Below are 280,488 nucleotides of genomic sequence, written 5' to 3' on the forward strand. Positions count from 1 at the left end.
ACGGGGCTGCAAAGCACCCTGCATCCTGGTGGTTTCATTTCCCGGGGCCTCCCTGAACCCCAGCAGCGTGGGGGCAGCTGGGAGGTTAAGTGTCTCGTCTCGTCCCTGGAGTGACCACCCCCCACCCCACAGCTGGCCGCGGGAGCCCCCCTCCTTGGCCACTTGGCGCCGGCCGCCAGGGCTCCCCCTCTGCTGGCGAGAATACAGAGTGGAAACGCCCCCGTAATGCAACCAACGGGAAGGTCATCCTACTCTTTAAGCGGCAAAATAAGCATCAGTGTCAAGGTCTTGGCTCGGCTGCTCGGTTGGTGAAGACGTGTGCGCAGCTGCTCGCGAGGAAACTGCGTCAGGACTTCCTGTTCTCCTGCGGCGTGTCTCCAGTGTGGTCTTCCTACGGGAGGGATTTTTCTTTTTTAAGATTTATTTATTACAGAGACACACACACAGCATGGGGCAGGGGGCGGGGCAGAGGGAGACAGTCTCCAGCAGACGCCCCACCGGGCCCGGAACCCCACGCGGGGCTCGATCCCACGGCCCCAGAGCACGACCTGGCCTGGAAGCATGAGCGGGACGGGACGCCCAGCCGAGGGAGCCCCGACGCCCCTTCCGCGAGGGTGGGTACCCACTCCCAGACGTCACTGCTCTCATGCCGGCCAGCGAGTGGGACGGAAGTCCCCGTCACACCCGGCTTCCTAGAGCTGCCACAGGACCACCACGACGTAGAGGCTGACTGCGGCGCACGGCCCTGCCGTCCTGCAGCCAGAAGTCCCCAGTCAGCCTCGGGGGCCAGCACGCAGGTGTCGGCGGGGTATGCCCCTGCGCAGGGGCAGGGACAGGAGAGGGTCCGTTCCTAGTGGCTGTGGCCCCTCCCGCCCCCCTTCCTTCCCAGGAGCCTCCTGCCTCCTTAGAAGACGTGGTGACCAGCCTGGGCCCCAGGTAACCCGGGGTCACCTCCCTTCTCCAGCGCTGGCGTGGGATCCCACCCGCAAAGTGCCACGCCCTGTCCCCGAACAGCCCCGGCTCCTGGGATGGGCCGCGGGCGTCTCTGGGGGGCCGGCACCCCACCCGCGACACTGAGACTGTGTGAGTTGGCAGCACAGCTTTCTGGCTAAACGGGACGCTATCTGAAGATTTAAAAAAAAATAAAAGACAAGGACTAGCAGAGGCCCTTCAGAAACAGCGGCAAAAAGCAAAAAGGGTCACAAGCGGCCATCTCGGGGGCGCCGGGGGCTCAGGCAGTGAAGCGTTTGCTGTCGGCTCAGGTCATGACCTCGGGGTCCTGGGATGGAGCCCCGCATCGGGCTCCCTGCTCAGCAGAGCGTCTGCCTCTCCCTCTGCCTCCGCCGGCCTCTCTGTCCCTGTCAAGTAAATAAGTAAAATCTTAAAAAAAAAAAACAACCTTAAAAAAAAAGTGGTCATCTCGGGCCAGCACAGCGGTGGCGGCACGGGAACACAGAGCACTTTCTTACAGACTTCTCAGATTTCTTTGAGGTTTTGTTTGGTTTTTCAGATTTTTTTTTTTTTTTTTTTTTTTACTGAGAACAATTGTTACATAATAACATTTTTTCAATTACTGAATAAGAGAACGAGAACGGGAAGGGGAGGAGGAGGAGGAGGAGGAAGGCGGATGAGGACGGCCACGTGGCTGTCCCCGTCCCCAGCGTGCCGGCCGTCGGTGGAGGGTGTCACATACAGGCGACCCTGTGGTACAGGACACTGTTCCAAGGCCAGGCAAGCCAGGGGGACAAAAGGCCAGAACACAGGGGTCCCTCTAGGCTGGTGGTCCTCGAACTGGGGGCACAGAAGTACCAGACGCTTTCCCAGGGGCAGAGGTAGGGGACCAGGCCCCGGAGCTTCAATGCCTGAAGATTCCTTTCTGGAGACGGCGTGCGGAGTGGCCACCGACCGCGCTGTCGCCGACCCCGCTGAGGGCGAGCCCGGCTGTGCGGGCGGCTCGTGGGCCCACACCATGTGCTGTGAGTTCTCCGAGGGGCGCAGTGCGGTGGCAGGAGGGACACAGACATTCTGGGTCACGCCGACGGTGGCCAGGAAGCCAGAGCGGGGGTGGGGGGGAGACCCCGAGTCGCGGCACAAAGGCTCGTCCGCACGCTGAGCGGCTCGGCAGCCCCCAAGGTGGACCCGGCTGCGAAGGGACGCGGCCTCAGCTCGACGTTGGTGCAGCCGCGGCCCCGAGGCCGGGGAGCTCGGGCCCCGGCGTCTCCTGCTCCGCCCGCCTTCGAGCCTCGGGGCTGAAAGCCACGTTGCCCAGAGCCTGCCCTCGAGGACAAACCTGCCCTCCCAGCCTGGGTCCCACCCCACCACCCCCCGTCCCCCGGCAGGTCTGAGCCACCCGCTACACGCAGGAAAACTTGACCTTCAACCACGCGGCCACGACGGGCACGTGATTCTTACATAGTAACCAAGACGCACAAGAGCCCTGTTCACCCATGATGCGCGTGCCCCATGCCGCCCAGCCCCGACACGGCCTGCCGCGCTCACACAGCCACCGTCCACGATGGACCACCGAGCCTGAGGTCCATCCCCCCGTTACGGAAGGCACCCGCTTTTTGCTATGCCCCCGCATCGCTAGGGACGGCGACTAGCCAGAGCGTGTTGTCTCGGGTCCACACACCCGTACGCGGTTCCGCGGCTCCCCTGGAGCTCACACCGCTGCGGCCACCACCCGCAGACCCATCCCCAGGGGACTGGTGTTGGGGGAGGGATGGCTGCCACTTGGGGTTCTCCGACAAAAACACACCTAAAACACATAAACACAGAGATTTAATTGATTTTCTACGTATATAAATATCTAGAAACGCTGAACAGAGAAACACGTCAACAGAGACGAGCTTTTAAACCATTTCCCCGCCTCGCGTGGCGAGGGCACACTGCCGGCCTCCACCTGGGAGAGGAACGCGGGAGACCGCCAGCCGCCTCGGGACCGGGCCGGCCCCACATCAGGGAGACACGAGGGAACGGGCTGCTGAACGCACCTTCGGGGAACCAGGAGTCCCAGGGTCCCCCACAAAGCGCCCCCAAGGCCTGTGACTTGGGGCACCGCCTAGGGAAGACAACACTTGGCTTTTTGACTTTTAGCTGCAGCAGAAGCCCTTCCCGCCCCGCGTCTAACACGAAGGACGGGGCAGAGTGGCGCTGGGCTCCAGAAGGCTCTGGAACACGAGCCCCGCGGGGCCCGCCGCCCGCAGACTCGCTCTCCCAGCAAATCTGCCCCGTCCCACGCCGTGAGGACACGCGGCTGTTTCCGTCCGACACGAGCCGAGTCTCCCAATCCGCACAGCCCGGAGGCCAAGCGGAAGGTCTGAAAGCTCACGGTCAGGGACGCGGCACCCACGCCCGCCTCCACGGACCGACCGCTTCCCCGCGGAAAAGCAAGAACGCCGCTGCCATCAAGAAAAGAACATCTTCAAACACAAACGTGTTGGGAGAAAGTCCTTGGGGAGCAGACGACGGGAAGTGAGACCTTGCAGGGAGAAGGGGGGGCGTGGGAAATCGCTCCGAGCTGCTGACGGCGCTCCCCCCGCACAGCTCCGTGAGCTTTCCTGAGACGCGGTGGCCGCGAGAGCAGCCAGAGCCCGCCCGGGGACCCGGAGAGCTCTGCCCACACCCCTGCAGCAGCAGCCCGCCCCCTGACCCCCGAGCCACGGCAGGAAGGCACCCGCTGCCTCTAGGGACCACACAGGAAGCCAGACGGCACCCCCGACCAGCTGGAGCCCATGGGTGCTCGCCACCCGCTGCCCTGCCCCCGGCCCCTGGCCCCCGCCTCTCCACATCCCCGGGAGTCCTGGCCACAGTGAACTGGAGAATGGCCTTGATTCGGGGGGTCCTGGTTTACTGGTGCAGCCGTTAACTTTAGAAAGTGCAGTGCGGGGGCTCGGAGTTTCTCAACACGGTTCAGGACTGTGAACCACAGGGTTTCGAAAGCAAGCTGCTGGTCCTGGCCCGAGGACGGCTGGGGACCTGGGGCCGCAGGGGGCAGCAGCCCCAGGGACACCCACCCTCCATCCCGTGGGCAGTCGGGGGCCACCGCAGGGCTCGCAGGGGGTGGGGGAGGAGAGGTGCCGTCCGGGACACGGGAGGGAGGCGAGGCAGGTGTGTCCCGGGGAGGCCTGAGGTCACACCCAGCAGCTCCCAGGTTTCGCTCTGAGCTGTCAGAGTCTACACCAGGCGGTGTGCGGGATGCAGACGGGGCTCAGACTAGGGAGGGCTTTCGGGCCAGGCCTGGAGGGGGCAGGTACCGCTTCTGCCCCTGTGCCCACCGTCTGCACACCGACACGTGACTGCCCCAAATTTTGGGGGGCGCTGGGAGGCGGGGATCTGTGCTCCCGAAGGAAAAGGACACCAGGGCGATCCCGAGACAGGCAGCCGCTGTCCCAGGGGGACTGAGAACGGGTGTCCACACCCCGCCTGCCCCTCAGTGCCCCCCAGCCAAGCCGAGGCCCCGTGCCGTCACTCTGCCCCACCGGGCACCTGAGTGCGAGTTCCAGGCTCCTTCCTGCTCCCCTACCCTGGGCTGCGTCCCCAAGCCTTCTGCCTGACCGTCACCCCCACCTCGTACAAGTCGCCACCCGTCACGGGACAGTGGAATCTGCCCTCAGAACGAGTTTAACTTCCTTTGGGTTCTCGTATCGGTCAGCGCTGGCTGCAGGGACAAGTGGCCCCAACATCTCAGGCTCACGGCATCCTGGGCTGACAGGCGAGGACTGTGGGCCCGTCACAGCCCTGCCGGCATGGCCGGCCTCAGAGGGCCCCTCCAGGGCCGCCCGGCACCGGCTCTCCAGGAGGACGGGTACAGGAAGACGTGAAGCGTCAAACAGGTTTGGCTGGGGTGCGGCTGCTCCCATTGGCCGAAGCCAGCCACACGGTCAAGGCCCCGTGTGGGGGGACCAGGGAGGCCGGCGGGATGGGGCAGGCGACACCCTCTACCCTGGTGGGCACCAGCTCTCCTGCCACCGTGGCTGTCCTCCTTCAGGCCATGCCGTGTCCCCAGCAGCGAAGAGGGGACTGTGGGGCAGCTCACGCCTTCCTGCCCACCCACTGGCAGAGCCCCGATGGGACGCGTGCCAGCAGGCCGAGGAGCAGGGACAGCGGAGGCTCCCGGGGGGGACTGGCCAGGGGCCCTCTTATCACCACGGACACTGCTGCTCTCCCCCGGAGCGACCGGAGAAACACTGTTCCCACTGGCTGAGCTGGCAGGGGCTGAGCCCCAGGTCTGGGCTTGCCTGCGTGGACCATGGTCCTGCCAGCCTGCGGGGTGGCCCAGGGGCCAGGGGAGGCCCCCGAGGCCCCAGGGGTAGGAGGCAGACCAGAAGTCAAGAGGGAGCCACTCATAGAACCATCCTGGGGCGGCTGCCGGCTTCTTGGGGTTTTCCCGGGACTCTCTGGGACAGAAGAGAAAGTCGGCCGCAGCACTGGCCGCTCCCAGCGTCCTCCGTGGACAGTGAGCTCACGGCCACCTCGTCCCGAACTGTGGTGGCGCGGCCTGTGCATCTGGGAGGCACTGTGAGGAGCCACGGCTGTGCGTACGGTGACTAGAAGTTTCTGAACAAGCGGCCAGTGGGTGAGCGGTGGAGGGCGGCGAGGAGGTGGGCAAGACAAGCCTCGCTCGGGCTGCTGGGGCACAACCTGCCGCTGTGGGCGCTGGGCCTGTCACCTTCCCAGGGCAAGACAAGCCTCGCTCGGGCTGCTGGGGCACAACCTGCCGCTGTGGGCGCTGGGCCTGTCACCTTCCCAGGGCAAGACAAGCCTTGCTCGGGCTGCTGGGGCACAACCTGCCGCTGTGGGCGCTGGACCTGTCACCTTCCCAGGGCAAGACAAGCCTTGCTCGGGCTGCTGGGGCACAACCTGCCGCTGTGGGCGCTGGGCCTGTCACCTTCCCAGGGCAAGACAAGCCTCGCTCGGGCTGCTGGGGCACAACCTGCCGCTGTGGGCGCTGGGCCTGTCACCTTCCCAGGTGAGTCCTACATCGGGGACCACCATGTGCTGTGGGACTGAACCGAGGGACCACCATGTGCTGCGGGCGGCGGGGGGACGAAGCCCACCGGGCAGGGCCTGACCGCGAACATGCAGCCGGGCAGTGGGAGAGCTGGTCGGGCCCTGCTGTCCCCCTGGGCAATGTGACCGGAAAGTGGTGGGCTGGGGATGGCCGCGGGCGGGGGATGGCCGCGGGCAGGAACGTCCACCTGCGTAGCAGGGCTGCCAAGCCCCCAGGACATAAATGCTCATGACGCGGGGAGGACGTGTTGTCAGTGCCAAGTGACGGAGGACAGCCACACGGGGCCGGGGTGCCTGGATGTGGGGTACCTCACTGCCGCCCACGGGTTGATGTGTCTCTGCCCAGACTCACCCACCCCAGCCCACCCGGGGCCGGGGGCCTGCTCTGCCTTCATGCACGGATACTGTTAACTGGGGACCCGTCAGGCACCCCAGTGTCCCAGCCCATGTCAGCGAATCCCTTTCAGCGCTGTGTCCTGGGGGGAGGGGTGTCTCCCATTCCCCAGCCTGAGGCTTTGCCCTGGCCCCCGAGGCCGCAGAAGCTGTCCGCTCCCCGGAGACACCACAGGGCCCCCAAGCTCAGAGATGTATGCTGTGCCCCGGGCAGCCATTCCGGGTAACCCGGGGACCAAGACGGCCCCCCGTCATGGGAAGGAGGCCAGGCAGTCCAGCGGGGGACCCGGGCCCAGACACATGGCCCAGCAACAGGGACCGGTGGGCCCCGGGGAACAGCTTGGTGCTAGTCTCCGGGCTCAGGGACATTCCCCGTCCCCAGCGGAGGCAGCGCTACTGAGCTTTCTGACTCACTGCCCTACCCGGGCAGGGAGCTGCACGTGGCCGTCAGCCTTTCCAGACGGGGCCACTGGCCCAAGTCCCGGCTTCCAGAGGCTTCATCGCGTGATCAAGCGTCCGGGTCGGCGGGTCCCCCGACTTGGCCGTCAGTGTGCGAGTGCCATGCGTGGCCCGGCTGGGCTCTACCTGGTGCATGTGGTCCACACCGGCCCCCACCCTCGTCCCAGGCCCCCGTGTGTGCCGTGCACCGGGAGCATGCCCCGGGCGGCACCAGGAAGCCAGGCTTGCCACGTCCACACACATGGGCACACGCGAGCTCAGACTCCCTCACAGCCGGCGGCGGGGGCACGTGTGGCCGGGGTCGCGGACGAGGGAGGTCCACGGTCTGCCTAGCAGGTCCCGGCCAGGACGGTGACTCAGCGAGAGGGCAGGAGGGCAGCACTGCGGGCTCCGTGCAGGGGCGGGCGGGAGAGGCGGCAAGTGGCCAGCCTCAGGACGGGCTAATCCTGGTGCCATCACAGTGACAACGGGGCCGCGACCAAGGCCCTCACCCACCTCACATCACCACGGGGCCCGCCAGTGCGCTGCGCGCTGCCGGCCAAGACGACTCACACCATTAAATCTCCATCCGCATGCGCGTTTTTATTGTTTTTAATTGAGGTTTATCAGAAGTTGTGCATGACTGTCCCCAGGCGTGCTGGCTCGCAAATTCAAGCCAAGGTTGAACAGACGGCCTTGATTAAGCACTCTCTGACCCCAGTTCCACAGTCTGCCAAAAGGACAGCCGGAGGCAGAGCAGAACAAGAACACAGAAATCTCCAGCGGGAACGCGGATGATTCTTCTCAGAAAAGCCCACCAGCCCATTCCGGGGCAAGAGAACGAAGCTGAGCCCTCAGCTCACAGCAGATACAAAAACTGGCTCACACTGGGCCCAGGAGCTCGAACTACAGAACCCTTAGAGAAAATCCCAGGCCAGCTTCGTGGCATGGGGCAGCAATGTCTCGGGCAGGACACCAAAAGCACAAGCATCAAAGGAAAAAATAAATGAGTTGGATTTGCGTCAGAGTTAAAACCTGCTGAGCGTCGGGGGACATGATCAACACGGCAAAGGCAGCCCCAGAAGGAGAGAGAGTGTGTGCAAAGCACGGACCCGATAAGGGGCTGATATCTGGAACACACAAAGAACTAATAAGGTTCAACAAAACCCAACACAGGCCTGATTGTAAAAGTGCACAAAGGACTTGAATACACATTTTTCCAAGGAAGATACAAAAACTGGCAACAAGCAGAAGATGTTGCGCATCACCAATCGCTAGGGAAACTCACGTCCCAACCGACTGAGATCACTGCACACCGCTAGGATTGCTCTGCAAACAACAAGAAGCAACACAAAACAAGAAAACCAAAGGGCTCCAGAAGGGAGAGGTGGGAACTGTCTGTTCTTTCTGCTCCGCGTCTCTTAAATCCGAAACAGCCCTAAAAAATAAAGTCCATTAATTTTTTAAGTGTATACACAAAAATAAAGAGCTTTAAATAAAGAAAAAGAAAAAGGAAAGCACAAGTGTTGGCGAGGACGAGGGATAGTTGGAACGCGCGTGCCCTGTTGGAGGGAGTGCGTGAGGGCGGAAAACGGGATGGGGCCCCTCAAAAATTAAAGACCTACTATGTCGTCCAGCAATCCCACTTCTGGGCATACACCCCCCGAAAAGCAAAAGCTAGAAGTTGAACAGGTATGTGCACACGCACGGCCACACAGCGCTCTTCACAATGGCCAGAAAGTGGAAGGAAGCCCCCCGCGGTCCGTGAGCAGAGGGCCGGGTCGGCGGCGCGGACAAGCGAACAGCAGTCAGTCCCGCAGCAGGAGGACGTCCTGACATTTGCCACAATGTGAGGGACTGGACGACCCGAGGCTGCGTGCCACGAGCCGGTCACCAGATGACAAATCCTGTGTGATCCACGTAACTCAGGGACGCGGAGGCGTCGGCGCAGAGACAAAAGTAAGACAGCGGCTGCCGGGGACTGGGGAGGGCTGGGGAGGGCCGGGGAGTCGGCGTTTCCCGGGGACGGGGCTCCACTCTGGGAAGATGAAGCGTCCCGGAGGTGGGCAGCGGGAACGGCTGCGCAACCCTGCGAACGTGCTCCTGTTGCTGGGCTGTGCGCCGAGAAGTGGCGAGCACGGTGAATTCGCGTCCCGCACGGTCTGCCGCCACCTGAAGAATGAAGAGCCTGCAAGTGGCTGCACGGATCTGTGACAGACACGTCACGCTCGACGGTCCATCCAATTCTCCACAGACACATCGCGCCGCGGCCACACCGCGCCACACCGCGCCCACGGAGGCCTCCTGGGAACGACGCACCAGATCGGCGGTGCTCGTGTGGGTCGTCTCGAGGCTGGTTAAACTCGAGGGCGGGAATAGCCCGTTACTGCTGGGAGAGTCGGGAGTTTAAGCTAAGGACTGTTCCATAATGTGCGTCCGTCAAGCAGTAGGACACGTAAGTGAACTTGATTTGCTAAAAGCTCATTTATAAGATTAAAAAGTTCCACGTAAGTGTCTGGACGATTGGTTTGTTTGCTGCTGTTTCTTGTAGGGTCTGAAGTGCCTAAGAGGAGAAACGAATGCATCCGATTACCGGGGACTTAGAGCAGTAATGGACGTTCACTTAAATAAAGAGCCAATCCCCGGCCACCAGGGTAAGGAAAGGCCAGCGGCACCTGCGGGTCCTGAGCTCCACCAGGAAGATCCCCCTGGGGGTGGCCGGGATCGGTACCTGCGCGGGAACACGGCCGTATCAGAAGTAAATCATGCGGCACCGCACGGGACCGAAGATTCTGCCTCGCCCTCCCGAAAACGTCTGTGAGCATCGCACCTGGGTCCCCGGGACTGCAGAGCCCAGGCTGGCCGCAGCCTCGCCCTCCTGAAAACGTCTGTGAGCATCGCACCCGGGTCCCCGGGACTGCGGAACCCAGGCTGGCCGCAGAGCTGCTCCAGGACTTGGGGCTGAAATGAGGCAGTCAAGCCCGCCCTCATGAAAATCGGGAGCGAAAGGCTGCTTTCCTGGCAAAATAGGAATTGCCAGACTCAGCCATTGAAGTACACTGAAGTTCAGCTTCCACGGGAGCAGCTAGGAGCGGGGCTGAGGACCAGCCTGCCGGGACCACGTGTAACTCCTGAAGAGCCGTTTCCATCCTGCATAAACACGGCCACAGAGAGAGACAGGAAGCCTCCTCTAATTTAGGAAAACGTGACCCCATGAAGACAGCCCGGGGGAGCCGTGTGTGCCTGCGGACAGGAGCGTTCCCGACTCAGCGGTCCCCGCGCCGTGTCCGGTCTCCGCACACTAACACCAAACCGCGTCCACGCCAGCCGTGCGAGCGCAGCTTGGGAGCAGGACGCCACCAGCGCCGAGAAGGAGCAGAGGCAAGAGGAAGAGTGCAGACACCCCGAGATGCGGGCCCCGGGACGGGAGGCCTGAGCCGGGGGTCAGCAGAGGTGGCCGTGGCGGCAGGAGGGTGGGGACCAGCGCCCAGGGGATCAGAAGGGCGTGGTGAGGCACAAAGTCAGGCCGATCCCAGGACGCCTCCCTGGATCCCTCTCACATCCCTCCTCTGCTCCAGGCCACACGCCCGAGGCAGGGGCCGGCGGGCCTTCCTGGGCTCGGAGCCCACCCTGGGATGGTCATTCAGAGACGACCCCTCTGCCCCGTCCTCTCCTGCCCCTCCAAGGTGGTGGGCAAACCGGCCACGCAGGCCGAGCTGAGATCACACCGGCCAGGCTTATGCTGGGGCCCCACGCGGGCCGTGGCGTGTGAGTCTTCAGTGGCCCACGATGAAGGGCGGAGAAGCAGAACGGCTGAAGAACCGGACGCCCGACGCCGCTCGTGCCTCCGTCCGTCCCCGAGATGCCGGGTGTACATTTGCCAAAACTACAAACGTCTCGCTCGAGGCCCAAGAACACCATCGCACTCAACTAAACCAAGCTGAGTCCCTCCGTGACGTCTGACCTCTGGTTCGCGTTCACCTCCCGCACGGCCCAGACCATTGTCTTCAGCCCGTCCCTGCGAGGGGGACTCGACCCAGCCCACACGCGCGGTCGCCGTTGAGCCCGGAGGCGTGGTGTCCGGGCCGCGCCGGCGACGGGCCAGCTGTGCCCACGGCCAGGTTTGCTGCTGCTGGCGTCCCGTCGCAGACTCCAGGCGAACCGTGCTGTGAGAGCGCCCGGCAGCTGGCGTCAGCCTGAGGAGCCCTGCCCCCAGTCCCCGAGGGGAGACAAGATGAGGTCTTCGCCCGCCCGGGCTCCAGCCCAGGTTCAGGACCAACCGGGGATTTCAGGTGAGGCCCTGAAACGGACCCGGTGACTCGAGTGGAAACGAATACATCACCTCCTTCCCAGAGGAGGAGCGTGATGCCGCCAGAACCCAGCCCTGCGCCCGAAGCGACCGGTGTCAGAAGCCCCATAAACTCCCTCCCTCTCAGCATCTCTGGAAGAAAGCTGATCCGGTGTCCACACCAGAGACACTCGGCTGGAAACCAGTCACAGCTCCGGGTTAGTGCTGGGCGCGCGGGCACCTTCCCCATCGGCCGCCGGCCCTCACTGCCCTGCCCCTCTTCCGGCGACGCCCATCTGGGGCCCCAGCCCTACTGCTGGGGTCTCCCGGCCGCAGTCCCAGGCCCAGGCGGTGTGCCACGGGATCCCCACACCCACACATGGTGCCCGTCCCGTCAGGGGCTCCAGTTTGGAAACCCTGGCACAGAGCGGGCGCACGGCCCCACAGAAGCACCCCCTGCTCACTCGGCTTCCAGAGAGAGAGGCCCCGCCTGTCGGGAGATGAGCCCAGGGCAGGGAGGTGCGGGACCGTGCACGGCACGACTGGGATGTGGGCCCTGTGAGACCCGTGTCTCCAGGAAGCCTCCTGCCCTGCCTTCCCTGTAGGGAAAGGGGGCAGGTCTCCAGGGGCATTTGGGGGTCCAGGCAAGCTCCACCTCCCCGGGTACCCCTGCCCAAGCTCTCAGCTCTCCCCTGCTTAGCAGGGTCGAGGGCTCAGGAGCCCCTTGAGCTCCTCTGCTGCCTGGCGGGGAGGGGCATGTGTGTGTGCAAGGCCAGGCGGGCTGCCCACCCCCAACACAGACAGACACACACGCAGATGCACACGCAGATGCACACGCGTGCGGCGTCCGGAGCCCGGCAGCCAGCACCCACGTCCAACAGCTCTGCAGGTGACCGGTGCCCGTCGCTTCCGAGACACGCTGCAGAGGCAGGGCTCTGGCGGCCGGGCAGCAAGCCGACAAGCCCCCGGCTTCAAAGGGCCGGGGCAGACGGACTTCCAGGCTAGATCCAGGCTGGCACCCGTGATCTCCACCCACGTCACTCCCACGACCACGCGGCCTGCAGCCAAAGGGTCCTAAAGACGCGTGTCGGTGATGAACCGGCCGCCCTTCCAGAGGGAGGCTCTCCGGCGGGCCTGGCCTCCCCACCGAAGCCCGCGAGGGCACAGCCGTCTCCGGGAGGCACAGAAGAGCCAGGCAGGCTTCTGCGCGCCCCGTGCTGGCTGGAGGCAGGGCCCTCAGGGCGGCCCTGGGACAGGAGGACAGAAGCAGGCCCACGGCCCCCCCGCCCCAGCGCCTGGATCCCGCCGCACCAGCCCCAGCCTGGCGAACGGAGCACGGGCCGGCCGCGCTGGACCTCTGCCCGCGGGCGGAGTGAAAAAGCCCGTGTGGGTTCTTCCCGTCTGCTTATTCGTGCCGTGCTAACACACAAATAAGGAAATGCACATTTTATGGGCTTTAAATGCACCACGCAGGGGCGTCAAGTACATTCGCGGTGTTTCTGTCTGGTGTCAGACCTCTGGACACTCGCCTGGAGAAAGTCGTGCATCTTGGCCAGAGGCCACGGAAAGCGGCGGGCAGTCCCTGCTGCCCGTCACCCGCCCGGCCGCTGCGCAGCCCGTTCCCTCCCGGCAAGCCCCACCCGTGTTTACTTTCTCCAGGCTGCCCGGGGAAACCCCAACCCAGCCCCCCAGGGCCAGCTCGAGGGAGAACATTCCAGTGCTGCAAACCTCCGGCTCCCCAAGGACGTGAGCCTGGGGACACTCTAGGGTGCGCGAGCTGGTGGGGGCCGGAAAGCATCTGCTCTGCTCTCGACCTGGGGCACCGGGGGCCAGCAGGTCACCTTCCCCAGCCACTCCTGGGCATCCTGGCTGCCACCCGAGGCCCAGGAATTTTCCAGGAGAGGAGCTGGACTCCAGGTAGGTGGGGGGGGGGGTGCCGGTGTGCCTGTGGCTCTTTGTGACAGGGGGTGCACTGACCGGGGCTGCGGGCACTGCCTCCAGACCAGACGCCCGCCAGGCTGCAGAACCCAGACTTTCTCCAGCACCTGCTACCTGGCCGCAGGCCAGGGTCCAAATACACAAGCTTCCTTCCCAGAGACGAGTTTCTGTTTCTGCATAACGGAGCTGCTCTCTCCAGTCCCGCCGCGAATCCATCCACCCACACAAACGTGAACAGACGCTCATAATTCTGCAGAGGCAGGTGACCCCAACGAGCCCCGGTGGCCTTGGGTCAGGAGAGCTACTGTCCAGCACACGGCACTGGCCACCTGCCTTCCCCTTCCTGGGGCCAGACGGACATCGGGGTGGCCGTGGGGCGGGTGAGGACGGGGGGCCTTCTGGTTCCTCTTTGTCCACACCAAGGCTCATACCAGAATCTTCGTTCTGGCCATAAAATAACCGGAGAGATTAGCCACAGCCACACCCGCCCCTTCAAGCCGGCACGTGCCAGCTTTCTTATGTGAGGCGTTTTCCCCTCTCCAGGAACCCAAATGAAGGTCCGGCCCCTCCCTCTGCACTCAGCACACCTCCCGGCCGCCCTCACCCCGGGGAAGGGCCCGTGCGTCCCCGGCGGGCGGGACGGCGTCGGGGGTGCAGGCAGCATCCGGGTGCACGGGGTGAACCCGGTCGCCGCTGTGAGGTCTGACCACCCGTGCGCACGTGCACGGCTCCCGCCCACCTCCTCACGGCTCTGAACCTCGATGCCGAGGTGAAGTTGTCACTTAGTGCTGCTGCGGGTTTGATCTGGGGACGCTGTCCCGAAGCATGGGCGACACCGGGCTTCCTGTCACAGCCCCACACGGGAGCACACGCTGTGCTCGGAGGGACACACCTTCCACTTGGGGCCTGGCGGTCGGCAGCCCTGCCGGCCGCTCCCGGCTCCCGTCCCGAGGGAGCCCCGTGGAGAGCCGCGTGGGAAAACCCGCACGTGGAGGACACGCAGGACTCGCAGGGCTGGAGCACGGACGGCCCCGGGCACCGGTGGGGGCAGCACCGGGCAGGTGGGAACCCGGCCTGGAGCTGGCTCGGCTGGGCCACCCCGGGAGCACACGGGGTCTCCCACAGGCAGGTGTAAAGGCGCGTCCTCCGAGTTCCTCCCGAGCTGGTCATCTCACGGGAATCCAACGGTGTCCCTCTAATGGTGACACATCGCGCTCTTGGCCCCAAGGGGAGGCTGCCTCAGGAGGAGGTGACGTGCCCTACGGCTGAATGGGAGTCAGGGGCCTTCCTCGCCTGAGTGAGGCCCCCACAGCTTGGTCGTCCAGCGGTCCTCTGCCAGGGGCTTGAGACCCACTTTCCATGGGGCCAGAGAACCTGCCCAGGCCACTAATGTATCTCCTCCCTGGTCCCAGGTGCGGGACACCAGGTGCGCCCTGGGGTTAGACGCGTGGAGGAGCGGGAGGCCCATGCCACAGCGGGGACGGAGTACGGGGCACCCACTGTCCACTCAGACCCAGCCCAGCACCCAGAGGCTGTGGGGTCTGGAGGAAACAGCCTGTTCCTGTCCCGGGAGTGGGGAAGCACCAGCTGCCGGGCGGGGTTCAGAGCCCTCACCCCGTGGACGGCCCCGCCTTCCAGCCTCGCTGACCCCAGCCCAGGGCACAGGGCGCTCTGGCCAGCAAGGTGGCGGGGTGCCCGCCCCTGGTTTACGACCCGTGTCTGGCTGCAGGGTTTGCCTGGGCAGGACGCTGCGCTCTGCCCTCCACCCGGTGCCGCCCCCAGCTCACTTCCTCCCAGCCAGGCCTGTCTCAGGGTCAGGCTCCCACGCGGAGAAATGGAAAGCCAGGGCAAGTCCCCTGTCGCTTCCCAGGAAAGTCCCCACGGAGCCCCACTCCCGCCCGACATTTCCACGAGGCTCAGTTTAGCCCGAGCAGGAAAGGGGATTTCTCTCTCCCGAGAACCCGAGAGTCTGACCGGCAGCCCTAGTGTGGCTCCCGGGAGAGGGGCCCTGGCGGCTGGGCTGCCCAAGAAGAGGCAAGGGGTACCCTGCATGCCCCAGCACGGGGCGCTGGTGCCCCACCTGCCTCACACCTTCCAGAACATTCCTGGGGCAACAGGGTCTGCAGGTACCTTCCAGGAGCCAGAGGCCTCTGTGGAAAGGGGCCTAGAAGCAGGGATATTTGGGGTCAGGGCAAGGCGATGGAACAGAACAGGATGGAATCCTGGGCTCCAGCCACTGTGACGGCCCCTAGGGACCCGCTCCGGGGACAGCTCCTGGAGAGCCAGACACGCGTGCGGGAGACGGGCTGGGCCCTCCTCCCCTCAGCCCTGGCCTCACGGCGTCCCTGGAGCCTTGTAAGCCTCCTAAGTCAGCCCTCCCAGACCCTTCACCACCAGAGTCTCTCTCCCATCCCCCAATGGCCTTTCCTTTGCTCCTTCAAGTTCAAGGAGTCTGTGGGGCTTTAAACCGACTTTCATCCAATGAGCCCAAGACCGGCGTCCATGCTGTGCTAGGCCCCTCCCTGCACAGGCCCTGCACAGGGGAGGAGGCGTGGGGACAGCCCGTGCCAAGGCCCTGGAGCAGAAAGGTGTTTGGAGATCAGAGCTCTGAGCTCAAAGAGGTCGAGGTCCCCATGCAGGCAGGGCGGGGCATGGCCTCGAGGGACGGCCCTTCAGAGTGTGACGCACCCCACCCTGGGCGTGAAGAGACACCTGCTTGTGCCTCCCAGGAGGCCAGGTGTACCCTCCTGGTCCTGTTGGAGCCTGCACTCTCCCCACCGACCTGGTGACTGCACTTTCACACGGGGTTTCCCCAGGGACTGTGTCTGTGGCGAGGACTCTGACCAGGAAATTCCCAGAGAACAGTCGGCGAGGGAGAATTGGCCTCAGGCCAGGCCGGGCAAGGTCAGGCCTGAGGAGCCTGGCGTGGGCTCCCGCAGCACCCAGGCAGGAGAGCGCGGCATCCCTGCATCAGCACAGGCCTCCCCTCCAGGGACGGCACTCGTCTGCCTGTGTGCAGCCAGCCCGCGGTCATACAGTGACCTTCCGGAACACGGGCTGGCCCGTGGGGCCAGGGGACAGCAGACTCGCTGTGGCCAGCGAGGGGCAGGGGGCAAAACAAGGGTGACCAGGCCCCGATGGCAGGTCACTGTCTGGGAAGCGACCCCAACTCTGAAGGCAGGAGGACCCGCCAGGGAAGGAGGGTAGTCGCAGAGCAGGGCACAGCGTGCACAGGGCTCTGGCGCTCCAGGTCACTCGCTGCCCCGCCGGCGGGTGCAGGAGGGAGGCCCCAAGCGTGTCGGGGTTAGGCAGGTGGCCGTGCAAGGAGGGGCTCTGAGCTGGGGAGGGGCGCAGGAACCTGGGTGGGGGGCACAGAGAAGTCTAGAGGGCAGGGAGTTGCAGGGCAGGGAACCCCGAGAGGGGAAGAGAGGCCCAGGGGTGCCCCAAGGGGAGGGGCCACACCCTGGCCTTACTTAGAATCGACAGCGCCTGGAGTGAAGGGGGCCCGTGGAGTCGGTCCATTCCATCCCCACCACCGCCCTGCACCAGAGGCCCCAGCCCTGCCCGCTGTGCCCCAGGCTGGTCGGCGCTGGTGAGGACAGGGCGGGCCGTGAGACCTCACTCCAGATCCCAGCACAGAAGCCCAGTCAAGTTCACGCGCCAGTGCCAGCCATTCCCGCGTCCTGGCTCAGTCCTGGGGGCTCCAGGGACAGCGTGGCATGAGGGGCCACGGCGGGGGCGTGGGGCGCTGGTGCACGGGGCTTCCTGTCCACGTCTGCGAATGCGCTCTCACTCTCCTGAGACCCGCACGCCTGGGGTCATCATCGTGAAGGGAGCGCAGGGTCTGAGAAGGGGGCATAGAAGGGCACAGGGGCGCTGGACCCCTGGGCGGAGCCCCCCACCTTCGGGGCGCTGAGCTCAGGGGAGAGGAAGCCGGGGCTTCCCGGCCACCCCGCTGCAGGCCGGCAGCGGTGGGCAGCTAGTTCCCGCCCCAGGCTGCCCTCGGGTGCTGCCTGACCTCCATGTGCCTCCTTTTTCCAGGCAGGGCCTCCCAAAGCCGCTCCACCGGCCCCACAGCAGACAGCCAGCCTTCTAGTCCCTGCCCTTGAGGTCAGGGACCCCCCAGACAAGCAGGGCCCACACGGAACACACGTGTGCTCTCCCAAAGTGACTGCACCAACCAGAGTCCCCACTGCAGTGTCCTCTCCCACTGGGCCCGGGACATGGGGTCCTCTCTGAGCTCTGGCCCCCACCCCGCTGGGGCCACCCCCTCCCACACGCCCCACTGCTGCTTCTCTTCCAGGAAAGACTCCAAAGTCGGCCTCCCAGGCCCCAGTGTCATCTCAGATGTACCCTGGCAAGCACCCAACCCCCGTCACCCCCAGAACGAGCGGCCCAGCGCCCCTCATCTCTGCCGGCTGGCATTCTCGGCCCCGCCGGCCACAGCGGGCCCACTCCTCCCGGACCGCAGCTTGGCGACCCTCCACAGCCGCTAAGGGACACTCCAGATGCCATTCCACCATGTCCTCCGCGCTCTGGCCCCCCGGCAGCGTCTGACAGAGCTCAGCCCCAGGGCGTCTGACAGAGCTCAGCCCCCGGCCCCACGACCGCCCTGTGCCTCAGCCTCCGGGCGCCTCTCCTCGACGTTGCGCCACCTGCCTGCCCCTCCCGCCTGTGCCCCGGGTGGCGTCCGCTCGCGGGCAGGGACGGGGGACCCGGCCCTGTTCTCTGGAGCTTGCTGACAACCGGCCACGTCGTCACGTCCCGACACCGTCTGCACCCCGCGCCCGCTGCCCTGGACTAACCTGCCCTGACCTCCCGGCGCCTCCGGAAATAGCTTCTTCACTGTCCCCACTTCACGGGCGAGGATGCAGAGGCCCCGACGGCTGGGCAGCCCGCCCGGGGCCCCACAGCGCGGAGAACGGAGCTCGCACAGAGTGAAGCGGCCCCTCGCCGGGCCGGGCCGACTCAGGACATGCCGCCAAAGGACAGCAGCTGGGGGAGGAAAGCCCAGGCCGCCACGCGCTCCTGTCAACACAGACCGAGGAGGCCAGAGGGGCGGATGCGGCCGGGTGGGCAGCCGGGCAGTCGTGGCCACGCGCTCCCATGACCGCCAGCCCCCATGAGGGCAGCGGAGAGCCCGGGACCCCGGGAGGGCCTGCTGCCTCCGTGCACGGACCCGAGGGAGCCCCCGGAGCGCGCGTGTGGCAGCCACCAGCCTGGGGAGCCGGTGGCGCGGCCGCTGCCCGTTGTGTGGGAGCTTCGCAGGACAGGGAGGAGGTGACAGGCGGATGGACGCGCGGGGGTGCCCTGCACCTGCAGCGGCTGAGCAGCGGGACCCGACGCTCACGTTGTCAAAATAGTTTCAAGGTTCAAAAAAGAAAGTCCATGTGCAAGGTACTGCTCTTGGTACTTCGAGGAAACAGCTAAATTTCCATAATCCCCAGCCACTAACACACCTGCTGAGACGCGTGTCCGTGCACCACGCGTGTGCCCGGGGCTGGCGGCCCTGGCAGGGGCGGCAGGGGAGGAGCCGGGCCCGGGCAGGGGCGGCAGGGGAGGAGCCGGGCCCGGGGGCTCGAGGAGACCCGCCAGGCTCGGGGCTGCGGCTGCGGAACCAGGCCTCCCAGAGACCCGGCGACTGAGTAATACGGCAACTTTCTTAGAAACCGAGAGTTTCAGAATGTGATGGAGGCGCCCAGATACACCACGGTGGGGTCTGCAGCCCCGCCGGCGTGAGGCTCAACACGGAAACCGTCGGCTGCCCGCCAGGGTCCGGAAGCCTCCGCTGCACGTCCCGTGCCTGACAGCCGCGGGGCCCTTGGAGAATCCGGAGGGTGCGCCGCCCGGCCCATGTGGGCTGCCTGGGACCGGTGTGCAGCGTCCGCGGAAGGACCCGGAGAAGCGGCGAATCCAGGCCCGCAACGGGCCAGGTGAGGTGGGAGCGAGGGTACCAGGCACCTGGCATGGGCCCGACGGCCACCTCGGGGTGGAGCCGAGGGCGCGCTGAGCTCTGCCCGGAATCAGGGCTGGGATTCGCCTCTAACACCCTGAAGGAATAAAAACTCAGAGAGTTGCTTTATTAAATCTAAATCGGGAACCAACCCAGAAAAGCAAGAGGCTGGAAAGAAGGAACCTGAAGGGGGGACTCTTCCTCGCGGAGGAAGGCCAGCCAGTCACCGGGGTGCCCACAAGCCAGAACTCGGTAGCCCGCAGCCCCTGCTGTGATCCCCGCCTCATCCTGGGACTGAGGGGGAGCAGAGGCCACCGGGAGGGGCCACTGGGGGCTGCGGCAGGGAGGGGTCACAGCACGCGGCCTGGAGGCCAGAGTCGGGGTCCCACGCCCGGCACCTGCCCGCTGGGAGCAAACACCCGCAGCACTGGTTAAGGATGGGGCCGGCCACTGTAGACCCACCTCCCAGGTTACAGGAAGTCGGGCAGGGGCCGGCCGGTCAGCCGGGGACCCCGAGGGGCAGCGGGACCCAGAGTGCGGGTCACCGTCTGCAGCAAAGGGTATGTCCTCGGGAGTGGAGTCCAGGCCCAGACACACTGGGAGCCATTGCGGACCAGGAGGCATCCAGGGAGCAGCAGAGCCAGGGCCACGGGCTCTCCTGCGGAAGTTCTACAGCAGGGAGCCCGTGAGGACGTCCCCTCAGCCCAGGACAAGTGTGCGAATGTCCACAGCTTCCCCAACAGCAGGTCCAAACCGATGGACGCGCTGGGAGGGTGAGAGGCAAAGTGGAGGCCCTCACGGCTCTCTCGGGGAGAAGGTGCGGGTGCTCGCCGCCCCCCGGCCTTGAACTTTCCGGCACACATGGCACAACGGCCGCTGCACACACCGTGCAGATGGCCGCTGCGCAGAGCGTGGAGCCGCACACGGCCCAGCCGCCGTGGATGCACCATTGTGGTTCCTCAAACACCTAACGCACCGCTGGCCTGTGACCCAGAAACCCCACGTTCCTCCACCAGAAGCGAAAGCAGATCTCAGAGCCACGTCCGCATGGCCCAGCTCTCAGCAGCGTCCCTCGTGGCGGCGGCCGGGATGTGGGGAACAGCCCACGGGGCGTCTGGGGAGAAGGGAGAGGCCCGCTGCGCCGTGACGGAGCGTCAGCCTCCACGGGGGACGAGGCCCGGCCCCTGCTGCCGCTCAGAGGGGCCTCGACGGCCGCTTGGAGGGGGACACGCCGGCCCCCGAGGCCACGTGCGCTGTGGTCCAGTCCCCGGAGGCCGCCGGGGGCGCGAGGGCTGGACAGAGGGCACGGGGTGGGTGGGGGGCGTCACCTCCTGGGCCAGGGCTCCGCGGGGAGCTGGAGAGGCCTGGACGCGGGCAGTGGGGACGCTGTCCGACGGCGTGAAGGGGCTGAGACCCACGGAAATGGGCGTTTACAACGGCCAAACTGGCCCGACGCGGATCAGCCGCAAGCGGAACCGGTTCAGGAAATCGTCTTGACAATGAAGCGTGGGGACAGTCTCCTGAGTTCAGACCCAGACACCCCAGGCACGTCACCCCTGCGCATGGGGAGGGGCTGGAAGGGGACGGGGCCCCTCGCCGCTCCTGTCGCGGGCGGCCGCGGGGCTGGGGCGGAGGGACTTCCCCTCCGTCCCAGGCCGACAGCTGCCCGCTCAGTCATCCTGAAATTCAGGCTTCCCAGAACTTCCTGAATATTTCCTGAGACCGTGGCCTCAGACTTTCAGGTCCGAGAGGGGCCGACACGGGCCTGGGGCGGGCGAAGTCAGGCACCCCCGTTCCAGGTGTTCTCGGGGTTTCTTCCCACTTCTCTGTAGGGGGACTTGGGCCCTTCCCCTGGCTCGCCCCAACCCTGGAGGAGGGGTCACAGCCCCAGGACCACACGCAGGGTGCCCGGTGCGGGGGCGTGGGGTCAGCCAGGCAAATGCTGCCCACCAGGCGGGGCGCCCTCGTGGCTGCTGTCCCAGTGCTGTCCTGCTGAGGGGCCCCTGCTGCCCCACCCACTCACCCCGGGGCTGTCCCCAGGCAGCAAGGGCCTCCCTGCCCCTCTGGACACACCCTGTCCTCCAGCGGCAAAGGGACAGGACAGATGCACAGTGTGAGGGGTCTGCGTGACACCCAGCACCGACGGGGTAACCCAATGCTGTGGGGTGCAGGGCAGGGGGTCGCTGGAAGAGGCAGACCCTGGAAACTGTAGGGGCTGACGTGTCCCTTTGCCCCAAGTTCGGGGGCCCCACTGAGCCAGGTGGCCCCAGCCCAGGAGGGGTAGAGGGGACAGGGCTCCCAGGAGGGACAGCCCCAAGGTGACTCCCAATGGGTCATGGCACGGCTTTGAGGACAGACAGCCCTGGTGGGGTCCTGGGTCTGAGCCCCGTGCACAGGCTGGGCTCCCTGTGGGTTGAGCTCGGCGGCTCTACGGGCACACGATCAGGCAGCAGAGAGGGTCTATGCCCCACAGACAGGGACAGTGCGTGGTCTGAGGGCCACATTCCGGGGGCCGGACAGGAGGCCTGGCATGGACATCGTCCGTGAGGAACCACCGGGACCCCGGCATGGGCCAGGACATGTGCACTCAGCGGTCACCCCCGGCAAACTCCTGCTGCGAGCAAATGGGGTGCAGGTTCCCCGCCTGTCCCGGGCCTGGCAGGGGGAGGCACGTGGGACTCCTGGCAGCGGAGATGGGCGTGGAGGTGCTGGGGATGCAACATCTCGCGGTGTTGGGGCAAGGGGGCACGGCTGGACGCGGCTGGATGGGGGTGGGGGTGAGGGACTCCACAGGGACGGACCCCAAAGCCCCAGGCTGAGCCCAGCGTGCGGAGATGTGAGGTTAGAGGTGAGAACACGTCAAGTCACACAAGGAGGAGGAACACGTCGAGTCTCTCCCTGCCGCAAAGGCACACACGCGGTGAACACCGGGCCAGGGCTGAGGCTGGGTTTGGAGGTGGCAGGAGCACGCAGGGCAGGGGCGTACCGGAGAGTGGGGACGCGGGTCAGGAGGGGTCGGAGGAGCTGTCTTCCTGCTGTCAGGCACCTCGGTCTGCAGAAGCTTCCAGAATGAGTCTGAGGGAGAAGGGACGTGGAGGGCCAGGGCCTGGCATGGCCGCCTGCACCTCCAGAGAGGCCCCAGGAGCCCCACAGTGCCGAGCGCCTCCCACAACCCGGGTCTGGGTGCTCCCACCTGCCCCGCGTCAGCAGGAAGGTGGGCCGCGACACACGCGGTGACGGCCCCCCTGCTGAAGCCACGCTCCGCTCAGCCCAGGTTCTGACCCGGCTGCTGCCCTGGGCTCTGAGAGCTGAGCCCACTTTCCCCTACCGGCCGGCCGCCCACGCTCCGCTCAGCCCAGGTTCTGACCCGGCTGCTGCCCTGGGCTCTGAGAGCTGAGCCCACCTTCCCCCACCGGCCGCCCACCCGTCCAGGGGAGGTCCCGTGAGCGTGCTGAGCGCCTGGCAGGACCCTCTACCCAAGACACAGCCGAGCCCAGGGAGTGCAGAGGGAACGTGCTGTGGGGACTCCCACCATCAGCCACCGGCCACGGCCACCGCCACGGCCACCGCCGAGGCAGCCGTGAGTGGGGCTTCCCAGGAGAAGGGTATCTCGCCACAGAAGCCCCCAGGGAAGGCCCTGGGGACCCTCCTGCCCGAGGCCATGCAGTGGGAGGGCCCCGAAGCATGCATGAGACCCCAGCTCCCACCCCGAGACTCTGCACAGCAACGTGGGGGTCGACGCCCCTGGCCTTGGTTCCGTGACCCGTTTGAGAAAGTGCCCGGAAGGAGCAGTCCCGGGACCAGAACGTTGCTTGTAACCTCATTTAGTTTTCATCGTTTTAAAGACCGACTGACAGCGGGAGTGGAGGCCAGGGAGAGAGGAACCCAGGCGGACTTCACACTGGGGACAAGCCCGACGCGGGGCTGGATCCCACCACCCTGAGCCGAAACCAACAGAGGCTCCACCAACGCGGCCCCCCCAGGCGCCACCCCCACTTTACTTTAACCAGGAGAAGCTGCAAACCACCCCACCGTCTGTTCAGACGAGGGTCCCGAAAAGGCACCGGGGGCCGCTCGCTCGTCGGGAAGAACAGCGACAGTGCACTGGACCTGGACACGAGCTGCCCAGCACGCCACAATGACCAGGTCCGCGAGCGTCCCCGTGTGCCCCGAGCAGGGCCGCTCCGCTCACAGGCCACCCTGGACGGGCCTTCCCTCCTCTCCGTCCCCACGCGCTGGCCTTGGTGGGCTTGTCCTCGTCGGGACCAGAGGAACTGTCTGGGTTAACTACAGGCTTTTCTATGGGGACAGGAAGTGGCACCTCCACCTCCAGGAGGGACAGGCTGCCCACTGCCCACGCTCGCAGCCAGCATGGCCTCCTGGGAGCCTCACGACGGGGAGCACGGGCCAAGCCCCAGAGCTCGGGCTGGAGGCCAACGTCCACTCTCCCTGCCAGACACCCACAGGGACACGCCTCGGGGGCGCCACACCGTCCTGGCGTGCGCTGTCCTTCCTGCTGTCAGTCTTTGCAGGGGTGGTGGGGGGAGAGGGCAGGAGCTCACCAAATCCAATGTCAGACACAGCAGAAACATGCACATCTGGGCCTCCGTGGCCCAGGTGACAAGCAGAAGTGACCACCCGGATCTGGGGCCTGGCCACCGGCAGCAAGCGCCGGGCTGAGGGGGCTCGCCTGCGGCCTCCCTCGGCAGCCCGACTCGGCCCTGTGCGACCACCGTGCCAGGGCCCAGCTTGGGACCCGAGGATGCTGTGGCTGTTCCCTCCTCCAAAGTGACTCATCTGCTAAGGGAGTGACCTTTTAGACCCATTAAAGCACTTTCAATAGAAGCTGGTCCCTGGCTGTAAATCCCCCTCAAAATCCCCGAGAGGGACCGACTTCCTCCACCGAGACAGCTGTGGGCCGTGACGTCCGCACCACCTGCCGGCTCTGCACCGGTGCTGGGGGTCCTGTCCCGGAGAAGCGGCCAGCAGGCGGGACAACCAGGTTGCCGGAGGGATGGCTTCCCGCAGACCCCTCCCCCCACTGAGGGGCCGGGCACGCTCAGGCTCCAGCCACCAGCACGGGGCTCCTGTCTGGGCTGGGAGGGTAAGGAGGCCCTGCTCCCCTTGCCCTGGGGGCAGCCCGAGGCTAACGCCCCCTCCAGAGCCCTGTGACCCAACCTCCACCTGCACAGCCCTCCTCCACAAACCCCCCGCCCCCCTCTCAGGCTGGCTCTGGAGAAGTGGTCTGGGGTGGCCAGCTGGGGACCCCATGGGCAGAGCACCCCCCACCACAGCGGGGCAGCCACGAGGGAAGGCGGAGGGGTCTGGGGTGAGCTGGCCAACCACGGCTCGTCCGGACGCCTCCACCACGCTCACCGACAGAGGACCCTGGGCCCAGCTCAGGAGGGTTTCCATGAGCCGGAACAGGTTCCCGAACCCACCACAGCCCAGACTGGATGAGTCCCTAGCAGCGGGCAGGGGGGGCTGGGTGGGTGATGAGGGGCCTGGGGCCCTGGCGTGGCCCCACGGGGCTGACTGCCCTCACGGCCACTAAACCATACAGTGACTCTGACGTGTCCTTTACCAAATCACAAACAACAACACACGTACCCCTGAAAGCCTGCGGACTCAGGGACACCAGTGCCCTCCTGGCTACACATCCTGCCCCTGGGGACTGTCGCAGGGTCCCAGTCGGCTGCCTCCCATGGCCCCCGAAACACACCGAGCTCTGCGAGGCGGGGCTTAACCCCTGTGGTCACCAGCTTCACTCCGCCTCTGTATGGACTTAAAAACCAACAAAAGATGGTCTTGTGGGCTGAATGGTCTCCCTGGTGTCCGTGTGTGGAAGCCTGGGCCCCCAGGATGAGATGGTGGACACGGGGCCTCAACAGAGGGGATCTGGTTAAAGGGCAGTCCAGGGAGGAGCCCTATACCTGTCGGACCATGTCCTAGGAGGGGCGGACAGATGAGCAGAGGACAGCCGTGTCTCCCAGCCAGGGAGAGGCCTTGGGGCAGCAGCCTGCCCGCCTGGGCCTCAGATCAGCCTCTAGGACCGGGGCAAGGGCCCGCCGTGTGACGTGCCAGTCTGTGCTGGGGGCTGCGGCCGCCCACGACGTGACACAGGTGGGCTCCTACGTTCCCCCAGACCGGGTCTTCCCCAGGCCGGGAGCGGGTCCCTCCTGGCGGAGAGTCTGAGGGCATCCGTGGGCCCCCAGCCATGTGCACGGAGCCCAAGGTGGACACAGAAACTTCTGGAGACACGTTTCACAGCGCTTCCTGTTTCGGGCCAGGCCAGAAGCACCATGGGACGCTTCAGGAGAAACATTTCAGTACTTCTGCTATCTGACCGCAGCCCCAACCAGGAAGCGCGGGGAAGCATGAAAACGCAAACGCTGGAGGCAATACTGAACAGAGAGAGATGTTTGCGTTACCCGAAGACTCCATGGATTTTTCCCAAGTCCCTGCTGCGCCCCACTCCCCGGCAGAGCGCCCTTTCCTGCTGCGGCCCGGAGTGAGGGCCACGCTGGGTGCAAGCGCGGGGCGGGAAGACGGGGCCGCGGCAAGCGCGGGTGGTGGCGTCCACGTGGGGGAGGAATGGACTGGGGTCCGTGGTGCTCAGCGGCCACCAGCAGAGAGCTGGACGTCCTCTCAGGGGAGCCCTGACTGCATGACCATCAGCTAGAGTCACGGGGACACGAGGGCCAGGCAGCACCCTGGGAGCGTCTGGGCCCCCGGTGCCTCTCCCTGCAGCCATACGGCCTCTGGAGGGGCTCTCACCGTGCACCGGTTTCTCTCATGAACGAGATCCCAGTGCCCCCTGTGATGGGCGGTGTCCCCTCCCCCACCCCATACAAATCCATCCTGGCATCCTAAGCCCCAGCACCTGCGGAAGTGACCTTATTTGGAAATGGGGTCTTTGCAGATGGGATGAAGCTCAAATGAGGTCACTAGGGTTGAGCTCTCATGTCCTTCTACAACGGGGAGGTGCGGACGTGGGCTCATGGTGGGGGTGCCATGTGACCATGCGGGCAGCGATCGGGAGACGCTCCCATGAGCCAAGGAGCCCCAGAGCTGCCCACAGCCCCCCAGCCCCCACGACCTCCAGACGGTGAGGAGGAGCGTGCCGTGTTGTCCACGCTGGCCTGTCACCAGCAGCTCGAGGACGGCACCGCGCCTGGGTCACAGGCATGCCGTGAAGACTCCGTGGGATCAAACACGTACGGCGTCTGGCACGTGGGGGCCCACCGGGGGGAATGTGGTCACGTGCGCCTCGGGGCCCAGGAACTGGAAGGTTCTGGAAAGCCTGAAGGCAGGCAGGCAAGTGCGAGCAGATCCCTGAGCCTGACCCCAGGAAACAAGGCCGTGCACCTGGGCCTGAGGGCACAGCAGACCCTGAGGGCTCCCTGGAAAGGGCCTCAGCAGCAGATGCAGGACAACTGTGACCTGAGCGCATCTGTGTTTGCAGAGTCTCGGTTTGTAAAGCACCGATGTGGCTGTGACCCCACCTGCCCCTCAGAAGCACCTGGACGGAAGGGTGCCGGCGGCTGTGAGGACAGATCAGGCAGGACCCCCACCAGCTGTGGGCCCACCACCCTGGGTGCCCCTGAGTCCTGGGCCACCGCGCTCGTCCCCACGGATCACAGAGGCTCTGAAGCAGGCCCCTGGCTCATCTGGGTCATGTCCTGTCAGGACCTTTCTGGCTTCCTGCTGAGCACGTCCAGCCCCCACGAGTTCAGCCCCTCCAGGGCAAGAGTGAGGGTCCCAGGAGCTGCGCAAAGCTCTTCTGAGCGAGGCAGAGGTGGGGTGGGAGGCCCGGCCTGTGGCTGCCCAGGAAGGGCCTATGGTCAGAAGTGCCACCCACACTGTCCCTCTCCCTGGCTGTCCCCCGCATGATTCTGTGCTGCTGGGCCACGGGTCTGGGTCTCTGCACGACCGGCTGGTGCTCCTCTCCTGGGGCTGCCCTGGCTTCTAGGAGAAAAACTCACTCTGCGAAGTCATCAGGACACACATTACTGCGGACGCCGTGCCTGCGGGCTGGCCTGGGCCTGACATCGGCTCACACACATGCACTCACCCCTGCTCGCGTGTGCGACACGTCCTGCCTGCACACGCCGTATGTGCTGATGTGCATACCACCGCACACACCTACACGTGTCCCCATGCTCACATGCCCCTACCTGCTAGTGCACGCACACCACACACACCTACACATGCAGGTGCACATGTGCACACTCCGCCACCCTGGTCCCTGGGAGGCCTGGGAACGCAGGCTCTCACCTCTGCTTCTCTGTGGCCACAGCAGTTTTGGGACTTGCCCGAGGCCACCCCGAGTGGGGTCAGGAGTCGGGCCACTGGCCCACAGCAGCCCAGGGACAGGAGGAGCCCCAGGTCCTGGGCAGTGCGCTGGCAGCCATGGGCACAGGCTCTCAGCACACCGGCGGCAGCAGCTGATCACGGGGTGAGCCTGGGTCCCTCCGGAGCCCCAGCTTTCGCCCTGTCTATTCAGTCCTCAGAGACGGACGTCTGCCGCCCTCTCTGGTGTCCCCAGCAACATGCTCCTGGCACCCAAGGCGACACCCCCAGAGCACACGCGTGCCTGGGAGGAGCACAGGGCTCGGGGCCGACAGGAGCCCTGCAGCCACGTGACGGGTATGTGGGGGAGCCGGGCCTGCCTCGTTGGGGCATCTGCTCTAGAGAGCCCCTCTGCACACACGCGTGGGCCCTGAGCACACGAACACCTCGGGTTCTTCTGCTCCGCCCCCAACGCCGGCTTTCTTCTTAGACAGTGGTTCCAGCTTTCATCCGGGACCCCTGGAGCCCCCAGCCCCTCCCCCCACATCCTAGGGCTGTGCCTGCGTCTCTAGCTGCGGTGTGGACGTTCCCTGGATGCTGCCACCCGTGGGGCTCAGTGGGGGTCCCTCAGGCTTCCCAGCGGGGTGTCTGCCGGCCAGAGGACCTCCCGTTCGGCAGCCGCTTGACAATAAATGAACGATACCCACAGGGTCACGACGGGGGCCCCGGGGCACTTGGTGTCCAGCACAGCACATGGGCAGCGAGAGCAAAACCACTGCTAAGTGACCCCCGAGGCCAAGAGCGGCTCCTTGGGGAGCAGCGTAGATGAGGCCCAGCCAGAAGCCCTCAAGAGCACCCACACGCTCTGGCCCGGCGGTTATTGGAGCAGCACCGTGTGGCCAGGACGTGCAGGAGTCGGAACCGCGTGCTGCTGGCGGTAACGCTAAGGGAGGCAGCCACGGGGCACGACCATCGGGGGAGCCTCGAGAAACCAAACACAGAACTGCGGCGTGACGCGGGAATCCCCCCCCGGGCCCCCTCCAAAGAACTGGTCAGCCACCTGGCGCCCGACACCCACGTAAGCACCCACGTCAGCACCCACGTCCACAGCGGCACTGCGCACGAAGCCCAGCAGTAAGGCCACCCGGTGTCTGTCACCCATCGGCGATGACCGGACCAACGGAACGGTACCATCCAGCCGACTGAAGGAAGGACAGTCTGACACCTGTGACAACGCGGTGCACCCCGAGGACACCACGCTCAGGGACGTCTGCCAATCACCAAACACGAGCACTGCGTGGCTCCCTCCTGTGAGGTGCTTGAGCAGCCGAGTTCAGGCACAGAGGGCGGGGGGGAGCTGGGGGCTGCGGCGGGGGTGGGGAGTTGGCACTTCCCAGGGACAGAGGCCCTGCTCGGGAAGACGAGATGGATGTTGGAGGTGGGCAGTGGGGAAGGCTGTGCCCCAGCCTGAACGCACCGACCGCTGGCAGCCTGGCCGCAGGTCCCTCCAGCAGCAGCCGGGGCCCCGAGCTTGGTGGGGGTGCTGTGTACACATGGCCCGTTGCGGGGAGGGGTGGGGCATGGGCCCAGCACCCCTGGGCAGGTGGACCGTTCTCCCAGGAAGCTGCCGCCCACCCGGCCCGCGGTGCACCGTGGAGCCCAGGCCTCTCCTGCACCCCAGGCCTGTTCTGCCACCACCCACGTGGACAGGCAAGAGCCTGTGAGACCGGCTGACTTGGCCCTGCCCCACGTGGGCAGCCTGGCAAGGAAAGGCTCACCGGGGGCAGCCGCCAAAGTGCCGGCCTGAGTTCACTCGTGCAGCCCAGGGCACTCAGTGCTGACCCCGTGTGGGCCTCACAGCGGGCCCCATGCGGGGAGTTCGGCCTGAGGCACAGACCCCGGGGTGCAGGCAGCCCGCCTCTCACCCAGCCGGGCCTCATGTCTATCCGTTGCCTCTTCTGATAACAAACAGCCCCAAAACTTAGTGGCTTAAAACTCTATCTGTTCACAGTTCTGTGAGCCTGCACCTGGGCTGCCCAGGTGCCCGTGGCCGCCGGTGCGGCTGTCGGACGTAGACACCCCAGCCCAGCCGGCCGCTCGGAGCGGGCCTCGGGCTCTCCTGCTCCATCTCTAGGAGCCCCCACCTCCCGCCCACCCCGCCCCGCACAGCTGCAGCCCTGTCCCCGGCCGCCAGGCCCCTCCCTCGCCGCCCGCCCACTCCTTTCTCACACAGAGGAAGCGGCAGCCTTCCAGATGTGACGAGAACCCGTGAGACGGTCCGGAGCCACGCAGCCTTCCCGCAGCAGCGCGGCCGAGAGCGCACCGCACGCGTGCCGGCCAGGTCTGCTCCACTGGAGCCGTCTCCACCAGGCCTCGGCGCAGGGCGGGCTCATGGCAAGACGCCAAAACCTGCAGCCAGGCCCGTCAGAGCTGCGTCGCGGAGGAGCAAGATAACGTCTCCAAAGAAGCTGGAGGAAAAACACCTTCACAACCGTGTTGCTGAGAGTGACAGACACCCTGTGAGCCAGGAGACTGCGGGGGAAGACTCAGGAGCGCTGCGAGACAAAACCCACCAACCCCCATTCCTCACCCTCTGAAACTGTGTCCCAAACATGAAGGAGAAGCAAAGACTTTGTCCCCCGGGAATGACAGGGATCCACCAGCAGACCCGCCTTCCAGCAATTCCCCGAGAAGGAAAGGAACGTGGGCCACGAACTCTGATCCACGCCGGGGAAGGAGAGTAAGTGACGGGAGAGTAAAAATCTGCTTTTCTTCTTCTTACTCGATCAGCAGTCCCTCCAAGTAACAGCTGCGACAGCCGTCAGCGGTCAAGGTCAGTGACGGAGGACAAAGAACGGTATTGCATGATAACAAGAAGGTCAGTCCTTCCAGAAGACAGAATGGTCCTTAGCACGCATGCACCTGACAACAGAGCGTCAAGCTACGCGAGGCGGGGGGTGACAGAACTGCTGGTGGAAACAGATGAACCCGCTACCACGGCGGGGACGCCCGTGCCTGGCTCAGAGGACAGACCCAGCACGCAGGAAATCAGCAAGGACACAATGGAACTCAATGCCACCATCCGCCAATGGGACAGAAGTCACAGACCATCGCACCAAGCAGCAGCGGGATACGCGTTCCTCTCAGGCTCACAGGGCAACTCTAAGACAGACCGTGTTCTGGGCCACACACACACCTCAGTACATTTACGGGAAGAGAAACCATACAATGTCTGCTCTCAGACCACAGTGGAATTCAACCAGAAACCAGTATCTGAAAGGGAACTGGGAAATCCCTATAAACTTGGAGACTCAACAACATGCCGCTAGAGAAAACATGGACCAAAGAAGAAGTCTCAGGAGAAATTTAAAAATATCTGGAACTGAAAAAAAAAAAATCAAAATATAATTTAATCAAAACACAACTTGGCGCCTGGGAGGCTCAGTCCATCAAGCGACTGCCTTCGGCTTGGGTCATGATCTCAGGGTCCTGGGATCGAGCCCCACATGGGGCTCCCCCTCCTCTCTGTTCCTGCTCACTCTCTCTCGCTATCTGTGTCTCTGTCAAATAAATAAAATCTTTTTAAAAAGGGTACAATTAAAAATAAGTGTGTAGGATGCAGCAAAAGCAGTGGTCAGAGGGAAATTTATAGCATTGGATCCATGTTAGAAAAACTCTCTAAATGAATCATCTGAGCTTCCACCTTAGAAAACCTGAGAAAAGAAAACATGCTATAAATGCAAAGCCAACAAAAACAATACACAATAAAAATCAGAGCAGAAATCAATGAAATAGAAAAAAAAAAGCCAAACGAAACCAAAAGTTGTTTTCTGGGAGAATCCAGTATGGGTCCCTGGACATGGAAAGGATGATGACCCAATACCACAAGCGACTCGATGCCCACTTGATTCAGAGACTTGGGTAAAATGGACGTGCTCCTTGAGAGACACACTCTGTAGAGTCCTCTACCTGTTTGTTTGTTTGTTTTTTAAGATTTTATTTATTTATTTGACAGACAGAGAACACAAGCAGGCAGAGAGGCAGGCAGAGAGGGAGGGGAAAGCAGGCTCCCCACTGAGCAGAGAGCTCGATGTGGGGCTTGATCCCAGGACCCTGAGATCATGACCTGAGCCAAAGGCAGAGAGGCTTAACCCACTGAGCCACCCAGGCGCCCCTTCCTCTACCTGGTCTTAAAGAGAAACTGAGTCACTACTTGATAACCTTCCAAAACAGAAGGTACCAGGCCCCGATGCGTTTACTGGTGAGTTCTACCAAATACTTAAGGAAGAAATTATACCAAAGCCAGATAAAGACAAGAAAACTAGAGGCCAATACCTCTCATGAACACAGATGCAAAATCTTCAACAAAATATTAGCAAACTAAACCCAAGAAAGTGCAAATTGGGATTTACACTAGGTATGCAAGGATGGCTCAACATTTGAAAAAAAAAATAATGGAGTCTATCACATCAGCAGATTAGGAAGAAAAATCATCTGATCATATCAATGGATGCAGAGGAAGCAGCTGGCAAGTTCCAACACCAAGTCATGATAAACTGTCAGAAAATCAGAGAGAGAGAGGAACCTCCTCCGCGTGATCAAGACCACGTACGGAACCCTCCTGCCAACACACTAATGGTGAGAAAGTCGAGGCTTTCCGCGGAGATCGGGCGGAAGGCAAGGACGTCCCCTCTTCCCCTTTTCAACGTTGTGCTGGACGTCCTTGCTAACACATAAGGTAAGAAAATAAAATAAAAGGCATACAGATTGGAAAAGAAAAAACAAAACTGTCTTTGCTCACAGAGGACACGACTATCTCCACAGAAAATGCAAACACGGCAACACAGAGGCCTCGTGAACTGAGCGATCGTAGCCACACTGCGGAGTACAAGGTTAACACACGACACACTGCTAAGAGGAACAAGTCAAGACACCTGACCCCACCCGACTCCAAGAATTACCGCAAAGCCACGGTCATCGAGACGGTGTGGCGTGGGGTGGGCAGTGTTGGTGACAGCACAGGTCAGTGCATCAGCGGAACAGAAGAGCCCAGAAGGAGCCACACGGACACACCCAACGGACCTTCCACACAGGAGCACGCGCAGTGCGGTGGGGAAACGGTCTGTTCGACAGATGGGGCCAAGCGACAGGACACCCGCAGCAAAGACACGGACTCAAACGTGTCACAGCCTTGAATGTAAGAAGTGGAACCATAAGCCTCCTGGGAGACAACAGAGAAAACCCAGATGGCCCCAGTGGTGAGGGCTTCGTGGACGCAAGACCGAAGCTACGAGCCGGGAGAACAGGCCGATGCGCTAGAATTCCTTAACAGTGACGGCAGCGGCTCTGCCCCAAGCGCCGCAGCAGGAGAGCTACAGGCGGGAGAAGCAACGCAGGACACGGGTCTGAACGAAGCCTAAAACACACAAGGATTTTCTAGATTCAACAAAATGAAGAACGCACTTTAAAATCGGCAAAAAACCCAAAGGACACTTTGAAAAATATACGAGTGTATGAGAAGCTACTCCACGTCCCAGGTCGCCGGGGAGATGAAGCTCAAACAGCGGCGACACCGCTGCACCCCTCCGAGAGCGGCCACGGTCTGGCGAGGACGGGAGCGCCCGGAGCGCCCGGTCACGGCTGCGGGGAAAGCAGGTGGTGCCGCCACCTCGGAAGGAGGTTTGGTGGTTTCTCCCAAGACGAAACCTGCTCTTCCCACCCGACCCGGCGATCGCACTCCCTGAGGTCCCCCCACGGCGGACGGGAACACACACCCCCACAGAAACCCGCACACGAGGGCGGCGGCAGCTCCGTGCGTAACTGCCAACCCCTGGAAGCCACCCAGGGGCCCTGCAGCGGGTGGACGGACACGGGAACTGTCCCTCAGGCCGTGGGAGGGTGTTCAGCACGAAGAGGACACGAGCCATCCGCCATGAGGGAACGCGGGGGGCCGTGAGTGCGTGTCACTGAGTGACAGGAGCCGGTCTGAGACGGCTGCGGCCCGTGTGACCCCAGCGACAGGACTCTGTGGCGAAGGCACCGTTGTGGGGCCGGTGACAGGCCGTGTTGCGGGGCGGGGGGAGGAGGGACGAATGGGCGGAGCACGGCAGACGGGGAGGGCAGAGGACTCTGAGACCCCGCAGCGGTGGATGCCCGTCCCTACGCACAGAACGCCCGCCCCGAGAGGGACCCTCCCGTGAACAACGGACTCTGGGGGATGACGACGTGTCCGTGTGGGCTCACTCATGGGACCAGATGCACGACTCGGGTGCGGGATGCGGACAGTGGGGGAGGCTGTGCCCGTGTGGGGACAGCGGCTGTATGTGAAATCTCTGTATTTTCCTGTGAACCTAAAAGTGCTCCGAAAACTGAAGTCAGTATAAAACGCGCGCAGAGTGCCACCAAGGGAAGCCCCGCGGAGGAAAGGAACGGAGAGAGGCAGGTGCTCCCAGCGGTGGGGATGGGCGAGGAGGGGGCCCTGGAGCCGGGCTGAGGGCAGACGCGCGGATGGGGCTCTGCACGGACCCCATGACTGGCAGCCTCAGGCCTTCAGCACCCACCAGCAGGTTCATGCTGAGCCCACCGCCCTGGGGGTTCCTGGCATCTGCTCTCCTGGGGCCCCTGGCCCATGGAGACGGCACCTGAGAAACCAAAAGCACGTACACGTCAGCAGGCCAGGGCGGGCGGCAAGGCGAGGCGAGGAGACACTCCCACGAACACTCCTCGGCCCGGCCTCTGTGTCAAGGCGTTTCCAGGGACCACCAGCCACGGTCTGGTCCTGGACACCAGGCCCATCGCCCGTGCCCTCTGCCCCACCGACACCCGGGGCGCCCCTGAACCCACTCTCTGGCCGTTCCTGCTGGGCGTCCATCCGGCACGCTCTTCACACGCAGCCTCATCCTGTCCGCCTGGGCCTCCCCTTCCCCCGCCAGCTGAGGGACAGCGCCCGCACTCAGGAGGCACCGGTCGTTGCCAACCCCTGGCCGGCTCTCTCTGGGCCCTCCCGGCGCGTCGGGTCTCCTTCCCCAGCACAGGCCCGAGCACCGGTCTGCCTGCCTGACCTCCCGCCCCGCAGGGCTGCGGCGAAGCTGCGTGAGCGGGTGCCGGGACCTCTGGCGCACGGAAGCCACGCACACCCGTGTCCTCGTCACCTCGGGGGACCGAGAGAGGAAAGCAAGACGGGCGTGAGCCCTTCCGAGCCGGCGATCAGACGCCTCATCCTTCCGAGAAGCCCCAGGGCGGAGGACGAGGACGACGGCCACAGGCAGGGAACCACGTGAACGCTACCGGCCCTGAGCCGCTCCGCGGGCCCCGTCCTCGCGTCCCGTCCCTCCCCGCGCACCTGCCCCTCCAGAGAAGCCCAGCAGAGGAGGGGACCCCGTCAGCCCGTTTCCCGAGAGTGGCTCTGGGTCCCGCAGCGCCCGACATCACCCACGCCCTGCGGAGACCCTTGAGGGGGCAGGTAGGGCTCCGGCGGCGCCAGTGGCTGCCGTGAGCGGGACCCGCCGAACGCCTCTCTGCTGCGGTGCACGTCCCGCGTGTCTCGAAGTCGTCCAAGTGCAGGCAGAGGGGCTCCTCCTCACCAATCACTGACGAGCACGTGGCGGGCAGACAGCAGAGAACCCGGGGAAGGCCTTCCCGGCCCGAGCGCGTCAGCCTCCACGGAGCACCGCACACCAGGAAGGGCCGCGGGCGCACGGCAGCCCATCGAGGCCCTTGAAGAAAAGGCCAACGGAAGAAGGCACATGTGTCCGCCGCAGGGCACGCCAGCACAACGCACACGAACTCCGATGGTCAGTAGGACGCCGGCCACGTGCTCGGCTGCAGCAGACCGCCCAGGGCCAGACGCAGCCGACAGAAAGGGGACTGGTGACAGCAGCCATCAGAGACACCAGAGGAAACCTCGCCCACTGAGGCCAGGCTCCAAAGCCCCTACCGCCCGGCAGCACCAACGGGACACAGCACCCCACACGCCCGTGAACACGCCCACACTGCCGGAGTGCTCACGAAGGCAGTGCTCGCGCAACACAAGAAAGCTGCCGAGGAGCCGACGGGGGAGCACGTCGACGAAGGAAAGCCACACGGGAAGGGTCCCTGTGCCCGGACCCCAGTGTGCTCGGCCCTGGTGGGGGCGGGGAGGGCCTCTGCCCTGTGGTCCCACCGCAGTGTTGGCCGGGACCTTCCTGAGCTGCACACCTGGGGGCCAGGCACTTCTCCCTACACACACGCGTGCACACACGTGAAAAGGGTTTCGAGGCGTTTCTCAGGAAGGAAATAGTGTTCCATGGTGACCTGACCTCTGACGGGCCCTGGGAGGCTACGCGGGGCCAGGGCAACCCTGGTGTCTGCAGGTGGTCCACAGGGGCTCCTGCCTTTGGGGGACACAGGCGGGCCCCCAGAGAACAGAGTTCCCGTGAAGGTCAGACGTGCCGAGGCCGGCTGGCAGACACGCGGTTTGCCGGCGGAAGGGGCCGCACGGCATGGGGCATCACTGCTCTGTCCCCGGGCCCGGGAACCCACGAGGCTCATCATCACTTACCTCTTATGGCAGTTGGGGGGTGGGGAGGGCTTGGGTGCCAGGCCCCAACTGAACGGCCCAGAAGTGCACCCTCGCAGCTGCCCCCACTCTCCCGGGGTCACAGGACAGGGACTGGGCGGGGGATGTGCTACAGCAGGGGAAGCCTGCACCACACACAGGCTGCCCCCGGGCTGTCCCTCCCCAGACAGAAGCGCACACACGACACGGGCCGCCAGCCGGTGCTGCCACCAGACGCCTCCCTGCGCCTTCTCTACCACCTCACATCGGCTGCTGCCGTGGCCTGGGACCGACCCGACAGTCCCCACCCCGCCGGCTGACCACACGGGCCGCGCGTCCGCAACTTCCTTTCCTTCCTGGAAAGCGAGGAACCTCGCTTCCGCCGCCCACGCCAGCTTCAGAAGGCGTCAGTCACATGAGCCGGCGGAGTGTCCATCTGGGAAAAGAGTTTATTCTCCCCGGCCTCAACGCGACCCTTTTCCGTTTTAGTGCACGTTTACTCTGGGTTACAGAACTTTCAGTTACCAGTAAGCGTGATAATTCAGTTTCCTAACTACTAGATTCATAAACTCAAAACAATTCTTCCCTCCCGAGTGCCAAGCATCCCAAGGCCACACGGAACACCGTGGGGCGACGCCTCCCGAATTCTCTTCCTGAACCAGCAGGCCCCGCTTCACTCTCCGGTCACACGGGAGACCCACCGGCCTGAGCCCAAGGATGCCTCCTCCTCGGGCAGAGGTGCCTCCAAGTGGATCCCTGCCCGCAGCCAGGGGCAGGGGCACACGGGCCGCCAGCTCCCCCTGGTGGAGGAGGCGGGGCCGGCGGCACGGTCACTTGCGGCAGAGTTCCAGCACCTCCTTCACCATGGCCCCGATCCCGTCGTGGATGTGGTGGAGCTCCGTCTCGCACATGAAGGCCGGGGTCGTGACCACCTTGTTCTTCTGGTCCACGTGAGCTTCGTGCACAGAAGTTATGGAAACGCGTCACGTAGCAAGGACTAGGAGATCGCAGGCGCGACGCGTCCAGCCCGGCCCCTGCTGCCCCACACCAACCTGCGGTGGGCAGAAGCGTACGGAGAGCAGAGCAAACCCACAGCAACAGGCCAACCCGGGACCTCCCTCTACCCGAGCCACATTCCTGTCCCGGTCACCCAGATACCAGCAGGCACAGGCCTGGGCCTGTCCCATGCTAACAACATGCGCCCTCCTGTGCCCAACCCCAAGGCCGCGTGGCCAGCCCACCCGGATGGCTGTGGGCTCTGCCCCGCTTTGCATAGGGGGGAGACAGAGTGCCGCACCGGAAACCGCCCACGAGGAGAGAAAGGCAGCTTTGAGACGGACACCCAGAGGGACACGGTGTTGTCTCCAAATTCCTGGGGGACACCGTGCCACTCTGCTCCTCAACCCTGGCCCACGTGGAGAGTCTGGGTCCAGCCGTGGAGCCGGAATGCGGTCGGCCTGTGGCCCGAGGCTCTGTGCGCACAGTACCGGGCACCCACAGGAGGACCAGCATCCCACAAGGCCACGTGGGATGGCTCCCCATCCACGGTGCCCAGGGAGCTCCCAGCCAAGCCAGGCAGCCTGCTCCCCCCACCCCCGCCCAGAAACCTGACCCCATGGAGCCTGAGGCCATGCACTCGGCTGACCAGGTGGCCCCGTGGGGGTCGAGGCCTGGGCACGCCACGGCAGCAGGTGTGACGCCCGTCATGCACGTGTCCCCAGAAGCCCCAGCAGCACAGACCCTAGTTCGATGCTGCCTGCCTGCCTCCGTCCCCAAGGTCAGAGGACGGGCCCCCGCACCACACGCGGCTGCCCCCGGCTGCCGGAAAGGATATGGTCACTCCCTTCACGCAGTGCTTGGCACCCAGCGCTTTGATGGCTTCCGCGGTCCCTGCGTAGGGCCACCTGCCGCCTTCCTCCTGCTCGTGGCCCACGGTGACCTCAACGCCGCGGAGCACTTTGGCCGCGAGGACAGGAGCGATGCAGCACAAGCTGGAGAGCAGGACAGGGCGGGCTCAGGGCTACCCGTGCGCACGCCAGGCCCGGGGCGGGACTGACCATGAGGAGGAGCCCAGCAGCGGCCGCCGGGCCCACGGAGCGAGGCGTGTCGCAGCGACGGGAGCTCCCCTCACTGCCCCACGCGCCGCAGCCCCAGCAGCGGAGGGCACGTGGGCACCGGCCGCCCACTGTGGTGGCCGCAGAGAAGGGCTCTCAGAAGGCAACAGCGACTTCAACCTGGGTTCTGGGTGGCTTTTCACACAGCAGCAGCTGACCCCGGGGCACGGACGTCCCAGAGACGCCCTCTCCGCAGAGGGTGTGAGAAGCGGTCTCAGCGGGCCAGAAAGTGTGCCCGGCACCACGGCAGCCAAGGACCCCCGCCACGAGAGCCCTGAGCCCCGCTACACCCAACGGGCCGTTCCCAGGGTGTCGGAGGCCTGTGGTTCACTCTGGGCACTCCCGCGGGGCTCCTCTGAGGCTCTGCTCCCACCAGGAGGCCCCGCTGACCCGAAGCGCCAGACCTCGGCCCGGGCCCGCCCATGGCCATGCGCGGGGGACACGTGGCACCACCGTGTGGCTGCAGGCCGGGCTGACCCTGCCCTCCCTCTGGGCCCAAGCACGCCGCTGGCGGCCCCTGCCCAGCTCACGGTCAGCACGGCCTGTCTGGGCTCCCGTGCAGGCCCACAGGGCTCTGTCCCCAGGCTGCTCCGGCGAGCCGTGAGAGACGCCAACATACTCGTGTTCCTTCACAAACGTCACGCCTAAAACACGCGCTAGAAACGCGTGGGAGAAAACCTCCCTCAGCCACCAAGAAGGCAGAAAACCATCAGAACTGGCGTCCTGAAGCGCCCACGTCCCCAGCCTGGCAGCCGCGACACAGGACACACGGCCAGCAGTGTGGCCATCAGCCCTGGAGTGGTGCTGTTGGCACAGCCGCCCACCCTGCTCTCGGGCCGTGCCAGAGGCCCTCGCTGGCACTGCTCAGGGGACACCCAAGCGAGGCGGCACAGCCACCGGGCCCCTAGCTCCCGCCTGCACTCGTGATACAGGGTCGTCCCTGGCGCTCAGCCGCATGAGCAGAAGCTACTCCAGGGCTGGCGTCCCAGGAGAGGAGAGGAAGGGGTCGCGCCGTCCCCCGCTCCCGGGTGGCCCAGCATGGCGTCCTCCAGCCCATGGGCGGCCAGCCTACGGACCCGAGGCCAGAGCCTTCCGTGAGGAGGGGTCCCGCACCGTGACCGGCAGGACTTCGGGCGAGTGACCCGCGTGGGGACTGTCGTCACGCGACCCCGCTCACGCAGCCGCAGAGGCTGGCGCGCTCCCTCGTCCACACCCGCATTCAGAGCATCCGGCGGAGCTCCCGGGGCGCTTCTCGCACCAGCGGACCTGCACCACCCACACGCCCCGGCGCACTCGTGCCGATAAGCTGGGGGCCGGGGCAGCCCGCCTGGCGAGCTCGGGTCCGGGGTGCGGCGGCCTGCGGGAGTCTGGGTGCGCCTTGAACGCTGCCCCAGGGCAGGGGAGGGCGCTGGGCCAAGGAGCCGCAGCCGGCCTGAAGGGGGACAGGATGGCGGACGCCTGGCGAGGGGAGGAGGTGCTGGCAAAGCCGGGGTCGGGGAAGGACTGGCGGGGGAGTCTTCCAGAAGCTCTCCTCCTGTGAAGTCAGCAGAACGAGTTACCATGACCGCAGGATGTTCCCAGCAGGAAGGCGCCTCTAACGACCGCGAGCCCCGAGTGAAAACGGCCTCCAGGACCCCGCAGCCCCAACCCCACTGCCCCGACCTACCCGATGGGCTTGCCGGCCGCGTGGAACTCCTTCAGGACCCGCTCCACGTCCCCGTGGACCCTGCAGTCCTTCCCGTCAGCGGCGAACGTGCTCCTACCATGAGAAGAGGCGGCTCAGCTCTCACGGCCGGGGGTCGGCCTGCCTGGGGCCCCCACCGCACCCGGGAGACGGCCGCGCAGCTGCACTAACTCCCCAGCTCCCGGGACAAGCAGGTCACGTGCGTGAGCATTTTTCAGGCAATCACATACGTTACTTTTTCTACTTCTTCAAGCCCAGCGAGGGAGGGGGCGGCAGAGAGGTGAGGGGGGAGGCCGGTCCCTGGGAGAACCACAGCCAGCAGGTGCCCAGGCCGCGGGCCGCACCAAGTCCTCAGAGGTCGGCTCCGTAAGCCAAGGAGGAGCAGGACACGCTGCGGGCCTGAAAACCGTGACCCGCCATTCACGCACGAGGAAGTCGCGCGGGTTAGAGGACAGGACACCGCGCCTCTCACCAGGGCAAGCGCGGCTCGGGGGTCTGGACGGCCTCCCCGCCCACCGGCCGCGCGCCGGCACCTCTCTGGGAGGCAGCTGGTGAGCCGAAAAGCACGCCCACTCTCCCAGGAGCCCCGCTCTGGCTCCATGGCACGCGCGTGTGCACACCTCTGGCCCGGGAACGCGTGGGCACCACGGGGCTCTGCCACCTGCGGCCTGACCGTCTCAGGGTGTGCCCGCGTGGCCGAGCTATCACGCGTCCCGCTTTAACACACATCAACTATCTCCCCCAGAAGCTAGTAGCAGTCCACACGTGAGGCCTGGAAACCACACGTGTCCATCCGAGTTGGGGCGTCTGCCCGACGGGGTCTGTACGTACAGCCATGAGGTGCTTAATGGGCCACCAACAAGCCACCGTTTGTGACACATACAGAATAAGACGCTTAACGGGCCTCCAACTGGTTACACTTTCCTTTTTTTTAAAAAGACGTTACCTTGAAAAGCAAGAACGTGTGCGTGTGCACAGAGGGAGAAGGAGCGCCCAGCAGACCCCCGTGTGCGGAGCTCCCACTCACAACCCTGGGATCACAGCCTGAGCCGAAACCAAGTGCTGGACACTCGCCCAACCGCGCCAGCCCGGTGCCCCGGTCAGACTTAACACAACCACATGGAGACCTCTCGGAAGTACACGTGAAGGGGCAACCAGGGCAGGGACGGGCCCGAGGCTCCCAACAGCAAGAACTTCTGTCCCCTGCGAGCTCGCCTGCCGCCCCTCGCTGCGTGCACACGGCCCAACCGGCAGCCGTGGCCAAGGTGCCAACCCCACCAAGCTGACGTTTCTTCTGGAACGGTCAGGACGAACGGGGCAGGAGACCTGAAGCCCCAGCCTGCCCGGGGGGGAAGAGTGAGTTCACAGACGGGGGCGCTGACCCAAGGCCACGGCTCCCTGGAACGCAGGGCAAAGATCTGCCGACAACCTGCTCATCTCCCTCCTGGGCTTCTAGGTCAACCGCACGTGGTCATTAGCCGTGCCACGGGCACAGCCCCAGCACAGTCCCAAAGTGCCCTCACCCGGGCTGTGAGGGGAGAGGTGGGCACTGGTCAGAGTTCAGGCTCATCTCCCCCAGGAAAACCCCAGGGCCTGGCAGAGTGAAGCTACGGAGGCCATTCCCCGCCAGCTTCTGCCGGTGCGCGTGCAGGCGGTGGGGACGAGGGCCGCGCCCCCGAGAGCCGGCATGTGGACGACGGAGCGGACGTGAGGTGAGGCAGGGCTCCCAGAGGAGGAGGCGCTGTGGGAACCGGCCCCACGGGCGGGCAGAGGCTTGGGACCTGGACAGAGCCGTTCGGGTATCTGGAGGCCGAGGGGAGCCATGAGGCGTCGAAACAGCTCAGGGTCTCTAACTGCCTGTGCCCCTCACTTCTGGGTGCAGGGCACCGGGACACAGCGAGCCAGGACACTGCTGCAGGGGGACAGTGCCCACCAACCAACCGAACAGGGTGCAGGGGGTGGTGCTCACGAGGGTCCCAGGCTCGCTCCCCGCCCCACCCCACACCCTGCACACAAGGAGTCCAGGCGGAGGCAGGGCTGACGGGGGACAGTCCAGGTGACAGAATGTCGACAGGACACTGTGGTGCGAGCCTGGGGCAGGCAGCCGGCAGATCAAGAAGTGGGGAGGCCTGCAGTCCAGATACAAACAGAATTCCTGGCGGACATCAGAGAAGGGCGCCGGGGCAGGAGGGGAGACCCCACGGGGGCAGCGGGAGGAGGATGGGGGAAGAGGAGCCGCCGCAGGAGGCACGGTGGGCAGGGACCTTCGAGAGGAGGCCGAATGGCACAGCAAGGAAACCCAGCAGGTGCTCGCAGGCCGAGGCTGTGCAGGAGCGTGCTGGCAGCACCCCACACCCGCCTGGTCTGGGACAGGAGGGGGAGCGGGGGGCGGAGTGGGGGGCTGGCTGCCCGAGCTCCCAGCCAGCCACGCTGTCGGGGCGCCTGGCCGTGGACCACAGCAGCCGGCTCGTCTGCGACCCAGGGAGATGCTCCCCGTGGAGCCCAGTCTGCGGGGTTTCCACTGACACCCGCTGAGCCCAGGCTGTAACAGGCTGTAACCCCCACTAGGGTCCCCGTCCGACCCCAAAGCAGGCGACACAGCTGCTTCCTGTCCTCCCACGCCAGCCGCAGGGGGCTGCCCAGGAAGGGACGAGCGGGGACGGTGCGGCCAGCACAGAGCACTTCCGTGAGGCACGAAGGGACAGGTGGAGAAATGGGAACAGAAACAGGACCTGAAACCCAAGGGACGTCACGCCGACGTGGTGACAGCTTGTGCTCCGGCTACCACGGCAACGACCGGAAAACAAAATGAGGAAGGCCTCCCTTCCTCCCGACAGACCAGCCTCCGCACAGCCCACGGGGACAGCGGCTTCCCTGCGGCCAGGCCCGTGAGGCGGCGGTGTCTGTGAGGAACACGTGCGGGGACACAGGTCCTGATAGGACCAGCCCGGCCAGCGCCGTCGCTGATCAGAGGAAGCCCCCGCCGCCCCCACCCCGCGGCGGCCGGTACCGGGAACACCCAGCAAGAGGTGAGAGAAAAACCTGCGTCCTGCTGACGTAACACTGGGGCCCCTGACAGAGCAGCTCCGTGCGGCCTCTGGGACCCCACGCCCCGTCCCCCGCGGCCCTCCAGCACTCACAGGTTCTTAGCGGCCCCGAAGCCTCCAGGGAAGATGGCGGCGTCGTGATCGGCCGCGCTGAGCCGGGCCAGGTCGGTGATCTTGCCGCGGGCGATCCTCGCAGACTCCGTCAGGACGTTCCTGGGAGAGAACAGAGACCTGAAGTAGCGTCAGGGTGTGGAGAGCAGAGCCGGGCTTGCGGGAGGCCGGCCCAGGAGCAAACACGCATGTGCTCAAGGTCGGCGTCTAGAAAGACGGCCTCGCCCCTCGCAGCATCTGGCCGGCTTAGCCCCTTGCAGCATCTGGCCGGCTTGGCCCCTCGCAGCATCTGGCCGGCTTAACCCCTCGCAGCATCTGGCCGGCTTAGCCCTGGGGCCTGGCGAAAGCAGGCGTGGGAAGGTCCAGGTACCGCAGAGGTGGAGGGAAGCAAGCCAGGGCCTGCCCCAGCAGGAGACCGCACTGTCCGTGGCTGGACCCTGCAGCCAGAGGAACCTCAGCATGTGCCAAGACTGCACGGGCCTCGGGGACAGAGATGCTCCGAGACTGGGGCCCAGGCAGGGGCAGGAGTCCACGCTGACCGCAGGGCAGGGGATCACGAAAGCCAGGCAGGAGGACTTCCGGCAGGGGTGGAGGGTAACGAGCGCCACCACGGCACCGTCGCAGGACAGCCCGGAACGCAGCCAGATTCGTGGCCGGGACAACGCGACCAAGCCCACGGGGTCTCGGGCAGCTTCCAGCAGGTCCTGGTCCACGCGCAGGACTCGGGGAGGGACCCACACCTGCTCTCGCTCTCGGAAGGCTGCCCCTTGGTGTGGTCGACCACGTGCATCTGAGGGATGTCAGGAGCGAAGATCTGGACCTTGGCCCCGCCACGGCTCAGGTGGACCAACACCCTGCGCGGGAGAAAGACAGATTCTGAAACAAGGCCGACCCGGCACTGCCTGTCACTCCGCGTGCACGGGCAGCGCCCCGCAGAGGGCCCCGTGCACACCCCTTACGGCGGCTACCATCACGCAGCCTTCCCGCAGGGCTACGGCCGGCTGGCCAAGGACCCCCACGTTGACAGTTCAGATTCGCTGCCACTGAATCAGCCTGGAGAGCCCAGCTGGTCCCCCAGCTCCCTCTACAAACCGGGGTGCAGGGGACGGGCGACCGGGCCGGTCCCAGCCTCAAAGTCTAGGTTCCCAGAATGCTTTGGGTGCTCTTCCTCCCACAGACGATCGACGCAGGACGGGAGGGCCGAGCCGGGCTTCAGTCAGGACAGGAGGTTCGAGTCCCACTCTGCCCCACCCTTCCTGTCACGGCCAGAGGGCTGCTCTGTTCCAGGCCTGGGATCTCACTGTCCCCCTTCAGAGCCGGCGGCGTGAGCCGGTAGGGCCAGCACCGCCCCGTCACTCGGGCTCGGCTCCTTGTAACCTGCAGGGCTCTCCGCACTCGGCTCCGTGTCCACCCGCTACCCCGTGCTCCCGTGTTCTCGTGCCCCAGCCCCGAGCCCCCTGGAAGCTCTCCTGGCTCTCCACTGCCCACCAGCTCTGCACACGCCGAAGTCCACTGCAGGCCGGTGCCCACACTGGATGGGAGGGCGGGCGCAGGCTGGGGGGGGCTCGGGCTCCTGTGGGTTCCCTGTGGCCCCGCACCCGGGAGGGACATGCTCCCCAGCCACGTGCTAACTCTCCTCCAACCTGCTCCAGGCCCACAAGGCCTAGCGCTCGGGCGCACAGAAGCCTTTTCACTCAAGTAAGAGAAGGACGAGCGACGGCTGACGGGTCCCATCAAAGACGCGGCCCAGAGAGCCGGGGGAGAGCCGGGAGGAGGACACCCACGCCCCGGGGCCTCCGAGGGAAGCAGCAAGTGCCAACAGGGCACCAGAAGTGCTCCCTGCTTATCTCTGGGGCACAAGGCCGCGGACTCGAGGGGCTCCCTGCCCCTCACTTCCCGGCTCACTGGTTTCTGCCTGTCTAGATGAAGGGTCCCCAAATGGTTCAGGAAAAGGCAACCGTCCTTGAGGGCTTACGCTGAGGCCTCGTGGAGCTCAGTCCCATCGTAGACGCCACATCCAGACAGCACCTGCGGGGGAGCGGGGGTCAGGGGGGAGCCCACCTGGAAGCCGCTGCCCTGGGGGTGGGCGTGTGTGTGTGTGTGTGAAGAAGGGCAGGCTCAGAGCAGAGAAGGGAACTGACCCTGGACAACAGAGGTGAGGGCTGCGCAGGGGTGGGGTAGGGGGTTAAGGGAGGAGCCTGGGGGCCCAACTCAGAGAGGGGGTGGCTGAGGGGCTAGGAAGCCTTTTCTGGGGGAGCAGGGGGAGCAGCAGCAGAGAGATTAGGGGCCGGCCTGTGCGAGAGCAGGGGGCCTGGCCTGGGAGGTGGAGGGGTGCTGCGGGGGGTTTGGGGCACAACCTGGGGGTTGGAGGGGTGCAGGGGGGGAGTTAGGGGGCTGGCCTGGAGGAGAGCAAGGGGCCCGGCCTAGGGAGTGGAGGGGTGCGGCGGGGAGCTTGGGGGCACGACCTGGGGGGTGGAGGGGTGCGGCGGGGGGGTTGGGGACACGACCTGGGGGTGGAGGGGTGCGGCGGGGGGATTGGGGACACGACCTGGGGGGTGGAGGGGTGCAGGGGGGGAGTTAGGAGGCTGGCCTGGAGGAGAGCAAGGGGCCCGGCCTGGGGAGTGGAGGGGTGCGGCGGGGAGCTTGGGGGCACGACCTGGGGGGTGGAGGGGTGCGGCGGGGGGGTTGGGGACACGACCTGGGGGTGGAGGGGTGCGGCGGGGGGGTTGGGGACACGACCTGGGGGTGGAGGGGTGCGGCAGGGGGGTTGGGGACACGACCTGGGGGTGGAGGGGTGCGGCGGGGGGGTTGGGGACACGACCTGGGGGGTGGAGGGGTGCAGGGGGGGAGTTAGGAGGCTGGCCTGGAGGAGAGCAGGGGGCCCGGCCTGGGGGGTGGAGGGGTGCGGCGGGCACTTAGGGGCCGGCCTCGGCGGTAGCCCCGCCCCCAGCCCCGCCCGCCGGCGTCCGCTCACCAGCGCGACCCTGGCCCCCGGGCGCGGCGCCGAGCCGTGGAGGGCCGCGCGTGGGGTGGACGCGTGAAGCGGCGCGAACGCGGAGGCCGCGCGTAGCCTGGACGCCACCAAGGCCCTGACCGCCGCCATGACTGCGCGGGGACTCGGGTCGCAGGGTCACGCGGTCACAGAGCCCCGCGCGTAACCGGCGTGCCCCGCGCCTGCGCAGTCGGCCCGGCCGCCGTCCCGCGAGCGCGCCGGTAGGCGGGGCCGCGCCTGCGCAGTCGCCCTCCTGCGCCAGGTGGGTGGCGGCCGCCCCGGGAGGGTTCCTGGGTCGAACCCCTCTGGGAGCTTCCCAGGAGTCCGCCGGCGGGAGACTCCCCTAATCTGCCGCGTTTCCAAGTGCGGCGGCTGTTGGCGATGCTGAGCGGTCCCCGCGGCGGCCCGGGCTGCGGGCGCCCGGCAGGTGGACGCAGGGCCGTGCCTGCCGCCGGTGTGAGCGCGCCCGGGCCGCCCTCGGCACAGAGACCCGGGGAGGCGGCAGCAACGGGACCGGAGACGGCTGGAGCCGAGGAGGGGCTCGGGCGGTCCCGCTCCTCTGCTCCGGACCCTTCAGGCCGGGCCCGGGACCCTTCCCTGCAGCCGGGCATTCTCCCGCGGGACCCCGGCCTCTCCCGGCTCCTGGGGCCCAGCCCGCCCTCCCCCTCCCCCTCCCCGGGGTCCAGAACGGGGTCGCGGGGTGATGCCGACGTGCCCTAGGTCCGCCCCACCCTGAGGAAGGTCCTTCTGCGGATTCGGATTCCGCCGCGCTGGGAGCCACGAGGCCGCCTCTCCACCAGCCCCGTGGCAGCTCCGGGCCCTGCAGAGCCGCACCTCCCAGGCGTCGGCACCGCTGGGGCGGCTCAGCGGCATTTTAACCTCAAAAATAAAACTCCCTTTTACCGACAAAAACGTGTTCGCTGGAGAATAGCAGAGCTGTCCCCCGTGAGAAAGAACCTGCGGGAAAACTGAAACCACAGGCAAATCAGGAAAACAGGACAGAGGAGCCTCTTGATAGAGGAAAAGGGGGCTGGGGTTGTAGAAACCAAGTCCACTGGAGTGAACAGGGAGCGGGTAGTGCAGTGGCCTCTCACTGGCTGGGCCCTGCCACCTCGCACTGGCTGTGACATCTCCCATTGGCTGGGGACCAGGTGCCCAGGAGGGACAGGGCTGAGGGCTCCCCCTGCGGGCCTCCAGACTCCACTCCAGAGGAGACTTCACTTGTCAACTTTTTGGGCTTCATCGGGCACACATGAAACCTATCAAAAAAGCAGCATGACCAGCTGCCCGAACCGAACAGCACTGCCGTCGCAGCTGCGTGGAGGGGCCGTGGCACCCGGTCACAGCAGGGGCCCGAGCACACACCCCATGGGTGCACAGCCTGGGTCACAGAGCCCAGGAGCAGTGCAGGTGGTCAGGAACCCCAGTGGACGCTGTACCCACCCACTGTCCAGAAAGTGCTGCACCCGGCTGGGCCCCGTTTTCTTGCTCCTGAGTGGAGGCTGCATCCCCCGAGCCTCAGGGACCAGGACGGGGCCTGATGGGAAAGCCCAGCTTTTCTCCTCCCGGTGGTCCTACAGAGCCGGCACAGGTCTGAGTGAGCCCCCAGAGCACGGTCCAGTCCCAGCCCCAGGGATCCTCATGTGTCCCTCGCCAAAGTCAGAGTGCGCAGAGACTCCCGGAGACTCCAGAGGCAAGACAGCCTGGGCTGGGGGCCGCGCAGGTCGGGAGCCACGCGGGCTGGGGCGTGGTGGGCGCACCAGCTGTCCCGCTCACCCGTTCCCCCAGCACGGAGAGGCCACAGGCAGGTGACCCCAACGGTACAAACGCTTTCAATTCAGAGTGCAGATTCAATCCACACTTTTATCATAGAAAACCTCGTTTTTTTCATCTCCAAATCACCAAAACTGTATTAAAAATATAAATAATGGTCACACAAAGTTCAAGTCTATAAAAACGGACCCATTCATCTGTGCAGACAGGCGTCCCCAACAGCGGACGAGCGACATTCACCTGGGCTCACAGCACATGGCTCCCGGGACGCGTGCCAAGCCGGTGCTGGCCCAGGAAGCAGGTGCCGTCCTCCTGCTGGTGTCTCCGCGCCGACGCCCTCACGTGCTTTCCCGGGCCCAGGCCGTGGGGCTCCGTCTCGTGGCGGTCTTGACGGAAACGAGCAGGGCCGCAAGAGTGGCCAGCCCTACGCCAGGTGCTCGCCCCCATCTCCGTCCCCGTGTCGCGCGCCAAGCAGGTGCAGAGTGTCGTCATCAGACGCATCTGCTTCATCGTCGCTCCCCGGCGGCTCTGAGGGGCGCTTCAGGCCACGCTGCTTGGACACCGCCAGGGCGTACTGGATGTTATACCGGTTCCAGTCACAGCTGTTCAAAGTGCACAGGAGTCCCGTCAGGCCAAGTGACCGCTCTCCTCTCCTGCCGGGACTCTGGCTCCCTGGGCGCCCCAGCACCTTCCCTGGGACCCCGAGAGCAACTGGCCACAGGTGACCTAGACAGCTTCCCCGGCACAACCAGATCCCGAGGGAGGGGCTGCCGCCCGGCTTCACACCCATTCAAGGGAGCAGAGAGGGGCCCCCAGACTCAGTTCATGCCCCCCGTGAGCAAAGGAAAGAGAAAAATCACACCCATGTTTCCATGGAGGAAACCACCCAGTATGGACAAGCTCAAGGCAAAGGACTGAGAAAACCACTGCCCTGTGGGAAACCTCAAACAAGATCCCGTTTGGCAACGTAAGTGGAGACCCCAGATTAGTACACAGCAGCGAGCTGCGCCCCCACATCAGCGCAAACCACCACACGCGGGCGTCCCAGCAACGAAGCGTTTACGGGAATACCACGTTCCAAGGAGCCCCGTCTCTCGGACTGAGCTCTGCAGAGTCACAGAGGCCCCCACAAACAGCAGGACAGCACTGACACAGGACCCCCACGCCCCCACAGCATCCCAGCCAGTGGCCAGGAGTCTCAGAACACGCCGCTGGGGACGGAGCGGGGACCCCTGGCCACGGGCCCTGAAGATGGCCCCGGAGTCCCCAGGTGCTCTGCATGCCCACCCCTCTGCTCAACCTCGGGGCAGGGGGCAGAAGAGGCGTGAGCCAGGAAGAAAGCAGCTGCGACAGGACTCTCAGAGGCTCCTGACCCCACACGACACTCCTTCCTCCGCTGGTCTGCTGGTGGAAGGTACTGGTTTCACTGGAAGAGTGCTCTCTTTTCAACTCCTGGCCACGCCTGAAGCTGGGACCTCGAGTCCCACTGTGGGGAACCAGCTGGGGATGGGGCCGCCCCCCAGCGCCGCCGTCCCCTCCGCACCTCCCTGCCCCGCCCACGGCAACACGTACAGCCTGGAGACGTCGTCCAAGTGCCGCTGGATACTCTTCTGAAGGAACTGAATGGCCGGCAGCACCTTCCCCGCCCTGCACAGGAGACCCGCCTCAGTGCCCGGCCGCAGCCCGGCGCCACATGGCCCCACTCGTGGGCGCCCATCAGTCTCCCGACCTACAGAGCCCAGCCGACGGACAGGACCACAGCCGACCCCGGGGAAGCGCTTCCGACCTGGCCTTCAGCTTCTGCCCGTGCGCCAGGAGCAACTTCTGTGTCCATATGAGGTAGAACTCCAGGTGGCAAGACACTTCGAAGGATGAAGCCAAGAACTCCAGCACTTTCTCCACGTACAGCTCCGGAAGTGAGGAGCTGACCACTTCGACTGCAGGAGCAGGAGAAAACTGGGCTGGCTTGGCAGGGACGGCTCCCATCGCGAGGAAAGGGGAGACGGCTCTGCAGAGCCCCGAGCCCGGACACGGGGTGCTCCCGGCCCCTGGGGGACCCGCCCCAGCGCTCACCCTCGTCCCAGGGCACCGACTCGAGCGCCTCCTGCAGCAGCTTCCTCTCGTTGAGCCGGAAGGCCAGGAGGATGGCCCTGGTGTAGTCCTGCTGGCGCAGGGCCGCCCGGATGCGCACGGGGGTGACGCCGGTGTCCAGCTCGAACGGGTCAAACAGCATCTGCGTGTCCAGGGAGTAGATGAGGAGCCCCTCGGTGGTGGCGGCCGCCCAGCAGCGCCCTGGGAAATGAAGCCGTCGAGAGCCTTCCCCAACACCGATTTTCACTTTCCCTCACCTTTTTAAAGAACGGAAACTGGGTACGTCCCCGTGGTCCCAAACGCCAACGGCTAGAAAGGCGCATGGGGACGTCATCCTCCCACACTCCCGCCCCAGCCACTGGCTCCTCCGGGGGGCGGGGGGGATGGTGGGGGTGGCGCCAGGGTCGCCGACACAGGCATCCCCCCCCTCCCCACTAGCGCGTGCTCACGGGACCAGACACACTCATGGGCACCAGGCCCGGTCAGATCCCCGCAGGGGCGCACACCCGTCTCTGCAGGCCACACAGCCTCAGCGGAGACACTGTAGCGGCACCGTGGAGCCCGCAGAAGACGCCCGGACAAGCAGCACCGCGGGCCAGAAAACTGCAGGCCCCCAAGCGAGGGGCTCCCAGTGCTGTCCCTGGGCCACGGTCTGCAGCTGGCCCACACAGTGTACATGGCCGCGCACGGCTCTGCGCCCTGCGGGGGTGTTGCCTATGGCCCCACACTAGCCCACTGCAAGCATCTGTGTCCTGCCCGCTCCACAGGACCAAGTTTACCTGACGGTCCCAGGCCCCGTGGACACAGACCCTTCCTGCGGCCCCTCAGATGACTGCCACACAAGATTGGAGCTCAGGGTGGGTGTCCGCCTCCCCAGTTCAACGCCCAGTGGGTCCAAGGCCACCCTCTTCACTGTCCTCTGGAGAACAGCAGGGCCCGGGGCCGGCCAGAGCGGTGACCAGCCCTGTCCCTCGGAGCAGAGGTGACAAGCCCACAGTGTGCACTGGAAGCCCAGCGGGACTGCCCCTGCCCTTCCCAGCTCCAACAACCCGCCACTCGGGGCTCACCAGTGGGAGAGAAGCGAAGGGAGGTCACCCTGATTTCAGGCTTGAAGTGCCGAGAGCTCATGTCACCTGGAAAACAGGGCAGCACCTCCCTTACCGCTCACAGGACGAAGGCAGGGACCCTGCTGCTCTTCCCTGGCCTTCCCGCTCCGTCTGCACATGCAGCAGGCGTGTCCTGCGCCCCAGCGGCTGTTTCACAGGCGCCGCTGGCCTCCACAGACGAGCCCTTGGAGCCCCTGCTCCCAAGCATCCACCTAGCGCGGCCAGCAGACAGCTTGTCTGTTTTGGCGGAAGGCCTTGGCCTAACCCCAGGGCTGGGAGGTAGGGTGGCTCCAGGCCCCAGCCGCCCATTCTGCCCGGTACTGAGCGCCGTGCACAGCTCAAACGACTTCACGCGACAGCTCTGCACCGCGGAGGCTCTTTGCCCTGGGCATCCCCACGTGAGTCCCTTCTGCAAACTGATTTTTCACATCTCCTGCTCGAGGCAGGAGATGCTCCTGTGGCTTGCGAGTCCGTGACACGCGAGTCATCTGAGAAAAGCCACCCTCCTCTCTGGAGGCCACCTCGGTGATGTTTTGTGCCTGCCTCCTCACAAACACGCTGCTGGGGACCCAACCTCAGGATGACCAACACTTGGGGCTGCGTCCTTGTGGGTCCAGCAGACCCTGGCTCTCCCTACACTCAGCGTCCAGCACGGGCTCTGCTCAAACTGTGACCGTCAGGAAGTCTGCAGACATGGTGGGAACCACCTTTACACATCACTGAAACCCGAGGAACCTGTTCTCCTGAAGAGATGCCCGAGAACACGCGTGGCACGGTCAGGGGCTGCTCCAGGCCCTGCGTCAGCGGTGCCGTCCTGCCCCCGGCACCCAGCCAGTCACTGGGGCGCCCCTGCAGCCCAACATGCAGGGTGGCTCCCTGGCAATTGGAGCGGCACAAGCCGGGCTGGAATGAGCTGGCCCAGGCCAACGCCAGAAGGGGGCCAGCCCCAGAGGTGGAAGGGGGGGGAGGCCAGCCCCAGAGGTCGGGGTGGGGGCAGCACCAGGTTGGGGTGAGGGATGAGGCCGGCATGGGCAGGGCAGCTGTGTGGCCACGGCCGGCACACTGACTTTCTAGCTGCCAGCTGTCCCTTTCTGATGGTCCACTAAAGCCTGAGTGCCACCCCTTCCCCGTGAGGGACGCGCCCTCCTTGGGCCTCTTTGACTCCAGCGCCCTGACCCCGGAGCCCACAGAGCCCTCCTCGTGGCCCACATGGGGGTGAGTGTGAGGCACAGGGCCGGGCAGCAGCCAGAGAGCACAGCCACAGGCCCACACAGGCAAGGCGGCCTCGGGCAAGAGCTCCTGGATGTAATCACTGTGGCCCCAAGAGAAAAGCAAAGCTGCTGTCTCCTGGGAGCAGTGGGTGCTGGGCAGGGCCACCTGCTATGGCCGTGGCCTTGGGGGACACGGGGGCCCTCTGCTCACCTTTTTTCACGCCCGGCAGGGGCACCGCGACTCCATCCTCCACCCCGGCGTCCTGGTCGATCAGCGCCAGGTTGCCAAACTCGGTCATTTTCCTTCGGTTTAGAAACTCCTAGAAAGATGAAACCCCAGGGGTCTTGCTCATCGGGTAGAGACCAAGAGCCCAGCCCCCAGGCCCTGCTTCGCTCATGCGCCACAAACACTGGTGGAGATGTGGCCCAGTGGGGAACAGCCACGAACACAAAGATCCCAAGGCACAGACAAGCCAGTTCTCACCCCCGTGAAACGGAAGCTGCAGGCGGATGGGGCCGGGACCCTCCAACGCGCCCCCAGCGAGCGCTCCTGCAGCCTCCGTGGGGCCGGCACACGTGGGGGCGTCTGCTCACTTAGCCTGCCCATCTGCAGGGACCGTCCCCTGCCACCAACTCAGGAGGGGGCGGGCCTCAGACAGCAATGGGGCCTGGGCACATGGAGACAGGGCCTGGGCGTGCGGGGGGTGGGGGCTGCTGGGGCCAGGCAGCCGGCACTCCCCCTCACCTCCATGGCGTCCAGGGAGAGGTTGCAGGAGATCTCAAACTTCTTCCTGAGGATCTGCTCCTTGACGTGGTAGATGCACACGAACTTGGACATCCCTCCGGCCAGCACGCTCTGGCCGTCCGCAGAGTAGCACACCGTGGTGAAGGCCCTGAAGCCAAGGGGACAGGAGCCTCGTCACTGCTGAGACCCCCGATGGGCGGCTCCCCACCCTCCCCGCTCCCAAGCCCCGGGAGGAGCTCCGTCCTGGGCCTCACAAGACACCGTCACCCGCTGGGCTCCGCGGCAGCACCACCCCCAGGAGAAACTTCCAGAGACATGAGCCTCTCTCGGGAGGGCCCTCCTGGCACAGGACAAGAAGGCCACTTTGCCTGCCACGCGCACAGCAGCCACTGGCAGGGCCGCCTGCTCAGCCCCATGCAGGGGAAAGCCAGGCCCCCGGGGGCCGGGCTGCTCACGGGACATGAGACAGTGTCACATATGACACCAAAGAACCCAAAGAAAGTGGCGAGACGTTATCCACCAGAAAGCGCTCATGCCGCAAAGACACCGCTGAGAGTGAAAAGAGCCCCGGGCAGAAAGCGGGACGTCCAAGCCCAGATCCGCCAAGCGTCGCCTGTCGGGAGCACGCGGGACCACCGTCGCTGTGAAGACCCCGACCCAGAGAAGCGGACGCCCCAGACGACCGTCTGCAGCCTCAGGGAAGCGTGACCCAGAACCACGAGCAGAAAGCGCCTCGGCCCGGCCCAGAGGGCTGTCGTCTAGAAGCCCGTGGGAACGGGGTGGGCGGCAGGCGAGACCAGCTGCCGCAGGTGGTGCAGCCACTTTGCAAAACGCTCCAGATCCTCACAGAAGCAAAGCGTGGACAGCGCGTGACCCCCCTCAGCGATTCCACCCCAAGACGTACCCCAAAAAACCCAAGAAAAGCTGCGCTCACAGCCGCCGGTCCCATCCGATCCCGCAGGACATGGAGACTGACCAGTCACAGACCCGACACGGGCTCCGTGCCCCCCGGGGGAAGAGCCTCGAGGCGACAGAGACCCCTGGACTTCGGGACGGGATCCGCCGCAGCGGCTCACAGAGGCACTCACTTCCCCTTGGCCGAGTGCTTGGCCGTGATCTTGTCCAGCTCTTTTCTGCCCGTCTTGAGGTCATGCCTGCCCTCGATGGAGCCCGTCTGCACGGCGTTCTCAGGGTCCCAGAAGGTGATCTGGGAGTTCAGGGTGGCCACAGCCAGCTCCGCGCCGTCAGGGCGGAAGGTCACGGCCAGAGCTGGAGAGAGAGGCGACATCAGGGCCAGAGAAAGAGCACACAGTCCCGCCGGCGGCCGCACCCTCCACACCCTCAGCCAGCCTCACGCCGGGAGAGCCAGGTGGGCAGCAGCACCCCAAGTCTGCACAGAACAGGTGGGGGCCCCTGGCTCTCCCCACAAAAGCTCCACCCTGCGGGAGAGGCCCCAGGCCCCAACCAGCTCCGGGGCGAGAGGCCTCCGGAGGTACAAGCAAGAGGCCAGGCTGGGCAGGGGGAGCACAGGGATATCGCGACAGAGGTGCTTCTGACAGAGCCGTAGGACAGCCTCCAAACACACTAGCGGGTGGCCAGGGCTCAGGGTGGAGGCCCGGCGGAGAGCCAGGCAGGCCACCGGCAGCTGCAAGCATGTCCCAGAGCCACGTGGGCAAGCAGAGATGCTGCGGAGGCCGCAGAGCCCAGGGGCCCATGAAGCACCCGGGGGGCGTGTGGGGCAGGACGGCTTTACCCACACACACAGATGCCAGGGCCCTACGGTCCCCTCGGGGTCAAGAACAGCAGCTGTGTCTCAGGGATGGCAGCTCAGGGGGGAGCGCCCAGCTCACTCCCCTGGAGAGGAGCCGGACACCGAGGAGAGAACAGGGCCACCAACCCCAGTAGCTGGGGAGCAGCTGGGCGTCCGGCTTTACACGTGCCTACAACTGGGACAGACAGATAACGGCTCCGAAACGAGGCCACCCTCCCCCGGTGACACCCGGTACCTGTGCCCCCCATGCACCCACCATCCGAGGTCAGGCCCAGTGTCTCTGTGGTCCTCCAGCTGTCTGCCATGTCCCACAGGCGCACTGTCCTGTCCCAGGAGGCACTGGCCAAGACCGACTTCACCGGGTTAAAGCACAGGCTGCTGATGGGGCCCTCGTGACCAGACAGCACCTACGGTGTCCAGAGAGGAGGCGTGAAGACAGTGCCGGGGACCACGCCGCGTACCAGGCCTGCGCACCGAGGCTGCAGGATGGGCAGGCTGACAACGGTCTGGGTCTCAGTGCGGGGGTAGGAACCGCGGCCAGAAGATGCCACTGCCCCTCCCGTGGGGTCCCCAGAGGCACCCTCCCACGTGCCCTGCCCCCCACCCCCGCCCCCAGACCAGACACTCACGTCCAGGAGCCTGCCTGTCTGCATGGACCAGATGAAGACCTCGAAGGAATCCTGGGCCCCGGCAGACACCACCTCCCCGCTGCAGTCCACGGCCACGCAGGAGAACTGGGTGGGCCGCGGGGACGTGAAGGTGCGGAAGTTCCGGTACCTGCCCGAGACAGGCCTCCGGCTGGCACGGCTCACAGAGCCCCGACGCCTTGAGTCCCTGGGGCCTCAGGGGTCAGGCTCGCTCTGAGCCTGTCTACACTACGTGCTTCCCAGCAAGCCCACGAGCCCTCTGTAACGCTCTCAAGGCCCACCTAGAGAGGGGACGGAGCGGGCAGGTCACCTGTGAAGGTCAAAAGCACGCACAGTCCCGTCCATGGAAGAAGTCACAATGACGTAGCCAGTGGCCGTGAAGGTCACACCGGTGACCCCGCTCGAGTGCTCCGTGAAAGTGATGAAGCAGAAACCACTGAGGGTGTTCCACACCTTGACCTACCGGGGGTGGGGGTGAGGGGTGAGGGGCTGGGCACAGCTCAGGGACACATGCACGGGTCATCTCAACCACGCCCCCCTCCACAGCTGTGCACACACCCGTCCCTCGCCCCCATGAGGGAGGCCTGGGGGATGGCAGGGGCCCCTGTCACCCCAAGAGGCACGAGTTTGCACCCACGTGACACAGCTGCCCCCATGGACTGAGCCCCGGCCGATCGGCTGCATGCGCACCTAAGGCCATGCTGTTAACAGAGAAACGGCCGCCGGCTGTCCCCTGTAAGTCCTGGGGAGCCGGGGGGCACGTTCTCATGAGCCTGGAGGCAGCAGGGGTAGCCCCAAGTCAGGGCCTGGCTCTTCCTCCCTGGGGGCCAGCAGGACAAGACCGCACGGCCCTCCCGCCCCAGGCTGAGCCCCACCTTGCCGTCATCACCGCCGGTGGCGAGGTACTGCCCGTCGGGGGAATAGGCCAGGGCCACCATGCTGTTGAAGTGGCCCTGCTGCTTGAGCACGTACGACTCGCTCTGCCACTCCCACACCAGCAGCTGGCCCAGGCCTGCAGAGTGCACGCAGGGATGGGCTGGGGACGGTCCCCGACACGGCGGCCTGCAGGCAGACCCAGGCAGCCGGCACCCCGACTGTCTGACCCATCGAGGCCAGTGTCCCCCGCCCCCTAACCCGAGGGAGGGCGCCCAACAGATTGATGGCCTGAGTCACCGTCCAACAGGCACCTGCCCCAGCAGCCCCCTGCCAGAGGCCCACAGCCACGGGCCCAGCGGCTGACCGAGAAGGGGACTCAGGCAGCGGGGAGCTTGCAGCTCTAAGGGGCACCCCAGCTCCCTCCCTCGAGAGCCCCTGGCCCACCCAGCGTGCTCGCTCGCACCGGAGCGTGGAAGGGGCTTCTCCCGGGAGCTGGCGCGGCCCCACGGTTGGGGGTCGAGGGGGCCACGTCAGCAGTCCGAGAGCAGCAGCTCTGTTCTTGTCCCCGCGCGACCGCGCACAAAGGCACACCTGAGCAGCCGAAGGCGACCCAGTCTCCGGAGCCGTTGATAGCGATGGACGCGATCCTCTGGTCAGAGACGCTGAGCAGGAGCGCACCGTCGGGGCAGGGGGACGGGGGGCAGGCAGGCAGCACCGTCAGCCCCGGGCCATCACCCGCCTGGTGCTCTGCGCCCCACCCCCAACCGCACACGTCCCCGTCCCCCCCTCCCCCCGCCACGGTGCCAAGGGGGCGCTCACCTCAGGGAGTGGATGAGGTTGAACTCGGGGAGCTCGTGCAGGTGGAAGACCCCAGAGGCGAAGCCAGTGACCAAGAGGTGGGTCGTCTTGTGGTACGCGGCAGCCGTCAGCTTGTTAAAGTCTCCCTCTTTGTTGAAAAAGTACCTAAAGCAGACGGGGGTTTCGAGGAGCTGCGGGTGGGGCCAAACGGCCATGCTGACCTCAGCCTGCCCCGGTCCCTGCTGCCCTGGCCTCTTGCTCCCGCTCCCCACAGCTCGCCCCTCAATGAGCCTCCCTGCCCCTGCCCCTGCCCCCGGGACACGAGGCGGCTCCCGGCCGGCCCCCCAGCACAGCCTGCTCTCCAGGCTTGCACATCACACAGCAGCCCCGAGGGCAAGAGCCACCGACACCCGCAGGGACACCTACTTGGCCAGCCGCGAGTACTTCACTTTTCCCTGCTGCTCCTCGGCCGCCGGCGCCGCCTTCCCCCGGACGGTGGTCTCCTCCTCCCCCTCCTCGTCGCCCTCCTCCTCCGCCTCTGCGCCCTGCAGCACCTCTGCCCTCCAGCCTGTGGGCGCTTTCAGCCGCAGGCCCTCGGGGGGGGTGTCACACTGCCACACACACAGGGCCCCGTCCTGGCTGAGGGTGTAGAGCTGTAGAAGGAAATGGGTGCGATCATCCCGACGCCGGTGCCCACCAGCCACGAGGCAGGCTCGCGGTCCCGGGATCCCCTGGCCCGTACAGCCCACCCCTGAGTGCCGGAAGAGGTGACCGCAAGGGACAGCCAACAGGTACCACTGCTCCCTGAACACCCCCAGGTGACCCGGGAAGGCGCCTGCATCTACGGGTGAGGCGGGTGCGTGGCTGCCATCTGGGCTGCCCCCGGGCTCCGCGGGGACGTACGTCCAGACTGCTGGACTCAAAGAAGCAGGCCACGATCGCGTCCTTGTGTCCTCCCAGCGCGTAGTAGATGAGGTTGTCCCAGCGCTCGGCTCCAAACACCCACGTGGACATATCCTTGCTCCCGACAGCGAAGCACCTGGACAGAGGCCAGGCTTATCCTCAGGGCTCCCGGGGCAGCGCCACCCAGCACAGGGGAGCCGCCCAGGGTGACCAGCCCGGGTCTGCCTGGCCCGAATCTCCCCAAGCGTCGGCAGCACCCCCATGCTCCTTGGGGTCAAATCACCGTCCCTCCTCACGGAGCTGTCCCTCATGGGATGGCAGCACAGGGGGCTCGGAGAAGTGACCGCCAAGCCCATCGGCTGCCACGTGGGGAGTCCTGCTCCTCACGCCTCCCTGACTGCCCGTGACCCCCACCTGAGGGAGCCCCGCTCCTGGCACAAGCACAGCCAAACCCGGGAACCGGCGGTGCCTCTCTGAAGCAGCGGGGGGTGGGGGGGCGGGTTAGGCTGCAGGGGGCCCCACTCCGGCCCCGAAGACCTGTCTGCCAGGAGCACAATGGCTTCCGAGGGCCACACTGCCCCCCTGCTCCCCCGCCCCCCATGGTGCCCGACCCCAGACTGGCACCAGCCACCAGCCCCCACACGTCCCTGGCAGACCCCGAGCCAGCAGCCCTCCAGGATGGTGGGGGAGCAGCCGTGAGAAGACGGGGCCGGCGCCCCAGTGGGGAGAAGCCCCGCAACCCTCCCACGGACACGGCTGCTCTGACGCGGGGCACGACGGATTCTGGTGCCCTTGTCAAGGACCGGAAGCTGCGCTCTGGTTTCCAGAGACAGACGCCAGGCCTGTGCTGGCCCCGCTCACAGCCAGGAGCCCACCGGCTTCCAGCCCCAGGAACACTGGAGAGAGATCATTTCCAGACGGGGCTCTGGGATGTGACAGGACTCATCGGGCCCCCGCCCAACGTGAGGCCCCGCCCCCGGCCTCACCTGGCGTCGTCTGTCCAGTCGATGCACGTGGTCTCGTCGTAGGGCCCGAAGTAGGTTTTGTCCAGGACGAAGGCATTGAATTCCCGCTTCCTCCCAGGGGCGTGGTACATCTGCGCCATGTGGCCTTTCGTGACGACGAACTTCCTGCAGCAAACAGGGGCCGTCGAGATCCGGCATCCCCAGAGTCCCGAGCCCAGGGCAGAGCCTGCGGACAGCGCCCCTGCCTGAGCACTTTCCTACGAGAGGCGAATGTGGGGGCCCGGCTCTCCACGGCCCCCAACCCCCATCTTCTCTCGCAGGGACGCTGATCCCTGCCACTCCGCTGTCCCGGAGCACACGCACCCCCGGCGCTCTCCCCAGCCTGGGGGACAGCCGCCAAGGCCAGGCCACACTCGGACCAGCCCCGGGGGAGCTGGAAGGACAACACGGGCTCCGTGCAACAGGCACAGAGGAGAAGCCACTGCCTTCTAAGGGATTTCTGAGGCTGGACATGGGTTGGGGCTCACGGCTGAAACCCAGAGCCGCCCCCTCCATGGCCCATCCAGGTCAGTCTGGGCGTGAGCACCCCAGGATTGAGCCCTCTCCCCTGGAGCCCTGAACCCGGAGCAAGGCCGGGTCCAGCCAGGACTCTATCCGCACACACTCTCCTCCCTGTGGACCTCAAATTGGGAGTCAGAGCCAAGGACCCCTCTGTGGCTCTGTCTGGAGACTGTAAGACCGTCCAAGGCCCACGACTATTCTGGAAGCGGTTCCGGTGGCACAGCTTTAGAACCACCGCTCGAGATGGGAGCACCAGCTCTGGAGGACGGAGAGCAGGGCCTGTGGCCACGTGGCCCTACGGGAACCTGGAGGGCGGCCAAGAGGAGGCTTGGGCACAGGCTCCCACGCTGATGCCTCCAGTCGGAAGAGCACCCGAGCCCGGCTGCACCCGCCATAGGGTCGGGACTTGGCGTGCGCCCTGCCCCGAGCCCCGGGCCCCTACCTGCCATCCGGAGAGAAGGACACGCTGTGCACCGAGCCCTTGAAGTGGAAGTGGTGCAGCATGGACCTGCACACCAGGCTGACCAGCAGCGCGTCCCCCCCTGCGGGAGGGACAGTGGCAGGTGTGGGTCACGCCAGACAAGACAGCTACGGCCCAGTCTGGGACAACACCAGGAATGTCCACCCCCCGCCCTCACACCAAAGCCCAAGATGGTCTCAGGCAAGGAAGCGACTGGGGGAGACGACTGGAGGGGCTGAGGAGACCCCGGTGGGACCGGTGCTGGCCTCGAGTCACCCTGCCGCCTGCCTTGCCTGTCCCCCCAGCTGCCTGTGTGCCGCCTCCCTGCCGAGGGCGCTCACCTTCATCGACGATGATGGCCAGGCGGCCGTCTGGGGACAGCCCTACGCACTTGACGTTGTACCGCGTAGCCAAGGGCAGAGTGTTGGATTTGTTGCTGAGAGACAAAAACCACAGCGGTGTAGCTGGTCTCAGTCGTGAGACAAGGAGGGGGCGGCCTCAGACCACCCACCCCATACACCCCTCCTGTCCCTGGCCGGCTCCGGGGCCAGAGCTCACAGCTGGTCCCCAGCTCCCTGCTGGAGAAGAGGAAATAAGACCAGATTCCTGCAGAAAACTTGGCAAAACATACTCAAAACCTTAAAAATGGGCTTTGGTTTGGGGAACCTGGTGGCTCAGTCAGTTGAGTGTCTGACTTTCGACTTTGGCTCGCTGTGATCTCAGGACACGGGATGGAGCCCCATGACAGCCTCTGCGGTCGGTGGGGAGTCTGCTCGAGGTGCTCTCTCCTCTGTCCCCTCCACACGCACAGGCACACATGCAGCTACACAAGCCCCCTCTCACACAAAAAAGTAAACTTGGGGGGGCTCTGACTGTCCGCAGAAGTGCATCCCAGGAGATCTCCGCGAAGGCTATCAAGTCCCATGCGCTACATGTTCCCCGGAAGGAATTAACCCCCGGCCTGCACAGCCCCGTGAGGCTGTCAGCACAGGACGGGAAAGTAAGTAACACGAGAAGCGAGAAAGCAGCAGCCGTTGGCTTGGGCTAACTCTGCGCCCCACTCCTCTGCGCTCTGGTTCCCACCGAGCGTGCAGTCCTCACTCCAGCCCCGTCAGCTGTGACCATCTCGCCTGCTGGCCCAGGGTGCCCTGCCCAGGCACTGCTCCTGGGGGCATCAAGAAATGAGTCCCAGAGAGGATAGGGACCATCGTCCCTCTGCTGAGACTAGGAGGCGGAGCTTGCAGAGCCAGACACGACTCCAGGCACCCCAGGGCAACAGGAAGGTCTCACCCTGGCCACGTGACTCTGGGAAGGGGTGACAACCGTTCAGGAGTCCTTCCCCTTGAGGAGAAGGAACAGAGCCAGGTGCGGGCGCAGGAGAAGGAAAGTGAACCTGGCAAGTGGAACTGCGCTGCGGTGAGCTCAGCGCTGGCCCAGCAGGGGTCCAGGGTGGCCTCCAGCGCCAGCACCCAGCACAGTGACTGAGACCCCAGGGCTTAGGCCAGGGCCCGGAGGGACTAGAGCAAAGCAGTCCCACGAGTGACGCGCTGACACTACGTGCACCTGCAGAACCTCCCGGCTGCCCCGGGGGCAGGGGGTGCACTAGGAAGGGGAGGAGGAGGGAGACATGGTCAGTTTTGCTGCATGCTGTAGCTGTCCGTGCTGCTCAAGTCATCCAACACACTTACTTTTTAAGGTCGAATATAGTGACTCTGTTTCCCACAGGGCTGATCAGTGAATTTCCATCACACGTAAAATTCAAGTTTCCGCACCTATACACTGTCCCCAGCAAATTGGAAAACTGAAAAGCAAATAAACCATCTTAATACAAAGAAAGCCCCAAACTGCAGGAAAGGCTAAGGGAGGCCTCCGGTCCAGGGCGCGCAGAGCTCCCCCGCTCCCCCAAGTCCCTGGCCATTCCTGGGTCCCTCCTGGCACGCTTCCTGACCACCTCTGCAGCCCGGCCAGGAGGGACCCAGGAAGGGGAAGGGAGTCCCAGCCCCGGGGACTCCAAGTCCCTGCCGAAGAGGATGAGGGCCACTGTGAGTGTCGGGGGGGGGGGGGTCTCCACACACGGAGGGGACCCACGCTGCAGGGGGAGAAGAGCTGAGCAATGGAGGGCAACCCCCCAGCACCCCGGGCTCGAGGCCACCCCAACAAAGCGACCCTGCGGAGCCCAGTCCGGGAACTCATCAGACTAAAGGGCGCCCTGGAGACGGCGCTGCGCCCCGGGTCTCGCCCTGCAGGCCCTCCCGGTCTCCACCGGCCAGGCAGGGCCGCGAAGAGCTCAGCACAGAGCGCGAGCAGGGCCCGCTGGCAGCGCGACGGGCGCCCCGGCTCCGCAGGCGGGTCGGGTGACCCCGGACAGCAGGGACCGCGGGAGCGCAGCGGGAGCAGCCCGGCCGGCGGCGAGGCCCCGTGGCCCGGTTCCGCGCTTTCAGGCCGTGTCAAGGGGCGCGCGGGCAACAGGGAGGCAGCGAGGCGAGCGCGGCGACGGCGTCCGGGCCAGGCCGGGCCCCCGAGGAGCGCGGAGCCCGGCGAGGAGCGGACCCACGGGGCGGGCTCGCGAGCGCGTAGCGCGGCCCCGCCCGCGAGGAAGAGGAGGGCGGGCGCCCCGCAAGCCGCCGGGAGCCAGGCCCGCCGCTCTCCGCGCCGGGCTCCGCGCCCTCCCGCCGCCTGTCCGTCCCGTCCGGGGGCCGCCGCGCACCGCCCCGAGGCCGGCCGCGCGGGCTACAGGCTGACAGCGCGCTCCGGCCCGCGCGCGCCCAGGTCCCGCTCTCCAGACCGCCGCCGCTCCCCGACCCCGCGCCGCGAACCCTCGCGCCGCGCCCGCGCTCACCCGGTACGCGAACTTCATCGCGGCCGCCGCACGTGTGCCGCCGCGCAGCCGCCGCGCCGCGCCCCGCCCGCCGGCCCCAAGCAGGCACTTCCGGGCCTGGCCGCCGCGTCGCGCGGCACCACAGCGCCCCCAGGAGGCCGGGAGGGGCGGTGTCCCCGGAAGCGGAGCCGAGCCTTTAAGCCGCGCCCACGCCTCCGCCCCGGGGAGGAGCCCCGCCCCCTCCCCGCCCCGGGGAGGAGCCCAGACCTCGTGCCGCGCCCCCGCCACGCCGCGAGGCGGACCCCAGGCTTCGTGCCCCGCCCCCGCCACGCCCCGAGGCGGACCCCAGGCTTCGTGCCCCGCCCCCGCCACGCCCCGAGGCGGACCCCAGGCTTCGTGCCCCGCCCCCCCCCGCGCCCCGCGCCCGAGCTGTCCCTGGGGCGGCGCACCGGCCGGACCCGCCGCGAGGCTGGAGCTCGGGTCCAGCGGGGTGGCCTCGCCCCCGCGCCGCTCAGAAGGCTGAGGCCGGGAGTAGACCAGGCGCCCCGACCGCACCCGCACTGACGGCTCCGCAGGACGAACGGCGGGGCCCGAACAGGAGCCGCGGACGCCGCGGCGGCAGCTCCCTTCCCGGGCGCGCGGCCCGCGGCTCCGTCCCGGGGGGCCCCGAGCCCGGAGGCTCGCACGTCTTCGGCCCTGCGGGCTGCGGGGTGACGCACCACGACGGAACCCCGGTGCCCCCGCGGAGCGGGCGGGCGGAGCCGGAGTCCGCAGCAGGGGTCGGGGGACAAGCGGGCCGTCCCTCGGGTCCGCGCACGCGACCTCCATGCGCCTCGGCCAAGAATGACGTCCGAACAGCAACGTTTCTTCTAAAATGTGTATTTCCAGAACGACAGCGCTACAGGGCAGTCTTCGTACAGGGCTTCGTCTAACGGCCGATTCCAGAGTAACGTGGAAAAGGGCTCTCCCGGTACCCGGGAAACGAGCGGGTACCCCCGCCGCGTCCAAGTCCCCGCTGGCCACCGGCTCGCGTCGGAATCCAGCCGGTCGGGTCGGGTCGGACGGCCGGGCGCACGCGATGAGTGAGCCGAGGGGCGCCTTCATGAAAACGCAAATGAACTCCAAAATCATGGGTTTATTTTAAAGATCACAGCTGACGGCGAAACATTCAGATCATAGTTCAGTCTTTAAAAAGTAGTAGAACTTCCTATTTTGATGGACACATCAATTGGATTCTGTAAGCCAATCTTACTTCAATCGCTCAAAAACCCAACAGAAGCCTGTGTGTGTTGTCTCTGCTGACCACGGACATCAACCGAGACCTACTAGCATAGAATCCAACCCGCGACCGGCTGCGCTGACAATGGACTGGAGGTAAAAGTCATTTTCAGATTAAATACAACAATTTCCACATTAGAACCAGAAGTTATAATTTTTCCAATCACAGGAAACCCCATGAAATTCACCAAAATTATAACTTATCTCCCTTTCCACTCGCTAGTATTTACATGTTGCGCAGTATGTGTAAAACAGCTGCATATTCCGCCACTTAGATGCTCATTCGATATCCGGCTTCACAATTATTTAACAGCTGCTACATCTTTATTAACAAAACCAGCTCGTCTCAAACACATAAGCCTTATTTTATTTGAGACACAACACAAACCCAATTACTGCTTTAAAAAAAAAAAAATGAAGCTTTAGGTAACATGTTTCATTTCTGTTGAACAAAACAGAACAAAAATAGAGGCACTCACCCCAAAAATTTTATGGGTAATTGGGGGATGGGGCAAACCAGCCATAAATTTGAATTTATACCAATTGAAAACAGTAAAAAACCACCAAGAACACTTTGGATTTCTCCATTTTTCCCGAGTATGTTATGTAACTAGAGAGGATTTCATCTGGGATTAGAACCCAAAATCAAACAGAAACAAGGTAACCATCGAATCACCGCCCACACACGGGGGGGGGGGGGGGGGGGGTAACGCCACATGATACCAGTGTGAGCCTTTTCTGCCAGAATCAAATCTCAAAGTTCTCTTCACTCAAAGGGCTTGGCCTGTCTGGAGGCCATCGTCAATTTTTACAACAAAACAAGTTTATTTGAGAAACCCTAACCTATCATTAGATTCTGAAGTTCTAATTTGCCTAACTAGTTGACCAAGTCGATTAGTTTTAAAGTGCACCTAAGGACGATAGTTTTCTGAACAGTTTAATTAAACACTCCAATATTCGTCTTCTTTACACGTTTCCAATTTCTGTAAATGAAAAAGACATGGGGCGGGGGGGGGGGGACTCACACCACCTCATTTGTTGAGGGAGTGGAAAGTCAGCACACAGAAGGGTGCACGCAGCCGCTCTGTGTACCCTGAGCCGCCCCGTGGCCCCCGCTCCCCGCCGCGCCGCCACACCAGCCTCTCCCGCCGGCGACCAGCAGGACCGGCGGCACCAGCAGCTGCGAAGGTCCCTTTCCTCTGGGGCTCACGTGCTTGAGGCCGCCCCAACCTCTGCTGGACCTGACTACGCTCGCTCGGTCAGTCTGCTCCGCTCCATTCCAAGCACACTTTCCCAGGGGAGTAAGAGTTCTCTGTTTCTTATGTACAAAAATACATGGCTCTGGAGAGCTGGAAAGGGTTCCATACACCCAACACTTATTTACAAGTTGTGACTCTCACACCAGTAAAAACAAACACACATTTATTTTCTCCTTGATTTTTGGTGCAACTTATACATAAACATTACATCCGTTAGTCTGTACTTTTAAAAATAATAAATCAACCATATGTACAATTAAATTTACAACCAAAAGCAAATTAATCCATTGGTACGGCGTGACTGCGATTTTAGTGGACCGGCAGAGAATGCTCCAAGACTCTTCGTCCTTCCCACAACCAAACTAGAAGCACACTGAGAGGGCCGCCCCTCCCAGTCCCCCTGAAATGGAGCCTCTTAATGTCTAGGACTTAAGGTGCAGAAGAAACATATTGATTATACAGTGACGATGACATGTCAACACTTTAAAGGTGAGAAGAAAACAACATATCACCCCCACATATATAATGGTAATTAAAATAAATACATATTTAATTTCAAGTGCATATTGACCTTCAGTCAACATCATGGGGAACAGGGGTTCCAGAAACGTTTGTTCCTAAACTAGTTCAATGCCAAGTTGTCCCTTAGGCCCTGGTCTCGTCTTCCCCGAGTACCTTTAAGATGGCTTCAGCTAATAGAGGCGCCAGGTCCACCCAGTGGGCCACCCCAAGGCACAGAAGGGGGGTCCTTCTGTTCCCTCCCCACCCAGCCCTCAGCCTCACTGATCTGCCCTAACAGGGTGTAATTCTAGAAAATCGCTACATATCTCGGGTACAAGATGGTGTCTCACCCTCCAGGAGACTCACCAATCCACCCGGGCCGGGAGCCAGAGGGCAGCCGTGCGACCAGGAAGGCACACACGTGTGACCACGAAGACGGCAGGGCCTGCTGTGTGTCTCCCTGGAAGGCACACGGACTCCATGAGGAACCAGGAGACGGGGAGGCGGCCAGGTGAGGGCGCAGGGAGGGGGCGGGGCTCTGCAGACCCCGCAGGACGCCAGCAAAGGGACCCAGGGATGCGAGAGGAGAGAGCAACGTGTCGTCTTACGGCAGGGACAACACAAAATGACGCTGTAACACAGCCGACCAGCCGCACGCCGAAAACCCTCCGATGCTTCCGTGGCCAGGCAGAAGCACCGCGAGTCCAGGTAGCGCTAGAATGTCACGATGGAGAGAGCGACGGAGCCAGGGTCCCTTCCCGAGCGCCCACACGCGGCCGGGGGCGTGTGCGGACTCCAGGCGTGGTCATGTCACGCTGACTTCGAGGACGTGGTCGTCTTTGCTGGGGATGACCAGGATCTGCGTGCCCGTGCTCGAGTTGAAGACCTGGCCTGGCGGCAGTGCCTGGAGCCGGGGCATGGGCAGGCCTTTGTGCTCGCCGCTGGAGGCCGAGTGCGTGCTGCCCCGGCTCCGGACGCTGCTGCTGTCCGGCTGGTCGTCCAGGTGCTTGTCCAGCGACAGGCTGTCGCTCTCTATCCAGCTATCTGCAAAATGCACCACCGGTGACACCCCGGCCAGCGACCCGGCCCCCCAGCCACCCCGGGGAGCAGCAGGCCGCCCTAGCGGCCTTTAGCGCACGAGCAAGCCAGGCAGCCCCTTTAAAGAGAAGCGAGCCCATGGGCCGTCTGCTGTGTCTTCTTAGCAGATGCCCACACCCTGTGTCCCCTGCCCCCGCCACCAGCTGCTGCCCATCAGCAAGCCCGGTGCCCGCGAGGCGAGCGTCCCAGGGCCCGCACGGAGCTCTCCCTCCCTCCGACAGCGGCTGCGCCTTTCCCCTTCCAGGGTCCTTACCAGCGTCCAGTTGTGAGGAGTGCGCCGAGTGGTGGGGGAGGTATTTAAACAGCCTGACGTCAGGGAGGGGGAGGTAGCCCGCGAAGAGGGGCATCACCTCCATGTGGACGCGGTGCGTGGCCTGGGCGGCCACGGGCATGGAGATGACGCCAGAGCTCTTCCCGCAGACCGCCCAGTTGCTACTGTTGTCGACCACTGAAACAGAGGGAGAGCACTGGTCGGGCCCCAGCAAGGGCCGTGCACAGCCCCACTCCAGAGCGTCCACGCAAACCGGACACATTCTAGACCTCCCTGCCCTCTGACCGCACCTCAACAGGGAAGTGTGGCTTGGCGACAAGATACACGCAAGAGCCACAAGGAAAATCACCTCCTTGAGTTCATAAATGAACAGGGATTCGGTTTTACTCAAGGACTTTGTACATCAGGCTTTCAGAGTAGGGGGGCGCTGGCTGTGGAATCTGGAACAGGGGCAGGACAGGGTAACGGTCCGTCTAGGAAGTGGTGGCATCAGACCAGGAGTCCCCACCCCAACTTTGCCACTCAGACGAGCCTCTCGATGGCACGGGAAGAGCTTATGGAAAGGTCTCCTCATGGAGGCTGTGACACTGTGACACAGCAGACATTGTGAACACACGGCAGGCATTAGCAGCAGTGATTAGAACAGCCACGATGTCGTTCAGCGTAACCAGAATGTTGATGCTCTCATCACTCAGACGTCGGTGGGCCAGGAGCTTATCCTCGACAAGACGAGGGCCTTGCCAAGAGGGGACGGCAGCTCTGTCAAGGGGACACTGGGCGGGGCCCAGGAGCTCCACGGACCAGAAGCTCCCTGAGGAGCAAAGAAGGGGCCGCAGAGGGCCGGCTTCCCCCAGAGGAGGGTGGAGCCGGAGACCTGCTGGGGACGAGCGGCACCCGACGGAGACCAGAGCAGTTCTCAGCGGGTGGTCCTGGGGCACCTGCAGTCCCGCTGCCGCCCTTCTCCCCAGGCTGCCACACGCCCCGGTGCCCAGGACCGGAGGCCCAAGCATGAACCGAGGCCCCCCGCGCATGGAGAGGCGCGCCAGTGGCTTCCTCACCACCATGCACCTGAGGAGAGAAATCGCCAGTTTTACTTAAGGACGTCCTTTGTGAAGTCGTTGAAATTTATGACATCCAGTCCCTAAGGAAGGATCTTTTCAACTGTAACTCTGAATGATTACCGACTCTCGAGAAGCTGCACCCCTGAGAGGGCCCCAGCCCCGGAGATCCCGGGCACTGCCCCCGCCGTGCTCTTCCGTCCGGGGTACCGGGCCGATGTTGTCTCGAAAATGCAGGCCGAGGGCCTGTCGCTTCGAAGAAGTTGCCAGTGATACCGTCTGAAACCGATCGAGGGCGGGAATCTTGGAAAACCTGCCGTTGCCACGGCGAGCCCGGCAGTGTCCCAGCAGTGTGGGCCGGAAGCGGATGCCACCTGCGCGACTGCCAGTGAAAGGCGCCCAGTGTGCGCGATCCACAGCCCTCAGGAGCCACATCTCCCACATGGCCGAGGCATGCCACAAAGTGACATCAGCGTAAAGGGGCCTCTCAAACTGCCAGCCAGATTGGAGCGTGGGAGGAAATAGAGCACGACCAGTTCATTCACAGATCTCAGAGGCCACGCTGTCGCTGGCCTGGAAAAAAGTACCACTGGCCCAGTTCCGGTGAAAAGCCAACCGCCTCGGCTATTAAACCTCCTTTACCAGGTGTGGATCTAAGCGGCCCTAGAGCGTCCTTTCGTCCTGCCACCAGGGTTCCGGGAGCCAGCACGGAGGACAAGCCAGCTCCCTCCCGTGAAGCCGGACGTTAGGGAGAGCCGAAAAAATGCAAAGTAACGTCATTCTTCTATCTTTGATCTGGTTTTGTTGTGAATAACAGTTCTTTTTCATACACAAAGTTATGGAATGCGTTTACTGTGATTTTTAAGTTACTAAAGAAAGAAATTTTTGGCTCCTCAACCATTTCTTAAGAGCACACACGGTCCTGACAGCCCCCCAGACTGCGAGCTACTCCCAAAGCAGCCAAGGCCCTGGAAGAGGCAGGCGAAGTGGGTCTGGAAGGGGTCGGGCAGCGGGCGGGCGGCGGGGGCAGTCTCAGGCAGGGATTGGGGGCAGGGGACAGGAGGAGGCCCAGAGGGAAGAAGTCAGGGGCCCGGACCCGACCACACAAGGACTGCGGGGTGGCAGAATTGGGACCCTGCTCCCGCAATATTGGGAAGACCCCGAGTCATGGGCAGAGAGGGAAGGCCAGCTCCAGGGCCACCATGTTCTCCACACTGGGCCTAACAACCGCTCGAGGGTCTCCCAGGAACCAAGTCTAACGTCCTAGCAGCCTAGGACCATGTCATATAATAAAACATTCAAGTGAGCTTTTCTGATTCTAGAGCATTCTCTCTTCAGACCAGGAACACTGCACCCTGTGGAAAAGAGGCTGCAAACCCTTCATGCGCCGGGGCAGCCCAACAGCCTGGGGAAGAGATACGTCCAGACGCACCTTCGTACATCAGCTTGGTCGAAAAGTACTCGTCGGTCTCCGTCAGCGCTTCGTCCTTGTCCACCTCCAAGAGGTCCGAGAGCCGCGTGATAGATACCTCCAGCGAGCAGAGCGAGCCCGTCCGACAGTGCTCCGTGCCCGAGGGGGGCAGGATCTCCGCTTTCACGTTATATAACGTCTGCACAAGAAAGGGAGAGACAGGCACAAGTGTCCACACAGCGGGCAGAGGCGCTCCTCCATCCAGCCCTGGGGGTGCTGCCCACAGACACGAGGGACGGGGACAGAGGGGCCGCGTCGGCGGGAGGGCTGCTAGGCGCGGCCCCGCAGCAACCGCCTTGCAGGGACCCGTGCCTGGCCAGTCCCTGCGAGCGCATCTCACTCCTGTTCTCGCGCCCTTTCCCGAGCGCGCACAACAGCAGCGGGGATGGGCCCTCGCCCCCCCGCACGCCTGTCACCCAGACTCAGGGTCACCAACGTTTTGCTCCATTTGCTCTCGCTCTCTGTGGATCAACGTGCACTTCTCTGCCCGGGGCCCTGAAGGCAAGTCGCAGAGCGCCTGTGGCTTCACCACTCTGTGCCTCAGCAGGTGTCCCTAAAACACAGACTTGCCCTCACAGACACGACACCAGAACCTCAACGAGCAGAGATCAGTCCCTCCTTGCCACTGCACAGCACCAGAACTACCTTTGGCTGAATGTTCCTTTCTCCACAGTGACCTCTGTGCCCAGCGGCCTCCCCCACTCACACCTGCCCGACACCTTCCCTAACCTGGGACCAGCAAGACCCAGCCCTGCCCCGGGGTGGGTGCCCACCCCCGCCCCACCCCCGGCCTCCACTCCTCCCTGGAAGGACGTTGGGGACAAATGCTGGGGAGGCTGTGGCAGCTGGAGCCCTCGCATGTCACTCGCGGGCGTAAAGGGACGGCCCTTTGGGAAACAGAGCGGCACCTTCTCAAAAAGACCACTTGCTCTAAAACAGGACCGTGGGGACGGTCGCACCATCCTGCTGGTGGGCCTGCTGTCCTGAGGCGGACACCGCAAGGGGCTGAGCCGCGCGGCAGGTAGGTGACGTGACTCAGTAGCGCTTTCCTGAGAAAAGTGGTGTCTGTTTCCAGCCCTCGGAGATGACCAGTTTTCAAACGCTGACCTGTTTGCACAGCTCCAGAGAAATCTGAACCCGTGCTCGTGACCCGGAGAGGGAGCAGAGACACCGCAAGCGCATGACCAAACACCATGGCAAGCAAACCAGAGGGCTCGCACGCAGACTCAGGCGCACGTGGGGTTTTACGTGGCTCTGCTGGGCACACGCGGAAAGGTGCGCGCGTGCTCCAGAGAGAGAGACCACGCCGGCGAGGACACGAACGCCGAAGGCCGATGGAGTGACGGAGCAGGAGGGTCAGCACAGCAACTCCGCTGGGAAGAGGCGCTGAAACACCGCTGGGGTCAAGCGCTATGAACACGAGCACATCCTCGTGTGGTCTGACGGTTCCAGGAGTAGAGCCAAGGAAACACCACAAACCTGCGTCCTCAGGTTCTGATTGACCTGGCACAAAATCCAAGTCTCCAAAGACATGGAAACACACATGCGTTTCCCCACCCAGCTCAAGGCCACTCCAGCCCACATGTGACGCACGGGTTATAGGACAATCGTCAGGATGTGCTTCCCCTCCGCCCCTCACCCCGCTCATGCTCTCATCTGCTCTCCCTTCCGCTCTCAAATAAATAAAATCTTAAAAAAAATAAAATAAAATAAAAAAATAAAAAGAAAGCATCTCAGTGATCCTAGCAGCTAGGATCAAGAAGAAAGGACTCTAAGAAATAGCTCCAGAACGTTCTAATCGTGAGCAAGAGAAGAGGGAGCAGAGAAACCGAATCTTCACTCTTTACACTCATCTCATGACCACCGGCGAGACTGCACGACGGCCAGACCCCTCGCTTGAGAACGATCTGGGTGTCTAGGGTACAGCCAGCCAGCGACCGAGCTGCTCCAAAGGTCAACTAACCTCCTGGGCAGCTGCTTTCTTATACTGGAAGATTCTTCTCTGACTTGTGTAGATTAAAAGGAGTATGATGCCACCTTCCACGTTCCTACCCCACACTCCCCCGCCAGAAAAGAATACGATACGTACAAAAAAATTTTCCACTTGAAATTCGTACGTGTACGGCTTTAAGGGGACCGAGAGCTGTCCTTCAGAAGCCGGGGAGAATCCAACGGAGAAGCGGCAGCGCAGAGAAGGGGGGGGCTCCCGTGCCCACAGCAGCTCCCACACGAAGAACACGGACTGCTTGCTGTGGATGGCCTGCGGAGACAGTCACCGGCGTGGCGTACACACACGCGGCCGCCCCGCTGCCCCGCAGGGTCCCGCCCGCCGGCCCTGTGAAGACGGCACCAGGCTGGTTGGAAGGGTTTAACCTTTCAGGGCACCTGGGCACACGTGACACATGAGTATTTGGAACAGGACGGTCAGCCCCAGCCAAGCAGCCCGAACACGAGCAGGGCCCCTTTACAAAGCCACACCGACACAGAGGGTCTGTTCCCAGGACACGGACAGGTGTGTCGTCACAGGCGGGACACGGGACGGCACCCACAGCATCAGCAGAAGCTCAAGAACGGCTGCGGTGACACAGGCCAGAGCGCAGGGCAGGACCGTCTGACTCTTGTGCAAGGACGAGTGTCATTCAGTCTCCTAAGCCACCCCGCACGCCACTCTGCGCCCAGCATGAAACACAAACACGCACAGGGAGGCAACAAAGCTGGGTGTCCCTGCCCCCTGGGACGCGCGCACTATTGGCTTGTCACCGGGGAGGCCATGCTTTCCTCAGACCCTCCTGGCCACTCGGATGTCCCATGCGGACTCGCACCCCACGCTGTGCAGAGAGCTCTGCGCTCACCTCTGGACAAGGCTTACCTGCGGGCACTTGGCATTCAGAGGGACGAGCTGCAGGTCAGCACCGCAGCCGTGGTCCACAAGGTCGCCGTCCGACAGCTGAAAGTCAAGTTCCGACAAATTCTGGACACACACCTGAATGTACTTCCTAAAGCAGAAAAGCAGAAGAGCAGATTTTGAAACTTGACAACTGTATTAAATGTGTTTTGGTTAAAAAGACTCTCTCTGGGGAACCGAAAAGTGACCCAGCAACGTAAGACCAGTCAGTCTCACACGGGAAAGTGCCCCCCCAAACCGCACTTCCCCAGACAAGTTACTTCTGAGGAAAAATGGTTCAAAGGAGGGGCCGTTCCTGACCCAGTGCTAACACACTATCGTAGCTAGCTCGCGGTGCGTGAGGATGGACAGAGGAGCCACTGCTCCTGGAGAGACCACGCACAGGGCTCCCATCCGTCCCTGTCACACAGGAAGAGTCTGAAAGAAAGCACCCCAGCTTCTGCTGAGAAGTGCCGGTGTCTCTAGCCACTGACGGGCGTGGTCCCTCCCCGTAGCGGGAGCGCGCCAGGGTAACATTCGCTCTCAATTTCTGACAATCTAGTGACCCATTTTTGCAAATTTCAGCAACAGATGAACGTGAAAGGAGTTTTACAGGGAGAGGCCACACGCCACCCTGAGCCCAGGGTCGGCGCCCACCGTCACTGGCGGGGGGACAAGCAGATGCTGCCTCCCGAAGCTGACGGACAGAGCACGGGGCTCCCCTCAAAACCATCTGGTCCAAAGGCTGAGTCAGATTCTAGTGCATGTGGCTTCGAGAGCCGTGAGAGCTTCTCAACAGGAAGCAGTCCTGCCCCCATGGGCGGTATCACCCGGCATCTCGAGGTGGACCTTTCGTTGTCACGATGGGCGTGGGGAGAGAGGCACAAGATAGGGGATCTAGGGGTGCTGCTGAGCACTACGGCGTGTGGGCCAGACTCTCAGGCCCACGAACGAGGAGTTCTCGGACCCACAGCATCCGCAGTGCCGAGGCTGAAACCCGCCCCCCAGATATATCCAGCAGCCGGCAGAGGAACCAAGAAACGTGAACCCCCAAGAATGCGACCAAATTCAGAATGCTGGGCCTTCTCTCTAGAGGACTGAACTGAGTTCCGCAGAGGGCCACCGGCTTGAGAAATGGGAAGACAGATGAAAAACAATGTCATTGGGGCGTCTGGGTGGATCAGTGGGTTAAGCCTCTGCCTTTGGCTCAGGTCATAATCCCGGGGTCCTGGGACCAAGCCCTGCATCGGGCTCTCTGCTCAGCAGGGAGCCTGCTTCCACCCCCCACCGTCTGCCTCTCTGCCTACTTGTGATCTCTGTCAAATAAATAAATAAAATCTTTAAAAAGAAAAAGAGAAGAAAATGATCTCATCATCAAACGGGGACTTGGTTTGGATCCCACATCCTAAAAACCAATGGTGCATGGTCACTTCTGAGACTGCTGGGGACACCTGACCGTGGACGGGCTGCTGTGGAGCTGCAGAGAATTGCCAAGAACCCACATGAGCGGACCACAGTGTCGGGACGGGGAAGAAAGCCGGCTCCGCGTCCCCGAGGCCACGCTCTGAGCAGCAAGGTGTGCACGCGGGACAGCCCGGCCCAGAACTGGGGCCCAGAGCCCGCCTTTACCGTGTCCCGGCGGAGAGAAGCGAGTGCGTGGTCCGGAAGGGCACGCTGAAGGTCAGAGCGATGACGGTGGAGTAGATCGACCACGGGCAGTCGATGGACACCTGAGGAGAAACACGGGGACGCGCCTTCAGACCTCTGGCCTGGCCATGGCCGCCACCACACCGTCCACCCAGGCCAGCAGTGGCAGCCGACGTCCTGGATGGGGGGATGGCCTCACCACCTCTTCTTCAGAAATCAACCCCCCGTGAGTCACGTGCATGAAGGAGAAACATCGAGCTACGTACACAGACAAGAAAAATCAACACGGAGCGGCCGGCCGGCCGTGAGACACAGCACAGTCTCGGCGCCCACAGCCCCAGGACCCACTCGCGCGTCCCACACCAACAGCTGGACGCCGGACATGTTCTCCGGCACTGCAGGAGGTGGGGACGAAGGGTCTTCCGCCATTCGGGCACGATGACATGAGCAGTGACTGACTACTGCAAAATTAAAGGAATTAGCCAGTCACGCCACACAACGGGTATGAAACCGAAAAGTAAAGGCATCTGGCTGTTGAAACGCTGCCGCAGTGAACAGGGCGTGCAGATCGCTTTTCAAGCAGCTGTTTTCATTTTCTTTAGGCAAACACCTAGTAGTGACACTGCTGGATCCTAGGGCAGTTCTATAACGTTCCAAGGACCCTTCCATTCTGTTTTCCAGAGTGGCTGCCCAGTCTGCATTCCCGCCAACGGGGCACAAGGGTTCCCCTTTCTCCACATCCTCACCAACCTTAGTGATGTCCAACATCTGCACGTTGTCTCGGGAAAATACTCAGATCTTCAGCATGCGCCTTCATCAGACCATGGGGGATTCTGCTACTGAGTTAGAAAGTCCATTTTGTATTTTGGGTTTGAACACCCCATCAAATATATGATTTGCAAGTATCTTCTCCCATTCCGTAGACTGGCTTTTCATTCTGTCTCCTCTCCTGTGCCAAAGCTTTTTAGGTTGACATAGTCTCAATAGTTCATTTTTGCTTTTGTTGCCAGGTCCGTAAAATCATTGCCAAGATCAGTATCAAGGAGCTTACCACGTAAGTCTTCTTCTAGGAGCTATGGTTTCAGGTCTTACCTTCTAGCTTTGAATCCACTTTGAGTTAATTTTTTTTGAACAATTTAAGACAAGGGTCCAGCTTCTCTTTCACACATGGCTGACCAATTTTCCCGGCACCATTTATTTGAAGACATTGTCCTTTCCCCATTACACATTCCTGCGTCCTTTGTCTTAAATTAATTGATAGAATATACATGGATTTATTTCTGGGCTCTGTATTCTGGCCCATTGGTCTGTGTATCTGCATTTATGCTGCTACCATAGCGCATGGACGACTACAGCTTCGTAACACAGTCTGAAGTCCAGGAGCACAATGCCACCAGCTTTGTTCTGATTGTTTTGGGTATCTGGGGTCTTTTGTGGTTTCATACATGTTTGAGGATTATTTGTTCCATTTCTACAAAAAATGCCTTTGGAACTTTGGGATTACACTAAATCTATATTGCTGGGTAGTATGGACATCTGAACAATATTAAATCTTCCAGTCCCTGAGCACAGAACATCTTTCCATGGATTCGTGTCTTCCTCAATTCCCTTCATTAATGTCTTATAGTTTCCAATATGCACCTCTTTCACCGCCTTGGTGAAATTCATTCCTAGGTATTTTATTATTTTCGAAGCGATTATAAATGGAATTGTTTGATTTCTTTCCAACAGTTCATTATTAGTATATAAAAACACAACAGATTTCTCATACTTATTTTGTACTCCGCAACTTTACTGGATTTATTGATGAAGGTTTTCGATGCAGCAGTCTTTAAAATTTTATATACATATAATATTATGCCATCTGCAAATAGTGACCTTTTACTTCTTTCCTTCCAACTAGGATGACTTTTATTTCTTTTTCTTGCCCAACTGCTCTGGCAAGGACTTCTAGTACTATGTTGAATAAAAGTGACAAGAGTGGGCAACCTTTGTCTTGTTCCAGATCTTAGAGGAAAGGCTTTCAGCTTTTCACCATTAAGCATATTAGCTGTGGGCTTGTCATATATGACCTTTATTATGTTGAGGTATGTTCCCTACATATCCATTTTAATCTCCTTACTAGTAATCTGTTCAGATTTTCTATCTTGCCATGATTCACTCTTGGTTAAGTTGTACATTCCCCTGAATTTATCCACTTCTTCTAAGGTTCAATTTGTCGGCCTGCAGTCATCTATGGTAGTCTCTTGTAGTCCTTTTTTACTTCTGTGGTGTTAACTGTAACATCTCTTTCACTTCTGATCGGAGTCCTCTCTCTTTATCTCGGTGAGTCTAGCAAAAGGTCTATCAGTTTCATCTTTTCAAAGAACCGGCTCTCGGTTTCGCTGATCAAGTCTATTGTCTCTTCAGTCGAATTCATTTGTTTCTGCTGTAATGTTTATTTCCTTCCTTCTACAATCTTTGGGCTTCATTTGTTCTTCTTTTTCTAGTTCCTTAAGGTGTAAAATGAGGTTGTTTGAGACTCTCCCTCTTTCTTGAAGTAGGCCTGTATTGCTATGAATGTCCCCCATTCTAAATGGCTTTTGCTGCATCTCATACATTTTGGTATGTTACACTTCCATTTTCATCTGCCTCAGGGTAGGCATGATTTCTCTTGATTTCTTATTTTGGCCAACCGATTGTTTAGTAGCATGTGGTTTAATCCCCACAAACCTGTGAATTTTCCAGTTTTCCTCATGTAATTAATCTCTAGTTTCCTATTGTTGGGCTCAGAAAAGATGCATGATGTGATTTCAACCCTCATAAACTTGTTAAGACTTGTTTCAGGGCACAATATACAATCTATCCTGGTGAAACGTTCCCTACACACTTGAAAAGAATGTATCTTCTGCTGCTTTTGGATGAATGTTCTGTAAGTATCTGTTAAGTCCATCTGCTCTAATGTTTCACTTAAGGCCAGTGTTTCCTTATTGATTTTCTGTCGATGTCTGTCTGGATCCATTGATATAAATGGGGTATTAAATTCCTCTTATTGTACTGCTGTCTATTTCTCCCTTTAGGTCTGCTCATACTTACTTTTCATATTTAGGTGTTCCTGTGTTGGCTGCATAAACATCTGCAAATGTTCTACCTTGTGGGATTGACCTTGCTATCATTATGTTACACTCTTGCCTCTTGTTACAGTCTTTGTTTCAAAGTCTGTCTTATCTGATAGAAGTATAGCTGCTCCACCTTTCCTCTGGCTCCTTTAGGTTTTGGTTTCACTTTAGTCTGTGTGTGTCTTTGTGTCAAAAGTGCATCTCTTATAAGCAGTATAGAGTCGAGTCTTGATTTTTTTATCCGTTCAACTGATTGTTGAACAGAATTGTCTTCTGATTACAGAACTTAGTCCACTTACATTTAAGTAATTACTGAGAGGGCATATGCTTGTTGCCATTTTTGTTAATTGTTTTCTGACAGTTTTAAAATTTTTATTTCATTTATTTGACAGAGAGCAAGCACAAGCAGGGAAGCAGCAGGCAGAGGGAGAAGCAGGCTCCCCACTGAGCAGGGAACCTGATGTGGGGCTCGATCCCAGGACCCTGGAATCTTGATCTAGCTGAAGGCAGACACCTAACCCACTGAGCCACCCAGGCGTCCCTTCTCACATTTCCTGTAGCTCCTCTCTGTTCCTTTCTTCTTCTTGCTTTCTTCTTCGTGGTTTGATGACTTTCTCAGGTGGTATGCTTGTATTTCTTTATCTTTTGTAGGTCTGCCCCAGGCTTTTGCTTTGTGGCTAGCTACCATGAGGCTTACCTATAACAACTTATGCTTGTAACAGTCTGTTTTAAGTTGATAATGACTTAAAAGTTTCTAAAGCTCAACGTTTTTACTCTCCCTCACCCCCACATTTGATATTTTGATGTCCCACTGTACATTCTTTTATCTGTGTGTTAACTATTATAATCATAGTTATTTTTACTTCTTATGTCTTTTAACTTTCATCCTAGCTTTTTAAGTGCTTAACCCACTACTTTTACTATATATTCAACTTTCCAGTGAGATTTATTCTTTCACACGTGCTCTTGTGAATACCTTTTCCTTTCAGCTTAAAGAAGAACATTCCTTGACGGCCGTGTTAGTGGTGATGAACTCCTTTAGCTTTTATTTCTCCAGAAAATACTTTACGGCTCCTTCACTTCCGAATGATGGCTTTGCCGGGTAGAGTTATCTTGGTTAGAGGTTTTCCTTTCATCACTGAGTACATCGTGCCACTCTCTCTGGCCTGCAGAGTTTCTGCTGAAAAATCCGCTGGTAGACTTAGGGGATTTCCTTGTAAGTAATAAGCTGTTTTTCTCTCGCTGCTGGTTTTTTTTTTATCCTCCTTCCACGACCTACCCTACCCTCATCTGCGGCTTTTAAGATTCGCTCCTGGTCCTCAATTTTTGACATGTAACTGTAAAGTGTCTTGGTGTGGGTCTCTCTGGGTTCCTCTTATTTGAAACTCTCTGGGCTTCTTGTGTCTGGATGTCTGTTTCCTTCTCCAGATTAGGGAAGTTTTCAACCATTACTTCTTCAAGGAGATTTCTGACCTTTTCTGTCTGTCTTCTTCTTCTGGAAGCCCAGTGATCCAAGCATTAGTCTGTCTGATGTTATCCTAGTAGTCTCTAAGCTATCTTTGCTTTTTTTATTCATTCTTTTTTCTTCTTGCTGCTCTAAGTTCCACTCCTTGGCTTTGAGCTGTCTGTTCCTTTCTTCTGCTGCATCCACGCTGTATCTCAGGCAGCGGTGCTCGGTGACTTGGATCTGGTCATCCATGCTGTATCTCAGGCAGCGGTGCTCGGTGACTTGGATCTGGTACAGTCTTCTACTTCCCACCTCCTTGCTGAAGTTCTGCTGTGTTTGTCCATTTTTCTCCCATTTGGTGAGCATCTTCATGAGCATGACTTTGAACTCCTTTTCAGGTAACTGCTTAGCTCCATTTCATTAGGATTTTTTTTCCCTGAGGTTTTAGCTTGATCTTCATTCCTGGAACAGGTATCTCTGCTTCTTCATCCTGCTGGACTCTCTGTGTCTACACAGCAGACGGCACAACTGCCGCCCCTGGTCTGAAAGGAGCAGCCTGGTGTGGGAGATGAGCCTCACCATTCACTCCTGTCCCGGGTGTTGGCTCTTGCTCCAAACCTTTGTGCTGTCAGGAGGACTTGCTGAAATTTTAATCCCTTCTAGCAACTGAGGGGTGTGCCAAGACTTGTCATTGCCCTGGAGGGGAGGATCCCAGCCCCTAGATTCACAATGACTGGAAGCCAAACACACAGGCAGCAGCTTTTTAAAGTCAAATATGTATAGTTCTGTGGGACCACGAATGTACTGTTCTACCTTTGGGTGAAAAGGCTCTCAGAACTGGCATTTGTGTTACAAGACATGGACAAAGCTGAAGAACTACAATGGTAGTGACACATTCCTTGAGCTAAGGACTGTGGTTCTGGGACCGAAGTCACGATCTCTCAAATAACTGTCAATAAACACCAACATCAAAGCATAAAAATGACAGCGCTTCCTCTTTGCCAAGCTGTAACGTTTCAGTGGACAGAAACTGAAGCACACGGACACAGAAGTCACACTAGTTTATGTACCAAGACAAATGGACTACAGACCCAAACTGACTTCCCCATTCTAGGCAAACATCCCATCTCCTACAATAAACTATCCTGTCTTCTTGAGTTGGTATAGAAAACTTAGAACCTGGCCTGTCTTTGTCCTTGCAAGCGTACCCTTTATCTAAGAAGGGGGATTCAAAGAGACAAATGCCAAACCCAGCAAGGGGATGTGGAGTCAGGAACGGGAAACCTGCCACTTGAACACAAGGCATCTCTCGGAACAAGCACAACCGGCAAAGGCCGCAAGCACAGGCGGCGCCCTCCTGGTCCCTTCTTACTTTGTGGTCCGTGGTAGCCATGCAGTGGCCAGCTCTGTGTGTGTCCTTATGCTTCCTGTGGGGCTCTGTCGTCCCCAGCATGCTGCTCTCTCCTCCGGTTACTGGAGCAGAAGGTAAAGACAGAACTTCCAGTTCAAATTCAATCATGTGGTACGCAGGAGCAGCGGGCAGACTGATGCTGGTGACCTTGTCAGACGACTGGACCCGGAGCAACACATCAGAAGCCTTTTCTAGGAAAGAGAGAAAAAGTCACTTCTAACCCGCTCAGTGTGCGTCCCTGCTCCTCGTCCTTCCGGCAGTGACGGGCCCAGCAGAGTTGTTCCCGCCCAACTCCCACTGCCCCCCCGCACCGGCAAGAGCATATCCAGGAAGGATGAAGCGGGGCGGACAGAGGTCGGAAAACGAGGAACAAAACCCTCTCAGACACTGATACCACATAAGCCGGCGGCCTGGAGACCAGAAACGGTCACTAAGTCTGACGACAGAAAAGGGACACTTTCCGTGTGGCCCGCCATGTGCTGTGTGTTTCCCTGCGCGACATGGTCCCAATCCATTCCCCGAGCAGACCGGCTCCCACCCAGAAGGGGAGCAGCACGCTTCCCCCTCCATCCCGCATGCCTGCGGACCAGGGGAGGCGGGACTCTTCTAGGGCTTCTGGCCAGCACCTAAAAGGATGATTCGTTTCCACTTTTGGTGAGGGGGATTGGGGAGGTAGCAGGTGGCAAGGCACCGTCCTGGAGCAGGAGCCAGTCCGTGATGCTGCATTATAAGCCCTCAGTAAGGTCAGCCCTGCCTGGCCTCCAGGCCTCCACCAGCTCTTCGTCCCAGATACGATGGCCCGCCCAGGGTCAGGCTCCCAGCCCAGTGACAGGCAGGACATGGCCATGAAAGAGCCGCAGGGAGAGGCGGTCCTCAGGCACCGCCAGAGAGCACGGCCGCCTCACACCCTCAGGGTGCGCGACAATGGCGCGAGTCTGCCTTCGCCGGGGCGACAGCCGCCTCACCTCTTGTGTTGGAGTAGATCACGGCTCTGTTCTCCGCGTGACACAGGATGAGCATGGCTTCTGCGTTGCTCAGCTGGAGGCTGTCGCCGTTTTTTACCGTATAATGGCCCGTAGTAATAGTGAACTTGACCTTCTGAGGAATACCAGCCAAAAGGCTATCTGAAGGGAAGAAGACAGCAGTCAGCACCACCATCAGTCGGCAGCGGCCTCGGGTGAGGTCACAAGGGCGCTCTGCTGCTTGTCACAGCAGACCTGTCCCCTGTAAATAGTCCACAGTTCACTCCCAGTTCCCCCACCAGGCTTGCTTTTCATCTCAGTCACACGGACGCGGAGTTGCGGGGGCGCCTGCTGGGAACAAGAAGCCCCGAGTCTTGTCGGCACCGAAGAGAGAGTTGGGGTTCCCGGGGGCAGGCATGTCTCTGAATTCACCCGCCGATACGTCAGGGAGGGAGAAGCAGACAAAGAACACGGAAGAACAGACTAACGGAATCCCGTGTCCTGTCCGTGCTATTCCGAACTGCTTCCAGCCTTGTCAGGTGAGGCCCTCCGGACCTTTGGTTCAGAAACCACCGGGTGGATGGGGTGGCTACTGCCTTCCCCCAGACAGGAACGAGGGGCGGAGATGGGCTGAGCTGCCCAGAGTCCCGCGCCAGGACAAGCAGAAGCAAGGAGGCGAGAGATGGGAAGTCAGGAGGAGGGGCAGACAGGTGAGGGACGGGGACGCACACGCGGGAACGGAGTGAGGGACCGCGCACGGCCAGGGGCAGCGGTGCCCGGCTCCTCTCACGAGCGGTCCCGACGGAACCGTCCAAAAGGCTGTCCGGCATCTGAGGGCCTTTCCCAGTAGCCGTAGGAGACTTCTACAATCAGAACAGTATGGACCATGGAGAGATGAACTAGAAATAAAGTGCTTTCCTTGAATTTCTTCTCGAATGGAAGAAACGAGCCAAATAAATACATCCCACTCGGCCCGAGAGACCGAGAGACTCACTCACTAGTGTCTGACACGTCAAGTGCCACGTGGGGTTCACTAATCTGCTTACACCAACTCCTCCCGATTTTCGGACTTGACCCGAGGACAGCGGCTCTGGACAGGGCTGGCCCGTGCAGGGGGCACACTCACCGGCCAGCGGCTCCACGTGCAGCTGCGGCTCCTGCGAGTACACGTCGTACTGCACCAGCGGGTAGAGGTGTGGCAGCACGAACCACACCGGGCCCACCGAGGCGCACAGCTGCCGCAGCGTGTATGTCCCGGGCTCCTTGGCCTAGGGTCAAAATCGCATGTTGCAACGGTCAGCCCCCGCCCTTGTGACGGGCTTCCCAGGGGAGGCTGCGCCCCCGTCTCTGGGCAACGCCCGCTGCTCTCCCCCTCTCCCGCCTACCCTGCGGCGCTGGGCCCCCACCTCAGCGCGTGGGCTGTCCCCCAGCGCCCTCCGAGTCTCTCGCGGGGGTCTTCTCAGTAACGGATGCTTAAACCTGCCTTTCTGCTTCCAAGAACGTGTTTTCAATTTCATACACGTCACCTCTGGCACTGTTTTCTGCAAAGCGTCTCACAGGACCTTCAGCACGGGCTCTGAGCCCTGCACCGAGCCTCGGCCACCGTGCCCGTGACCGCAGCTGAGCCCTCCTCGGTCAGCGGGACTCACAGGGCGCGCTGAGGGGAGGCGGGTATCAGAGCGGGCCCCGAGCCGCTGTTCCGACATCCATGTGGCCCACGAAAGGAAAGCCGAGTGAAACACAGAACTGGGCCACCTCCTCTAAAGGGTCATTTCAACAAATGAGGGTATATTTTAGTACGGAAGAAAAAAAGTCTAAGTCCAGTGAGAGCAAAAATAATTACCCATGTTAAGAACTTCTTTCAAAATCTGTGAGCTGTCGTAACACCGCGTTAAGTGTCAAGGATTTTGTAAAATCTCAGTGTATTTTGACTTGAGGATATACGCAAAAGCCAAGGTAAGGCCCAGCGCCAACAGCTCTGGTGAGCTGGAGACCCTTCCTGAGCATCTTCAAAGTCGCCCGCGCCCCCACGTACCTGCGTCCTGAACGTTATCCTGTTGGGCCCCGGCTCCAGGGTCACGTCACTACATTTGAGCACGTGGGCCCCGTCCTCCAGAGCCACGCCTGAGGGTGTCTCCAGAGAGGTGCTGCTCTCCTGCCTTCTCAGCAGCATGTGGACATTTTTGCATATGATCCCTGTCGTGTTCAAGGAGTTGTCAGAGGGACTCCTCTCAAACATCTCGTACAGCTCCAGTGCTGGCAAGTTGTTCTGGGCGGCAGGGAGGGGCGAGGTCTCCGATGGAAAGGTAATGACCCCGTTGGCCGTCTTGTGCTTGGTGAGCCACTCAGCCGTCTTCCGGTAGTTGTTCTTCTCGATGCTGAAGTGGACGTTGATGGCGATCTGCTCCACGCGGACGGGGATGGGCATCTGGCTGCACAAGGTTATGTCCACGGAGAGAACGCCGCCCACGTGGACCACGGCGTTGGATGGGGTAAAATGCAGATCTCGCAGGTGTGCGAAACAATGCAGAGGGAGTACGATCTTCTGACCTGCAAACGCACATCACCACGAGTTACTCGCCACGGCTCGCTCTAGACGGCCTCCAGCCGGCAGGGCCTTGGTCTGCCCGGGGACCTGCTGGAGCATGGAGCACGCCCAACACGACAGGCCAACGGGCCGAGCTAGTCCAAAGAGACAGACGCAAACCTCAACCCCACAGCATCTTCACACACCAGAACGCACTACCCGGTCAAAGGTAGAACATAACCTCGATCTTAAAGAGGCCCCCAGAAATCCCAATGTCTGAAGAGATTCAGCTATGCTCTGTTCTGGCAAACCTAAGAGAAAACCAGTCCGTTAAGACCTGAATTCCAAACCCACACTTGTCCACAGTCCGATCCGTGGAGCCGCTTCCCAGCTACATAAAGAAATTATCAAGTACGGGTGTCTACGTTCCCCCCCGTATCCGGAAATCAAGCCAGGTGCGCAAGAGCCTATGAAGTCAGCCAATGAAGTGGGGAGCCCTGCCTCCTCCTGGACCCCAAGCCTCGCAGCCCTCTCTGGCCTCCCTTCTGTAAGCACCCGGCTTGCTGAGATCCACAAGGCTGCCAGACTGGTCGGCATTTTTGAGCACGAATCTACTAAAGACAGGACTCGCAGAGACCAGTGTGGACGCGAATGTCACAGAGCATCTTATTCGTACGGACACCTTGAGGGACGCGGCAGGAGAAGCACGTGTGCCCAGGCTCACACACACCTCACATAAAGCAGACACGGCCCACGGCTCTACCGACAACCACTGGGGCACGTTTAAGAATCTAAAATGACCAGCCAGTGCCATCTGCTCCTAAGAAGACCACGCAGACAGCTAGGCGTGAGGGCGCAACACCCCCATGGTCAGTGACCCCTGCTACCTAAGGCCACGTCTTTGGAAGGCCTGGATGGCAGGAGTCAGCGGCCGCCAGGGGCCGTGCTGGGGAAGGGAGTGTCTCAGCCCCCAGTGTGCCAGGGCGCGCAGCCGCTCCTCTGGGAGACGCCTGGGCAGGAGGAGTTTGTGTCTTTATCCGAGGAGATAGCAGAGCACCCCCTCTCCATCTCCTCCCGGCCCTCCCCAGCCCACACCCAGCCCATGTCTGTCTCTGTCTGTCTTACAGCCACGTCAGGGCAAGTCAGGAGGGAACGCAGTGTCAGAAACCGACTGTGCCGGCACCTTGACCTTGGACGTCCAGCCTCCGGAGCCGGGAGCAGTCACGCTGTTGTTCAAGCACCCAGTCCGTGGCACCCTGCGACAGCAGCCCGAGGGGACCGAGGCAGGAACGACTTTGAACAGGCACTCTTCGGGACAAACGGAACATGAGAAGCTGAATGTCACATAAACTGAGCTCCCCACGCAGCACCATCTACGAAATAAACCTGCCAAATCGTTAGCCCAAACCTGGGCCACTCAGACCTACCTTCCCCAAAGGGATGCTCCTATGAGGAGACGGTCAACCAATTCCAGAAGGTGGGAAGGTCTACGAGCTAACTGGCCCGATGGCTCTTACAAAGTCAGCATCTGACAACCCAGACATCACACAGCTGAATGGATAAGCAGCAAGAGGTCCGTCCACACAATGGACCGATGCTCAGCCACAAAGAGGAAAGAAGCACTGACCCAGGCCTCAATACGGTGAATCTCGACACCATGATGCTCGGTGACAGAGCAGGTCACAAAGGACCACTACGGTATGGGTTCCACCTACACAAGACAGATGGAAGGTGCCAGGGGCCAGGGGCTAGTGGGAGCGGCGGCAGGAGGTAGATTGGTAAGAAATAAGTATGGGGCTTCTTTTGGCAGGGATAAGAATGTTCTAGAATTGACTATAGAGTGACGGCTACACATACGTATGTGAATACACTAAAAGCCACTGAACTATACACTGCAAATGGGAGAATCCTACTCAATAAAGCCGGTATGTGAGAAAATGAAACAGAGATGGGAAGAAGTGTTCTAAGTCGCAAGAGAACTGAGCTGTAACACTCGGAGGCGGCACGGGGTCCCAGACTGGCCTCCAGCAAACGTAGTTCACAGACACATTTTTTGAGTCGCTGAGGGAGACTGGAAGATAGGCCACTAGCAGCTCAAGCGAGAACCCTGTTCTCTGGGGTCTGGGGGCGCCCCTGGCATCAGAAGGCCATGCAAGATGGCCCCAGGGTGGCGTGTGATACGTGGTGGGTCACGGAAAGCCCAGTAGCAAGACAGCAGACGCAGGTTTGGTGCGGCGCGGCGCGGCGCAGTCGAGCCGGTGAGCCAGCAGCACGCGCCGGGTCAGCCCTTCCAGCTTCCCAGAGCATCAGGAATTTCACAACAAGAAGTTTAAACCTCACTCAGACCTGGGCAGTCAGCTGGTAAAGCAGAGTCTCTCTCAGAAGCACAAGGGATAGATCCCATGGGCTCTCACTCCTACGTGGAATTTAAGAAACAAAACAAAGGAACAAACAAAACAACAGATTCCTAAGTACAGAACAAAGCAGTGGCTGCCAGAGGGGCGGTGGGGGGAGGGGACGAGGGCACCCGTCACGGGGAGAGGGTGGCAGTGAGCACTGAGCCCCGTGGAGAGGTCCGGACTCACCGTGTGCCTGAAACTAACAGAACACCGCACGAGAACTAGATTTCAACATAAACAAACAAACAAAAATTTAAAAAAAAAAAGGTTCTTAGCAGCCCTCCGAAGAGCAAGTCTGACCTGCGCTGTCTGTCTGGCGGCTGGCAAAGCTGAGTATCTCTTGGCAGAAGTATTTCCGCTCCTCCTCCGTCAGGTGGTGGTCACTGGCCAAAAGGCTACTGGTCTGAAGGTAGCTGGTGGGGGGGGAGTCAAGGGGTCTGGCAAAAGGACCCCACCCTGAGTGGCGCCGGGCGCCTGTGGCTTCACGGTCCCCAGGGCCTCCAGGGGCAGCCCGGTGGGGACTCTCCCTTCTGTCTCAGTTATAAGGAACTCAGAAAGAGGCCGGACATGTGGACGAGGCACCTCACTTCCACATGACACGGGACATCAGCGCAAGGCAGGCTTTCCCCCTCTGAGGTGTTTACTGAACACTTCCCGTGGGCGCCGCTGCCTAGGACAGACAGACAGACAGCACATCTCCCACCGCACGGCAACGCCACACTTAAAGGATACTTCTCAGTCTGTCCGAGATGCTTCTGACATTCGGCAAGCTGCTTCCTTGTGTGCGTGATCGGGAGAGCCCAGCCCTCGGCCAGGTAATTTTTCAGTGCTCCTTGAAGATAGATTTCCGCCTTCTGTGGAGACTTCTTCCTCCTTGCAAATTGACAAACAGAAGCTTTCGTCACGGTTCATGGTCACCACCACCGGCCCGCCACCTTCTACACGCGCACGCCACGCCACCGCGCCATCCCGGTCCGTCCCTGACGCTCCCAGGGGAGGGGTGAGCAAGCGGACCGACAGCCGGGCTCGTGCTTGGCCCGCACGGCGCGCCCGACATCCTACACTCGCCGCAGAGCTTCCACGGGGAATCTCAGCAGGAGGAAGTAAAGGCCACGGCTCAGTATTTCGAGCTGAACCACAAGAACGCCAAGGGCAGAGCGAGGTGGGGCCTGTGCACAGGGACAGAGCCCGTCAGCCAGGGGAGCCTGAAGTCCACACCCGGTGCCGCACAGCGCAGTCTGGACGATGGCCCGACTGTGAGTGCAGCTGGGAACGACTTGGAAACCCAGGCCAGCAGCCCTGAGCGGCCTTCAGAGCGTTCCAGAAAACCACGAAGAGTTTAAAGAGCCACACCCGGCACCCAAGAGAGGACCTTGCAGTCCCGATTTTGACCTTCAAGCCGCCCAGAACAAAACCAAGTTTAAAGCACAACTGAGGACAGCCGGCCGAAGCCTCAGGGACGCGCGGGACCCGTGCTCCCCGCGGGGCCTCCACTGAGCACGTGGACAGAGGCCGACACGGAGCCAGTGCTCGCCCCTTCCGGGCTCCCTGTGGGGACACCCCTCTGTGCTCCGCGCTACTCTCAGAGAGACGAGAGTTCTACGCGCCCGCGTTTCAAAGGGGTCAGAAGCTTCGATTCTTCTTGTTACTGTCTGTGGCCGAAGACTCTCACATTCCAAAGCAGGGGCCCTACAGGCCGTCCCTCGGCCCCCCGGCGAGTCAAGCTGGAACCAGGACCCGAGGCTCCGATGACCACACCAGTGCCATCCCCCGGGGCTCCCGGGCTCAGAACGCACGGGCGTCCACGCGGGTTCACTCCCAGCAGCAGCGGACGCGGCCCTCTGCCCCACGGACTGAACACACCTCCGCTTCCCCACATGGACACTCCGCCGCGCCAGTCTGAGCCCTGACTGCCCATCCCCGGGCGTGTGACTGGCCAGCGGCCCCAACCACGTCTGGAAACCAGCAAGTTCACTCAGATGCTCCCGAATCCCTCCGCAGCTGCTTGTATCAGTTAAAGTTGTCTTCTGGTCTCCGCTAATAAAATTACTTTAATCACAGATGTCAAGATAGCATCTCAAGCACACACTTGAGATGACTTAAACTTATCTTTTCCCTTCGAATTTCTGTTCCTTTCCAGGGTTCTGAATGGCAATCACACCGCCAGCCGGGCTTTCCTCCCTTCGATAGGCTGACTTTATCAAACCCGTGAGAAAAACGCTAAGTTCTGAGTCTTCTCTCCAGCCCCCAGCCCCAAAGCTGGGGCGAGCCGGGGGACATTCGCAGCATGTGCACACCATCGCCCCCTCGGCCCAGAGCACCCACTCGTGCGCACAGAACACACGCAGGGACTGTAACCCTGACCTCCAGGCTTTCCATCTGCCCATGAGGCAAGTGACACGAACCAGAGAAAATGCTAGAGGAGAGACTATTTCAGAATCCGCATCCCAATCTCTGCCACTGGATGAAAGCTCCCATTTCCTCCCAATCCTCTCATTAAATAAAACTACAATATTAGCTATCATGTATGTTTTAACACCACCTGCATGTAGAAGTTCATTACAGTGGGGGCGCCTGGGTGGCTCAGTGGGTTAAGCCTCTGCCTTCGGCTCAGGTCATGATCTCAGGGTCCTGGGATCGAGCTCCGCATCGGGCTCTCTGCTCAGCAGGGAGCCTGCTTCCTCCTCTCTCTGCCTGCCTCTCTGTCTACCTGTGATCTCCGTCAAATAAGTATATAGTATCTTTTAAAAAAAAGTACATTACATTAGTTTAATTAAATAAAAGAAACACAAAGATCAGTGACAGATATTAAGGGTACAAGCTGACAATCTCTCCATCTGGTTTTCAGGAGAAATGGAGAAACAAAGCTGACGCCAACGGGCTGACAGGTCCCCCATTTTTCATTCTACACATCGATGAACCTTCATAGTAACCCCACACGACAGACCCTCTCGTACTGCACACGGACATGTCTGAAACTCCAAGCAGCGTGCATGGTCACTTACATGTAAAATTCGGCCAGGTCCTTCCCGACGAGCCTGGCGGAGCGGGTCCTCCCGACGCTCGTGTGCATCTCGATGGCGGCGTGGGACAGGTCCTGCGGGAAAGGAGACACCCGCGTCAGCCCGAACTTCACCACCGGCCAGATCTGACACTGACCCACCGATGCCGAAGCAGAAGACCTTGTTCTCAACATTACTATTCACCTCGCATCTGCGTTCGTGTTTTTACGGAACGTGTGATTTATACAAAGTCGTTCGCGTGCACATAAATTACAAAGTGTCGGAAGAACTGAAACACAAATTCGGCGGGCGAGAGTATTTAACTTCTCAAGGTGCCTTTCCGAACGTGGGCAACATTTTTACTATTCTTCTCACGTTTTGGGTAACAGGGACAAAAATGCTCTGTCAACGGCTCCCAGGCTCCCTGTGTGTCAGGAGTGTGGCCAGCCCACCCAGCTCCTGCCCCACTGTGCTTCCCATGGGCTCTCCGAATTGAAATCTTTTAAAAATCAAGCATAACACCTCGGTTTGAGTCTAAAGCATTTTTTTGGTACACAGAAACCCATTATCATTCCTTATAATTTCTATTCTACTGAATGAGCAATGCCACTTTGAATAAAATTATAAATATCCAAAGATGCTCTTAGGCCTACTTATGGCACCAGGATACTAACGAACGTTTCTCGAACAACAAGTATCCCGGTGTCACCTGCGGGTCCCTTGGGCACCTCAGAGAAACATAAAGGCCAGTAGGAGGTGGTCCCCAATACCATCCCGTTCCCTAGCCCAAGGCCACGTCACAGCGGAGTCTTCGAGAGGCTGCATTGTGCCGGGTAGACAGGCACCGTCCATAATACTTACTAAGTAGTGCTTTTCAAAAGCTTCTACCGATGACAACGCTTCTTTGAGTTTCTTGTAAGGACTCTGAGCTGTGTTGGCTTGAACAAAAAGAAGAGTCTATTCAGCCTCTGTGTGAGGTCACAAGTTCACATTCACCCTCTAATGCCACAGCCCGGGGGTTCGCTACTGCCTGGGAAGTCACCAACAGCTACGCACATGGACCCACGCCACTACATCTGTGCTTGTCCGAGGAGGACAGCCACGACAGACTCTCAACCCTGTGTGTAGGATTTCATTCTCGAGGGAGACTAGAGTTCCTAATTCCATCCCTTCCGCAACAATCACACGTGTCTCGGGCTGGAGCCCGGCAATGTGAGCGTCACACGCCCCCGTGCTCGGGGCTGCAGCGAGGCTCACCTCCGTCTCACTCCTGCCACTTGGTTTACACCTGTGAGAATCAGCAAGGCTCCTTCCACAGGGCTCTCTGACCTATGAGTCGCTTATAGGGTAAAAGGATTTGTCTGACCACGCTGCTCCAGAACTAGATCCCCTGGGATTCAGAGGGACATGGGTGTGCCTTGACGGCACACAGGCCGTGGAAAGCCATGATGGGCTTGTGGAAGCCTGTGACAAACCCAGCAGCAGTTTTAAAACCCTTCCAATTTCTTAAACTATGTCTAACATTTCTTACGTTAGTAAAAGGTAAATAACATCTTACACATTCATGTGGTCAGCTAACAAGGAGTGTAACTTCCCAAGGCGGGGGGCGAGTTCATGGTCAGAACTTGAATTAAACGAGCCCGATGCAATGGACACTCCAATTCCTCGCCTCTCCCACTGCACAGACACACATCAGAACGTACCTGTTTCGGGTCGCTCAGCTCCCAAACCTGCCAAAAGATCAACAATCCTGTTGAGGTCCTCTGAGTTAGGGCCTTCCTCTGACACAAGGCCACACAGGTAGCCCAAGGACTTTAGCTGTGGAGATAAACCCACAATTTCAAGTAACTGGCAACAGCAGTCAGCAGAGAGTTTTTGAATCTGAACATAAAAGTAAAAATCCAACTAAATTCTAGAAGAAACCTAGCCTTCCGATCCAAGTAATTCTCACCTGCACACAAAAACACATCTCACGCGGACCATTTCACCCTCCCGCGGCCCGCGCGGCAATTCCGAGTGTCCGGGGGCTGCTGGTCTCGACGTACGCAGCTCACCTGCCTGCTCAGTCCCAGGCTTTCGAGGCCCCCTGCCCAGTCTGCACCCCATGACCTGACACGGCAGGGCATCTGCTGCACACACCGGGTGATCCCCCCCCAGCTCCCGCCCCAATTCCTGGTGCAGAACGTCTTCGGCACAAACGGGGCAAGCGCTGGGTGTCCGCTGAAGAGTGACACTGGCCGGGAGCCATCCTGGGCCTCCCGACTACGAGACCACCCAGAGGTGACTGGCCCTGCCCGTGTGACGACTCAGCGACCCACACTCCTCCAGACAGCGTCCTCCGGCCACCCGCCCAAGGGCACAGCCCAGACAACATGCACGCCTGCGTCCGCGCAGTCACCTTTTCGGTGGCGTAGCCCCACAGGCCCACCGTGTGGGCGACGTGCGAGTCGATCTGCGCCCGGTCACAGCAGCCCTCGATCCTCTGCAGCACCTCCAGGCAGCTGAGGAACACCCAGCAGTCCAGAGCGCCGGGCGGGACGGACACCTGGAAGGCCCAGCACGGGCGTGAAGACAGAGCCGGAGGGAGACACCCCCGCCCCGCGCCCCGGCCCGCACCCCGGGGAGCCCCTCCCAACACCGACCCGGCCCAGCTCGGCCGTCTGTGCGGCTACGCGAACGAACAGAGCACATGGCCGTGACCGCGTCGGTTCGCCTCCGGAGAGAAAAGGGGTAATCCACGTTCAATCACGGTTTCGGGTTTTATGTTCCCAATGATAATGAGAGCCTTGGGAGGGACGTGACTTTCAGTAGGATGTTCTGAAAAGCTTATTGAGAAAAGGCGGCTGCACAAAGGGCTGACCATCACCTCTGACTCTAGGTCTGAAGGGTACACTTCAGGAAGGGCAGAAGCTGGCATCTTGGGACGGCACTGGGCCCCTTTAGGGAGGTCCACATCAACCCGTGAGCCCTGAGCCCGAGACTGCTATCAGGTGACACCCATTATCTAATCCGTTCAGTTTTCAGGTGTGATTATGTCTAAAAAACGGTTTCCTTTGGTCAGACACAGACTCTGAACCATTACCCTCAAAAAATAAACACAAAGGCTCAGATCTGCCTGAAAATAACCCAGGGGACCACAGCAAGGGACACGGATACAGAAGAGAACGGTCACACAGGGCGGGGCTGCTGCACAGGGGGTGGCGGACCCCGAAATCCATCACGCTACCCTCCCTGCCACTGCCTCCGTACGGACCAAAGCCCCAGGTCCGGGATGCTACCCTTCCCGCCACCGTATGGACCCAAGCCCTCCCAGTACAAAACTAGCAAGGGAAACACTGTGTTATCGCAAATACAGAAAGCGCCCACTGTCCACGTCTGATTTGAAGATGCACTTTTCCCCCCAGTAAAGCATCTCTGAAACAGGAACGTGTCTCCCCGTCGACGGCATCACGACACTTCACGTTGGCAGGCCTGACTGCTTTCCTGGCAGCACGAATCCCACAAGGGATCTTACAACCAGTACCCCAGTTAGGATTCCAGAATCGGGTCACCTGACAAGGGACGCTGCCCAGTGCTGATGAAAGGCTCCTCTGACACACCCTGAGCACTGAGCACACAAACACAAGGACCCACAACCAAATGGAAGGAACCGGAGTGTCTACATTCCCCAAAAGCCAAAATGCCCCGGCTCTGCAAAATGAGAAAGACGACTTAGATCCTTCCAGAAGAAAAATGGGCCTAGAAACCATTTACACCATCAGAAGGCCCTCCGGCCCAGACAGTGGGCCACATGCCAGGGGTGCAGAGAGGAGCTACGCGGCAGGACGCAGCCCAGGGATGAGGACAGGGTGCGTCCCTCCCTCCCCAGTCCCAGCAGGGCGGGCCCTCTTGGCTCCCAGGTACCGCCCATTCTGGGGGTTGTCACCTCACAAGACACTCCTCGCAGGTGCCTGTTCCACAGAAGCGTCTCCTGGGCCGGCGAGAGTATAGGAAACGCACGGAGGCTACACACGGGGCTTCAGACTCCCATGATCCCACAGACAGAAAGGGAAGACCCGCAGCCAGAACAGGGAGCAGCCGCGGAGAGGGGCCGAGGGGGGCACTGAGAGGGGCCACAGGGGGGAGCATTGAGAAGGACTGCAGGGGAGCACGGGGAGGGGCCGTGGGGCAGCGGACACGGAGGGGCCCGGTGCAGCCTGGCAGGTTTCTGGGATCCGAGCATGTATGGGTCGCTGTCCCAGAGCAGGGAGAAGGGGTAGCAGCAGAGAACCGGAGAGCAGGTCCGGAGAGCAGGTGCAGAGGGCACATCCCGACACGCGCAGGCTCCGCAGAGGCCCACGGCATGACAGGAGGCCCTCCTCTGGGGAAGACTAGACACTTCACTTTCTGCAAAATGCAGGTGCCACCTTGGTGAGCCCCGGCAAACGGTGCGGGGAAAGCGGCCGCAGTGGGCAGCAGCAGCTGTGCGAGGGGCCGAGAACACACAACCGCCACGGACCAACTGCCCACGAAGACAAGGTCTGATGCCAGCGCAGTCTAGCCCGTCTCTCGCTTCCTTTATGTCAGTGCCTTTTAGTCCTGTGTCAGAAACATCTGCTAACTTCCAGGTCACAGAGACAGTCTCCCATATCCTCTTCTAAAAGCTTCTTTATCTTATCTTTCATGTTTGGTTCAAAACCCCTTCTGGAATTGTGTCTGGTATGAGATTGAGGTTGACTTTTACATATAGACAGACATCCAGAAGACTCGCTGAGTAGACTGTTCTCGAATCCACTCAGTTAAAATGTTCCCCAACTGCCCCAGTTCTCAACAGGATCCTCCTGGGTGGATGAGGACCTCGGGCCCTGGCGCTGCTCCCACCTCCGCCCGCCCTCTGCCCCACCAGGTCCCACACGTTTCATGGCACCCCGACCTCCAACCCAACGATGACTCCTTCCAGACCATGGAACAGCCCAGGCCCCGGGGCACCAGACAGACACTTCCGGGTCTCCTCATATCCCAGGCTCGGACAGCTCTGCGGCCTGGCCGGCGAGCCCGGCCTCACCCCGAGGGCCAGCTGAGCGCCCTCTCAGTGCCTTCGCGGAAATGCCTCTGCCCTCATCACGCTCTCGCATTGGCCACCACAGGCCACAGCTACCTGGCGCGTTCTCACGCGGCCTGCTCACCGCAGTAAACGTGAGCCCCCCGGGACGGGGGTTGGTGTCTCTCGCTCCCTGCTGGAAACAAGTGCCGGGAATGAAAACTTGCTTGGCACAACCCGGGTGCCCTGGGAAGAGCTGCCGAACGGAAGACTGGAACCCCGCCCCTCCAAGGCCGCCTCTGGAAGCCTTTCCCAGCACAGAGGAGGGGTCACGAAAATGACCGCTGAGCTGAGCTGAACCTCCCGCGCTGGGAGAGGACCTCTGCGTCCCCCATGCTCCTGTGGCCAAACACTCTTCTTGGACGCCCTGGCGACACTGCCCTGACCCCCAGTATCCACAGCTGGCTCAGTGCACTGGACTGCGGCTTTCCCGCGTCAGGAGCGTCCTGCTTCTTCCCCGTCCGCAGGCCGCGCCCCCGGGACACGTTTACCCCAGCGCCCTGCAGGCCGCCGACCGGCCCCTGAACGACACTTGCCAGTCCTTCTTCTGTCCCCAGAGCCACCGACCCTCACCGGTTCTTCCTCAGCAACAGCTCCGGCACTGACCTGTCCTCCTGTCCATCCCTGCTGCTGTTCCACATCAGGTCCTCGCGGCTCCGGGTCACGCGACAACCCCCGCAGAGCTTCTGGAACATAGCAAGCACTCAGGGACCCTGAGCCACACTCCTCAGCGATGCCTCGGCTTCTGTCCTCTGCTGCCTGAGCCTCAGAACACAGATCCGAGTGGCCAGCCAGGAAGGCACCCCTTTCCTGTCTCATCCAGGTAAATCTGGAAGCTTCTACCACATGCAGCCCCTGCTCAGACTGACCATGATGGCCTCTTGTGCCTGGCTCTGGCCAGTCTCTGGAGCAGGTGGCTCTTCTGGGACCCTGCTCCTTCTTGGCCTTCCCTGTCCGGGAACCAGAGCCGACAAGAGACAAACCAGTAATGACAGAGACACATGTTTTAAAATATCATTTGGAAAATCATCGTAACAAATAAAGAATGGCCTTCTAGAAAATATCTTCCTTACATTCTCACTTACAATTTGGTAAAGATTAAACTACATGTACATTATTACTTCTTTTCTGACCAAAGATACAGGAAAACAGGCACTTCTGGTGTAAATGAAAAATGGGATGATCTTTCTGGAAGGCAATACGACAACGTGTATACTAAAAGCTTTAAAAACTCGTGTCCTTGAGCAACTCCACGTGTATGAACACAGCACATGCCAACGGACGGGGGAGAACCCGCACTCGAGCGGGAGGAACCCAGATGCTGCAAACGGGACTGACGGGACGAACGCACGCCCTCTGCAGACCGCCAGGCCCCAGCCACCGCGCACCTCCCGCAGGGAGAAGCAGCATTCTACCTTCCACATTCACAGACAACATACTCAATGTTCAGTAAAGGGAGGGCTTTTTTTTTTTTTTTTTTTAACGTTGTAGAAAAAAGAAATACTCTAAGCTTATCTGAGCTCACCCAGCTGCGACGCTCCGTGGGTGTCAGGCCCGATCCCTAACGGCGGCACGCAGCAGGTTTCCAGAATTGGGGCCGCTGGCCTGAGGCTCTTTCCTGGCATACCTGGCCGGGACTCCGGGTCCCACTAGAGGTGGCGCATGCTCCCGTGGCCCCCACCACCACGTGGCCTGCTCTCAAAGAAGAGACTTGAAACCAATGGACAAGTCAACCAGGTTACCAGCGTGTTTTACAAGCCACAAGAGCAAGCGCACCCAGCCTTTTCTGCTAAAGAAACATCACATTTAGAAGTGCACGAAAGGCTTTGGGCTTGAAGGGTCAACCGAGGAAGCTGAACCCGACCAGAAGTACACCTGGCCCCACTGCGAGCTGCCGGAGCCCCCAGCACCCCCGTCCACACAGCTCTCCCCCGCCCGTGATGGCACCACGCCAAGCCCCCTCAGGCCAGTGTCAGAAGCCACAGCGCCACAACTCCGATATAATTGTGAAAAACAGCCACCAAAAAGCTGCCCCGTCACCACAAAATGCGTCCGTTTTTTCGAGTAAAGCTAAATGTGTAAAAAACATAATCAACGTGGAGTCTTCTGAATTTTGAATATTTCCCCCCAAATTTAAAAGAAACTCTAAGAATACGCTTTTCCAGGTAACTAACTGCCACCTGAAGATAAAACAGCCCCCCACAAAAGAACCTGAGAGCGCGGAGGGAATGATTTTGCGCCCGAAGTCCCACGCCACTCCTGCAGTCTGACGACAACGCTGACACGCAAGTGCCCGGACTCCCCGTCCTCGCAAAGAGTCGAGAAGACGTCAACAAGGAAGGCCACGTGAGGACCTGGCTGGCACGAGGGGGACGTGTGAGAGGCAGCGTGCGCATCGGCTCCCCGGACACACTCCGCACCCACACGGCAGCCACGGTCTGCCTCCGTCTCATGGATGGAAAGCGGGGCTCGAAGGGGCAAGTGAACGAGTCACAGGCCCGGGCGGGGGGTGGGGAGGGGTCTCAGCGCAGACTGTCTGTCTCCAGAGCCCACCCTCCGTGCTGGACTGTCTTCCTAAAACCTGTCCCTACAAGGACCCCTGACGACCAGATGAGTCCCACTATTGGGACAGCAGAGGGGCCAGGAAGCAGCTCCCAGCAAAGGGCTGCAAGGGAACAGCACTGACATCGGTGCCGACCACACGCAAGAGCAAGCGCTCGGCAAGGACTGTGCAGGCTCAGCCGTGGGACGGGCGGCAGCTCGTGCCCCGGGAAGCTCACCAGGCCTGGCACCTGGCCGGGGCCCAGCTGCTGTCCACGGCACTCACATGGCAGGGACGCCGAGGGCGGCACACTCACTGGGCACCCCCCTCGCTGTGGGCAGCACGAGGAGACCAGGGAACAAGAAGCTGGTCATCAGGATGGAGCCAGAGAGAGCAAACACCAGGTAGTGTGTCCTCACCTGAACTCAGCTTTGTTCAACACATCTCGGGCGGACACAGTAAACTGGAAAGGTGCACGGTACCATCCACGTGACTCCGTGGGCAGCAGCCCCCTCTCAGGGAATGGTCCAGGGGACAGTGACCACTGCCCTCAGCAAAGCACAGCACCCGGGGAGAGACTACTGCCCCGGGCGTGAAGTTCATCCCACAACGCAAAGGGTGGGCAAGGCCCCAGGGGGCGTCTGCACAGAGGCCGTCAGCCTGGACCTGGGGCTGCATCACGCTCACACGCCGACCTGGGGCTTTCCCCAGCCAGTCGACGGGGCAGCAATGACCCATGTCCACGCACTCCTATGTGGCCAGAGGCGGCAGGCAGCTCAGGAGAGAAGCCAAGGCGGGCAGGAGAGTCCGCGGTGTGTGCTGCTCGGCCACGAATGAGTGGAACACCACGTGTGTCCCCACGCAGCCTGCCTGCCCCATCTGGACATGCCAGAGTGACAAGGGATCCCCAAGAGGACGAGGATGCCTGTGAGAAGGCATCAGAGGCCTCCCCACTCCTCCCCTAGGTCCCCAGAGGCCTCGCAGGTCCGGGGAGCTGTAGGAAACGCATCCACAGCCGCCCTAGGCCCCTCCCCCCAGCTTCCAGAACGCTTGGCAGAGCGGCAGGAGGTGGTGGCAGGGGCCCGGCTGGTTCCGGGGTCCCACACGGCGACACCGGTCACCCGGGCAAGACTTCCTCTCCTGTCCGCAAGCTGGTGGCTACACTGGGACCAGGAACTTCATGAGGGGCAAGAGGAAGAATTTCAGACGAAGTCTAACTCTGAGTCTAACGTGCTGTGACCGGCGCGGCCCAGCACGAAGGGGCAGGCCCTGCACCACCACCCGAACCCCGGGCTGCAGGACAGTGCCTCCGAATGGACCCGCCCGGGGCCACCCTAGTCTGAAGGTGCTGCCGGTGACCCACCTGGGACTCCCCCCGGACACCCTACTTCTGCCCCACATGCCAAGATGACAAAATGCCAGGCAAATGTCTAGGCCCATGGACACGGGCAGCCCTGCCCTCGCGGGCCCCGGCTCTGCACGGCCGGATAGGAGTGACCAAAGCAGACTGTCCAGGTCTACACAGTGACAGAGCCACAGAGCATCCTTCCGAGGTGCAGAATCCTTCCCTCGTCTGCTTCGTCAAGTATCCTGGCCAGACAAATAGTTGGACACAAATTCCTACACTCGTAAGTTTGCGGCTCAGCTAGGCTAGGCATTTCTCCTTTGGAAATTAACTGAAGTAATTTCTCTTTGTTTGGGTAAAACGACATTTCTACCGAACTCAGCGCTGAGCCTGTCCCTCAGCACTCTAGGGCACAGAGCACGGAGGTTACCCGGTCAGGGAAGACGGCTCCACCCGGGTTCGGCAAACACGGTATAGCTGTGCTCGGACCTTCTAACCCGCACCCCTCGGGCGCGCCGGCAGCAGCACGGCAGAGAAAACATGAGCCCGTCCAGGGTGCAGCCCGACCCCGAGACCGGTCACGGGGCTGGGTGAGTCACCGCACCGCTTCCAGGCCTGCCACCCCCTTTGGAAAAATGGACTCAGACCGCTCCCCTCGCTCCAAACCTGGGAACGGGGTGGGGTGAGGTGGGGGTGTCTGTGAACCCTGAGACCTCTGGCAGAGAGGTCAGTGAACAATTAACGGGAGACCCCCACCCCCGCCCAGAGCAGACCATCATGGACGTTCCCGTACTTTGCTAGATCGCGTGACTCCATGAGCGCAGGAGCCCTGGCAGGGACCGATCACTAAAGACCCCGCTCTGCCACTGTCACAGTGTCCGGCCTCACTTGCGGATTTCATTCATACACGCGCCCGTCGGGAACCCTCCCGAACCTCCGTGCTAGTAATGCCCACGTGCCCAGCTGTTACCCATGTGTCCACATGCAAAGCCAAAAGGCCGCTCCAAAAGCAGATGAAGGTCTGCCTCCAGGGCCTCAGGCTGCATGTGCGGCAGGGGAGCATCTTCCTGGAGGATAAACCCAAGTTCTCCCCAAAACTTCCACAAAGAACCTGATCTATGAGTCCAGCCCTGGGCCAGTCTGGACTCCCCCACGCTGAGAGCAGAAATGACACTAGCGTGATTAATCAGCGGAGAGAGTAACTCTACGATCAACGGGACTCAGAGAAGAGCTCCTTCCTGCAGTGCGAGCAGCTCAGCGCCCGGCCCCGAGTCCCAAGTGTGCCTCTGAACAGGGGAGAGGCAGGCAAGCGGGGGAGACTCACCTCCAAGAGCTTGAGCTCCTGCACGCAGCTGTGCAGCAGCTCCAGGGCGCGCTGGGCCACCTCCCACGGCCTCTGCAGGAAGAGCAGCAGGGTGCACTGGCGAGAGAACAGGTAGCTGCGCAGGTCCAGCAGCGTGGCCTCCTGCCTCTGGATCAGCTCGCGCTTCTCCATGTCGATGGGCTTCCGGAGGATCAGCCCGTTCCAGCTCCTCACCGGCTCGCAGAAAAATGTCAGCCAGTTGGCGCCGTCTAGACAAGCACAGGGTATGAAAGGCGCGGGCTACAGATGACCTCACCTTCCGGCCATTCCCGCTCGGGGCTGTGAGAGCTCCTGCGGGGTAGTTCCCACGGGCACTCCCACCCAGCCCGCGGCAACTGGTAATGGGCGCAAGGCCACGTGACCTGGGCCGCAAGGCGCGGCGCCGTACCATGCCCAGCGGATCGTGACCAGGTGGGCAGCTGCAGACTGTTGGGCTAGGAGGGCAGGGAGGCCTCGGGCTCCGTGCTCAATGGGCTCGGCAGAAAGTGCCAGGCCTGGGCAGGAGCGCACTGTGCCAGCTGCTCCTGCCTGGGTACCCGGGCGCAGTCGGTTCACGGGTGCGTGATGCTCTATATGGCCCCTACCCTTCTCCTCCCTACGGAAGCCCCACACCTGTCTCTGTCTCAGCCCTGCAGCGGCCTGAATCCTCTCCTGGAGAAAAGGACAGCAGGCACGGGAAGAAGTAGTAGCGGGAGCAGAAGGGAACATTCCTGCTCATCAACAATGTCCAGTGAGGCACCCCGATTCAAACTTACAGCCCCAGACTCAAACATGGCCTTAAAGGAAGCGTAAGAGCCCACGATAACTAGTCATTCAAGCCATAGAGCAAAAATTTAGTCTACTTCTCTCACTCCAAAAGACAGCCATCACACCCCCTCGTGCTGCACTGCCACCAGGAAGCCACTCGATATTGGCACATTGGTGTTACTGAACACCTCCGGTGCAAACAGCTTACTGATTGGGACTTCTACTTGGAGCCGCTCAAGGCCACACTCGGGGGTGCCCACCCCAGCCCTCACAACACCTCCGCCAACAGGCCCCTCTGCCCAGCGTTCTCCTGGCTCCCTCTCCCATTTCACTCAGGCGTCTGTGTCAATGCCACCTTCTCGGAGAGCCTCCCAGACCACGCTACGATCGCCTGGCACCTACCACCACACTCTGCCCTGCACCCGCAACGCCTTCTGAGCCCTACGCTCATCACAACTACCGGGCGTGTTTTTTCTACACCTGTGTCCCCTTTCACACAAGGTTCTGTTACCTACCACATTCAGAACAGCACCGGGTCATACGGGACTCTTAGTAAACATCCGTTAAAGGAACACACAAAAACAAACAATCTTAGCATCCAGCTGCCAAATGTCGGCCCAGCTTACCTTTGGATTGTAATTTGTCCCAGATGTTAAAACCGAGAGAACAAAGAAATTATGCAAAATATGACATAAGAAACATATAAGACATCTAAACACGTGCAGTACGGAGATGCAAAATATAATTTCACCCCTTGCCACATTTTTCAAGTTTAATGAGTAAATACTTTGCCCTGGTTATGTCTACATTTGTAGACATAAGTAAGACACAAAGTAAGAGATGCAAATCTGAACTTCCTGGAACCTGGTCTGGAGAGAAAACCAGTCGGAGCCGTTCGTCCTCATTTCTGTCACTTCTAGAGTAGAGATGGAGCCCGAGCTGCCTGTCCCAGCGCCTCACCCTCCCACGGGTCTTCTAGCAGAAACCACGGTTCCCTGAGATCACTCCTTTCTTCACAGGCCGTAGCAGGGCCCTATCAGAAAGATCACCCCACAAAGACGTCTCTTTCCACACTGTGGTGGCAGCAAGGGATGGCCGGATTAACCCTAAGGAATCCACACCGGGAAGCACGATGCAGCTACGAGTGAAAGCACCTGAAGCCCTGATCCGTCAAGTTGGAACGACGCCACGACGGGCTGTCGGTACGAACAGCAAGCTGCAGACAGACGTCTACAGGAGAGGACGCCACGTCCATCAAATCAGGCAGCACCCAAAACCCACTGCGAACGATTATGATGAAGTCTTTCTCTGCGTAGGGCTTCCCTGTGCTACATCTGTACTTCTGAGAGTGTGAAACTGTAAAAGGAAGATGAACGCCCACGACAACGGTGCCATTTAGAACTCTGCCGTGAGCCTCACGTGTTCCAAAGACAGCCTGTCAACGGAGGCACAAGACTCCGACTCTTACTAGCAAGGAGGCCCAGAGGCGGACGTGTAACTAGCCAGCCACACGTAGTAGAAAAGATTCTTTGTACCTGAACAACACCTTCTTCGCAATGCTCTTCCTGCTTCAAATGCCTCTACGGGTAGAAGCGACTAGTTCTGAGTTCTCACCTCGTTTCCTATTTGAGCCGTGAGGATGTGTCCTATAGCCCTTGCACAAAATAGTGAAAGTGATGTAATCCTTAGCCAAATAAATCACGGCAGCTTCCAGACCATGTAAAAGCGAATTTGCTTCTAGAAGAGGACCTGCGTCCAGCAGCGCGCTACTCACCCCCAGCGCCGAAGTTGACGACATACTGAGAGAACAGGGCGTCCAGCTCGTCGTACTGTACCAGGGCGTCCTCGAACTGCTGCAGCATCTCGAATACGAAGGCAAGTTCTTCCTGGTCCCCCAAACAGAAGTTTTTTAGAAACCAAAAATGTCAATCAACTTTTTGAAACGATGTGCTGCTCTTAAAGATGACAACAGAGGAAAGGCATGCAGCACCGAAAGTAACTCTTCACTCATTCCACTCAGGAAACCTCAATTCCGTGACCCCACGGTGTTAGCAACGATAAATGCCCAAAGGGGAGGCCGAAGGGAGGTAGGAAAAAGCCACCGTGAGCCCTGGAACCATCCTCGGCCCCTGAGCAGCAGGGACACGAGCAGGCACCCTCGGTCGCTGGCACGGCCCTTGCTAACTAGCGTGCATCTGTGTGCAAGGGGGGAACCTTCTCCGTCTACTGATCTAACCAGCCATGTCGAGTACGAGGGCTCGCAGATGTGAACTGTGCTCCACGGGCTAGAATCCAGCTCTGTGGTTATTGTGTTAAACAAACTGTTCCAGCTTGGCCATTAGGAGCCTCCTTTAGGTGGTGCCAACATCCTTCTGATGGACCTCCATTCTCCATCTTGCTTAATATTCTGGGAAGTTTTAATCCTGGTCCATCTTGTATTTTCCCCGCCCCAGCCCTGGAAACAACCACTTCTAGAAAGATCCCTGGCACTCATTATTAAGGATGGGGTTTAGAGGTGCCTGGAGGGCTCAGTAAGTTAAGCCTCTGCCTTCAGCTCAGGTCATGATCCCAGGGTCCTGGGATGGAGCCCCGCATCGGGCTCCCTGCTCAGCAGGGGGTCTGTCTCTCTCTCTCTCCCTCTGCCTCCATCCCCCAACCCTGCTCATGTGGTCTCTCTCAAATAGGAAGGAAAAAAAAAAAAGAATGGAATTTAGAAACCAAGATCTTGGCACTACGTGTGCTTACATGACTGAGAAGTGGTTCTTTCCTGGCCCGGCGGAGGACAGAGCGCGGAAACACACGCGCATGTAACCCTCACACGCGCACATCTCCATTTCTCAGATCCCCACCCCGCACGGCTGCGTTCACTTGGATTCCCCCGTCCTTGTCTGTAGCTCTTAGGAACCACGCTGAATGAGCCTGAAAGGTGAAGGGACGGGGCCGGCCGAAAGGTCTGTAATGGGTCAATCCCACCCTGAGTAGCCGGCGGGTGCGACTCCCTTACGTGCACAGGTCGCCAAGATACCACTAAGACATAAGCAACAGAGTCAGAGTTAAGCACCAGGATTTCTAATCAAAATGGGTCTTTTATTTGTTCAAAGTGCATTATTTCTTCAATAATGTACACACAGGTGGAATTTAAATACGAAAATCAGGGTTTTTCTTCTGTCAAAATATGGCGAACAAGAACCAGGAAACCTAACGGCAACGTTCCTGTCACCCTTTGCAGTGTCAGCAAGGTCCCCCAGAAAGTAGCTTATGACTGTCCTTTATTGGAACCCGGGACTATGAAACAAAACGACAAGGCGATAAATGCTGCTGGGAAGTCACGGCCTACTGCCGGGGTCATGCCGGGGGCAGGCACCGCTGTCCTCAGGACTGTCACCACTGCCAGCCTCCTCAGCCTCAGCCACCTTCACAGTAGAGACCCTGGAAGGCCCAGCAAGTCAGCACTACTACTCCGAGGCCACGGCCCTCTCACAGGAGGCCAGATGCCGAGCTCGGAGGCCGCAGGAGAGCTGACTGCAGCGAGGGGCACCGGGGGGACCACCTCCCACCCGCTCGAGAGCCTGCACACGGAAATGTCTGTTAGCGACTGTGTCCTGTCCCTTGGGTTTTAAAAACTACGCCAGGAAGAATTACCCCCGAACACCCGGCTCACCGACCAGGACAGGAGCAGGAACAGGACACGGTCACATTCTACCCGCCGCCACACACCTGGACCATGAAATAGTCGCAGAAGCTCCAGCCTGGCTCGGTCCTCTTCTCCCTCAAGGTCCTCATGTCGTCCTCAAACTTGCCGAGGTTTTTGGTAAAAGACATAAGAAGCGAAGTCCTGAGTTTGGTCAGGAAGGCATTCCAGGATTCCTGAGTTCGAGAAGAGTCCTTCAGGGGGTCGGAGAGCACGACACACCTGCGGAGACACGAACGGACTGTCTGGAAAATCCTGTCCAAGCACAGCACGTGGTCCAGCTGCTACTATTTCCCTGCGGTGCCAACTGCCGCCCTCCCCCACATCCTTCCTCCCCGGCTGGTGACTAACATCAGGCGGGCGGTGAGAAACCAGACTGGGCAGAGGCTTCATCAGAAGCTGGCTTAACACCCCACGCGCCGTCACCACCGCAGAAGGACGGGCGGCCGGAAGGGACGGAGGACGAGTCGGTCTCACACCCGGCCTCCAGGGCTCCCGGGAGAGCAAGGCGACCACGTCCCCAGCAGTCCCCAAACCGCACATGGGCTGCCCTCCTCAAACACCACTCTGGCCCCCGGAAGCTGACAGGACAGAGCTCAGTTACGGGCGCGGCTCAGGAGGGTCGGCACGGCACGGACCCAACCTCGCTGTCCACTCTGCTCCTGCTATTCCTGGCCGAGCCCACCCAACTTCCCAGGCTCTCCTCCCTTTATCTAGCCCGTTCCTACTCATCCCTCCAAACCCGGCTCGGCTGACACACGGCCTGCTGGAACCTGGCCCCCGCTGCTCGGCCCCCGGGCCCTGGTGTGGTCCCACTCCCACCAGCAAGTGTCATGCTGCAGACACATCCTCTCTGTGGGTCCCGCTCTCCCCAGACCCGAGACCCTGAGCACACAGGCAGGTCCCACAAAGAATTCATAAGTGAAACTTAAAGACTATAACATGTGGCTATGATACAGTTTCACTACAAAAAGAGGGCGGCTGGCCAGCTCCGTCAGCAGAGCATGCAACTCGAGCTCAGGGTGGTGAGTTTGAGCCCCAGGTTGGGCACGGAGGCTGCTTAAAAAGAGGGAAAAAGAAAAAAAAAAAAGACCATCCGTGGTGTGGAAACATCAAAGGCATAAAATTACAAGTTTCCAGGAGATTTGGAAGAAACAATGTGTCCATCTAACACACTGGAAAAGCTAGATCTCTTGATCCTTGATAGTAATAATTTACAGAGAAAATGATTAAACATGGACTCAAAAGTAATTTTAAAATACTGGTGCTAGAAGCTTCCATATCTTTCCTCAGTGAGTGCGTCACCTTAATCACCAGCAAGGAGCAAATGGGCAGATTCTAAGTCTTGGTGGCGCATCAGGCCCTTTGGGGGAAGGGCTCAGTCTCCAGAGTTACAAATCAGCAGAAAAAAATGTGACATCACTAGAGTCTGGATGATCCACCAGGAATAATTAGTACCAAGAAGATGATCTAAAAGTCGGTAACCGGCTGGCATTCCAGACATCCTGCCCCCACGGTACTGGTTCTTCCCCTGAAAACAGAGGGATCCCACCAGCTCACTGTGACAGCCCCAGACGACCAACACGCGTTTCCTCACTACAGGGTCTGCTGGAGTCTGTCAGGCCAGCCTTGTATCCTGAAGCCCTTCTCAAGGCTGTGAACCATCGGCATTTATCCCAGAATTCTCCCCTGAATCCAGACGGGGGAGGGGAGGAAACGGCCACGAACCCCAACCAGAGACAGTCTCTGTGTCCCGGGAACTGCTGCTTACCACAGATTAAGTTCTCCAGCCCTTATTGTGCCCTTCAACTTTCACTGTTTCTAGACCTTTCTATAACAAAAAAGAACTATGCTTCAAAAATTCTCATTAAGTTTGGACGGTTCACTTGGAAAGGAGAGCCCAAAAGAGCTGCTCAGACTGGGGGGCACCCAGTGTCGAGAAGGGCCCCCCCAGAGTGCACTGGTGGCCTGGCACCCAGGGCAGCCGCTCCCAGGAGTCCGGTCCCCGCCAGTCAGGGGACCACCGGCAGCTCACGGGTCAGGTACAACATGGACAGCAACACTCACCAAAAGCCTGAAAAGTGCACAAAACCTTCAGCCAAGCAATCTTCCTTTTAGGGATGGATCTAAGAGAAGAACAAAGGATGTACACAACATCCAAGTTCGAAAGATGTTTACGACGCCATTCATCCTCAGCGGTGACGTGTCGTCCAGCAGAGGACGGGATAAACAGCTAGGGCGTCACCACTAGGGACTGTCACACACTCATTGATGGTAATGGCGGAGAAACACATCCATTGGTCGTGGGAACATTTTTACAATGTATTAGGTGCAAAGCAAGTACAAAACATGCCACACAGTATGCTGTGGGCACACATGCTCCGTGCACCTGTGCATGCATAAAAAGAAAAGGTTTGAAAAATAAGTACCAAATATGAAGAGTTAAGATCTAGTTTAATTTGGCTTACTGCCTTTTCCTACCATGAACACGCACTGTTTCTAACCACAAACGATAAAGAAAACAGCAGGCTGCTGCAGGGCCAAGTATGCCAATGTTTCCAAAGGCCGGAAATCACACTGGCTAATCAAACAGCTGTCAGTACCGGGTTATCAAATTCGTACGTATGAAAATCTGACCCAGCTCTTTATTTTAAAAAATACAGATTTTATTTTAAAAAGTACAGATATGTTAAAGGTAGCTTGCAAATTAATGAAAATCCAAATGCTGGAAGTCACGTTTATAGATTGAGATGAAATGTTAAAAACTTGGTAAGTTAGATTCCATGTATAAAGGAAGAGTCATTAAAAACAAGCTAGATTTCAGTGGGCTCAGCAGGAGCACACCTTAAGCAATCAGATAAAATGGTAACGCAGACTTAAAAATAAATCAACGAGTACTTTGAAAAAAAATCCTCTAATCTGAACATGTCACAGGTTTAGACGAATATGCCCCTTTAGTACCAATTTACGTACTTAGTCAAATCCCAAAGAAATGAGACGGAGAGGCTGCTTGGTCTGGCCGTCAGTCAGCGTTCCCCACCGCCCACGGCCCCACGCTGCCCACACCCGCCCCGCAGCCTGCTCCTCTTTCCAGAACAAGTGGGCCGGCATACCCGAACCACACAGGGAAGGACACTTGGTCACGGGGCATCTTGCTGAAATGTAAACTGATTCCTTGGCGATAACTCATTTATGAATAAGAGGCCTTAGGAAAAAGTCCCCCCAAGTCCAGATGGCATGAAATTCCTTGCAGATAAACCAGAAACTCAACAATCTCATATTTATTATGCTTTAGGCAGGCTCACGTTATGCTTTATATAAAGAAAGCAAGTTCGAACATGACTCTGGATCCAGAACTGGCTGGAACGTGGAAAGAAAGCCCAGGAAGGCTCCTTCAGAGAAGACCTGTCAGCTTACTGGGCGGCCTGACAACACAGGACGCGGCCGCAGCGTCGGGGGCTCTCCTGGCCGCACACCAGGGCTCTGGCCACACCCCGCCCACGAGCTCCAAGGGGACCTTCTCCTCGTAGCCTCGCCCCCTGCTCCCATCTCTGGTCAAACTCAGCACCAGCCACCAGGGTGCCACAGGTGTGGGGAGCGGGGGTGAAACCATGCTACGTCTCTCCAGGAGGCCACACTGGACCAGAGCGGGACCAGGCTGAGTGCTGCACCCCGGGCCCCGGAGGAGTCAAGGCACTGGCTTAGGACCTACAGACTAAAGCCCCGGGCTCCGGGAAGACTGCTGTGTGCACGGCAAGGCCCAGAACTGCTGACACGGCAGTGAGCTCCCCGGAAGACAGAACAGGCTCCACAGAGAAGCAAGGGGAAAGGAAGGTGTGCAGTGAAGCAAGGGGAAAGGAAGGTGTGCAGTGAAGCAAGGGGAAAGGAAGGTGTGCAGTAATGCAGCCGCCCAAGTTTCGGGGTTCCCTCTTACAGAGTCTCAAGATGAAATCAGCACTTCAGAATTCTGGTTCTGAGGAACTCGTAAGAGGCGTTAAGGTGACCGAGGACAACATGGGGCCCCCTCACTAAAGGCGTGTGGGGAGCCCTGCTGCAGACAAGGGTCGCGGGACTTCCCAAAGGCCCAGCTACACGGACGTGCACGCCGGCTCCTCAAGGGGGGACCCGCCGTGCGGTATCTCCCGCCGCGGTCACCCAGGCAGCGCATGGGGCTTGGGGGGCGGTTAGGATGGACAACACGTCACCCGCCAGAGCAGGGCACCCGGCCTCTCCCCAGCACCCTGTACCCACCGAGCTGAAGCGTCAGGCCCACCACCACCGCTCACGGAGGCTGAGCTCCCACGCAGAGGGAGAAAAGGCCCAGCGCCCAGGGAGCAGCCAGTGGGGTAAAGTTAAAGATACACTTACCTGTCACTCTGTTTATTACAAAAATCATTCCTTATTTTGTCCACAATGGAAGTTCGGGGAAGGATGTTGGTTTTGTTTTTTTTCTTGGCATCATTTTCAACGACCACTATGAGCCAGTCCACGGAGCTATGAGCTTTCAGAATATTCTGCCACTTGGTAAGGTCGTCTTTGACTGTGGCTTTATACACTTCAGTATCCTAAAAATAAGTAAGTCACCGTGAAGGAAAGTTAATGAATGCCCTTCCATCTAACAGTGCAATGTGTCTAACAGAGAATACATCGGCCACGGCACTTTAGCGTGGGGCGCTGGGGGCGCTCTGGGCAGGCCCGGTGGCACTGAGGCAAGACAGCTCCCATGTCCTAGAGGAGGAGACCGAGAGCGAGCTCGGTAAACTGGCCACAGCAACACAGTCCGCTGGGCAAACTGGGACTGGAAAACCCAGGTCTGCTTGGCCAGAGGCCTCGCGCCCAAGAAACCTTAACTGCAGCCGGGCACGGCACGGTGCGACGGGGCGAGGCCGCGCCTCTGCAGGAAGCCCAGGCTACCTACCCCTGGGCAGTGTCCTCTGCGGCCCCCCAGAACCACTCCAATGCGAGGGCCACTCGCAGGCCACAACAGGGGCAAGGAAAGAGGACTGGCTAGGGCTTCTGAGGAACTACCGTAATCCACAAGGGCTGAAGGGGGAACCATCCTGGTCCTCAAAAGTCAATGTCACTTCGGACTCAGCGTCCCACACAGCAGCCTGCACAAAAGCCCAGGAGCCTACCTCCGACCACCAAGAGAGAAGTGGAAGACAGAGCATCTCCCTGCTCTCGGCCACGTAGACAACTGCCCCTATGCTCCAGGATAATCTACTTAGCAGATCTGGAGGGAAAATCTAAAGCCAAGACACTTAATTCATACCCAAATCAGACATTTAAAAGCCTTGCAAACTACCATTCATAGCTACTGTTTAAAATGTATCCCCCCAACTTTATTTTAATAGAAAGATCCCTTGTTATCCTGCCCATGTCTTCTCTGGATTTTTTAGTCCTGAACATGCTAATGGGATCAATCCATGAAGGAGAATCTCCAATTCCATGCCCAGTACTTTTAATTTTTAGTCTGATTTTTAAAACTGCTATATCCTCAGTTTAAATTTAAAATATATATGTGTGTGTGTGTGTGTGTGTGTGTGTGTGTGTGTGTAGACACACACACACACACACACACACACACGTATATATATAATAATAAAAATAAAACCTGGAAAGATCTTCCGCTGAAAAAACAAGGGGAAACCACCTTTTGAAGACGGATTTCCTGTGAGCTGCCCCCTGTGTACGGGCTGCCTCTACCTCTCCACACCACCGCCCTGTGGAGCTCTGGGGCCCACGTGCATCAGGCCTACAGAGTGAAACCAGAGGCCACAGACCCCAGCGGGGTCTTTAAAATCCCACCACAGGGCCCAGGGTCAGGGAGCCCGAAGGAGCAGAGAAGCCCCAGAAGGCCGGCCCCAGGGCTGGTGCCAAGCGCCCTCTGCCGGGCCCCAGGCCCGGCTCCCAGCTCTCCAAGCCAGGGAGGGGCTGCCACCCCGTGCAGACACCAGCCCCCCTCTTGGGAACGCTCTGGTTGCGGCAGAGACCTGGCAGAGCAACAGCAAGGCAGAGTCCCCCAAGTTCGCATGTCACGTAGGCCCTCACGTGACAGTGACAAAACCATGGACGTTAGCAGAGACCCAGTGACTCTTGAGAAGAGCCCAAGCTGAGCCGGTGGGGCTGAGGGCGCGCGTCTCCAGGAAACAAAGCCACCGGCAGAGGAGGTCAGCAGGTGCCCACCGGCAGCGATGGAGGGCGCCAAGGCGGGGAGCGGCCCTGCCGGGGCACCAGAGCCACCCAGGGCAAGAAGGGCATCAGGACACAAGGTGTGGAAGCGCCAAGTGAGAGGATGAAGGCCTGGGGGCTGGTGTGAGGTGTCAGAGGCCGAGGGGGCAAACAGGGCGAACACCTGTTGGGGTGACCTTCTCTGGGGTGTTGTGGATCAGCCGAGGTGAGCGGGGAAGTGATCCAATGCGGAGCCCCAAGGCGGGGAGGGGGCGCCGAGCCGGGGGCGGGGCGGGGCGGCGCAACAGCAGTGGCAGAAGGGTCCCTGACAGCAGACCTACGGAGCACAGTGAGCGCCCCTTCACCACAGAGAAGTCAAAGGCGGACCAGGAGGACACGAGAGTCTCCCTGTGGTGCAGGGACTGGAATCGGACTGGTGACGTGTGTGCATTTGCACAGACACCTAGAGCGGAATAAACGTAAATGTGCGTGAGCAGACAGCACGTGCACACGTCCACGGACTCCCCAGCTGCGCTGCCGCACGGGCCGGAACCAAGAGCCCGTCTACTGTGGGGCTTGCTTCGCCATTCGATCCCGCACTAAAACAAACCTGCGCTCCCAGGGCTCACGCAGAGCAAGGACAGGCTGACCTGGCCCGTCTCGCGTTAGGGAGAGCTCAGAAAAGGAGGACACGTCAAAGGGACACAGAAGCCAAATGTGGACAACATGAGCGTTACAATCAATGCTGATAGGAAAGGCTTACACTCCCCAAACCAGAAGTCAGTGGGTGTCTACAGACATGAACCAACAAACAGGGCGACCGCCCCCTGTGTGGCGATGGCCGAGGCAGGAGGCAGACTGACATAACCACCTGAAGCTCCCGAAACACAGAAGCAGGTGAGGAGAGCCCTGCCAGTGACAGGCAACTGCGTGGAGCTCCCAGCCCACGGTGCCGCAAGGGGCACTGAGGTCACGCCTGGCAGGTCCCCTGCACTGAGCAGACAGAGCACAGGGCCCTGGGAGCCAAGGATAGTTGACTTCACTGGAGGTCAGAGCTCGGAGGGTCCCCTGGGGTGCTCAGGAGGGGGCAGACCGGCCCACAAGTATAAGACCCAAAGCCAGGCAGAGACCCACCCAGACAGGACTCAACACCCACACAGGCTGGGATCGGGGGAGGCTGGAAACCTCCAAAGCCACAGGGCACTGGGTGGAGAACCCAGGAAGGAAGGAATAATTAGTCTTGGATTGACCACAGTTTCAGATCCACAGATCATAAAAGTGATACCCAAAATGATCAGACTTAAGTAATTTAATGACACAAAGCGCAAATTTTCAAGGATCACAAAAACATAAGCACCGAACGAAAAACTCATGGTGCTTGGCATCCCATAAAAACTGCCAGGCAGGCAAAGACCATATGATCCATGATGAGTAGAAAATTCTATCAACAGACGAGACACAGTAATGACAGAGATAGTAGCATTAGTAGACAAAACCAGAAAATACTGTGACCACATTCTGAGTGTTCAAGAAGATTCCAATGGAGGAAAAACTGACATGAAGCAGAGACATGGAAGATATTTTTAAAAGGTAAAATCCCTTATGATTCTTCTGGAAATGAAAACCACGATGTCTAAAATGCCAAATACACTGAGTGGGAGGAATTAAGAGCAGATTAGACACCGCAGAAGAAACGATTAGGTAACCTGAAGATACAGAAGCAGAAATCACCCAAATGAAACAGAGGAAGACTGAGAAGCCAGCAACACAGTGTCACTGAGCTGTGGGACTTCCAGAGCCTAAGATGTGAGTAACTGAAGCCCCAGAGGAGAGGGGAGGAAGGGAAGAGGAACACAACAAGTATCTGAAGAAAGAAGGACCAAAAATGTTTCAAACCTAAACCAGAACTACAAACCCACAAAGCCTGAAACACAGGAGGCACAAGAAACAGGAAGGGAAGTACAGCAAGGCGTATCACAGACGGTTCAAAGCCAGTGACAAGGAAAAACATCATTACTCCCTGAAGGGGGGCGGGGGAGGACACTTTAAATACAAAGTAACAAAGACAAGAACAAAAGACTCCTCCTGGGTCACAATGTAAACCAAGACAGTTGGAGGAGCATCTTTTACCTGCTGGAGAGAAAGAACGAACTGCCAGTCCAGAATTCTATATCCAGCAAAACAGTTCGTAAAAGTCGAGGCCGCTTCAGACGCTCAGACTCACAGACGCTGGGACAACTCTCACCACTCTAACCAGAGCCTGGCAGGGGTAACTAAGGGGCCCCCGTTCCTACCTCTGATCTCCACAACGCAACTGTTCAAAGCAAAAACAGGAACACGGTACTTTCGGATCTGTGACAAGACCAGTGCAGGGACACAAAGGTGCTCTCGCCCAGCCCCAGCTGAAGGAAGGAGGCGATGCTGCAGACATGCCCTAGAAACCTGAAAGCAACTACTAGCCTAATGCAGTTTTACTTTTAATTCTAAAATCCCCAGTGTTATCTGCTTGCCCCAGAGAACTTTCATTAAGAATGATCAAAACTAAAGCGAAACGACAACAAAACACAGGCTTCCCATTAGAAAGTGTAACTTTAAGGGGGAAAACCCCTCATCCATAGTGTCTACAAAAGTATATCTAGCACTAAAAATACAAGACTTCTATGAAAAAAGCGCACATTACTATGGGCATCAAAAAGGCGTAAAGAATGGAGAGACCACGTTCCTCGACAGGACGATCTGTGACTATTAAAGTTCTCCCCACATGAATCCCCAACTTATTCAAGGCGATCCCAATCAAAACACCTCCCATCTTTCCCTTTCTCTTCTCAACGGTTGCTCCTGTTCTATGTGGCTCTGGGACAAACCGCTACAACATGCAGTGGTCAGGAATGTTCACTCTGCTCACCGACCTACGGCCCAGACAGGACCGGGCACACAGCTCGCCTGCCGCACCTGCTGCGGCACTGGGCGCAAGAAGGCCGTGGTGTGTCCGCTGCCAGCGGCTTGCCGGCCAGGATCTGCTGCGACCGGGGCTGCATGGCCCCAGGCGACCTTCCCAGGCAGGCACTCGACTTCCTCCCAGAATGGCAGCTGGGCTCTGAGAGCACACATCCCCAGAGGGCCCCGGAGAAGATGTATCACCTTTTACGACTTGGTCTCCAAAGTCATGATGCCCTTCCTCCCAGAAGCCCACTTGGATTCAACCAGAGGAAACACTGACCAGGCCTCTCCGTGGAGGAAGGTCACTGCCACAGAGAGAAGAGAATGGGGTCTACAAAGTGCAGATACAATCGTTTTTGGAAAATAATAACTGTACACCTAACAATTTGACTCTGAAGTTTATACAGAAGAAAAAAATGTATACTAACCAAGGGATGTATTTTAAAACAAGACACATCAATACATATGATAAAGATGTAATAATTACAAGTCTAGTCCTGGCACAGAACAGACAATGATCACAGAATGTAATGCGTACATAATACTGGTTTAAAATAAAGGTGAAATTTTCAGAAAGTAGAAAAGAGACAATTATGAAATGATGTTAGGCCAATGTGCTACCCAATTAAGACTATAAAATTAGACCTTAATGCTCCACACCACCTGCCACACACAAAAATAACTGAATCTACACGGATCCAAATGTAAAACACAAATTCAAAAATTACTGAGAGAAATATAGGAGAAAACCAATTACCTCCTTCAGACAGACAAGGCTTCCTAAACAGGACACACTCTACTCAGAAACCATTCTTTAAAATGACCTATTTCACTCCAGAAAAGCTGTAACAGAACAGCAACGCACATTAGATACGTGAACTATTCACACAAAACACAACTACAGACGACCCGAGGAGCACGAACACACCAGTAAGTGCAGACTCTCACACACACCGTGGGCCACAGACAGGTCCAGTGAACAAATCATTAAGATATGAATGCGTGACCCAACGGGTGGGTAGGGGCGCCCTTAGGGCTCTGTATCTAGCATTACAATCTAAAAAGCAGAGCAAGAAAGTTCTGGAACACACACAGAACATCCACAACGTCTGGTCCTTTCTCAGGTCACAGAGGAAAGGGAAGTTTCATAAAGCAGAAGTATTCCACACAACATCCTAATCACAATGCAGTAAAACTAGGAATTTTAAAAAACAAATTTTAAAGAATTTCTTTCTCGAAATTAAACAAATTTCATGTTAAACCGTTGGGTGAAAAGGGCATTACAGACTCAGAGCAGAGACTTGCTGAAAAATAACACTGGGATTTCAATTCCTATCTCTAAAGACCTGTATCATTTACATTTAAAATGAAAACAAATGTATTCCAACTCAAAAAAAAAAAAAAAAAAAGAAAGAAAGAAAGAAAAAGAGCAAAGTAACCCTTAAGAAAGCAAGAGGAAGGAAGGAAGAAAGAAGGGGACAGTACGTCAGAAGTAAAAACCCTGGTTCTCGGGGGAGAAAGAGTCCACAAACGACGATTAGCTAATTTATCCAAGAAGAAAGGGGAGAAGTACAAAACTGCAGTGAAGCAACTGCTGCCACAGAGCGTATGTTAAGAGTGAATAAAAAACCCTGTGCACACCTTCACGAAACTAAATTTTATAACTTAAACTGAAATGTATAATTTCTAAGAAAAATACAGTTTAGCAAAACTGACGGAGGGCTGTAAGAGACTCATTTCCATGAAAGGGGCATAGAAAGTGATCAAGGAACCGTCCTGTAAGAAGGTACCAGGTCCAGACGGTTTCACAGGAGAATCCCATCAAACCCTGGAGACCAGACTGTTGTAGGGCTGCATAAACTGTCTCCAAAATCACGAAATAAATGAAAACTTCCCAGTTATATTTATGAAGCATATATAATATTGACATCTGAACCTGACAGAAACAATATGAAAAACGTTACAGACCAATCACTTGTGGCCATAGATGGAAAAAAATCCTAAATTAAGTGAACAGACAACCAATACCACATTAAAAAACTAGTAATCTGACCAAGTGGAATGTATAACAGGAATGCAAGTCTGGTTCTTGTTAAGAAACACATTCATATAATCCAACATATCACTAAATTTAAGTGGGGAAAACCCATACCATTATCTCCAGAGTCTGAAAAAGCCTTTCCAACAGAATTCTAGAAGGTACTCCTAACAAAGATCCTGGAGGAAACAGGAGGGGCTGGGCCCCCTCCCAAGCTCGTGCACGTACCCCTCCGCCGGGCACACCCCGCGGGCGCCCCCACAGAGGTCAGCACAAGGCAACGAAGCCCACCATGTCCAGCGCTGTTTCAGCACGGTTCAAACAGAGCAGACGACCGGACGCCAGAACAGAGAACGAAGAGCTGACATGACGGGAAACGCAGCGAAGCCCGGGACCCTGCGGCAGGGAGAGCCAGCGATAACACGAACTCGAGCAGAGAACGTGCAAGGCTGACACGAAAGAAACCCACAGCCTTCACACACACACAAGAGCCAACCGGAAGAGAAGATGAGAGAGAGCCCCACGCGGACACGAGTGACTAAAGGACAGCGCAGAGAAATAAACTTGAGCAGAAACACGTAAACTCTGCGGTGAGGACGCGCACCCCTAAAACACTCCAGAAGGACACAGACGTGCACAGAGAGACAGGTCTCCCTCGCTCGGGGTCCGAACGTCTCCACACCAGCAAGACGTCGTCTCTGTGCATGAGAATTCATAAGCTCAATGTGGTCCCTACCGAAAGCCCGGAAAATTCCGTCTGGAGCTCAGGAACTTGCTACTGACATTCGCACGGGGAAGGACCCGAGCAGGAGCCGGGGAGAACCACGAAAAGCCCGGGGCCGAGGGTGGCCTGGCCTCCAGACAGGGCTGCGGACCGTTCGCCCCGCGGCCTTCGCAACTCTGTCCTGGCCGCAGAGCAAGAGCCGCGACACAGACCACAGATGTGCGGGTTGGGGACTGAGCAGGAAACAGCCGCGGTGATGCCGTCCGAAGCCAGGGCCAAGGCCAGCCCGGACCGGGACGGCGCACAGCACAGAGCCTGGGGGACTGACACTCCAATCAGAGGCACAGGATCAAGCCCCGGTCCCCGAGACACACGGCCTCAGCGCGGCTCCCGAAGGGCGGGCGGCTCCTACAGCCCGAAGCGCCAGGGTGGCGGCTCTGGGAAGAGGAGGCGACTCCAGGACGAGGGCGGCACAGGCGCAAGAGCCCAGGATATCCTGCAGTGCCTGAGTTAGAGAAGTCCCTGAAAAGGACCCAAGGGCCGGTCAGAAGTGACTCTCACTCTGAATCTGGGACACGCTGAGATCACAGTAAGGACAACAGACGGCAAAGCGTTAAAAGGCACAGAAAACCACGCAAGCTCCTTCCCAGAGGAGAACCCCGCGGAGCAGTGTTGGGGAGCTGGCTGCTGCCCTCTCAAGACTGGCCCAGGACACTCACCGCTGCTGCTCCATCTATGTGGGAAAGCTGGACCAGGAGCAGGTTAAGCCCAGGTCTTACCGTGGCCCACCAAGATGACTTGTCAGATGCAAGGGGAAACAGTGCCCATAGCCCAGAGAAAGCTTGGCCACACACCAAACCTGACATCCCGGCCGCAGACAGAAGCCGTTAGCACCGCAGGCCTAGGACGGCTGTGCCTGGGCCTGGTCACGGGGTGGGCCCCTGGCTGAGGCCTGGGAACATGGATGGTGGCAGGGTTCTCGCCACCACGTGACAAGAGACCCTCACTGGGCACCAGCTCTTTGCATAAACACTACGGCTTCTGCCGAACGCCTGCTCTCCCTCCAGGAGTCTAGAGTTTTGATACGAGCCAGGCAGAGGGTGTCCACGTGCCTGAACCCCGACAGAAGCCCTGGGTGCTGACCTCCGCCGAGCTCCCTGGCAGACAACGTGCCCCATGTGTGGCCACGCTGCGGGTGTGAGCCCACCACGTGTGGCAGACACGACTGGGAAAGGTACAAAGCAAAATCCACGAAGGCAAAAAGGTCCAGGAGTAAGCTTCCAGTTCTTTCTCTACATCACGCCACATTGTTTCTGCACACTCAGATTCCGGGGTGGATCATGACACACAATGATCTGTGTACACCGGGCACCACTACGACAGGAAGGAATGACCCCAGTACCGTCTCTCAGCGCACAACAGAACTCTGTCAAGAGTGACAAGCCTCTGTCTGGGTTCATAAACACGCGACAACACAGTACAAGTAAGGTCCCTGGATGTGTGGCCGTGGAGGGCCTGCTCTGGGGGCACCACAGCAAGGAAGCGGGGCGGTCCCTGGCCTCAGAAAGCCCAAGAACCAGCAGAGACCCACGGGGAGAATGAAGTCGAGCAGCCACCACGACAATGAACAGCCGGGGTTCGGAAACCCACTGAGAGGAAACACTAACAATCCCGAGAGGCCAGGTGGTGGCAGGGAGGTCCCAGGAACGCGCGACACAGCAGGGGAGTTGTACCCGGTGGCTACCCAAAAGGCGACACACAGGCCCAGAGCAGAAGCGTGGAGTAACAAAGCCACTGGGCATGTGACGGAGGAAGGGGGAAAAGAGGCACCAAGCAGAGACCATCAAAGGGTCAATCTGGAACATCAGAGTTGCCTGAACAGAAAGCTAGACTGGGGACTTGCAGCCCTGTGCCAAGACACTTCCGGTCCTCCCCTCGCCCTGCGCATACTTACGCAGCACTCCGTCCAGTAAATGTGAAGGAACGGGAAGGTGAGCAGGGCTTTGTTTCCTTCTTTGGGCAGCAGCTCCTCTTTGAACTGAACAAAGTTAGATTCTAGGTGAATCATCTTTGGAGCCCGGCCATAGGACCTACGAACAATTTTTAAAACGTCACTAAGAAAAATGACTACAGAGGGTCAACAGAAAGAAGGGGGGGGGAGCCCAACAATAATTGAATCAGATCCACAAATGCAAAAGTACGGATACGGTATTAATCCTGAGTTATGATCATAATACTCTGTCCAAAAGGATTCGGACATTCTCTGAGCATGGCGCGTAGTTACGTGTCAAAGCTCCGTCCCCATTGAGACTTCCGCGTTACTCAGTGACACGTGACAGCAATATCCTGCTGAACCAGGGCCACGTGCGACCACACAGACGGCTGAGAACAATGGTATTACTCAGAGTAATATCTCTATTACTGAATCTCTACGTCACCATCAAAAATAAAATGGTTCCCAAATGTCAAAAGCGCAGTTTGAAGACACGAAAGCTTTAAACCACACAAATCCTTTTACGATCACCTTTATGACCCAAAACAGAGCCGCCCGCCACCTCCTACGGGAGGAACACGGAGAGCCCGCTGCCCTCGGCCTCGCGCCACCCCCGGCCCCCCAAGGGAGGGACACAGAGAGCGCCCCCGGCGGCTGAGCTCTGATCCACGGCACGGCTATTTCAGTATCTTCTAAAGCAGACGTTCGCCTCCATGAGTCCTCCCTCCACACTTGTATCCTCCACTTCCAGTAACTGTGTCTCTGGCACATCTCTAAGCCAGATTCTAGAATTTTTTTCGTCCGACCTGGTGGGTCTAACACACTGAAACTAGCCGTATTTAACGCGATCGCGCTGATGCTTGAACCTGCGTACTTTCTATTTTCAGGCTCCTTCCCCCTGTCCTTTGTGAGACTAATCAAGTTTTCTTTTTCCATCCTTTTTCTCTGCTGGTTTGAAAGTTTCGCCGTCTATTTCTATTCTGCTGTTGGTTACATTTTTATTTTTAACATGCATCGACTTAAATGTTTCTTTGAAAGCCCAGAGGAAGCGTCTACCCTCGCCCTGAACCAGACAAGTACACCTCCTCCTCTGCTTTCTTCCCCACATCTAAAATGTTGGACTTCATTTTTGAAAGGACCGACAGCTTAAGTTTAGCGAAATATCTTTACGGCTTGTTTGCTGGCAACTGCTTCCTTCCTCTGAATTCTGGGAGCATCTTCCTTGCTGGGGCGCTGGTCCTTTCACTATCTCAGGGCAGGGAGGCTTGTGACGGCACTGGACTTCGCAGCCACCTGCCGGTCACGGCAAGCACCGAGCGCAGCGTGAGAACACCCCTCCGGAGACACAAGGGAAGCTCTGAGCGGCCAAAAGTCACAGACCCCAGGGCCGCCATGGCTCCCAGGCCCCCGAGAGACAAAGCCGTCAGCCCAGCCTCCGCAGGGCCCCAGGCCCACAGGCAGGGAGGGGGCGGACTCAGCGCTCCCTTTGGCCTGCGCGGTGCAGCAGCGCACACCTCGAGGCTGGAAGGGGTTTGCCATCAGTGCTTTGAGAAGGGCCGGCTCTGCAGCTGCATTTTCCACGTTGTCGGGACCGCAGATCTGCTTTCCTTTTATTTTCCTGACATGGCCTCTGGTTTGCTGTGTTTTGCTTTCAGTCCACGGGACTTTCCATGGGCGCCAGCAAGCCCGATTCACCTCTGGGAAAACCCTGACCGTCGTTGCTCGGATCCTGCCTACGGCCTGTTCCCCATCCTCCGCTCTGAAACTTCCGGCTGCGGCCCACGTCTCGGGGTGTCCCTGCACCCCCGTCTGCAGCTCTGGGCCCCCGTCCCCTGCATAAGGGGGCAGGGCTCCGCAGCTCCGTCTTCTCACTCCCCGACATGCTCTCCTCCGTACAGCCGTTCGCCGCACTGAGGACAATCTCGGCTTGGAGCGCAGGTCCGGGGTCTACTCAACGAACGGCACATTCGGACCACAGCCACGGGCACGTGCTCTAACACGTCAAACAGCGTCAAAAGGCCGTTCTCCCTCCCGCTCGCTCTCATACGCACCCAGCTGCCTACCCCAGTCGCCTCTGGTCCCTCCCGTACCAGTTTTCCTAGAGCTACGCTGACAAGTTACCACAAACCAAAGGCTTAAAACAATATTAACAGGGGCGCCCGGGTGGCTCAGTGGGTCAAGCCTCTGCCTTCAGCTTGGGTCATGATCCCAGGGTCTCTCTGCTCGGGCTCTCTGCTCGGCGGGGAGCCTGCTTCCTCCTCTCTCTCTGCCTACTTGTGATCTCCGTCAAATAAATAAATAAATAAATAAATAAATAAATAATTAAAATAAAACCTTTAAAAAAAAAAAAAAAAAAGGAAAGAAGAAACATCAATTCTCTCACCGCTCGGGAGGCCAGAAACAGTAAATCAAGGCGCTGGCAGCGTTGGCCCCCCTGAGAGCCGGCGGGAGAACTCACTCCTCATCCCTCCTACCTCCGGCACCCTGGGCGGTCTCTGCTTGGGGCCCCTCACGCCCTCTCTGCAGCCATGTCCAGGCGACTGCTCCTCGGCAAGTGGCTGTGTCTTCCCGGGACACCTGTCATCGGACTCAGGGCCCCCACTACTCTGGGATGGCCTCACGGGGTCCTCGTTCCGAATGAACTCACACGCAGCCCGCTGACCGACACATGCTCTAGTGGCCACAACTCAGCCCATGGTACCTCCCCAGACGCCGTCCTGTCAGACACCATGTCCAAGCGTCCGTGATGGAATCGGCAGGCTCAGCTCTGCCCACCCGTCTCTTGCCCACGCCCCGGCCCCCCGGCTCCGTGGCCCGCCTACTAAATGCAGCAGCACCAGGGTCTGGAGCCCGGCACACGCTCTGGTGACAGTTTTCTGTTGTGCTATTGGTCCTCCCACATTCTCAACTCCCGGACTCGCCGCTCCCCGTGTCACACCCCCCACCCCCGGCTCTCCGACAACCACAGAGTCCTCCCTCTGGATGGCGTCCCTCAGAAGGCCTCCTGCTCCAACCAGGAAGGCACCGCGGGGCCGGTCTCCTCCAGGACGGCGTCCGGTCTGTGCCACGATGAGTTCTCAACCGCCCCGCCGGGGGAGCACCAGGGAGGCGCAGCTCTCTGCCGCCTGGTTGCACCTGCTCCAATCCCGACGGGCCGCCGTCAGAACGGTGCTTCTCCCCACTGCCTGCGGAGCCTTGAATCCACGGGGCTGAAGCTCGTCCGTCCATAGCCAGAGCCACAGGCCGGTGCAGAGGTGGCCCTGTGAGATGTGTCCCTGCTGGCGCTGTCGCCTGCGTCTCCAGGAGCCGCCTTCGCGGATGCGGGGTGCATGGGCTCAGCCGCCTCTCCCAAGGCCTCCGTGTCTCGTCCCTCTCCAGGGAAGATGTCCAGCCTCCACCGCGTCGCCCTCCCGCCTCGTCAACCCGTCCTCCGGCTCGGGCGGTGCAGGAAGGCGACCACACGCGAGACCCACAGGCTCCGCTGGTCTCCTATGGGCCCTCGTCTTGTTTCATGGACACACTCTCCGCTCGTCTCTCTGAAGGGTTAAAGACCGCGTATCGGAAACCTCTCCGGACCCCTCCGTCTCCCTGGACACGGACTCCTCCGTGGGGCTGTCGCCTCTCGCGGACAGTACGGCCACCTCAGATGCCAAACGGTTCTCCTACGTGCTGTCTGCTCCATACACGCAATTCAGGAATCACCCGCACGCCTCCTGCCACGCCACCGGACACAAACACGAGACCGGCTCCCACCTCCGGACCCCAGGAAGCCACAGCAGTCCTCCGTGGTAGCGGGCTGCACCCGGCGGGCAGAGGACGATGCAGCAAGAACGGGACGCCACGAGCAGGACTAACCACCGGAGACGCGCACGCACCTCGACTAAAATCGGACTCCCCCCTACTAAGAAGTCAAACTCCAAACAGTTTTCTAGAAATAACAGCTCATCTTAGCAGAAATAAGTTTTCCAATAGGATAATTCAATGTGGACTACTTCTCCGAACAAGTCATGAGATAAACAATCACAGGCAAAAGGACGAACAAGATGGCTGGTCCGGTGCGTCCCCCTAATTTACAAATAACATTTTTCCACGTACTTCCTCACCCTTAAGAAAGGAGCCGAGGAGCCCAGGGAGGGGAGCCCTTGCTGAGACTGTAGGTAAAGGCCATGTGCTCTGCTCTAAAGTGGAGTCTGTGCCTTTAAGACCCTCTGCTACAGACTCTGAACTCAAGGAGACAAACCAGCGTTGCTGGAGGGGCGGGGGTGGGGGATGGGGTAACCGGGACGGGCATTGAGGAGGGCACGGGAGGGGACAGGCACTGGGTGCTCGATGCCACTGATGAATCATTGACCTCTACCTCCGGAACTGATAATACACTGTGTGTTAACTACACTGAATTTAAATAAAATTTAAAAAAAAAAAAAGATACTCTGATGCGCCATGAGGAGTCACAGGTTGTTCCTATAAAAGCGGGCCTTTAACTCAGAAGAACTGTGTTGTTTCCACCGCCTTATGTTTCAGTAAGAAAAGCAACATACTTCTCACACGTGAGGCCCACGGACTATGTGACAGCTTGGTTTCTTTACAAGACACCTCACAACTCAGGCTCTAGCTTTCACCCCGTTACTTGCGCCGAGATGTCCACAAAACCACGAGGAGATGACGCCACAAAAGGAGCGGGCCCCACCTTCTCCATTCCATGGGCTCTCTCGGAAGCTGCTGGGAAAGCGTCGGATACACAGAGGTGAATAAGTTCTGGTCTCCAGCACCTACAACAGGAATAAAAAGAAATCCAGTTACGGCATTCTTAGGTGAATACGGGCAAAATGCGCTCTAGAATTTACTGACTTGGTAACTTGAGACGATTTTACATTTAGTAAATGACATCACAAAGTAAGATTGTCGCACACCTCTAAATAACTCGTCTCAAGAAAATCCAGCTCTCGGCCTGCACAGTCTAACTTCACCTGCGACACCTCCATGCGGTGCGCACGATTTTCCCTGAGGACAACGAGGGTCAGGGAACGAAGCTGGGAGACGCCGAGCACACGCTCAAGGCCACAAAGCTAAGGAGAGAGGGAGCTGGCGCCCATCCACCAGCCGCAGCCTGACCATGTGACCCACGGCCACTGCTTCCTGGACAGCCACGAACGTCCGGCCGAAAAGGAAACCCCGAGAAGTGAACGTGAACTTCTTCACCAAAATAAACTCACGATGCATCCAGATGCTGGGAGGAGCTAAAATGGACACAGGACACTCTGTGTGCACACACGACACACGGGACGCCTGGCGAGCCTTCCCTGAGTCAGGCCTCACGGTAACCGCGCAGGAAGGCAAGCGCCACCCCGTCTCACAGGCTAGGACGACGAGGTCTGAGAGGCCGGCGCGTCTGCAGCACAGCCCTCGCTCACGGCGGACGCCCGCTCTGAGTCGGGGTGAGTTTTACCTCAGCTCTTATCTCAGCGTTAACAGACAGCAGAGTCCATCAGCGCTCCGACCACGTTACACTGAAGCTAAAGAAGAACCTTTTAATACAGACCAGTCGAACTCTTACACTGCGGGATCGTCAAACTCAAAGCAAGGCCATTATCCAAATAGCTTTTGCATTGATCTTAAAGAAATCATTGGGAATTGACGTGGGCCATTAACACATCTGCTTATTTTGCTATCATGACTGTGTATATATATACGTATATATATACACGTACACATACATATATGCATTTGTATATATACACATACGTATATGCACATATACATAAAGAGACCTCCCCCACAGCACATAAGGATATCAAGTCACTGCTGAGAGCAGCGGCGCTTCCGGGCAGCCAGCGTCGGAGGTGGGGGCCGGGGCAGGAAATGAGCGCTGAGCGCCCCTTGGCCGGGGTCTTCTCAGAGCCACGCCATCGCCTAGCCGAGCGCCTGCGCCTGAGGACAGCCACCCCTCCTGAGCCTCCCCGGGCCGCCTGGGGAGTGGAAGTGAGAACACCGTGGGCTGTGGCGAAGGTCGAAGGAGGGAACCCAAGTAAACCACCTTGAACCCCGGGCCTGCCACAAAGTAGTCTGGGTTACTCTTACTACATTTTTTGTTAGAATAAAAACAAATTTTTATGTTTTAACGTATCATTTTTCATCGTGTTCCTTTATTTGATAGTCATCTTAGAAATCATTAAAATAAGAAAATAATCAATTAGCCTCAGACTTCTTACCTTGGATTGCCACTCCCATGGCCTCCTTAAAATCAAAAGGTTCCGGGATTAATGTACAAAAGCGTCTACTCGTCTGCCAAGGAGCAGGATGAGGCCCTCTCCTGCTTCGCTTGTGTCCACCGGTCCTCGTCCTCGTCGCCAAGGCCCGCACGCACACACACGGCTCCAAAGAGCCTCCTATGTGCCCCACGTACCTCCCTCGCAAAACCTACCAGAACGATAAACCTCATCTAAATGGAGACCATAAAGTTAATTTTTCGGACACGCTCTCATGGCATAAACCTTTAATTTGTGTCCTAAATTTAATCTGAAAAGATTACAGGTCAGCTAGCATAACAACTGCGGACTGAAATAGGACCGTTCGGCCTCAGGGCCTTATACACTGAGCTGTGCTCCCCCCCCCAATCCATGTAGAATCCTCACCCTTGGTGGCTCTGAATGTGACTGCACCGGGAAATCATATCTGTAAAGGGGTGGCTGAATTAAATGAGGTCTTTCGGGCCTTCGGGCTCTGATCCGATCTGACCGGTGCCCTATTCTAAGAGACGATGTGGAGACACAGAGAGGTTTTAGGGGTGTGAGCTCACGGGAGGACACAGAGAAGACCGCCGTCTGCAGGGTAAGGAGGGAAAGCCCCAGCTACGGACACCTCGAGCTGGGACCGGAGAACCTCCCGCTTCCTGCTGGCTGGCTTCAGCCTCGCGGGCTGGGCCCCTCAGCGGCTCGTCACAGCGCCCCGGCGGACGAACACGGCAGCCCCCGGTCTACACCTGAAGGTCAGATTTCTCTAACCCACCGACTGAGAACGAAGAACGACCCTCACTGTCCAGACCGCACACCCGTCATTATCCTCCGCGCCTCCTCTTGGTGTGGCGTCCCCGGCAACCCCGAGACGCCCCTGAACACGGGCTCCGGGGAGCCGGGGCGGGAAGGAGACCGCAGAGCGCGGGCACGACCGTCCGAAGCAGCGACGTCTCCGCTCCTGGGACAGGTGAAGAACCAACCAGACACACGCGGCAGAAGCCCCAACCGCCCGATCACGACGGCGCCAAGGCCGTAGAGCTCGGAGGTCTGAACTAGAAGAAGACGGAGCAACTGCCCAGCTGACGGCTGTCAGAAAGCAGCTACTCAGAGCAAAAAGGCGGCTTTCTAGGCTGATGCGCCCAGCCTCAGAGAACCGTGTGCAGAAAACGCCTGTGCTCATTTTTCCACCTCAAAAGGCCTAGTGAAAGACTAAAGTCAGAGTATTTATTGTAACAACTAAGATCCCTCTTTGTGTGTATGAGGAAGGGGGACTCCTCAAAATAGTTAATGAGGGTCCTCCAGAGCGTGACTACTAACATGAACATCTCACCCCTGCGTGTGTCTAACATGCCCCCGTCCTCATCTCTAGAGGGGACACATCTGGGGGGCAGCTCCGGGGTGTGCGGCCCACCACAGTCATCCTCGGCCCCCGGCCAGCGTCCGAACGTGGCTGTGCCCTGGCAGGAGAGGGAGAAGCAGGGACAGGCACGGGGGCCACTCAAATGCGAAGGGAAACACTGGGACAGTCGCCCTGCTGGGAACCGAGGGACACCGGCATTCAGGGTGTTGCCCAGACCCACCCGCACCTGCCCCCGCCCAGAAGAGCCCAGCTCAGACACCCCCAACAAAGGCAGCCAGAGCCCCTGGTTTCTGATGATATGAACCTGTTTTTGTCTTATTCCTGCCACAGCAGGATTTTCTGGCCAGACCTTTGGTACTTCCTGGATTATTACTGCATTCTGAGATTTTTACCAGCATATATTTAATCATATTAATCGTGCAATTTAAAACTTTTTATGCCAAGAGAGGATAAGACTGCTAATTAAACACGGAACGAAAAAGAATTAAAAAAATACGATTTCAGTGATTTAAGCAAGAATATTTCACATTCTTCTTATAGCTTTACAACAAAAAGAAGGGGCACCTGGGTGGCTCAGTGGGTTAAGGCCTCTGCCTTCAGCCCAGGTCATGATCCCGGGGTCCTGGGATTGAGCCCCACATCTGGCTCTCTGATCAGCGGGGAGTCTGCTTCCCTTCCTCTCTCTCTGCCTGCCTCTCTGCCTACTTGTGACCTCTGTCTGTCACATAAATAAAGAAAATCTTTTAAAAAAAAGAATTGGGAACTCAATTACAGAGAAAGTAATCAGTAACTTGGATCAACACTGAAAAGACACTAACATGTGTCCATTTGAGAAAATATGGTAACTACACATACAGACGCTTCTCTTGGGTTTGTGATCCCCAACAGTAAGACTGTAAGAAAACAGCTCTTTTTGAAATAACTCTTCAAAGAAGGCAATCATAGCAAAAATAGAAACCTGCAGGCTAGACAGTCTTTCCTGGCCCAAGATGCTGTCACTGAGATGAGAGTCTAACCAAAGCTTAACAGCAGGTCCAGCCCACCCCCGACCCTCACCCCGGTCACAAGCTGTCGCGCCCTTTGCATGAGTCTCCCGCGACCTGAGGAACAGTGCAAACCCTCACCTTCCACCACTGTATCTCTGCATCAAAGTCACGGGTTACTTAGTGTCAAAACAAAGAGTCACATTATTAATTCCTAACACTAGATGGCTACCGACCAGAATCAACACGAAGCTGACCCGTCTAGGAGCAGAGGCAACCTCCCTCCACCCCTGCCCCCTTGCTGGAAGTCCACACCCAAACCAAACTGTCCCGTGGGGCTCTCTATCCGAGGGACAAGATGACAGGGTGCTCACTTTCTGCATTTCAGGGACACAGGACGTCTAAACTAAAAGGTACGGATTCTAACACAAAAGAAAACTGTACCTACATTCAAAAAGCTGTAAATTGGTTGCTGATATTCCTATAATGTTTATGCAACGATTTTTAGAATATTTTAGGATGCAGTTATGACATTAAGATTGAATCTGGCACTGAACCGTCTACAAATAAAGTAGTTGAATTACCAAATGTGGTTTGAGTGCTCGACAGCTACAAATTAAGCCTCGGGGAAAACACAAGGCTGAACTGAAAAGTTACTCTCCACTGGGAAGGACACGGGACTCTCACGCTTGTACAATCATTACTCCCCACGATTTTTATTTTTCCCCACACATGTGTTAAGGCCATTTGGAAATCTCTGTCCTAGTCCTGTAACGTAACATAACACTACATTGGTACACTACAAGACCCGGGAGGCGTAAGGTCAAGGACAGCCGTGGTTGCTAATCAGGTGATCATAAATAAAGAGATTATCCCGGATTATCCAGGTGGGCCAAGGTACCCGGAGGGGAGGCTATTCCGTGGGGAGGAGGGAGGCAGAAGGCCAGAACCGAGAACCGAAGAGTTGGCACCATGAGAAGGACTGAACAGGTCCCTGCTGGCTTTGAAGATGGAAGAAAGCCCATGACCAACGAATGTGGGAACCTCTAGAAGCTGGAAAAGGACAAGGGGAGGGCTTCTCTTCTGGAAGGAATAAGCCCTGCCAACCCCTTGATTTTAGCCCAATGGACCCATTTCAGACTTCTGACCCCCAGAACCCTAAGACAAATACATTTCTGTATTATTTGGTAATTCATGTATAGAGGCTCTGTCGAAGCTGGTGGGCTGAAGGAACAGATTCCAGAAGACCTTCCGTCAACAGCCAACATTTCTGCCAAAAGCTGACCAGTTACCAGCCCTTAAACACGCGAAGCTATGAAATCTCATGAAAATAGGAAAGGGTCAGGACACTGTGACCACTAGAAAGCGGCAGAGAAAACCAAAAGGTTCGGCCGATCTGCAACTGACGGGCAGCCTTCCTCACAGTACATACATCTTCCAGATAGTATTTTTCTTTGGACATTTACCTTGGGTCAAAGATCTTACTTACATCAAGTCTTTAAATACTTGTTGATACCCTCAGACAGCATAATTTCTCTTCAAATTCTTTAGTATAATCTTAGTAAAGGGACAGAGTAACTTTTCCAATAAAACACACCTCATACTTTATCCCAAGTGGCTGAAGGCACCCAGGCTATTTTATATTTTAGCCTGTTAGCAAAACGGATGTCTTCAAATACCTCGTGGACAACGTCTTAATTCAAGAGCATCAGTTCTGCCCTGCAGGACTCCAGAGTCCCCTCCGCCCCGCATTACAGGGTGGCAAAGACGGGGTGGGGGGCAGACTGTAGCTCAACAGGAAGCAGGTGCTAGGTGCGAGACCCACACTGGGGCACTGAGTGTCCCCCGGTCGGAGCACCTCCTCGCAGGCACTCCAGAAGCTGCACGGCCACGGAGTGCCTGGCTACCGGGTGACCAATTTCAAGGCCCTTCCCAGCAAGAGATCCTATGAGTCTCTACCTTTGAACAAATAAGTCAAAGGAAACATGTACTTTACCTGGCCTCTGTTGTATAGAAAAATGTTCAGAAAGAGCCATTCTTTAAGCATGCCATTAACCAAAGAAAGCTAGAGTTCACCAGGGAGCAGCGCGCTCCTCAGCGCGCTCCTGCTTGAAAACGGGGGTTAATTGAAGAGAACACGGATACTCGCCCTAACGATGCCTGTCCCTGTCCAGAGACCACACACCGAATGAATGAACTGTTCCTGAACAGCTTCTAGCCGAACAGACTTGCAAATGAAGGATACAGACATCCAAGGTCACGAGCTGGGAAGGCGTGTCAGCCCGGTCCACCGAGCGCAGGGCGTATGCGCTGTGCGTCTCGTACACCGTCTCGTACACCGGCACAGGAGGGAAAATCAATGCCTCACGTCGGCAGCTCTCTCATGGGGAAAACCGACACCAAACGCATCGGCGTGGCCCTCCCAGGCTGTCTGCACAGCAAAGGCTTCACATTTGGGGCTCAGAGGTGGGGAGTGGGGTTCAGGAGAAAAAGCACACGAGATCAGACGCCACCCAGATTCTAGAAGTAGAAGCCAAGGCTTAGTCTGTGCCCTGAAATGACTGGGCAACGGACCCGCTTCTGCGCACACACACTGCCCTTCCTTCATGGCGAGGCACAGGCCTGACACGAAACAAGCGAGCCCTCCCAGGCTCCTGCTGCAGAGGCCACGTTGGAAGGAAGCTAATTCCTACAGCCAACAAGACGGGGACGGTGGGGACGGCCCTTACCTGCCGCCAGCCGTCCTGCCCAAATGCCCATTTCAGATCACGCATCAGAACGTCCTGCCATTTCCTTGCTGGCGATCCAGTAACGCCCACTCCATCCGGCTTCCAGCTCCACCCGACCCTCGACCCTCACTGAGGCCCGTGCACACGGTTGCCCGCCCACGCCCACCCACGCTGCTTCTCCCTCTCCCAGGAGCCGGTCTCTGTACCAATGACTACCCCCAGGGTGTGATCAAAGGGGAAAAGGCAGAGAGTATGTCTGTGATAACTGAACTGCACGCCGCAGGAGTCTGCAGAAAGGGAGCCAACGCTTATCCACAGAGAACAGAGAGACGAGGTCCCACAGAGAGACAGATATGCAGCCCCGGAAGTCTTTGTCCTTTCCAGCAGGAAAGACAACTGAGCACACGCCACAAGCACCACGGGGTTTAAGCAGACGCTTCTAACCGGGAGGCCAACGGGCCGTTCTCTGGAGCTTAGAGACCAAACACGACCCAAACGTAAGGAGCAGAGACAAACCGAAGGTCTGGATGAAGGCATCTGAATGCAAGTGCGGGGAAGAAGGAGCCTGAACAGTTCACAGATTTTTACGTAAAGAACTACAGGGTGACCGCAGCAGCTGGCATCACAGCGTTTCCAGCTGGAGAGAGGGGCCTGCTTCAGGCCCAGCCCTGCCCCGGGCTGTGCCCACGGCTGGAGAGACCCGCTCCTGAAACCCCCCCACTCCCCAGAGTTCCCAAAGACCACTTTCTCAGTGAGGTCTGGCTGCCGCCTCCAAAAGGCTCACCATTACCAAGAGGAATTTAGCGATATTCAGCAAAATTACAAGTTTACCACGGCCCCAGCGATCCCTGAAGGAATCCATCCCAACAGACTGCACCATGAGGCTGTCTGATTCAGGGTTATTTGAAAGAGCAAGAGACAGAGCCATCCAGTTTCCCGACAGGACCAGAGGAGCATCAACCACAGAACACCCATGATCCACACCACGGATGGAGCTCTGCGCGGCTGCAAAGTCCAACGAGCAGGATCTCGAGGAAGTGCTGAGAGAAAAAGGGAGGCAGGGGAACTGTTTCTTGGTCTGTGACCTGCTTCCTAAGAAGGGAAGTACGAATGCGTATGAATTTTTTTTTCAACGGCAGGAGAATATTTAGGTGAGGACAGAGTCAGTGTGGAAAGGACAGAAATCTACGCTCCACACCTTGCTTGGAAGATCCGGTTGTGAGAGCAGGTAAATATTTTATGTGATTACAAAACAAAGTTAAATTTTAAAAAAGCTTTCTCTAAAAATATCAGGGGAAAAATAAAGAAAACAAAGGGAGTTAAATGTGCCCACGGCTGGCAGCAGAGCCCCAGAGAAAGAACAAGGCTGGCCGGCGGCCCATGCCTCCTGGTGTGAGATGTCCAAGCGCTACAGAGAACACTAGAAGCATCTGAAATCTCTGCTCATGAGTCACTGCTGGTGGCAAAGGGGCAGAGGCCATACAAGGTGGGATCAGGGGCTCCAGGACAGGCAGCGGCCGCTAGGGGTTTGTGAGAAAGGACTATTCCCAGACCGGCCTGCATAATCAGAAACGGGGGAAGAGCCCGCTGGGGGATAGCGAGGCAGCTCTGGTCTGAGAGCGCTCTGCCTGTCACCCCCAAGTCTCCGCAGAATGGGAAGAAAGAAAACACAGAAGGTCTAGCAGTTCATTAAAACCGCCAAGTCCTGGGGCGCCTGGATGGCTCCATGGGTTAATAAGCCTCTGCCTTCTGGTTGGGTCATGATCTTGGGGTCCTGGGATCAAGCCCCGCATTGGGCTCTCTGCTCAGCAGGGAGCCTGCTTCCCCCTCTCTCTCTGCCTGCCTCTCTGCCTGTCAAATAAATAGATTTTTTTTTAAAATCTTAAAAAAAAAAAAAACCGCCGAGGGCGCCTGCGAGGCTCAGTGGATTAAGCCCCTGCCTTCGGCTCAGGTCATGATTTCAGGGTCCTGAGATCGAGTCCCGCATAGGGCTCTCTGCTCAGCAGGGAGCCTGCTTCCCTTCCTCTCTCTCTGCCTGCCTCTCTGCCTACTTGTGATCTCTCTCACTGTCCAATAAATAAATAAAATCTTTAAAGAAAAAAAAAAAACCGCCGAGTCCTGAAATCAACTCACAAGGACCCAGAGAACGTCAGGGCATGCCTCACCTCTGCACTCCCAGCTCTGGCCCTGAAACAAAGACTCAGCGGCCGTCAGCAGCCCAAGCATATCGACTAGGGTCTTAGAAAACCTTTCCTCACTAAAAAGCAGCAGGGCTCCTTGAAGAAAGGGCAGACTCCAGGGCCAAGGCTGGAAATGAGTCTGGAACACGTTAACAGCAGACACTCACAAAGACTCTGACAACTCAGAGGCTGACTAAACAGCAAAGACGGAACCACGGGCAGGTTGGCAAGGACCGCACAGGCCACCGAATGAAACAAAGCAGGTCGGGGGGCGCCTGGGTGGCTCCATGGGTTAAAGCCTGTGCCTTCAGCCCAGGTCATGATCCCAGGGTCCTGCGATCAAGCCCTGCATTGGGCTCTCTGCACAGTGGGAAGCCTGCCTCTCTGTCTACTTGTGATCTCTGTCAAATAAATAAAATAAAATCTTTAAAAAAAAGAAAAAGAATTCTTGGGGCACCTGGGTGGCGCAGTGGGCTAAGCCTCTGCCTTCAGCTCAGGTCATGATCTCAGGGTCCTGGGATTGAGCCCCACGTCGGGCTCTCTGTTCAGCGGGGAGCCTGCTTCCTTCTCTCTCTCTCTGCCTGCTGCTCTGCCTACTTGTGATCTCTGTCTGTCAAATAAATAAATAAAATCTTAAAAAAAAAAAAAGCAGGTGGGTTTAAATCCTTAAATTCATAATGATACTTAAAAAAAAAAAAACAAAAGGGGGAACCTGGGTGGCTCAGTGGGTTAAAGCCTCTGCCTTTGGCTCAGGTCATGATCCCAGGGTCCTGGGATCAAGCCCCACATCGGGCTCTCTGCTCAGCAGGGAGCCTGCTTCCCCCACTCCCCCTTCTCTCTGCCTACTTGTGATCTCTGTCTGTCAAATAAGTAAATAAAATCTTAAAAAAAAAAAAAAAGGTAAATGATCACCACTGGAGGACACTCCCTGTGAGTGCGTGAACCCACACAACCCACACCACTGGACGAGCACGCGACACACGTACACACCATTGCTTAAAAGGTTCTATTTATTTGAGAGGGAGAGAGAGCACAAGCAGGGGGAGCAGCCGAGGGAGGGAGAGGAGTAGGCTCCCCGCAGAGCAGGAAGCCCAATGTGGGGCTCGATCCCAGGACCCTGGGCAGGCGTTAAACCGACTGAGCCACCCAGGTGCCCCCCACACACACTTTCTACAGACACATTTCCACGAACAAGTGAAGACGAAACGGTAACACTGGAATCCCGCCAGTCTGTGCCCCACAGGGTGTGAGCCACAGAAAGGCCGCTCCCACCAGAGAGACCCCAGTGGGGCCCGCACGCTGCTGGTAGAGAAGATGATCTTGCCAAAAACATTCAACCTGAACCTGAGCCGGCCTCTGGCTCCGAGGACCATCTTCCAGGAGACACAGAACTCCAAGGACGGAAGGCACCCGGGACACCGCCGGCCAAGCGGGAGGAGGGAGGAGGACAGGCCACAGGACGGAGCCCAAGCTCTTCCGTAAGCCGCCCGGAACAAGGGGAGACGGAGGGAAACCCGAGATTTGAAGCCAGATGGAGAGCACGGGCTCCAAACCTTATGTGGACACCAATTAATTCAAAGGGCTTAAAAGAAAAAGACATTGAAGACACACTGAAAATGTAAACGCTGAGTATTCGATATTAGGGAAAAGTTTTTAGATGTGAAAAAGGCTTTACAGTTATGCTTTTAAAAGTCCTGATCTCTTAGCGATACGCCGTTTGAGGGACACACACGGTCTCAGCTTGGGCTGCCAGGATGAAAGATGTGACGGGGCGGCTTCACCAACACCGACCTGTGCCCCCAGTTCCGGAAGCTGGAAGTCCAAGGTCAAGATGCCGGGCCGCTCAGTGCCTCGGGGTTTGGAGGAGGGAGGGAGCGCACTCTTCCTCCTCGCGCGAGGCCCCTGGCTCCATCCTCGGGGCCCAGCTTTGTCCTCTTCCAGCCGCTCCCCCCCCCCCGAACACCCCGGCTCCAAACCGTCACCCCGGCCTTCAGGGCTCCAGCACACGAGAGGGGAGACAATGCCTCACCCCGTAACACACGCACGTGCAGGTCCGTGACGTCACCCTCGGGGTCTGCTTTGGACGAACACAGGGTTGGTGGGAACAGGCGCAGACAGGGGCAGGACTGGCCAATCCTCCCAACTGGTGGAGTCGGGGGACAGGTCTGTGGGGTTTCCTTACACTACTCTGCTCTGCACACATTTGCCAACTTTCCATCATAGACAGTGTGAGACGCTCCGACTCTCCCACCTCCCTTGCCCCTTCCTTTCTTCCACAGCACTAGTCACTGATTGCATCATTTGCTACTTTTGCCCGTCGCGCCCCTCCTCCCAGTGGACTGGAAGCTCCACCAGGGCTGGGGTCTTTGCCGGCAGAGGTGACCCAAGCCCGGCAACACTGCGGAGCCCAGAAGCACAGTGTGCACCTGCTGACCGGAGAGCCTGGCCCGACCCCTTTGTAGTCGACACCAGCCAGCACCGGACCCCGGAGCTCGGACACCCTGCGGCAGCGGTGCCAGCACTGCTGGCTGTCAGATTATGGTCTCGGGATACGAATGCAATTTTAGAACGGGTAAGATCACACTGGAGACCTCCAGCACGGCTGACTGACTCAGTGCTTCGACTGCTGAACCAAAGTAAGCGAAACTTCTATTTCACTTCACTCTGCGGCAAAGGCTTTCTCTGCGGGGTAATTTTAGGGACAAGTCCCCCTTCCTTCCCTGTGGGCAGATGGTGTCTGCCTCCCCAGCTGCTCGGTGAAGCCGTGGCAAAGAAGTCGGGCACCTGGCTGTTGGTCCTCCCTGGGCCGTCACACACCGAGGGCTCGGGCACAGCGGAGCCGGCCTTCAGGGCTTCTGCTTCAAAATGACCCCTGACGGCCCACTCTGTTGTCCGCCTCCGTGCCTGCAAACTTACTAACTGATCCAGCTGGTCTAAAAGTGCCCATGAATGGTGCACGGTGAGGTAGTAAAAATTACTACCCCAACGGGATATCGTTAGTGCCAAGGCTCTACCTAAAATCCTTAGCTCTAAAATATATCCAACTGCTTCCAAGTGCTAAACAGATCTGCTAAAAACAAGAAAACTTTCCAAACATACAACAGTTCCCAGTGAGAGCAAGGTCTAAATCTGTTGTCAGTTTCTTCACAATTTCTCTACTCACTTTTTTTTTTTTTAGTTTTGCAAACAAGGGCCTAAAATAATATGAAGGAACAAAACATTACAGAACAGAAGCCCAAAAAGCCAAATAAAGGCATTTGTTTCCTGAGGGGAAAATAACCAAGGAAGGAGAGACTACAAACCATGTTCGCTATTCCTAAGAGATCATCCCACCTCGGGACACCATCTAGAGCCCCAGGTCCCAGATGCCCAGGAATCATTCCCGTGGCCAAGAGCTGACGAGGACAAACCTCTAAAGATAGAAGCAGCGATATACAACCAGAGCAGCCCAATGGATGCTGGCAGCTACGCACCAGGACACCAAGGTAGACACCGCCATGTGGGGAAGGAACGTGGCCCCGGAACGACTTGTCCGCGCCTGAGCCCGAGAGCCTGGGGATTCACCTCCTTTGAAAAAGGATCTTTGTAACTGTAATGAAGTTCAGGATCTCAAATGAGATCACCCAGATCATCTGGATGGACCCTAAATCCAGGGACCAGTGTTGTGATGAGGGACAGGAGAGCAAATGCAGAGACGGTAGCCACGGGAGGACAAGGCAGACTGACTCCAACGACAGCCGGAGCTGGAAGAGGCAGGACGGAGCCTCCCCCGGAGCTGCAGGAGGGAGCGCACAGCCTCCCGACACCTTCACTTCCAAAGGCTGGTCCCCAGACCCCTGAGAGAATGTATTTCCCTTGCTTGAAGCCAGCAAGTTTCTGGTAATTTGTGACAACAGTGCTGGGAAACTAATGCATATGGAAACTAATGCAAATAGAAAGCACATTTTTTCCTAATGCTACTCCAGTTCATGTTTTAGACATGCTTTTGGTCACACCTCTTGAATGTCCGAGAAACGCAGCTGAGCACATAGCTCAGAAGGGGTCCCGCCAGCAATAAACACGTAAGAACTTCACTGATCATCAGGTAAATGCCCCGCGGACAACTACAACCACCTTGGGCTGGACAAAGACTCCGGAGAGAACATCGAGCACAATCCATGAGGAAAAAAGCGTTAACTAGACTTCTTCAAAATTAAAAATGTACTTCAGGGGCGCCCGGGGGGCTCAGTGGATTAAGCCGCTGCCTCCGGCTCAGGTCATGATCTCAGGGTCCTGGGATCGAGTCCCGCATCGGGCTCTCTGCTCAGCAGGGAGCCTGCTTCCTCCTCTCTCTCTGCCTGCCTCTCTGCCTGCTTGTGATCTCTGTCAAATAAATAAATAAAATCTTTTTTAAAAAAAATGTACTTCAAAGACAGCACTAAGAAAAAATACAGTCAAAAGCTAGGAAAGAGTATTCACAAATAAATTACAGATCTGAAAAAGGACATGTATCAGCAAATATCATCAACTCTTATAATTCAGTGATAATGTAATTTAAAAATGGGCAAAATATCTGAGTAAACATTTCACTCAAGAAGATGTACAAATGGCTGATAAGAATAGGCAAAAAGGCTCAACTTCACTAGTCGTGAGGGAAATGCAAATTGAAACCCAACCAGACAGCACTTCATGTCCACTCGGAGAGCTAATAAAAGACAGACAAGCGTGTGTCCGCCGGAATACGGAGCCACCGGAACCCTCAGCCACCGCTGGTGGGGACCTGAGACAGTACAGATTCGGGGACTATCTAGCAATTTCTTAACAAGTCAGACATCAGCTTATCACCCAACACAGCAATTCCGCTCCTGCAATCCCCGCATGAAGACCGGAACAGGAGCCCACGCTCGGGCGTGCAAGCGCTCCCAGCAGCTCTCCTCACAGCAGCCACCGAGCACCGACAACCCCCACGCCCCTTGCCTGGAGAAGAGATAAACAAGACGGGGTCCACCCGCACAGCGGACCACCGGAGATGACAGAAGGAACACACGACAGGGGGACGGCACGACCTCCACAGAGGAGGCCGCTGAGCCTCCAAACATGGCTGGGCGAGGAAAGCCAGCCGCAAGACTGCATGCCACGTGATCTCATGTCTAGAAACATCGAGAGAACACCACTGTGGATAGACAGAAAGCAGAGAGAGGTTGCCCACACCTGGGGGAGAGGTGGGGATCACCTGCTAAGGAGCACAAGGGAACCCAACAGGTGCCGGTGCCGGGGGCACAGCTCTGGGGCCGGATGGTGGAGGAACCTTCCAGCAGGCAGATGAAAGCTCCATGAAGACACCAAAGAACAAGTCTGCGTGCCGAGTGGGCCTCCAAACGCACCTCTTCCCGGAGCGACTGGGAAGCAGCCGGCAATATTCCAACTGCTCTGACCTTCTGACCCAGCAAGTCCACACCCGGATTCCATTCTTTATTTTAGAAATCTATTCCTCCTTTATTTATGCATTTTTAGGGCTGAGGCTGGTTTGGAACCTTACAGAGCTCCTCTTTCAAGGCCTCATGCAAATGCCAGCTGGGCAGACCTTCGGTCCTACCTGCTCCCCTCAGAGGCCGAATCCGCGACCCAAGAAGGCTTGCGTTTGGCCACAAACTTCTACCGACTTAAAGAAAGCATATCTGAACGCAGTTCTGAAGGACCAATGCAGGGAAGATGGTCCCTAGCACATCAGTGAGCCTCTCTTCTCCTGCTGGATTGAGCTGGACGCCCGGGGTCCGAAGCCTGCAGAGAAGGTCTGCCGCAGCGCAAACACTAGGCACCCAGCAGGCTCCCTAAAACAAGTCTGGGTGATCAGGGCTCAGGCTCTCTAAGCATTTCCCACAAAGCTGTCTTAGCTCAACATGACCCGCATTCCAAGAACATAGCTCTGTGCTGTCAAAAGCCTCTAACTTACGGACACCTCAAAGACAGCACCGTGTTTCCTAGAGAGACGCTCACTCATTTATCTATTCTATTTATTCAGTGGCTATCTACCGAGCACCTACTGTGTGCCCAGCTCGGCTGCAGGAGCCAGGAGGCCAGCAGTGACCAGCAGACTCTGGGCCCACACCCTGTGGCTCACAGGCAGCCTGGGTCGGGGTGGACGAAAGACAATGAGCGAAGGAAAAACAAAATGTTTGTGTCGGGGGTGCGGAGCCAAGAAGACTGCATCAAGTCAGTGGAAAGCCCGACAGTGAGCAGGTGTGGGAGGTGGTCGGGGAGCAGCTCCCGGAGCGGGGGGAGGCAGTGAGGGGTCAGAAGGGCAGTGCGGGCGGCCAGAAAGCCACGGGGCTGGTGGGGTGAGGCCCGAGCCGGGCCCACAGGAAGGTCTGCGAGGGTCACGCTCGGAAGGCGGCTAGCCCTGGAAGGGTCCCAGGAGGCAAGCGTGCCTCTGAGGACCCCCGGAGGGATCGCCCCCCGCCCCCTGGAGAACTCGCCTCAAGGGGCTGGCATGAAACCAGGGAGGCCACCGGAGGGAGGCCGCAGGAGCACACCCAGGGCGAGGCGAAGGTGGCTTGCATTTGGGGGAGCAACAGTAAAGGTGGGGAGAAGTGGCTGACTTCTGGATAAGTGTCAAAGACAAATGACAGGACAGACTGACCGCCAATTGTGATGAAAAGGAGGAGTCAGGAATGACCCCAAGGGCATCCGTTTTTACTTAGAGCCCAAATACCCTGTGAGTCCAAACCACTGGGGAAGGCACATCAAGTCAGGTGGAGACCACATCCCAGCAGACCCGACGGGACGGGGCAGGAGAGCTCCGGGGCCGGCTCCGAGGCCTGCAGAGCGAGGGGGCTGCCTGCCAAGGGCCAGAGCAGGGTCCGCGGCATCCAGGCCCGGGCAGCAGCGGGGAATCGGCGCGGACCCTGAGACACACACACGACACCATGCAATAGCCATGAAGAGAAGCGTCCACACTGGCAAAAAGCTTTTTTAGACAATATGTTCTTCGGTCAGTCATTCGCACCCCCACCAAAGCCCGACCCCTCGGCCCTTCCCGTGTGTCCATGTGGACCCCCTACCTTGTGGTCCAGTCACTCCCAGGCAGAGACTGGCTCTGGGAGGCCGGCCATGCTGGATACTCTCTGACATGCATCCGGACTTAAAAAACAAAAATCAGGCCGCTGACTCTCATTTGCACACACCAAATTTACTAGGAATGCTTCTGAGGCGCATCTTGTAAATCGGGCCTGTAAGCCGACGTTCAAACGGAAAAGGAACGTTTTACTGCTACATCATCAGTCACATCCGCCCTGGGGCTGGTGCACCTACTCGGACGGCGGCCACCACAGCCAAGCCACACCCCCCACGGCGCTCCGAACGGATGAGAACGACGATGCTGCAGATGCGCCAGGCCCCCTCTGAGGTGTGCCGTTTCAGTACTCCGTCCTGCTACCTCCCTTCCAAGGACACGACTGTGTCACAGAACAGCGTGGCTGCAACGATAAAAGGAAGTACCACCTAAAGAAAGCCGCAAAGAGGGGGGCGATGTCCCATCGGACTGCCAAGCCAGCGAAGCTGCGCAGTGTCCGACAGGGGCAACCACCGCATCAGTGTGTCACCGCACTTGTCTAAGAATGAAAAACGTTTCTTCTAGGGCGCCTGCGTGGCTCAGTCGGTTAAGCGGCTGCCTTCGGCGCAGGTCATGATCCCAGGGTCCTCGGATCAAGCCCCGCATCGGGCTCCCCTCTGAGCGGAGAGCCCGCTTCTCCCTCTCCCCCTGCCTGCTGTCCTACCTACTTGTGCTCTCTCTCTGTCAAACGGATAAATAAAATCTTAAAAAGAAAAAAAAAGAAAAATGTTTTTTCTAACTCATGCATATGATTTCTCTCAAATAGCTGTTACAACATGATACTCCTTTAATAAAATTATTTGAACCTAACTATTTAATCAATGGAGCTATTAAGTATTCTTCTTAACATAAACATGTCATGAAAAAGTCACTGAGACACCTAGGCCCTGTGAACAGCCTAGGAACCACTCGTCAGCGGTTTGCACTGTGACTCCTCTTCTGGGTGCTTTCCCCAAGTTCATTCTTCCAACTCTGTGCGGACCCCCTGAGGCCGGTACTACGGCCATCTCCGTCTCACGTGGATGAGACCATGAAGCGCCCGAGGTCCCCCATAAAAGACCTCTTGTTTCAAGCAGGCACAGGCACATACGGCACACCGAGCCGGGCAAGGACATTCGGTGGCACCGTCAGTCACGGAATGAGTGAGGTTTCTGAGGATGAATGCTCCTCCCGCATCTCAGCTGTTGGTCGCTCTGGGTGTGAGAGGTCAGGACGGGCCAGCTCTGCACTGCTGCGCATGGATCAGAACAAAAGGCATTTGAAGCGACTTCTCTGGGACTCAAAAGGCAGTGGTTGAATCACAAGCACCACACCTTCAGGGTAGGGGGGACATCAACCACCCGCATATTTAAAAACTTTACCCTAAGGCACAAAAATCAAACTCCAGCCAGGCACAAAGCCTCCTGCATCTGCTCAATTCTGCTGCCTTTTTCCCTCCTGCAAAATTCATAGCGGCAGACGGGAAACCCCGAACCAGAGATCCGGAAGAAGAAACAGCGCGGTCCGGGAAGGGATGGTGAGATCGGAGCGTCTGCACGGGGCACTGCGGCGCCTCCAACACCATAAATCCTGTGTAGACGGCACGTGCTCTTCTCGGCACGATGGCAGGGGTCAACAAAGAGATGCCACTGACCAGCGGAACCACAGTAACTGTCTGCCAGAGGAGAGAGCTGGGAGAGGAGCGTGTCCCCCAACACTCCCTTGGAAGAGAAACCTGAAAGAGAAACCATCCTGAAGCAGAGAACGGACCCAGCGCTGCGGATAAGGAAATAATCTATGCCGACACCTAAACTCGGATCACATAAACCGGCTGGGTTTCTTCTCGGTCTCACGGCGCATTCTCCACGATGAAGACATCACAGGGCCGGTTCTCAGATTGCCGACTAGGGGATCCGCTGCACGACGTCGGTGCAGTCAGTCCCCGCGCCGTCGTGCAGGCTCGCTGGTACTTACTGGCTTTGCCAGTCGTGGTCAAAGCACATCCCCTGCTGAGGTGGTCCCAGAAGGGGCGGCAGGTTCGGAATCTCTTAGTGGCGGAGTGAAGGCCAGTAAAACGTTCAGGGAGCTTCAGGATACTATTAAGATCACTCAGCAGCTGTCACGTAATCATGGGCTCTGGTTACCCCAGTCTCCGGAGACTTTCCCCTCTGCTCACAGCGACACACAGCTAAACGGCCCCCACACTTCCGCGAGGCAGACACACTCTCCTCCTCAGAAAGGTCCACTCCACGTGTCCCACGTTCTCGGAGAAAACTCCAGCCCGGCACAAACTTCGCTCTCGTCGGAAGGGAAGCACTCCGACGGGATGGGGCCGCCGAGGCCGGCGGGTGTCCCAGGACCAGAGGCAGCCAGACCAGGAACACAGCGTGGCAACGAGGAAGCCAGGTACCGGTATCAAATCAAAACTTCGAGGAAGAAGGGGCCTCCTTCCCACTGCGTTAGTGTCCGCGGCTTAGAGCAGCTCCTCCCTTCACAAGACCAGGGCCGGACGGAATGGAGCAGACACAGAAGGCTTGAGGCAAAACCGGGACAAGTGCCCCCAAAGCTGCAGCCCCAAGCCCGGAAACCCCGAACCCCAAGTGTGAGCTGGGAAGCTCCCAAACCCGTGCCACGTGGAGCTCTTTCTTACTTCCCAGCTCACTCCGTCTGAAAGTTCCCGAAGCCCCTTTCTTCCCCCAGACCCCAGCGAGGCAGAGGTCGTGAGAACACGAGCTCCGCCCACGGCCCGGAACTCCGGTCAATCCGGGTGAAAGGCCGCCGCGTCCCCCGCGGGCCGGCACGCGTGCGGGCAAGAACGCAGACGGTAAACCCGTGTGTCCACCAGTGTCCACAAGGACGACCACTCACACGCCCGGTGCTGAGACTGAAGAACCTGACCTCCGAAGCGCACCTGCAGCAAGTCCGCAGAAACCTGTCCAGCCTCGGGGGGGAAACACAGACCAGCGGCGGGGCGCCGGGGAGGCACCTCCAGGCCCTGGCACCTCACAGGAAGACCCCAGGGCGCGGCCCCTGTTCCCGGAGGCCCTGGAAAGCACCTGGCGCCTGCGGGAGGGACCAGCCCTACACGGACCCGTCCTCCGGGGCCGAGCGCAGAGCGCGGTGCGGCGTCTAGGCAGACACTCAGGGCACAAGCCCGGGTGCGCACGGCTGTCCCCGAACGACGGCAGGGTCCGGACTTGGCGGAGACGCAGCCGCGGTCCCTAAGGAGGTTTCTCACCTGGAGGGGAAGCCACGAACCCAAACTCACACAGCCTCTCGGGGCTCTGCGCGGGAGCAGGAGCAGCGCGCCGGCCGGACCCCGCACGCGGGAAGGAAGACCCACGGACAGCCGCGAGCCCAGGGCCCCCGCGCCGTGGGCTCCCGCTCGTCCCCGGGGCCGCGGCGCCTCCGCGCACAGCCCGCGAGCGCACGGGGCAGCAGCGCACGGGGCACCGGCGGGGCTACGCTCCCAACAGTCCGAAACTCCGGCCCGCGGGACGCCAGACCTCGCCGGCCGCCGGCGCGACTCCGACCTCGTCCGCCCCGGCGCGAAGCTCGCGTCCGGCCGCTCCGAAGTCCCGGCGCGCCCAGGACCGCCCGCCAGCCCCGACGCGGGGGCACCGGCCCGGCCGCGCAGAGCGGGGCGTTCGGGGCTGCCGGGGCGCGGCCTCGTCCGCGGGGACCAGCGCGGCTCCGCCCGCAGCGGTCACGCCCGTGGCCGCGAGCGTCGCGCGGCTCCGACCCCTACTCGCGGGCGCCCGCAGCCCTCGCGCTCCCCCGAGCCCTTTCCGGGGGACACGGACGCGCCCGCGAACTCGGCCCCGGCGCCCGCCCCCCGCCCCTCCCCGAGCGCAGCCGCCCGGCCCGCGAGCGCGTCCCGGCGGGGTCGGAGGTCGGGGCGGCGCGCGCAGGGCCCGCCGCAGCCGCCGCCCGGGCCACACCTCCGTTCCGGGACGCGGCGGGGCCGGGAGCGCTCGGGGAGGGCGCGGGGGGGGAGGGGCGCGGGCGGGGGGAGGGGCGGGGCCGGACCGGGCCCCGCAACGGCCGCCCCCCCCGCGGCCGCGGCACTCACAGGTGACGATGGGCTTGTTCTCCATGGTGTAGATCACCGGCGGCTGCGGCGCCTCAGGGGCGTCCATGGGCGTCCGCCGTCACCGGCCCGGGCCCCCGCGCCCCATGGGCAGCCCCGAGGCCGCGCCGGGCCAGCCCGAGCCTGAGCGGCGCCGCGACAGGGAGGCCCGCCCGGCCGCGCGAGGCAGCTCCGGAGCCGGCCGCCCGCCGCCGCCCGCCGCCCGCCGGCCGCACCACTTCCGGCCCCGGCACCGCCGCGCTACCGCTTCCGGGGCGCGCGGCTTAAAGGGGAGGCCTCCCGGCGGCGCGCCGGCGCTGTCCTCCGACAGAAACGCGGGGGGCGGGGCGGGGGGCGGGGAGGGGGCGGGGCGGGGGCGGGGCCGGGGCAGGCAGGCGGGGCTCGCGCGTGGACCTCGGAGCGGAGGTCCCGCATGGACCGTGGAGAGGGCTGCGGCCCGGAAGCCCCGGGGGACGTCTCCACCCGCCCCAGCACCTGGCCACCCGGAGCACGGCCGCTGCCCACCGTGCAGATCCCCCGAGATGCGGGGTCCGGGCTGCCGGACGGCAGCCGCCCGGGTCACTGGCAGCACACAGACAGGGGCGCGACCCCGGGGCGCGGGGGTCACCGACAGCAACCCAGAGGAACCCTGGACACTGGTGTGACCCTGAGAAGCGCTCACAGCAGGGGGACCCTGGGACCGCCCTAGGGTCCCTAAGGAGGGGCACGTGGACAGTGGCCTGGCAGTGGCTCACCTCGTGGGTCCTCTCACCCAGAGTAGCTTTCGGCAGGTTCGCCAGACTCCAGCGCCGCAGGGGAAGCCGGGGTTCCAGCATGATTCCCGCTGCGGGACGGAAGGGCAGCTACTCCTGCCATACGGCCGGCTTGCGGTCTTCTTGCTACACTGGGTTTAGCTGGAATGTTGCTGCCACAGAGTACAGCAAGATGACTGACCTTCCGCCTGCAGCCAAAGATCCCACAGCGCCTCAGGTAGTCCTCTGGGCTCCCCGACCCTCCCAGGGAGTTGGAATGACTGCCTCCTTCTGAATGGCCACATCAGGGTGCGGCACTCGTGTTAGCACTAGCTCCGTGTGTCAGGGACAACTGCTGAATGCTCGAACTGTGGGACTGTGCCTTCCACTTGGGTCCTGAGCCCTCCCCCAGACCCAACCACACGGGAGCTTCCCCCCACGGAATGGGCGTGTTGTGGGAATGCCACAAAATCAAGCCCCACTTTAATGCACGTAAGTTCCCTGTGTAAGGAAAGTCGTTTTGGGGTAACATCTGCAGATGAAGTAACGTGACCGTATGCGTGAAATAGTTTGAACAGAGCTGCCAAGTGTGTGTGCATTGCACAGCACGTGCACTGCAGCCGGGTGAGGGCGTGAAGAGCGGCGTTTCTGACACGGGAGGCTGTGAGGCACGGCCGGAGAAGGAACCAAGGAGCGGTGCAGAGCCAGAGTCGGCCTGGGGGTTCCCTGTAAGTCCTTGGCCTCGGCTGGGCTCAGCAGGTGTAGAATGAGACTCCATGGGGCTTACTGGAAAGTGACTGTGACAGAGTCAAGCGTGGCACAAAGACTAGAGGTTGAGCAGGGCCAGTGGAAAGATCTCACTGATGCCTCACTAACTCCCAGGACATTCCGCCGAGACCCCAGATGGAGGACCTTGTGCCCGGGGGTCTGCCCACTTTATCCGTGAAGGCCAGGAGGAATATTTTCGGCTTTGCAGGTCATATACCGTTTCAGTCTTAGATTTTTCTTTGGGACTTTTAGAAAAACAATTATTTAAAAATATAAAAACCATCCTTAGCTCAAGGGCCAAATGAAAACAGGGCATGGCCCTGATGTGGCCAGGAGCCATACATAGGTTGCCAACCCCTGCCCTAAAATAGGGTCGATGCTACACCAATCTTAAAACAGTGCAAGGCAAAGCCTTGACAAGATGTGCAAGACAGACAGCACTCAGATTTGAATCTTGACAAGCTGGTGGACACTTTGGACATTCCTCAGATCCGACCTAACAAAAAGCCTAAAACTAAGCCTACACAAAGTAGGTGAAAAAGATAGTAGTTGAACTGCCAGCAAAAACAGAAGTCCAGACTCTTCTGTAGAAGATGATTCATGGTCTCTACGACTCGTGATTCACCAATGCCCGACATATGCTAAAAAATTACTACACCTCGAAACCAGAAAGTGTAAACCATAATCAAGAAACAACGCCGTCAGTAGTAACCAGCCTCTGGATGGCCCAGATACTGTGTTCACAGAGTAAGACTATAAAGCTCCCACAGTAAACTCAAAGAATTAAGGAGAAGTATGCACCTAATGAATAAAGACGGGGACACACAGCAGAGTAAGAGACGTATCAGAATAATTGAATGGAACATCTGGAACTCAAAAGTATGGTTACTGAAATGAGAATTTCACCCCATCGGCTTAACAACAGGTTGGAGAGGAGACTCCGCATCAGTAGACACCAGGGAAAAACAAAATAAGGTGACTGTGACCTATCACTTCATGTCTACTCAAGTAGCCAAAATAAACAAACACTTTTTAAATGTTCAGTTTTGTTTTTTTGTTTTTTGTTTTTTTTTGAAAGAGCACATGAGTGTCAGAGGGCAGAGCAGCGAGAGGGAGAGAGAGAAATCTCAAGCCGACTCCTTACTGAGCTCGGATCCCAACTCGGGGCTCCATCCAATGACCTGAGATCATGACCTGAGCCCAAGTCAGGAGCCGGACACTTCACTGCCAGAGCCACCCAGGCACTTCCGAAATAAAAATGTTTTAAAACCTGCCAATACCAAGTGTAGACTCGCAGGGCAGACCTCCACACGGCTGCCTGTCCTCCCGGAGACATAACTCAGAGACTTGGGGAACACAGACACTAAGGAGTCTCCCTGATGACCACAGACACCATGTCCTGGCCACGTGCCTGGCTCTGGCTTGGAAGAAGCCTTTTTTTTTTTTTTTCTTGTTCTACAGTTCTAGGAAGTACTTTTTTTTTTTTTTTTAAGGAAGTACTTTTTTTGTAGTACAGTTGACACACAAGGTTACATTAGTTTCCAATGTACAAAGTAACAATTTTGTCCTTGGGGCTGGGCTCCCCACAGTGCAGCTACCACCAGTCACCACTCAGCCACAGTGTCATTGACATATTCCCCATGCTGTGCCTTTATTCCCCAGAATTACTCCATAACCGGAGCACCTCCCACTCCCCTCCCCCCATTTTGCCCACCCCCCCCCACACCTCCTCCCTATGGAGAACAGTAGGGAGGTTCCTTGAAAAGTAAACATAGAATGACCATAGGATCTGATAATCCCACTAGGTATTTGCCCAAAGAAAGTGAAAACAGGAGTTTGAAAAGATAGGTGCACCCCAATGTTTATTTTAGCAATATTTACAATAGGCGAGATATGGAAGTTTCCTTTCTGGAGGGGAGGGAGGGAAGGGCGAAGCTCTCCTGCTCCACTGCAGCCAGCCTCCGGCTGGGGAGCCTTCAGGGGACTCCTCCTGGGCTCTTTTCCCTCTAGCAGACCTATCAGAACTTTTTTATCACATGGGAATTTAGAAAATGCTGGAATTCAGCACAAATACTGGTTTAGCAATTTCTTTTAATAATGGCAAACATGATGCTATTTCTATTAATCAATGTCTGTTCTTTCTCTAGATCTTTGTCTCCTGAGACAGCATTTGCTTTTTTTAAAGGTTGCGGGAACTTGGGCCCAAATGATCTTTCCTGGTAGCCCATTGCACCATCTCTAAGCTCCAAAGAGCCTATTACATAAGGTATGGGGCTATTGCAGGTGTAGTGGCTCCGGGGAAGGTCCACAGCATTTGCTCTGTCCTACCGCTCAGTCCCCTCCGCAGAGATGGGCCGAAGGAACAGCCAGCCAGCAGTGTTCATAGCAGGCTGATATGTAATAGCCACAGACGGGAAATGACCCAGATGTCCCCTGATGGGTGACCAGTTAAACACACAGCCACCCCATAGGACACTACACAGCAATCAGAAGGAACAGGCTGCTGGCAGGTGCATGTGGGTGGGCTCGAGAGAACGGGGCTGGATGAAGAAATCCCGCCGCAAAACGTCACATGCTCTGTGACTGTTACAGAATACTCTTGAAATGACAAAATCACAAAGCTGGAAAACAACGGGTTCAGGAGAGGGTGTGGGGTAAGCAGGGAAAGGGGCTGAAGAATCCCAGTGGGGACGGATCGCGCTGCATCGTCTGGGCTACATGAATGCCCCCGTCCCCATGGAGGCGGGCACTGGAGCTCTGCCACCTGTCACCTCTGGGGAGAAAACCTACAATTTTTACAATTACAATTGCAACTTACAATTGCACTCAAAATAAAAGTTTAATTAAAAACCTAACTGATGGGGCGCCTGGGTGGCTCAATGGGTTAAAGCCTCTGCCTTCGGCTCAGGTCATGATCTCAGTGTCCCGGGATCGAGCCCTGCATTGGGCTCTCCGCTCAGCAGGGAGCCTGCTTCCCCCCCCCCCCTGCTCTTTCTCTCTCTCTCTCTCAAAGTAAAATAAATAAACATCTTTAAAAAACAAAACTCAATTGACTTTAAAATACTAATACTCGAGTCTCCACAAAGAACCCACAGGGGAGCCGTGTGATGCTGTGAACGGTTCGCCGCACGCCCACTCCTCTGTGGTGGGGCTTCGCGCACTGACGGGGTGAGGAGCTTCTCCTGGGGCCGGGCTGCGCTGGGCAGGCAGTCTGGTCCCCGCCACTGGGTCGCAGGTTTCTCTGCACACACCGAGCTGTCTAGGACTTAGATCCCTGGTTGGGCAAATAGTCCACCATCCACCAAAGAAAAGAAGATGTAGGAACAATTCTGCAGACGAAAAATCCACCTCAGGAGCAATCGAAGAAATGTCACGCAGACGTTTTTCCCTCCTAAACTAACAAACCCCTGGTGTGGGGTGGGGGCGGAGGCTGTTGGTGAGGGTAAAACCAACAGCCCGGTGTGCTGGGGGTGGGGGGGGTCATAGACTCCCCAAGGCCACCTCACTATAAAGCCGTGATCAGGGCCCACCCTTTGACCTTGCAGCTGCCCTTCTGGCTCTCTTTAAGGAAAAAGTCTCTCCCCAGCCCAGGGGGGATAGAACACCTGCTATTACCATCCAGTTAACACGGGGCGCTGGGGGGACCGTGGGTAGAAGAGCAGAGCTGGGGTGCACCAGGGCCCCCGCCCCTCCAGGCCACAGCCGCTGTCCTTGTGCGTCGCTGGCACAAAGAACGCCCTCCCCACGTCCGTGTGCGCGGACCTCTTCCCTGGTTTGCCTCTGCATCATGTGACTCAAATAATTAGGGATAATGAAGCCAGACCTGGCACTGAGGATGACATTTCCGGACGTTCTGCTCAGTGCTCCTATGTTTAGCTCGGTTGCCTTCTCTCCTGGCTTCCTGGCAGCCTGGCTTCCCGCTTTCTCCTTTCAAGCTTCGGTTATCCCCTGAGAGGCTTGTCTGGCACCTGTGTCCTGCTCAGTGGGGACAGGAGGCAGGGGTGAGAGGGGCCACCTTGCTGGAGACTCTTGTCATTCTGGTATTCTCACGCCCAGGGGCTATCCCCTGCGCTGGGGGCAGAAGCCAGCTGTGGCCTGGCTTAGCCAAGGCTGGCACCTCCCGTGCCAGCCCCCAGCATGTCTAATGTCGGGCTGCGGGGGCAGGAGGGGCGGTGGGAGGCAAGTGCGGGTTCAGGGCTCGCCTCCAGAGGCACCAGAACCCAGCTGGAATCGCTGGGACCGGCGGCGTCAGCTAGCCCAGATTTCTGTGCGTCTCTTCTCACCGGGCCGCACAGCGAAACACTGTCCAATCACAGGGGCGCACCCAGACCCTAGCAGACAGGTTGAGGGGCCCCAGACCATTCGCCCACAGTTCAGTCTCATCCGTGGCAGCTGGATGGCCTGGTTGCTGGTAGGGTCACCCCTCCAGGACCGGCTGGGGGCCCCGCGTTCCTGCCCCAGGCCCGGGACCTTCTCCGAGGCCCAGAGCGGGAAGTGCCAGGAAGTCGCCACCACCATCAGGGCCTCCCTTGAGGTGGACAACGGCACAAACCTCCCTTTCTCCAAGCGCCCTGTGCACGGTTCCTGAGGGGCCCAGAGAGACGGCAGGACCAGTGACAGCCACTGCCTCTCCACGTCCTGCCCTTCCTCACCCTCCCCGCGCCCTCCCACCTCTCTCTGGGGCCACCAGCAAGTAAGTCACCGGCCCCCGGCCCCTGAGTGCCCCCAGGATGCAGCCGGTCGGTAGGACAAGGTCCGGCTCTACACACACCTGCCCTGCAACCACCCCGCGAGAGGCACCCACGGCCACCCCCAGGTCTCAAACAGGGGCATCCATGGCCTGATTACCGAGAATCAATGATTCGTTTGCTTTTTGAAGAAGTGTATAATTTAAGATTCGATTTAATTAACATAGAGCGTATGGTGAGTTTCAGAGGTGGAGCTCTGTGGTCCATCAGGCGCGTGCAGCACCCAGGCCCATTCCACTCTGTGCCCTCGCCCACACACTAACTGCCCCAGATACTCTGCCCCAGAACTTGCCCGACTCAGAGAGTCACACGTACCAGACGCTTCATTGCGGACATTGAGGGCTTCATTGTTAGTAACAGAAAACCCAGCTTCTCCCCCTCAGCTTGTAAATGAATTTGGGGGACTGCATCCCTAAACGGCTGCTGTGTGCCCAGCCGGGCTCTGGTCGGCCCGAAGGCCTCCCTCCAGGGGATCGGCCGGCTGTTCCTGGCAGACCCGGCCAGAGCTCCGATGGCTTTAGGACCGCTGACAGGGGTCTGTTGGTGGGTGGCTCACCCTGCCCGGCTGCTCTCCCTGTGCCTCTTGCTCTCAGACCCAAGGGCTTCTTCCTGGAGGCTCGGCAGTCGCCGCAGACCCCGGAGCCCTCCCCGTGCCCTCCTGCTTCTTCCTTTGCCGAGATCTCCCAGACCCACACAACCAGGGGAGAGGGCGAGGGGAGGGAGGCACACGATGTCCCGGAGATCCCAGCCCAAGCTCGTGTCCTTTCTGGCTCCGGGGTTCAGTAAGGCTGCCCTTGCTAACAGGAGGAACAGTCTAGTCCAAGGCAGAACCAGGACAAAAAGCAACGGTATTCAAGGCTGAACACTAATGAGTAAAGTACTCGTGGGGGAGACCTTTCCAACCCAGCCACAGGGCACCTCTTCCCAGCAAGGGGACACGAAGCAGCGTTGACTGTCCACTGAGCCCCCACGAGAGCCTCAGAGACTTTCCAAACTGAAAGAATAATCCAGCCACATCTTCCAATCGTAACGCAACAATACCAGAAATTGATACCAAAATAAGGACACCCAACAGCCTTTCTATGTGGAATCTACAAATTTTCTCAACAGCTCTTGGGTCAAAGGGCAACTACCGGCCAGAAGGTACAATTCGCCGGCACCAAGACAGTGGGAGCACAGTGCTGCGGGCCCCTGGCTCACGCCTTGTGGCAAACACGCGGCCTCGGATGCAAACATGCCAACGTATTTACAAGGGAGAGCAAAAAGCGAATGCATCACTGGCGTGGAAGGTTGGAAAACGAAACGCAAATCAAAGGCAGGAGAGCAGCCGTCACTGGTGGGGAGCCAGAGCCCGGGGACGCGTCGCCGGTGCAGCGGGAGTGGAGGACATGGGGAGAAGGTGCAAATACGCTGAGCGTAACCACAGAAACGAGGACGAGTGGCTGCAAGTGACCCATCTGTACTGATTTGATTTAAACAACTATTTGTTTAAAATAAATCTTAAAGTGAAATTTAATTTTCTAGGGAAAAAATGGAGTCCGGAAAATAAAGTCTAAACAGGTAATTTCCAAATCTTAGAGAAAGTTGTTAAAGCTCTTCCTCCCCCCAAAACAGCCCCTAACTCCAACGACTTCCCAGGGAAAGTCCGCCCTCTCTAACCTACTCCCGAGCAGAGAAAAAGAGAGAGGGGGACCTGGGGGGCTCCATCGGTGAAGTGCCTGCCTTCGGCTCAGGTCATGATCTTAGGGTCCTGGGATCGAGCCCCACATCGGGCTCTCTGCTCAGCGGGGAGCCTGCTTCTCCCTCTCTCTGCCTGCCTCTCTGCCTGCTTGTGATCTCTCTCTCTCTCTGTCTCAAATAAATAAAATCTTTTTAAAAAAAAAAGAAAGAAAAAGGGGGAAAACTTACAACTCTTTTTCATTAAGGAAGTCTAGTATTAAAGCAAAACCTGATAGAGACTGCACAGAGAAAGAAATCCAGCAACCAAAATAACTTACAAGTATCAGTATGAGAGTCTTGAACTATGAGCGAGTAGAACCCGTCGGCGTATGAAGACTAGCGTGTTCCAGACAGACTCTGCTGCCAAAGCAAACCGGCGAGTTCATGTTAGACAGTCTGCTCACGCGGCACATCAGGGGAAGAGATGGAAGAGAAAACGCTATGATCGTCTCTGTGAATTCAGAAAAGGCATTTGCCAAACTCAACAATCATTCTTGATTTTTAAAAAATGCTTAATGAAATGACAACGATGGGTTCTTCCTCCGTACGTCAACATATGTAACGTTATAGTCGTATAATATCAGCCCAGGGGCAGTTCCATGCTTAACACTGAGGCTCGGGAGTTACTCCCTTAAAGGCAGAAACAAGACAGAGATCTTTGCATCACCAAGGCTGGGGAGGTGGGTGGACAGAGGGAGAAGCAGGGTCCCCGCTGACCAAGGAACCTGATGCGGGACTCAATCCTGGGACTCTAGGATCATGAACTGAGCCAAAGGCAAAGGCTGAACCAACTGAGCCATCCAGGTGCCCAAAGCATCCATTTTAAATAAGCACAAGTAATAAGAGAATTTAACGGGTTACCTATAATATTAATATTATTCCACATTTATTAATTAGTACCCTTCGTCTACGTCTACAGTGATTGATAGATAATGCGTGTCTGTGTGTGTGTGTGTGTGCGCACATGCGTGTGGGTGTGCACGTGCATAAATACGAAAGATATGGGGGAGAGAACCCCATAAAGACAACAACAAAAAGAGAAAACTCCGGGGCATATGTGTAGCAAGTAATGTGTAAAGCACGTATGGGGAGAACCTTCAAAGTCCCCAAAGTCAGTTTGCCCAGGTGAAAGCATGAGCCATGCTCTGGGCTGGGTGTGGACGGTCAACCCTCCCCATGCTGGATTCTAAGTTTAATGCAATCCTTACAATCATTACTATCAACAGGCTAAGTTGTCCTCTGCCTAGAATGGCTCATTTCAGGAGTGATATCAGAAATAAAGAAAGGGTAGCCAGGAAAATTCTGGGAAGGAGGAGTCACGCTGACACTCTACGAGGCAGCTCTCGCTGAGAGTTGAACAACTAACTTGGGGTCGTGCGGACAGTGTCCTGCCCGCAGGGCAGCGGAACGACATCACAGGTGAGAAACAGACCTGAGTACACGTGGGGATTTAGCGTGTGATCAGGTTGGAACTTCAAGTGGAAGGTGAACGAGGACCTAAATGAAAGTCTTTGGGAAGTATTAGGAGAGCCCAGGACTGAGACGTTGATTAAAGAAGTAGAAGTTTTGTCCTGTTCTTGCTCAGCTGTTTTCGGGAGTAGGGGTGCATTAGTTCAACGAGACTAGACCTTTCTGCCCAGTTATCCCCACCAACGCCCCGGCTCCCTGCATAGCAGGACGCTTCTGTTTCAGCACAGCGACGTACCCTCCGAATCAAGTAGTGTTTCCCTGTGCTTGGGGGTTTACACGTGTGTAGCTCATTGAATCCCAGCTTATCCCCCACTTTACTGCTGTGGATCTCCTTATCAAACGGAATCGATGCTCATCTCATAGGGCGTTGGTGAGGCTTATCAGATATTTGAAAACAAGTCAACACGAAGACAGGCATTGAACACATTCTGTTGGGACAACTCAGTATCTAACTGGAAGAAGATCCCGATAAATCCACGCTCCTAACTCTGCCCCAGGATACGGCCCAGGGAGATCAAACATTTGCATGTAGAAAGCAAAGCCATGAAATTATTAGAAGAAAATACGGTGAACTCCTCTACCCCTGGAGTGGAGAAGGCCTTCCTATGATATGTCAAAATCCAGAGACCAAAGCATAAAGGAAGGACAAGTCTGGCCATAAAAATAGAAACATATGCCAGGAGAAAAACATCATAAACAAAGTCAAAAAATAAACAAGTAAAAAAGGGGGGAGCATACATTACAAAGAATGAAATCTTTGTAATAAACAATATATAAAGAGTTACTGCAAATCAAGAAGAAAAAAACCAACCCAATAAGAATAGGTAAAGACATGAGCCCCCCACCTCGGACTTCAGGTCAGATGCCAATAACAATCAGCAGGTCCCAGGGTTTCCTCCACTTCCAACCACCGGCTACAAATCAGGGCTCCCACGACCCCTTCTCTGGTCGGACTCATCTGCTAGAGCGACTCACAGATCTCAAGGAAACACATTTGTGGGCTCATCATATACTAAAGGATGTGATAAAGGGTGCAGGTGAACATCCAGATGGAGAGGTATATGGGGCGGGGCTGGGAGGGTCCAGAACACAGGAGCTTCTGTCCCGTGGAGTTGGGGTTCATCACCCTCTCTGTGGGGACCTGTGCAAGTTGCAGTGTGCCGACGCTGAGCGCATGCATATCCCTGGGGGAGAGGGGAGGAGACACCTGCAGACAGGCCGGATGTTGGGGCTTCTCCCTGTGTCCGGGGCTATCGGGTGAGTGTGTTAAGTACTCAGAGAAATGAAATGGGCTGTTGAACCCCTCCTGTCATTTGAGAACGCTCCTGGGAAAGAGGTGACTGTTCTCATCGGAACTTTATGCGGAGATATCCGAACCACAGAACCAGCCGAGTCTGAGGGTCTTTACAATTCAGAGGTGCCTTCAGGACTTTCTTAAAACCAGGAAGGCCCTTTCCCTGGAGGTTGGGCCCCTGTGTCCCTGGGGGACGAGGCCTGAGGCTTGGTAACCATGGGAAGGGCTGCAAGCTGAGTCTTCTCAGGCCACGGTCCCTTGCACTTTGGGGGTCCTGGGCCGTGGAAGCCCCTTGACTCCCTTGTGAGCCTGTTTGCTCTGGCCTCGGTTCTGCCACCGGAGGTCCAGCCCTGCCGGGCGGGGCAGGGAGGGGGGGTGCTGTAGCACCTTCCGGAGTCAGCCGGCAGACACCCCCACGCTGGCCTGGCCAGGGCCTCCCGGGGGGCGCAGGAAAGCGCACACATTCCCATCCCCCGAGAGCCCGCGCTGTTTGCAGGACCACGTGCAGGCCGCTGAGAGGCAGGTGGCCGGCTCTGGGGCCAGATGGTGGCCGTGACCTTGTCAGCCCGCTGAGCCAGGTTGGAGTGGACTCCTGTCGCAGGAGAACACGACCCCTACTCATCTAGGCCTCTGTTCCCAGAGTCTGCTGCGCGCTGCCCCGGCTGGACACGCAGACCCCCGAGGGTGGGTGTGCCTGGGAGCGGGTGGAGACCCCGCCCACCCGGGGGTGGAGGCTCTGCGCCAGGCACTGGGGTGCCCACAGCTTTCCTTCTGTGCGGGTCGCAGCGCCGTCCTGCGGGAGAGCAGACCCCGCGCAGCTGGGGCAGCCGCGGAGCCGGAGAGCTCTCCTCCTGGGAGCTGTGGCCCCAAGTCCGCTCAGCGTCCCGCACTCCGGGGCCCTTCGGAGTTGCAGGAGCCCAGTCCCGCGGTCCGAGCTGAGGCCGGCGCTCGCGGGGAGCCCGCTGGAGACCTGGGGGCGAGACGCGCCCCGCGTGGATTACTGATGAGCAGAAAATGGGCAAACAGCGACCTGGGCCTTCCCAGCCTCAGGATTCGTGGTGATGCCAAAGGCCCAGTGCAGACCCAGCCTGCGACACAGCGCCCCGCGCGGGGGAGGGGCAGACTGAAGGAGAAGCTGACTCCAGGCCTCCCTGAGCCCTTCCAGAGAGATCTTGGGGATCGATCCTCCCAATGCAGAGCCGTGGTCATGCATTTTTAAGTGGCCATTAGTTGGGGCCATCTTCTAAGTGGGTTAGGTGGCCTTGGAGGCTCCGGCTGTGGGGCAGGAAGGCCCTGGGGTGGCGGGAGGTGGTTAGACCTCCACCGAGGATGGCCTCCAGGCGGATCCCCAGGTCCCCGCCAAGAACAGGACACTCTGCTTGTCTCACTCTGATACACGTCCCCAAATGACTTCTCAGGCCGGGCTGGGGAGACTAGCCTGAGCGTCTCCATGAGCGGTGCTCGCAGCCTGGCGCCCTTGGGCCCCTAAACAGAATTTGACCTGGGGCCCCAAATGAACTGATCTCACTCCCTACACACTTGTGAATCTTAATTCTGCAATTTTAAAGTAAATTTTTAAAGTAAATTCTGCAAATTTAAAGTAAAGTAAATTTTAAAGATGCTACTGGTTGCTTCATCTTGGGGTCCTCAAATTCCCCTTATTTTAATAGAATTTTAATTACAAGATGTTTCTCAGATGCCAACGAAAATGGCTTCAGCCGGTGAAGGGTTCCAGGCCCAACACTGACAGGTGTGCCCTCGGCCGTCTCGGAGCCTGTCGCTGGGGCCTGTGTCACCCGCAGCCGCTGTGCTGGAAGTCACACCCAGGACCTGGCTGTAAGCGTGAGGGTCTCCCGGTTTGCCCATGAGTAAGGGGTTTCGGGATGTGGGGACTCCAGGGCTAACACAGAGACGGTTTCGGGAAAACTGGATGATTGTTCACCTTAATCGAAAGGGAAACAGGGGCGCCTGGGTGGCTCAGTGGGTTAAGCCTCTGCCTTCAGCGTGGGTCATGATCTCAGGGTCCTGGGATCGAGCCCTGCGTCGGGAAGTGATGGGAGCCTGCTTCCTCCTCTCCCTCTGCCCGCCAGTCCTCCTGCTTGTGCTCTCTCTCTTTCTCTCTTTCTCTGAAAAATAAATAAATAAAACCTTAGGGAAAAAAATCGAAAGGGAAGGAGAGCTGCAATGGGCAGGCAACCTGTGCTAAGGACAAACCCTAATTAGAATCAAACGGGACCTGAGACTCAGGGCGGTGGTGAAGTTTACTAGCCAAGCCTGAGGGTCTTGAACTCCTCAGCCCCCCGACCTGGGGGCCAACAGGCGCAGCCTCCCTCCCCCCATAAGGGAAAGCACCCCCTCTTCCCTGGAGAGCCACAGAGACCTTCAGCTGGTCAGACGTCCCACGAGGCCCCCCATCCCACTGGCCTCCACACTCACAGAACTGCATCCTCCACCGAGGGTCCTGGGATTTTGGAGTGATGCTTCTGAGAGCTTAAAGGCATGTGAAAGCAGCCCCTGTGTGCTTCTGGCTCCCGGTAGCTGCCACGGGCCTTGCCATGGAGCAGCATGCGTGATTGGAACCGGCGCTCCCGGGCGAGGTACGACAAAGCCACTGGGCAGCACAGTTGGGCAGGAGTGTTTCACACGAGGGCAGCGGGGCAGCTGTGATCGAGCAGGGACAGGCTGGAGACCCACAGACGGAGGTCCACACCTTCCATCACCTGTGCCGCCCTCATGCCTGCCCCCCAGCACACACCTTGGCCTCATGGCCTGCCCGGCGCACCTGTCCGCAGAAAGAGCCTCACAGGTCTGATTCACAAGAGGCTCCACTTCATAGGGTGGTGCCAGCCACGGGTCCCCGGCGTTGTACCCCAGCCTGATCCACGTGTCTCCCCAGAGGCCCCTGGGGTGAGGAGGTCCTCCCGTGGGCAGGGCTGGAGGGGACAGATATGGGGGAGAGCCGCGTGCATGGTTGGGCTTACTGGTCCCGTGTCTGGAAGCAGCAACACCGGAAGACTTTGGAGGAAAGGAGTGGCAGGACGTCTTTGGGGACGTGAATTGCTCTAGGGGGTGGGGAAATGCAAATCAGAACCACAGTGAGACCCCACCTCACTCCACTCAGAACGGCTGAAAGTAACCAGTCAGGAAACGACAGATGCTGGCTAGGATGCGGAGAAAGGGGAGCCTCCTGCACCGTTGGTGGGAATACAAGCTGGTGCCGCCGCTCTGGAAAACAGCACGGAGGGTCCTCAAAAAGTTGAGAATAGAGCTGCCCTACGACCTAGCCATCGCACTACTGGGTATTTACAAACATAGTGATCCAAAGGGGCACGTGCACCCGAATGTTTATAGCAGCAATGTCCACAATAGCCAAACTATGGAAAGAGCCCAGATGTCCATCAGCAGATGAATGGATAAAGAAGATGTGGTATATATACACAATGGAATACTATGCAGCCATCAAAAGAAATGAAATCTTGCCATTTGCGACAACATGGATGGAACTAGAGCGTATCATGCTTAGCGAAATAAGTCAAGCTGAGAAAGACAATATCATATGATCTCCCTGATATGAGGAAGTGGTGATGCAACATGGGGGGTTAGGGGGTAGGAGAAGAATAAATGCAACAAGATGGGATCAGGAGGGAGACGAACCATCAGAGACTCTTAATCTCACAAAACAAACTGAGGGTTGCCAAGGGGAGGGGTGTAGGAAGGATGGGGTGTCTGGGGACTGGACATTGGAGAGGGCGTGTGCTAGGGTGAGTGCTGTGAAGTGTGTAAGCCTGACAATTCACACACCTGTACCCCTGGGGCAAATAATACATTATATGTTAATTTTTGAAAAAGAAGAAAGAAAAAAAATTCCTTAAGAGAATTCTTATGAAGCGATAAGAAAAAGGCCACAGTGGGAAGCAGAGGGAATCAACAGAGCATCTCCCAGAGGGGACCCCAACACTCACATGCACCTGTCACCCTCCTGTCCCCTAGAGCAGACAGGGAGGCGAGGGCTGAAGCCACGTCCGCGCTCAGTTTGGACATGGGAACGGCGCACCCATTTGGGGAAACAGAGGTAGGATCTGCGAGGGCCCAAACCCCCGCCCTAAGCTCCCACACGGAGCAGTTCGGATACAAGGTTCCCAGCTGCATGGCCCAGGGCGGCCGGCGGCCAGTAGGACCAGGGAGGGACTCTGCCACCATCACACCGAGAAACTATACGGCCGCAGGATGACATGCAGCTCCCTGTGCAAGTCCCACGGCGATTCCGGATCAGCCTGGGCGGCGGGACGACCGGTCCATGTGCCTCCGTGTATCCCGGGACACGATCCAGGAGGATGGCCTGAGACTGCTGAGTGCCCGGCTGACTGGGGAACCTAGGCTCAGGCTTTCCTCCTGGGTTGTGAAGACACTGAGCTAATGCCCAGAAGTGCCCAGAACGGCACGGGGCAAGCGAGTCTCCGCTGTCACTGCCCTTCAGGATAAACTCACCCGTGGAGGGAGGAGGGAGACACGCGGGCGCGCGCCGCGTGGCAGGGCAGGGCGTGTGAGGCTGCAGTGGCCTTGGGGACGGGCCCCTACGGGTTTCTCTTACTATTTTTGTTTGAGACTTTATTCATTTGGGACAGATGCACAGATAGAGACCGAGAGCAGGGGGAGAGGCAGAGGGAGAGGGAGAAGCAGGCTGCCCACCGAGCCGGGAGCCCGACGTGGGGCTCGACCCCAGGACCCGGAGACCATGGCCCGAGCGGAAGGCAGATGCCATCCGAGCCCCAGCCGCCCCCTCACTAGCTGGACATCGCTGTGACGGCTCCAGGTGCCGGAGCCGTGGTCGCTCACGTGGTGCTGCGTCGTTTTCACTTTTTCCTTCTGATGTTCCTCTCGGGGCTCCTTCCCAGCACCATCCCTGCCGCCCCGCCCTGGCCTGGCCCTCTGGTCTTTAGGGGGACAGAACCCTCCCCTGTGGGGGGACGGCCCAGGTCGAGTGTGCTGTCTGGGGACTTGGGTTTCGCCACGACATTCCCTGCCCCCCCCCCCGTGCCGTGAACTTCCTAAGCCCGTTCTGGCAGCTTCCGTGCGGGTCACCTTCCCTCCGTCCTCCGGTCCCGAGCTCGGAGTCCTGTGCACGGACCACGCCACGGGGCGCTCAGCGGGACAGCGGGGGCAGAGAGCCCTGGGCCTTGTCCCCCGTGCCCCTCGGTGCCGGCCTGGGAGACCTTACAGAAGGCTCCCGGGCTTTGGGGACCCGTCCAGACGCCGCGCTGAGACGCTGCCAGACACAAGCTCAAGGCCGCGTGTCCAGGATGACCCAGCTCCTGCGGAAACGCTCAGGGCTGCGCGAAGACTCACTGTGGTGCCGCCGAAACCTGGGGTAGGCAGAGGGGGCCCCGGAGCCCCTCTCGGACCAGTTCCCGAGAACACTCTGTGTGTGTGTGTGTGTGTGTGTGAGAGAGAGAGAGAGAGAGAGAGAGAGAGATAGGGAGGGAGGGACACGGAGTGTGTGAACGGGAGAACAACTGTCCTTCCGGGTGGCTGCGGCGTTGTACGGATGATCACCTGCTCGGGCAGAGTCTGGACAGTCAGGTAAGGACTGGAGTTGACACTGCCTGCAGGTCCTGCTCGGGCTTTCCCAGGCACGTTTTAAAACGACCACTCAGGGGGGTCTCTGGGGGACTCCTCGGGGGGACTCCGCTGGACGAGCACCCGAATCTTGGTTGCAGCGCAGGTCGTGTCTCAGGGTCGGAGGATTGAGCCCCGTGCGGGGCCTCCGCGCTCAGGGGCACCTGCTGGAGACTCCCTCTCCCTCTGCCCCTCCCCCGCCCCAGCCACTGGTTTCCTGGTGGGTAAGAGGTGCTGGTCCTCTGCTGTCTGCTCCTGCCCACGCGTGAACTGCGACGGAGGAGAGCCCTCCCTGGCTCATCTAGCATCTTCAGCAGGGCTCTGTTTAAGGAATAAACCTGTGGCTCCACCTCCTTCGTGGGGCTGGACTGGAAGCGCCCGTCCAGACGGCGGCTCGTGGGTCTCAGGTCCCCAAAGGCTGTTGAGGTCAGGGTCTGTGCTGCTCCTTCCACAGATCATCATTCAACAGACCAGCTGCAGCCTCGTAACACACTTGGGATTCTAAACGCTTCTCTGCTCTTCGAGACGCCCTCCGTCCACCGCCCGGAACTGGCCCCTCGAGGACCCAGGAGCGGCTGTGCCTCCCACCCTCGGGGCTCCCGCCCTCTCTTCCGGTCCCCCTGGGAGCGCAGGCCGGACCCCGCGGGCGCCTTGCTCCCAGTGCACCACGGCCTCTGCCCTAGGGGCCCAGAGCTTGCTTTTCCTCTGGGGGGTGGCAGGTAGCCAAGCCAGGTAGCCTGGTGGCACGGACCCCCCACCCCGGCCCACACGCCGCCGTCTGTGCCTCTCCTCTGCACGCCCGCCCCAGAGAGTCTCTGCCTCTGTTCCAGGGAGGCGGGGCTCGGGTCACCCGGGGGCTCCCCACTCCCACGGCAGCGCTCCAGGACCAGCCTTCACGGCCTCAGCTGCCGGCCAGCTCTGCGGCTCTCCAGCAGGGGCCCCAGCCGGCTGCTCCTCCATCTGCCGCACCCCCTCCACCGGCCTGCTCTGTCCTGCGGGGAGCCCCCTGGTTGACTCTCTCCTGCTGGGAAGGGGCTGGAACCGCAGCAGCCAGGGGGCCTCCTGCATGGCCGACTCCCTGCTTCTCTCCAAGCTGGGGGATGTGGGACAGTGACCGGCTAGGCCGGGCGGCCTCAGCAGGTGCGCAGCACACAGGACCCAGGACCTGCTTGATGGCTGTCACCCGAGGTCCCTCTCCCATCCCTGGCTTCCCACAGCCCAAGATGGACATCCCGGCTCGGCTGTGCTCTGAGGAAAAGGCGGCCTCTGCCCTTGGACTCTCTGCGCGTGGGGTGGGGATGGGGAGCGGCAGGGGTGCGGCGCATTCGGCTCACCTGTATCCCTCTGTGACAGGTGCCCCTTTGGGATTCTCCCAGGCTGAGACCAAGCCATGATCTGTTTCCGTGGTTGTAAACAGAGGGAGAAATGCTTGCGCCAAGCCCCTGGAAAGGGGGATCCCAAAAGTTGAAGTAGGGGATACCTGGTGGCTCAGGCCATGCTCTCGGGGTCCGGGGATTGAGAGCACGTGTCAGGCCTCAGCCAGGAGTCTACTTGTCTGTCCCTCATGGCTGAAGTCCCTCACCAGGACACCTTGTGTTTGAGGGCGGTACGTGGGGCTAGGGTCCCCAGAGGCTCTCTGGTCCCGCACAGTGGTTGAGAGCCGGGTCGGGCGAGGTGCACTCTGGCCGTGAGGTCTCTGGGCCCGGTGTATGCGCTCCCCGCCCGCCCTCCCATGATAGAAGGAGAATCCCTCCCCCGTGATGCCCCCGAGGGGCCCTTGGATCTTCAGTGGTTTCGCAAACAGCCGGGAGCAGGCTCCTCACCCCCAACTCCAGTCTCGGTGTAAGGTCACTTAGCACGTGCTTGTCTGTAAGGACCCCCCCCAGGCCCCCCGCACACAGCAGCCAGCTCCGAGTGCTCTGGGACCTCAGGGAGCCCCTCCCGTGCCCGGCTAGGGCCTCCCCTGCCACACTCAGCCCTCGGGAAGGCCGTGTGCAGGCCTTACTGGACCCCACAGGTATGATCTGAGGGGGTCAGGCCCCCTCCAGACTGTGGAGGGGGTCCCTTCAACCACCTGCCAGATTCTCCCGGGGGCAGAGCTGAAAACGCCCCCACCCCCGGTCGTCCCACCTTCCAGACGCCCCGTGCATCCCTTCCGCCCGCTCTCCCCAAAACTCGCTCCTCCTGGGGTGTTCCCACGGCTGCGGCTGCGGGGCTCTGCCCTGGAGTAGGCGGGGCTGGAGCCGGACCTGATGACGTCACCCTCGGAGACGCCCAGGACCACTGGGGCTCTTCCCTGGGTTTTTAGCCTCTAGGAAGCACTTTTGTCAAGAGGATCTTCTCTTTCCGGAAGCTCCCTGCTGTGCGGGTTACCTGGACTGCTCGGCGGTCCCAGGCGCTCCGTGAAACATGAGGAGACGTGAGAAGAAGGATGATTTCCAGAGCATAAAGTTGTGATTTCCTACCATTTCCTCGTGGGATTGCCCTTACAGAAGCAGCCCTGCTTCCTCTTACAACCTGGGGTGTGTGCTGGTGTGTGGACATGTGTGCACCCTAGTGTGTCCGTGCACACAGAGGTGCATGAGCAAACACACGCGTGTACCTGTGTCTGCGTGTGCTGGTGGGCTGCACGTGTGTGTGTGTGTGTGTGTGTACATACACCCCCCCCAGCTTCTTACATCAGGGGGCCAGGAGCTGGTGCCAATGAATGGGGTCTCCCCCGCAGAGCCAAAGCAGAGGTGGGGTGTGTCCCCAGAGCAGGTGTGCCCCCTGATGAAGCATGGCCCACCCCGGGTGACCCAGATGTGTGCGAGACTCTGTGGAGTCTGAGGGTGCCTTCCACAACTGCCCGTCTCTGCCTGTGGACAGTCATGCTGCACCAGGACCCAGCACACGAGCCCAGCTGCGTGCGTAGGGGACGAGGGTCTGGCCCAAGCCTGCCATTCCCAAGCACCAAGAGTATGGGGCCCTCGGGTTTTGTCTCCTGGGAAAAGAGCACTCCCTCTCCCCAGATCCCACTGCGCGCACGCGCGTGTGTGTGTGTGTGTGTGTGAGAATGTGTGTGTTGGCACACATGTGTTCTGAGGACCAATATTTTTACTTTTTAGAGGTTTATTGATTATTTGAGAGGGAGCAAGCATGCGAGGCGGGGGCAGAGAGAGAATCTGCAGCGCGCTCCCCGCTGAGCGTGGAGCCCAACGCGGGGCTCGATCTCATGGCCTTGAGCTCATGACCTGAGCCGACACCTAGAGTGGGAGGCTCAACCGACCGAGCCCCCCAAGCGCCCCTCGGAGGACAACATTTTTAAAAACGAGTCTAGACGTGGGACTTGAGGGAGAGCCCCTCTGAGCTGGTCTCAGGCGCCCTGAGCAGAACGTGGACGTGGCCCTGTCCCTGCCGCCACGGCCACATGGGAGCAGAGCAGGAGGCACATCATTGGCAGCTGCTCCCTGAGCACAGGTGACACCAGGCTTCTTTCAGCTCGATTTATTTTCACAAGACAGAAGTGAGAGCCTGGGCAGCTCTCGGTTCTAACAAGAGTTCTTTTCTTTATAAAGAAGAAAAATTGTTCCTTGATTTTCTCCACAGAATGAATTTGTTGTTACAAAAAAATAATTTTTAATATATACATGCCTACTTTGGAAAACCTTTTTGTTCTTGATGGCTTTTAAGACCCATGTTTAGGCAGAGGGCCGCTGGGCACGTCCCCCGCTGATTCTCCCCTTGCCCTTGCCGGATGGCCTCTCTCCTTTCCAATTTCCCCTTCCTAAAGCATCTTACATGAAATGGAGAAGCCTGGGAAGCGTGAGCTGCGGGAGGCCCCCCGAGGGGGCAGTCTCTGTGGGCGGGTGGCTCGGCGTCCCCCGCTTCCCGGGGGGAACGTGAGCACGCTGGAGACAACGTTTACCCTGTGGATGTTTCCTCCCTCTCGGCGACAGCAGCAATGTTAAGAGACACACATGGCGCCTGCAGCATTTTATCTAGAAAGTACCACCGTCAGGGCAGGTGCAGACACGCCCACGTACAGAGCAATCGCCACAGAGTGTGGCGGACACAGCCGGTTGTTCAGAACGCAGACTGGTAAAGTTTCAGGTAGCTTGTCCATCCCCACCCCACCCCCACAGGCTCCCATAGGCCAAAAATACCTCTATCCTGGACTACATAAAGCTTGTGAGTAGCAAAACTTGTAAAAATGAAGTGTACAAAAGGAAACACCCATATAATACATTTGCACCCTGTAGAGAATTCATCACTCTTTGAAACTGGCCAACAGGCAGGCAGGACCCATCCGTCAGTTCGGGAAAAGAGCCCCGACGTCCATCACACGCACCGAGCTGGGGGTCCGCGTGGTTTTCCAAAGAGAGAGGCTCATTCACAGTTACAGTACTTGGCGACCGTCTCTGTGGCTCAGAAGCCAGTGGCATTTCCCGGCATCTAGGTGAGTCACATTTGATTGTCACAACGTACGAATCTCACGGGTCTGAGACAATACACACAGGCGGACCAGAGGCATTTCTTCGTGGCCTCAGGTAGCTCAGTTTAACTTAACACGGCTTAGTGCATGTCAGGGCCTTGTCGTTCGACGCCGGCCCCGTCACTTTTGAAACAGGAAGTTAAGAAACTGAAAAGTTGACGAGAAAAGAAAACTCCAGAACGTGTCATTAGAGAGCTTAAAAATGTTAAGCAATGCCATGGTCTTTGAAAAGAATATTTGGCTGCTGACCGGGCTGGCTGGTGTCCACGTCTCTGGCCATCTCCTACCCTGTGCAGCTCATGGGGATGCCACCAATTTCACGGAATTGGACGGCAGCAAATGCTCGTGTTCTGACTGAGTTCATGTGTGGCCACCCCTCGGCCAAGCAGAACACAGCGTGTCATCTACCCTCCCCTTCCCTGCACTGGGGTGTCCCGGCCCGGACAGATGAGGGTATAGAACCCGTCCCGGGGCCCCGGGCGCTCACAGAGGCTCTCTTTCCAGCAGGAGCTCACTCGCTGGAGACAGGAGCGGGCACCTGGGCCACGGACACGCCATGTCCAGAGAGGAAGCGGGCAGGCACGCCAGGCCCACTGCTGTCCCGCCAAGCCTGGTTAGACTGGGGGAGTGTTAGAAGCCACGGGATGCCACGGGACACCGAGCGCGGCATGCAGGGGTCGCTGAGAACCTGGAAGCGTGAGCTGCCGCGCACGGTTGGACAGCTCGGCTGAGGATGAGCAGGCCGGAAAGATTCTGCGTGGCTTGTCCCGTCAGTGCCCCAGTGGAGGAAGCGACATGGAGTGTGACGGCCCCGAGATCGCCCCGAACGCGCGCCCCACTCTTGGCTCAGCTCAACGGTGGCGCTAACTGAACGCGCAGAAGGAAAAGGCTCCCGTGCCTTGGAGGGGGCGTAGCCGGGCGGACGAGGGGAGACTCTGGGTGGATCGGGGGCCGCACGTGCGGTGTTTACGACTAAGTGTAGTTTACATTGTTGGTTTATGTTGCTGTTTGTGGTTTGTACATTCGGAACGCCTCTCTTCCGCCAGACTCTGTGCTTCTCGAGGACAGGGGCTGTGAGGACACCTCAAGGAGGGCTGCGCTGCCACCAAGCACCGGGTGGCCAGGGTCGCTTCTTGCTTTGGATGAACTGCAAACGAGGACATGCTTTCTGACCGGCTCCGCCCTTCCCCAGCACCTCCTGGCCCGCCGGCAGTGGGGACGGTCACTTACACGGCCCTCTCGGAGTCCCCCAGTGCTGGTAGCAGCCACAGGCAGCTTGGAAGTCCCTGGAACTCCCCAGAGGGAGATGCACAGGCTGGGGCCCTCCCCCCCCAGGGAGCCAAGAGATGAGCCACCAGCAGCCCCCAGGCTCTGAGCTCAGCCTATGGGGTGCCGGCAGGGGATGCCAGGGCCTGGTGCCTGAGTGCACCCCAACCACGGCCAGCCCGCACGGTCCAAACACTCAGCCTTAATTTGGACATTGACTTCAGCAACAGAGAAGGCTCCGTTGTGGGGCGTGAGGAGGAAAAAAAAGCGCTGTTCTGACTGATTTAAAAAAATTAAAGGAGTCCCCCTCTCCCTTTCCCTTCTGCGGTGGATGAAAAGCAACCTATCCCCTCCGAAAACAAACAAAACCCCCAAGCATTCATGGTGTAGACTTTATTGCTCTCAAGGTCTTGGCACTAAGTGCGCAAGCTCATCTGTTAGATGGGGAGGGACTCGCTGAGATTTCACGCCCACTGGCCCTGGTCTCCGTGCCGGCGGGACTCTGCGCGGCGCGCTCGGCGACCCCGGCGGGCTCACCGGGCGCGCCGCAACCCCGAGGGCAGAGAACTCATCGAGAGCTGGGGGTTAACGGGTGGGAGATCTAAATCTGCGTCTTGCAGGTGACGCGTCTGGGCTCGGGGACATCCCCGGGGCTGGGGAGTTACTGACACACACAGATGGCCGTGCTGCGGAAGGGCAAGCAGCCCAAGGCAGGCCCTCCCTGCAGTGCGGGGTCTCAGCTGGGAAGGAGGGGAGCTGTGCTTGAACACAGGGGGGCTGTCCTGCCTCTGCCTCATGGGGGCTGAGCCCCACCACGCCCTTCACCCCGGCGACCACCCAGAATCCAACAGCGTCCCCCTAGAGAGCATGTGCTGTCTCCAGAAACCCTCCGGAAACACAGACTTTGGCCCGATGCGTAAGTACTCGCCCGACTGCATTTCTGTCTTTCCCATGCCTCTTTCCTCCACCTCCTCTCCTAGAAAATTCCACCTGCCTCTCTTGGGAATGCTGGTTCCAGGCCACCAGAGCCAACACCGCTAGTGCTCCTTCCCTTGCTAAACCGGGCGAGGGAGTGTTGACTCGGAAACCACACACCTGAGGCTTAGGAAGGAAGTCCGCGGCCGGGCGGGCAGCAGCGGGATGCTTGAGCTGAGCCCGGGGAGCCGGCTGCTGGGGGCCTCCCACGCTCCTCCTTCCACCAGCCCAGCGGCCCTAGCCCCACGGCTCCATCTGCGGAACACGCAGCTCCCTGGGGCCGGGGACCCACGACAGGTCACGGGGAGACACCCCATGGCGGGGGCGGGGCAGCTGAGGGTGAGCAGTACCCCCAAGCCCCCGGGGTGATGCTGGCCACACGGGAGCAGGCCACCCCTGGGACCGGGGCCTGCTTGGGGGAGGCAGGCAGGCAGAGTGCGGGCGAGGCTCCCCACGGCCGCTTCTCATCGGGGAGCCGAGCCGCCGATGGGCCAACTGTAAAAATAAAACCTCCCGAAGCCGACGAGCTCCACGTGAGCAGTGTGCAGCCAGAAGAGGTTCGCTGGTGGCCGCTCTTTACACCAGCATCCAAGGGCCCCGTGGGGTGCAGGGGTGCAGCCCCTAGAGGCCGCATGGGGAAAGAGGGATGGGGGCTCCAGCCACTGGGGGAAGGGGCCCCTAAACTATAAAAACGCAAGGTACCCGCGCACGGGGATAGGGAGGAGACGGGAAAGCAGGGGTCTGACCGTGAAATGGGGCTACCCGTCCATCCGACACGCGGTGTGCTCGGCCCCCGGAGCGCTCTGCACGCCCAGCTCATGGGCGAGCGCGGAGCAGAGGCGCTGGGCGCTCCGGGGGCCTGGGACCTCCATGTCCCCCCTTCTGGGAGGACAGGGAAAGTTCGCTGAGGGGAGGGGAGGCGGCGAAGGGCCCGGGTGAGTTCCCGAAATAACCGATCAAAACAAAATGGGATCTAAGTTTAAGCAGAGAAAGCGTCCAAAGGCCCCCTCTGGCAGCAGAATCTCTCGAGATGACATCAGGGTGGGACCCGTGACCCAGGCGTGGCTGCCCCCCGCCCCCTCACACACGCGGCCCCTGCGCCAGGCGCTGTGGTGGACTCGGCCCCACGCAGGGGTGCAGCCGGAGTCTTCCTCTGCAGGGGCCTCCGACGGCTTCGCTCTTGGCTCAAGGTTTCCTGGTCAATATTAGTCACCAGTTATTAAGAAAAATCGTTTCTAAGGGTCTTTTGTTCCGATCTGTGTGTGTTGTTCTGTGTCTAATCGAGTTAATGGACACCACCGTCAGGTTACGTGTGCACCATCACTGCCGGTAATTACTCCTTTTTCTTAAATTCCTGGTTTCCGTAGCTAGAGCCTTTTTCTATTTCAGTTACTCCTATTAGTCGGCGGACTCCAAAGGACGCTTTAAGACAGGAGAAAGGCAAGGTTAGACCAGCCGATTGGCCGTCCAGTCGGAAAACCTGACGGTGGGGTAGGGCAGTCCCGACCTTTTGCCTCTGACCTTCCGTGGGGTCGGCAAGCCAGCCCTCTCCCTGCTCCCTCCCCGCTCCCACACGGGGCCAGCCGGGTCTGAGGGGCACAGGGGGTGGGCCTGGTGGGGGAGAGCCTGAGTGTCCGACCATCGACCATCGACTAAGGCTCCAGGGACATCCTGAGGTCCCAGAACTGTGTGCAGGGCTGTAAAGTAATGGCCTTGTCCTCAGAGACCCCCAGACCACCTCGCAGACCCAGGAGCCTGACCCCAGCAGCAGCACACGATGCCGCGAGAGCAGGTAGGTAGGCAGATGGCCCTGGGACGCACGACCCTGTGGCGTAGCAGACAGGCTGGAAAGAGTCTGGGGGACCCCGCTGCCGACGGGCCGGCCACCTCGACGGCCCCCAGGCTCCAGCACAGAAGACCCCCAGCCCGAGCCGCGTCCTTCACATCCGTTACCTGCCCCGACAAGCCCCAGGAACGTCAGGATCAGGAGGGGCGAGCCGCTCGCAAAGACGCCCAAGACACAACTGAAGAGAGGAGACAGGAGGACGGTGGCCCAGGACAGGAAGTTCAGGAGTGTCCAGGGCCGGCGCGGGGGCTTGAACTGCTGTCCTGGGAACGTGCCCTTCTGGTTGTACATCTCTTGCAAGGCGTCCTGGAAGAGTCGGGAGATGGAGCTGCCACCGGCTCAGCCCCACGTCTACCCCTGGGAGTGGCGGAAGGATCCTGCCTGCGGGTGCTGGGAGGGTCTGGGAGGGGAGCTCAGCTCGCCCCCTGCCCTGAAGACCGACTCGCCACAGTGCCCACGTGGGCCGTGGCTTCTTCCAGGCAGCAGCTCCGTCCCCTTCAGAGCTGGGACACAGGCCAGGAAGCGTAGCTGGTACGCACACTGCGTCCACCCAGGGCACACGGGCTCGTGCACGCTCGGTCTGGCTCACTGAGAGGACACGCAGGGCCCGGCCGGCTGAGCGGCTCTCGCGACTCTCCGAGCTCACGTCCTCCGCTTCTCCCGACTCCCCACGGACCCTCCCTCCCCTCTCTCCTTGCAGGGCTCTGCTGGAACAGACAGGGTCTCAGCCACCAGCCTCCAGACCCCCCAGCCGCATCCAGCCTGTGCCCCCTCCCTGAAGCCTGCCAGGCACTCGGCCACCGTAGCCCAGACTCACGTGGCCAGGGAAGAGCAGCCCTGGAGTGAGGACTCCATACCGCTTCCCTCCCCGCCCGACTGCCCGCCACTCCCTGACTGTGCAGCGGGACAGAGGGCAAGAGGCCGGGAGGCCCGGGATCCCCCCCACCCCGGCCCACACCCCCCACCGGTCCGCTCCCACATCTGCGGAACAGGGAAACCACACGGCGCGACCTCTGTGGTCCAGTTCCAGGTTATGCCTGGTGCTAACGGGAGCTGTCGATGCCTCTGGGAAGCTCTCACATCCGCTCAAAGCACTGAGTCTGGCCACAGCTGGGTCTGCACCTTGCCTGGGCCTGAGCACGAGCCTCATGTTGGGGGTAGACTTTACTTAGATTAAAAAATTAAATTAAGGGGCACCTGGGTGGCTCAGTGGGTTAAATCCTCTGCCTTCGGCACAGGTCATGATCCCAGATTCCTGGGATTGAGCCCCATGTCGGGCTCTCTGCTCAGCGGGGAGCCTGCTTCCACCTCTCTCTCTGCCTGCCTCTCTGCCTGCTTGTGATCTCTGTCAAATAAATAAATAAAATCTTTTTTAAAAAAACTAAATTAAGTTTAAAAACGTCTGGGGGGCTCAGTCGGTTAAGCGTCCAGCTCCTGGTTTCAGCTCAGGTCATGATCTCAGGGTGGTGGGATCAAGCCCCGCGTCGGGCTCCCTGCTGTGTGTGGAGGCTGCCCCTCCCTCCCGCCCTCTAAAAATAAACAAATAAATAAATAAAAATTTTAAAAAAGGTCTTTTTAAAAAAACCTGAAAGGAGTGAATTAAACCTATTTATGTCAGTGTTGACAGATATAAACATGATAGTGACTGACAAAAGAAAAAATAGAACACCTTAATGTCCTTAATATAAAGTAAACCGTTAAGTGACACAAAAAATGACTAAAAATGTTACCATGTATTTCAGTAGTATAGAAAAACATGGCAAATAATAGAAAAATATCTATGTTTTCAAAAGTCATCTATGTCAAAGCTTGTCCCTTGCTACATCTGTGTTAGATGATTCTAGAAGGTGAACCTTAGGGACAGAGATGAGGCCCCTACTCCGGCACCTCCAGAGGCTGCTGGGTCCCGGCTGGGCCCTCTGTCCTCCACCCCCGACACGCTGCAGGTGCACCCAACAAGTGTGTGCGTGCAAACAGAGTCTCCACCTGGCCCGCACGCGCACCGTCGCCCACCGTGTCGACACACTGCGTCCACACGATCTAGTTCTGCAGATGAAACGCAGTCGGTTCACCACGACTGCACCATCGCAGATGAACACACACACTGTCCTGTTTCCTAACGACACAGTTACGTTACTTCTCCTCTTCTGTTGAATAACACTGTTGCACACAATTGTCTATCGTAAGAGTTAAAACCCTCACAAGCTGCCTGGCTTCGGAGACGGACTGTCTTCTGCAGCCTCCTGTGCTCAAGATCTCTCTGCCTTTCTGTCTACCTACACGCGAATGCTGCATTTCTTTCCCACTAGGCTTTATTTCTCTTCTGGAGAGACTCACCTTCTTGGAAATCGTACATTCATTTTATCTGAGATTTCCAGCGCAGGCACATGGCGCTGGTGATCCTCCTCCCGTCTCCCGTGCTCCTCGCGGGCTTACCTTTTCATTTCTGTGGATGCTGTCCCTCTTCTAACGGGACAGGCTTGTCCACCGTTTTCTACATTGTTAGTATTTTTATTTTTATGTTCTTCTTTTTATTTATTTTACTTTTTTTTTATTTTGTTAGTATTTTTAAAGGAAAAGCATTTGGTACAGTTAATAACATGCTTTTGTAGCTTTGCTTTCTGTTCAAATGATGAATGCTATGTTTATATTATGTTCTTTGTTCTAGTCTCTCTGGGTTTACTCTATTTTTAACACGTGTATGCATACGTGCATGTCAGTGTGCGTGTGACTATTAGGATAAAACGTGTGTAAGGCGTTTATAAGAGGCCCCGGCGCATAGTAAGGTGTGTCTAATGTCAACTTCACAGTCACTCCCTCGTGGGAACGACTTCCCCTCTCTCCGGTTCTTCTAAGATCTCACGGTCTTCCGCATCCCGCGATTTCGGATCAGTAGGGACGGATTTCTCTTTATTTCCCTGTTCCAGACCTGTGTTTCTGGAACCCGACGGATGCCAGGAGCTCACCGTTGTCATCTCTGACACCTGCCCTCCACCACTCCTGTCCCTTTCTGAACCTGCCAGTAGTCACAGAGCGGACCTCTCGGCCTGTGCTCCGCGTCTGCTAAACTTCCTTTCCTGTCCGTGCTTCTGCTGTGCTACCTTCTGAGTAATCTCCTCGAAGTCTTCCAGGTCACTCTCTCTTCCGCTGGACCCAATCTGTCATTTAACCTACTAACTAACACTTCACCGTCAGTCAGTGACTCGGTTTTTGCTGCCTGTAAATTCTACCTGGTTCTTCTCAAATCTTTTTCTCCGTGGGTGTTACTCTTTTTGGGTCCTTCTTCGTGCTCAGTCACTTCAAACAAACTGATTTTAGTCTCTGCGGATCCGCTGGCGAACGTCCTCCGTTCTGTGTCCGTGCGGCGCTGCACACGTGCTCTGTTCTGTGCTCGTCTCCCACGGGACTTGACCCACGGAAACCTGTGTTTACCTGCATTTCTCCAGCTCTCTGTGTGCTTTTCTCGGGAACTCTGGAGTGCTTTGTCTAGAACCACTTGTTGACATTTTGGCTCTGCTCTCCCTGAACTATGTCGCTGGGATAAATTCAAACCCCAAACCCCTCTGAGCACCGACCTGTGATTACGAGTTATCAGGGAGACCTTGTTGAGACCAAGAGAAAGGAGAAGGTCGAAGTCTTTTTCCTGTGCGGGCAGGTAGGTTTCTTTTAATTCACTGTGCGAGGGCAAACCTCTCAAAAGTTTCTGCCTGCAACGAGCTCAACCCTACCTTCTGTTTCCGGGCGGGCATTCAGACCCAAGACTCCAGGGTAAGGGTGAGGGGACCAGCAAACGCCATCGCAGGGGTGGGGCGTCCCCAAGTTCACAGGCTTACACCGGGTTTTCAGCTCTACCTTCTTTTTGGACCCTTAGAGATGTCCCTTATTTTCTTAAAAGCTCACCCGTGCCTTTAAAAGGGAACCTGTTGTATGTGGAAAGGACCTTGTCTCTCTCTAAGCGCCCCCAATGCTGAAGATGAAGATACCGTGTCCTGTGTGTTCGTGTGTATAAAACAAGCTGGTGTGAAGTTTCAGGGCAGGGCGTGCTGCGGGGGGGAGCGGAGAAGGATCCGTGCTTGGCACACGGATCTCCTCACGTCACCTACACTGCGTCTCTTGCATAAATCACACACACACTATGTGCAGGCTGTAGATCTATCCACTTTTACGAGAAACGCGAAACCAGTGTGATAGTGTGGCAGCCACAGTTGTACGTCATCCTTCCTACTTTTCTCTAGTGTGCTGAGTTCTCACAAGTCAAGAAACATGCAAGATGCTGGAAAGAAGGTGGGAAGTGGTTGAGAGCCGCATGTTCTCCCTCTCCAGACGTCCGCGTGCACGCCCCGCCTGCCCCATGAGCCGCCCCGCCAAAACCTCTTCCCGAGACCCCCGGGGAAGAGGAGAGCCGCATGCCTTTACCTTCTCCTGGTACAATTTATGAAGCCACTGGGCCGCTTCCTTCTCATCCAGTGGGATCTCTTCCAGAGGAAACCTCCTGTTTGGGGAAGAAGATTGAAAGCCAAGTGGCTTCCCCGTGGGAGGGCATCAAACAGGAGAGGGGGGTCGTCGCTGGCCCCACCTTTCCTGGTCGTGCCTCACTCTCAAGTTCCAAGGCCACAAAGACAGCAAAGACATCCACCCCGGGCACAGAGGAACTGACCCCTGCAGGACCACGGGGGCCACGGAGGGAGGGGTGCTTGTGAGCACTGTAAGGGAACAGATCACGCCCCCATTTCCACGGAGAAGGGTGCACATTTGTGAGCTGCAACAGGAGTTTTGGTCTTTCTTAATAGTTCATTCTTAGGAAATAATCAAATCTGACAGTGTCTTCCATCAGGCCAAGAGGATTGTATTTCACCAATGAGATCTACTTGCTCCGAATATGAAAAGCAAGAGAGATTCAGAACTTTAATCTGAACTCACAAACAGCTGACTCCAGAGAAGACACAATTTATTTATATCCCTAATCACCAGGGGATCACCGGCCCAGGAGCGCAGGTGTCTTCGGGGGGGACAAGCAGGGCAAGGGCAGGAAGGGCTGTCCACCGCAGCTGCAGTCCCTGAGGCCGCCGGCAGGGGGCGCGGGGGGACATGCGTGAGAAGGAATGACCTTGGCGGTGTTCTTCCCGCAGGGCCGCCCACCCCTGGGATGGAGGCGGGTGCCACTCTCACGCAGCCTCTGGAGAGTGCTGGACGCCCACGGGGAGTGAGGGAAAGGCGGAGCCCTCTACACGAAAGTGCTCTAACTCCGGACCCACGGGTGAGGAGACCAAGTCTGGAAGGGTGGGCTGCTGAGGGACGCGCCCACGGGCTTCCCACCCACCCACCTGGCCACACCCAGGCTCTAGTGTCAGTCAGCGACGCGCAGTACAAAGTGTATAAATTAAGAATTTAAAAGCACGATACAAAACTAAACTATGAGGGCTCCTGGGTGGCTCAGTGGGTTAAGCCTCTGCCTCCAGCTCAGGTCATGATCTTGGGGTCCTGGGATCGAGCCCCGCATCGGCCTCTCTGCTCTGCAGGGAGCCTGCTCCCCGCCCCCGCCTGCCTCTCTGCCTACTTGTGATCTCTGTCTGTCAAATAAATGAATAAAATCTTAAAAAAAAAAAAAAAAGTCCGCTCCCAGAGCGGACTTGAGTCCCGTGAAGAATGCTGACCCCAAACGAACTCGGGGAGGCTCAGGCCACCACCCCCGGATGCCCCTGGCCGTGTCCCAGCACAACTTCACCAGCAGGGGAATAGGAAAAGGACTCCAAAGAGGAAACTTCCATGAGCCCAAGAAAGCTTCGGCTTGTTTGACGACAAGCATGTGCCTCAGTGGGTGTTGCTCTCCTCCAAATTTGCCGCACGGTGAGAACCACAAAACAGCACATTGACGCTTTTAGACATTCTAAGAACATGTCTGTTAAAATGAAGTTAGGTAAAGTGTAGTTTCAGGCTTTCCGCAACAAAGGGGGAAATGAACAGAAGGCTCAGGTCTGCTCCTGCCGGAGGTGACGGTCCCTTAGAGGGGCAGTGCTACCGGTGGGGTGGCCGTGAGCACGGGCCTGGAGCCGGATCAGGAGGGCTCCCCCAACCCTGCCACCTGCTGGCTAGGACCTGGGCCACCCTGCCCCCCAAACACCCCAGGACCAGGGAGGGTGAGCACCGGCACAGAGGCCACCACAGCTGTCACTGTCCTGGACCACAGCAGGTGCTCTCATACGAACCACAGCGAGGGCTGGAGGCTGCCAGGACCAGTAAGTCCCAGGAAAGCTGCCTGGTCCCTGCTGGTTCCAGAGATCTAAGGGCAAGGACGCCGGCTCTGTACCTCCTCTGAGCCAATCCACTGCAAGCCGCAGGAGAAAAAGCCCCCTGGCTTATTCTTAACATTCACAAAATTACTCCTGCATTGGGGGGTGAAACTGCTTTAGATGGGGTCACATGAGGGGGGCCTCTGAGAGCTCTGGGGGCCAGGCTGAGCGGGGCGGAGACCCAGTCAGAGCTGGTGGGTGACAGACCAGGGGAGCTGACCCCGCACGTGGTTTAGGCACACACCGGCCGGTCCTGCCTTCCTGCACACGGTGAAGGAACCTGGAGAGGCGGGGCTGGCAAGTTCAACTGAGCTGATCCAGACCAGAGGGGGACCTGGAGGGCCCGCCCACCATTATGCTTTGAGCTGAGGCCAAAGTCAAAACCCCCACTATTAAGAACACCAGGCGCAGGGCTGGGACAGCTCCCCCAGCTCCCACTTCTGCCTGTGGGAATCTGAGTCGTGGTCCAAGCTGGAGCCAAGCCTCTTTTAAAGGGCCTCTGTGCTCCCTGCGGCAAGAGAGGCTGCCCCACCCTCGGGGCTTCCAGAACATTCTGCCTTCACCCCGCACCCACCCCTTCACCTTGTAGGAGAGCTAGTGCTTGTGTCTGTCCCCACATGTGCAGTCCTGGGGCGCAGGCTGTCTCCAGGCTGCACGGGGAGGGCCCGGTGCCAAGGGCTGGGGACACGGGGAGGGGCGGCTCACCTCACACACATGTCGGCCTCGTACTTCTTCCCGTAGAGGATTCCCAGCAAAGACGGGTTCTTATTTCCACGGAAGTTCAGCGTGACGTCGTAGACCGCAGCAACTGCAGGGATGGGAGGGCGTGAGACCGGGGCCTGCACCGCACCCATGCCCGCACCCATGCCTGCACCCATGCCCGCACCCATGCCCGCACCTGCACCCTGCTCAGCCCCGCACCCGGCTCGGCCCGTACCCGGCTCGGCCCCGCACCTGCACACGACTCAGCCCCGCACCCCGCTGGGCCCCACAGGCTCCTCTCTGCATACGTGGGGGTGCTCAGTACTGCATTTACTGACATCTGTTTTCAGATTTAGGGTCTGGCTGCTGTTTGTTCCCCGTGTTCTATGTCCTATATTTGATCTTGCCCCCTTTGGCACTCATTAGATAGATAGTATTTTCCCCTTTAGAATAAGGTTTTCACTCACATCACTTTTTCACTCCGTGTATCTGTCACCTGTACCATCAACCAGCCTTCCATCGCCTCAGAGATGCCAGGGCCAGCCGACACACGGTCACTGTGCTCACTGGCTCCCCGTCCCAGCCCCTGCTGCCCTCTCTCTACACGGCCCGGCTGTCCCTTGTGTAGCTTTGGACACATCATGACTTCCCGGTCTCGCTGCCCCGCAGAGCCCAAAGCGCGCACGGCCACCTCCGGCTGGCCCTCACCTGTCCCTCGCAGGCACTGGACCGCCGTGGTGAAGCCCTTGGTGCGAGGCAGCAGGTGGTACTTGAGCACGGGGAGCCCCTTGGACAGGGCCACCTCCATGCTGACGCGGTGCTTCTTCTCCGTGAAGCGTGTGCCCTCGCAGTACAGGAGGAACTGCCACATGAGAGTGGACAAGGTCACCCCAGGCGACGGGCTCACAGAGCGCGCGCTGCTCAGTTCGCAGCGAGGACGGAGCACTCCAGGGACCGGTGGGGCATCATGTACAACGTGACTTTATTTAGGGTGTGACCCACGCTCCGGCCACGCACTGCCCCTCGCAGAACAGCTGAGCCGTGACCCTGATTCTCGAGGACCGAGAAAGACCACTTTCTGGAAGGAACGCAAACAGGAAGATGCCGGGGCAGCAGCCTCCTCACCAGGGGGCGGAAAACCGGAAGTCTCTTATCCCTCTGCCTCCCCGGGGAGATTAGAAATGCCACTAAGTAGCCAGTTTTCAAAGGCCTCCTGCCAGAGACCAGAAAGCTCAGAAAGGGAAACAATGTTCAAACCGACAGACTGCCATTGTTTCTGATGGGGGGGGGGTCTCAGACTCCTGAAAGGGGCTGGAAACAAAGGCGGAACCCCCGCCCCAGGGGCCTGAGGGGTGCTCATTCTGAAGGGCAGGCTAAGTCTTCTTTGAAGTACAAGTTGATCCCCAGAACCAGAGGGTCCCTGGGGTCTGCTCTGCAGCCTGGCTCCCCAGAAGCTCCCCCTCCACCCAGCCAGGAGCCAGGCAGGTGTCCCAGGGCAGCGGGCAGGAAGGGAGGCTCGCTCCCTCTCCAGGTGCCTTCAGTGGGGCTCTGGGTCTGCACTGGGGCAGAGGGAAGTGGGTGAGCTGGGAGGGGCCCCCCAGCCTGCAAGCTCAGAGGGGGAGGGGCCTGGCCCTGCTGTGACCTTGCTCCTGGGGTCGGGTCAGGTTCTCATGGGCTGCAGTGCATGCGCATCGCAGAGGTTGTGCGGGTCGGGAGGCCAGAGCACTCACCCACATGTACTCGGGGTAGTCGGACAAGCGCTTCAGCCCCTCGATGACGGTGTCCCGGTCCTCCTCCCATTTCCGCTTGCAGAACACGATCTCCAGGAAGTACCACGTCCAGCCGATGAGCGGCACGTAAAGCAGCTCCCTCTTTGCGAGGACTTTGGAACTCTGGAGGGAGGGGGCAGGTGGTGAGAGTCCAGACCCTCGCAGGCACCACTGGGACTGGCTTGGTGTTTGGTGACTTTGCCGTCAATGAGGCGGCCCTGCTCTGAACGTGCCCGCTGATTTCCACATGACCCCAAGGGGCAGGCATGCCGTCCGACAGACAAGGAAACTGAGGCACAGGCCAAGTGGAGGGAGGGGTTGCCTGCTCTGGCCGCGAGGACCGGGGCTCCCCGAGGGTGACCTGGGATGACCCATATGGCTGCTTTGTCTGCAGCGCCTGCTCAGCCGGCCTCAGGCGGCCCTGCTGTGGCCCTGCTGTTTCCCTGCAACTGCTCGGCTGGCCAAGGGAGCTCTGGGCTCTCGATACGCAAGGTTCGTGGGAAGCAGAGCAATAAGCCTGAGCTCAGGACAAGCTCTGGAGAGCTGAGGGCTGACCTGACCTGACCTGACCTCAGACTCTGGGCTCAGAGGACTCAGGGGCTACACTGGAAGGGAAGAAAACCCCAGACCCCATGTCACTCACCCCCCAAATCCCCCGGGATTTTGGACCCCTCGCACTTCCCCAGGTCCCCCGTGTGGCTCACCCCCGAGCACCTCCCAGGACCCCGCACTGCTCACCCCCAGCACGCCAAAGCGCTCACACATGGTCCACCCGCAGAGGAAGTCAATTTCGAAGTTGTGGTTGAGGATGATGACCACGTGCTCCTTGCCGAAACGGTCGACCGTGGCCTGGTCCGTGAACAGCGTGCATTCCGTACAGGACCACCACTCCAGCAGCATAACCAGCTCTGCGGACACAGGGGAGCGGGGTCAGCAGGTGCGGGGGGCTGGGCTCGGCTCCACGCCCCCCGCTGCAGGAGGGGCCGGCCAAGCTCGTGCTCAGGGCACTTTACAGGACGTTCATCCAGGGTGGGGCTTCCGGCTACAAATGAGTTTTGATGGTTCATATTTCATAAATTTAATTTTCCAAAGTTATAATGATCTTTTCTAAGCCCAAGTCAGGGAGAACACAAATGGAAAGCAGAAGTGGAGGAAAACCGTCATCTTAGACGGACGCCTTCCCGTCCTATTATGATCCCCACAGTCACATTTTATCCACACACACACAGCCAGCCCCAGCAGTGTAGCAGTGTGGCAGTGCCCACCGTGGCCAGGCGTGCCCAGAAAGGTGACCCCACAGACCGGGAAGCCTGACCTTCGGGCTCAGGATCACTGCAGGGAAGCCCCGTTGTTTTTGTGCTGGACCAGTCTACCCATCTTCTGATGGGACTGGCCCTCAGGGATGGAGGCCAGGACCTGGAGAGCGGGCTCCATGCCTGACTACCTGGGCCTCAGTTTCCCCATTTACGGAAAGGAGGAAATCGTGCTTCCTTACAGGGCCTCTGGACTGCTCAGGCCACAGCTTGTGACGTTAACATCCCAGAACTAGAGGACTGGGGCGGGTCTCTCTTTCCCGACGGGCACCCCCACCAGCCCAGGCCGAGGACCCGCCCGGGCCCAGGTGAGGGCCGCCTGGGCTCTGTCCCCGACATGCTGCGGATCAGGGCTCCCACCTTTCTTGTCTGCGAGATGGCAGGGGGACAGAGGTCTGCCCCTCGATGATCCCTTGACACTCACCGGCCCCTTCCACCCGGGGGAAGGCAGGTCAGCAGAAAAGACCACCTGCCCGAGGCAAACTTGGCACCGATGACTCTGCGAGCCTTGGATGATTCCATCCCACGTTCTTGAGCCTGGAGAGAGGCTCAGGCATGGGAGACAATCACTCCTAATGGACACTTGTCCCCCAGGCCCCGAGAAGATGCTCGGTACCAGCAGTCATCAGGATGGGACCAAACCACGGCGGGACACCCCTCCCTGCTCCTCGGGAGGGCTGTCCCTGGACACAGATGGGGGAGACGGCACACCGCCTGTCTCACCACCGGGCACCACTGGGCCCCTCACCGCCCGGCACCACTGGGCACGCACGGCGGGGTGGCTGCTGGGCACGTGCTGGGTACTTTCTCGGTACTGGGAGTCCACACGGAGCTTCTGGACGACCCAGCGATTCTACCCCAGATCCCAGTGGGGACCCATGTGGCCTGGAGCCGTGTGGCAGCCAAACGGAAGAAACCACCCCAGTGACCACAGAGTGATGCACGACTGGGTGACACCGTCCAGCCACACCGCACCATGTGACCCAGCCACGACCTGGGCGGGCCCGGAAAACAGCGTGCTCGGGGAGAGGCCGTCCTGAAGGACTGACCTGTAGGGACCGTATACTGTGAAGGGGTGAACTTACTCTCAGGAAAGCTGCTGAAAAGAAGAGGAAGGAAAGCAGAGGCCACAAGGCCGCTTGTGCATGTGGAAGTGCCCCCTGCCGACGGGGCCTCCGGCCACCTGCCCCAGCGAGACACGGAGACACGGAGACACGGAGACACGGAGACACGGCTGGCAAGGAGCCCCGCTCCCGCTCCCCCCCCCACTCTGGCTCTGGTTTAATCCGAAGGCAGCAGCCGGGGCAGGGCCTGGGCAAAGTCACAGGGTCACAGGGGACCATCGGGGAGGCTGTTGGTCTGAAAGCGATTTGTGGGGAATGGGCGAAGGTTTTTTCCATTACTCTAGTACAAACACTTGTGACGCACCCTCTTAACACGCCCTCAGTGCACAATCCTGTGCCGTTTCCGCTGGGCACAGGGCTGGACGGCATCACAAACCCTGTGGCCCTCCAGGTGTGGCCCATTTCAGGTCCCTCTCGGACACAGAACAGGGTGGGACATGTCCTGGGACCGGCTCCCCCACCCAACGTCCTGAGGTCGGCGTGGTCCCATGAGGCAGCAGGCCCCGTGTAAAGGCAGGATATTGCCTGCTGCAGGCTCGGACCACGCAGTCTCTATGGGTTCGTCCGCTGCCGGACAGGTGTCCCCACCGCGGGCCCTCAGGAACGATGCTGCCACGGACAAGGAGAAGTTCTGCTTCCTTACCCCTTGTCTGAGAGGCCCCAGTAGGGCCTTGGCCTCCTGACCCAGGGCGGCCAGGGGCAGGGGTACAGGCTGGCTCGGCGGCCCTCGCCCGCTGTGCAGCCCCACCTGGAAGTGGGACGTCTCGGCTCCCACCCCGCAGGCGCTCCGGGGCCCGTCGGCCTCGCGGGCAATGCTGCGTGAACGCGGGCTGTCCCAACTGTCCTGTGTCTCACCGAGGTGCCCAGAGACACACATGGAGGGAGGGACAGACAGACACCCGAGATCCCCTACAGACATTCTCACGAGGATGAGCCCGAGGGTCGCCTGTGGGGAAGCTTGGTCTGTGCTCGTAGAGGGGAGGACGGGCCGGGGTGGCCCTGCCCATCTCACCAGAAGACCGGCAGCCTCCCTGTCGGTGGAGTGCGGTGACAGGCGGCCGCCGACCTGTCTTCCGTGCCCGGGGTCCTGGCCTGGCGGGGGCACCTGAACTGGGCTTTGGCTCCTGGGCCCAGCACTCATTTTCCGGCGGGGCTTCCTTCGCTCCGAACGAGCCAGTGCTCGCTTGCAGCCTCTCACCCGCCGCCCGCCGCCGCCCGCAGACACCCCTCGTTGACTCGGTCTGGACAGTGCAGCTGCGAGGGAGGCAATGCTCTTTCCCCGCCCGGAAGGTTCGGCGTGGCCGGGTCAGTGGGAGCCCGAGGCCGGACGGGGGTCACACTGGGGACATACTCAGTTCAGCAACTACAGTTCTGCCTTAGGGAAGTGTTACTTGATTCTCCTTGTCGCTGTCCGGCAGTCTTTCGTCTATGTCTCTCGCGTGTCCCCGTCCTCCGGCTATGTCTTCGCTTTGTCTTCATCCATGAGAGTCTCTGAGCCGAACCTGGGAGGCGTCGCCCCCAGATCTGCAGACCCCAGACCCCGCTGCTAACCTGCTCCCCCCAGCCACGGCTCCGGGTCCGGGTTTCGATCTGGTCCCCCGCCCAGCAGCTGGTCCAGCCGGGCCCTGGAAGTCAAGCTCAAGGTTCTGTGCCAGTGCCCGGCTCTCTGCTGGGGGAAGGGGCAGGGCTGGGAGGCCCCCGTTACGAGCTGTGCCCCCAGCCAGGCGCTAACCAGCCGGCCTCGCCCAGGACCGAGCCGGCTGGAGTGTTTTCCCCTTACGACCCTGCTGCACGCGGAGGCCACAGTTTAGTTTTTGTTAATGAGTGTTGGCGCTTTTGGTGAGGTTCCATCCGACTCCGCTGTACTCATGAGTGGAACCTGGTTCCCGCCCGACAGGAGTTTCGTTCTCCCTTCCCTACCCCACAGAATCCTCTTTTATCTGAAACAGAAACCAGACCCTGGGAACTGAAGCTACTGAGCCTATGAGGCAAGCTAAAGCCCCGGGCCAGCTCGCCGCTCTCGGCCGAGGTGGCGGGAGTCACGGTGTCCGGCCTCCACGGCCAGCCTCCTGTCTGCACCCCCGAAGCTGGGAGGTAAGAGAGCCCCGTTTCCCGTAGGCCCTGGAATGGGTGTCGTTTCTCTTTATGATAAGGGAAACATGGTCTTGTGCTAAGAAATGTAAGCACCAAGTCAGACATAATCATAAGTAAACGTAAATAATGAAAAGAATAAGAACCAAACAAGGAGTAAATCAGTGAAAGTAAAACATAAAAAAGTGAGTAGTAGAAGTCCTCGTTCCTCCACTCCCCGGGACTTTCAGTTTCCTGGCGACCCCTGGGGACCCTCCAGGCACGACCGGCCATAGACAGGTGCACGCGTTGTCCGCAGAGAAAACAGGAGTGTGCCGCACACTCTGTTGTGCACCTTGTCTTTCCCTTAGGAACGTATCTGTGGACGGTTCTGTGTCGGGACGGAGAGGCCCTGGCTCGTCCCGGCTGCGGGGCCGCTGTCCCCTCACCGTACTTGGTCTCCGCTAAGGGGCACCACGGCGGCTGCTGGTTTTGTGCTAACGTGGAAGTGACAGAATGAGAACGTCCGTGCAGATAGGTACTTCCGCGGGTGACCGTCCAGGGACACTCTCGCTCCGTAGAATGACGGTTGACATAGACAGAGGGCTCTGGTGCGGGGAGCCACTGGCAGGGGCTCCTCCTACAATGGCCCCAGGGCCCTGCGGACACACCATAGCACGAGACTTGAGCTCTGGTGACAGCGGGCTTTGCTGCCAGCGTCCCTGTCCACCCGGCAGGTGGAGACCAATGTCATGTGCATACACACACCCGGGGCGCATCGGCCCCAGACACGCACGTCTACACACGTATGCAAAGGTGGGCGAGTCCTTGTCATTCACAGACAGACACTCCTGTGCGCACAGAGCGGATGGGCGCCTGCCGCTGCCTCGTGCTGCTCTGGCCCCGGCTGGCCTGTGGGCTGGCAGCCGGCAAACCGACTTTACGTCTGTCCTCAAACTCCCGAAATACCGAAAATACACACCCTCAAAATCCCGAAACATGCCAAACCACATGAAACCGTGTCCTCCGGGCTCCAGGCGGCCGACGGTCGGAACGTCACCAGGCTCAACCCCGCGGACAGCCTGGGGTTAGGCATCTAGCGGCACGTGTGCCGGCCACTCCCGAGGAGCCCCTCTGGTCCCGGGGCGCGGGGAGGGGGCGGGGGATCCCCTGCTGGACCCTGCCTGCCGGTCATGCCCCGGCAGGGGCTGGTTCCTGGGGCACAAAGGACATCCTCCCCCACCGGCGACCCTCCCCCGCCCCGTGCGCAGCGACACTCACGGCTCCACAGCGAGTAGGCGAGGCGGCAGTTGAGCCGGCGGTAGAGCTGCTTGTTGACGGGCCAGAGGACCAGCGTGCACAGCTGGACGAAGTTGATGACCAGCCCGCTGACCACGAACACGAACCCGATGAGCAGGTGCACCGCGAACTGGGTCTTCAGGTAGGCGAGCAAGCCCATGGCCGCTGCTCAGGAGCGGGCACAGGGTCCTTCACTGAGAACAGCCGTCCTGGGGGGACAGGGGCAGCGGTCAGCACGGGGCGTGGCGGGCGCCCGGGGCCCAGGCGGCCGCACGCGGACGGTCCTCCGCGGGGTTCGCGGCACAGCCCGCCCGCAGCTCACCCGCGCCACACTCCGCGGTCCTCCTGGGAGTGACACGCAGGTCACGCCTGCGTCACACACGCTCAGACCACACGCAAACACACAGCCCCGGGCACACAAGGAAGGAAGAAAAGTCTAAAACTAATGCCCCCAAATATTACTGGTGACCGATCACCTCTAGGAAAAAATATACAGATCGTTTTTATTTTAGCCTTTTTGAGCATCATTTAAAAGACAAAACTGCACATGAACTCCACGGAAGCAGACGCACAATCTGCTATTCCACTCCCAAGCCGTGGCGGCCCTGGAAGCTGACAGCCTCTGACTGGGCTCTAACACCGCCCGGTGACTCAGCCAGGGCCCCTAACCGGTTTCTCTCCCCTTCTCACGTGCCTGCGTGTCTTACCTCCTCGGGTGATGCCCGAGGCTCAGCTCACATTTCTCAGTTGCGCCTGTCCCCTGAGCTGCCCCGTCACACCCCTGGTGGCAGAGAGCCAAGCAGGGAGCTGAGATCCCAGCTCAGGGCCGCCCGAGGCCGGCGCACCTGCAGACCTGGTCCCGGGAGGGGCGCCCACACTCGCTGCTGCGGCATGGGGCGTGGAGCTGGCTGAGATGGGCTCCCTGACTCTCTGGGGCGGGGCTTGCTTCACTTCACAAGCTGAGCACCCTGGGGGCACCCCTGCCCCCTCCGGGGACCACACCGACTGTGCTAGAAACACAAAGCTATGACTTCCGAGACTGAGCTGCAAAACAGTTTTTGCCCAGTCCCTGGTCTTCGCAGGGTCACTCTCGGGGGAGCCAGCTGCCAGGGCTGGAGGATGGTTGAGCCGCAGGTCCTGGGCATGAAAGCTGGGTGTCCAGGCCTGGTCAGGCGTTTGGGGGCCCACAGTCCCGCGAGCAGCCCTGACCCACCAGCCCATAGTAGCTGTAGTACCAATCCCGAGACCTGGAGTAAGGACGGGCAGTGTTTGTCTCACACCAGCGCTGGGACGGTTTGTTATTAACTCAGTAGCCCACGGTTCCGATAACTGGCCCTCTGGACGCAAAGGACAGAAAACCCACATGGGACAGCAAAGATACTTCCTCCTGCGTTGTCGGGGACACCGTAAACACCGCCCTCCGAGGAGACAGAAGCACGACAGGTGGCTTGGCGCGGTCCCACTGTGAGTAGCAGGAGGACCAGACTCCACCGCGGGCGGGGACACTGCGTCCACACTCCCTCCGCGGGCAGGGATGCTTCTAGAAAGCAGAGTCCCGAACACGCCAGGCCTGACGACGTCCTCCTTCCACGAACGAGAGGAAACGGCGCCGCCCGGCCCAGCATCGCTGCCCATCCCCGCACCTCACAGGCACGCGGCACACACTCTGCTCGCACCGCCTGCCACACGGGCCAGAACCACCAGGGTCCCCAGAAGCCAGTGCGAAAGCTGCTGTATCAGCCATGATCCTCTTAAAAGCAGATCCCCAGGTCCCGGCCGGCCACTGATTCCATCCCTAGGGCACGAGGTCCAGGTCCCACAAGGTACAGCTCACCCCCGCTCAGATGCACTCACTGGCACACAGCGGGAAAGCCACGGCCATGGTCAAGGCCGTGGTCATGTCAGGATGCTTCCCATCACCCCTGCCCAGGCAGCGCCCAGCCCCTGGCAAGGCCACCGGGCTCTGGCACCGCAGATCCGGCTTCCTCTCCTCTAGGCTCACATGAGCAGAAGCACACGGGACCTGACGTGCGGCTCAGCACGCGTGTCCACCACCGTTCAGCCTGAACGCGGAGCGAACTTCCACGGGGCACGTCCCATCTGCCGACCCACCTGCCGACAGCTTCCGGCCCTGTGCAGGCTTTGCCGACCGTGCAGGTCTGAGCACCAGTCTCTGTGCGAACATAGGCTCTCACCCGGGGATCTGTTTCAGCCCCGAGGTGAGAGTAGCCGGTCCTGGGCGCCTGAGCCTGATCTACGGGTCGGTCGCCAGGATGCTGCCGAGCTGCACCCGCCCAGACACACGTTGCTCACACCCTTGCCACCAACACCACATCCTCCTGTCGGGAGTGAGATGCCTGCGGCCCAGCTGGCTTCCCTGCCCCAGGCCCCGGGACTCATCTTCCCTGACGACGGCTGATGGACGTGGCCTGGGGCTGGTCTTGGACTGGAGTGTCGTTCCGATGGCTCACCTCCTTTACGACTCACATTCATGACCTGTCCTGTCCTCCCGCGGTCACTGTGGGGGGTGGGGGTCCCGCCTGCTCTCTGCCAGGCTCCCGGGACCTGAGGGTGAGCCTGACCCTGGGCTCTCCTGAGACCGGCATCGTCTGACCTGCCTGATCTGCCCTGCTGGTCACCTGCCTGGGCTGTGAGTCTTTGGCCCAGACGAACCAGAAGTGGGGTCCAAACACGACTTCATCACTCCGTGTGGGCCAGACTCCCCCCTAAGGAACATCAGCCACGGCAGTTCAGGGCTCGTCCCTGACACCCACCTCACAAGAGCACCCTGTGTCGACCCTCTGCTTGGATGCTGCCAGGCTCGGCCCGCATGCTCCCGGCCTTGGTGGGCACAGCAGGAGTGTGGCAGGGGGAAGGGTCTCGGGGTGCGGGGCATGCTTGCAAACATCTTGCCTCTCACCAGACCAGTTCGGGTCAGGCTCTGTGTGTTTGTGTGCACACCGGCGCACCGTCAAGTTTTACTTTTCATACAGAGCCCGTTCTGCTGCACGCAGCCCATGGGGCTGAAGACTGCAGTGCCCGCCGGCTGCCGCCACCACCCCCATCTGTGTCAGAGACACGCAGGTCAGCTGTAAAGTCAGGGAAGACGCTTCGTTCTATCCCCTGCGGTCCCCCTGCGGGACCTTATCCTGACGTCGTCAACGAGGCTCTGGCCTCCGACTTGCTAACAGGAATCGCTGTGAACACCCAAGCTCGCATGTCCGCCCAGCTCCGTCCTTGGTGACGCTCCAACCCCATCACGCCATCTGCATGTCATCTCTCGTCTCTGCCCCTTACGACCACACTCAGGGTCTCCCGGGGCTGCTGCGCAATGTCAGGAGTTCAGGGACGCCCCGGGATCAGGACCCGCTGCACTGGGGCGTGTATATCCGGACTTCTCCGGATGGTGCTGCCCTGTGCCCACGTGGATGTCCCTTGTGGCTGTTTCCTGACGGCACACGACACTTCTGTGGGACAGTGCCCGTGCAGGCCAATCCCAGGGGTCACGGTATCACACAGCAATCTCCACTTGCACCTTCGGGATGGCCGGAGGTTATAGTAAACCCCAGAAGGTGGGTTCCTGGCGTCTAGACCTGCCTCCACGTTACAGGGGAGGAAACTGAGGCCCAGAGCCTTCAAGACCGGCTGCTCAGGACGGGGAAGCCAGAGCCGAGCCCCTGGCCGAGCCCCCGGCCACACGTGTGCGTCTGACACACGGACAGGAGAAAAGCCCACAGCGCAGTCCATTGTGCTGCCCAGGCAGCACCCGGAAGAGCCCCCCGCACCCCGGCCTTGGAAGACACCAGCTGCTCACAAGGGCCTGTCCCCTCATGTAGCACTTTCTCATCAATGCTCAGAGGCCGTTGCTGAACAGTGAGGAAGGCTGGGCCTGTCTCCATGCATCAGGGAACAGTCAGATTGCTCGAGAAGCCGGCATCTGCTCAACTAGATCCGGAGGGTGAGGCGGCCGCCTCCTGGGTGAGTGGCCCTGGACAAGCTGCTCGAGGCAGGATGTGCTGTGTGCTCAGCCTCTCAAAGTGGGGGTATGGGGTGTGCCACCCCTCAGGGCTAGAAGGCACAGGACTGACGGCTGGCCAGTCAGAGAGGGGCAGTGAGTGGCTCGCTGGGCCGGGCTGAGCTAAAGCTGTTCACAGAGCAGCAACACAGCCCCATGTGCTTCCCCGGCCATGGCAGGGACGCAGGCCCGGGTCTCTGCAGAAGCCAGCCAGCCTTCCGGTGGGGCCAGACCCTGCTCCCTGCGCTAGCGCCCCGCCCCCCAAGAAGTGGGACCCTGTCCCTCCTGGGGCTCTCAATGCCGATCCCGAGCCCGTGGTCCCTGCTGCTGAGCTGTCTGTGGCTCGGGGCATGAGAGAGGCCTGGCCCCTCAGACCCCATGGGGCACCTCTCACTGTGGCTGAACTGGGTCCCCCAAAAGCTATGTTGGGGTCCTAACCGCCAGGTCCTGAGACAGCGGCCGTACCTGGAGGTTTGAAGAGCTGATGGTGTTACATGAGGCCATCGGGTCCTGACGCCGTCTGCCCGGAGTCCTCAGGAGAGAGACTGGACACAGCCTCCCACGAGGGAGCCCGCGAAGCACAGGCCGAGACGTGGTCGGCGAACAGGTCCCTCCTCCGCGGCCCCTCAGGGAACCGAGCCCGGCCCACCCTTGATCTCGGACGCCAGTCCCGGCCGGGGAACGGCTGCTGCGGAAGCCGCCGGGCATGAGGCGCTCTGGCCAGATGGTCCCGCGCCGCGCCAGCCGCTGCCCCCGCAGAAGCTCTTACAAAGACTCGGGCCTTGTTCCGGTCCCGGAATTCGGGAAGAGTGCGGACCAGCTCCCGTCCTGCTGTCTGCTTGGCACTGCCGCCCAGGGCCTCCCCGAGCTCCAGGGCAGACCCGTCCCCAGATGCCCACAGACCCTCTCTCCTGGCACTCATGCCTCTGTCCCTCTGCTTCAAGAACTAGCCAGTCTGGGGGTCTGACCTGCAGACAGCCTCCCAGGCGCCCCCCCGTCTTGGTGGAAACCCCCATATTTCCAACAAAGCGTTTGCACGGGAACAGAAACTGGGGTCACCCATCTGCCACCCTCCACACCGTCAGGGTGACGGCCAGTGACCGTGCACGGAGGGGCTGCCTTTGGTGCCTCTGCCCCTCTCCCCCCCAGCGTCCACGTCACGGTGGGAAAGCAGCAGGGGACCCTTCGATGGCGTCCAGTGGCCCCAAGGCCACGTCTCCTGCACGGCTCCGCGCTGGTCTCTGCAGGTGACCTGTGGCCCCCACCTGAGAGCCCGGGACCAGCTACGGTCACGAGTCGGCCACTCCAACCACTGCCTACTCTGAGCCGAGCTCCCAGCCCGTGGCCTCACATGGCCTGTCCGAGGACTCTCTGAGCGTGAGTGTAACCACGGCCAGACGGGGGCTGGTGACGGCAGAAGACGCTCAATACACCAAAACGCATTGTCCTTGATGCTCCGGGCGCGTGCTCCCCGCCACAGGCTGCGGACCGCTGCGCTCCATGCGGATGTCGGTTGTCCACACCCGAAGCCTGTTGTGTGGCCGAGCCAAGAGGTGGCCGCTAGCTTCCCGCCATCCCTCCCAGTCCGCCCTGCTGACCCGCGTGGCATACAGAATGGCCCTGGCCTGCTCGGAGGCAGAAGAGGAATGCCTGCTGGTCGCACTAGGGCTTTCCCGGGCCTGAGCCCCGGTGCTGAGGCTGCGTGCGGAGCCCCGAGGCCACACCGTGTGAACCGGACAGACTGCTGGAAACCAGGAAGGAGACGGAGGGCATTTTCTCAAATATTCCTAAACTGCCTCCGCAGGTAGTTTACTTCCTAAACTACCACCAACGCAGGTGGGAACACGAACCGTCTGAAACGCAGCCCAGAACCAGGACCAGGCCTCCTGCCTCCGGAGCCACCAGCCTGGGCGGCCCAGAAGCAAACACGCCTCACTCACACTCGGACTCCCGGCTCCCCCGGGCTCCCGCTGTGGACGCGGCCTGGACGAGGGTGTCTGGGTGGCTCCCCGGCCCGCGGCCAATCCGATGTGAGCGGGGGGCCCCAGGGGCGCTGGCGGCAGGCATCCTGCTGACGGCGGCACGGCAGGACGGAGCCGGCCTGTGGTCTGGGGGGAAGCACCTCCGAGGGCGCCCGCTGCGGGGAGTGGTGGGCACACCCCGCGGCCCCGCGATGACATCACGGATGAGAACACAATGCGGCCACTGCTGTCTACCTGGAGGTCACCACAGTGACAGGGGAAAGGAGTGTCTCCCGTCCACTTGTTACTTGTTACTGAACTAGGCCGAGAAGCAGCAAAGGTATTTTGACGCGTTCTGCTACAATTTCAGACTAGACAGACACGATCGTATCGTTGAGGCTTTAAGGGGCTACTTTTAGTGCCTGAGCAAGTCCACGTACAGAGACCACCTTATCCTCCCGTCGGCCGAAAACCAGGATGTATTTCTTGGCTAATAATCCTCTGTGGCCAGTTCTACCTCATCCACATTGGGAACCACCGAGGGAGGGAACTCTTCTAAGAGGCGCAGAATCACGGCTCTCTGCGCGTCACAGGTCTGGATCCTGTAGACCCCGGAGAAGCCGCCGGAACCAAAGCAGGACCGTGACCAGGAACGGGTCGGGGGAGAGAGGAAATGCTGTGGACAGAGATGTGCATTCTCGGAACGTCTGGTAGCGAGTTCTAACGGACGTCACCCAAGGCACCAAGATGACAGAAAGGCATGGTTGTTTCTGACTTGGTGGTTCCAGGACCCTGGCCCCTGGGGGTCATCTGAGACCCTGAGGCAACCTAGGAAGCCAGGCGCTAACTACAGGGGCTCCCAGCCGCTGGCAGCTCCGCAGTTTTAATTCTTGGTGTCCCAGGGCGCTCCACGGTCTCACCAGTCGGCGGAACCAGAAAAGTCAAAGTCCAGGCAGGACTCGGGACGACCCTAAAGCCGGTGGGGAGCCCGCTCCTCGTCTAACACTCCGTGATGGCCCCGGGCCGTGTGCAGGCAGCCCCGTGGGCACACGTCCATGGGAACGCACAGACGCCGACGGCCCGGCAGAAGACAAGCCCCGAGGATGCTGGCAGTGGAAGTGACAAGATGCCCAGGGACAGCGCAGAAGAAGGAGACGGAGCTCGACAAGGAAAGCTCCGTGTAGCCGGAGAGGTGGGAAGTGGAGCTAAACACACGGAAAACTCGGGGTGACAGATGCCGGCCGTCGGCCTCCCGTGCGCGCCCTCACAAGGCCACCCACGGAGGTGGGGTCCGCTCCCGGGCTCTGGCGCCCAGGCTAGCCGTGGGGCTCCCCCCACAGCCGAGGCCTCACAGCCTCCCCACTGAGTGAGCGTGGATGGTGGAAGGTGGGCCCCACGGCGGCGGATCCCCAGCACTGGGCGGGGGCCAGCCGACCGCACCCACACCGATGACCCCAGCGGAGAGCGGCCGTGGGACTGCCCCCGGGCCCAGGGTGCGGAGCCACGGAATCACGGGCCAATAAGGTGGCGGCCACTCCGAGGGCTACATCCAGGCGGTTTCTTAGCGGTGCATGGATGCCACGGGAACCATTCTTTCTAAGCTCATTTATAAACACACCTGAAGCTGAATCAAAATACCAACAGGTCCCCCCACCCCTGCCGGGAGCCAGACAGCAGATCCCGCAGCTCGGGGGCGGGGGGGAAGCAAACAGGAAGGAGAAGCCGAGGAACCCGCGAGAACGAGCCGGGGAGGAGCCTGCAGGGACCCAGCGAGCACGCGGCCTCCACGCGCAGGGCCCGAGCGGCAGACCCAGAGGCCCACGCACCCCACAGCCAGCGGCTGGCCTCGCGGGTGGACAGCCCGGCTCACGCGGGCACCGATGTCCTGCTGTGCTTGTACTCGGGCCCGTCTGTCTTTTCACTGCATGCGACGCTGTTACAATGGACAGAACACAAAAGTGACTTAAAGCCATTACCGGGCTCATGAGAATCTTAGCATCATGTAACTTCCCAACCAGTGGGTAAAAATGACCCAATTAAACGACATATGAAAACCCCCCTTGGGGCCCACGTGTACCACGCAGCCTCTGTGGGCTCCCCCCACTGCACGACGCCAGGTGGGAATCGAACCCCCAGAGGGCACCCTAGCCCCAGATCTAAGCCCTAAAGGAACCCATCTTTGACGGGCTGGTCTGGGGATGGTGGAGGGGCCCTGTTCCAGGCGGGGCATGTGGGAGGAGTCCACAGGAACTTTCAGGAAGGTGCCTGGCTTTGTAAGCTCAGGGGTCCCTCCGGCAATGCCCTCTGGCCTCTTTGAGCGAGGAAGAGTGTCCTGGGGCAGCAGCCTCCTTGGGAGCCAGAAGACTCACAGTGTGGGCAGCAGGAGGAAGCCCCCGGTCCTCCGAGGCCCGAGCCTGTGTGGGCAGCTCCGTGCCGCGAGAGGCAGAGAGGACAGACTGGCAGGGTTTAAGTCCCGCCAGTGATTTAAGGATTTAAGTGACCGCCACGTCCGTCACTGCAACTCGTGCCGGTCTGCAGGGGCTGTGTCGCTGCTCCGTCCCGGCTCGCTACGGACGGCGCATGCTGCCTGTGCGCCTCTGTGACCAGCACGGCTTCTTCATCTCGAGCCCCTCACACCCCATCATGCAGTGTCCGTGCAAAGGTTCCTGGAAGGACAATGCGACCAGAACCTCTGGATGTGTGTCCACCCAATGGTCACCACCAAGAGCCTCAAACCCTGGCCTGACCCGGACCGGCTGCAGGTCTCTGGGGAGCAGGTGCACAAAGCTCGCAGGAGAAGCGGCTTGGGGCTCAGATGAAAGGGAGCTGCCGCCAATGTCCCTGCAGGCACGGAGACCCTCCGGGCAGGAGGTTTCCAGAAGAGCCACACGGATCAAAGGGACCCAGGCCCCCAGGCCACGCCCCAGTGTGGTGAGAGGTGTCCCAGCAGCCGTCTGAGAAGGGAATAGGAGCCCCAGACCAAGGACAAGGACAGCAGGGCTGTCACTACCCCAGTGGTGGCGGCCAGGCCTGTTCCTGTGGTGTCCGTGGGAGCCTGGCACGTAGGGGAGCCTGGAGCCGAGCGTGCACCGCGGGTGCAGAGAGGGTGGCTGCCGAAGGACCCGGGGCGCCCCACCCTGCCCGCCCGCCCACCGCAGCTCTGCGAGCTCCAGCCACCCCCGTCCCTCTGCGGTGGTTTGGCTTGTTCCGCCGGCTGGAGCAGTGATGTCGGCTGTGAGCAGGGAGGGGCGGAGAAGCTCCCACAGCCAAGCCTGGTGACGGCACAAGAGACTGTGACAGGTCCCCGGCCTGCGGGACGCCACAGAGCTCCTCACACCAAGGTGGTCGGCGGCGCCGGCGCAGAATTTTCTCTAGGGAGACAGGTTGTCAGCTGAGTTCCCGAACACGCATGCACACGCACACACAGGGCTCCTGGAGACACGCACACGTTCTTGTACACGCATGTGTGCATGTGTACGACACTCCTTGTGCAGGAACACGCGTACACATGTGCACAGCCTCTCACAACACAAAACACACACACATGCAAGTCCATGCTCTCGCACACCCATGTGTTTGCACGCGCTCACATGTACAGAAACAGTCACAGCAACGCTGACTTGTAATCTCGTGACCACGAACCGCCCGTTATAACAACGGCATTTCACTCTTAGAGGAAGACAAGGGTTTGCCTGGAATCACTCAGGAGCTCGGTCGTTAATGCACTTTCCTACGAGCACAGCACATCTCACACGGCAAACACTCACGCGGGGCTCTGGTTTTCCCCGGGTTGCGAAGAGCCCATCACTCCTGCCCTCACGACAAGACGAAAGCCAGACGAGCGGCACGTTCTCGGCTTTCTTGGCCCCACCGGGGACTGGAGGTCACAGGACAGCCAACTGACAGGAAACCTAAGGCAAGTACGGACATGACCTCTCGGTTCCCTGAGGGTTCCCTGGGGCAGACGTGGGTTTCGGAAGAGGAACCCAGCTGGAAAAGCAGACCTGGCGAGGCCGGGGACAGCATGAGGTCCCAGAGCTGCGGGGGGCAGGGGGGGTGGGAGGGGCCTGCCTTTCTCCGTGACGTCATCGCGTTCCCGGCAGATGGCACCGGGGTGCCTGGGCAGAGGCCTGGGAAAGCTCTTCCAGAACGAACTCCAGAACACATGGGCATTTATGAGCGTTTACTACCTAAGAACGCAAACCTTAAAGGATGAACAAAACCATTGACAAAGATGAAAAAGATGTCACATTAGCCATGAAAGAGTCACCGTGTTTATGAACTAGATTTAAGAGAGGCAGGGATTCTGAATGAGATCAGCGAAGTGGGTTTCAAATGATCACCCTCCGCTCCCCTCACAGCTGTGGGAGAGCCCGCGGGTCCCTTCCATCCCCGGGCACAGGCGCAGTTTGGAGAAGGGTCCCTGTCGCTCAGCAGCGGCCCCCACTTGAGCTTCCTGTCTGCATGTAAACCCAGAATGTCTCTGATCCGCATGTCCTGCAGCGGTCTCCAAAACCATCTCTGACACCTACAAAACCTGCGAAGTAGAAGGTGGCATGAAGATGTCCTCCGCCAAGTCCAGCGTCCTGCCTTGCGGGGCGGCAGCGGCCACGGAGAGCAGGAGGCGCACAGAGCTCGCGTGGCCGGCACCAGGAGCCGCACCCTGCCCTCCTCCTCCTCCCCTGCCCTCACCATCCCCCAGACAGCAAAGCGGGAAGGGTCCATGCCTGGGGGGCTCGCACACCACCTGCTCCAGCCCCCGGCTGCCCCGCCCCCACCGAGTCTCGGGGACTGTGCTCACAAGGACGCGAGCCAAGCTTGTGCTTGACGTGGGCAACGAGGTTCCACGCCCCCCACGAGTGCTGGGAGCGGGCCTGGGCTCAGCTTCCCCGACAGCCAGGGAACCCTGAAAGACGCAGGTGCCGTTCCCCTTTGTGCCACACCCCCAGGAGAACGTCCCCGTGCAAGATCAGGTTTCCAGGACAAACTGGGAGCTGCATGGGGTCCGGGGACATACTATGGGCAGTCACACCCTGTGGCCCTACTGGCCCTCCCACCACTCCTCAGTAGGCATGGAAACTGAATTCTAGAGTCTTCTCCCTTGCTCTCTGAACACAGCCTCTTTCCCACGCGTTCTTTTCTTCTGCTTTCCCGGGACCCCAACCGTTGACAGCCAACCTGACTCGTCCCCCAACTTCTCCGTAGCGGCAGCCAAGGCCCACAGCAGCACCCGTTCTTGCCTGAATCCCAAATGACCTGTGCCTCCTGGGGCCAGTCCCCTCCCCATGACCCTGCAGAGGGAAGCTGGAGGTTGCAGGCATGGGAGCCAGAGAGGTTTCAACCCCAGGACGGGACAGCTTCAGGGTCAGGAGGAAGGTCTCTAACTGTCCCCCTGCCCTGGGGGGCCAGCCCCTCACCAGGCTCCTTCCAATCCTTCTGAACCGCTGCAAGAGCCATTTTCCTACATGCACAGAGGGGCCCCGATCCTACTTCTTCACAGAGAGAGCGCAGAGGGCACTCCGGGTCTGGGACCCACCACCGAGCAATGGCTCTCAGCGGCAGCGACCCCCACTGGGGAACCACGGCTCCCCGCTCTCCCCAGCTCCTTCCCACTATACTAGTCACTCTACATCGTAACATCTGCAGCCACAGGCCTGCTGACGGGACCAGGAGACACCGGGCATGCCCGCCAGAAATCCCGTGTCAGCACTGCGGACAGCACCACCGCGCACCCCCCCCCCCAGGTCACGGGGGACATTCTGGGAAGAACCCGTGGGTCACGAGCCGTAGAGCGCCACAGACTTTCCCCAGAACCTGATGCTTCTGCACAGTCCAAAATGTGGCCACTTTACAAATTTCGCAGTATTTTGATCCTGGAACCAAGAAAAGTCAACTTGGATTCTGTGATCCTTCTGCTTCTCCCAGACCCTCCCCGTCCGCACACAGCTCGGCTGAAGCGAGCGACACTGTTGCTGAGACAGTTTTCACCTTCTCGCGGCCGCCCCAACCTCCGCCAGCGCCTCTCTAAGTGGATCCTTTATCCACTCCTCCTCCCTCTGAACCCCGTTTCTTCCCTCCCAGAACCAGAGAGAGACAAAGACTGAAGACAGAAACTACAGTGGCCTTGAACCAGGCAGTTCTCCGAAAATGTGACTCCTGTTCATCCTCTGTGAAAAGATCACCTGAGGGTACAGTCCAGCAAGAAAAGGAATCTAACAGAACTCACCCGGTTATACAGTGACGGGAAACGTCAGGATAACCACCCTGTGGGTGTGGCCCAGAAGGAGACTCTGCTCCAAACCAGATGGGAACTCTTCCGAGAAGAATTTGTTCAACAAAGAATATGCTTAAGGGGGCGCCTGGGTGGCTCAGTCAGTGAAGCCTCTGCCTTCGGCTCAGGTCATGATCTCACGGTCCCAGGATCGAGCCCCGCGCCGGGCTCCCTGCTCAGTGGGGAGCCTGCTTCTCCCTCTCCCTCTGCCCCTCCCCGACCCGGCTTGCTCTTTCTCACGCATGTGCTCTCTCAGTCTCAACTAAAATCTTTGAAAATACATGATTAAGGGAAGATTTTTGGTATTGAACGAGGAATATGTTTCCTTTCTCAAATATAAAAAGCAAAACAATTGATATTTTCAAGCAACAGAAAATGCTGTTCGGCAGAACTGATCCGAACGTAGATCACGCTAACGTGGGGCATGGGTTTCTACTGCTGGCTTCACACGGGACTTGGTTCTCCTCCTCCAAGCTGCAAAGACTCATTGACGGTACCGGAAAGTCTAGAGCAGGGCCTGCACAGGGCTGCCTCTCCGTGAACGCCGGCCGCAGACCTGCGCAGCAGTGCACACGGGAGAGGTGAGAGCTCACGTTCCTGGAAACCAGGGTATATTACTATATTACTATTCTAGAGAAATAAAAATATAAAAACATTCCAACACCTGGGCTAATGTTGATTATGAAATATCAACTTTAAAGATGAACACAGATGTCATAAAAGTGACTTTTGTCACTTAGTCAACACTGACCTGGAGAAAGCTCGGCTAACGTGCCAGCTGCCAGGAAGGTCCCCCACACCCGCCACATCTTCCCACTGGCAGGAGGAGCTGGAAGCAGCACATTGGGCCTGGGGCTCAGGAAACCATCCTTGTCCCCGGTCTGTGGCCTCCGCATGTGACATGATCATTCTGAATTTCAATTTCTTCTTCAAAACTGAGGCTGACATAACCTTTCTTACCAGGACCACAGGGTGGCTCTGTTCGACACATCTTGAAAAATCTCCAATTATAGGATCCCTCCCTATTTTGCGAACACACCGATGTCTAAAAGGTCTTTGCTAAGACAACTTTCAGTGGGTGTTCGGGTTCCCAAGCCAGCAAACCTGGGTGCCATTTTCTGCATCACTGATACTCGAATAATTCTGAGCATCTGTAAAACAATTCAGACAGTAATGCCGAGATTGCCTCGCTACAAGAGGGTCTCCCGGTCCGTTAGTTTGGGAAATCCCGCATCCCACAGGCCCCACTCCATGCTGGGACACTGATCCACACCAAGAAGCCCCACAAGGAAGACACGGCCCGACCCGTCGCCTTCCCGAACTGTGTTCAGTGACGCTGGTATCTCTGACTTGTAAGTTCACAAATTCAGACCCACTTTCCCTAGGGCAGGCAACGTCAGTGAGATTTTAACTCTCCGCACGCACACGCATCTAGTTAGAAGCCACTACCTTTAAAATCAGCCACCATGACCATTTCAAAGGGAGGCTTTGGCACTGGTTTTTCTTCCCAGAAAGAACCCAGGGCGGTAACCAGACTTCAGCCACGGGAATAGGGAACTTGTCAACAAAGCAGCTTGGGGAGCTGCTTGTGGTGGGGGACCCGCGGGTGCCAGCAGTGCCCTGGGAGGGCGAGCGCCCCGGGCCTTTGCCAAACATCATCTTCCTCTGCAGACAAGCTGCCAAAATGTGATTCTCCGACGAGGGTTGTGCTTAGCGGAGGAATTTTTACTCTAAAAATGAGGAGAATGCCTCAGCCACCGTGTCCAATGGCATTTAGGCCAATGCCCTCGTGAGATCGTTGAGACCCGAGGGGAGAGCCGCACAAACTCTCTCCGATTCCTCCCCGGAGGCCGCGGGGCTCCCGGACCACCCGCCGGCGCTCAGCCTCCCGCACGCGACGCCCCTCCTCGGGAGTGCGAAGGCGCCAAGTGGGTTTTACCAGGTTGTGCCTCGTGATATGCATCCGCAGGCGCTCCGATGCCATTCCACAGCTTAATGGAGCCCCAACAAGTCCACGTGCATTTCGTAGCGAGGCTTAGGAAGCTGCAGCGTCTGAAGGCAGGTGCGCAGCGACAAGGCCTGAACAGAACGGCCACCAGGAAGGGGCGGCAGGTGCGTGTCGGGCGCGGGAGCCCACCCGCCCCAGCCCTCAGCGTGGGTCCTGCAGGTCCTGCATCCAGATGTGACAGACCCGCGGGAGCCCACCCGCCGGCCCGGGGCTCCGCGCCCAGTCTTCTGGGGCCCCACCGCTCCCCACCCTTCCGCGCTCCAGCTGGGGGCGGCGGCAGCCACTCCCCTGGCCACACTCCGGCCCCTACCGGCCCTCTGGCTCCCGATGGGCTCACCTGGGCCCACGGAGACACCTGGTCTGGACCACGTCCTCCCCTGCGAAAGGGAATCCTATGAGAAGGCCTCGTCCGGACCCGGGGGGGTGGGGGAGGGGCCGCGCAGCAGCGCCAAGCGGAGAACACGGGTTTCCAATGGCGTCTTGGGGCGAGAGCTACAGTGTCCGCAGCGCAGACTCCCCACCGGAGGCCACGAGCCTTCTCCTGGAGGTGCTTCTCTGTGCACGGGCCAGAGGCCTCCCGGACAGAAGGGCGGCCCCTCTCCCGGACCTCCCCTGGGCCCTGGGGGCGGCCACGCTGGGGAGGCCGCCGGCCACATGGCCAAGCGCTAGCCAGTCTGCAGCGGGACCCCCAGTTCCGAATGTGGGGGACAAGGACAGGACAAGGGCGACCAGTCTCCTCCAGACAGGTCACAGTGAGCCGCAGAAGTGTCCTTCAGTCTGGGCTTCTATCCGCGTGCGGGTGGAGTGCTGAGTGGTGGGACACGCGTGGGCACCTGGTGGGGCGGGTGGTCGGTGTGCCGGTAGGTCAAGCCTGACGCCCCACGTGGCCCGCGGGCGGCCAGTCCTCAGAGTCACACAGCTGCCTCCCTACTCCTGACCTGCACTCCCCATCCACGACAGGGGTGCGGGGGGTAGGGGGACTTCTGCTCCTGCACACCGGGCTGGCCGTCCCCCTGCTCTCCAAAGCGTCCTGAAGTTTATGCCAAGGTTGGTGATGGCTACTCCCGGGGAGCTCCACGAGGCCCGGAGAAACACCTCACCCTCCCCGAGGCCCAGAACTCCTCTAATAAGGGACAAAAGTCCTTCTGTCCCTCCCTGAGCTCATTCTTCCCCTAAATCACGCATGTGTTTGTCTCTCTGTAAGTTCTGTAATGTTCACTTAAGAGCTAAAATGCAAACTCCCGTGGGCAGAAATTCATCCCAGAACAGTGCAGAGTCTGGGAGGAAGGAGCTCGCAGCTCCCGGGGGCAGGAAAGGGCCGCCAGGCCTGAGGACACGCCATGCCCCGTCTGTGGCCGAGCTCCCTCCTCCTCCTGCGACACGGGAGAGGTGTTAATCGGATCCCGAGGAGAGGAAGCCTCCGGAGAGAAGGCCTGCGCGGACGGCCTGTGCACTGAAGGAAACAGAACTAAGGGGCACAGAACCTTCCCGAGAGCCTCCGTCCCCTCACCGCAAACCAGCCCCCTCTCAGCTCTGAGCTGTGAAGCTGGCCCCGGGTCCGGGCTTCTGCGTTTTCCCAGAGCCACCAGGTGGGAGAAACGCCGGTTCGTGAGGCTCAGGCCATCACCTGGTGCGGCCGGTGTAGACGGTCTCGTGCAGACCGGGGAGACACGGTACCCACTTTACAGATGGGAACGGGTGGCCTGGAGCCTGCGCCCCCTCCGCTGTCACACCCCCACATGGGTCGGGCCAGAGAAGCCCAGGCTCGCGTGTTCCATACCAGCAAGAAACTGTGCGCACGCGGGTCCTGACAGCCAGAAAGGGTCGCTGCTGATTCACCGTAAACCAGCTGGACAAGTACGGGCAAAACGGGGTCCCTCCGCTGGGAAGGAGCGCCTTCTGCTTCCTTCACAGACGCCTGTACATCCCCGACACCTCCGCGCAGGGGCGGGGTGGTAAGAGGTGAGGGGGCGGTGAGGCCGGGCAGGGGCAAACTCTGCTCCATGTCAGGCGCCGCTCCTCCCCCGAAGCCTCCCCCCCAGCACCTGCTGGTGACAGGTGTGTCCCCTGGAGCCGCCTTCTCCAGGAACCTCCCAAACAGAGGAGCAATCCCTGGAGGGCGGACACCCCGCCGGGCGAGGTGGGGATCACGCCGGCCGAGCTCAGCACACAACGTCCCTGCCGACCGCAAGGCCCCCGTCCCCAGCAGGGACGTCTGTGTCACATAGGGCACAGGAAAGAGGAGGGCACAAGCGCGGTAGCCCCGGCGCTGGGATGGCCCAGTGCCCACCAGCGGACTCACCAGTAGAAGTAGTAGGTCAGGGCCACGGCCAGCAGGGCGGTGCAGAGCCCCAAGAAAAGGCAGGTGGAGTGGCCGGACAGCATCTTCGGGCCGGGACGTGCGCGAGAAGACCGGCGGCCTGAGCGGCTGTCAGCCTCCGGCCAGCAGGCAAGCAGGACAGGTCACGTCCAGAGCAGCGCTGCCTGAGTCCGACAAGACCGTCTGCTCGGCGGAAAGGGCACACGCTTCCGGGGTGCCGCCTTCCGATGCAGCAGGGACCAGCTTGGACGGAAACAGGCTTCCCTGAGGCAGCCCCAACAGGTCAGCGTCCCTCCTCCCGCCGCGGGCCGGCCGGGCGCCCACTAATCCAATAAGCTGCTTTGTTGGGAGCTGTAAACAGGCCACATCACGGGGCCCAGCCGGGCACCTGACCCGGGAACCGCAGACCCCCCCCAGTGCTCACCCCATCTCTCCCCGACCTCTCAGAAGCCAGCAATAGCATGGTGACCCCAACACCGCGTGGCCGGGGCAGGGCCAGGGGGTTGGCTAGTGGGGTGGGGCCCAGGCTTGGCTATGGCGCATCCAAGTGGTGGCCGGACAGCCTGTCCTTCGGGCCAAGACGCAGGCCCATGGGTCCCAGCTGTGACACACAAGGGCTCCAGGACCACACGTACAACACCCGGGTCCCAGCTCCAGCCCCTGCTCTCCGGTAAAGGACCGTGGGGGAGAGTTGCACGTTGTCATCTTGGGGAACACAGTGCTGGAGAAACTGAGGCCGTGAGCCAAGGTAGGGGTGTATCCGTCGCCCCAGTCTCCCTGCCCGAGCCTGCTGAGGTGAGATCAGGTGACCCAGGGACAGAAGGGCCATCTGCACCGCAGGGGAGATGTGAGCGGGAGCGCACCCTGAGGGCCCCTCTGGCCAGCATACCTCCCTTCGGGGCTGTCTCGGGACAGAGTGAAGTTGCTGCTTGGGGATCCTGCACGACACCTGACCCAGGAGACGGCCCCGAGCTCCTGTTCCACCCGGCACGCCGGCAAGGCCTGACCCAGCCCCAGGAACCCGCAAGAAGTCTGCAGCGTGGGCGCGTCCCAGGGGACCCCGAGGCGGTGGTCCTGGTGGCCTCTGGACAGGCGATCACAAGGCTCCTTCTAGATGCTTCCGTCATCTGGCTTCTGGCCTGAGAAGCATCAGGAGAGAAGGCAGTCGCCTGCCCTCCTCTCTGTCCGCGGGCAGGGGCTCCGGGGGGTCGCCGTGAGCGCCGTGCTGCTGGCCATGGCTTTCCGAAGTCCTACTCCCCACAGTGGCCAGAGGAGCTGCTGGCCGAGGAGGACCAGCTCCACAGTGTCTGTGCCTGTCTTCCCCGAGACGGCGGTGCTGCTGAAGGAGCCGAGAGCCCGGGCAGCAATCCTGCCCCAGCCAGGCGTCCGGACGGCTGCCTTTCTAACGAACCATGAAGAGAAGACCGTCCTCTCGCAGAGGGCCACCCCGCGGGGCGCCTGTGTTGGTGACGTGTGCAGACCCCAGCCCAGGAGCTTGTGAAGCCCCATGGTCAAGCCGGGGTCCCCTGGTCCCCTGGCATGTCCTGCGAGGTGGCACTTGGAACTGACCTTTGCCCGGGTCTTCTCACGTGCAGACGCCTGTGCAGACTGTCTGAGGCCAGGCTAGCTGTGCCCTCCCGGGAGCGGCTTTCTGGGGGCCGCTGGTTCCCGTCCATACTCCAGCCCCCTCCTCTGCAGCGTTGCCAGAAGGACATGTGGACACCGGCCCCACCCACCCCAGCTGTCTCTGCCAGCCCCCCAACACCCCTGCCCAATCCCAGGCCCCTGTCCTGTCCTGTCCCCGGGCTCCTGCGATGCTCACAGTGTGGGCTGTGGGTTCCCGGACACCCCGCACAGCTGCGGGGGCCCTCGCGAGAGGGTGAGCAGCACAGCCTGAACTCCGATCACAGCCGAGCCTCAGTTTCCCCTACCGTGAGGCATGAGCGACAGTTGCTCTGAGGGGAGACAGACATTACGAGACGAGCACAAGGAAGCACTGGGTCCTCCCCGGGCCCCTTCCTGGGGACAGCAAAGGCCACAGAGACAAAAAGAATTACCCAAGATTTCTCTCCGGGCTCCGAGCCAAACCAGAGCAAAGCCTCAAACCTGTTCCCGGTCCTGCCCACGGCAGGGGAGGCTGGACGAGAACCGATCTTACCACGCTCTTTACATTATTTGTGTGAAGTCGAGAACGTTTCGATCTTGGCTGCATTTGTTTTGAAGTAACGATGTCCCTGCGGCTGTGTTTCTACCGGAGGGAACCCCCACCGGGCAGGCTCCTGACCCCTGAGCCCGGCCGCAGCGGCCCAGGCCGAGGGCCGCCCCCTGCTCCCGCCAGAGGCGCGGCTCCCACTCCGCGCGCCGCGTCGTCAAAGGCACGGGGAACCAGAGCAGACGGGGACATATTGCGCAGGAAAACGTCACAGGAACGTGGCCTCTGGGTTATTTCCCGGGGCCTGAAAATGAGTGACTTCTACCTAAATAGTAGAAGACCAGAGACGGTGCTGATAGAAATTCTTTGCAGGGTCCTCGGAGCAGCAACGTAAAAGGTGTCTTTCAAAGCGATTTGATGCTGTTTCTTCCGACTGAAGAGCATCTCCCCAGGGGACTTTCCGCTCCCTCCTCTGACTGGGGGGTCTCACGGTGACACCGGTGCGTCTTGCTTACCAAGCGGACGTTATCACCGCCAGAGACACGGGCCAACGTGCGGCGACAAATGTGTCGTGGCAACTACTGTAGAGCTCCAAAGACAAGTTCTCAGTTTTCCCTGCGGACCCCCACGTCCTGTGGGGAGCCCCGTGATGACGACGGGTCCCCTAACGAGGGGCAGACACTCAACTGTCCCGGGAAGCGAGGTGCTGACAAACGCCCAGATATAAAGGAAGAGTCACCCGCCAGAAAGTTCATGGTGTGCCACCACGGCGTGACAGGGGCAGGGGCGCGTGAGGGCGGGGGGTGCAGAGAAAGTCCCCGTGGGTCACGGGCTTCGTCGGCCGCCAGTACCCCCAGGGTCTACAGAGTGAACAGCGTCTCTCCAGCCTCCAGGGGAGGGGCCCCGGGCTCCCTGCTCCCTCGGCCCATCGCTCGGCCTTAGGAGACCCCGTCCCCAGCCTCCTCCCCCTGCTCACCTGCACAGAGCTCCGACCGCCCCAGCTAGCCTGGCCCCACAGACACGCCTGCCCTGACACCCGCTTCTCCTGCAGTCCGGGCCCTCGGGGTGGACCCCCCCACACCATCCCCGAGTCAGGGGCCGATGACCGGAGTCGAGGGGGAGGGCTCGTTAACACCGCCCTGCAAGAGCGGGGAAGCAGACAGACCCCGTGGGCCACGCCCGGACATGCGGGTGAGAGGCTCCGGGGGCCTTGTCCACGCGCAGGCAGCCGCGTGGAGACACACCGGAGACAGGACACGGTGCGCGGTCATGTGGGTGACGCCAAGGCCACGCGAAGTGCCGGATGCAACATCCAAATCACACATTTAACGTCACAATGGCTCTGCTCTCGGGGAGCTCCGCCAGCTCCAAGTCCCCAGATAACAGGCAGCCCCAGCCTCTGAAACTAGACGTGGCCGACGTGGCCTCCGAACGGGTTGCTGACCCCAGGGGGCCAGTTCCAGCCCAGGCCCCCAGGGGCAAATCCAGCCCCTCCCCAGGGCGGGCGTCCCAGAACTCCTCCGACGTCTCCGGGCCTCAGACGCTTGCGACACCCCAGCCCATCCCTGTTCCGCACGGTTCCCCAGAGACACTGGGACTCCGACCGAGGGGCTGGGGAGCTCGCTGCTACCCCGCTACTGCGGGGCAGGGCGGCTGGCAGGGACGGAGCCTCCGGGAGAGGAGACGCGCTGGGAGCTGTTGCTCGGCGGCGAGCCTCTGGCTGCTGGACTCAGAGACGCACGTGTCCTAGCAGCGAGACGCTCGCCCCACAGTCTCCCTGCACCTACGAGGTTAACGAGACGCGGCCCGCCCACCTGGGACACCTGTGTCGCAGCCTGTTTATCCAGATTCAGCTCAGCCTCAGGACTGGGGAGAGTCTCCAGGGGCCACACGCAGCAGGACGAGCAGCACGGAGGGAAGGGTCTGAAGCCTCCCTAACCCTCCCGGGAAGCCTCCCTGGGCCCCTTGGGTGGGCAAGGGCAGGACCCACACCTCGTCCTAGGCCCGGGGCCTCCCCTACTGACCACTTGGATGCAGAGCTCCTGGCGCCTGTCAGGGCCCTTCTCTGTACAGGTGAGGAGCTTCCCGAACGCCTCCGTGGGTCCCAGGAAGGAGCAGGGAGGGACAGGGAGAGGCCAGAGCCCAGGGGAGGCGGCCTCCCCGTCCGGCACGTCTAGGCTGCTCCGAGGACACGCGGAGGGTGTGCCCCGCGCTACAGGGACCTGGCCACCAAGCAGGACGCACCTGTGGGAGGCGGACGGGTCAGACTGACCCCCCAGGCAGCGGCGCCGGCTCGCCCAGTCAGGGAGGAACAGAAACCAAGCCGCTCCGGGAAGGCTCGCTGCTCGGACTCACTCTGGGTAAACGAGACGGTGCTGGAGGCTGCAGGGCTGAGGCCGGCGCTCTCGGGGACGGCTGACACGATGCCCTTCCAAGCCACACCGGGACGCGCGGAGAACACGGGTTACCATGCAAACCAAACACGGATAAACAGCCTGAGGTATGAGCTCAGGAAAACCAGCGGCCAAATCTCAAGTGCCTTGAAGCATCTTCGGAAACTCTCAGCGCCAGACGTTGTGTGGCTCGTCATGACCACACGGCACAGCGCAGGCTGGTCCGGACCACTGCACACCGTAGGGGGGACGTCACAGCAGCAGGTGTCTGGGGACAATGCTGCCACCCCGGGGCAGGGCCTCACATGCTCAGGGGGCTGGAGATGACCGGCCACTCTCAGACACGAGGCCCACCTGCCACGCCTCCCACGGACAGGTGACCCGGCTCTCCGGCCTGCGGCCCCCTCGGGAACCATGCAGCAGGGTAACGGGACACACTCTCATTCTTCAAGACTCCACACCTGGGACTGGCTGGCACCCGCGTGTCGCACCTGCAGCTGCTGCCCGGGGGTGGACGGGAGGAGGACGTGCGCCATCCAAGTCAGGCGGCCCGGCGGCGTGTCCGGAGCTGACTCTCCAGCACACATACCCCGTCCCCCTGCCCCAGGAAGCCTGACGCTGTGGCCAGGTCCCAGGGCCACCCGAGTGATGCTTGTCTCCAAACACACTCCCACCTGGAAAGCGCTCAGTAAATTCTCTAAGTGAAACACAATGTCCAACCTGAGCTCTGGACAGCAAATTCACTTCAATCAGCTGGTTCCTCATCATTTCAACGAAAAACCACGATTCAAAGCTCTACCGAGGCTTCCAGCCGAGCGTCCGGCGTGTGGACAGCAGGAGCTCCTGCTCCCAGGCCGGGTGTATCTGACCCCCCAGAGGCCCCCACCCTGCTCTTCCCATGTCTCCACGAGAGCCATGGCACAGCCAGCGCTCGGCCGGAAGGCAGCCCCAGAGCACAGAACTGGGAAACGTGCCTGCAACAGAGATTGGCTGGGCGGGGGGCTCCGTCTGGCCCCTGACCGGCTGGTTGGTCTGACGCGCAGACAGCACGCGGCACCCGGGAGCAGGTGGACAGAGCCCTGCTGTACTCGGTGACAGTGGCAGTGAGAACATGGTTGCGGTGAGGACCCCTGCTGTTCCTCACAGCAGCATGCCTCGTGGGGGGGTGTCTCCGGGGTGGGGACAGGAGGAAAAGCTGGGCTGCAACCCCCAAACACAGGGTGGCCAGGAGCTGGACAGGTGCAGAGCGAGCTGTGCCCCCCCCGCTTGCTCTGGGCCGCTGGCTGCAGGTCCAGGAGGGGCTGCTGCCCAGGGGAGTGCGGGAGGCTGCCGTGCCGCGTGCCCAGTGGTGGACCCCTAGTCTCCTGCATGAGCTCCTGCGTGTCCTTCCCTTGCACACGTGCACTCTCAGACAGGTGCGCTTTGCTGCAGTCCCGTGTCCCTCCCAGGAGTGTGGAGCCACCAGGGGAGCGCTGCAGAGGCCCTGGGGGGTCACCAGCCACAGGGTCTGAGTCCGAGCCGTCCCCTCTCCTGCGAAGGGCCTTCCTCTCTCCTTCAGGAAGCGCCCACTAGCTGGACGGCTGCCCGCCCGTCCCCAACGGGAGCCTGAGTTCCAGAGCCACAGTCGAGAGCTCTAACAGCTAGAGTTGGTGGCCCCACGCGGGCGACTACTGTCTCACCCACTGCAACACGCACACGGTCCCCGGCCATCCTGGCCGCCCCGTGTGCATGGCTGATGCAAAGTCCCACGGCATGAAAGAGCAGCGCCAGGACTCTCACCCAGGCCGTCTACCTGCCAAACCACCGCTCCCCTGAGCAGGAGCTGGCTCCTGAGCAAGCAGGACACCCAGCTGGGCGGAAACACCTGCTGTCTTGTCCCACGGGAAGGCAGTTTCCCCCGACGGCTGACCCAGGGCCTCCAGCTCACCAAGGGAACAGTGGAGGTGCGCCGCAGGGACACTGCTCCAAGGCCCGTTCTCCGGCCAGCTTCCCAAATCAGGTCTGCACGTGGGAAAAACACGGAAGACCCGCCCTTCAGTCTGGGACGCGGGGATGTCACAGCCACCCCAGGTGCCCAGTTCTCCTGCTCAAAGAAGACTTCAAAGTAAAAACACCCTGGCTTTTGAGCCCTAATGAGATTTTGTAAATTCATTGGGAGTACACATTCTTGCTCTAAAAACGTGAAACGGTGCCGAAGCAGGGCAGGGAACGAAAGGTCAGCCACCGTCCTCAGGATGCCCAGGCTGACCACTGCTCCGTCTGCGGCTGCCGACACTGGCACACGCCGGACACCGAGTGGTTTTCCCACTCTGAGCCACCTGCCAGGGACTGAAGGTCTGCGCCCGCCAAGTTCATGTGCTGGAACCTGATCCCCGAGGGACTGGCATTAGGAGGCGGGGCCTCTGGAGGTGGCTAGAGGTCACGAGAGGGGAGCCCCCACGCTGGGACCAGCGCCCTTAGGGAAGAGGCCCTGAGAGCGCCCTTCCCCTTCCCCCACGTGAGGACCCAGCGAGAAGCCACCAGCTGTGAAGCAGGAGGGGGTCTCCCTGACCCCGAATCTGCCGGCAGCTCCATCCTGGTCTCCTGGCCTCGCAAAGCGTAAGAAGTCCATGTACGTTGTCACCTAGCCTGCGGGATCCCTAAGGGGGGGGCTCCGGCGGTCACTGGCACCGTCTGCTGTGTGCCCAGAGTCTGCCAGCGTGGCGGGTCACGGCACAGATCACAGTGCAACAGCTGGCAGAGGACAGGGACTTGCCGCTGCCCAGGCCCGCAGCGGCTGGTGCGCTACCCCTAGGCCCCTGCTGGGCACCCTGACGCCCACAGCACGGCAAGTGCGACTCCGGCTCCTCTCTGCTTCAGCAGCCCGGCTCGGGACGCCGAGATGCAGCAGGGAACTGGGGAAAGAAGTCTAACATCTTTATTATTTAAAACAAGTACAAGGGGTTATCACAGCCCGGCCTGGTCTGCCAAGTCCAGCAGCGCCCACCACCTAGTCCTTCCATGGGCCCCACGCCTGGATTGACACAAAATGTGCCCACAGATGCCGTCTGACCCGAACACACCAGCTGTGGACATGCAGACTGGGGCACAGCGCAAGGACCCTGGTGGTCCCTGCCGACCCCACCACCGACACACGCCATCACAACCACCTCCGCCCGCACGGAGCTCAGGGTCTTTCTGGGGAGCGTCCTGATGGGGTCAGCTCCCCTCACCCACCTTGCCAGGACACAAGACGATCAGGAACCTTCTCCTGGGCAGCAGGCACGTTCCTGCCGACCTGTGCTTAGAAGACGTCCTCCCGCACCCGTGCACCAGACCCAGCCCACGTCCAGCTCCGTGATCCCATCGCTGGGGCTGACGGGCCCTCCAGCTCCCTCCTGACCGGCGGCCCTCAGCCCACGCCGGCGTTTGCAGCTCGGAGGCCCCAGGCTGTGAAGATGTCCGGGAGATGGCACCTGGCCCTCCTGTCCCCTCCCAGGGCTGCCGGTCGCCACCATCCCTGCAGCCCTCAGTGGTCCTGCGCCCACCCCTCCTTCCTGGGACTGGCCTGTGGGGCGCCCGTGCTCTGACCCTCCTGCCAAGGGCCTGGGGGGCTGCGGTTGCCCACGCCGGCGGACACGCCTGTCTGGCGCCGGGGTTTCGGATGGAGAAGCTGCGTGCTACGGCCGGCCGGCGGCAAATCTTACTCTGTCCCTCCATCTCTGGACACTGGACTCGCCTCTGCAACCCCCAACCCCGCCCCCAGAGAGGGTAACGAGGGGCTACCATGAGCCCCTTACCCCTGGCCAGGGTCGTGTCACGGCGGCAGCTGCGTCTGGCTTGGACATCCCAAACAGCCTTCCCGACGGGTTGTTCCGAACGGCCCCGGAGACCAGCGTCCTCTGGAGAGATGTGCGGCTCTGGCTGCCACGTGCCCGGCCAGGTGTCAGACCTCCCTCGGGACCCTGACCTCGATGGGGCATCCATGCTGCTCTGCAGAGCCCCCAGGCAGCTGCCCCGCTGGCCGCCAGAGGGTTGGGTCTCCACAGGCCCAGGACACCCCTCGGGGCTCCAGCTGTGTTGCAATGTTGGGGATGCGGGCCCAGTGGTTCTCAACGGCCAGAGGCTGTATCCTTCTCACCCACTTGGCTCCCCTCAGCAGCAGGACACCTGCACAGCAGGGGCTGGCCGTCGGGTCCGGTTTACTCCTCCCCACCCGCGGGACCCCGGCCTCAGCCCTCCCGGGGGATGCGGTCCGTTCCGGGGCCCTGGGGCTCTCTGTGGCAGTCTGGCCTCCCTCTGTTGCTTTGGTTTCCTCGGGAGGCGTCCGACGGCCGCCAATGGAGTGTCTGGGCGCCCGCGTCCTCTCTAACGCGCCCCCCCTCCTGGGACCCCCTCCTGCTGGCCCTCCAGCAGCAGCGCATTTGGGAGGAGACGGGTGTTAGCACTCAGGCTCACTTGGGGCCACTGCTGGTGCCACCGTACAACGAGCCGTGGAGGTGTCCCTGCAAAACAGCGAGCTCGAAGGGGTTGTTCCTGACGGCCTCAGGCGGGCTCCTCTGGACACGCTGGCAAGTACAAGCCACCGGCGGTCGGATCGCAGAGGGGAAGGGACAGCATGGGGAGGGAAGGAACAGAAGGTGTCGAGGCTCTGCTCCTAGTGCCCAGGCACTAGGAGCGCTCACTCCACAGACAGGCCGGAGCTGGGGGCTGGGGCGCTGCCGGGCGGAGCGTGGGGCGGTGACACGGACAGCAGCTCCTCCATCGAGGGGGCCCCAGGGCAGGCGCACGCTGACTGCCACAGCGGCCCCAGCACCCCTGGGTCCCTGCTCTGCTGCCTCCGCCCCCCCCTTCCCAAGGACCCGCCCACGGCTCTGTGGCCCCCGCCCATGCAGGGAGCAGGTGGCAACAGTCCTTGAACGTCGGGTTGCGAAATGGACAGATCGATGGAAGGGACCAGGCAACTTAATTCAGGAGCAAATGTTTCTGCCTCCTGCCTCCTGTGCCCGGCTGGGTCCGGGGCCAGAGCCTCTGCACCCCGGGCTGGGCTGTCCATCCGCCTGCCCCGCCTCGCATGTGACTGCTGTCCGAGCTCCGGGCCAGCTCCCGACACACCCACCTGGTCCCAGTCCATTTCCCCTCGCAGAGACTCGCCCCAGGAAGACCACAGACACTGCTTCCCTCCTGACTGTCCGGGTACTTCTCTTGCAGCAAAGCCCTCCCCACCACCACCTAAGAACTCACTGGCTCCGTTTGTCTCTGTGCACACATGGTCCCTGCGCCGGTGCCCGTCCCCTGACAGATGGCAGCAGAGCCCCATCTCAGGCATCCCCCAAAGAGTCATGCCCCTGGCCATCCCCCAGAGCCACATGTGCCCCCCAGAGCCGTGTGTGCCCCCCAGAGCCACGGGCTCCTGTCCTGCATGTGGGAACCTGTTGGTTAAAGAAACAGCTTGCCCAGCCGAGGAAAGCAGGACTCATAGCTGACCAGCCCCCTCTCCATCGGGAGCACGTAAGAACTCCCCAGATCTCACAACCGGCGGAGGGGGAGTAAAGACACAGGGGTCACAGGGCAGCCCTCCGCGGGCCGGCCGAGGCGGGGACGTGAGCAGCGCGGGGCCGTTACACATTCTCGCAGCTGCATTGAGTTACTGATGTATTTAACCCAACGGGACCAAAACCGCATCCTTTCACTGTACGGCGTTAACGAGGTGAGCTGGGCGCCTGGGGTCTCCGTCGGTGAAGCGTCTGCTGTGGGTGGGGTGATGGTCCCGGGGTCCTGGGATCGAGTCCCACATCGGAGTCCCTGCTCAGCAGAGAGCCTGCTTCTCCCTCTCCCCCTGCCGCTCCCCTGCTAGTGCTCCCTCTCTCTCTCTCAAATAAATAAATAAAATCTTAAAGAAAAAAACAGGCGCAGAGGACCCACTCATGCTGCGTTTCCCGCAGGTCCGTGGACACCAGGCACTAACTCCCACTGCCCGACACAGCCGCTACCTTCCAGGGCCTCAACAGCCGTGTGTGGCCGTGGCCTCGGACATTGGACCCCCTGGACCGTCGGGCTCTGCCGGAGGTTACTCAAGTGACTCAGGCAGACAACAGCCTCGGGCCCCCGAGCAGGGAGACCGTGCAGACCCAGAACGCACAGATTCCAGCGAGGAGTTCCGAGCCCCGTAGACGGCCCTGGGACAGGTCCAAACACCATCTTATTGACCCAGAGGCTTCGCCTTCGCTTTGGGGCACAGGTGAGGATGCACGAGCCGCGAGGGCTCTCCTGCAGGCGGAGCAAATGTGGGGGCTCCCTGGAAAGTGACCCGGCCCCGGCCTGCTCTCCTGGGAGCGCAGACGGTGCAGGCCGGCAGACGGTGGGGCCCCACATGCCCAGCCCGGCCGGCAGCTGCACGGGGCTCCTCGCTCACCCGGGAAGGCGGAAGGTTCTGCTGGAGAGACAGCGGCACGCCCTGCCCTTACCTGGGGGTTCCCTGGGCCAGGCGAGCTGGGCAGTCCCTTGAAAGCAACCGAGGACACAGGACCTGCTGGCTTTTATCCTGCCCTCAGCTCCTCCCCGTAGGAGCGGCGAGGAGGCGGGCTCTCGGAGGTGTCCTTTTCACCCTTGACCTAAACCCTCTGCAACCAGGAGGCAGAAACAACCAGCAGCGTGGCCTGGGGCCACCGCCACCCACGTCCAGCTGCACCGGTCCTGGTCGGGGCTGCTGAGCGACGGGGAAACAGCCCTGGCAGAGACGGAGGTGGTGGCCCTTCTCCTCTTTATTTCCACAGAGGCCGAAAGCCAGGACCCGACCTGCCCCCTGCTCTGAGAAACAGAAATGCAAGTCACCACTGGTAGAGCCACCCCTGTGTAGGGCAGAGGGTGGCGGGAGACCCAAGGAGACGGGACAGGATGCGCCTTCTAACACTCGGGTCAGAGGTTCTGGAATACAGGCCCATCTGCAGCACGATGGGAAGCGGGGGACTGCCCACCCAGAGGCCACCATCCCTCGCTCAGTACCAACAGGACAGACATCCTGTCAGGCAGACCACTGCCACCCAAGCAGGGAAGGTCCCAGTCCCCTGTGACTGGAGCAGCAGTGTCCAGCCTGGGAGACGACAGCCACTAGGAAGTGGCCCAGACATGCCCTTCTCCTTCCTGCCTGGAATGCAGATGAAAGGGCCGGGGGGGAAGCAGCCTTCCTGAGACCAGCAAGCCGTAGTCGGGGGCAGAAGCTGCAGGCAGAGGAGGTCAGAGGGAGCCTGGCCCCTGCGGTCCACAGAGCTGCTGCCCGGCCGAACCCCAGGCTTGCTGCTAACGGGAGAGAACCGGCTCCTCACAGACACGGAACCCTGCGGCACGTGTGTCCTGTGTCAGTGAAAACTGTCCTGAGCTGTGTAGCCCCCACCCCGGTCCACAACATAGATGCACCCAGTCCCAAGTCTCGTCCTTGGCAGCAAGAGGATGAGGTTCACCCTGGAACAGGTCCCAGAGGGGAGTTTCTCTCCACAGAGAGCCCAGGGCGCGGTGCCCCATCCCGCCTCAAAGCTCTGTGCTCTCCTGGCCCCTGTCTCCTTGCGCCAGTGGAAGGCCACCAGGCTCCCTGCCGGCTTTCTCGGAAATGCACCCCTGCATGCTGGGAGGCCGAGCGGGGGTCCCTCCCCGAGCAGGGCCCGGCTCAGAGGACCCTGAGTCCCAAGCCATGGGCCACGGTGACAAGGGACAGGCTCCTCCATGTACAGCCCCCAAGGGCTGCACTCACCCTCCCGCACCCCATAGTGGGTGCACACGTGTGAGTACGTACCCATACATGTGCGCCTCCGTGTGCACGTGTGTGGGTGTGTGCTGTGTGTACGCATGTGTCCACACACCTGTGCGCGTGTCTCCATGTGCACGCACGAGGGTTCACTGTGTGTCATGTGCACATGAGCACGTGTGGTGTGCACAGGAGTGTGTCACATGTGATTACGGGTGTGTGTAGGTGTGGCGCATGTACCGTGGGCACATCCAGGAGGCGCAGGGAGTGGGCGCGGCAGCTCCCTTCCTCCTGGATCTTCCCCGGAGCTCAGGACATCCCAGCTCCCGCTGACACCTCTGAAGCCGGGGCCACCCCCATGTCCGTCTGTCCCCAGGAAAGGGGGCTCTGGCACAGCCTCCTGCCTTTGGCCTCAGGTCACACAGTGTCCAACTGGGCCCCAGCCTGCCCGTGCCCATCACCCCGAGCCTTGTGCCAGACTGAAGCTGTCCACACCACGTCGTGGGGAGGTTAAGCCTAAACGCCCCACTGGCCACGGTGGCGCCCTGTGGACAAGTGAATCAGGGCCGGCAGCATGGCCGCTCACTGCCGCAGAAGTGCCGCCGTGTGCCCACTGGGCTCACACGGACCCACCTGCCAGGCTCCCCCACCTCGGCCTCCCACTCCTCCTCCTCCTCCCTGTCTTCCCAGCACCAGAGGCGCACACGACCCAGCCTCGGCCGTCCCTCGTCCGGCCGCTAGGACCTGTCGACGATGCCGTGCTGGGCAGTCGGGCGCTGCCACGCCCACTGTGGCCCCCGCGGACTGGCCCCTCCGCCCTCCCTGCGGCCAGGGGCACCCCCAGGAGTCCAGGGATGACAGTCCTGATTCCTTCCACATGCGCATGCGCGTGCCACACACACCACACACGTGCCTCCCGCACACGCCGGTCACACGTGCCAGCATGCACCTGCACTCAGACCCCGGCCGTCCCCTGCAATCCGCCAGGTTCTCCCCGCACCGGGAAGATCGCGGAAATTTCGTTCAGTCCCATCGCCTCCCCGACCACCTACTGTGACACGTGTGTCGGGGTCACAGACCCTCCGCCCTGAGGGGCGCCTGGCACATGGCAGACCCTCCGCCCAAGTAAGCAGATTATTACATGAGACCCAGCTACCTGATGGTGGGACGGGGTGGCCTGTCCTCTTCCCGGCCATCTGGAGGCCTGACCTCCTGGGGTCGCTTCCTGGAGGGTCCTTGGCAAGTCCACGGCCGTGGTGATCCAGGTCCCCTCACCAACAGACCACACCGGACACCATGGCTCCAAACCCCGAGATCAACAGAAACTTTCCAGCAAAGTCTCTTCACTTCAAAGCTCTCTGGGTCTTCAAAGTCTTAAGAGGCACAGTTCTTTACAAGCAGTTTGAGCTCCGCAAAAGCCAGCACACGCCACAGGCTGTGTGTCCTTACCACGTGCGGCACTGAGTCACCCGGCAGCGAGACCTCCCCAGCGCTTCCTGGACGTCTTACTGGAACCAACAGTCAAAGCCTCCCGCCACCTGAGGGTCCCTCTCCTGCCACTGACGTCACCGCATTAAGGGGTTTAATCTACAAAAGGGGAAATGGCCATCGACGGAATTTAGCCCAAATAAAGAAGCCTGCGTTCTCTCATCAACCTTTACACAACAGCGGTGCAACCCAGGGAGATCTGGGTGTCCTGCGCCCGCGCGTGCTGCAGGTTGGCCGCGAGCTCCCCGTCCCCGCGGCGTGTCCTCCAGCACGCTCGTCCCATGTGCGGGCCCGGCCCACCCCAACACTGGTGACGCAGTGATGAACACGGCCCCGGAACACTTAGCCCCGAGAAGCAGGGGGCGTAATCACCGATCACCAACGGGCCCGCCATCATCCCCCGGTGTCTCGGGACCACTGAAAACAGTGGGTCGAGGGCAGGAACAAGGCTTCTGAACTGGCTCATTGCTGAGACGAAGCCCAATGCATCCTCAAGTTCTTGGCATCCCTGTGCTGAGGCGAGCCTGCCGCAGAGCCCGGGTCCCACACTCATGCAGGGGAGCTCATGCGCGCAAGAGCCGAGGCGTCCACGGTGCAGCTGCCCGCCAGGGGAAGGCTACCTGCGCTCGGGGGGTGCTGGTGGGGGGCGTGGTGAGAAGGCGATCGGCGTGGACTCAGCACACCCGCCGGCCATCTGCGGTCACAGCCACTTAACGGGATGCACATGTGTGGCCGTGCATCCTGGGAGAGGCGGGCCCAGGAAATGAGGGTCGGAAAACACTGTGGACCAAAGTCCTCGCTCTCAGGTCTGTACACAATTGAGGAAGAAAGTAGGGACAGCGATGAGCCTGAGCGAGGCCAGCCGCACGTCCTGACGCAGCACGTCACGGCAACAGCGGGGGGAGACAGAGCCGACCGACGTCAGCTCAGCGCGACGCAGTAGAGAGAGGGGCGAGGACAGGGGTGGCGGTGACGGCGGTGCGGGATGCCCGTGCGTCTCCGCGGTCACAACAAGGACAAACGGCAGGGGAGCCCAGCATCCGCGAGACGCGGAGACAGACGCGCCCAGACACGGAGTCACAGAAAAGACAGAAACTCAAGGCCGCGGAAAGGACGCCCAGACAGGCACCCGCTCGGGAAGGCCGCCGCCGCGAAGCAAGAGTCAGGCGGGCCGAGGTGGGAGGCCCCGGGGAGCCGGGCAGGGGTCGTGCCCGAGCCACCAGGAAGGAGGACCGCACACAGGACCGGCAGCCAGGAGGTGGAAGCGCACCTTCCCGGCACTCAGGTCACCTTCACCTGCACCAGCAAAACCAGAAACAAAACCAAAGAGAAAACCCAGAAAAGTGAAAAACAGGGACCACAGACAAAAAGATGTGTGTTTTATGCGCGTGCCCACATTTTCTCTGTAACTCTCGAGATACAACCCAAATAACAACAGGACTGACCCAAACACGTGGGGACAGGACGAGGCCACCTGCTGGAGGGGACAGTCCTCACGGCGGCTCACGGAATGAGACCCGCCTCCGCTGCACGGAGAGAGACGCCTCAGCCCACGCCATCCAGCGGGGCTGGGAATAACGAATCTGAATGCAAAACATTAAACTCGGATTCAAAATCGTAGCGCTGGACCGCAGACGGTCCGACCGGGGAGATGAAGCGGGGGGAGCAGGAGGATTTACGGGGCGCGGAACTCTGACTCCTCACGAAGCTCATGCGGTCTCGTCCCCGTGCACCCAGCAGCCCACAGCACTTTCCGTGCAGCAGAAGTCCCAGGGGTGCGGACGAACGAGCCCCAGCACGCTGATGCCGGGACGCGCGCCCGTCTCTTCCGGTCAGGGGAAGGACAGCGGTCGAGGGACCCGGGAGGCGCAGGAGGCGGGTCTGCCCCGGGGAGATCCTGCCCCTGGTGACGAGCGCCACGCCTCCGTTCACCTGCCCGCGGGACACGCACATATCGAGCAACAAAGAAATAATCGACAGATGCAAAATCGTATTTGCAGTGCAGACCGTATTTGCTAGAAACTACTAACAAGACCAGGAAACATGGCCTTTCCCCAGGCAGGGACCACCCGCCGCTCAGACGGTCCTCTCCAGGGGACGCAGAAACCAAAACCACACGATTTCTAAAAAGCACGATGAAAGTGCCACCGTACTTAGAAGAAAAGTGATCACTTTAGATATTTGTCTTTAGGAACAAAGGCATGAAAACAAGAGAACCAAGCTTCTAACTGGAAAAGCTAAAAAGAGAATTAGGAAGTCAGGAAGGAATTAATAAAAGTCAAAGCAAACGGAGTTTAAAAATTGTAATGTATATCTAAACTTGAAAGAAAATCAATAAAACAGTTAAGTCACCCAGAGCAATAAAAACCGAGAAAAAGCAGAATAAAAAACACATAAAATAAGAAAACAGGGAACAACCATCAAAAGAAAACATTTTTTTTTAAATCATAGAAATAGTTGCACATGTCCGTGCAGAGAAATCTGAAAACCTAGATGAAATGGATATTTTCTAGAAGGAAAAATTTACCAAAAAAGTGACCACGAAAAAGAAACTTTAAGCAGACCTATTTTTTTCTGAAGATTTATTTATTTATTTGAAAGGGGGGGGGGTGCAAGCAGGAGGGTAGAGAGAGGGAGAACCCCCAGCAGACTCCCCACTAAGCACAGAACCTGAGATGCACTTGGTCTCACGGACCTAAGACCATGACCTGAGCTGAAACCAGGACTCAGACACTTAACCCACGGAGTCACCCAAGCACCCCAGAGCAGATCTATTTTTATAGAATGAAAAGAAAATGTCGGCTACTTCCCACAAAGGATGGCATACTCACAGGATTTTGGAAGGGGATTCTACCAACCCTCGCAGAGCAGATTATCTTCATAAAACTTAACCTTTCCCAGAACGCAGAGGAAGATGGAAGAAGCCCAAGTGCCTCTTATGAAGACGGCACGGCACTGACCGCACTTGGGAGCAGGAACGCAGCAGAAGGAAGCCCGTCCGTGTCGATGGCTCCCATGTGTGTTGAGAGGACCCTGCGGTCCCCGAGCCTGCAGCAGGGGACACGGAAGGCCCCTGTCTTTCCAGGATGTCTCAAGGAGGCACAATGGTCTTTATATTTCAACCCAACGACAGAGACTGAATTCGGAAGCAGGGGACTCCGGCTGTCTCCTCCGCTGTCAGACATAAAAGAGACTCGTAAAAATACAAAACTGTGTCACTCTCCTCACTCCCTGGGGTCAGTTGTGGAAGACGTAGCTTTTCCTCATAAAAAAGATTATTTATGTTAGTATGTAATCGGCTTATTGTTTCTACTTAAATGGCCTATTAAATAAATACTTTTAAATGTTCTCAGGGTTAGTTTCTAAAGCAGCCTACATGGACAGTAGGATTTCTTGACCATGGCACTGCTGAGATTCCAGAAGCCAGCCCGGGCACGGCAGGCTCTCTGCCAGCATCCCTGCCTGCCCACTGCTTGTCAGGAACGGTGCCCTGCACCGCAGCTGTGCTAACCAAAAACATCTCCTGACGTGCCCGAGTGTCCCCCTGCTGGTGATGGGCCAATCACCCCCAGCTGAGACCCACAATAGATAGGACTCACGTAGATGCCCAAAAATCTCTCTGCGGCTCTCGGTAAGTCAAAGGTGTAAAGAGAACAAATGTTTGAGAACCACTGCTCTTTGCTTACAAATATGAGTACAAAAATGGGTTAAAAAATTATTAGCAAACCAAATCTAATAGCGTGTTAAAAAGACAATACATCAGGACCAAGTGGGGTTTGGTCTGTGAATGCAAGGATGGTTTGATATCAGGAACTCTGTCCATAAAATTCTTTCTCTTCAACAAGAATGGTAACAAAATCCAACCTCACTTCCAGACAAAAACACTCAATAAAGTAAGAGTCAATTTGAAATATCCCATGTACACATCACGTGTTTCCCGGCATGCTGATACTCTCTCCACTCCAAAGCCACACCTGACGCAGTGGAGAAACACGTAGCAGCATCCCAGCCAACGCCAGGAACGCAACGCGTGGCCATGACCTCCTGGGCCAGGTGCGTGGATGTGGACAGGATGCTCACTACGGACGCACAGCAGCAAACCAGTTCTCACCACAACAGCACGAAAGCACAGAAACCATCGTGACCAAATCTGGTTTAGATCAGGACTCAGGAACGGCTTGCTCTAGAATACCAGGGACCCTAACTATTGACAATAAGAAAGAAAGGAAGAAACAATGTGAGTATTCCATGAGCTGGGACATGCTCCTGGGCCCTGGCACCCTTGCTTCCACATCTGGGGCTGCAGAGGGAAGCCCGGCCACCCAGTCTTGGTGCCCGAGCATCTGTGGGCACGCCTCCTGAGTTCAGTTCACGTGGAGGTGAGCAGGAGAGGTGCTCAGGCAATGCCAGGAGCCACACCTGAGAAGGTGGCTTGTGTGACCCCTGGGCCACAAGTGATACTTCTCCTGGGCACCCTGCCCTCTCTCCTTCTGTCTCAACTAGAAACCGTAAGGTAAAGCTGAACCACTGGCCAGACCTGCCGGTGTTCCCAGACTGCAGTTCTATTCAGCAAGGGGCAGGAGCGGCCTGGCAGAGAGTGCCCCCCAACATGGCGGCCGGGCAGTCAGCGGAGTCACCCAGAAGCCCCAGCCCCGTTCGGTCTGTGTGCACTGCCCTTCCCACGCAGGAAGGAATACAGCTCCACTAATGAACGCCGTGAGCCCATGTATACGTGCACGTGAGTGTGCACACCCTTCCTTACGTGTGTTCCAGCAGGAGGAATACAGCATGGAATGTTCCAGAAAACAGACACCTGCTCCGTGGAAAGGAAATCGCCCAGGCCACTGTCCATCTACAGCCTCCCGTCATCTTTGCAACTTACATACAGCACCAGCCACAACGGATGCGGAGCGCCTGAGCCAAAGCTGTGGGCGGTGGGGTCTACGGTCAAGGGGCTGGGGGGGGGGGGCGTGGACACTGCAGAGCTCTGAGGCCCATCGTCCCCCTCCACGGACCCCCAGCCAGCCCCTCAACACGGGAACGAGCGCCACGAGGCTTCTGGCACCTCCAGTCTGGAAAGCTCTGGCTCTAATACACAGATAATGGGGTGACTGTGCTCAGAAACGGTAACGCAGACATTCCCCACAGCATGTGGGCACGTGTGCAGGTCTGTATACACACGTGTCCCTGAGCCCGCACGAACAAGGAAGTCTTCAAAATGAAGCCAAGTCGTGTGGCATAAAAACCTCCGGACCAAGTTACAATCTTCGGCGCAGACGCAGGTTACGACATAGAAATGTGTTTTTGAAAGCTCTGCGCGCAGGTATGTCTTTATGTGTATTCTGACCAGTTCTGGAAGGATCAACCACCACCAGGAGAAAGAGAGGGAATCTCGATTATGTCTTGGGTTCGGTTCTGTGTTCCGTTTTCACAAGCAGGCATTATTTTATAATTAAAATTAAAATGTTAAGGGAAAAAATTATCTTGCTTGCTTGTTAAATTCTAACCTTTTGCCCCTGCAGTGGTAACAAGGTGGACCCAATTACCCTGAGCACTGATAAGATTTGTTTTTTCAGGAGAAAAGCTTCCCTTACAGGATAGCTGCCTTCCCGAGACACAACCCGGCCGGGCAAAGTCTGGGCCCTTTGCTTGGCCCCTCACACCGCCTGCAGGGTCCAGAGAACTCCTCGCGCAGCAGGAACCACACCCTGAGCCCCTGGTGCCCGGAGCCACAGGGGCCCTGTCCTTCCACGCCGCTGGCTTTCTTGGACAGCCGTCTGCGGGCTCAGCTAGGAAGGCGCCTCCCCGCCTTACTGCCTTGGGTGAGGTTCACAGGACACACAGGCCACAGCGGGTTGCAGGGACCGGTGAGGCCCTTTGCCCTCTCTGGGGCACCCGTCGCGCTCCGTGGTGGACCAGTGCCCCGCGGCGGCCTGGCGTCTACAGCCAGGACAGACGGCACATCAGTGGCCTTTACCCCTCAGTTCTCTGATGACGGAGCAAGTGGCATGTCTGCTTCCCTGTGGTTACTGGGTATTGGGACATCGTTAGAGGGGCCAGCCAGGTCACAGATGAATGTGATGCTTTATTTTGACCCTGAGGGTTATCAGTGTGGATGGGGACATGGCGGTCGCCGTTACACGCCGCCTGTTCTGTCTGTTTGGTTTTACTCGGCCCTTCCCGTCTGTGGAACTTAAGAAACCAACAGAAGAACGGAGGGAAAATAAAGTAAGAAGAAAGCGAGAGGGAGACAAACCACGAGAAACTCAATCTCGGGAGATAAACAGGGTTGCTGGGGGGCGGGGGGCGGGTGGGTGGCCGGGGGCGGGCATTCCGGAGGGCGCGTGATGGGACGAGAAGCGGGTGTTGTACGCAGCTGGTGACTCCCTGACCTCCACCCCTGAGACTTAAAAAAAGACCAAAAGAAGTGGCGCCGTCGTGCGTATACACGGAGCCAAACGACTCGGAGGTGGGAACCTTAATTGAATCCTCCGGGACGCTCGGTCGTAAATCAGATCCGGGAAGGGCCCCGCAGCTGCGACCAGTTGGGCAAAGCCCCGTGCCGCCAGCCCGCACCCCTCCTCCCCGCCCTCCTGCCGGCCCTCAAGAGCGACTTTGCAGTCCCCGTCCCCAGAAATGAGGGAGATGAAACCGATTCGCAGCTTCGACCCCCCCACATCCCATGTTGCCAGGAGAGGTCTGGCTGATGGCCGGTGAGCCTTGGCCGCTGTCCCCCAGCAACAAGCCATCATCAGGGACACACGCCTGCTGTGCACGAGGTACCGTGTTTCCCGGACCGAAAGGCTGCACGCGGGGGTCCCGCACCACTGGCCGGAGCCCTGAGGAGGGAGAGCAGCTCCCGGCCTGAGGGAAGGACCCCGCGGCCAGACCGTAACCCGAGGGGAGGCACCGGGAGCGGCTCAGGAGGTCGCGGTGTGGTTTGGTTTCCTTCTGTGGACACCAGGGGCTCGCGACACATTCGCAGTCAGCCCACAGCTCTGTCAGCAAATCGGTGGTGGGGAGTCACGAAAGGCAGATGACCTGTTGTCAATGCAGAGTGCAGGGGACGAGCTGCTCAGAGCAGCAGTTAGCGGAGCGCCCCGTCTAGAGCGGCGCTGAGTCGAGAGGGGACCATCGGGGGTACGACACTCTATGGAGACCGTCGACAAAGTGACTTGAGTTCAACACCTGAGGTGAGGCCTGGTCAGCGTGCGCTGTAGCATCTGTATTTTGTACAAGCCGCGACTCCCAGCGTGGAAAGTATGAGGCCGGCCCGGGCTCCATCAACCCCGCTCAAACCCTAAAGGCTGTTTTTACCAAACGGCGGCTGCCAGCACACTGTTTGCTGTCATTACCACTGAGGCTTCAACTCCCTGCCCGCAATGTCCGGCCCCGTCTCTGCGGAAAGTTCTCGCAAAGGCAGCGGAGGCCCTGTGGTCACGGCTCGACTGACAGGAAGGGAACTGGTCACTTGCGGAGCCCAGGAAGGAGCGAGGGCACAGGAGGGAGCCCGAGAGGAAGGTCCCCACGAGCTGGGAGTTGGGACGTGAAGGATGGGACAGAGGCTCGGGTTGCAGGGGCCACCCTGACGCTGTCCTCAGACCCAGACGAACCAGCGCCACCAGACCGGGCGCTCTCCACCCGCGCCGCTGCTTATCACTGGGGCTGCTTATCCCGGGGGGAGGCCCACAGGAGCAGACCGGCCCAGGCCAACACGGGCTCCCCTCCCAGCAAACATGGCCCCTGGCCTCCAGGTCGCCCGCCCACCCCTGGACGCCGAAGGCGCACGACCACCCCCGTCTCTGGACAAACAGCCTCCTGCCTCTCAGGTCTGCTACCGAAGTCCGGGTCTGGCTCTGCGAGGGACAGCGGCTCCTACACCCCGATGCAAGGTCCTGGGCCGGACCCTGCTCTCAGCGTGGCCCCATTTCTCACTCCGTGCAGCCCTCCCAGGAAGGAACAGAGGGGGAAAGCCGCTACCAGGTCCCCAACATCACTGGATTTGGGACCAACAGAGACTTGTCACAGGAAACTGAAGGTATATGCCTCCTCGAGAAAATCAGCCGACGATGCAGTGAGACCTGCCTGGGCCCCTCACGGTTCCCCCCACGCCGCCGAGGCCGGACCGGCAGGTGTGTGCTCGCAGGTGGGCGCCCACGTCTGCCAGCCAGAGCCCGCTCCAGAGCCCGGGTGGACCCACTCCAGTGCTACTGTGGGGAACGGGGTCACCGCACCCTCGCACACACACATGCACACACGTACACACACACATGCACACACACACCCACACCTCCGTCTCCTGACTCACCGAGGCCCGGGGCAGCAGAACCAGCGGGACAATCGTCCTCACGGTCTCTAGGGTGAAGGTCTACAAGTGAGAGGTACAAACACGACTCCTTATGCAGGACGGGAAACCCCCCGCCGGCCAGAGCACCTGCCGTCGGCGCAGCACGGAACGGAGCAAACCCAGAGCGGCCGAGGGCCGCGCGAGCACACGGCACGGACTCAGGCCCCACCGGGAATGCAGCCTATTCGGGGCCTCTCGAGGGCCGGACCTCCCTCCGCGCTGCCTGGGATGGAGGCCCAACAGTCAGCTCGGGAATGAGCAAACCCACAGAGACCCAGAGGTCACAAGCCAGGAAAGACCAAAGCAATTTCCCCGTCCTTTGCAGATACGGGGACAGCCGAAGGTGGCCACCGCCGTGGAGTGGAGCAGAAGAGCCTCCAGCCTCCGGCTCCCCCACACGCGGAGTCCCACTCGCGGCGCCGCTGCCGACCCCACGGGCGCAGCCCCTCTCTGGCCCCACGCTGGCCCGGGACACACAAAGCGAAAAGCACAGGCTTACGGGCTAATCATGGCTCTTATTTCCATTGGTTTTAAACCGTGGCAAAACCTACACAAATTTCACATCTTCCCCATGTCTAAGTGTCCAAGTCAGTGGTGCTCGGTACGTCCACACCGCTGCGCCACGGTCCCCACCGTCCACGTGCAGGGCTCCTTCCACCTCCCCGGACAGGAACTCTGTCCTCAGGAAACGCGGATGCCTCCTCCCCAGCCGCCCCACCGTGTCCCTGGGGCTCTCAGCGCTCCGGGGACGGCGTGTCCGTGCACGGACGCAGGCTTCGTCCTCCCGTGTCCGGTTCCCGTCACCGAGCATGACATCGTCAAGGCTCTCCCGCACCGTAGTGTGGTCAGAATGGCATTCCCAAGGCTGAACAACATTCCACGCTGTGCGGAGACCGTACTTCTCCTGCAGACCTGACAGCTTCACACTCAGGCCTGTGATCCACTTTGAGTTCATTTGTCCAAATGGGATGAAAGTGGGCGCAGACTTGTTTCTACATTTGGGGGTCCCAGAGTCCTGGCTCTGCCCCCATTGGGTCACGTTGGCACTTTCATTGGAAATCAGCAGACTAGGAAGCTGTGGGTTTGCTCCTGGAGTCTTCTCTGTCCTGCTGATCTTCAGGTGTACGGTTCGGTCAGTTCCACGATGTCCGTAACGCTCAAGCAGGGGAGTTAAGTCTCAAAATGGGTCGTCTTTTGTCTCTTCAAAATCATTCTGGCCCTTCTAGGTCACTGGATTTGTGTCTGACTTTTAGAATAGGCTTGGAGGGACGCCCGGGTGGCTCAGTGGGTTAAGCCTCTGCCTTCGGCTCAAGTCATGGTTTCAGGGTCCTGGGATCAAGCCCCGCATCGGGCTCTCCACTCAGCAGGGAGCCTGCTTCCCTTCCTCTCTCTCTCTCTCTCTCTCTCTGCCTGTCTCTCTGCCTACTTGTGATCTCTGTCTGTCAAATAAATAAATAAAAATCTTTTAAAAATATAGAATAGGGCTTGAAAATTTCTACAAAAACCCTCACCAGGATTTTAATTGTGATTGCACTGAATCTACAGGGCAATTTTGGTAGAATTAACTTTTCAATAATGTTGGCCTCCTGGCCAGTAACAGACGATGGGTCTTCTTGTTTAGTCTTTAATTTCTCAGCACATTTTTTGCTTATATCTATCCCTAAGGATTTCATATTTTTGAAGCCCTTATAAATGGTGTTTTATTACAGTTTAAGTTGTTCGATGCTAGTATACAGAAATAATATTAATTTTGAGAGACTGAACTTGTACCCTGTAAATTCACTAAATGCACCTATTCTAGTAGCTTTTTTAATAGATTTTTAAAGGATTTTCCACATAAGCCATCATGCCGCCTGTGAATAAAGACAACTTTACTTCTTTTCGATTTTGTACATCCTTTATCTGTTTTTCTTGCCATACTTTTCTAGCATAATGTTGAACAGAAGTGGTGAGAGAGACACCCCTGCCTTTCTCCCAATATGAGAAGGAAAACCCTCGTCTCCCACCATATGTGCAGTAGGAGCTGCAGGTTTGCGCAGATGCCCTCCCTCAGACTTCGATGCCCACTTGTTAGACTGCTTGTGGGGTTTCTTAGCATAAATGAGTATTAAAGTTTGTCAAAGACTTTTTTTTTTTCCTTATTAGGATAGTTACATGGTTTTCTTTTTAGTCTGTTAATACAGTGAATTACAGGAATTCATTTTATTTTTTTTAAAGATTTTATTTATTTATTTGACAGAGAGAAATCACAAGTAGATGGAGAGGCAGGCAGAGAGAGAGGAGGAAGCAGGCTCCCTGCTGAGCAGAGAGCCCGATGTGGGGCTCGATCCCAGGACCCTGAGATCATGACCTGAGCCGAAGGCAGTGGCTTAACCCACTGAGCCACCCAGGCGCCCTACAGGAATTCATTTTAAATGTTAAACCAACCTTGCATTCCTGGGGAAACTCACCCTTGGTCACGATGCAGTGCCCATCTCACATGTTGCTGGATTTGACTTGTTAAGATGTTCCAACTCATTCTGTTCCTGACGGATACTGGTCCGCAGTGTTTGCATTACATACCAGGGCAATGCCGGCCTCATAGAGTGGGCTGAGAAGTACTCACCCTCTTCCAATGACTGGGGGACCTTGTGCAGCATTAATATTATTTCTTCCTTCAGTGTCTAATAGAATTCAATGAAGTCCTCTGGACCAAGTGTTTTCTCTGTTGACAGACTTTTATATATAAATTCAATTTTTCAATAGATACAAGGTTACTTGGGTTATCTACTTGACCTGAGTGCGTTTTAGTGATTTGCATCTTTCCAGGCATTTACCCATTTCATCCATGTTCCAAAATTTCCCCACACAAAGCTTTTCAGAATATTTCCTTGCCATCATTTTAACACCTATGAGATACGTAGTGATTTCTCATCTCTCATTTCCGATCTTGGTAATTTTCTTCTCTCTCTTTTCTGATCAGTCTAACTAGGAGTTTATCAAATTTAATGATCGCTTCAAAGAACCAACTTTGGGGTTTCTCTCCTACTGTTTTCTATTTCACGGATTTCAGCTCTTTGCTATCTCTTTCCTGTATTTGCTTTTTCTTAAGGTGGAAGCTTAAATCATGGACTTGAGGACTGTTTTATGTTCTAATATATTTAATGCTATAAATCTCCCTCTGAGCACAGTTTTACCTGCACCCCACAAATCCTGATACAGGATGTGTCAACTTTCACTAAGTTCAAAACAGTGCCTGTCTCCTTCGTGATCTCCTCTTTGAACTGGGAATAACTATGCTTATTTTGTTCCCAAATATTTCGGGATTTTTCCAGATATTGCTGAGACCTGTTCATTCGTCCAGAACATGGTCTGTCTCGAGGACATTCTGCACGTGAGTTCCAATGTTGCCGCAAGCTGGGGTGCTGGTCTACAGACACAAGCAACACAAGCAGGGGAGCAGCATGGTTCAAGTCTTCTACATCTTCACTGATGTTACGTCTACTTGTCCTATCAGTTATTGGGACAGGAGTGCTGAAGTCTCCAACAGTAACAGATCTGTATGTCTCCTTTCAGTAGATCATTTTGTGCCACTTGTATTTTGAGGCTTTGTTATTAAGTGCAGACCGATTCAATAGGATATGCTTTCTTGAACCTCCTGCCTTTACCAGGATAACGTCTCATTCTTATTCCTGGAAATACTTCTGATCCTGAAATCTAACATATGTGACTCAACCATCTTTAGACCAGTATTGTGCAATACATGCCTTTCCAACGCTTTCCTTCAAACCACATCTTTAGGGACGCCTGGGTGGCTCAGCCGGTTAAGCACGCAACTCTTGGTTTTGGCTCAGGTGGTGATCTCAGAGTCCTGTGTTGGGCTCCCTGCTCAGCAGGCCATCTGCTTCTCCCTCTCCCTCTGCCCTTCCCACCCCTACTTGTGCCTATGCTTGCGCAATCTCTCAAATAAGTAAATAACGTTTAAAAAAATATAAACTGTGTTTTATACTTAATGCAAATAGCACTTTCATTGAATCTTTTTGATCTGAAAACCTCTGGGAAAATGTCCCTTTTTTGGAGTTTTCAGGCCATTCGCATTTGATGAGACTGTCAGTATGGTTGGGTTTAAATCCATCATCTTTCTATTTGTCCAAATTTCTTGGCTTCATTTTTTTTTTTTTTTTTTTTTACTGTCTTCTTCTGGACTCGTGGTTTTTTAAACAACTCAATTTGATCTTTACTACAGCTTGTTACCAGCCTTCCCCGCTGTTTTGTAGGGGCTGTCCCAGGGTTTAGAGCAAACGCTCACTACATCACTGCCCACCTTGCAATAGTATTTTAACACTTCACATTCATTTGAAGAACTTTATAACAGTTTCCATTTTGTTCCTCTTGGACTTTGTGCTACATTGTTGCAGACCTTTTTGCTTCCACTGACATTGCGAACTCTACAAATGTCATTATTATCTTCAAACGGTAAATCATCTGTTTGTTTTTTTAACACGAGGGGACACATGGCTTTTCTACTTGTCTGCACTTCTCCGCTCCAGTCTTTCAGATCCAGATTTCTGGCTCCTCCCTGAAGAAGGCCCTTCACAGTCCCAGGGAGAGTCCTCTGGAGAGACATTCTTGCAGCTTTTAAACTCCAAAAGGTCTTTCTTTTGTCTCCGCTTCGGATCGATATTCTGTTGTCTGTAGGACGACAGCGCGAAGACTCCCTCTGCTCAGGGTGTGGAGGAGGCTCCGTCTTTGGGATCGCGCGGCTTCTGATGGGAAGTGAGTTCTCGCTTTGTCTTCGTTCCTCTGTGCATTGTAGGGTTTTGCTTCTGGCTTTTCTAGGATTTTTCTACTGTTAAAATTTCCAGAAAGTTGATTACGATGTGCCCTTGTGTGGTTTTCTTCCCGTTTCTTCTGCCTGGAGTTTGCTAATCTTCCTAGAAATGAGCTTTCTTCAGATGCAGAGAATTCTAACTACTATTTTCTTCAAATATCTCCCACCACACACACCTCTTCTCTAAATTCGACTTCACATGCGCTTCCACCCCCGATGCCCCCCCCACTCTGTTCCTTTTTTCCATCCCTGCTGTTTTCCGGGTTTCGCTGGAGGAAGCTTCTAGGGTTCTCTCTTCACAAATGCCGATCTTGTCTCTATCAAGCCTGACCTAGTCTGAAGCCCGTCCAGTGCGTTTTCTGGAAGACTCGGTGGGTCTTTCCCAAACCTTCTGCTTTCTCCTTGTTCACGGTTTTCCCGCGTCACCGACACATGGCGTGTTTCTGTAACTGACATTTCAACACCCTCGCCTGCTGACCCCACCGTCTGGACACGTGCGGACCCCCGGATCTCTGTCTCATTGCTGATCTCTCTCCTCTCCAGGGTGACATTGTCCCCCTTGCACGGCAAGTGATTTTTGATCGGCTCCAGACGTCTCAGACGTGCTGTTGTCAGAGCCCGTTTTTGCCGCGGACGTCCTGGTGAGGCTCTTCTCGGAGATGCAGTTCGATCACTCAGAATCAGTTGGGCGCTTCAAGGCTCGCCATCAGCTTTGTCTGCTGGGTCCTGAGCCGGCTGCGTCCGGGCGAAGGCAGTGAGTTTGCAGGACTCTACCCCACACCCTTTGGACTGTGAGGCCTTCCCACGTGTCTGGTGAGAACACAGACTTCATTCCCTGGGTCAACCACAAGAACCTACTTACTCCGGCGCCTTCTGCCCTCATCTTGGTGGTACCTGCACACACACGCACGGACCAGCACTCACCCAACGATCAGGAAGACCTCCTGGACCCCGGAGGTCCTCTCTAGAGCTCTGTCCCCACACAATCCCCTCAACTCCACTGTTTCCCCACAAACTCTAGCCTCGGTGGAAACCCTTTGACGCCAAATTGTCTCCAGCTGGTCCTGGGCTCCCGCCCCTGGGCTCAGCTGGACACTGTGGGCAAGAGTTCCGGAGGCCAGGGGCCCCCCTCGCAGGGACAACTGCCCCGTGCCCAGCTGTACAGCCTCTGACACCTACAGCCTTGCACAACCTGTTGGCTTTCCTGCTGTTTCAGGCAGGATCTGAAACCCAGTCCCTGTCTCCCCGTCTTGGCTACAAGTCAGGGATGAAACATTGTAATCTTTTTTTTTGAAACCTTGTATTTTTAATTCAATTTCCCACTGATCCCAAGTGCATGACTCTGGTGGACTTGAACAGTGTATCCCATCGGAGCCGCATGGAGCTGTACGTCAGCCTAAAGCAGGGCTTCCGGCACCAGGACGGCCCGACCACCACGCAGCTCACTACAGCCAGCCCCCGGAAGGAACAAAAGCATTTACCTCTCTCTCCGGTCTCAGCTCTCACCGGTCTCAGTGGAAGCATCTCAGCAGCAGCTCGTCCGCTATTTCAGAAGGAACACTGGGATTGCGCGCTGCTCGCGGGAACCGGGAACCGCGAGCCTACGGCCAATTAGCCGAAAGAGAAGCCCGGGCCGGAAGACACGCCGAGCGCTGAAAACAGCTGGACCCACTCAAGGCCCTTCTCCTCAGTCCACGATCGCTTCCCGCTTGATTCAGTGAGGTCAGGGCATCCCTGACGTCCCGTCCCGAGTAGCTCACCACCCAAGGTCACCTTCCTCCGGACACCGCCCTGGGGCTGAGGCAGACGCTCGGAGGCCAGGAGGTGTCTGAGAAGTCTCCAGACCAGCGGCTGAAGCTCCGGGACGTGGGGCAGATGGGGCGCTGCTCCGCGTGGGGGGCGCAGGAGCCGCAGCGCAGGGGAAGGCGTGTCCTGGGGCACTGGCGGGGCCTCGCTGCAGGGGCAGGGGGACCCCCCCCTCCTCACCCCTTCCCAGCGTTCACAGAGCCAAGAGCCCAGACCCGGACTCGTCAGAGGCGGGCATGTGATTTGAAAATATTTTCTCCTCGTCCGTGGGTCGTCTCTTTGCTTTCTTGATGGCGTCCTGTGAAGCACAAACGTTTTTCGTTTTGATCTTAAAAGCAGCCCCAGAAAAGACAGATTACCTTCAAGAAGAGGGAGCCTGGCAATGGCTTCTTAGCGTACAGAGGATGGCAAAGGCCGGTGCTCAGACCCCCACGGTGCAAGAAGGCCCCCCCACGACCCGAGAAGCCCCCGGAGGAGCAGGGAAGCCTTTCAGGGACACAGAAGCAGGAAGCATCAGACGGAAGGAGTCGCTAACACACACCTGCTTCGAGCAGAAGTGTTCTTATGTGGAAAACCGGAGGCGCAAAATGGAATAAAAAGCCAAGAAAGTGGCAAATACGTCTACAAACCTGAACCAAGAAGTAACACGGCAGAGTGTCTGGTGAGGTTAAAAAAATCACTAAACACACAACACGTGGGTCGGGAAGGGGCAAGAGCCGAGTCCCTGGACCAGCCCCCAGAGTAAAGAACGGCATAACGTTGGATAACGGACAGCTACGGATGTTCTAATTTCCAGGAAAACCATCAAAAGCAGAGTCTATAACTTTCAAACTGCTAGAGGGCATAAAAATAAAAAGATCAGTAAATATCTTAAAAAAAAAAAAAAAAGCAGGAGGGAGAAGGATGGGGGAGACACAGCACAGATAAAACAGTGAGCAAAATGCAAGGTCACGGGGGCGCCGGGGGGCTCAGTGGGCTAAGCCTCTGCCTTCGGCTCGGGTCATGGTCTCAGGGTCCTGGGATCGAGCCCCGCATCGGGCTCTCTGCTCAGCGGGGAGCCTGCTTCCCTCTCTCTCTGCCTGCCTCTCTGCCTACTTGTGATCTCTGTCAAATAAAATAAAATCTTTTTTAAAAATTGCGAGGTGACAGACTGAAGCTCTGTGCATCAGTAATCACATTTAAAGGAGCCTAGATAAAGGCTCCAGTTAAAAAATGTTTTTTGATTCATCGTCAGACTTTGAAAAAACAAATGCCAAATTTCAATTTAAAAGAACTTTAATCATATGCTACTTCCGAGGCACATCTATGACACGAAGAGACAGAAAGGTTAAAAGCAGGAGGAGCGCGGAGGCACGTGCTAAGCCGCGGTCGCTGGTTCCGTGTGTGATCAGAGCAGCGTAAAGCCCAGAGCGTCACAGCGGGAAAGGCCGCGTCTTCGCCCTCGCGGCCGACGCTCCAGCCACGAGGGAGATAGAACAATTCAGAAACCGTCTCGCTAATGACACAGCCCCCGAGCGCACAAAGCGAGCGGGTGTCAGTGCAAGGATAAGGCGAATCCGCGGAGGCGACGGGACCTGTTCTCCGACAGAGCGGGGACATCTAAGCAAGAAACCAACAAGGACGAGGACTCATACGCATGTTCTGGGAAGGGCCAGACCAGAAACACCAACAGTCTCTACCACAACCGCTCAACTCTGTCCTCCTGCAAAGCAGCCACGAACGACCCGGAAACCAATGAGTGACTCTGGGATCCCATAAAACTTTATTTATAGAAACAGGTGCCGGGCGCCTGGGTGGCTCAGTTGGTTAAATGCCCGCCTTCGGCTCAGGTCATGATCCCAAGGTCCTGGGATTGAGCCCTGCGTCAGGCTCCCTGCTCAGCACAAACCCTGCTTCTCCTTCTCCTTCTGCCACTCCCCGCTGTTCCTGCTCTCTCTCTCTCTTCAATAAATAAAATCCTAAAGAAGAAGAAGGAGGAGGAGGAAAGGAGCAGGTGTCAAGCCAGATTTGGCCGCTGGGCTTTGGTTTGCCAACCTGACATAGGTTTGAATGCCGGGATGCATAAACTTTATGCATCTATACAGTATACAGAACATGCCCCCACCAACGGCAGAATGTCATCTTTTCAAGGACACAGAGGACATTTCCAAAACTGAACCAGATGCTGGGCCATAAAGCAAGTCTCAACAGATTTCCAAAGACAAGCACCAGTCAGACCATAATCTTTGACCACAGTTCCCTGAAGCTAAAAATAATAATAATTTCATTTATTTTTTAAAGATTTTACTTATTTGACAGACAGAGATCACAAGTAGGCAGAGAGGCAGGCAGAGAGAGAGCAGGAAGCAGGCTCCCTGCAGAGCAGAGAGCCCGATGCGGGGCTCGATCCCAGGACCCTGAGACATGACCTGAGCCGAAGGCAGAGGCTTAACCCACTGAGCCCCCAGGAGCCCCAAAATAATAATAATTTTAAAAAGGCAACAAAAAGATGTTTGGAAAATCTCCATATATTTAGAAATGCAAAACAGTTATCAATGGTGAAAAAAATTACGTATCTAAAAACCCACGGAGTGGAACAGTAACAAAGGGTTTCCTGTCACAACTTAAAAAGGCTTAAACGGTCCAGATCCTCGATCATCAGGGAAGGGTGACACCTAAGTGCGGCAGGAAATTCTAAGAGGTTGAAAACAAATGAGACAGAATACGACTCACGAAGTTAGAGAAACAAAAAGCACAGGAAAAAGGAAATAATTTAAAAAGCAGAACTGAATGAACTAAAAACTGTACGGAAAGCCGGAAAGTTGGCTCTTTGAGAGGATCGCTGAAATTGACAGAGTTTTGACAAGAGGGACAAGACCGAGACAGAGACGCACGAATAATGCTGGGGCAAGAGCCCAGTGCTGCGGGGTTTCTGAGACCCGGGGGGCTTGAGGAGCAGCTATAGGGGAACAGACTTTCAACGAAGCCGGAAGGACAAAGTCCTGGGAAGAGTAATTGGCGAGAAGCTTAAGGAGACGCAGAAACCCAAACAGCCACAGGCAGGACGGTCACCTCTGCGCGCGGCGGCCGGGCGGCGGCTGCGGAAGTGGAGACACGTCTCCATCCAAACCAGTGGCACCAGACAGCAGCCCGCGAGCGTGGGAGAGACACGGGGCAGGATGTTCGTGACTCTGCAGGTGCCCGGCAGTTGGGGGCCTCTGCTCCTGCCCGGAGGCTACACACCGGGGACGTTGGCACCCCCGTGCCAGACTCTGGTGTCCTGGGTGGTGAGGGGGACAGGGGAGGGGACGGCAGATGCGGGAACAAAAGAGACGGTGACACGGTCAGCACAACGGGGTGTCCACGGTCCAGGTGGGACCTCAGCCGGGGGCAGTGACCACACAGGTCACGTGGCCACACAGGCTCGCTTAGACCGGGAAGCGCAGGTGCTTCTCCCAGAGGGGCAGTGAGAACGCAGCGGCGGCCGGAGGGGCCGGGGCCCCGCCCCACGGTGTGTTCTCCAGCTGGAAGCGTAATTGCTAACGAAGGCCACTCCCCATATCGCCTGCCCTCAAACGTTCCCGTGACAGAGAGAGGGGAAAGGACAGGGTGGGGGAGGGGGACGAGGGACGGAGGGGGTCACCGGCTGCACCTGGGGCCTGGTCCCCAGCCCTGGAGACTATTTGGGGAGGTTCATGAAGGCTCTGATCAGGGTCACAGATGCCTGGGGACAGTGGTGACCAATGGGTCAGAGGTGCCTCTTCTAGGAAACAGAGCTAAAGGCTGCTGGGGGGAAGTCCCCAGGACCCAGCTGGCTCCTGCAGGTGGCTTGCAGAGACTCCAGAACCAGGCCGGCGGGGTCCCAGGGACCTCCGGCCATCACCTTGCGGCCTGCTGGCCGTGCTGTCCTGGGGCCTTCTGCCCAGGGACGCCCAGGACTCCAGGGTCCCAGCACCTGCAGGAGGCAGAGCCACCAGCCAGGAGGGAGGAAGATACACCCTCCTTTGTGTCAGGGTTGCCCAGCCCAGTGCAAGTCAGGGCTTCTCCCCGCAGACCCCACCACAGCGGGGCGGCTGGATCTTTATGCCTCTGGGGCCTTCGTGCGGGTGTGGCTCCCGGGGCCAGCGTCAGCCCCTGGCTGGCCCCACGGCCACTCGGTGTCTGCTCCCGTGGCACAGAGACACACGGTCTGTGCGACAAGGGAGAGCCTGTGTCCAGGGCCCAGGCCTAGGAGGCAGCTTGGCGGCCGGCCTGCCATCCCCAAAGCCCCAAGGCCGGAGGTGACAGGAGGAGCTGGGGGCAGCTTCCCGCAGCCCAGCCCGAGCACGGGCGGAGGCAGCTTGGACCACCGCACACCTGTGGCCGGAGAAACCGGCTGGCCCTCCGCGAAGGAGGTGCCCACACAGAACATTCCAGGAGCGTAGCCGCCCACGAGATGCACCCGGGAAGTCGCCGACTGCCTTGTCGACCCAGCGCAACCCCGGGGAGGCGTGGGGCTCCCGGCCCGGCCTCTCTCAGGCACACCTGCCACAGGCAAGCACGGCCCCCTCGTAGTGTAGACGCGCCCCAGCATTTCCACAGTGGAAGACAGACACAGCCTTTAAAATTCTGGGTGTGGACTCACTCCACGGTCCCCATCCACACGGTGCGGGAGCCACTACAGGACACTTCACTAAGAGGAGCGAACCCGCCGGGCCATTGGTATCGGCCAGACCCGCTGCGAGCAGTTCCCACGAACAGGCTTGCACGAGGACGCACGGGGTCCGGCGGGCCGACACACACGAGGCTCGCCCCCCTCGCTCTGGGACTGCGGGTCTCGGAGACGAGGGGCTCCCCACCCCCGCCCCGTGAAGCTCCCGGGAACCAGGACCAGCGCCGTCTAGCGGGAACAGAACGTGCGCCACAGAGGCAAGGCCCTTCAGTGTCACATTCTTCCGCGGCCACATTAAAAAAGTCACAAGAAACAGACAAAAATCATGTAGTCATAGTTTATTTAACCCAATTAGTCCCAAATAGTGTTATTTCAACCTCTGATCAACATAAAAGAACATGACGGAGACATTTCACATCCCTTTTTTTTTGTACTCAGTCTTCGAGTGGATGCACCTTTCACAGTGAGAACACATCGAAATCAGAATGGGCCGTCTCCAGCGTGACCCCGTGGGATGTGACCCCCCCGTGGGACGTGGCCCCCGTGGGATGTGGCCCCCGTGGGATGTGGCCCCCAGGGGACGTGGCCTCAGGCACTGTCTCAGGCAGCACGAGGTCAGATATGACGCACTCTTAGGACTGTCTTCCGCCCACTTCCCTTCCCACGTACATGGTTTTTAGAAGCTTTTAGTTTCACTAGTTCTCTCGCTTCAACTGTCTGTGATAGGTTCTTTCCTCGACTGGTGTGTAGGCTCAGGGGGTTCAATGTTTTATGTGTTTTCTTTTCCTAATCTTTTCCTAATTTAAAAAAAAAGCCAACTCATTCTTGGAAATACAATATAATCACAAGTTACGGAATTAAATAAAATCGTTAAACACTTCAGGTCTCCTTTGTTCTTCTATAAAACTTGGGGAAGAGAAAACCGATCTCTTACTGGAAACAAAGGCCTAATAAACAACAAAGAATAAAGGACGAGTAATCGTCAACGGTCCCTTTTCAAGTTCCTTCTTTTCCTAAAACTGTTCCTGTTTAGGCTGGGCGTCCCGCCGCTGGCCACGGCCTGGACCCTGCGAGGTGCCACTGGGATGCGGCATTCGGTGACTTCCGTGGGAGGTGGGACGCAAGGAGGTGAACCAAGGCCGGATCCCACGTAGACACCAGGCTCGGCCGTAGCCTGTCTGACCCCAGAGGGTCCTCGGCGCCCACCAGCACGGACACCGGCGCTGAGGGAGGAGGGACACGCACTGTCCAGGATTGCGCTCCCGCATGAGCTCAGAGGCTGGGGCCACGCACCGCCCGCCCCAGCAGCGTGCGCCCCGCACGTCAGGTCTCGCCCAGAACGCGCCTCGCTGTACACAGCCGAACGGTTCCCTCCTAATCCACCCAAATCCCGACAGTAATCAGGGCTTTACAAGAGCTCCTGGCAAATAAAGATAGCTCGCGCTTACGGGTGGAATCGCGTCCTCCCTGGATTCACACGCGGAGGGCCTGCCCCCCAGGGCCTCAGAAGGATCCACCTCCGGAGACAGGGTCAGAGCAGAGTCGCTTGTGAAGATGAGGTCACCAGGGTGGGCCGTGATCTCAGGACACAGAGACACACTTGTGGGAAAGGCACCACGTGGACAGAAATGGGGAAGACGGTCGCCAGCCACGCAAGGACAGACGCCGGGACACAACCTCCCTCCCGGCCCCCAGAGGAAGACCCCACAAACGTCTTGGTTTGGACTTCAGCCTCCAGAACTGTGACCAAACACTGCTGTCACTTGAGCCACTCGGACACACAGCTCCAGGGACCAGCTGACCTACATGACAGACCACCGCACTCACAGGCTGACCTACGTGACAGACCACCGCACTCACAGGCTGACCTACGTGACAGACCACCGCACTCACAGGCTGACCTACGTGACAGACCACCGCACTCACAGGCTGACCTACGTGACAGACCACCGCACCAGCCCCGGAAACAGCCTTTCCAGTGTCCCACAGGTCACACCCAACATGGGCGGGTGGCCGCCACCCGCTCCCCGTGTCTGCACATGAGGGAGGCCTGGTGCCTCTTGCTCCCACGGCCCGCTGCCCCCGTTCCCGGGTGCAGGTACGGGCGGGAATCAAAGCCCCAGGGCTCCGTGAACTGTCCTGCCCGCTGCATGACTGCATATTTCGAGGTTCATCTTCAAAAGGCCACAGCATAGGTGTGACCCCCACACACCCACAACAAGCAAACTTGTGACAAAAGGGAACCATGCACACGGCGAGAGAGGCCGTGTTCAGAGGCTTGGGGTCCACACAGCCCCACACAGAGCGCCCGCTCACACCCGAGAGGCAGCAGCAGAACTGCGCGCGCGCGCGCAGAGGCACAGGTGCCCTACCTGCCCCCTCCCAGCAGCCATGCAGCTGCCCCAAGGGAGCTCGTCCGCACGCAGGCCAGGCTACTACAGTCCAGCCACTGGCTTTCCGGGGGAAGAGACGCTGCTCTGGGATGTGCTGAGCCATAAAATGATTCAGCAGCAGGGAAAATCCAAAGTTGGCACAGTCACATCGCCCTGCTCTGGGGTGACATGCAGATACCCCGTTTTGGTGCGGGCTGGTGGAACAGCTCTGCCGTGCTCCAGAGACCTGCCAGGCCCGGGCGAGACACTCCGTGGTAAAGCCACCACAGTCCCCAGCCACGGACAAAAGCCACCCTCATCCCCTACTCCATGGGGGGCAAAGCAGGGAGAAGCCGGCGCCGGGGGACAGACACGCTGGGGTGCTGGTGACCCCGCCTGGCTGGAACGCGCCCGTGTGGAGCTCAGGCCTGGCTTCTAGGTTCTACTTTCGCTCTCCCTTCCTGACGAGGCACCTTCCACATGCTCCGGTCCAGGGGCAGCCCAGCCACGACTACGGCACGACGCCCCGGGTGACGCTGCTTCTCCGACACACATGTGGTGCGACGCAGGCACACGTCTTCCCAAAGCGCTCGGCAGCGCGTGCCCGCGGCACAGCCCATGGGGTCAAGGCCAGCAAATGGCCCAGGTCAGCGGCCCAGGGTGAGCTAAAGACGGGGCCACAGAGACCGTGTGCAGGGAGTGACTGTGTGTTAGAAGCACGTGTGTGCGCGTCCTGACTCAGACGCAGGGTTGGGAGCCACTGCGAGGACAGGAGCAGAGCACAGAAGGGACGGCCTCGGGCTACGGGAGTGAATCCGCGGCAGCGACCCCAGCGGCCTGCCTGGAGGGGGTTGGCAGCAGGGGTTCCCCAGTGAGTGGCTGGGGGCGGGCGAGGTACACAGAGGAAAGTGGATCCCGGCAGGGCCTGGGGGACGGAGGGAGGGCTGTGTGTGCGGGACGGGCAGGGACGGGCCCGCTAAGCCCCCCACGCGTGTGGAAAGTGCGGGGCTGAGAACCAGAGCCCGGCGGGGGGGTCTCCACACAGCGCCAAGACAGCCTCAGACGAGCCTGGAAATAACCCCGTTCTAGGTGCCGAACGGGCTTTCCTCTCGTCTTGAATCCAGTCCCCAAACCCACACGAGCGATCCGTCCCACCCGTGGACGTCGGCGTCGTCTGTCTTAAAACGCCAGCTGTCCCCATGGGCACCACGTCCCACGTGCAGACGGCAGCCCTCAGCCGGCCGACAGCCCCCCGCCCCCCGGACCATAGCCGTCCACCGGGGACTCTGCTGGCTCTCGGACAACAGAGATCACCTCAGCCGCGTGGACGGCACAAAGCCGGGTCAGCGAGGACAAATTCTGTCACATTTTGCAGCTGCGTCTGAAACGCGTCACAGCGCTTGACAAGGGTGAGCTGGGGGGCAGGGGTCGTCTCGGCTTAGACTGCGGAGAGCACAGGGTCTTCCCGGGTGGTCTCTGTCGTCAGGCGCACCGACGTCTGCCACGTTCTCTCCCGTCCCACTGTTGGCAAACCTTCCCCTTGGTCAGTGACACCTTTAGAAGTCCCTGTTTGAGTCCAGAAAATAAGCCCGGAGTGCCTGGGGGCCTCCGTCGGTTGAGCGTATGGCTCCTGGTTTGGGCTCAGGTCAGGGTCTCCGGGTCCTGAGCTCGAACCCACTGTCAGGCTCCCCAGGGAGCCTGCCTGACCCCCCAGCTCTGGTTCTGATTCTCTGCCTGCTGCTCCCCCAGAGGCGCACTCCCTCTCCCTCTCTCTCGAATAAATAAATAAGTCTTTGAAAAGAAAGAAAAATTGACCTCACACAGTGCGCCCAGATCAGTCCCACTCCGGGGCTCCGGGCAGCAGCCGAGCCTCTCCAGGGAGATTTGCAGGAACCCACAGACGCAGCCCCCAGAACTATCCAAATGTGCACGCGAGACGGCAGAGAAGCGGTGGGACTCAACCCTCCGGAAACGCAGACTTCGGTGTCATCGCTACTGTTGGTTGGTGCTGTTCGTGGCCGTGTGCGGAGTGTTCGGCAGTAACAGAGAACACTGAAGTCCACGCAAGCAACAGATACTGAGCGAGAAAGCGGCAGATTTGGAAGGAACCAGAGAATGTTCTTTTTTAAAGATTTACTTATTGGAGCGAGAGAGAGCGTGTGCACACGTCACATTAGTGGGGGGAGCCAGGGGAGGGCGGAGGGAGAAAGACGATCCCCACAGACTCCGCACCCAGCACAGAGCCAGACGGGGGGCTCCATCTCACGACCCCGAGATCACGACCTGAGCCGAAACCAGGAGTCGGGTGCCTGACCGACCAAATCACCCGGATGCCCCGAAGAGAATGACAAGTTCCAGGAGCTGGTGCCGCCGCAGACGAGGCGGGGACAAAGGCAGAGCTGGGGCCTGAAGAAACCGCCCAGGAGGCAGCACAAAATGACAGAGAGAAGCAGCTCGAGCAAGGACGAAGGGGCTGGAGGCTGGGAGGTCGCCGAGCAGCACTCGACGAACCAACAGCTGGGACTTCTCCCAAATTCTGGAAGGACACAACCCTTTATGTCCAGGAAGCAGGATGAGTGAGAAGAAAGCCCCCGCGGGGTGGATGGCAGGGGCCGGAGTGGGGGAGCACGGAGCGGCTGGGGACAACCGGACACGGGCACGGGAGCCGGCGGGCGGGACGGCCAGCTCCCCGGGGCGGCCACTGCGTCAGCCAGGGCACGGCGACGCGACACCATCCAAGTGTCAGAAACGGCCGGGCACTCAGCACCACCCACACCGCGGCCTCTGCCCACAGCAGCCAGAGCCAAGGTCAGTAACACAAAGGTGACCTGACATCGCCGCGCGCACAAGCGAAAGCCCTTCTGCTTCACTCGTGGGTGTCATTCCCAGGTCACAGGAGAACCGGGACCCTGGAAAGTGCTCAGACTGTGCGGGGACAGGACCGCAGCCCAAACACACGGCACGCGGCACAGCAGAGCGGGGACGGGGGGAGCCTGAAGTCTGAGGACAGAAATCAAGAAGCTATGCTCGGAGAAGGAATAAAGAATTGTGAAAAGTAATGAGACAACTCAGTAACCTGGAAAGAGACAGTGGATGATCCCCAGGGAGCGCGTCAGACAGGAAGGCACAGCCCCGGGGAGCAGAGCCGCCAGACCTGGGCTCCTCACCAACCGCAGGACAGGACCAGAGAGAAACCTGGGCTACGAGCAGGCAAGAAAACAGAAAAGCGAAAGTAGCTTTAAAAATGAAAGGGAACTTCACGTCCCATAGAGATCTGAAAACCGAGAAAATACCAGGACCTTTGCACCAAGAAGCGGAGAACATGAATGAAACAAACCACGTTCAGACGGGATTGGAAACTGACGGATCCGGGGCTCGTGAAGACACAGAACCAGGACGTCACCACGGGTCCACACAGACGCCCTGCCGGGACCAGAAGCGACATAAAACACACACGATCTCGGTCTCACGGAAGCTCCACCACGCAGCACGGAGAGAGGCCACACCACCCGACTCACATCAGGAGACGGGCATCGTCCAGACGCCGGAGCTCGCGGGGACAGGGTGTGATCAAGGACGATTATGAGCCAAAGCCACTTCGGACACAGGAGCAGACAATCCCCCACAAATTAGCACAAACTGACCCAACGCAGTAACTTAGCAAGGAATAACAGAGCCCGGCCACGCTGGGATATCGCCAGGGAGGCAGGGAAGGACCCACGTACGTCACCGAGTTAACAGACAAATGGAAAAACCGTGCGCGATCAATACATGCGGAAAAAAGGGCTTCGTAAAACATTTTCAGCAAAATATTCTTAGAAAAAAGACAACTGGGGCGCCTGGGTGGCTCAGTGGGTTAAGCCTCTGCCTTCGGTTCAGGTCATGATCCCAGGGTCCTGGGATCGGGCCCCTCGTTGGACTCTCTGCTCAGCAGGGAGCCTGCTTCCCCCTCTCTCTGCCTGCCTCTCTGCCTACTGGTGATCTCTGTCAAATTAATTAATTAATTAATTAAAAAGAAAGAAAATCCTAAACGTCTACAAATAAATGACAGGAACTGGAGACTGGTAAGGAGCCCAGCGACCACAGTGATACCCAAAACCAAATACATTTCTCCTCAACGCTGAGAAAGAGTTAAAAAATAAATTTTCAGTAAAAAATAAAGCTTAAAAACATCACTTAGAACAGCAACATTAGTCGTTAAGGCAGGCTGAGGGCCATGGGGGAGCCGGCCAGGAGGCCAGGGGTGGCCTGCAGTGACAGAGCCGCAGGCCAGAGCCCCAGCAGGAAGACCAGCCCCTGACGCGGGAAAGTCGTCCCGGCTCCTCTCCATCGAAATCCGGGCAGCTTCCCACAGGCCTCAGAGGCCGGCTTTAAGCCCTAACCCAGAGCCACGAGCGGCAGGGATGGCCAGCTGCTCCCGGGGCCCCGCGGGGAGGTCGAGCAGACGCAGCGACCAGAGGACGGAGAACCCGACAGAAGGCGCCCGGACAGGCGGCCGCAGTGCCGCCAGGTGGGCCGGGAAGGAGGGCCGCGCTGAGGACGGTGTGGACAAGCGGGGCTCCCGGGGGGACAGAAGAGCACTGGGCTCCCCGCTTCTCACCCACAGAGTCAGCTCCGGGGGAGGCAGGGTCTCCGGGTGGAGGGCACACCTCAGGCTTCCACAAGAGAGTGCGGGAGCTCGCAGGAGTGCAGCAGGGTGGGGAAGGAGAAAGCCTCCTGCCCCGCAAATGGAACGGTGGGCGGAGCCCCAGGAGAGCCCGCCTTTCTAGTCATCCCTAAGGGAGAAGCCGGAGGCACCTGAGCCCAGGAGAAAACAGGAGGTGCAGGACCCCAGGTAAGGCACAGGTAAGGTCTGCAGGGAAGGACCTCAGAGGGGAACGCGGGGGGGTCTGCGCAGGGAGGAGCTCAGCGGCATCTAGCAGGGAATGCAAACAAGGTCACGACCAGACAGGACATGGTGCATCCGTCCGTCTGCCAGAGCTCAGGACAGCATCAAGGGCTCGAGAGCAGGAGGGTCCCCGTCCCGCGGCTGGTGGTTGCGCAGCGTGGGGCATGCATGGGGGCAACAGCCAGGGCCGCGGGGAGGGCTCCAGTGCCAGAGCCTCGCCTCCTGGTGGCTGCACTGTAGCCGGAGGGGGGTCGGCGGACACGGGTCGGGGTCAAGAGTGCCATCTGGCCTCGGGGCACATTCTGTAAACATCTTTCGCCGACCGTCTCCGCACAGACTTGAGGAGGGCCCCCCACACGCGGTGTAGACGCTCGGAGCTCCGTGTTTCCCGGACACGGACTCTGGGTGCCGTCCCCTCCCATCCGTGGGCCGTCAGAGAACCCCCACCCTGTTTCCAGCGGCCGCGCCTGAGATGGACGATCTGGGGTTTTCCCCGGCACGTGAAGCCTTGCATTTCCGCCACCCGGCGCTTTTGCTTCTCGTGCATTTTGTCCTCGATTCATGAGCTCAGTTACTTTATGTCAAAAATTAAACCAGTGTCTTAGACCAGATGTCGTAAGAATTGCGGCCTGTGAGCTGAATTCGGGCGGCAACATTTTCTATCGGGCGTGCACTTTGTTAGAAATCAATAACTGCATATGAAACCCCAGATTCCTGCCTCGTCCTAGCAGAGCAAAAATCTGCTTCCGCTAGTCCGGCATCTCCCTGGCCGTGTCGGCTGGGGGTCATGCTGCCTGGGGGGGTCAATGGCCAGGGGCGAGTGCTCAGTGCTGGGGGTCAGCGCTGGGGGTCCAGCGAGCACGCCCAAGAGAAGAGGCCTTGGCCGTCACTCCTGGCCCGGCCCCGCTGTCTCACACCCGCCTTCCCCGGCTCTCCTTGCTGCCTGGCCTGACAGACTCTGTATTCACAACTTTATGAATTTTATTTATCGAAAAAGAAATGTTTGTACCCAAGAAGTCCCGCACTATAAGGAAAAGCAGTGAGGGGCACACAGCTGTCAGAGCCCCAGGAAAACGCCACACTCGCCCAGGCCAGGGTGACCTGCGGCTGTCACTGCGTTTTCGAACACGTTTCCTTCCACCTGGGTTATAACAGCCCCTTGACTCACACCTGAAAATAGTGACTAACGTGTGCCAATGTGCGTGTGCTCGGACCTCCACAACCATCCGGAAGGCCCTGGTTCTTTCCTAGCCCCGGACGCTGTGTTGCCGGGTCCCAGCTCACCGCCGGGCCGGCAGAGGAGACCCGCGGTAGCCACGCGGCTTTTTCTAAAACAAAAACAAACACGACCCCGCCAGGCATTGTCAACACTGGAGGATTGCTCACCGCGTCCGTCCACTTCTGTGGAAGTCACCGAACGCTGCCTGAGAGGCAGTCATGGGACCCGAACTCTCGGACCCCCTGGAGGGAGCACCTGCCGGGCGGCAGCAATGGGCCCTCCATGGGGGGCTGGGCCTGAGGGACCCCGGGCTCCCGGGTGGGGTCAGTCCCGGCTGGAGGACCCCGGCGAGACTTTCTCAGAGCGGCAGGAGGAGAGGTCCTCCCTTGCCAGGCCTCCGCCATCCGGGCCCCTCTCCCCGCACCAGAGCAGCATGCTGGCCCCAGGCCCCCAGCGCCCCCCTGGCCCCAGGGCCCCCCAGCGCCCCCCAGCGCCCCTCAGTCCCCATAGCCTCGCTCCCAGCCGACCTCCTGCACCTCTCTTTTTGGCACCTGCTTTCTACATCCCCCAAACCAACGCACTCCCCACGTAAGAACGGCCTTCTGGCTCATTTTGGCAAAAACGGCTTCGCCAGGTAGACCAGCTGACGGACCTCACGAACATGGGGGTGACGTCTCTTCTAGGAAAAGGCACGTTCATTCGACAGCTCTCGTCAGACTTGGACAGTGGTCTCCAGTCGAAACCAGTCCATGGGACGCCGGACCAACACCGGTGCGCTCCCCACGCGACCCAGCACAGCCTTCATCTCGCGCCCACCAAGCGCACAAGGCAGCGGAGCTCGCACGGATTTGCATGACCTGACCTTCCCTGTGCAACAGCATATCTAGCATGTATCTGTTCCCACCCTCTCAGATGGGGATTTCTGGTCCCCGGTCCACTGAGGGCAGCCTCCCAGAAGTAAGAACGGTTTTAAATGACTACTTACATGACGCCAACCACTTAGTTTCAGAAATGTACATTTTTCACACACTGAGTTTTCTGAGCATCAAAGTGCTCTGGGTTCCAGAAGCCAGTTGAGCGGCCTCAGCAAGCCCTTCCCCCGCTCAGTGTCTCCATCTGTGTAACGGGGTGAGGCCGCGGTCCTCACAGGGCTTTTCCCAAGAAGCAAACAACCTGATCTGCTCGTGAAACCCCTCACAGAGTGGCCATCATTGTAGCTGCTGTCACAGGACCATCTGCAAAGCCTCAGTGAGCAGGCAGGGGACACTTTTAAAGACCGCGTCCGTTATAAAGTCTTCAGGGCAGCCAACAACGTGAGGAAGGAAAAGGCTCCAGAGCTGAGCAGACCCAGCAGGCGCCCGCCGCCCGGGCACCCAAGTCGCCGCCGAGCACCACGTCCGGCTGAAGATACTTCCTTGCAGCATGCGGCTTTTTACGACTGGTCGCAGCAGGATTCGTTACCATGGTTCGCTATTACTGATCTCACCCCCCACCCACTTTCAGAAAGGAATTGAGAAGGTCCACATTAATAATGCATGGCCTCCCCGAGTCGCCTGGGGACAGGCCTCTTGGCCACTGGCACGCTGCTCCCACCATGCGCCCAGCCTCGGTGCTGAGTCCTACGGAAGAATGCCGCCTGTCACACATCCATCTGCCCACACCAGCAACCAGGACATACTCTACCTGCGACCCCTCCAGCTACGCTCGGGAAGGGACAGCGATCAGACCACAGCGTCCATCCTGCAGAGGATCGGGGGCCGGCCTCCCCCAACCCCTCCCGCCACCTCCCCAACGGTCACACAGATGCCCTCCCAAGATGACCACCTCAGACTTTGCTCCACAAAGATAATCCAAACAGAGCAAATCCTGATAACTAAAAGGAAGGCTGGCCAAGGACGAACCCCTCACAGGTTGGCAGTAACCGGCGATTAACGTTAAGATCATTCTGAAGCAGTTTTTAGGAAGGACAGATTAAGTCACAGACATTTTTGCTTTACAACTCAAAACAACTCACTTAGAGCCTCAGACATTCTTGGGTTAACCAAAGTAAAACTGATGAAATTTCTGAGAAATTGCTTTACAAAGTTCAGCCCAACCTTACTGTAACAGCAATTTCTCAGTAAGACTGAGCAACTGAAGTTCTTACCTTCTACAAGTCACTTAAAAGGAAACAGACAGATGTAGCCACTCAGGTTCTTTGCTCTATAAATATTAATCAGCCACAACTTCTACCACTAAACTCTCAGTTCTGACAAGGCTGGTGAGAGAGGAGAGGCCTGGCGGTGGACGCTACAGCTTTTGCCAGACTTTGATGGGGACAGGGGGCCGCCGCTACCGGGTGAGGGGCTCCTGGGCTACCCCTTAAGCATGCCCTCGCCCGTCTCCCGAGTAAAGTCAGGCTGGAAGTCAACAGAAGGTGTGCAATTCAAGTTAACCAGACAAGTTAACCAGACCCCTCCCCAGCACCACAAAAAAAAAAAAAAAAAAAGAAAAGAAAAGAAAGAAAGAAAAACAAAACAAAAACAATAAATCTGGCTCTTCTCAACACAACTTCTGTGTTTTATTTTCCCTGTTTACGAGGATTGCAGTATCTCCCTCCTCCCTCTGATCTGACCCCAGATGAAAACGTCCGGACTTTGAGCACATGGTGGGGTCTCAGAAGATGGGAGCCTCCGGTTCTCAGCCGGAATCTGGCCCGCCGCTCTGTGACCTAAGCTACAGCAGGCAGCCAGACCTCTGTTCTCCCAGGGCGCTCTTTCCCAAGCTTGCAGCGTGATCAGAGAGAACACAGGCCATGGCTACGCATCAGGGTGAACTCAGTTAACATGGGAAGCAGGAGTAAAAACGGACACACCAGATCACCTTGGTGGATGCACTTTCTACCTTTCAAAACACAACACCTGCTTTGTCTGTTTCCTGGGCGCTGGCCCCACAGACCTGTGTTTGGGCGGGGGGTGGGGGGGCCGCTCGTGAAGGCGCTGAGCCCACCATGCGGGCCAGCCCAGGCCCGAGGGCGCCGGCTGAAGGATCCTTCCTGTGCCTTCCCTGACCGTCGTACAGCCCTGTCTCTCCCCTGCTCTGGCACATGCCTCAGTTTATTGCAAAGTCACAAACCTCTTGGTAGAGATTTCCCAGCTGCCCCCCCCGCCGCGGGCGGCATGAACAGCAAACTCTGGCCGAACATGGCCACTATGCATGCACAGGGCACCAAGGCGGCTACCTTCCAGGGCCAAGAAGAGGTCCTTCCTATCCTGACTGTCAACCCCAGTAGCCTCCCTTTCAAACAATGTACTCATGGAGATCCCTCCGGGTGACAGAAGTGGATACAGAAGTGAGCCGTAACAATCTGATTGTAAAACCTTGAGGGGGGGGGGGGGCGTTGTCAAGATGCTCGAGTGGGGGGAGGGGCGACAGGAAGTGATCAAATTAGAGAATGTTCAGAACCTCACTGAGAACCCCTATGAAGCTTTGCAACAGGGAAACGTGGACCAGTAACCCCTAAAGGAGTCTGGGCCTGCAGGGGGGCAACCGGGAGCATGCGGGACAGGGACCTTTGGGTGTGGCCCCCACACGGGCACCAGGAGCCCCAGCCCAGCAGCGGTGGACTTGGGCTCCCTGGGATGACTGTCACTTCTTCGGGGGCGGCTGCTTCGCATCCCAGACTCTCCGAAGGCCAGCAGTCCTCATTTCTCCTTCTGTTAAGATCATATTTCCTACAAAAAGGAACCTACCTGCTCAAGTGTTCCCTTAGACAAGACTGTTAATATTGTGCTTAAAAAAAAAAAAAAATGCCCAGGAAGCCATTTATAATAGCATTTTCCCTACTGCACTGAACTTCTCAAAGTTAAAAAAAAAAAAAAAAAAAAAAAACCTGCCCAATTTTTCAAGGCAGCTCCGAGTGCTAATAATAACCCTCCTTTCCGGGGTCCTGCGCTGGGCCGCGGGGGCGAGGGGGGCTCGGCCGCGGAGAGCGCTGCGATCACCGACTGACCCCATCCCTCCAAGAGCGGTGGAAATTCACAGTCGGCCTTGGTCCAAACGCCAAAGTCAAATCCGAAAACTCGGCGCCCGCCGCCCCCCACGCGCCCCACCGGCAGCCCCCCCCTCCCTCCGACCGGCAAAAAGTGAAACTAAGCCTGGGCCGCGGCCTGAGCGGTCAGGGGCGAAGCGCGGGGTCCCCGGCGCCCCCAGGCCAGGCAGGGGGCCCGTCGCGTCCGCGGGGTGGGGGATAGTGAGGGGAGCAGAGGGGCCCCCACAGCAGAGTCCGCGGCGGGAGGGTCGTGCCCTCGCTCGGCCCCGGCCCCGGCCCCTCCAGGGGCGCCCCCTCCCCCGGCGGCGCCCCCTCCTCCCCGCACCCCAGGCCCCCTCCCCTGGAGGCTGCAGCGGCCTGAGCGGCGCGGACGGGGAGGTGTCCTGGGCCTCGGCCCGGACCGGGCACCGGGGAGGCTGGGGGGTGCGGGAGGACCCGGGCCCGCGGACCACCCCCAGCGCCCCCCACCCGGGTCCTCCCGCAGGCCCCGCGCCGGGCGGAGCGCAGCCGGCCCACTGCCGCGCGGGGCCAGCGGGGCCCGGGCCGGCCTCGGGTGGGGGCCGACCTCGGGCGGAGGAGCGACCTCGGGCGGCGGGGGGCGGGGGAGGGGGGAAGCGACCTCGGGCGGCAGGAGGGGGGCCCGACCTCGGCGGGGGCCGCGCCGCTCACCTGCAGCCGCCGCCACCTGCTCGTCGCGCGCGCGGCCTCGGCGTCGCCTCCGCGGCCACTCCGGCCGCTGCGCTCCGGCCCTGGGCGCGCCCGGCCCTGCGTCGGGCCTCAGCGAGTGCGGCGCCCGCCGCCCCCGGCCCCCATCCCGCCCCGCCCGGCCCGCCGCCCTCCGCCCTCGGCCGCGCCGCCCCGCCACTTCCTGTGCGCGGCGATCCCACAGTTCCGCCGGCGCGCGGGGAGGGGGGGACACGCGGGGGGGACACGCGGGGACACGCGGGGGGGCGCGCGGGGGGGCGCGGGGGGCCCGGGGGGACACGCGGGGGGGACTCGGGGGACACGGGGGATGGGGGCACGTGGGGGGTGCCCGGGACAACGGGGGTCCTGGCCGGGGGAGGTGGGGACACGTGGGGGCGCCGGTGGAGAAGGGGCCCTGGCAGAGGTCGCGGAACGGACGCGCGTGAATCCGGGGCGGGGACCGGAGCCGCTGGGGCACGTGGGTTGCGGGACCAGCCAGACAGGTCAGGGGGCGGGCCTGACGCGGGGAGGGGGTGGGGGACGCGGTCGGTGGGGGCCGGGGAGACAGCACCGTGGGTCCGGCGACCCTCGAGCCCCCCCATCTCCCCCGCGTCCCCCCACCCCCGCGGGCACTGGCTCGTTTCCGGGCGTGAGCTCCTCCCCTAGTCCGGGTCACAGCTGGGGGGGGGGGTTGCCGCCGCCGCAGGGGGGTGGGTCGCGCGCGTCACCGGCACCGGGGACGTCCCGGGCCCTGAGAGCCGGGGCTCTGCCGGAGGATAGATTTCAGACCCACGTGCGGCGCCCTTTGACTTATTTATAGTTGGCACCGGGCTGGCAACGTTGTATCGATTTGACCGTGAAGGAAGCTTCCCGGAACTTGGGGGGGGGCGGTCGCCTGGAACCGCCTCGCTGGTGTGCCCGCTCCCGGGTCACTGACCGCTCTCCCCACTTGCCTGAGGAGCGCCTGAGCTGAACGGGGTTGCCTGAGTTCCCCGGGAGCACCAGCTGGTGGCTGGAGCCTGGAAACCACCCCAGGGAGCGCAGCCAGGCCAGGGGACATCACCAGGGGCCTTTCCCCACCCAGTGATGGCCGGACCGCTGTCTGCTCAGGTCCTCCGGTCAAGCCAGACCTCCTGAACTCGGACTGGTTTCACTGGAAACGATTTAAAACTGCAGACGCTCTCACAGTCAGCTGCCTCTTATTTTAAACGTCCTCCCATTATTTCAGAAAACACTTGGGCTAAAATAAACTAAAATACACATCCATGCACCTGTTCCACTCACAACTCCCTTATCCCCGAGAAAGAGGTTGGGGTTTGCAGTGGTGGTGGAAACGCCCCTGGTGAAACCCGGCAGCGCGCGCCGCCTCTCCTGGCAGTCGGTCCTACAGGTAAATTCCCACGGGCGCCTGCGGACCCGCACTCAAGCGTGTTCTGACCTACGGCCCATAATTAACAAAACTCTGAAGACAACGCATAGACACCTAGTTCCAGCATATTCGTTTAATAATATTTTCAATTTAGAACATTAAGAAATTAACGTGGTGGGTCTGCACAGGCTGATAGTACACAATCTCCAAGATCTGTTCAATTAGAACAGACAGCGAGTAAAGCGGCAGGGCCGGGCGGACACAAGGTTCCCCTCCTGTACTGAGAAGCCGCCCGTGCGTCTGTGCGTCCAGAAAACCTCTGGAAGGATAAACGTGAGGTGTTCGTGGCTGTGATGGACGGGGTGGGGGTAGGCAACTTTATGGTTTCTAGGTAGTAACATTTAAATCTATCGGATCCACACATTTTATAAATACTTCTGAAAAAGGAATGAAATGTACCTCTTCCTTTAGACACTTGACGGCCACTTAATAGTTACGTTGAACCTTTAGATCAGCTCAAAATACCGTATTTGTCTCGCGGAGTGAAGCATCATCAATGTAATCTAATCTATATTCAGATGGAATCTGTGATCATTCCCATCTAAGCCGGCAGGAATTTGCGTCTGGAAAAGCTCAGCGGAGCCCAGGAGCACAGCAAACATTTAAACAGAACTTGGAAGTTAGCCAGCCAGCCCTTAGCTCCGTACTGGGCCCTGGGCAGAGCCCGTGCTCCGGTGGCTGGGATACGTGGTCCCCGCTAAGATGTCCCGAGTTGATGACCCGTGCGTGTCATTTCACCTGCTTCTCCAAACGGCCAGGGGCAGGACGGCGCCAGCATCTGCTTCCCATTGGAGAGACTGAGTCTCGGGTCTCAGCTGTCTGCAGCAGAGCCGCAGCCTGGCCCCGACCTTGACTCCGCCGCAGTGTGGGCTTCCACGTGGCCCCCAGAACGACGGTTTCTGTGTTGGGAGAAGGACGCGGGGCCCCAGCCGCCTAAGTTAAACTGAGGAAAGGACTTACCCAGAGCGTTAGCGGGCACACACATGGCCAGAGGGCCTTCCTGCGTGACTAAGGAGAGGGCAGTGCTGTCTGAGCGCCCTCCGCAGTGCGAGGTAGGTGCTGGGAGAGAGCTCCCCATTCCGTATTCGCTCTCCATCTCCGAACCAACACGCTTGGCCCCATTTCACAGGTAAGTAAACTGCCCCCAGGAGGCGGTCCTGAGATCAAAGGGCAGACGCTGCCTGGAACCAGTCTTTCCAGTTTGGAGATTCTCCGTAGGTCAAGCCCTGCCCAAGGTGTGCTCAGTGCTCAAGGGCACGGAGGGGCAGTGTGGGCTCCAGATGGCTCCCGGCTGAGGAGGGCTTCCTGGGGCAGGCGTGTTGTTGTCACTCCCCAGGGCACGGAGGGCCCAGGCGGGAGCTCAGCCTGTGACCTTGGTCAAGGACATGACCCATTTGGGTCTTCATTCCCTTTCCTATAAAGCAAGGAGGCTCCCGCCCCAGACTTCTCTGATCCCCAGGAGAGTGCTAGGAGAGCCGTGGCTGGGGGGCTAACTCAGGCATTTCCAAAAGTCTAAAGTTTATATTTATCAAAAATGTAAGCACTTACCAAAAGTAAAGATAGTGACTTTCCTAGAAATTATCTCCAGCACACTAGCCCTAGCCTCAAACGGATAGATTGTCTTAAATTAATGCATAACAGGAAAACAAGGGATACACATGCAAGTTTTACAGAGACAAATTATTGTCATTGTTGTTGATTTAAGTGAGCTCCACACTGGGCATGGACCCCAACACAGGGCTTGAACTCACAACCCAAGATCCAGACCTGAACTGAGATCAGGAAGTCAGACGCTTAACTGGCAGAGCCACCCAGGAGCTCTGCAGGAGACAAATTATTTTAAAAATGGGCTTCTCAGGGTGCCTGGGTGGCTCAGTGGATTAAGCCTCTGCCTTCGACTCAGGTCATGATCTCAGGGTCCTGGGATCGAGCCCTGCATTGGGTTCTCTGCTCATTGGGGAGCCTGCTTCCCCCTCTCTCTCTGCCTGCCTCTCTGCCTGCTTGTGATCTCTGCCTGTCAAATAAATAAATGAAATCTTTTTTAAAAAATGGGCTTCTCCAGAGGCAAGCACCGTAAAAGGGAATTTCCATGGCAGAGAGGCTGAGAACCCCAGTGTGCACTATGACCCCCTCCCCAAAGTGGCTGTCATGACTGTTGAGAAACAGCGTGCAGCCTGGAGGTCCAGAGTCACAGGAGACGTCTAGTGTCAGTGCAGAATGTTAGGTGGAGGCCCGCCCCGGGTGGGGGCAGCCTGGCCGGAGCAGCCTGGAGGTCAGAGTCAAGGTCACAGGAGTTGGGAAAGCCAGTGCCTTGCGAAGACAGACCTCGGGCAAACATGTCGCCCATGGGGAGGCCCTTGGTGCAGTGATAAAGCCCCAGGTTTGAATCCGGGCTCATCGTAGCTATGAAGGAGGGTGTCCCACTCCGCCACGTGGGGATAAAAGTGACCAAGCTGTGCGCATCGAGGACCTGTGACCTGAGGGCGGGGCCTGTTCTGATGAGAGCTGCCCAGCGGGGGCCACGGACTGTCCACAGCATCGCTTAGTGAGTCTAGATAGTCGCGGCGCAGAGAGGGAGGGCAGCTGGGCCAGAGGCGGGCAGGGAGCAAAGGCAGCCCAGCACGTGGGAGCGGGTGGGGTCCCGCCGGAGGGGGTGGGGTACCCCAGTGCGTCCACCAGGGCCTGGTGCCTCCAACGGGCGCTCTGGGCTCTGAGGCTTGGGCAGCTGCGTGGAGGTCTGAGACTGGCTGCCCAGTCCTGGCCCTCTTTATCTTCTGCAGGCATCACCATGCTCCGCGAGTCCCGTGTGCCCTAGACCGGGAGGCCCACCTGCTGACACAGACGAGCACCTACAGGAGGCCTCCCCGCCCCTCAGAAATGCTGCCGACCAGGGCACGCCCCGCCCCAGAGGCTGCAGCCACTCTGCAGGCAAGGAGGGGGCGTACTCTTGTGCACGTGCAGATCCTGCCCCGAAGGCCCCCAGGTCTCTAAGGCGGTAAGGCGGCCCAGGCTCCTGCCCTCGGCTCACTCTGTCCACAGGGTGGGTGGGCACGAAACACACATAAGTGTGATCTCGCCCAAAGAAAGCTCTCCCTCCCACCCGCACCGCGACTCACAAAAACTCCTTTTCTGCTTTACATCGAATCAGCTTCCAGATTGTTCTCTGGCATTCGGGAAAAAAAAAAAAAAAGAGTACATGCTATTTACCGGTTGAAACACAGCATTTCTGGTGCCAGTGGGGGAGCCTGGACCAGCTCACAGACTGACCGCACCTCCTGATTCCTGCGGACTGCGCCGTGGGCCCCAGGAAACACTTCCAGAATAAGCCGGCCAGTGTGTCAGCACGGAAGGAACAGAACCTCCAGCGGTCATCTCCTGCCTTAGGCACGGACACAGAGGATGACACGGTGTGATGGGGAGAAAATGCTCTAGAAACCCACACACTCGGAGTAACAGAGGAAGGGCTGCTTCTGGAAGAAGGGGCCCCGGGGCAGTTCCCCTGGACCGCACTTTGCTGGCCCCGGGAGGGACTGGCCTGCACGGCGGCGGGGGCATTAAGCACAAGCGCACGGGGCACAGAGGGACGTGACAGGGATGGCTGTGGACGCGAACGCTGCAGTCGGAAGCGAGCGTGCGCACTGCCGTGTCCTCGGGGCCCGGCCGAGCTTGGGGGTGGAGGCCGGGCTGGCAGGTGCCCCCTGCCCTGTGCAACGGAATGACTTTGAGCGTCTGGACCCAGAACTGGTGGGAGCGGTCGTCCCTGACACAGGGACCCTTGGACTTGCTGTCACCGGGCTGGTTCAGTGGGGGGCAGGGGCAGGGGCAGGGCTCTGGCCTGGCTCAGCCGATCGTCTCCCTGTTCTGAGCCTCTGCTCCCCGTGCGGTCCTGGGGGCGTGATGTGCCCCCACCTGCCACACGAGGCCTGCGGGAGGACCGGCTGAAGGCGCGTGGGGAAAGCCACGCTGGAGGTTTCTCTGACATCCCTCCCGGGGGCTCCCCGCCTGCTGCCTCCCAGTGTCCCCGCAGCATCCCTGTGTCCTCGTGGCCCCTGTCGCTGTCTGACCTCACCAGCTTGTTTCCACCCTGGAACGGCCCAGGGCCTGGGCCTGGGTGCTTTGTGAGAACAGTGTCCCACCCAGCCCCGCGGCCCCCGGCCCCTGGACACCGTTGGCAGGAACGGCCAGACCCGCTTTCACACCCAGAGACTCAGCTGCCCCCCAGGCCATGCCTGGAGATGCTGGAGGGTCCCCAGGGACAAGCCGTCTCCTCGACGCCCACAGGGAAGGAGTCTGCGGGGCCGCACGGGCACAGCCCCAAAGGGCGCCCAGCTCAGATCACAGTCCCCTCCCATCGGGAGGCTAGGAGTCCAAGGTCACTGGGTGGGCAGCACCGGCTCCTGCCGAGGCCTCTTTCCCAGACGTGCAGATGCCGCCTCCTCCCGCGTCCTCACATGGTCGCGGTCCTTAAAATCTTTTTAAGATTTTATTTATTTATTTGACAGACAGAGACCACAAGCAGGCAGAGAGAGGGGGAAGCAGGCTCCCCGCGGAGCAGGGAGCCCAGTTTGGGGCTCGACCCCAGGACCCCAAGACCATGACCCGAGCCGAAGGCAGAGGCTGCACCTGCTGAGCCCCCCGGGCGCCCCCATCTCCTCTCCTTACAAGGACACCAGTTCGGCTACCTTGGGCCACCTAGTGACCTCCTGAAAGACCCCTTCCCAAATACAGGACATTTAACACATGTCGATTACAAACCTTAACATGAATTTGGGGGTGACAGTCCCCAAACGCTCAGCCCATACATACATTGTCTCTCTCCTTACGTTTATTTTTTGCAATAAACGTGTGTTACTTACGTGAAGCTGGAAAGCGTTCTGAAGTGCTGTGAGTCTTACCCATTCAAGGGTGCCCGGCAGGAGAGCTGTGAGCGTAGTTGGGGACAGTGCAGCGGGCTGTCACAGGCTCTCACGGGCTCTCAGGGATCTCGGGGAGGGATGGAGCTGCCCTCGGGTCGGGGGGCGCCTCCGCTCTGCTCCTTGTGTCCCTGCCTGCCCTGTCGGCCGCGGCTCGGCCGGGACTCCCAGCTTTGGGGAACACGTTCTAAAGGGGACCTGGAAGGTCTCTTTCCGGCAGGAAAGAGAAGCATGAGCAAAAGTCACGGCCGACCCGGAATCTTCCTCAGGACGGAGTCTCGGCACCCGCGACCCAGCAGTCAGAGCTGGGGCCAGGAAGAGCGAGGGCGCGGTGGCCGATGCCGGCGGCGGGGAGCGGTGGCCGGATGCTGGTGGCGGGGACAGAAGCCGGCACCTGCGGCTGCCCTCCGCGGGCCACGCTGTTCTTACAGCTCTGTGACCCAGGGGTCACCGTCCCGCCGCCGAGGGAGGAAACTGAGGCACAGAGAGGCTTAGTAACTTGCCCGAGGTCACATAGCCTGGGAGTATGAAGTCCCAGTCCCTCCGGCCGGAGAGCGTCTTTGCCCAACTCCTCGGGAGGAACTTGAGTAAAGTAGGAGGTGCGGACCCTCCATCCCTTGGCAGATAAGACGTCCCCCGGACGCTAGCCAGGCACTTGTCATTCACGGGGAATTTGGGCAGAAAGCCGCTGCAGAGCTGGGGGCAGGAGCAGGCCCCCAGCAGGTGGGAGGGTGGCCTGGCCGTCTGCACCCCCGGGGCTCGCAGCAGTGACTCTGACTCTTTCCTGGGGCATCGGCACAAAGCCTACTTGGGGCGCAGGGCCGACCCACCTCTGACCCTCTCTCCTGGCCACATAGAGGTTTCTGGCCCTTTCTGCAGCACCCCAGACCCCCCAGCACGACCAGATCCCTGCCGACTCCCACCTTCACAGCTCGTGACCTAAGCCCGTGTGACCTCTGGAGCAACATGGGGCCCAGAATTCCCGGTGCAAAATTGTCTTCCGGGTGAAATGAGAGGTTAGGTGTGACAAAACACCACGGTCCCTACCGAGAGACCTGAGCACACACCGTGCCCCTCCCCCACCCTCTCTGCCTTGGTGGGTCCCTGCACCCTCCTCAAATAGAGGTGGACTGTCTGCAAAGGAAGCTCCCTCATGGGGCCCCACCAGCCCCGGGCACGCACCAGGGCCCCGTGGGTCCCACTCCAACCACAGACGACCCGGAATCACAGTCCCGCGCACTGACCAGCCGGTGGGCGGCTGAAAGCTGGGCCTTCCTGCAGCAAAGCCACAGTCCTTGCTTCTGCAGCCCGGGTCAGGGACGCATTGTGGTCTCAAGGACAGGTGTGCCCTGTTGAAGACCGGGTTTGAATTTGTAAGATCTCCCTGTGCCCCGGGGAGTGCGAAGTGCCCACGAGGTGGGACTCTTAAGTCCACGGCGGGGGACACACTCAACCCCCACTCTGACCCCTGCCTGACCCCCGGGGGATCTGCTCAGCGGCCGCCTTCTGCCCGCCGCCTTCCCCTCACTCAGCCCTTCCTGGGCTTTCGTGATCAGCTTCGACCGGCGTTATTTACGAAAGCACCGGCTGAACAGACACTTCTCCGAGGAAGACATCCAGATGGCCACCGGACACACGAAAAGCGGCTCAAAGTCCCGTAGCGACGTACAACCTCACACCTGTCAGGACAGCTGAAATCACACACACACACACACACACACACACCCCTCCTGCAGAAGGTGCAAGAAACAGGCCCAGAGCCAAAGCCGTAGGCACTGTCTGGTCACGGTCAAGGTGGGTCCTAGACCCTCACGGACCAGCACAACCCCCGTAGCTGCCATGCTAGGCGCAGGTGACGCCCCGGGTCCCCCGCCAGCTCCCAGCCCTGCCCGTGCCTCCCCCGTGCCCATCTCACAGGTGGGAGGCCGACAAGCACGTTCGGGAGCCCACAGCCGAGAGCCGGGCTGGAGGCTCATGGGAGGCGAGTGCTCTCTGAGGTGCCGGCAAGAAACACCCACGAGCGGCGCCTGGGGGGCTCAGTGGGTTAAGCCTCTGCCTTTGGCTCAGGTCATGATCCCAGGGTCCTGGGATCGAGCCCCACATTGGGCTCTCTGCTCAGCGGGGAGCCTGCTTCCTCCTCTCTCTCACTCTGCCTGCCTCTCTGCCTACTTGTGATCTCTGTCTGTCAAATAAATAAATAAAATCTTAAAAAAAAAAAAAGAAAGAAACACCCACGAGTCCCGCTGTCTGGGCTGAGAGTCCCGGGCGGCCACTGGCCGCCTGACTGTGCACACGCTGCAGTGGGCTTCGGAGGCCCACGGGATCCTTCCCGCCCCTTCACTAGCCTTACGCTGACGACCGCACCCCAGGCCACCTTGAGTCTCCTCCTGTCTCTGCACACGGGCTCTCAGGCACTCATGACCCGCCACCCAGAGGAAACACGTCCCTTGCCATGCCCTCCGGTCCACGTGGGCCCTCGGTCACCAGCTGCTGTGGCTGCATGGCCACCGGTGACCGTGGGAAGGCAGGGAGCCTGTGCCCACTGCCTGCTGAGCTGCCCGGGCTTCGTGTGTACGTCCCGAGCTCCACGGCCCCCGTGGTCAAGCCAAGTTCTCTTGGAGGCCAAGTCCTCTCTTGGAGGTCTGGGGACTGTGGGGGTCTGTGTCCAGACCACGGGGAGGACTTCAAGGGTGTGGGACAGAGGAGGCCGCTGTCTCTCCTGAGCACCTCCCCACAGCTGACATGGCTCCAAGGGACACCCAGTCACTGTGGGTCCCCTTCCCCCACTGCCTCTTTAGGCCAGAGGACAGCAGCTTAGAGCCCCGTCCCCTGCACACAGCTGGACGAGGAAGGAAGCAGTGCGAGCAGGTTGGTCTGCTGGGAACTTCTCTAAAGATAAGCTTCCCCCGGCTGATGCTGGCCCTCGAGGTGCACCAGAGGCTGTCCCGGTCTGAGGGCCACAGAGCATGGAGTGGTCCCAGGACTCCGGGACGGCCTGGGCAGCCCGCTCAACACACGTCTGAGATCAGCACAGGCCCTTCCTTCTGTTCACGCGGTAGATCCCGGGCTCACCCCTGCATGCGCCGTCCACCCGCCCCCTGTCCCCTCCCGGTGGCCAGCGCTCCCACCTGGTTTCTGTAAAGGCCATCAGGTCCCCCTGTGCCGTGCACTCCAATGGCCAGTGTCCCCCCTGCGCTGCCGCCGCCGGTGAAGAAAGCTGGCTGTGTCTGCGGACCTCAACAGTGACCCCACGGCCTGCCGGGGGGAAGCCCTCAGCCCGGGCACCGCAGCTCCGCCCAGTCATGCCGGAGGCCCCGGAAGGTGAAAGTTGGGGGAGGCTTGAGCCCCAGGTTTGTCCGGGGGTTTCCATCCCAGCAGCGGAGGGAGGGAAGAGACAGGCCAGGGGGGTGGGGGTGGGGGTGGCGGGGAGTGACAGGCGAAGGGGAAGGGGCCGGGGGACAGGAGGGACAGGGGACGGGGACAAACAGGTGTGCACAAGGGCTGGGGGACGGGGAGACAGGAAGGGCCGGGGGGGACAGGGGCAGGAAGAACGTGGGGTGCAGCCCACGCTGGGCGCTCTGTCTCCGCTCCTGGCCGCCCTCCGTGAAGCGGGGAGCAGAGGAATTAGCTTCCCGGGCTCCTCCCTGTCCCCCCAAGCCACAGGGGTCACCTCAGCCACAGGCAACAGTCCGTCCACAGGGGCGAGACACGAGGCAGCCATCCCGAGGGCGGGGGGAGGTGGTGGCGTCCGCACATCCAGGAGTCCATGCGTCCTGGCCACGCTCGTCTCAGACTTTAGCCCCCAGAGCAGGAGGGCGATGTCCGCTGTCCGGCCGGCGGTGGGATTCGGGTGGGCGGCCCGGGCACACGTCTGTGGAGCCCTCCGTCCTCCGGCCCAGGAGCCCCGCGGGTCCTGCGCCCCGGCTCTGCCCCAGCCAAGCAGCCCACCTTCCCTCCGCAGCGGCGCGTGGTGACGCCCCCACGGCCTGTCCCTCCCGACTCCTCTGAGCTCCTGCGTCCTGGGCGGCTCCCAGGAGCCGGACCCTCGTGGGCTCTGCGGGCCCCCAGCCGGGCTTGTCCCCCCCCATCACCGGACAGTGCCGCAGGTGCGGGTTAATAGAGAACAGCGGCAGAGGGAATTCTGGGGCTGCTCAAGGCCTATTTTCAAGCAACTTAGAAGCAGTCGTCCCCCAGAGACTGAACTGCTGATTATAAATAATAACGATGTGTTTACTAAGACGATCAACACCATTACACCGGTCCGAGCTTCCGCTGGTGTCTGAAGTAAGAAACCCACGTTCTCCAGAAACCCGCGGAGCTCAGAGCCGCTGCGGCTCCCCGCTGACCAGCCCTGCTCACGAGCTCTTCCCACGCCTGGGCCCTGTCTCCTCCGCCCTCCCGGCTGGGCCCCCTGGAACGAACGTGCGCCCCTCTGACCCTGCGCAGACGCGTCCGGCAACCCGCCTGCACCCTCACTGGGCCCCAGTCCTGGGCTCCAATCCCGGCTCTGCCGCTTTCAGCTGTGTGACCTTAGGCAGGTTTCTTCACCTTGCTGCGCCTCCGTTTCCCCATGTCAAGGACCACCCCTGGGAGTGTTGGGAGGACCGGTAGGTATCAGCTCACGGGGCCTGGCGGGCTGCGGGGCCTGGCGGGCTGCGGGGCGCGGGTGCCAGACACAGCGTCGTGGCAGGCTCGTGGTGGGGGCGGGGCGGGGACTGACCATCACCTGACCAGCTCCCCTGCCTCCTCCTTTAGGGAAGGCTGGGGATTAATCTTTAGGATTCGAACTACTTGTGCAGTTAGTTACCTGTTAGCTCCAGAAGCAGTCACCCTAGGACGGTGACCGCGGACCTGCCCCGGGCCACGGAGCGTCAGGAAGGCGGTTTCCCGAGCTCACCCCAGACCTGCCAAATCATCACCTGGGGGACGGGCCCGAGATCTGGGTCCTAACAAGGAGTCCCCCGGGGGCCTCAGACACACGCTGAGTCTGAGGACCCTGCTAGAGGAGCTTGTCTTTAAAAATCAACCAGAATAAATCCACCAACCCAGGCCACAGGGGTGCCCGAGGTCAGGAACCTTCTCTTCCCACACTAAACAGGGTCCCGGTCCCATATTTCTTACCCCGAGGGCGCGCTCAGCCCTGCTCGGACGCCGAGCCCCAACCGACCCGGGGTGCATGTACGGCCAGGGGACGTCACCGCCAAGTACAGTCGAGGTGGGGGGCAGGGGGCAGACACGGCAAAGGGGGTTCTCCCGCGGGCAGGGAGGCCAGGTGTCCAAGGTCGAGGCACTGGCGGCTGTGGTCTCCCCTGGGGATGCCTGGAGGTGATTCGGCCCAGGCCCCCTCCTCGCTCCTGGGGTTGCCCGCAATCCTTGGCCTTCCTCGGCCGATTGTTCAGACTCTCGGGCCCCATTCCCGAGCGCAACACTCACACCGCCCCACGGAGAAGGGCTCCCGCTCCCAGCCCAAGGTCAAGCCCCGTGTGCCGCCCCCCGGCCTCACCCACGCACGGGGCCCTCTCGGCTGTCCTGGGAGGTCACCGCACGCACACCCACCTTGTGGGGCCACCTCCTGACTCAGGGCGCACCTGCCCCCGGCTCCTGCCCCCGGGCCTCCCGCAGCCCACGGGGAGAGGGTGCCGTCCCTGCGGGAGGACACGTCTCCTTCCAACGCGGAGTCTGATAGGAAGATGGGGTTGGTTCCCTAGGACTCCGAATCCAGTTCACTCACTGCCTTTGGCAAAATAAAATCATAGCAAATAAAGTCATATTTGCTCTCGACAACATCATTGTCTTTAAAGGGACAGATGCCGCTTGTGGAACCCAGTACGGAAGGAACTCGCCACGTCCCCCCACGGCGGTGCCCCACCCGGCGCCACGAGAAAGCATCTGGGTAAAGGAAGAACAGGGCTCTGCGCTCACGGCCTGGGAGCGCGGCAGGAGGAGCGGCGGGAGGGAGCGCCTGCCTCGTGCTGGCCATTCCTAATGCCCGCTGGACGTGAGCTCGGCTGCGCTGTCCTGGGACGGGGTCAGGACCGTGGCCCGTGGAGGGGGAGGGGGCCGAGCTGCTCTCCCTCCCCAGGGTCTGTTTCAGGAGGGAAGAGGCTGGGTTCGCAGGCTCCCGGGGAGGGGTGCTCCCTTAGCTAGGCCGAGGCACCCCCCCACTGCTCCGGGTCGACTCTGCCTCCCCTTCCCCACACCTGCAGACCACGCGGCCCTGCCTCCCGCCCAGGGCCATCCCAAGGGACCGAAGCCTTGGTCCCACCGTGGGAGGCCTCGCAGGGCCCGGCCCATCTGCGGGCACCCAGCACGCCCACCTCAAGGCCAAGGTCGACATGGCCCAGGTAGGCCTCCGCTTTGTGCCGGCGGGGCCAACACCCCACCCAAGACGACCCAGGGCAGGGTCAGCGCTTGGCCTCGATGGGGCCCCGGGGCACCAGGGGGGAAACCGCAGGCAGCGCCCGGGGGGGGTGCCGGGCTTCCAGGAGCTTCATGTGACACGCAGAGCAGAGAGGGGTCCCGGGGCTCCCGGCCCACCTGAGCGAGGCTCATCGCTCACCGCGCGGGAGGCCTCAGGAGCCCGCAGCCGACGCGGGGAGGAAGGTCTCCACAGGGCCCGTTCTGCTGGGATGTGTTTATGTCGACACGGCCGGCCTCCGACTTCCTCAGCTGTTTCCAGGGCCCTCTGTAAATCCTGGCGGCCTTGGGTAAGGACAGGTTTATGGGATATGCTCATCCGGTCCCTCTCCATTCCCAGGAGTGTTTGGGGGATGGGGACAGGCTCCGGATGTAGCCAGAGAAACCACTTCCACGAGACAAATCACCTGAGCTACGAGTTTCCTGGGGTCGCTGGACGAACGCACGCACACGGGCAGACCAGAACCACGAGGCCTGTCCTCCCGCATTCCGGACGCCGATGTCCCCGGTCAAGGCCGCACGGGACCCTGCCTGTTTCGAAGGCTCTGGGGGAGACCCGTCCTGCCTCGTCCAGCTCCGGGGGACCCAGGGTCCCTGGCTGTGTCACAGCGGACCACGCTGTGTCTCCATCGTCACGTGGCTCCTCCCTGTGTCTCCACTCGGCCTCCACGTAAGGACGCAGCTGCTGGGTTAGGACCCGCCCCGCTGTGGCCTGAAATCATCTTAACTCACTCCGTCCGCCATGACCCAGTCTCCAAACAAGGTCCCATTTGCGGGAACTGGGGGTCGGGGCTCTGATGTATTTGGAGGCCACAACTCAACCTAAAACACCCGGCAAATCACAGGCTCAGCCCCTGCCTGGGCTTGATCAAAAGATGCAGGTTCGGTGAGCGGAGACGGCCTGCGAGTGCCAGCCGGACCGCGCACACGACCGCGCACACCTTGGGGCGCAGAGGGACACAGCAGCGGCCGGACGGGCCAGGCCGTCCACGAGGCCCTCAGTCTTCAACCCTGAATCTCGCAGGAAGCATCCGCTCGCTCCCGCAGGTCGCTGGGCTCCCGGATCCAAGGAAAGCTCACGGATTTAGACAGAATTCCCTTCTCCAAACAGCATGATCCCGCGGGAAGGCACACAGGGCGACAAGCAGAGGAGCCTGGCCAGCCGGGTGACCGCCCCCGGGCAGCCCCCTCCTGCGTTTACAGGGGCGGGGCGGGGGGCGGTGACTCCACATTAAACCACTTCAAACATCAATTTATGACACTTGACGTTTCACAAGATCTCCCAGGCCCACGGTCGAATGCAAGGAAGACCAGAACACGGGCTGGGCCGTGTGCCGACACCTCCGGGGAGGCCCCAAGCTGCCGGCCGCCACATATTCTGCTCATCCCCAGGGGCCCGGGGGGCGTGGGGCCTGGGATGCGACCATGAAGGGACCGGAGTTGGCTCTGGGACCCGGGGGGCAGGGACACGAACGAGGCCCGCAGGGGCCTGAGTGGGCAGCTGGGGTACGTGTGCCGTCGCCAACCCAGAAGGTCCCTGATCCGTGGTTTTTCTTTCTTTCTTTTTTTTTTAAAAAAGATGTTACTTATTTATTTGACAAAGAGAGAGAGAGAGAGAGAGAGAGAGAGAGAGCACAAGCAGGGGGAGCAGCAGGCAGAGGGAGAAGCGGGCTCCCCGCTGAGCAGGGGCTCGATCCCAGGACCCCGGGACCATGACCTGAGCCGAAGGCAGACGCTTCACCCACGGAGCCCCCAAGGTGCTCTTGTTTTTAACTTTTTAGGAGAAGAATCCATTTCTGTATTAATTACTCAGGTAATTAAAAAATCAGTTTTGTTTTTAAAGCCACAGCATTTTCAACAGCACAAGAAGCTGAGAAACACAAAACCAAAAAGGAGGGTGGCGAGATGCGCCCGTAGCCGAGTTCCTGCGAGAGCGGCGTGAGCAACCGCGCGGCAGGGTCGGGCGTGGGTGTCGCCGCTTCCCGCCGCCGAGGGAGAAAGGCCGCGCGGGCCGGGCTTTCCGTGCTCCAGGGAAACGCGCTCCTCCAAGGAGGAAAACAGCGCTTTTCTTCCAGAGTTGAAGCAGCGAGCACGGATCGCGGGCGTCCTGGGGGCAGGTGACGGGGTCGTGGCCGCGTCTCCCTCGGCCCGGCCGGCTGTGACGGCAGGAGGCTCGGGACGCGACCGCCAGGGTGGGCGCGGCTGAGGCCCCGTCCCCGCACGGGCAGCAGGACACGCGCCTCAGGCCGGATCGCCGGGGTAGACGCTCTCAGGTTGCCCCATGGCATCCCGCTTCACGCGTGAGGAAACCAAGACTCAGAAAGTTCACGTAACTTCCTATGACCTCGGGCGCGCGAGTGGCGAGACCAGGATCCCCTGAACCCAGGCTTTGGGAGGTTCCCACGGACGCCCCTGCACACCCCAAGGACCGCCTCCCCGCCCCGGGCGCTTGGGACCTCCGGGGCCCCCGCACTGCAGGGCACAAGGAGCCGTGGGCGCTCACGGGGGGCCTGCCCCAGAAGGCTCCCGCGACGACAGGAGGGAGCCCTGAAGGGGCAAACCCACGCCGGCAGCTTCTCCCATCCCAGGGGCGGGTCCCAGAGGGGGCTCTTCCCCCCAGGGAGGCACCGCCGTGCCTTGTCCCCCTGCCCCCCCCACCTCGGCCTCGCCGCCAGGAGTAGGGGACGCGGCAAACAAACGCGGAGGCCCGCGGGGGCGTGAGCGACGGCTACTCGGAGCCCAGGGACAGGGTGAACGCTGTGAACAAACCACGTGGGACATTTGCCACGAGACTCACGTCGAGGCGTGCGGGTCACGGGCGCCCGAGCGCTCACAGGGCCGAGCAAACGTCCTCTCCCCTCCTGCCCTCGGTCCTCGGCAACTGCCCCCCCGGGCACCCCCCACCCCGCCCCCGTGTGCCGGCTTGTCCCGCACAAGTCACGCGAGCAACACCGCACGAGGCATAGCGTCCTGGAGGTCCATGCGCGCCCTTCTCAGGGCCAAGCGCTCGTCCCCGGGGTGGCCGGAGCCCAGCGGGCTGTTCCATCGGTCCGTCCGCAGACACGGAGGTCGTTTCCACCTTTTGGCCACCGAGAACGGGGCTGCAGAGCCCGGCACGGAGAGCCTCTGCCTGGACACCTGTGTCCAGGTCTCTGGGGCACGTGGCAGGGATGGCGTGGCCGGTCATCTGGTGGCTCCGTGTCTGCCTTGTTGGGAAGCTGCAGCAGGTGCCCCGTACCAGCCCCCCAGGAACAGAACTTTCTTGTAAACACGGGCCTCACCGTCTCGCAGGGCCCGCACCCCTGACTCGGGAGACCAGCCCTTCCCAGAGCGGGACCATAGTTTATAAGGTCACCCTGCCTGTGACCCCAGGTGGCGACCTGGAGCCAGCTGGTGCCCGGGGCTCCCCAGGTGTGCGCGTCTGTCCTGAGGACGACTGCACTCCCAACCAAACCTGCTCTCATGTTTGCTGGGGTTGACCTCCCCCAGCACCCCCACACCCCCAGCCGCCTGCTGATGTACCGTGACAGTGATGGAGGCCACAGGTCCTGGTGGAGGTACGTGGCAGCCTGTTCTAGAAAGAAAACCTCCGCAGACTCCACAGGTCGGGGCTGGTTCTCCCCACACTAGAGGTCACTGTCCCCAGGGTCCTGTTGTCGCCAGGAGCCGTCTCCACCGAGCGAGAAAGGCGTTACACAGTTCCTGGAATAAAACCTGCCCCGTGCTCGAGCTCATGAGAGCTCACGTGCTCCTGTGTGTGCGTTTCCGTGTGTGCATGTGTGTCCCTGTGTGTTCACCCGTGTTTCCGTGTGTGCTCCTGTGTGTGCACATGTATTTCTGCGTGTGCACGGTATTTCTGGGTGCACACGTTTCTGTGTGCGCGCACAGGTGTGTGCGTTCGTGTGCGTACATATATCTGTGAATCCCAGTGCCCTTGACGGAAAGGCAAGTGAAACCCACCCAACAACAGTAGCCTTAGTTCCAGAACAACTGGGATCTCCCCCACGGAGAGCGCACAGACCCCTGCTCTCAGGGCCCCGGGGAACGGCCCAGGAGCCTTCTCCTCTGCACCTCCCTGTTGGGGTGTTGGGTCTCATCCCGGGATGCTCTCCCTCAGGCCAGCCCACCCCATCCCCGCTGGTGCTGTGTTTGGATCCCGGGACAGGGGCGCGTTCCCTGGGGCCGACTCCGCCCCTGGGCCAGCAGCCAGCACCGCGGGGTGAAGGCAGCCTCCCCAGCTGGTGTCGCACGTGGGCTCGTCAGGGCCTTGCCCTGCTGCCTGCGGGCCGGGGGGGCTGCGCGCATCTCTCCTCGAGCTGCACTGTGGGCTCGGAGGTCCGGGACAGGAGCCCCTCGCGGTTCCAGCCACTCGGGTGCGGTCCCTGCTTTCCCGGGGACCGGAGCTCCCTGATCTTCCTGTGGCACGGCACACTGTCCCACTGGGCCCCACATACGGCTTGATTTTTGAACCCACGACGAGTCAAGCAATAATTTCATAATGGAAATATTTTTTGTTAATAAGACTAATACCAGATTATTAAAAAAATCCTGCCAAAGATACACGAAAGCTGACACCAGTGACTAGTTACAGAGACGGATTTTATTTGTAATTCCCAGTAACGATGCGCTTTCAGGAGAGCTGAGCTCACTGGCTTTGCCCAGAGGCCAGAGCAGTGGAGTCCCAAGGGACGAGGAGGGGGAACGGAGGAGGGGGCCGCCCGGCTGGGCCTCTGCTCCCTCTGCAGGGCTCCACGCAAAGGAACGGCCTTCAGGTCCTCCAGGAAGGGGCCTGGCCTGCAGGACACCCGTACACAACATCTCAGCGCGACAGTTACAGACGGGAGCCCGCTCAGTGCTGCTCCGAGGAGGGAGGGCGGGGGCTCTCCGGGCAGGAACCCACAGGGGCCGGGTGGTCCTGGGGTGTGGCCTGGGCTGCTGGGGTGCGAGCTGGGGCTGGCCACGTCCCTCGGTGCAGGGGACCAAGTGGAGCTGCGCAGAGCCCCCGCTGCTCTCAATTCCAACCCAGGAACTCGGGGGTGTGTGCAGTAACACGTCTCCCCATAATAAACCCCGACACATAACCGCTGTTCGCATGTTGGTGGCTCTGAGCCTTCGGAGCGCTCAGATGCTAATTCACACGTACTGCGTCTTTCACATCGATAGCATCATCCTGTGCCTGTCCCTTTGCTCGTCTGACAACACAGTGTGGACCACGCCTCTCACGGCCACACCTCTTCCCGGGGAGAGAGACTCCCTCGCCTGACATCCCGCAACACGGACCAGTTCCTGGGACCGGAGATCAGCCAGCCTGCTGTTCTGCCGGCCGCTGCACACAGTGACCCTCTAGCCTGAGAGAATGGAATCTTACAAGGACAGGTCGGCCTCCTCTGGAAGGTGGACACCAGGCATCGCTCCTCCGTCTCCGTCCGCAGGAGCCCCAGGAAGGCTGGCTTAGGCCACGGGGGAGCCAGGCCCCTGGGGCAGGCAGGTGGCCTGGGGAGCGCTGAGCGGGCAGGACCGTCTGACATGGGCCCAAGAGGCTCCTGAGTGGAGGGGTCAGGGCCGCACCCCTGCCCCGCTGAGACGCACCATCGTTAGCTTTGGCCCCAGGCAGGCGTGGCCCTGGCCAGGCTGCTGCCCGGAGGGCACGAGACAGACGGCATCTGGACTGAGGTCTGGATGTTTGGGGGGAGCGGCTCTGACCCAGGGAGCACATGAGAGGGACCCTTCGGCATCCAGGGACAGCGTCCATGGACACACACTGTGGTCTGGAGGCCAAGCACCACTTCGGAGGCCGGCGGACCTGAGCCCTGAGCCGAAGGGTACAGCTCTGCAGGGGGGGCAGTCACCCCCAGAGTGTGAGGCACGTGGTCCAGCCGCACGTACCAAGGTGGGCCTGGAGCTGGGGACGGGACCGACCTCGAGGGCCTGATGGAACACCCAGGATCCTACACGGGTCAGAGAGGAGGACCCGTGACCTCACAAAGGAGGTCCAGACTTCCTCTTGACACGGATGGGGTGGGGGTGCCCCGAATGGGTGAAGCACACGCACCTGCCCACACGCACCTGCCCACGCGCACCTGCCCACGCGCACCTGTCCACACCTTCGAGCACTTACCTCTTGCTCCCATTGGCTGTTTCCAGAAAAAGAACTTTCAGGTCGAAGAACAAGGACACTGGACGCCAGACGCCTACTTCGAGATCGCTCTCCGGAAGCATGAACTCATGCAGAGGCAGGCAGAGGCCCAGCTGCACGCCCTCAGTCCCCCGAACGCCTAACCCGATGTGGGGGGCAGTTCCTGGCCATGCTGTCTGGTGAGGGGGGAGGCTGGACCGCTGCTCTCAGAGGGCCACCAGCCCTGAGCCACAAAGGTCCCTGATGGTGCAGATGTCACCTTCCCGTTCAGCAGAAGCACCGGTCTAGGCCTGTGGGGTCTCTAGGACGCAGGCATTTCAGGGCGGGCGCTGGCTGGAGTTCATCACCCGAATCAGAGCACCGCCGGGGACCTGAGTCCCCTCGTCTCCCGGGGGCACATGGCAGGCTGGGCCCCGCACGGAGCTTGGGGCTGGGGTCCCACGCCTGAGTTCTGTGCGACTCTGGCCGTGGCGGGCTGCATGGTGGCCCCAGAGACCCATACGCATGTCTGAACCCAAACCTGACTGTGGCCTTCGTTGGGGAAGGGTCTGTGCAGGGCCCCAAACCCAGCGACAGGTGTCGTGAGGAGACACCAGAGAAGACGCAGACACAGAGGACAGCCGTGTGAGCACGGGGGTCACGCCAGGAGCACCCACAGCCCGGAGCTGGACACGGTGACCTCGGGGTGCCCCTCCGACACCTCAGGCTTCAGCGTCTGGCCCCCGGAGCCGGGAGGACACATTTTTCTGCTGTTTCGTGTCCCCATCCCGTGGGGATTTGTCATGGTCGTCCCAGGAGGCTCACCGGCCAGGCAAGTGGCTTAGCCTTCCTTGGCGAGGGCAGAGCACCGGCCCCTCACAGGGCTGGGCAGAAGCCGGTTGAGCCCCGCACCTGCCGCACTGAAGACGCTCCACCCGTGGCCGCCGCCCACCCCCACCCCTGCCAGCACCTCCTCGTGGCCGCCACGGGCCTGTGTCCACGGAAAGCCAACCTAGCTTGGAAAGAATCCCACCGCTCTCAATCCCACGGCCCTCCTGCCGCCTCGTACACGGGGTGTGGGCAGCAGAATCTGGAGTTGGACCCCCAGATTCCCGTCCTGGGGCGCAGAGCCCTCCTCCCCGGGTTGGTGCAGCTGGAAGGTTCTGAGGACGTGGTTAAGGTCCGAACCATTGACCTCACGTCGGAGAGATGATGGGAGCCGCCTGGCCCAGGCTCAAGGCCCGCCCCATCCGGGTCCGGAGGTGGAGCAGAGGAAGCAGAGCTCTGGGGAGGCGGGGACGGATCTGCGGGGCTCTGAAGAGGGCGGGGCCGCCGGGGGGACCCGGAGGGACCCCGCCAGCAGGAAGCTGAGTTCTGCCCACAACCAGGACAGCTGTCGGGAGACCCGCCTGCGGACGGGCACACCACCAGCCCCTCACTGTCAGCTCGGGGAGACCCTGGGCAGGGGCTGGCGGGGCCCCAAGGCCTGAGGTCACTGTGTTCCTGCCCACAGCGGGCAGTCACGTGTGGGGTCCGCCCACTGCCGGCCTCTGTGCAGACCTTCGAACCATGCAAGGCCTAGCCCTGCGTGGGTGCCCTCTCCCCCTGCCCAGCCCCTTCCTGCACTCCAGCCTCGCACAGACCCGTGGAGGAGCCCCCTGCCCATCCCCGAAAGCCTTGCCGTGTGAGAGACAACCTTCCCGTTCCTTCCCGGTGCACATGGGACACCACTAGTGGCCACATCAGCACGGAATCCAGGGAGGTCCCTCTGGCCTCTGAGGAGGCACCACAGCACCAGCATTCCCAGCAGGCACACTGAGCAGCCATCCAGAACCTTCTCCATGGCCAGTTCCGGCCAGCCACAGCGGACGGGCTGCGGGCTGCCCAGAGCCACCTGCCATGAGCCTGGCCCGGAGGCAAAGCAGCGGCTGCCTGTGCTGTGTACCCCACAGGTCACCTCGACCCATGAGGCAGGGCCGACCCTACCGCTCTCCTCTCCCTCCATGGAGCAGGAGGGGAGCGCGGCCAGCCCGAAGCAAGGGTCACAACCCCCGGGGCAGGGAGCGGCTCCGTGAGGCCGCGGGAGCTGTCCCTGCTGGATGCCGGCTACGCACGCCACTGGGACCTCCCAGAGGTTAGAGACCGACGCTCCAGGGGCAGGTGGGCGGGGTCCCCAAGGAGCACCCTGCCGGCTCCAGGCCTCCACCTCTCGTCTGCAGAATGGGACCAAACAGCACCTCCCTCAGCAGGTGGTTGTCGGGAGGAAGCTAGCTGATCAGGTCCAGCGCTCACAAGGGGCTTTTGCACACACGCCCGGCACCGTCCCTCTGCCCGGCGCCCTGGCCCCGGAGGGCTTTCTCAGACCGCCCCTTGGCTTACGACCCAGGCGAAGCCCCCCAGCGCCACCAGGCCCCGGAGCCCGGTCTCGTCACAGTCGCTCCTCCTGACCCACCGGCCCCTGGCTTGTCCCTGTCGTCTCGTGTCTCCAAGTGTGATGAGGCGTGTGGCCCGGGGGTGCCAAGGTCCAGTCCAGCTCCAGTGAGCTCAGAGTCTGGGGCCCGGCATCGGCTGGTAAGAGGAAATGAGATGTCGCGGGCACCTTCCTCCGGCCTCGGAGTGCTGACGGCTCCTCTGACCTTCCACACCGCCCTCTCCAGGAGGGTCTCTCCCTTTCCGTCCTGGAGGCCGCGCTGGCCGCCGCTCCAGACTCCCCACCGGGCTGGCCACGGCCTCCCGTGGACAGAACGAACGCCCCACCCTGCGGGCCTGGGCTTGGCCGTGGGACGTGCCAGTGGAACGTGGAGGAAAGTGCCAGCCAGCGGGTTCTGAGCTGAGACCGCCGAGTCTCCGCCCCCGATGGTGACGAGGTGGTCTGGGGGCACCGCTGCCCCTCGGCCTGGGTCTGGAATGAACACACGTGGGGCAGAGCCGAGCCCCGAGCCCACAGAGCCCAGCCAATGTCAGCCGTTTCTGCAGAACATTTTCTTTTGCAGACGCACGCAGCGGGGACAGACCAGTAAGGACAAGATCAATGCGCTTTGCCCCTCGGGGAAGCAGTGCGTATGGGGAAGGGGGGGCGGCCTCTCCGCTCCAGACAGGCTCCGCGGGGCGACGGCACCCCAGGTGACACCTCCACACGAACCCTCTAGGCTAGCCTTGCCTGGCACCGCCTGCAACCTACAGGGCTGCAAAGGATGTGGCCAAGTGGCAGGGACGTGGGTAGGAGAGGAAGGTGACAGCCATGGTCAAGACTAACTTTCCCGGGGCCAGACACGACTGTCTAAAGACCTCTGGGCTAACGGACCCGCTCTGCACAGCGCCCAGCCCCGGGGCTACAGCAGTGAGCAAAGACTGCAGACCCGAGCCCCGGCCGGAGGAGCCAAGCCTCCCCGGGAAGGAGAGTCGGCTGAGAAACACATACGCAAGTAACAGAAAACATCACAGAGCGATTAGCTTTCCAGAGAGCAGTGTGCGCTGGGAGGTGGGCGCATCCCTGGTGAGTTCAAGGAGCAGCAACGGGGCCAGCGTGGTGGCCCAGGTGAGGTCGCAGGCACGCAGGGCCTCGTGGGTCAGGGAGAGCCTCTGGCCTTTACAGGGAGGAGCCAGGAGCTGCTGGAAGGTTCTGAGCTGCAGAACGATCTGGGTTAAATCTCTGAAGACACACCCCAGCACACCCCCAGCTGAGGGTCCCCTAAGTCCGTCCCTGTCATCGGTCATTCCTTTCGCACGTGAAGGGCTACGGGCCGGCTGAGTGCAGGAGGACACACGATGCGTGAATCTACGCACATGGGAAGTCTGGAACATTTGATCCGCAGAAACAGCAGTTCGGGGGTCTCCTGGGGGGCTGCTGGAGTGGGGGGGAGGACAGGGAGTTCCACAGCTGAGACGTAGGAGGGTCCTTTTTTATTCCTTGAAAATTTCCCCCTTTATTTCTCTATTTCATCCTTTACCACCTCCAAATACGACCGTGTTTTTTAGTAGCATGAAAAGATACGGGATCTTCACACGTTTAACCCTTTCAAACACAAGTGGACGCTGACAACGTCTGCTGCTTGTGCGCAGAAGCGTTTGTTCCGCAGGTGGTGGAAACGTAAGACGGAGAGCGGGCGCTTACACGTCTCCGTGAAGAGATGAAAACCCCTGGAATTGTACACATTGAACTGACAATCATGTGGCCAATAAAGCCATCTTTATTTTTTGGTTATTTTAAAAAGACTTTATTTATTTATTCGAGAGAGACAGACAGTTGGCACAATCAGGGGAAGGGGCAGAGAGAGAGGGAGAAGCAGACTCCCCACTGAGCAGGGAACCTGACAATCTGGGGCTCAATCCCAGCACCCCAGGATCATGACTAAGCTGAAGGCAGATGTTTAACCCATTGAGCCAGCCAGGTTCCCAATAAAGCCATGAAAATTTGGGGCATATTTTAATGATCGAAGCTGCGGAGTTAAAATCCGAGCTCTTCAGACACGCTGTGACTCTCTCCCTCGACTGTGGTTCTGGCCCCGGGTCAAAGCCCCACCTGGCTCCCTCCCAGTGGGCCCAGGACAAGACTAAGCAAAAGGCATCACTCTCAGTCCTGGGAGACCTCCCCGGAGAGGTTAATTCCTGGTGTGAGGCAAGGGGTCCACTGACCGCTGCCCCCCAGGCTCAAGACACAACAGAAATGACTCCATATATGGGGCGCCCGGGTGGTTTAGTGGGTTAAAGCCTCTGCCTTCGGCTGAGGTCATGATCCCAGGGCGAGCCCTGCATCGGGCGCTCTGCTCAGCAGGGAGCCTGCTTCCTCCTCTCTCTCTGCCTGCCTCTCTGCCTACTTGTGATCTCTGTCAAATAAATAAATAAAGTCTTTAAAAAAAAAAAAAAAAGAAATGACTCCATATGACAAAGCAGACTTTATGGCTGCTGTACATTGTGTCCTCCCTTTCATTCAACCCTTTGTAATTCAGCAGGCTTGGAAAATCAGGTGTCAGGAACACGGGGTGCTTCTGAACTGTTCCCCCAATTACTGCGTAACTCGGAAAAGTTTAACTAGTTTAGTTAATTCCACGTGATGCTCTGCACGCCTTGACGGAAAGCTGGGAAGGTGCTATTTAAATCCAAGGTCTAATTTTTGTCCTCATCTGAAAGAAGCAGCTGTGAGCGGTACCTGCCTCAGACAGCGGCTGTTAAATTTAATTGTTCTTAGCCTGTGAGTTTTCCTGTAGTGAGATCTGGTGCCAGCTCTTGTGATATAAGTAAATATGTAACACCTACCAGGATGTCAGCGGGAGGGAAGAAGACAAGGCTCCCATCTACTGACAGCTTCCTCGGGGCTGAAAACATTCGCCGTGTCTTCTTGTTCCCCTGGCCTGGTCCAGCACCGTCCTGCTGCGGAAGTTACCGCACTCCGTGGCTCTCAGCCACCTTCCCCACTGGAGCCCTGGTCTTCAGCACCATGGCCAGCTCTGGACAAGCACATTTCCAAAGGAAGCTTCTTCCCAGCTCAACCCAGATTTTTTTGTTCCATTCCCATGTCTTTTGTTTTATATTTTATTTATTTATTTGACAGAGAAAGAGAGATCACAAGCAGGCAGAAAGAGAGCCAGGAGCCCCCCGTCAAGCAGAGAGACCAATGCAGGCTCCATCCCAGGACCCTGAATCATGACCTGACCCGAAGGCAGAGGCTCGACCCATTGAGCCACCCAGGTGCCCCTCCCATGTCTTTTCTTTTCTTTTCTTTTAAAGATTTTATTTATTTATTTGACAGAGAGAAATCACAAGTAGGCAGAGAGGCAGGCAGAGAGAGAGAGAGAAAGGGAAGCAGGCTCCCTGCTGAGCAGAGAGTCCGATGCGGGACTCGATCCCAGGACCCTGAGATCATGACCTGAGCCGAAGGCAGCGGCTTAACCCACTGAGCCACCCAGGCGCCCCCATGTCTTTTCTAACTCACACTCTTTAGATCCTGGCCCACCCACATTCTTGTGGGCTCCCACATGTCCACTGTCCACCAGCTGAGGTGACACAGCCAGGAGGTGCCAGAAGAACCCATGGCCTCTAGACACACGGTCTGTCCACGGATCGTTTTCCTTCCTGGGACTCTGAACCCCAAACCCACCAGAATAACCATCACTGGTCACACAGATGTGAGGGTTTAGCACCCTGCTGGAACTGGACTAGTGACAGGGAAAGCCAACCATACATCAAAATTAGAGAGAGAGAGAAAGACAGAATTTTTAGACAGAATTTAATATTGTGTTTGATGTTTGAAAAGAAAAAGCTTCAGGGATAGCCACTTTCAGAATACAGGATGAGGACCTCCAAAAGTCTGTTTCTCCATAAAAGCAATGAGAACATTACAAAATTTATTAAGATTATTTTCTAAACTCTGGAATTTAACCAAAGGCTTGCAATAAGAAACTCAAGAAATTCAAGAAAAAAGGCAAAATCTCAGAAAGAATAATGAGTTTTGAGGTCATTTTAGCTTGCTCCATTCCCATCCACCTCTTCATTTCTGCAGTGGTCTTGAAAACCAACAGCTTCACAACCCCAGGAACCATAAAAACCAGCAGCCTAGCACCCACTGGAGGGATCAGAATGTTTTGGGGACTTGCCAAAAGCCCCATCACTTGATAATTGTCATTATTTGGCCTCTCCAGTAGCTCCCTGGAAACCCAGAAATAAAGACAAGCAGAGATTATCTTTATTTGACCTGACTTAAGCCTTACTTCTTGTGAACAGTGTTTTTCCTAAGATGATTGTTGAAAACAATCAGTAGCAACTGTTTAACATCACAGCTGCCTGAGGCAGTGTTACTTCAAGTTGACCAAAAACTTAAAAGGAAAAGTTGAGGAATGAGATGTTCACAGGGGGCTTGAAACACCCTCACATTCTCCTGTGAATCTAGAAATTAGAAATCATTAATAGAAAGAAATTTGGGAAACTCACAAATAATGTGAAAATTAGCCCATCCTTAAATCATGAAGGGGTCAAAGAAGAAATACAAGATGAATTGGAAGATACTTTAAGATAAATGAAAATGCTCTTTGAGGAAGATGCGGTCGCAGGTTCGGCGGTTCTTTGGTCGCCCCGCTTCTGCTCCTGACTCACTGCTGTTCGCTCTCACCGAGGAACAAGTCGGTCAGGAAGCCGCGCCGCAGCCATGGCTTTTAAAGACACTGGGAAGACACCCGTGGAACTGGAGGTGGCGATTCACCGAATTAGAATAACTCTCACCAGCCGCAACGTAAAATCTTTGGAAAAGGTATGTGCTGATTTGATCAGGGGCGCCAAGGAAAAGAATCTGAAAGTGAAAGGACCAGTTCGGATGCCTACCAAGACTCTGAGAATCACTACAAGAAAAACTCCTTGTGGTGAAGGCTCTAAGACTTGGGATCGGTTTCAAATGAGGATCCACAAGCGGCTCATTGATTTGCACAGTCCTTCTGAGATTGTTAAGCAGATTACATCCATCAGTATTGAGCCAGGAGTTGAGGTTGAAGTCACCATTGCAGATGCTTAAATCAACCTTTTTAATAAATTGATAATCTGTTGTTAAAAAAAAAAAAGATAAATGAAAATGAAAATACAACATGCCAAAATGTAGGAGATACAGTGAAGTAGTGCTTGAAGGGGAATTTATGACTGTAAATACCTACCTTAGGGGCACCTGGGTGGCTCAGTGGGTTCAAGCCTCTGCCTTCCACTCAGGTCATGATCTCAGGGTCCTGGGATCAAGCCCTGCATCAAGTTCTCTGCTCAGTGGGGAGCCTGCTTCTTCCTCTCTCTCTGCCTGCTGCTCTACCTACTTATGATCTCTGTCTGTTAAATAAATTTTTAAAATCTTAAAAAAAAAAGACCCACCTTAAAGAAGAAAGATCTCAAATCAGTAACCTAACTTTTGCCTTAAGAAAGAAGAAATAGAAGAGCAAACTAAAGCCAAAGGAAGCAAAAGGAAAAAATGATAAATAGTGGAGCAGAAATAAATAAAATAAAGAATAATAAATAATACAGAAAATCAATGAAACCAAAAGTTAACCCCTTAAAAAGATCAACAAAATAGATAAACTTATAATTAGACTAAGACAAAAAAAAAAAAGATTCAAATTACTAGAATAAGAAAGAGGAGATATTCCTACTGGCCTTATAGAAACAAAAAGCATTATAAGGAGACTATGAACAATTGTATACCAAAAAGTCCAGTAACCTAGTTGAAATGAACAAATTCTTTAAAAGACAAACTACCAAAACTGACTCAAGAAGAAAGAAAATTTCGATAGACTTGTAACAAGTAAAGATACTGAACTGGTAACTTTTTTAAAAACTGCCCCCCCACACACACACAAATAGGCCAAGATCACTATATTGGTAAATTCTATCAAACATTTAAGGAAAAATGAGCATCAATCCCTTACAAACTCTTCCAAAATATGAAGAGAAGTAAACACTTTCCAGGTCATTCTATGAAGCCAGTTGTACCATGAAGTCAAGCCAGGCAAAGACATCACAATCAAAGAAAACTACAGACTAATATCCCTTAAAAATATACACACAAAAATCCTCAATAAAATACTAGTGCACCAAACCCCACAACATATAAAAAGATTCCATACCACGACCAAGTGGCATTTATTCTGGGAATTCATGTTCAGTTCAAACTATGGAAATCAACCAGTGTAAGGCACCATACTAATAGCAAATGTGATCTTCTCAATAGATGGAGGAAAGGCATTTGACTAAATTTAACTCTCTTTCATACAAAAACTCTTAAGGAACTACGAATAGAACTTCCTCAATATGACAATGTACATCTGTGAAAACTCACAGCCAAGATCATATTTAACGATGGAAGACTGACTGCTTCCTCCCTAAGATCAGGAATAAGGCAAGGATGTCCACGGTCAACAATCCTATTCAGCACTATACTAGCAATTCTAGCCATGGCAATTAGGTAAGAAGAAAATAAAAAGCACTTATTTGAGATTAAATGATCTTATATATTGACAATCCTAAGAAATCCATTATAACTAATAACTATAACTAATAAACTAATAAACAAGTTCAGCAGAGTTTCAAGATACAACATCAATACACAAAAATCAATGGTATATATATGCACTAGCAATGAAGAATCAGAAAAGAAAATTAAGGGTACAATTCCATTTATAATAGGGTCAAAAAGAATAAAATAGGAATAAATTTAACAAAATACATGCAATATTTATACACTGAAAACTATAAAATATTAGTGAAAGGAATTAAATAAGTGGAAAGATATCCTTGTACATGGATCAAAGGACTTAATATCATTAAGACAGCAATATTCCCCAAACTGACCTACGGGTTCAATTCAATCCCTATCAAAATCCCAGTTGTCTTTTTTTGCATAAATTAACAAGCTGATCCTAAAATTATATGGAAATCCAAAGGACTCAGAATAGTCAAAAGATCTTGAAAAAGATAAACAAACCTAGGGGGCTTGTATCTATTGATTTCAAAACTTACTCCAAGCTACAATAATCAACATGGTATATTTGGGCATAGGGAGAGACAGATGAATCAAAAGAAGGGAATTGAAAGTCCAGAAATAAACTCTTAGATTTACGGTCAATTGATTTTCAACAAGTGTCCCCAGTCCATTCAATTAGAGTAGTCTTTTTAACAAATGGTGATACCATTTAATATCCACATGCAAAAGGATACAGTTGGATCCCTACCTCACACCATTTACAGAACTTTACTCGAGAGGGATGAGAGCCCTAGCTGTAAGGGTAAAACTAGAACATTTTAAGAAGGAAGCACAGGTGCAAATCTTCATAACTTTGGATTATGTAATGCTTTCTTAGGTATAACACCAAGAGCACAAGCAATCAAAGAAAAAATTAATTGGACTTTATTTTTTTTTAAAGATTTTATTTATTTATTTGACAGAGAGAGATCACAAGTAGGTAGAGAGGCAGGCAGAGAGAGAGAGGAGGAAGCAGGCTCCCTGCTGAGCAGAGAGCCCGATGCGGGACTCGATCCCAGGACCCTGAGATCATGACCTGAGCCGAAGGCAGCGGCTTAACACACTGAGCCACCCAGGCGCCCCTAATTAGACTTTATTTAAAACCATTGTCCTTCAAAGGACACCATCAAAAAAGTCCAAAGACAACCTACAGAATAAGAGAAAATATCTGCCAGTCATACGTCTGATGAGGGATTTGTATCCAGAACATACAAGTCAACAATAAAAGGACAAACACTGCCATAAAAAATGGGCTAAGGATAGAAATACACATTTCTCCAAAAAAGACACGAGTGGCCCAGAATCACATGAAAATATGTTCAACATCAGAAGGGAAATGCAAATCAAAACCACGATGAGATTTCATTTCACACCCACTCGATGGTTATAATAAAAAAGACAGACGTCCTTAAGCAACACAGACACAAGTGCTGGTTAAGGATGGAGAAACTCAGAACTCTCATTCACTGCTGCTGGCACGATAAAATGGTACAACCACTTCGGAAAATAGATCGGCAATTTCTCCGAAGATTCAGGGCAGCATTACCATATGGCCCAGTTCCACTCCTGGGTACAGACACCCAAAGGGAATGAACACACGTTCACAAAACACTTGTGTGTGAATATTCTTGGCAGCGCTGCTCACAATAGCCAAAAAGCAGAAACGGGTCAGATGCCTCCCATCTGGCGAACAGATAACAAAGCCCAGCATATGTGCCAAGGACCATGACTCCACCATGGAAGGAATGGAGTCTTGACACGTGCAGCAAAGTGGCGGAAGGTGGAGCCCAGCTCGGACAGGCCATGTCGTCGGACAAGGCCAGCTGGGTGTGCGAGCAGCAGGCGGGGGGTGGGGAGGGTCTTTCTACAGAACACAACCTACTCTCCTGAGAGCTGATCGGAGGTGAGGTCGCCTGCATCCCATTCCCACTAGAGAGCCGGGCGTGAGCTGCAGGTCTCAGCCAGGACATGGTGGGCTCCGTGAGGGCACCTCGTCTCTGTCCTGCCCCGTGCAAAGGCCCAGGACACTCATTCTCCGAGCAAGGAGGCTTGCACGTGCAGACTGGTCCTGGCCCTCTTGGTGGCTGCTTTTGGGGAGACTGTGGTTTGTGTGCAGCCTGGAGGCAGAAGGTCTGTGTGGAGGAGGCAGGTGCACTGTTCTAGAGCAGAGGAGACACTCGGTGAGCCCTGCGCTGGGGACGTGCGTGCCCACAAAGACACCGAAGGAGATGTGCAGGTCAGCGGAGGGACGTGCCCTCCAGGCCTGATCTTCCAGAATGGGAGCATGGCCTGGCACAGCCTCCGGGGGCCGGGCTACCCCAGGGACCGTCTGTGGCCCTGCCCTGCCCCCAGAGACATGCACGATGGCCCAGCTCTGGAGGCTGGCCCCAGCACCCCGAGAGACGGTCCCGCATCCCAGGCCTGGCCGCTCATGCGCATCTCCAAAGGAAGGACACACGCGGCGGCACACACACGCACGCACACTTATACACAGACACATCGAAAAACTGAGTTACTGACATGAAATTCACACGACATAAAACTACCCGCTTTACGGTGACCGACCAGTTTCCACGTTGCCCGTGCACCATGTTGTACAACCACCGGCACCGCTGGGGGTCCCAACTCCGTCCCTCCAAGCTGCACCCCAACCCGCTAGCAGCTTCTCCCCGCCCCTCCCCAGCCCGACAGCCACCAGCCTGCCGGCTGTTTCTGCGGAGGTGCCCATTCTGGACGGTTCCTGTCAGGGGACTCGTACGTGTGTCCTTCCGTGTCTGGCTTCCTCGGCTCGGTACGATGCGCCACAGAGCGTGCGTCGTGCTTCGGTCCTGTCCACAGCACAGGAATATTCCTCCCTGCATGCCTGTCTGTGCTGTGTTTATCCCTCGACCCAGCGGTGAACGCTTGGGCTCTGGCCACTGTGAACAGGGCTGCTGGGAACGCCTGTGGGCAGCACCTACTGCAGTCTCTGGTGTTGGTTCTTAGGGCACATACCTAGGAGTGGGGCTACAGGGTCATATGGAAACTCTGTCAAATTCTTTGAGAAAATGAAAGAAAAAAAATTTTTTTTAAGATTTTATTTGACAGAGAGAGATCACAAGTAGGCAGAGAGGCCGGCAGAGAGAGAGGAGGAAGCAGGCTCCCCGCTGAGCAGAGAGCCCGATGCGGGGCTCGATCCCAGGACGCTGGGATCATGACCTGAGCCGAAGGCAGAGGCTTTAACCCACTGAGCCACTCAGGCGCCCGAAAGAAAAAATTTTTAAGCAACCCATGATCTGATACCCTTAAGCAAACAGTGAAGTGGCTACCGTGGAAAGCTCAGAAAAGCCTGAGTAGCGGGGGAAGGCGGACAGCAGCTACCTAGGGCCGGTGGGGTGGAGGGGAGGACTGAGCCCCCCCCCCCCCCGGGTCACTGGGAAGCCACTGGAAGGCTGCAGAGAGGGTGAGCTGAGCTGAGCTGTGTTTTACAGGATCCCTCTGGCCTTGTGTGGCGGTGGGCTGTCGGGCTGCGTGGGTCAGACCTGGCCCGGGGAAGGGAAGTCACTCATGTGTGTCAGGGAGAAGGGCCACGGGGAAGCCAGGGAGCGGGGGTAGCCCTTGAGCACCCACTCTGCAACCTCGGGGCATCCGTGCCATCAGGACTCCCTGGAAACCATCCCTGGCTTTGCACCGTGTGCCTTCCCCTGCCTGCACAGCCTCTGGGAGCCAGGCCAGGGTCTCCCACATCACCAGCCACTGCCTTGCCGGTGGTGGATGGGGCCCAAGGAGATGTGGCCTTGGCTCCTCCTTTGCAAAGTCACAGAACTGCTCAGGCGCTGTCTACACAAGGAACAAGGGAGGGGGTCCACGCAGGCCGCGGCCAGGGAGGGCACGGCCGTGTGTGGAATGTCCTCCTCCTAGCGGGGGCCAGTAACCCCTGCTGACAGGTGACCTGTCGGGGCAGAGGGCAAGGGAAAGAGGAGAATTTGGGGTTTCATCATGAATGCCAAAAGCAAAATCTAGAGCAGTTCCAAAAGTCCAAAAGATCACACCACGTTGGAAACCGTGGCTCTGTTTCAGGTGCCCCAGGGGCCAAGTCATACGGCACAGTTGGAAGGAAGCCTTAAAAACAGAAGCATGTGACCCCGGGTAACCCAGAAGGTTCTGTGGCTGGAAGGACTGGTGAGAGGGAGGCAGAGTGGCCGCAGAGCACACGGCGTGGGGCGCCAGCACGATGGGCGGCCCCATCCCCTGCCCGGCCCCCCGTGAGGGCACGAGGGGCGCAGCGGAGCTCGAGAGGAGAGGGGCTCGTCCCAGGGCGGTGCGGCAGGCGGGGTCCGGGCGGGCCCGGCAGGGGACGTGGGGCTGGCGTGGGAGCTCCTTCTGGCCAAACCTGGGTCTTAAGAAGGAGCAGGGGGTGATGTCAACGAGACAACACCCAGTGACAGCCCGTGAGTCCGCAGTGATGCTGACGAGACAGGGATGGGGAGGAGGCAAGTGTCCCTTGTCACCGGGAGGTGACGTGCAGATGCCTCACCCTGCAGACTAGAATTTAAAAGGCAGAGGCCACCCTTCCTTTTGCCCTTTCCTTGATGACGAGGAACAGCGCATGTGTAGGAAAGCCGTCGGCCCGCACGCTCTGACGGTGTGGGTGAGTCACACGGGCCCGGTGGCTGCGATTTGTCCTGAGTGACAGCCCCGTCGTGATGTGCAAAGCCCGTGATCTCACACGGTGTTAGAGTCCCAGGCGCACGCGTGCCGTTGTGGCTTCCGCTCCTGTCCACCCTTCGCAGAGGAGCCGGACGCCAGCCGATGTCCTCGGGCTTCTCCAAAGGCACTTCCGACACGTGTTTCTTGCATCTCTGCCCGAGGGCGGCTCCGGGCCGGGGCCTGCGTGGGGCGACGGCCCTGGGAGCCGCAGAGCTCTGCCGCCTGGCCCCTTCGTGGGGGAGTTTTGAGGGGTCCCTCGGGGTCCTCGCAGCCTCTCCGGGTTCCCACGCGGCTTCCTGCTCCCCAGACAAAGCAGTCTGCTCCCCTCCCTACCCCCTTCCTGTCTCACACCCCAAAGGGACGCATCACCTCTAAGCCTTGGGTTGGATCCGGCAGGAACCCCACTAAGACACAGGCCCCTCCCGCCCAGTTATCATAATCCTTTGGAAAATTGTGATTCGTGGCGTAAGGTCCCACCCAATACACTCAGGGCGGCTTCCTCAAGCCTTCCCTCTTTCTGGTGAGCTCTCGACTCTCGGAGAAGTGCCATAAAGACCGGGAGCCGTGCGTGGTGCGTTTCTGGGGTCTGGAGTAAGTTTCCGCAGGATCATCTCCCAGAACAGAAATTTTTTTAAGTCTCTGAATTTATGCTGCCAAAACGCTCTTCTGGAAGAATTAAACCAATTTAGAGTCCTTCCTGCAGGATATATTTTATCCTGTGCTAAGTGGCCCATATTTCCTAAGCGGAGTTAGCATGTACACTTCGTTTCTGTAGTGGCAAAATAAATCTGGGTGATTTTTTTCCATTTCAGGAAAAAAACAAAAATCCTCCCCTTGGGGAAAAAGCAGGCACGCCGCCGATTCTCACGGGGTCCTCCCAGGTTTCTCCTGCGTGGCGAGTTGCGCTTACGTCTATCAGAAAAGGCCGATCGGAGTGCGCCCACGGAAGGCGAGGCTTTGGCGCCCACGAGAGAAGTTTCTGGGCCATGAGCTGTGTCTGTCCTATATTTGGAACGGCTCAAGAACACTTCACTGATGGCCAGGATTCGAGAACAAATTGCTTTCTCGTTTTCAAGGGTTTTTTCGTTTGGCTGAAGAAATGTGATAAGGGAGTGGGCGTGTGCAGGTCAGAAACGTGGTGAATGAAAAATAGGTTCTTAAAACACTGCTTTTCCTCTTGGTATCCAAGTAATTCCACCAGGACTCCTGCCCCCCGCACCAGAAGGACACATGTGTGGTCACTGCTAGCGGAGCGGCAGGAAGCCGAGAGCCACTTCCGCTCTCATCCGCTGACCAGAGACCCTCGCAAGCCTTTCTCCACGGGGAAATCGCCTGCACACACACCGCTTTCTTCAAGTGTCCACCTATAATAACTGGTTTTTAAATAAGTCAGGCAGCTCCCCCAAGGCTGCAGCTCCGCAGCACCTGAGCAGTGTCTGCTGACCCAGGACGGTCCGTGCCGTCCGTGGAGACCCGGGGCAGCAGCTGCGGGGCCGGGGAGAAGTCCTGGTGACAGGTGGTGACAGCTAGCCAAAAGCCTAGAAGAGAAGTTGACTCTATTTTGGATTAGATTTACATAAAATGGGCATCTTTATGAAACTGTCCACTAGGTCGCTTGAGGGGGCATCACTCGTGCGACAGGCCTGCGTCATGTGTTGGTGGGCGCAGACGACGCCCCTCCCAGACGGCCGTCCACACAGACACCTGCCCGCCCGCTCCCCTCAGGAGGAGGAGACAGGATCATGCACACGGGGACGCGGCCCTTCGATGGACCTCAATGCGGTCTCATGCCCGTGAGGTCGTGTTTGCCAGAAATGTCCACTCTCAGTTCCAAGTTTAATGCCTTTAAACTTCCAGCAAACCGACATGAAGTGCCTGCTGCGTACAAGGTGTGTAAGTCCTGATTCATTCCAGCTCGGGGCCATTCAGGGGAGACTGGAACACGGGTCACACCGTCAATCCCATGACGTCCTGGGTTCTTTTCTTTAAAACATAGGCTTTAAGTTGCCGTGTGGTCCTGTCCCTTGAGCCCCACACCTGTATCCACACCGACACAGGTGAATGTCCCCTGTCCTTTCACTGCCGTGTCAGAGCAAGCCACCGCTGGTGTCGCCACTCCTGACTCCGGGCGCCCCGTTCCGCTCGGGGCTGCCCCAGGTGTCCCTGAGTGTGTCACCACCCCTGACGTCGGACGGCGCCCGCCTGCAAAGCAGCTGCGTCCAAGCAAGGTCGCTCCCTCGTCCCTGGGTCTGCTTTAATGTTCCCTCCTGGCCGTTTGCTTGTAGCCTACGGGACCCAGCTCTCCGACGGTTCTCGGCGTTTCCAGAGCTTTTCTTCCTTTTGTACCAATTCCGGCAAATCGTCGGTCTTGGATTTTTAGGAACTGGTCTTTCGTCCAAATTTTCAATGCATTGATTGTTCATAAAGTTCTCTTGATGTTTGTCTGCTAAATATCTATCTTGGATCATATTGTTTACTCAAAATTTGGGGGGCTTTTTTCCTCAGTCATTCTTGCCAAAGGACGACCATTCTGTCTGGAGTGGTCTCCGGAGAGAACGCTCCCGAGAGAGTTCACGACATTGATCTGTCTTACAAAGTCTCCTGACTCTCTGGTGCCTGGTCTGGCCTCAGGGCCACCCCTCATCAATCAGAAGACAAACACTCTGCCAGAAAGTGATTTTAATTGAAGTAAAGTATCTGGTTTAAATTGTAAGGTGAACGTGGCCTTTTGTGTTTTAACTTATTTTTAAGATTTCCGTAGTTTTTGAGAGACAGAGAGGACGGGCAGGCGGAGGGCACAGGGCGGGGGAGAATCTTGAGCAGGACAAGAAGCCCAACACGAGGCTCGATCTCACGACCCCGAGATCACGAGCTGAGCAGAGACCAAGAGTCAGACGCCAACCGGGCGGAGGCCCCCAGGCGCCCCTGTATTTTAACCTTGTTAATGTCCGATCCGGGGAGCGGTCTCCGTGGGAGACGTCTGCGGCCACGACCGACCAGCGAGTGAAACACACGGCGGCACCTGCTGGAACTTGAGCCGACGGGTGCACCGAGCACCCCACCCCCCGCATGGCTGATCTGTCCCGCGGGTGGCCTGGCCGCTGCCTCTCGGAGGAAGTCTCGGAGAGCGTTCACAGAGCGCCCGCAGCAACGCAGACGGGCCGGTGGCGCCGAGCACAGCATGCGATCCGAGGGCAGCCGGCGGCAAGCACAGGTGTGCGGGGTCGGGCCGGTGCC

At 59.2% G+C, this 280,488-nt stretch overlaps 6 protein-coding genes and 1 pseudogene across 14 annotated transcripts; 2 read left to right on the plus strand and 5 right to left on the minus strand.

Annotated features, from left to right (window-relative positions):
* Window positions 1-1,858: 1,858 nt before the first annotated feature.
* Window positions 1,859-16,349, plus strand: LOC309844890 (uncharacterized protein; the record flags this gene model as incomplete). Its single annotated transcript, XM_082692252.1, has 3 exons — window positions 1,859-1,997; window positions 4,406-5,578; window positions 13,613-16,349. The coding sequence occupies 2 exons, from the start codon at window positions 1,859-1,861 to the stop codon at window positions 5,551-5,553; spliced, it is 1,287 nt and encodes a 428-aa protein (XP_082548378.1). The 3' UTR covers window positions 5,554-5,578; window positions 13,613-16,349.
* LOC309859904 (uncharacterized protein) lies at window positions 7,421-24,120 on the minus strand. Of its 2 annotated transcripts, XM_082721103.1 has the most exons (4): window positions 23,585-24,120; window positions 10,889-13,513; window positions 9,747-10,773; window positions 7,421-9,673 (listed from the first exon to the last, which is right to left on the minus strand). In XM_082721103.1, exons 1-2 carry the CDS (start codon window positions 23,618-23,620, stop codon window positions 12,641-12,643), a joined length of 909 nt encoding a protein of 302 aa, XP_082577229.1. In that variant the 5' UTR covers window positions 23,621-24,120; the 3' UTR covers window positions 7,421-9,673; window positions 9,747-10,773; window positions 10,889-12,640. The 2 variants fall into 2 exon arrangements, with proteins under 2 accessions (XP_082577229.1, XP_082577228.1); XM_082721102.1 differs by having other exon boundaries at window positions 9,747-13,513.
* A 12,161-nt stretch (window positions 24,121-36,281) lies between these two features.
* Window positions 36,282-45,997, minus strand: GATD3 (glutamine amidotransferase class 1 domain containing 3). The gene is made up of 7 exons (XM_082721175.1): window positions 45,781-45,997; window positions 44,782-44,834; window positions 43,547-43,660; window positions 42,789-42,908; window positions 39,631-39,723; window positions 37,685-37,841; window positions 36,282-36,809 (listed from the first exon to the last, which is right to left on the minus strand). The coding sequence occupies exons 1-7, from the start codon at window positions 45,907-45,909 to the stop codon at window positions 36,681-36,683; spliced, it is 795 nt and encodes a 264-aa protein (XP_082577301.1). The 5' UTR covers window positions 45,910-45,997; the 3' UTR covers window positions 36,282-36,680.
* A 1,644-nt stretch (window positions 45,998-47,641) lies between these two features.
* On the minus strand, window positions 47,642-62,625 carry PWP2 (PWP2 small subunit processome component). The gene is made up of 21 exons (XM_082720451.1): window positions 62,545-62,625; window positions 61,394-61,506; window positions 60,047-60,141; window positions 59,688-59,787; window positions 58,706-58,849; window positions 57,720-57,855; window positions 57,243-57,469; window positions 56,838-56,981; window positions 56,610-56,680; window positions 56,018-56,154; window positions 55,453-55,601; window positions 55,125-55,272; window positions 54,752-54,902; window positions 53,813-53,993; window positions 52,725-52,872; window positions 52,191-52,299; window positions 50,730-50,795; window positions 49,645-49,863; window positions 49,358-49,508; window positions 49,144-49,218; window positions 47,642-48,173 (listed from the first exon to the last, which is right to left on the minus strand). The coding sequence occupies exons 1-21, from the start codon at window positions 62,560-62,562 to the stop codon at window positions 47,996-47,998; spliced, it is 2,760 nt and encodes a 919-aa protein (XP_082576577.1). The 5' UTR covers window positions 62,563-62,625; the 3' UTR covers window positions 47,642-47,995.
* Window positions 62,626-65,206: 2,581 nt separating this feature from the next.
* TRAPPC10 (trafficking protein particle complex subunit 10) lies at window positions 65,207-142,315 on the minus strand. 4 transcript variants are annotated; one of them, XM_082720407.1, is made up of 23 exons: window positions 142,097-142,315; window positions 122,158-122,239; window positions 117,432-117,567; window positions 107,973-108,169; window positions 103,631-103,826; window positions 101,688-101,799; window positions 99,128-99,375; window positions 91,235-91,381; window positions 90,540-90,654; window positions 89,698-89,774; window positions 88,840-88,931; window positions 86,567-86,707; window positions 86,135-86,247; window positions 82,944-83,458; window positions 82,035-82,176; window positions 80,912-81,070; window positions 79,908-80,137; window positions 73,973-74,073; window positions 72,329-72,455; window positions 71,549-71,719; window positions 69,421-69,598; window positions 66,913-67,107; window positions 65,207-66,601 (listed from the first exon to the last, which is right to left on the minus strand). In XM_082720407.1, exons 1-23 carry the CDS (start codon window positions 142,161-142,163, stop codon window positions 66,594-66,596), a joined length of 3,549 nt encoding a protein of 1,182 aa, XP_082576533.1. In that variant the 5' UTR covers window positions 142,164-142,315; the 3' UTR covers window positions 65,207-66,593. The 4 variants fall into 4 exon arrangements, with proteins under 4 accessions (XP_082576533.1, XP_082576531.1, XP_082576532.1 ...); XM_082720405.1 differs by having other exon boundaries at window positions 65,207-66,605; XM_082720406.1 differs by having other exon boundaries at window positions 65,207-66,605; window positions 122,009-122,239; window positions 142,097-142,298.
* A 19,616-nt stretch (window positions 142,316-161,931) lies between these two features.
* AGPAT3 (1-acylglycerol-3-phosphate O-acyltransferase 3) lies at window positions 161,932-244,834 on the minus strand (the record flags this gene model as incomplete). Of its 4 annotated transcripts, XR_014308937.1 has the most annotated exons (10): window positions 244,688-244,834; window positions 181,571-181,797; window positions 176,521-176,690; window positions 175,744-175,905; window positions 174,722-174,875; window positions 174,017-174,119; window positions 171,438-171,513; window positions 167,129-167,327; window positions 165,839-166,597; window positions 161,932-165,796 (listed from the first exon to the last, which is right to left on the minus strand). XR_014308937.1 is itself a non-coding variant. In XM_082720937.1 (9 exons), the coding sequence occupies exons 2-9, from the start codon at window positions 181,746-181,748 to the stop codon at window positions 166,509-166,511; spliced, it is 1,131 nt and encodes a 376-aa protein (XP_082577063.1). In that variant the 5' UTR covers window positions 181,749-181,797; window positions 209,155-209,266. The 4 variants fall into 4 exon arrangements, 3 of the variants coding, with proteins under 3 accessions (XP_082577063.1, XP_082577062.1, XP_082577064.1); XM_082720937.1 differs by lacking the exons at window positions 161,932-165,796; window positions 244,688-244,834 and adding an exon at window positions 209,155-209,266 and having other exon boundaries at window positions 166,143-166,597; XM_082720936.1 differs by lacking the exons at window positions 161,932-165,796; window positions 244,688-244,834 and adding an exon at window positions 187,544-187,746 and having other exon boundaries at window positions 166,143-166,597.
* Window positions 244,835-270,582: 25,748 nt separating this feature from the next.
* Window positions 270,583-271,123, plus strand: LOC309859981 (small ribosomal subunit protein uS10 pseudogene; annotated as a pseudogene). The gene has a single exon. The product of its transcript is annotated as a small ribosomal subunit protein uS10 pseudogene (transcript).
* Window positions 271,124-280,488: the final 9,365 nt, after the last annotated feature.

Source organism: Mustela nivalis (genome assembly GCF_964662115.1).
Source record: "Mustela nivalis genome assembly, chromosome: 1".
NCBI classification, from domain to species: Eukaryota; Metazoa; Chordata; class Mammalia; order Carnivora; family Mustelidae; genus Mustela; species Mustela nivalis.

Excerpts from the sequence above, each read along its gene's own strand:
- GATD3 (XM_082721175.1), bottom strand. The coding sequence starts at position 45,909 with ATGGCGGCGGTCAGGGCCTTGGTGGCGTCCAGGCTACGCGCGGCCTCC. Across the intron at positions 43,661-44,781 it reads GAGCTCCACGAGGCCTCAGC|GGTGTTGGTCCACCTGAGCC; the intron begins GTAAGCCCTCAA and ends TCTCCCGCGCAG. Across the intron at positions 36,810-37,684 it reads ACTGCGTGAAGGGAGTGACC|GAAGCTCACGTGGACCAGAA; the intron begins ATATCCTTTCCG and ends ACTTCTGTGCAC.
- PWP2 (XM_082720451.1), bottom strand. Across the intron at positions 59,788-60,046 it reads GGCCATCATCGTCGATGAAG|GGGGGGACGCGCTGCTGGTC; the intron begins GTGAGCGCCCTC and ends TCCCTCCCGCAG. Across the intron at positions 54,903-55,124 it reads AGACAGGCAGGCTCCTGGAC|GTGCTGTCTGGTCACGAGGG; the intron begins GTGAGTGTCTGG and ends TGGACACCGTAG.
- TRAPPC10 (XM_082720405.1), bottom strand. The coding sequence starts at position 142,163 with ATGGACGCCCCTGAGGCGCCGCAGCCGCCGGTGATCTACACCATGGAG. Across the intron at positions 99,376-101,687 it reads CGTCAACTTCGGCGCTGGGG|ACGGCGCCAACTGGCTGACA; the intron begins GTGAGTAGCGCG and ends GTGCTTGTCTAG. Across the intron at positions 81,071-82,034 it reads GCACGTGGAGCCGCTGGCCG|ATAGCCTTTTGGCTGGTATT; the intron begins GTGAGTGTGCCC and ends TCTTCCCTTCAG.
- LOC309859904 (XM_082721103.1), bottom strand. The coding sequence starts at position 23,620 with ATGTGCATGTTTCTGCTGTGTCTGACATTGGATTTG. Across the intron at positions 13,514-23,584 it reads TGTGTCTGACATTGGATTTG|AACGAAGATTCTGGTATGAG; the intron begins GTGAGCTCCTGC and ends TTTTATGGCCAG.